Source organism: Neovison vison, chromosome 3 (assembly GCF_020171115.1).
Source record: "Neovison vison isolate M4711 chromosome 3, ASM_NN_V1, whole genome shotgun sequence".
Lineage (NCBI taxonomy): Eukaryota > Metazoa > Chordata > Mammalia > Carnivora > Mustelidae > Neogale > Neogale vison.
Genome location: NC_058093.1, coordinates 211148871 through 211432943, shown reverse-complemented (window position 1 = coordinate 211432943; position 284073 = coordinate 211148871). Strand labels below are relative to the sequence as shown.

Below are 284073 nucleotides of genomic sequence, written 5' to 3'. Positions count from 1 at the left end.
TCTTGGAGCAGGGGTCTGCCATAGGCCAGCACCAGTGATGAGGGAATAGAGGACCCCTTAAAGGAAGCAGATGATCTTTGGAGGCATGTGCTAAAAACAAAGGATGCTATTGAAGATGAGGCTTATGGAACTCAAGATAGTAATAAAGAATCAGAAGACAGACCGGGGGAAGAAGGGTCTATGTATTAAGGAACTTCACTGTGGCAATTACAATAAAGGGTGTTCTTTTAATTTTTTTAATTTTTTTATTTATTTGTTTGACAGATAGAGATCACAGGTAAGCAGAGAGAGAGAGAGAGAGAGAGAGAGAGAGAGAGAGAGAGAGAAGGAACCAGGTTCCCTGCTGAGCAGAGAGCCCGATGCGGGGCTCAATCCCAGGACCCTGGGATCATGACCTGAGCCGAAGGCAGAGGCTTTAACCCACTGAGCCACCCAGGCGCCCCTATAAAGGGTGTTCTTTAAATAAGAATCCGAATAAGCACTGAATACCTCTTAACCACCTCCTCACTTATAAGGCTACAGCTGTATGGGTGGGAGCAGCTAGACAGAAAGTCTAGATGGACTCTGTTAATATAACAGACTTCCAAGTGACTGGTACATGCTTTAGAAAGAGCCAAAAACTATCTGATTTCTTTCTTTGGATCTGTTGATGAAAAATGATACTTCTGGGTGGTGTTGACCTTGAACTCATCTCTCACAATTCCATTCATCCATATATAAAGTGCAACTCACACTATCTTTTAGGCCAGCAATGATAGCTACAGTGTAACCTACTTACAAAGTCCTGAGAGACTCATGGAATTGAAAGAAGAAATCACATATGGTCATTCAGCCTCATGATTCAATTGACTGCACTTATCACTGCCATTACATGAGTCACACATGAGCCATTACATCTGCCTTAATTTGCAAATGAGGGATGGAGGCCACTCAAAGCATATGGAAACTAAGTATTTAATAGTAATTATGGGGTATTCCAAGTTTCACCTCAGCCATTGACCCAATAGAATTTTTAAAAAAATTTTTATTTTTTCAGCGTAACAGTATTCATTGTTTTTGTACCACACCCAGTGCTCCATGCAAGCTGTGCCCTCTCCAATACCCACCACCTGGATCCCCCAACCTCCCACCCCCGCCCCTTCAAACCCCTCAGATTGTTTTTCAGAGTCCATAGTCTCTCATGGCTCACCTCCCCTTCCAATTTACCCCAACTCCCTTCTCCTCTCTCACACCCCTTGTCCTCCATGCTATTTGTTATGCTCCACAAATAAGTGAAACCATATGATAATTGACTCTCTCTGCTTGACTTATTTCACTCAGCATAATCTCTTCCAGTCCCATCCATGTTGCTACAAAAGTTGGGTATTCATCATTTCTGAAGGAGGCACAATACTCCATAGTGTATATGGACCACATCTTCCTTATCCATTCATCCGTTGAAGGGCATCTTGGTTCTTTCCATAGTTTGGCGACCGTGGCCATTGCTGCTATAAACATTGGGGTACAGATGGCCCTTCTTTTCATGACATCTGTATCTTTGGGGTAAATACCCAGGAGTGCAATTGCAGGGTCATAGGGAAGCTCTATTTTTAATTTCTTGAGGAATCTCCACACTGTTCTCCAAAGTGGCTGCACCAGCTTGCATTCCCGCCAACAGTGTAAGAGGGTTCCCCTTTCTCCACATCCTCTCCAACACATGTTGTTTCCTGTCTTGCTAATTTTGGCCATTCTAACTGGTGTAAGGTGGTATCCCATGTGGTTTTTGTTGTTGTTGTTTTTGTTTTTGTTTTTGGTGCAAAATGGTGGTTTATTAAAGCACGGGGACAGGACCCATGGGCAGGAAGAGCTGCTGCCCCGGGTTGTGAGGGGTGGCAGGTTCTGTACCCTGCAGTTGGGGGAAGGTGAGGGGAAGGAAGGTTTCAATGGAGTTTTCATATGCTGAAGAGGGCCTACAAGGTGCCAGGATGTCCGAGGCCTACCAGAGGCCTTGCCCTTGCGGCTTGATCAATGTTGTCTTTAGACCAGCCATTAACATTAAGATAGTTGGGAGACTTTTTGGTGGGATGTCACAATCCTGCTATCAATCATCTTTGTTAGTGAGATTTAGGACATTTGTAAGCCAAGGGAGACTCCTGTCTTGCTGGATTGTGATCCCTGCAAGTGGTTTTAATTTGAATCTCCCTGATGGCTAGTGATGATGAACATTTTTTCATGTGTCTGATAGCCATTTGTATGTCTTCACTGGAGAAGTGTCTGTTCATATCTTCTGCCCATTTTTTTGATATGATTGTCTGTTTTGTGTGTGTTGAGTTTAAAGAGTTCTTTATAGATCCTGGATATCAACCTTTTGTCTGTACTGTCATTTGCAAATATCTTCTCCCATTCTGTGGGTTGCCTCTTTGTTTTCTTGACTGGTTCCACGGAATGGGAGAAAAATTTTGCAATTGTATTCTGTCATTTAATTGATCCTCTTTACCCTCTAAAAATGCAGGGAATAGAATTCATTTTATTTATCTCACTCTCAGAAGAGTCTGCTTCCTCCCAACATAGGCTTCACAAACTCTTCTGCTTCCATCAAGAGAGCTCAAGCTTGAACCATAAGTTCAGGCAAAACTTCCCTCCAATAGAAACAACTTGGACACACTTATAGCTCCAGAAGATGAGCAGCTGCCACTAAATGCAGTGAGAAAACTGTGGGCTACCTCCCCAGCTAAATCTCCTGCCAAGGCTTCCTGTTCCAACAATCATTATTCAGTTTTGAGCATCAGCTGACTGAAATATGAGATAAGCACAAAGAAGACAAACACAACCCTATTCTGTCCCCAACAGCTCTCAATTCTAGTTTCCACTTCCTGCTGCCATTCATGGGTTCTCTGTCCAGACTTAATATAATCTTAGGAGCTCCTTCAGAGTAGTTCTTCAGATAAATCCCAAGCTACTATTATGCACACTCATTTGCACTGCTAAGCTTCCCCTTCTGAAACTGGATTTAGTTATTTTTAAAACATTGAGTCCAAAACAGACTTTAAATTTTTTTTTAAAGATTTTTATTTATTTATTTGACAGAGAGAAATCACAAGTAGGCAGAGAGGCAGGCAGAGAGAGAGAGAGGGAAGCAGGCTCCCTGCTGAGCAGAGAGCCCGATGCGGGACTCGATCCCAGGACCCTGAGATCATGACCTGAGCCGAAGGCAGCAGCTTAACCCACTGAGCCACCCAGGCGCCCCCAAAACAGACTTTAAAAATAATTTTCCATTCCTTTTTGTTTTCATTCTCCTGAATATTTTCTTTCTGACTCTGAAAAACATTTGGAATACTTACAGAAGTCTAGGCCATTGAAAATGGGGAATTTTTAATTAGAATTCTTAGAGTCTCAGGGAAAAGTCAGCATTGCTTCTGCTGGACTGTCCATGGGAAGATGAGCAAGACCTCCAGAAACCATGAAAAGTAAAATACACTGCAGTGGAGCAGTGGTAAGTGGTTCTCTCACTCAGCTGGCAGCAGAGAGTCTGAAGTGGTAGGCTGGGCTTCTTGAGGCCCCCATATTGTTGGCAAGGGGTGTTGTCTCTTCATGAAGATTCTTGTCCCCACCAGGAAACCCAGGCCATGCCCCCTTAACTCTGAACCCACAAACCCTCCAAGATTAGCCTCACTCAGCCAGAATAAACATGATTCCCTCTCTCCAAACAAGGTGGTTCTGTCTTTCTCTACTCCTTCCTCTTATTGCTGGGCAGTTTCTTCCAATGTGCTCCTGCTCTTCCAGGGACTTCTCATTTTTGCTTTCAAGGGCCTTCACTTCATCTTTTTCAAATCAAAAGCATTGCCATTCAATACTATTTCAGATCTGGACTTTAAAAAAACTTATTTTGGAAAATATTAAAAAAATATTTAAATATTTAAAAAAATACCCCATTTCAATTGGTCCCCTGAATTTAGCTGGATATCTATCAAACAATTTTGAACACCGGCAAAATCAGCCTGAGCTGTAATAATATATATCTGGATCTCTACAAGCAGAAAAGTGACTGTTTTTTGCAAGGTAAGATGTGTGGAATTGTGAATCTGTGGGGAGATATCAGAAGATAAACAGAAGGAGAGGGAGTCTCCAAAAGTTCTTGGAAAGGGACATAACACTGGAGTGCCGAATTAGAACCCTCAGAAATCTCTAGTGAGAGACATCCCTCTCCAAAAGGGGATATGGAAATGAAAAGGCAAAATTGTAGGGGGAGGAGTCAAGATGGCAGAGAAGTAGCAGGCTGAGACTACTTCAGCTAGCAGGAGATCAGCTAGAGAGCTTATCTAAAGATTGCAAACACCTGCAAATCCATTGGCAGATCGAAGAGAAGAAGAACAGCAATTCTAGAAACAGAAAAACAACCACTTTCTGAAAGGTAGGACTGGCGGAGAAGTGAATCCAAAGCGACGGGAAGATAGACCCCGGGGGGAGGGGCAGGCTCCCGGCAAGCAGCGGAGCAACGGAACACAAAATCAGGACTTTTAAAAGTCGGTTCCGCTGAGGGACATCGCTCCAGAGGCTAAACTGGGGAAAAGCCCACGCGGGGTCGGCGTGGCCTCAGGTCTCGCAGGGTCACAGAAGGATCGGGGGTGTCTGACTGTCGCAGAGCTTGCGGATATTGGAGCGGGAAAGCCGGCTACAGAGACAGAGCCGACAGTAAGCTCACAGCTCGGTGTTGCCTTGAACCGGTCGCAGGCTCCGTGAGCTCAGAGCGCGGCTGGAGATCAGGCAGACGGGAGTTACTAGGAGCTGTTCGCCGAGGGCGCACTGGGGAGCGGGGCCCCGGGCTCTCGGCTCCTCCAGGCCGGAGACCAGGAGGCCGCCATTTGTATTCCCGTCCTCCGGAACTCTACGGAAAGCGCTCAGGGAACAAAAGCTCCTGAAAGCAAAGCCTAGCGGATCACTCAGCCCTGCCCCTGGTAAGGACAGTGCAGTTCCGCCTGGGGCAAAGACACTTGAGAATCACTACAACAGGCCCCTCCCCCAGAAGATCAACAAGAAATCCAGGCAAGACCAAGTTCACCTACCAAGGAGTACAGTTTCAATACCAAGGAGAGCAGCAGAATTCCAGAGGAGGAGAAAACAAACCACGGAACTCATGGCTTTCTCCCTGTGATTTTTTAGTCTTGCAGTTAATTTAATTTTTTTCTTTTTCATTTTTTTTCTCTTCTTCTGCTAAAATTTTTTTTAACTTTTACCCTTTTCTTTTTTAACGTTTTTAAACTAGTTTATCTTATATATATATATTTTCTTTTTTATACTTTTCTTTATTCATTTTCTTTTTTTTCTTTCTTTATTTTTGAACCTCTTTTTATCCCCAAATCAGAAGAGATCCCAATCTCTTCAATCTCTTTTTTAAATTCTTGATTGAATTTTTAATTCAATCTCTTTTTTTTAATTCTTTTTTTTTCTTTCTTTCTTTTTGAACCTCTTTTAATCCACAAATCAGAAGAGATCCCAATCAGAAGAGATTGGGAGATCCCAATCAGAGGAGATCCCAATCAGAGGAGATCCCTCACCCAATCGTGAGGGGGGAGAAATCCCTCCTCACGACTTGGGATCTCTTCTGATTTGGTTAAAGCATATTTTCCTGGGATTGTTGCCACCCTTTTAGTATTTTACTTGCTCCTTCATATACTCTTAGCTGGACAAAATGACAAGGCGGAAAAATTCACAACAAAAAAAAAAAGAACAAGAGGCAGTACAGAAGGCTAGGGACCTAATCAACACACACATTGGTAATATGTCAGATCTAGAGTTCAAAATGACAATTCTCAAGGTTCTAGCCGGGCTTGAAAAAGGCATGGAAGATATTAGAGAAACCCTCTCGGGAGATATAAAAGCCCTTTCTGGAGAAATAAAAGAACTAAAATCTAACCAAGTTGAAATCAAAAAAGCTATTAATGAGGTTCAATCAAAAATGGAGGCTCTCACTGCTAGGATAAATGAGGCAGAAGAAAGAATTAGCGATATAGAAGACCAAATGACAGAGAATAAAGAAGCTGAGCAAAAGAGGGACAAACAGCTACTGGACCATGAGGGGAGAATTCGAGAGATAAGTGACACCATAAGACGAAACAACATTAGAATAATTGGGATTCCAGAAGAAGAAGAAAGAGAGAGGGGAGCAGAAGGTATACTGGAGAGAATTATTGGGGAGAATTTCCCCAATATGGCAAAGGGAACGAGCATCAAAATTCAGGAGGTTCAGAGAACACCCCTCAAAATCAATAAGAATAGGCCCACACCCCGTCACCTAATAGTAAAATTTACAAGCCTTAGTGACAAAGAGAAAATCCTGAAAGCAGCCCGGGAAAAGAAGTCTGTAACATACAATGGTAAAAGTATTAGATTGGCAGCTGACTTATCCACAGAGACCTGGCAGGCCAGAAAGAGCTGGCATATTTTCAGAGCACTAAACGAGAAAAACATGCAGCCAAGAATACTATATCCAGCTAGGCTATCATTGAAAATAGATGGAAAAATTAAAAGCTTCCAGGACAAACAAAAACTGAAAGAATTTGCAAACACCAAACCAGCTCTACAGGAAATACTGAAAGGGGTCCTCTAAGCAAAGAGAGAGCCTACAAGTGGTAGATCAGAAAGGAACAGAGACAATATACAGTAACAGTCACCTTACAGGCAATACAATGGCACTAAAATCATATCTCTCAATAGTTACCCTGAATGTTAATGGGCTAAATGCCCCAATCAAAAGACACAGGGTATCAGAATGGATAAAAAAACAAAACCCATCTATATGTTGCCTACATGAAACTCATTTTAAGCCCGAAGACACCTCCAGACTTAAAGTGAGGGGGTGGAAAAGAATTTACCACACTAATGGACATCAGAAAAAAGCAGGAGTGGCAATCCTTATATCAGATCAATTAGATTTTAAGCCAAAGACTATAATAAGAGATGAAGAAGGACACTATATCATACTCAAAGGGTCTGTCCAACAAGAAGATCTAACAATTTTAAATATCTATGCCCCCAATGTGGGAGCAGCCAACTATATAAACCAATTAATAGCAAAATCAAAGAAACACATCAACAATAATACAATAATAGTAGGGGTCTTTAACACTCCCCTCACTGAAATGGACAGATCATCCAAGCAAAAGATCAACAGGGAAATAAAGGCCTTAAATGATACACTGGATGAGACGGACATCACAGATATATTCAGAACATTTCATCCCAAAGCAACAGAATACACATTCTTCTCTAGTGCACATGGAACATTCTCCAGAATAGATCACATCCTCGGTCCTAAATCAGGACTCAACCGGTATCAAAAGATTGGGATCATTCCCTGCATATTTTAGGACCACAATGCTCTGAAGCTAGAACTCAACCACAAGAGGAAGTTTGGAAAGAACCCAAATACATGGAGACTAAACAGCATCCTTCTAAAGAATGAATGGGTCAACCGGGAAATTAAAGAAGAATTGAAAAAAATCATGGAAACAAATGATAATGAAAATACAACGGTTCAAAATCTGTGGGACACAACAAAGGCAGTCCTGAGAGGAAAATATATAGCGGTACAAGCTTTTCTCAAGAAACAAGAAAGGTCTCAGGTACACAACCTAACCCTACACCTAAAGGAGCTGGAGAAAGAACAAGAAAAAAACCCTAAGCCCAGCAGGAGAAGAGAAATCATAAAGATCAGAGCAGAAATCAATGAAATAGAAACCAAAAAAACAATAGAACAAATCAATGAAACTAGGAGCTGGTTCTTTGAAAGAATTAATAAAATTGATAAACCCATGGCCAGACTTATCAAAAAGAAAAGAGAAAGGACCCAAATAAATAAAATCATGATGAAAGAGGAGAGATCACAACTAACACCAAAGAAATACAAACTATTATAAGAACATACTATGAGCAACTCTACACCAACAAATTTGACAATCTGGAAGAAATGGATGCATTCCTAGAAACATATAAACTACCAAAATTTGAGCCAGGAAGAAATAGAAACCTTGAACAGACCCATAACCAGTAAGGAGATTGAAACAGTCATTAAAAATCTCCAAACAAACAAAAGCCCAGGGCCAGACGGCTTTCGGGGGAATTCTAAACATTTAAAGAAGAACTAATTCCTATTCTTCTGAAACTGTTCCAAAAAATAGAAATGGAAGGAAAACTTCCAAACTCATTTTATGAGGCCAGCATCACCTTGATCCCAAAACCAGACAAGGATCCCATCAAAAAAGAGAGCTATAGACCAATATCCTTGATGAACACAGATGCGAAAATTCTCACCAAAATACTAGCCAATAGGATTCAACAGTACATTAAAAGGATCATTCACCACGACCAAGTGGGATTTATCCCAGGGCTGCAAGTTTGGTTCAACATCCGCAAATCATTCAATGTGATACAACACATCAATAAAAGAAAGAACAAGAACCATATGATACTCTCAATAGATGCTGAAAAAGCATTTGACAAAGTACAGCATCCCTTCCTGATCAAAACTCTTCAAAGTGTAGGGATAGAGGGCACATACCTCAATATCATCAAAGCCATCTATGAAAAACCCACCGCAAATATCATTCTCAATGGAGAAAAACTGAAAGCTTTTCCACTAAGGTCAGGAACACGGCAGGGATGTCCATTATCACCACTGCTATTCAACATAGTACTAGAAGTCCTAGCCTCAGCAATCAGACAGCAAAAGGAAATTAAAGGCATCCAAATCGGCAAAGAAGAAGTCAAATTATCACTCTTCACAGATGATATAATACTCTATGTGTAAAACCCAAAAGACTCCACTCCAAAACCGCTAGAACTTGTACAGGAATTCAGTAAAGTGTCAGGATATAAGATCAATGCACAGAAATCAGTTGCATTTCTCTACACCAACAACAAGACAGAAGAAAGAGAAATTAAGGAGTCAATCCCATTTACAATTGCACCCCAAACCATAAGATACCTAGGAATAAACCTAACCAAAGAGGCTAAGAATCTATACTCAGAAAACTATAAAGTACTCATGAAAGAAATTGAGGAAGACACAAAGAAATGGAAAAATGTTCCATGCTCCTGGATTGGAAGAATAAATATTGTGCAAATGTCTATGCTACCTAAAGCAATCTACACATTTAATGCAATTCCTATCAAAGTACCATCCATCTTTTTCAAAGAAATGGAACAAATAATTTTAAAATTTATATGGAACCAGAAAAGACCTCGAATAGCCAAAGGGATATTCAAAAAGAAAGCCAAAGTTGGTGGCATCACAATTCCGGACTTCAAGCTGTATTACAAAGCTGTCATCATCAAGACAGCATGGTACTGGCACAAAAACAGACATATAGATCAATGGAACAGAATAGAGAGCCCAGGTATAGACCCTCAACTCTATGGTCAACTAATCTTTGACAAAGCAGGAAAGAATGTCCAATGGAAAAAAGACAGCCTCTTTAATAAATGGTGTTGGGAAAATTGGACAGCCACATGTAGAAAAATGAAATTGGACCATTTTCTTACACCACACACAAAAATAGACTCAAAATGGATGAAGGACCTCAATGTGAGAAAGGAATCCATCAAAATCCTTGAGGAGAACACAGGCAGCAACCTCTTCGACCTCAGCCACAGCAACATCTTCCTAGGAACATCGCCAAAGGCAAGGAAAGCAAAGGCAAAAATGAACTATTGGGATTTCATCAAGATCAAAAGCTTTTGCACAGCAAAGGAAACAGTTAACAAAATCAAAAGACCACTGACACAATGGGAGAAGATATTTGCAAACGACATATCAGATAAAGGACTAGTGTCCAAAATCTATAAAGAACTTAACAAACTCAACACCCAAAGAACAAATAATCCAATCAAGAAATGGGCAGAGGACATGAACAGACATTTCTGCAAAGAAGACATCCAGATGGCCAACAGACACATGAAAAAGTGCTCCATATCACTCGGCATCAGGGAAACACAAATCAAAACCACAATGAGATATCACCTCACACCAGTCAGAATGGCTAAAATCAACAAGTCAGTAAATGACAGATGCTGGCGAGGATGCGGAGAAAGGGGAACCCTCCTACACTGTTGGTGGGAATGCAAGCTGGTGCAACCACTCTGGAAAACAGCATGGAGGTTCCTCAAAATGTTGAAAATAGAACTGCCCTATGACCCAGCAATTGCACTACTGGGTATTTACCCTAAAGATACAAACGTAGTGATCCAAAGGGGCACGTGCACCCTTTGTTTATAGCAGCAATGTCCACAATAGCCAAACTATGGAAAGAACCTAGATGTCCATCAACAGATGAATGGATCAAGAAGATGTGGTACATATACACAATGGAATACTATGCAGCCATCAAAAGAAATGAAATCTTGCCATTTGCGACAACATGGATGGAACTAGAGCGTATCATGCTTAGCGAAATAAGTCAAGCGGAGAAAGACAACTATCATATGATCTCCCTGATATGAGGAAGTGGTGATGCAACATGGGGGCTTAAGTGGGTAGGAGAAGAATAAATGAAACAAGATGGGATAGGGAGGGAGACAAACCATAAGTGACTCTTAATCTCACGAAACAAAGTGTGGGTTGCTGGGGGGAGGGGGGTTGGGAGAAGGGGGGTAGGGTTATGGACATTGGGGAGGGTATGTGCTTTTGGGTAAATTGGAAGGGTAGGTGAACCATGAGAGACTATGGACTCTGAAAAACAATCTGAGGGGTTTGAAGTGGCAGGGGGTGGGAGGTTGGGGTACCAGGTGGTGGGTATTATAGAAGGTACGGCTTGCATGGAGCACTGGGTGTGGTGAAAAAAAAAATAAATACTGTTTTTCTGAAAATAAATAAATTGGAAAAAAAAAGAAAAGGCAAAATTCTAGGTAGAGCATTGTGGTCTCAGGATATGAGAAACCTCAGAGCAAATGGAGGTGCCTGAACTGATAGAGTGTCCAAGCAGTGGAGTCAGGAAGCAGGTTATGGTCAGTGAGCCCAGGAGGGGGCTCTCAGCTTGGCTTACCATAAACCATGGTCTAGGTTGGTCGATAATCACTTTTTTCTTCATCAGCATGAAAAAGTCTGGAACCTGCACCTAACCAGGCAGTAACTCACAGGGCTGTAGCTGCCCAGAAAGGGCATTAAAGCAGCATCCAGACATGATCCAGGAGTTTTGGGGTGTGCACGACAGCCTGTGGCTACTGACGGTTTTAGATTCACAAAGGACAGTGGCCTTCTTGGGACACTGGGTCTACCTCTGAGAGAGTTACTGTGGGCACGCACCTTGGGAGTCTGTGGTTTTGGCTGTATGGAAGGGGAGAAGGGCCATCTGTACCCCAAGGTTTATAGCAGCAATGGCTACGGTCACCAAACTGTGAAAGAACCAAGATGCCCTTCAACGGACGAATGGATAAGGAAGATGTGGTCCATATACACTATGGATTATTATGCCTCCATCAGAAAGGATGAATACCCAACTTTTGTAGCAACTTGGACAGGACTGGAAGAGATTATGCTGAGTGAAATAAGTCCAGCAGAGAGAGTCAATTATCATATGGTTTCACTTATTTGTGGAGCATCACAAATAGCATGGAGGACAAGGGGAGTTAGGGAGGACAAAGGAGTTGAGAGAAATTGGAAGGGGAGGTGAACCATGAGAGACTATGGACTCTGAAAAACAATCTGAGGGTTTTAAAGAGGCGGGGGGTGGGAGGTTGGGGGAACCAGGTGGTGGGTATTGGAGAGGGCATAGATTGCATGGAGCACTGGGTGTGGTGTAAAAACATTGAATACTGTTACGCTGAAAATAAATTAAAAAATTAAAAAAAAAGAAGGGGAGACTATTTGTCCTAGAGGGTTTACTAAAGAGCACAGACTGTGTTCTTTTTGCTCTGGGCCAGAGGTTTGGGCATGCTCTGATCCTCTGAAGAGGTATGGAAAGTCTCTAGGGAACAAAAGCCACACAGAGGACAAGTTTGCACTGAGCCCATGCCCCTGACAGGGGTTGGGACAATGCTGTCCAAACAGGGATACCTGAGAAACAGTGCAGCAGGACCCTCCCCCAGAAGACAGAATGGAAGAACAGGTGAATGACAAGCCTATGGATCCCAAAAGACTATAAAATTCCAATGCCAGGAGAAAATAGTATGTTGAGTCTTTTTTCATGTGCTGCTAGCTGCCTATCTCTTCCTCTCTATTTTCTCAGCTTTTCCCCTTTCCATCACCTTATCTTCTAGATCACTGATTCTCTCTTCTGTCTCACTGACCCTAGGTGTTAGAGTATCCAGTTTAGGCTGCATCTCATCCAAACTTATTCTATGAGTCCAGCATTTCCCTGATCCTGAAACCAGACAGAGATCCACCAAAAACGAGGATTACAGATCAATATCCTTGATCATGAATGTCAAAATACTCAACAAGATTCTAGCCAACAGAATCCAACAGTACATTAAAAAGAGTATTTACCATGACCAGGTGGGATTTATTCCTGGGAAGCAAGGGTGGTTCAACATTCACAAATCAATCAATGTGATAGAGCACATGCCATAATTTGAATGTTTGTTGCCATGGTGATGGGTTTTTGTGGCTTTTTATACCATAAGGGGAACAATTGGAGGCTAGTCTTTTAGAACACATTAAGAAATCTCCAGGCTCATTGACTTTGTATCCTGCCACGCTTCTGAATTGCTGTATGAGTTCTAGTAGTTTGGGGGTGGAGTCTTTTGGGTTTTCCATATAAAGAGTCATGTCATCTGCGAAGAGAGAGAGTTTGACTTCTTCATTACCAATTTGGATACCTTTTATTTCTCTCTGTTGTCTGATTGCTGTTGCTAGGACTTCTAATACTATGTTGAACAAGAGTGGTGAAAGTGGGCATCCTTGTCTTTCTTATACACTAACAATGAAAATACAGAAAGGGAAATTAGAGAATCGATTCCATTTACTATAGCACCAAGAACCATAAGATACCTGGGAATAAACCTAACTAAAGAGGTAAAGGATCTATACTTGAGGAACTATAGAACACTCATGAAAGAAATTGAAGAAGACACAAAAAGATGGAAGACCCATTCCATGCTCTTGGATCGGAAGAATAAACATTGTTAAAATGTCTATACTGCCTAGAGCAATCTATACTTTTAATGCCATTCCGATCAAAATTCCACCGGCATTCTTCAAAGAGCTGGAGAAAATAATCCTAAAATTTGTATGGAATCAGAAGAGACCCCGAATCGCTAAGGAAATGTTGAAAAACAAAAATAAAGCTGGCGGCATCACCTTACCTGATTTCAAGCTTTATTACAAAGCTGTGATCACCAAGACAGCATGGTACTGGCATAAAAACAGACACATAGACCAGTGGAACAGAGTAGAGAGCCTAGATATGGACCCTCAACTCTATGGTCAATTAATCTTCGACAAAACAGGGAAAAAATATACAGTGGAAAAAAGACAGTCTCTTCAATAAATGGTGCTGGGAAAACTGGGCAGCTATATGTAGAAGAATGACACTCGACCATTCTCTTACACCGTACACAAAGATCAACTCAAAATGGATAAACGACCTCAACATGAGACAGGAATCTATCAGAATCTTAGAGGAGAACATAGGCAGTAATCTCTTTGATATCAGCCACAGCAACTTCTTTCAAGATACGTCTCCAAAGGCAAAGGAAACAAAAGCGAAAATAAACTTCTGGGACTTCATCAAAATCAAAAGCTTCTGCACAGCAAAGGAAACAGTCAAAAAAACAAAGAGGCAACCCACGGAATGGGAGAAGATATTTGCAAATGACAGTATAGACAAAAGTTTGATATCCAGGATCTATAATGAACTCCTCAAACTCAACCCACACGAAACAGACAAACACATCAAAAAATGGGCAGAAGATATGAACAGACACTTCTCCAATCAAGACATACAAATGGCTATCAGACACATGAAAAAATGTTCATCATCATTAGCCCTCAGGGAGATTCAAATTAAAACCACATTGAGATATCACCTTACACCAGTTAGAATGGCCAAAATTAACAAAACAGGAAACAACATGTGTTGGAGAGGATGTGGAGAAAGGGGAACCCTCTTACACTGTTGGTGGGAATGCAAGTTGGTGCAGCCTCTTTGGAGAACAGTGCGGAGATTCCTCAAGAAATTAAAAATAGAGCTTCCCTACGGCCCTGCAATTGCACTCCTGGGTATTTACCCCAAAGATACAGATGTCGTGAAAAGAAGGGCCATCTGTACCCCAATGTTTATAGCAGCAATGGCCACAGTCGCCAAACTATGGAAAGAACCAAGATGCCCTTCAACGGATGAATGGATGTGGTCCATATACACTATGGAGTATTATGCCTCCATCAGAAAGGACGAATATCCAACTTTTGTAGCAATATGGACGGGACTGGAAGAGATTATGCTGAGTGAAATCAGTCAAGCAGAGAGAGTCAATTATCATATGGTTTCACTCATTTGTGGAGCATAACCAATAGCATGGAGGAAAAGGGGCGTTAGAGAGTAGTAGGGAATTTGGGTAAATTGGAAGGGGAGGTGAACCATGAGAGACTATGGACTCTGAAAAACAGTCTGAGGGGTTTGAAGTGGCGGGGGGGTGGGAGGTTGGGGTACCAGGTGGTGGGTATTATAGAGGGCACAGCTTGCATGGAGCACTGGGTGTGGTGAAAAAATAATGAATACTGTTTTTATGAAAATAATTAAATTGGGAGGAAAAAAAAAAAGAAAAGAAATCTCCAGGCTCAAGAAGTATGTGTTATCCTACAAGAATATTCCATCTGTTACTGGAAATATCTAATCTCCCTTGCTGACAGGTTTTAATCTATCAGTTGTATGGATTTAGTTTAATGTTCACCTTCTACTGATAAGCAGACTCATTTCTGTGGACTGACAAATTAGGTTGCTCTAAATATGTAGGACCATCAACTTCATGACCAATTCTAAAAATAAAAGGTTGCCACCTCTAAGTTCTTTTGGACCACGGATTATTATACCTGATATTGTTGTTTGTTCAGACTATTTTTCCTTCGCTTGGAAAATAATCCCAACTGGAGTGATGACCATTAGAAAGCAACATTGTAATAGAGGGAAATTTCAGAAATGTGCCAGATATTACATTCATGAATAATGGAAGGTTTACTGCATCTAGATCTACAAGGTTAGGAACATAGAAACTGGGTTAAACACTATATGAGGCAAAAGCATTCCTCTGGCTGATGCAAGTTCCACCAGCTTTTCATTACTTGTTTCTGAATCACCATGTTTACCAGAATTGGTGGATTAAACTCTTTAATGGGTCTTTCTCCTGAAGTAACAAGGTTATACTTAGAGATTAAATTTTTTGTAGACTCCCTTGATTTTGCATAAATTGGATTATCAACAGGTATAGTGAGGTAGCACCAATAATATCTTGTTTTTTGTATAACTTCCTTTATATGACCCTTACACTAGTTAGTAGAGGTATCTGTGTTTCCTTGAAAAGAACTAGACTGTTACCACAGGAATGCAAAGAGAAGGAAATCATTTGATGTTCTGCTTTTTATATTTTCTTTTTTTATTATCTTCAACTACCCAACATATAATACATAATCAGTTTTTGATGTAGTATTCAATAATTCATTAGTTGCATATAACACCCAGCCCTCATCATCGCATGTGCTGCCCTTAATACACAACACTGAGTTACCCCAACCATCCAAACTCCTCTCTTCTGTAACCCTCATTTTGTTTCCCTGAGTCCAGAATCACTCATAGTTTCTCTCCCTCTCTGATTTCTTCCCATTCAGTTTTCCCTCACTTCCCCCTGGTTCTCTGTGCTATTCCTTTTGTATTTCTCTGTGTGACTTATTTCACTTAGGAAAATACCTTCCAGTTACATCCATGTCGATGTAAATGGTAGGTATTCATCTTTTCTGATGGCTGAGTAATATTCCATTATATATGTGAACCACATTTTCTTTATCCATTCATCTGTTGAAGAACATCTCGGCTCTTTTGACAGTTTGGCTATTGCGAACATTGCTGCTATGAACATTCGGGTCATTTGCTCTTTCTTCTCACTACATCTATATCTTTGGGATAAATACTCAGTAGTGCAATTGCTAGCTCATAGGATAGCTTTATTTTTAACCTTTTGAGGAACATCTATACTGTTTTCCAGAGTGGCTGTACCACCTTGCACTCCCACCAATAGTGTAGGAGGATTCCCCTTTCTCCACATCCTCGCCAGCATCTGTCATTTCCTGACTTGTTAGTTTTAGCCATTCTGACTGGTGTGAGGTGGTATCTCATTGTGGTTTTGATTTGTATTTCCCTGATGGCTAGTGATGTGGAACATTTTTTCATGTAACTGTGAATTGTGATGCCATCAACTTTGGCTTTCTTTTTCAATATTCCTCTGACTATTCAAGGTCTTATATGGTTCCATATAAATTTTATATGGAAATTTTATATATCCAAATAAAATTTAATTGTTCCATATAAATTTTAGGATTATTTTTTCCACTTCTTTGAAAAAATGGATGGGATTTTGATAGGGATTGCTTTAGGTGTAGATTGCTGTAGATCGTGTATTTTGCTTTAGGTAGCATAGACATTTACACAATATTTGCTCTTCCAATCCATGAGCATGGGACATTTTTCCATTTCTTTGTGTCTTCCTCAATTTCTTTCATGAATGCTTTGTAGTTTTCTGAGTATGGATTCTGTGCCTCTTTGGCTAGGCTTATTCCTAGGTATCTTATGGTTTTTGGGTGCAATTGTAAATGGGATTGACTCCTTAATTTCTCTTTCTTCTGTCTTGTTGTTGGTGTAAAGAAATGCAACTGATTTCTGTGCATTGATTTTTATATCCTGAAACTTTACTGAATTCCTGTACAAGTTCTAACAGACTTGGAGTGGAGTCTTTTGGGTTTTCCACATATAGTATCATATCATCTGCAAAGAGTGGTAGTTTGACTTCTTCTTTGCTGATTTGGATGCCTTTAATTTCTTTTTGTTGTCTGATTGCTGAGGCTTGGATTTCTAGTACTATGTTGAATAGCAGTGGTGATAATGGACATCCCTGCCGTGTTCCTGACCTTAGCAGAAAAGCTCTCAGTTTTTCTCCTTTGAGAATGATATTTGTGGTGGGTTTTTCATAAGTGGCTTTCATAATGTTGAGGTATGTGCCTTCTATCCCTACACTTTGAAGAGTTTTGATCAGGAAGGGATGCTGTACTTTGTCAAATGCTTTTTCAGCATTTATTGAGAGTATCATATGGTTCTTGTTTTTCTTTTATTAATGTGTTGTATCACATTGATTGATTTGCAGCTGTTGAACCAACCTTGCAGCCCTGGAATAAATCCCACTTGGTCATGGTGAATAATCCTTTTAATGTACTGTTGGATCCTATTGGCTAGTATTTTGGTGAGAATTTTCGCATCTGTGTTCATCAAGGATATGGGTCTGTAATTCTCTTTTTTGATGGGATCCTTGCCTGATTTTGGGATCAAGGTGATGCTGGCCTCATAAAATGAGTTTGGAAGTTTTCCTTCCAATTCTATTTTTTGGAACAGTTTCAGGAGAATAGGAATTAATTCTTCTTTAAATGTTTGGTAGAATTCCCCTGGGAAGCCGACTGGCCCTGGGCTCTTGTTTGTTTGGAGATTTTTGATGGCTGTTTCATTCTCCTTACTGGTTATGGGTCTGTTCGGGTTTTCTATTTCTTCCTGGTTCAGCTGTGGTAGTTTATATGTCTCTAGGAATGCATCCTTTTCTTCCAGATTGTTAAATTTGCTAGCATAGAGTTGCTCATAATATGTTCTTATAATTGTTTGTATTTCTTTGGTGTTGGTTGTGATCTCTCCTCTTTCATTCATGATTTTATTTATTTGGGTCCTTTCTCTTTTCATTTTGATAAGTCTGGCCATGGATTTATCAATCTTATTAATTCTTTCAAAGAACTAGCTCCTAGTTTCATTGATTTGTTCTATTGTTTTTTTGTTTCTATTTTATTGATTTCTGCTCTGATCTTTATTACTTCTTTTCTCCTGCTGAGTTTAGGCTTTCTTTGTTGCTCTTTCTCCAGCTCCTTTAGGTGTAGTGTTAGGTTGTGTGTTTGAGACCTTTCTTTTTTCTTGAGAAAGGCTTGTATTGCTATATATTTTCCTCTCAGGACTTCCCACAGATTTTGAACTGTTGTGTTTTCATTATCATTTGTTTCCATAAATTTTTTCAATCCTTCTTTAATTTCCTGGTTGACCCATTCATTCTTTAGAAGGATGTCCTATAGTCTCCATGTATTTGGGTTCTTTCTAAATTTTCTCTTGTGACTGAGTAGTAGATTCAGAGCATTGTGGTCTGAAAATATGCAGGGAATGATCCCAATCTTTTGGTATCAGTTGATACCTGATTTATGACCCAGGATGTGACCTATTTTGGAGAATATTCCATGTACACTAGAGAAGAATGTGTATTCTGTTGCTTTGGGATGGAATGTTCTGAGTATATCTGTGATGTCCATATTTGTCCCAGTTTTTGATACAGATTGCATTGAATGTATAGATTGCTCTAGGTAGCATAGACATTTTATTTATTTATTTATTTATTTAAAGATTTTATTTATTTATTTGACAGAGAGATCACAAGTAGGCAGAGAGGCAAGCAGAGAGAGAGAGAGAGAGAGAGAGAGAGAGAGGAGAAAGCAGGCTCCCTATCAAGCAGAGAGCCCGATGCAAGACTTGATCCCAGAACCTTGAGATCATGACCTGGGCTGAAGGCAGAGGCTTAACCCACTGAGCCACCCAGGCACCCCGCATAGACATTTAAAAAAATATTTATTCTTCCAATTCATGAGCATGGAACGTTTGTCCATTTCTTTGTGTCTTCCTCAATTTTTTTCCATACATGTTCTGTAGTTTTCAGAGTACAGATGCTTTACCTTCTTGCCTAAATTTATTATAGGTATCTTATGGTTTTTGGTGCAATTGTTATTGGGATCCCTTCCTTAATTTCTCTTTCTTCAGTCACACGGTTAGTGTATAGAAATCAACTGATTTCTGTGCACTGATTTTACATCCTGCCACATGAATTGCTGCATGAGTTCTAGCAATTTTGGGGTGGAGTCTTTTGGGTTTTCTATATGGAGTATGATGTCATCTGCAAAGAGTGAGAGTTTGACTTCTTCGTCAATTTGAAAAGTCTTTTACTGCTTTTTTGTTGTGTGATTTCAGAGGCTAGGTCTTCTAGTACTATGTCAAATAACAGTGGCGACAATGGACATCCCTGTCATATTCCTGGCCTTAGGAGAAAAGCTGTCAGTTTTTCCTCATTGAGAATGATATTTGCTGTAGGCTTTTCATATATTGCTTTTATGATATTTAGGTATGCTCTCTTTATCCCTACACTGTGGAGAATTTTAATCAAGAAAGGATGCTGTACTTTGTCCAATGTTTTCTCTGCATCTATTGAGAGGATCATATTGTTTATGTCCTTTCTTCCATTAATGTGATTTTTCACATAGATTGATTTGTAGATGTTGAACCACCTTTGCTTCCAGCCCTGAACCCTCATTGAGTGAGATCTTTTTTTTTTTTTAAATTATTGTGTCAATTTCTTTGTTGGTTATAGGTCTGTTCAAGTTTTCTATTTCTCCTTGCTTCAGTTTTGGTAGTAAATTGGAAGGGGAGGTGAACCATGAGAGACTATGGACTCTAAAAAACAAATCTGAGGGGTTTGAGGTAGTTTATAAATTTATAGGACTGCATCCATTTATGCCAGGTTACCTTATTTGTTGACATATAGTTGCTCAAATATGTTCTTAAATCCTTTGTATTTTCTTGGTGTTTTTTTCTGATCTCTCCTCTTTCATTCACGATTTTATTAATTGAGTCATTTCTCTTTTCTTTTGGATAAGTCTGGCTAGAGGTTTATTAATCTAATTAATTATTTCAGAGTACCAGGTCCTAGCTCATTGATCTGTTCTACTGGTCTTTTGGGGTTTCTATTTCATTGATTTCTCCTCTGATCTTTATTATTTCTCATCTCCTGCTAGTGTTAGGCTTCATTTGATGTTCTCCCTCCTGCTCCTTTATGTATAAGGTTAGGTTGTATATTTGAGACCATCATTGTTTCTTGAGAAAGGCCCATATTGGTATGTACTTCACTCTTAGGACCACCTATGCTGTATCCCAAAGGTTTTAAAGAATTGTTGTTTCCATCGACATTTATTTTCATGAACTTTTTAAAGCCTTCTTTAATTCTGACCAATTCATTTTTTAGTATGGTGCTCTTTAACCTCCATGTATTTGAGTTAGTTAGAGTCTGAGGGCAGAAATGAGAGCTAGTCAGGCTGAACTTAAAAATGTTATGAGTGAAGTGTAGTCAAAACTGGATACCCTAACAGTCAGTGTAAATGAGGCAGAAGAAAAAATTAGTGAGCTAGAAGATAAGATGATAGAAAGGAAGGAAGCCAAGAAGGACTGGGATAAACAGTTGAAAGACAATAAGAACAGACTTAGAGAGATTGATAACACCATGAAACGTTACAATTTCAGAATTATTGGGATCCCTGGGGGGGGTGAGGGAGAGAGAGAGAGAGAAGAAGGTATATTTTAGAAAATTGTAGCTGAAACTTCCCTAATCTTGGGAAGGAAATAAGCATTCATGTCCATGAGGCAGAGAGGATCCCTCCCAAGGTTAATGAGAACAGACCAACACCCTGGCATATAATAGTAAAACATGCAAATCTTTGAGCCAAAGAAGCTATCCTGAGAGCAGCTAGGGGGAAGAGATTTCTTATATGCTGAGGGAGGAACATCAGAATAACACCAGACCTGTCCACAGAGATGTGGCAAGACAGAACGGGCTGGCAAGAAATATTCAGGGTACTAAATGAGAATAACATGCAGCCAAGGATACTTTATCCAACAAGGCTGTCATTCAGAATAGATGAGGAGACAAGGAGCTTCCACGACTGGCAGGAAACTGAAAGAGTTTGTGACTACCAAGCTGGCCCTTCAAGAAATATTAAGGGGGATTATATGAAAGAAGAAAGACCACAAGAGTAATACAGAACACAAATTTACAGAGACAATCTATAGAAAAAGTGACTTTACAGACAATATGATGGCACTAAGATCATGTCTTTCAATAGTCACTCTCAAGGCAAATGGCCTAAATGCTCTCATGAAATGGCACAGGGTTGCAGATTGGATATGAAGACATGACCCATCCATATTCAGAATTAGATACAAAGACAGACTCATTTTGAAACCCAAGGATACCTCCAGGTTGAAGCAAGGGGATGAAAAACCATTTATCATGCCAATGTTCTGCAAAAGATAGCTGGGGTAGCAATCCTCATATCAGACAAATTAGATTTTAAACTAAAGACTGTAAAAGATGGAGAGGGACACTATATCATACTTAAAGGGTCTATCCAACAATAATATCTATAATTGTAAGTATCTATGCCTCCAATATAGAAGCAGCCAACAACATAAACCAATTAAAAACCAAAATAAAGAAACATATTGATAATAATACATTAATACTAGGATACTTCACACCACACTCATGGCAATGGACAGATCATCTAAGCAGAAGATCAAAAAAAAAACAAGAACTTTGAATGACACATTGGACCAGATGGACTTCACAGATATATATGGAACATTCCACCCCAAAACAAGAGAATACTCATTCTTCTCAAGTATACATGGAACTTTCTCCAGAATAGACCAAATATTTGGTCACACATCAGGTCTCAACCAATATCAAAAGATTGAGGTTATTCCCTGCATATTTCCAGACCATGAGTCTTTGAAACTGAAACTCATTCATAAGAAAAAGTTTGGAAGGAACTCAAGCAATTTGAGGTTAAAGAGCATCCTGCTAAAGTGTGAATGGGTCAACCAGGAAATTAAAGAAGAACTTAAACAATTTATTGAAACCAATGAAAATGAAAACACATTGGTTCAAAACCTATGGGATACTGCAAAGGCAGTTATGAGAGAGAAATACATAGTCATCCAAGCCTCTCTCAAAAAAAAAAAAAAAAAAACCTAGAAAAATCCCAAATGCACAAGCTAACCATCTACCTAAAGGAGCTGGAAAAAGAACAGCAAATAAAGCCTAAACCAAGCTGAAGAAGAGAAATAATAAAGATTAGAGCAGAAATCAATGAAATAGAAACCAGAAAAACAGTGGAACAGATCATCAAAACTAGAAGCTGGTTCTTTGAAAGAATTAATAAGATTGATAAACCACTAGACAGACTTATCCAAAAGAAAAGAGAAAGGACTCAAGTTAATAAGATAATGAATGAAAGGGGAGAAATCACGACTAATAAGAAAACAGAGACCATTGTTAAAACTTACTATCAGCGGCTATGTGCCAACAAACTAGGCAATCTGGAAAAATGGATACATTCCGGGGTACTTATACACTACCAAGACTGGAACAGAAAGAAATAGACAGTCTGAATAACGAGTAAAGAAACTGAATGAGGGACGCCTGGGTGGCTCAGTTGGTTAAGGCTGCCTTTGCTCAGGTCATGATCCCAGCATCCTGGGATTGAGTCCCACGTTGGATTCTTTGCTCAGCAGGAAGCCTGCTTCTCCCTCTGCCTCTGCCTACCACTGTCTGCCTGTACTCACTCTCTCTGACAAAACAAAAACAAAAACAAAAACAAAAACTGAATGAGTCCAATAACGAGTAATGAAATTGAAGCAGTAATCAAAAACCTCCCAAAAAACAGGAGTTCAGGGTTTGATGGATTCCCAGGAGAATTCTATCAAATATATAAAGAAGAAATCATACCTATTCTACTGAAGCTGTTTCAAAGAACAGAAATGGAAGGAAAACTTCCAAACTTGTTCTTTGAGGCCAGCATTACTTTGATCCCCAAACCAGACAAAGACCACATCAAAAAGTAGAATATGGACCAATATCTCTGATGAACAATGGATGCCAAAAACCTCATCATGATCCTACCCAATAGAATTGAACAGTACATTATAGGAATTATTCACCATGACCAGGTGGGATTTATTCCTGGGCTGCACTATGGTTCAACATTAGAGCACATTAACAAAAGAAGAGACAAGAACCCTATGATCCTTTCAATAGATGCAGAGAAGGCCCCTGACAAAATAGAGTATCCTTGCCTGATTAAAACTCTTCAAAGAATAAGGATAGTGAGAACATGCCTCCTCAACATGATAAAAGCCATCTATGAAAAGCCCATGGCAAATAACATTCTCAGTGGGGAAAAGCTTTTCCCTTAAGATCAGGAACATGACAGTTATGCCCACTCTCACCATTATTATTCAACATAATACTAGAAATCCTAGCATCAACAACCACACAACAAAAAGAAATAAAAGCATTCAGATTGGCAGATGACATGATACTTCATGTGGAAAACCCAAAAGACTAGAACTTATACCACAGTTCAGCCAAGTAGCGAGATTGCTAGAACTTACACCACAATTCAGCAAAGTGGTAAGATACAAAATCAATGCAAAGAAATCAGTTACATTTCTATACACTAACAAAGTGACTAAAGAAAGAGAAATTAAGGAATGTTTCCCATTCACAGCTTCACCAAAACCATTAGATACCTAGGAATAAACCTAACTAAAGAGGTAAAAGATCTGTACCCTAGAAACTAAGGAACACTTATAAAAGAAACTGAGGAAGACACAAAGAGATGGAAAAACATTCCATGTTCATGGTTTGGAAGAATAAATATTGTTAAAATGTCTATGCTGACTTCTTTCAAGATATGTCCCCAAAGGCAAAGGAAACAAAAGTGAAAATGAACTTTTGGGACTTCATCAAGATCAAAAGCTTCTGCACAACAAAGGAAACAGTCAGCAAAACAAAGAGGCAACCCACGGAATGGGAGAAGATATTTGCAAATGACAGTACAGACAAAAGGCTGATATCCAGGATCTATAAAGAACTTCTCAAACTCAACACACACAAAACAGAAAATCATGTCAAAAAAATGGACAGAAGACATGAACAGACACTTCTCCAGTGAAGACATACAAATGGCTATCAGACACATGAAAAAATGTTCATCATCACTAGCCATCAGGGAGATTCAAATTAAAACCACATTGAGGGGGGGTGGGAGGTTGGGGTACCAGGTGGTGGGTATTATAGAGGGCACGGCTTGCATGGAGCACTGGGTGTGATGAAAAAATAATGAATACTGTTTTTCTGAAAATAAATAAATTGGAAAAAAAATCTAAAAAAAAAAAAACCACAAAAAACACAAAACAAAACAAACCACATTGAGATACCACCTGACACCAGTTAGAATGGCCAAAATTAACAAGACAGGAAACAACATGTGTTGGAGAGGATGTGGAGAAAGGGGAACCCTTTTACACTGTTGGTGGGAATGCAAGTTGGTGCAGCCACTTTGGAGAACAGTGTGGAGATTCCTCAAGAAATTAAAAATAGAGCTTCCCTATGACCCTGCAATTGCACTCCTGGGTATTTACCCCAAAGATACAGATGTAGTGAAAAGAAGGGCCATCTGTACCCCAATGTTTATAGCAGCAATGGCCACGGTTGCCAAACTGTGGAAAGAACCATGATGCCCTTCAACGGACGAATGGATAAAGAAGATGTGGTCCATATACACTATGGAGTATTATGCCTCCATCAGAAAGGATGAATACCCAACTTTTGTAGCAACATGGACAGGACTGGAAGAGATTATGCTGAGTGAAATAGTCAAGCAGAGAGAGTCAATTATCATATGGTTTCACTTATTTGTGGAGCATATCAAATAACATTGAGGACATGGGGTGATGGAGAGGAGAAGGGAGTTGAGAGAAATTGGAAGGGGAGATGAACCATGAGAGACCATGGACTCTGAAAAACAATCTGAGGTGTTTGAAGGGGCAGGTGGTGGGAGGTTTGGGGGAGCCAGGTGGTGGGTATTATGGAGGGCACGTATGGCATGGAGCACTGGGTATGGTGCATAAACAATGAATTCTGTTACACTGAAAAGAAATTAATAATAAAAATATAAAGTTCCTCTTGCCGTATGAAGTAACATATTCACAAGATCTGGGGATTAGGATGTGGACATCTTTGGTGACCAATTTTCTGCCAACCATACTACTCTCCTGTGAAACTTGAAAGAAATTTATTTTACACTATTAAAAATTTTCTTCACAACAGTACAGAGTATAATAAATTACTAAAATGTGAATTACAGGTAATAAAATATAGGGGCAACCATTATGGGTCACAAAAGATGGATAAAACAATGCTTTCCTAATTTTTACCAGCAAGAAACAGAGAGAGACCTGTATTTGGGGGACACACTGACAGATCAGTCTCAGGGAAGAAGAGGTGTGGAAGGGAAGGTAGGAATGCACAACCTGGGATGAGTCAGGAGAGGACACAAGTGAACATAGGCACAGAGTCAAGGAGAAAGATTTGCTCCAGGGTTTATACAAGATGAGACTAATACATTAAGATCAATGGGACTGGATTGACAGTAGGTACCTGCGGGCATAGATTTTCCTTAAAAGCCAAGGCTCCTCATTTAACTTATTAGTATAAGTACCTTGTCTTCTTTAATATTTGGTCCCCTCTTGATTTCCTGATTTAGAGTCATTGCAAGACAAAACTAAAAACAGCAGCATGGTGGGACCACAGGGGGAGATTGGAACCTCTAGGGTCAAGAAGAAAGATAGAAAGGCAAAGGCCTTGGGTTCAGAACAATAAAACCTACTTTTACTTTGATTTCTTCCTCCTTTCATCTTTTGTAGTTATATTATTATAATTAGCCAACCTCATTTCTGCTACTCTTTGTCCTATCTTCTAATCTAACTTAACATCACCTTCAATCCTTGATAACCTAGGTAATTCTTAGCAAGTATTAATTTTGCAAGTAAAATACTATACTTAAGCATATATTAGACAGCATGATGATCCAAATATTCCACTAGTTTTCCAACTCATTTAATCAAGTAGGACAATGTTATTGAATTTAAAATGTATTCAGTTTCTATATTCTCTTATATATACAGTATATTAAGCATCGTGTATAGTTATGTTTACTACATATTAGGAAGTCTAGCCTGTGACTGATTATTCATCCTTATGCTGCCTACTCAGTAGTATTCAGTAGATCATCACCACTCTGTATTTAAAAACAAATGCACACATGCACACACATATTCATACTCCACTAGGGACATAACTACAAATAACTTCAGACTCTGGAGAAATGAGACCCAAGCCTGTTGAAGAGACAATGAGTTTGCTGAAGATTTGAGAAGAAACAACATGTCTTTAGACTAGTGAGAAAGCCATTGTGTCAGATAACATTTCTGTAAAGATCTGGGAAGCTAGCCTTGAACTGCCCATGCCTACCTGCCAAAGGCCACCAAGAAGACACCTATCACCAAACAAAGTAGGATGGTTGGTTCTTGTCGCGCCAGGGTTGGCCACACACCATGGAAATAATTAGGGCATCTCAGGGAGGATGTTGGGGCATGCTATGATTGGGGTTGGGCTTGTGCTAGGTGATTGGGTGTTTGGAGGGTGAACTATATGATTGTGGGGTCAGCTCTGTAAGTGGTATCTTAATAACTTTCATTAAGAACTGGCAGAAACAGAGTGGAGCTACAATTGTAAGTGGTAAAGAGGAAGCAATTGTCATATAACAGGGAGAGGAAGACATTTGAAAGAACTTGTGATTTGCACGTGTTTCCATTTTTGTCCAAATATGATTAGGTAGTGATCTTATTTTTTATTCACTTTATCATGCTTGCCTAGTGATGTTGTCTGATTTTGATGTTGTGGGAAATTATGTTCAACAGAACACCATAGCCTAGCTCTTTTAGACAGGTTAGCCCTTGAGTGGCAGCAGCCAGGGAGTTTTTTCCTCCCCAGGACAAGGAATTGGAGTCCCATTGGAATGAGGCAGCATGGAGAGAGCAGGCCTCTGGCCCTTCCTGTTTCCCCAGCTCCAGCTCCATCCTACACTGTGAGTGATTTCATGTGCATGCCGGGAACACCCCGCCTGCACATCTATACTTCATTTCAGCACCTCCTGCAGTTATGTGCCCTTTGGCCAAAGGAACAGTGCGTGCTCAGAATGACAGACAAAGCAAGAAAACTGGCCCAAAGGCACATGCAGGCCTTGTCCACACATGTTTCAACCAACATTTATTTTCTGTAACAATTAATATATGGTCTCCAGATGGACTTGAGGAGCATGGGTCTGAAGGCAGAAAAACCGGCTCCTCATCCCAACTTGTCCATTTTTCAAGTATGGAGCAAGTGACTCAGCCTCTCTTATAAGCCTCAGTTTCTTCACATATGAGCATTTAGTGATGGGTTGTTCCATGAATTAAATGAAATCACATGTATAAATAACTTTATATATTTTCTAATACAAACTGTTTACCCAATAAATAGAATTGCTATTATTTTTGTTAAATATTCTAAAAAGGATTTTTGGGACTGGTAGTGATTTTCAGATGCCCTAAATCTGATTTAGATGTGGAAATCACCTGTTTTAAACACACATGCTTTTCTTTTCTTCTGCTATTAAAAGAGAGTTCAACTTAATAGTAAAATTGTTTTTCTGTTCTTTTACTTTCCTGTTTTTCTGACTGTACTGCATTTACTCGGCCTTGATTTTAGTGATATTTCTGATTCCATAAGAATAAACAATGAATCTTGGAACACTGAAAAGATCAAATAAAATTAAATTAAAAAAGAATATCATTTAAAAAATTTCAATTACCCTGGCACAGGCAAAAAAAAATAATTAAAATATAAAAACTAAACAATGAATCTTGGAACACTGAAAAAAAAATAAAAGCTAAAAAAAAAACCAAACAAAATAAAAGGGAGTTCATTTTCCTACGTTAAAAAACAATCTTCCAGATATGAGGAAGTGGTGATACAACATGGGGGCTTAAGTGGGTAGGAGAAGAATAAATGAAACAAGATGGGATTAGGAGGGAGACAAACCATAAGTGACTCTTAATCTCACAAAACAAACTGAGGGTTGCTGGGGGGAGGGGGGTTGGGAGAAGGGGGGTAAGGTTATGGACATTGGGGAGGGTGTGTGCGTTGGTGAGTGCTGTGAAGTGTGTAAACCTGGCGATTCACAGACCTGTACCCCTGGGGATAAAAATATATGTTTATAAAAAATAAAAAATTTAAAAAAAAGGTTACTTATAACAGTCTTAAGTCAAAACAAAAACAAAAACAAAAACAAAAAAACCAATCTTCTGTTACTCTTTAGAGCATGGTTTCTGTGGCTACCTGTCATAACTCTTCCACAAATGTTAAGTTTATATGCAGAATTAGCGAAGGAGGATATGCCAAGACACAGATGACCTCAAGGAATTTAAACTATACATAGTGGTATAATAAAAAGACACTTTTTGACCACAAGAGGCAAATGAAGGGTGGAGAACAGAAAAGAAGCATGGCCAGCCAAGGAGCAAGGTGGTGGCATCTGCTCGGGTCCCCTGCCCTGAGAAGCAGGTTTCTCTCCCCACCAGGAACTATCTTTCTGCCACTGTTTCGTCCTGTTATCCTGCTTGTGCAGCCAAGGATACACCATTCCTTTATCCATCAGGGAGTGGTGGTGCTGTATTGCTCTAGTTCTCTTCTTCTCAGTCTCTCAACCCTGGTTGCCTTACACTATTTGCTGGTATAGTGTAAGTGGGGGTTGGTGGAGAAGAAAAAGTGAAAGAGAAGACTAACAACTGGATGATACTAGAATTCCAGCGGGGAGCCGGTTCCCAGATCTCATACGTGTAGGGACGGAGCTGCACTAGCGCTGGACAGATCCAGGATCCCTCCTAACGCTGAACCTCATAGCAAAACTCTGACTGCTTCATGGAACTAGACGTCAACTCCTGCTCAGTACACCACTTCTCCTTCTCATTTCCCATTCCTGAATTTTATTTTTGCGTGCTTAATTCCGGACACTGCCCTGCCCCCTGCGGGTGTGCCACAGCAGTACTGCATTCCAGGGAGTCCAGGCTGCTGGGAATAGCAGGAAGTTCACGCTGTGAGCCGCCCCAGTGTCAACTCTGTGGACTGATCTAACAGCAAGGACAATGGCAACAGCTATCACGGTATATCTCACGGATGAAACTTTTTTTTCAGCATGAGCTGTTTTATCTCATATTCACAATCGCAGTTTGAAAATGGTAAACCAAGTGGTGAAAACCAAGTGGTAAACCAAGTGGTGAAACCAAGGTTCAAAAAAGGCGATGTGGTTTGGCTAGGTCACGCAGCTGTCTTCAAACAGGGTCTTTGACTTCATAACCTGGGCACCCATTTCCAGGATGAATATATGTGGTTTGTGTCTGAATTCCCAAAAGCTACTCCCCACAAGCCTTCAGGATTATTTTAAGAGTTAAAATAAAAATTACAAAAACATCCAGCCTACCAGTGTTACTGAATTAGACCTAGCAATACAGGGGGAGTGAAGTGTTGCTCTCTTATCACCACACTAGGGCCCAGCTGCAAACACAGCAGGGAAAGTCTGGGGGGAGAAACAGAGAGACATATCATTTTATTCTGAACTATTCCAAATAATTTCCAAAAGTTGTTTAAATATTTGGTTCTCAAAATAAGAATCTATCTTGTAGTTAAGATCTTTAATGAAAAGCTTGTTAAAGCACATAATTCTTTCCCAAAGGCTTTCCTTTCAACATGTCAGGGCAGCTTGTTTTCTAAGTTACAGAGATTGCATAATTTTGATGTTTTTTTCTTGAACCCCCTTAGGGTTTATTTTTGGAAATATGGTTGTCAGCTTTTTCAACTGAACTTTGCTCTTCATTTCAAAGGAAATCCAGCATTTACAACATTTCTGTCTCGAATAAAACAAAACATTATTTTAAAGTCCAGGCTCTGCCTCTATAATCAAGCAGGGAGTTATTTTCCTTCTAAAAAATGGCAAACCTTGGGCCCTGGGTGGCTCAGTGGGTTAAAGCCTCTGCTTTCAGCTTAGGTCATGATCCCAGGGTCCTGGAATCTAGCCCCACATTGAGCTCTCTGCTCAGCGGGGAGCCTGCTTCCTCCTCTCTCTCTGCCTGCTTCTCTGCCTACTTGTGATCTCTGTCTGCCAAATAAATAAATAAAAATATTAAAAAAAAGATTCTTTAAAAAACGGCAAACCTTAGTATGTTATTCCAGTTTAGTAGCCACTCAAAGCTTCTTTTTACTATAAAGAAAAGAAGCATAGTTCTTTGATGGCTCTGACCATATGCTCTAACACAAAACATTCAGAAAACCATTGATACATACTCCCTAAGATACTGCCATTCTGTTTTGACACACGTGAAATTCCAAGAGGAGATTGCCTCATGGGGTAAGACTAGGAATTCTACCCATTTTTATTCCTTATAAAATAATATATTATGTACGCAATGTTGGATACAAAAAACAGTAAGAAAATCTACTCTTTAGAGAATCTTTATTAACTGACTCATTGATGATTCTGTCATGGGACACTGGGTGGGTAAATCAAGTCAAAGAAAATTTTAGAATGCTCAAACTTTCTTTCCAAAATATAACTGAGGAATTTTCCAACTGCTTCATGGAAGTTTATAAGGAAAGATTTTTTTTAAAACTCTTAGTAATAGTAATTTCAATTTCTCTAGTAAAAAATTAAATCACTTTTCAAATGGAAAGGTAAAGTTATTACAGAAAGGGAAAGAATAATGGTGGAAAAAGAAAAAGAATTTCCAAGACTCTGTGATCATATTTATCTAGCATTTTCACAAGAAAGAAATGATTCATAATGATCTCTCAATGTTTTCCTGAGCACCTCGAATTTTAAACATTTTAAATATTTTATGCTTTGTCGTAAGTTTTACCGTAGCTCTTTCTACTCCCGGGGGAAAAATTATCTCTTGTCACTTGAACAGATCTGGATGTGTTAACTCTTATAGAAGGTGATACAGAATAACCATTCATTTGCATATCAGAGCTAGAAAGCTATTTCTAAAACATTGAGCTTATTTGTTGTCAATCTGTATGTGACCATAGCTATCTGAAAGATACAATACTTATATTCCTGTCACATGCATATATATATATATATATATATATATATATATATGCTTTGTTGAAAACAGTACCACTAGAAGTGGGTCTCTCTTTCCTAAGATAGTGGTATTTCCAACTAGCCACAAAATATTGCCCAGATCCACAGAGCCCAATCAAGGTAAAAAGGTGTCTGTGTAGCCCAGTGCCAAGTGTCAAAGCCAAATGGGAGGCATGCACTTCAGGATTCAATGTTGGCAGTAGACCATGTGTGAGAACCCCAGCAAGAGACTTGAATAGGAATGCTGAGCCCAAGTAGAGTGAAAGGGCATCTCTGTGGCAGAATGCAGTGTCATGGTTCAAGGGTGGCAAAGAGGGTATACACAGGAGAATAGGAGCAATGACCACCCAAATCAATAAGTATGCTTACCACTAAGTATAAGTATTTAAATATAATTTTCCACTAAATGCAACGGTGTCCTCGGGGGAAATAGTTGATTCTGGTACTGGGGAAAGAGATGTGAGTTACATCTGGACCGTTGTGTAGTATAAGAAACTAAGTGTGAAAGTGAAAGAAGAAAGAAAGAAAGGAAAAAAGAAAGAAAGAAAGAAAGAAAAAAGGAATGAAAAAAAGAAAGAATAATGGAGACATGTTGAAAGGACATAAAAAGTCAATTTGAAGGGGCTTCCACTATCCAAATCTGGGAATTTGAGTATTAAACTAAATAATGATAGTAATGGATTATTACTCACTGAATAAAATAGGAGTCCACAGAGCCTATATGTGAATAAGCAGAGGCAGAGAGAATAAAGTTTTTCCTTTCAGTAAAATGCTAAATAATAAAGGTCAAAGGAATGATGGATTAGAAAATTACCATTTGACACTCCAAGAAATACCAAAGAATGCTAAAATTAGAGGATGAAATTTGTGAGGAATGAGATATTCACATTATAACTCCATGCCATCCCATCCCATTTTACTTCTCACCCCGCCCCCCACCCCTTGGTTACAAATGGGAAGAGAATAGCCTGGCAGATGTCTTCTTATTCAAGTGATCAAATGGGACAAATCACAGTCATGTACCTCCTGCTAGGATGAAGTGCAAAGGACACATCACCACTACTAGAAGATTCTTGTTTAAATTTAATTTTGAGGGCCCTTCAGACAAACCTAAATTAAAAATACTCTTCTAGGGGCACCTGGGTGGCTCAGTGGTTTAAGCCTCTGCCTTCAGCTCAGGTCATGATCTCAGGGTCCTGGGATCGAGCCCCACGTTGGGTTCTCTGCTCAGCAGGGAGCCTGCTTCCCCCTTCTCTCTCTCTGCCTGCCTCTCTGCCTACTTGTGATCTCTCTCTATCAAATAAATAAATAAATAATCTATTAAAAAATCATTAAAAAAATAAAAAAAAATACTCTTCTAAACAACTCTCTGGAATTTCAAAAGTGACAAGGTCACAATTGTCAAGAGAAGGTCAACCAGGCAAGGAATTCTGTCTTGTTGTCAGCAACATGAACTCTGAGACCTTCATGCCCAAAGCCTCTCTGTGCCCTTGAGTGTTTCAGTTTTTCCAATCTATATGCCTGTGTCTATTCTTTTGCATTTTTTTGGGGGGGCTGGTTATAATATCTGTTGGTTCCCTCATGAGTTAAAATATTTTAATATGGGTTCAGAAGTATGTTTCAATGTGTTTTAACATGTGTTCATACTCTGTATGAGTGCCATGATTTTTACCCCCTTTATAAAAAATTATCTTTTAACCATTTCTGAAGTCACACTGATATGAATAACACCAATGATTCACATACCAGGGCCAGAAAAATTTCCATGACAGAGAAATGTACCACATCAGCCCGAGTATATCTTTTCTTGGCTCTCCTAAGTAAATCCAAAGCACCAATAGAAATTTGTTGACGCTATTTTTTTCAGCTTTTCTCTGTGCTAATTTCGAGTTTGGGCTACATGTATAGCTGGTAAGTCTCCATTATGCACAACAATAGTTTTGGGTTTATTCTTTGTTTTTTAAATAATTTTAATTGAAATAAAATTCACATAACACAATTCATCATTTTTTGTATATTAACAATGTTGTGCAACTATCACTACTATTAAGTCACTATCCAGAATGCTTCCATCACTCCAAAAGGAAATTCCACACCTATTAGGTAGTCAATTTCTGTTTTCCCATCCCATGGCCTCTGGCAACCACTAATCCACTTTCTGACTCTACAGATTTGCCTGTTCAGGATATTCATACAAATAGAATTATACAATACACAATATGTCATGTCCAGCTTTTTTCACTGGGCAATGTTTTCAATGTTCATCCATGTGGTAACACATCAGTACTTCATGCCTTTTTATGGATGAAGAATATTATATCATATGAATGCACCACTTTCGGTTTCACTTATCCATTGGTGGACATTTGAGTTGTCTTCACTTTTTGGCTATAACGAGACGGTTGCTATGATCATTCATAAAGTTTTTGTATGATTTATGTGTTCATTTCTTTTGGGTAGAGCAATTTAAGAGCAATTAGGAGTGGAATTGCTGGGACATATGATAACTCTACGTCGACTTTTAGAAAAACTGCCAAACTGTTTTCTAAAATGTCTGCTCCATTCTACAATCCCAGTAGTACCCATATTTGTTATCATCTTCATCTTTCATCTTGAATATAGCCATCCTAAGTGTGGAGAGATGTATCATTGTGGTTTCGATACTTATTTCCCTAATAGTAAAGATGTAGATTATCTTTTCATGTTTTCTAGGACTTGTGAGTTATAAATCTCTGTTTCAATTCCTTTGTTGGTAGGAGTCTCACTGTTCACACTTCCACCCTCCAGAGCTCCTAGAAAAGGTACACAGAATGCTTTTAGGGACCATACAGGATGGTTAAGGCAGAGAACAAAGAAAGCAGCAATATCTGGGGCACACACTTTTATTAGGGTTCACAGATGGAGTGCTTTGGGGTTTTTGGGATAAGATCAAATTGGTCAATTCAAACCAAAAAGAGTGGTTTTGGTTGGTTCTATGAGGTCTTATTTAAGGGGCACACAAGGAGAATATCCTGGGAGCCAAGGGAGGCTTGCTCAAAAGGCTGCTTGGGACATCACTATCAGGGGCTTACATCTTTGCTTGTGACTCTGTGGACTTTTATCTAGGCATGTGCTCAAGGGCAGGGGAGGGGGGGCACTAGTTTCAGTTCAAGGCTTGCAGGCTGCTTGGCCACCCATGATGTATGCCAAAGAAGAAATATCATGCAGACACTTAGGTAAACTCTTGACATGCTGGACCCACTACTTGTGCCTGTGCGAGATAAAAACCCAGATCATGGGTCCCAAACACAAAACATCATAGGGTGATTATGATGCTGTGTGTAGAGATTATGTAGTTATGTAGCTATGGCAGAATAGTCTCCCCAGTCCTCTTTCTCCATGATGTTTTTGCTCGTTCACTTGCCAGTCCCAGACACAGGAAAAAATGCTATTTACCAGCATGTTCAGGATGGTGGGGAACCTGATATAATGGAGAGCTTGTAGTTTCGGCTCTGACACCTGGAGCATATAGAACATATTGTGATAGCCTAGACAATGCATAAGGGAAGGTAACACCAATGCATCTGTCCCTGCCCACCCTGTGAACATAGAAAACAATTTGTATCCAATATTGTTGAGGAAATGTTCCAATCCTAAAGCTGCTGTTGTCTGTGGGACTATTTTACAGAGGATGACCAAGGAGTCAGCTATAGTAAGAGGCTTTAAAATCAAACCTGTGGACTTTGATGTACCAATAAAATAAAGGAGGAAGCTATAATGGCAAAGATGAAAGAAATTCCCTAGGAATTGAATCATTGTCTGAAATAACAGTATTTATATTGCTAAGTTCCTGGAGCCCGTTTGTCATTTTCCAGTGACTGTACTCCCATTCAGAGAGGATATTGAAGGAAACACATGAGATCTGTTTTATCATGGCAACTGAAATCCCTTATTGTCCACTTATCACTGTTTAAAGCCCATATATTTCTTATCAAAATCCATTTTTTCCTAAGATTTTGTTATAAAAATCTCATATCCCCACTAGGAGAACTATTATTAATGTTTTATATATAGATTTTACAACATGAGAGAAGTGCTTTATTTTTCCCATTTTGTAAGTGAGGACACCTGAGGCTCAGGAAGGCTAAATGACCTTTTTAAAAAAGATTTTATTTTTAAGTAATCTCTATACCCAACATGGGTCTTGAACTCACAACCCTGACATCAAGAGTTGCATGGTCTACCAACGGAGTCAGCCAGGTATCCCTGAATGACATTTTAAAAGTCACTCTTGTGAACGGCAGGGTCAAGAGTTGACATTCTGAATCACTATGCTGTTACAACCTCAGATATACCCAGGTTGTCCTAAAACTCACAAGTGTTCTTGTATTTTTCATTTTAAAAAATATCTTGTCTTTTTTTTCCAATTGATTTATTTTCAGAAAAACAGTATTCATTATTTTTCACCACACCCAGTGCTCCATGCAATCCGTGCCCTCTATAATACCCACCACCTGGTACCCCAACCTCCCACACCCCCACCACTTCAAACCCCTCAGATTGTTTTTCAGCGTCCATAGTCTCTCATGATTCACCTCCCCTTCCAATTTACCCCAACTCCCTTCTCCTCTCTAACATCCTTTGTCCTCCATGATATTTGTTATGCTCCACAAATAAGTGAAACCATATTATAATTGACTCTCTTTGCTGGACTTATTTCACTCAGCATAATCTCTTCCAGTTCCAGTCTAGCAACAATACATCCATGTTGCTACAAAAGTTGGGTATTCATCCTTTCTGATGGAGGCATGATACGGATAAGGAAGATGTGGTCCATATACACTATGGAGTATGATTATGGCAATTTTTTATTTAAATCCAATTTCTTATTTTGTAAGCAAGTGTCATCTGTAATGATTCAGAAATCTGAATAGAATATAGATGCCTTATATATTGTTTTAGTATAATCCAAAAAGAATAATCATAGGAGATGAAATGGAATTTACTGAATGCATGAATGGCTGATTCCATACTGGAACTAAAAAAAAAAAAGACTCTTTTCCATCTTTACCAAGAAGTACACAAGGAATTACTGTGTGCTAAACAAGGGGACATGAAACATTAACAGTAGATAAAATAATGAAGAGGAGAAATTAAATTACCATCAATTATAGAACATATGATTATTTATTAATGTGAAGATACATCAAATGAGATTATTCCAACATCAGAATTGTTAAAGATATTAAAACACAGGTCCATTAAGCAAAAATTAGTGAGAATGAGGAGAAAGGGGAACCCTTTTACTCTGTTGGTGGGATGCAGGCTGGTACAGCCACTCTGGAAAACAGTATCGAGGTTCTTCAAGACGTTAAAAATTGAGCTACGCTACAACCCAGCAATTCCACTACTAGGTATTCACTCCAAAGATACATATGTAATGAAAAAAAAGGGCACATGTACCCCAATGTTTATAGCATCAATGTGCACAATAGTTAAATTGTGGAAGAACTGAGATGCCCTTCAACAGATGAATGAATAAAGAAGATGTGGTCCATATATACAATGGAATACTACTCAGCCATCAGAAAGGATGAATATCCACCATTTGCATCAACATAGTTGGAACTGGAGGGGGTTATGTTGAGTGAAATAAGTCAGGCAGAGAAAGATGATTATCATATGGTTTCACTCATATGTGGAACATAAGGAATAGTGGGGAGTACTGCAGGGAAAGGGAGGGAAAATTCAGGAGGAAGAAATCTGAGAGGGAGACAAACCATGAAAGACTCTGGACCCTAGTAAACAAACTGGGGTTACTGAATGGTAGGGGGTGAGGGGATGGGGTGATCAGGTGATGGGTATTAAGGAGAGCACATGTTGTGATGAGTATAACACTGGGTGTTACATCACATGAGTATGTGATGATGTATAACACTGGGTGTTATACTCAACTAATGAATCATTGAACACTACATCAAAAACTATTGATGTGCTATATGCTGGCTAACTGAACATAGGAAAAATAAGCAGAAGGAAGACCATAATAAAGATGAAATTAGAGACCTATGGAACTGAAAACAGAAAAATAATAGGTAAATTCTGTAGATTGTATAGCTGGTTCTTTGAAAGAAAAAAATTAATGAAATCAATATACTCATAGCCAGAGTGACAAAAAATAGAAGATATAAATGATCAATATCAGGAAGGATGAAAGGCCATCAAGCGTGTTCTCTCACACATTAAAAACATCATAAAGGCATACTACAAATAACTATACACTCATAACTTTAAAAACTTGCATGCTGTGGACCAGTTTTTTGGTAGACATAAGCAAAAACTCAATCAAGGAAAAAATAGCTAAACTGAATAGTCCTATACCTATTAAAGAGTTTAAATTCGTAGCTGAAAATTTTCCAACAAAGAAAATGCTTCTGCTTGTACATTCTACAAAACATCCCAAGAATAATCTTAATTCCACCAATCTTTTCTAGAATATAGAAGAATAAGGAAACATTTTCTAAATCATTTTGTTTCCAGCATCATTTTAATGCCAAAAACAGATAGCAATATAATAAGGAAAAAAATTAAAGACCAATATCTCTCATGAAAACAATAATACATCATGATCAACTGAGGTTTACCCATGCTAAGACTACTCCAACATTTGAATATCAATCAAAGAGAACTTTCTTAAGATAATAAATGGTATACGCCACTTAAAACTAACATCATAAAATCTCTAATATCAAGAGAAGGGAATGTCTCTACTCCCACCACTCTTATTCTGCATTATACTGGAATTTCTAGCCAGGCAGTAAGGCAAAAGGACATACAAACGTATATAAAATGTCAAAAATGAAAAAAAATGGTTTAAGAGTTAGCTTAATTATCTTTGTAAAAATTCCAAAGACTATAAAAAAAAAATCCTGGAACTAGTGAGTTCAGCAAGTTTTGAAGACACAAGCTCAGTATACAAAAATCAATTGATTTCTCTATGCCATCAAGTAACAACTGCAATTTAAAACTCTTTTTTCTCCCCAGTCAATGAAAAGTAAACTTTATTTTTTATTATTTTGTTATTTTTAAAAAAGAATTTATTTATTTATTTGACAGAGGGAGACAGGGAGAGAAGGAACACAGCAGGGGAAGTGGGAGAGGGAGAAGCAGGCTTCTGGCTGAGCAGGGAGCCCAATGTGGGGCTAGATCCCAGGACCCTGGAACCATGACCTGAGCTGAAGGCCAATGCGGAATGACTGAGCCACCCAGGTGCCCCAAACGGAAACTTTATTGATGCCACTGGGCCTAGGGGCTCCTGCAGGAAACTGTCTTGCCAAAAAAAGAAGAGCTGATGGAGGAGTCTTATCTGACCTTCTTCTTGGGGGCACAGGTTGTTGTTGTGGTTGCACTTTTGCAACAGCTGACATCAGGGGCGTGCAGGTGAGTATAACACTTGTGGCAGATCATCTTTCAGCAGTTGCATTTCTGGGTCAGCTGGCTGAGTGAAGGTTCAGTGATGCCACCCCACGGGTGAAGCACCAAGTGCAGGTGGACTCTTTTTTGGATGTTGTAGTCTGAGAGGCTGTGGCTATCCTCCGGCTGTTTGCCCACAAAAATAAGATGCTGTTGGTTTGGGAAGATGCCCTCCTGGCCTTGGATTTTGGCTTTAACATTCTCACTGGTGTCACCGGGCTCTATCTGAGGTGATGACCTTGCCTATCAGGCTGCATCTCGGTGTCCACAAGGCTGCCACCACCAAACCACTCACTCTCCTCATTGAAAAGACTGCAGTTTAAAATATTAAACTGTTTATTGTTTAATATTAAAATATTAAACAATACCTTTTTAAATAGCACCCCAAAATAAAATACTTATGTATAAATCTAACAAGAATGTATGCAGGATCTCTATACTGAAAACTATAAAACGCTGGTGAGAAAATCACAGAAAATTAAAGTAAATGGAGAGAGATAAACTATTGAGGAAAGCTCAATATTGCTAAAATGTTAATTCTGGACAAATTTATTTATAGATTCCATGTAATCTCAATCAGAATCCAAGCAAACATTTTTTAAAAATTAAATTTATTTATTTTCAGCATAACAGTATTCATTATTTTTTCACCACACCCAGTGCTCCATGAAATCCGTGTCCTCTATAATACCCACCATCTGGTACCCCAACCTCCCACCCCCCCCCGCTACTTCAAACCCCTCAGATTGTTTTTCAGAGTCCATTTTAAAAATACGTACAAGTTGAGGGATGCCTTGTGGTTCAGTCATTAAGTGTTTGCCTTCTGCTCGGGTCATGATCCCAGGGTTCTGAGATGGAGCCACAGGGAACGAGCCCCACATCATGTTCCTTGTTTGGTCAGAAGCCTACTTCTCCCTCTCCCACTCCCCCTGCTTGAGCTCCCTCTCACACTGTGTCTCTCTCTGTCAAATAAATAAATAAAATCTTTAAAAAGATGAAATAAAATAAAAAATACCTACAAGCTGATTTTAAAATATGTATAGAAATGCAAAAGACCTAACATAGCCAAAATAATTTTGATGAATCATTGAACACTACATCAAAAACTAATTATGTCATATGCATAACATATCATAATTTTAAAAATTTGGTTACTTTTATTATATTAAACAAAATTGAGGAAAGGATTATACTAGAATTTAGTAGAAAGGGTGATAGAACTCTGCAATAGGATGCCATTGTGGATGTTACATCTTTTTCAGAGCCAAGTGTATGAAAGCCTGTGTTGTGTTTTTTAAGCCACAATTTATCTCCACACTTCACAACACATTATAAAACTGAATGGTTCCTCTTAGTAAGAAATTTTGTTAACAAGTGGCATAAAATAATAACTTTGATACCTGCATTACCAGCCTTCCTTTTGCCTAGAGAAGGAAAATAAGTGAACCAAAGGATATTTCCAGAAAGGATTAAGAAAGCTGTTTAAGAAGGCCATGACTTAGTCCTTACTTAGGTGTGTATACCTTTCAACATCCTAGGAATTTTAATATAAAATAGCAAAAAATGTTTTTCTAATTGCATCCAACTTTAAGGAATTATTTGTTCCCTTTTGTCACAGTTAAAATCAAGTGTTGGGAATTAAATTATAATTTGAGTAAAAATATTACCCAATACAAATGAATGTAGATGGCTAAATGATTCTTACTCAGTGTGATGTATATTGCAACAGGGACCCTTGTAAATTGTCATATGCCAATAAAATGTCATAAGTGGTAAAAAAAAAGGTAAATAAAAGTAAATTTGTAAAAAAACAAAACCAGAATTCTGATGGATTCCTGTCTCACGTTGAGGTCTTTTATCCATTTTGAATTTATCTTTGTGTACGGTGTAAGAGAATGGTCGAATTTCATTCTTCTACATATAGCTGTCCAGTTTTCCCAGCACCCTTTATTGAAGAGCTGTCTTTTTTCCACTGTATATTTTTTCCTGTTTTGTCGAAGATTAATTGACCATAGAGTTGAGGGTCCATATCTGGGCTCTCTACTCTGTTCCACTGGTCTATGTGTCTGTTTTTATGCCAGTACCATGCTGTCTTGGTGACCACAGCTTTGTAATAAAGCTTGAAATCAGGTAACGTGATGCCCCCAGTTTTATTTTTGTTTTTCAACATTTCCTTAGCGATTCGGGGTCTCTTCTGATTCCATACAAATTTCTGGGTTATTTGCTCCAGCTCTTTGAAGAATACCGGTGGAATTTTGATCAGAATGGCATTAAAAGTACAGATTGCTCTAGGCAGTATAGACATTTTAACAATGTTTATTCTTCCAATCCAAGAGCATGGAATGGTCTTCCATCTTTTTGTGTCTTCTTCAATTTCGTTCATGAGTGTTCTGTAGTTCCTCAAGTAGAGATCCTTTACCTCTTTGGTTAGGTTTATTCCCAGGTATGTTATGGTTCTTGGTGCTATAGTAAATGGAATCGATTCTCTAATTTCCCTTTCTGTATTTTCATTGTTAGTGTATGAGAAAGCCATTGATTTCTGCACATTGACTTTGTATCCTGCCACTTGCTGAATTGCTGTATGAGTTCTAGTAGTTTGGGGATGGAGTCTTTTGGGTTTTCCATATAAAAAATCTTGTCATCTGCGAAGAGAAAGAGTTTGACTTCTTCATTGCCAATTTGGATACCTTTTATTTCTCTTTGTTGTCTGATTGCTGTTGCTAGGACTTCTAATACTATGTTGAACAAGAGTGGTGAAAGTGGGCATCCTTGTCTTGTTCCTGACCTCAACAGGAAGGCTGCAAGTTTTTTCCCATTGAGGATGATATTTGCTGTGGGTCTTTCATAGATAGATTTGATGAGGTTCCAGAATGTTCCCTCTATCCCTATACTTTGAAGCGTTTTAATCAGGAATGGATGCTGGATTTTGTCAAATGCTTTTTCTGCATCAATTGAGAGGACCATGTGGTTCTTCTCTCTTCTCATATTAATTTGTTGTATCACATTGATTGATTTGCGAATGTTGAACCATCCTTGTAGCCCAGGAATGAATCCCACCTGGTCATGGTGGATAATCTTTTGAATGTGCTGTTGGATCCTGCTTGCTAGGATCTTGTTGAGAATCTTAGCATCCATATTCGTCAGGGATATTGGTCTGAAATTCTCCTTTTTGGTAGGGTCTTTGCCCGGTTTGGGGATCAGGGTAATGCTGGCTTCATAGAAAGAGTCTGGAAGTTTTTCTTCTGCTTCAATTTTTTTGAAACAGCTTCAGGAGAATAGGTGTTAGAGGAGAACATAGGCAGTAATCTCTTTGATATCAGCCACAGCAACTTCTTTCAAGATATATCTCCAAAGGCAAAGGAAACAAAAGTGAAAATAAACTTTTGGGACTTCATCAAAATCAAAAGCTTCTGCACAGCAAAGGAAACAGTCAAAAAAACAAAGAGGCAACCCATGGAATGAGAGAAGATATTTGCAAATGACAGTACAGACAAAAGGTTGATATCCAGGATCTATAATGAACTCCTCAAACTCAACACACATGAAACAGGCAAACACATCAAAAAATGGGCAGAAGATATGAACAGACACTTCTCCAATCAAGACATACAAATGGCTATCAGACACATGAAAAAATGTTCATCATCATTAGCCCTCAGGGAGATTCAAATTAAAACCACATTGAGACATCACCTTACACCAGTTAGAATGGCCAAAATTAACAAAACAGGAAACAACATGTGTTGGAGAGGATGTGGAGAAAGGGGAACCCTGTTACACTGTTGGTGGGAATGCAGGTTGATGCAGCCTCTTTGGAGAACAGTGTGGAGATTCCTCAAGAAATTAAAAATAGAGCTTCCCTACGACCCTGCAATTGCACTCCTGGGTATTTACCCCAAAGACACAGATGTCGTGAAAAGAAGGGCCATCTGTACCCCAATGTTTATAGCAGCAATGGCCACGGTCGCCAAACTGTGGAAAGAACCAAGATGCCCTTCAACAGACGAATGGATAAGGAAGATGTGGTCCATATACACTATGGAGTATTATGCCTTCATCAGAAAGGATGAATACCCAACTTTTGTAGCAACATGGACGGGACTGGAAGAGATTATGCTGAGTGAAATCAGTCAAGCAGAGAGAGCCAATTATCCTACGGTTTCACTTATTTGTGGAGCATCACAAATAGCATGGAGGACAAGGGGTGTTAGAGAGGAGAAGGGAATTTGGGTAAATTGGAAGGGGAGGTGAACCATGAGAGACTATGGACTCTGAAAAACAGTCTGAGGGGTTTGAAGTGGCGGGGGGGTGGGGGGTTGGGGTACCAGGTGGTGGGTATTATAGAGGGCACAGCTTGCATGGAGCACTGGGTGTGGTGAAAAAATAATGAATACTGTTTTTCTGAAAATAAATAAATTGGAAAAAAAAAGACCTAAAATAAATGGAGCAGCACCTCCTTCATGGAAAAAAAAATTTATATTTTGTTATTTTCAACAAGAAATCATCAGAGAGATTTGATACATTCCTCTGGGAGTAAACTGCTCTTGTTTACTTCTAAAGAAAATCAATAATATTAACTACTAAATTAAGTATCCAGGAGATAAACAACTATTTAGTATACAGGAGTGCAAAATAGAAAATAATAGATATTTTCCATGTGGGAAAAAAAGCACAAATAAGTCAGAAGATCCAAATTCTAGACTCAATTCATTCCTATCTGTTAATTAAAATAACCTTTGGAAAATCACTTAAACTTTCTATACCTCTGTTTCTGCATATGTTAAGATCATTTTTAAAGCCCAGTTCTTTAAACTTTCCTTTAAATTGATTTATTTTATCTGTAATTTGGGGAGGGTATGTGCTATGGTGAGTGCTGTGAAGTGTGTAAACCTGGCAATTCACAGACCTGTACCCCTGGGGTTAATAATACATTATAGAAGGGAGTTCGGGGAAATTGGGTGGGGGTGGTGAACCATGAGAGGCTATGGACTCTGAAAAACAATCTGAGGGTTTTGAAGTGGCAGAGGGTGGGAGGTTGGGGTACCAGGTGGTGGGTATTATAGAGGGCACGGAGTGCATGGAGCAATGGGTGTGGTGCAAAAATAATGAATACTGTTATGCTGAAAATAAATAAAAAATAAATTAAAAAACAGGCAATCATATAAAAAATGGGCAGAAGATATGAACAGACACTTCTTCAATGAAGACATACAAATGGCTATCAGACACATGAAAAAATGTTCATCATCACTAGCCATCAGGGAGATTCAAATTAAAACCACATGGAGATATCACCTTACACCACTTAGAATGGCCAAAATTAGCAAGACAGGAAACAACATGTGTTGGAGAGGATGTGGAGAAAGGGGAACCCTCTTCCACTGTTGGTGGGAATGCAAGTTGGTGCAGCCTCTTTGGAGAACAGTGTGGAGATTCCTCAAGAAATTAAAAATAAAACTTCCCTGTGACCCTGCCATTGCACTACTGGATATTTACCCCAAAGAAAGAGATGTAGTCAAAAGAAGGGCCATCTGTACCCCAATGTTTATAGCAGCAATGGCCACAGTCGCCAAACTGTGGAAAGAATTAAGATGCCCTTCAATGGACGAATGGATAAGGAAAATGTGGTCCATATACATTATGGAGTATTATGCCTCCATCAGTAAGAATAAATACCCAACTTTTGTAGCAACATGGACGGGTCTGGAAGAGATTATGCTGAGTGAAATAAGTCAAGCAGAGAGAGCCAATTATCCTATGGTTTCACTTATTTGTGGAACATAACAAATAGCATGGAGAACATGGAGAGTTAGACAGGAGAAGGGAGTTGGGGGAAATTGAAAGGGGAGGTGAATCATGAGAGACTATGAACTCTGAAAAGCAATCTGAGGGTTTTGAAATGGTGGGGGGGTGGGAGGTTGGGGTACCAGGTGGTGGGTATTATAGAGGGCACGGATTGTATGGAGCACTGGGTGTGGTGAAAAAATTAATGAATACTGTTATGCTGAAAATAATTAAATTTAATTATAAAACATTAAAAATTAAAAAATAAAATATAGATTAATTTTAGTTACATTAGCATACTTAAAAAAATAATAAAGTGTAATATCACCTTGACTTCATCTTCCCTGTCCTCTTCCAAGGTTACCACCTTTATCGTACATACTCTTTCAGATTTTCTTCATGCAAGTATAAACTTTATAAAATTAAATTACTATCCTCCCTTTATCCACAAAAGGTAGCATATTTTTTTACACAATCTTCTACACTTTGATTTTTCTTTACACACAGATCTTCATCTTACAGATCTTTCCACAGTCACTTTCACTCCTTACAGCCTCCATTGCTGCAATGCACCATAATTTATTTCAGAAGAGTCCCCAATTTATGATAGTTCAACTTAATATTTTTTGACCTTATGGTGGTGTGAAAGTTATATACTTTTATTAGAAACCACACTTTGAATTCTGAATTTTGTTCTTTTCTCAGGCCAACAATACGCAATATAATACTCTCTCATGATGCTGGGTAGCTGCAGTAGCTCCAACTCTGGTCAGCCATGAAATCACAAGGGTAAACAACTTGGTACACTTAAAACCATGCCATACCACAGAACCATCCTGTTCTTCACTTTCAGTGGAGTATTCAGTCAATTAAATCATCTATTTATTATAAGATAGACTTTGTGTGAAAGTCCCACAGCAAATATCATCCTCAATGGGAAAAAGCTTGCAGCCTTCCCGTTGAGATCAGGAACAAGACAAGGATGCCCACTTTCACCACTCTTGTTCAACATAGTATTAGAAGTCCTAGCAACAGCAATCAGACAACAGAGAGAAATAAAAGGTATCCAAATTGGTAATGAAGAAGTCAAACTCTCTCTCTTCGCAGATGACATGATTCTTTATATGGAAAACCCAAAAGACTCCACCCCCAAACTACTAGAACTCATACAGCAATTCAGCAGCGTGGCAGGATACAAAGTCAATGTGCAGAAATCAGTGGCTTTCTTATACACTAACAATGAAAATACAGAAAGGGAAATTAGAGAATCGATTCCATTTACTATAGCACCAAGAACCATAAGATACCTGGGAATAAACCTAACTAAAGAGGTAAAGGATCTATACTTGAGGAACTATAGAACACTCATGAAAGAAATTGAAGAAGACACAAAAAGATGGAAGACCATTCCATGCTCTTGGATCGGAAGAGTAAACATCGTTAAAATGTCTATACTGCCTAGAGCAATCTATACTTTTAATGCCATTCCGATCAAAATTCCACCGGCATTCTTCAAAGAGCTGGAGCAAATAATCCTAAAATTTGTATGGAATCAGAAGAGACCCCGAATCGCTAAGGAAACGTTGAAAAACAAAAATAAAGCTGGCGGCATCACCTTACCTGATTTCAAGCTTTATTACAAAGCTGTGATCACCAAGACAGCATGGTACTGGCATAAAAACAGACACATAGACCAGTGGAACAGAGTAGAGAGCCCTGATATGGACCCTCAACTCTATGGTCAATTAATCTTCGACAAAACAGGAAAAAATATACAGTGGAAAAAAGACAGTCTCTTCAATAAATGGTGCTGGGAAAACTGGACAGCTATATGTAGAAGAATGAAACTCGACCATTCTCTTACGCCGTACACAAAGATCAACTCAAAATGGATAAAAGACCTCAACGTGAGACAGGAATCTATCAGAATCTTAGAGGAGAATATAGGCAGTAATCTCTTCGATACCGGCCACAGCAACTTCTTTCAAGATACGTCTCCAAAGGCAAAGGAAACAAAAGCGAAAATAAACTTCTGGGACTTCATCAAAATCAAAAGCTTCTGCACAGCAAAGGAAACAGTCAAAAAAACAAAGAGGCAACCGACGGAATGGGAGAAGATATTTGCAAATGACAGTACAGACAAAAGTTTGATATCCAGGATCTATAATGAACTCCTCAAACTCAACCCACACGAAACAGACAAACACATCAAAAAATGGGCAGAAGATATGAACAGACACTTCTCCAATCAAGAAATACAAATGGCTATCAGACACATGAAAAAATGCTCATCATCATTAGCCCTCAGGGAGATTCAAATTAAAACCACATTGAGATATCACCTTACACCAGTTAGAATGGCCAAAATTAACAAAACAGGAAACAACATGTGTTGGAGAGGATGTGGAGAAAGGGGGACCCTCTTACACTGTTGGCGGGAATGCAAGTTGGTGCAGCTTCTTTGGAGAACAGTGTGGAGATTCCTCAAGAAATTAAAAATAGAGCTTCCCTACGACCCTGCAATTGCACTCCTGGGTATTTACCCCAAAGATACAGATGTCGTGAAAAGAAGGGCCATCTGTACCCCAATGTTTATAGCAGCAATGGCCACAGTCGCCAAACTATGGAAAGAACCAAGATGCCCTTCAACGGATGAATGGATAAGGAAGATGTGGTCCATATACACTATGGAGTATTATGCCTCCATCAGAAAGGACGAATATCCAACTTTTGTAGCAACATGGACGGGACTGGAAGAGATTATGCTGAGTGAAATCAGTCAAGCAGAGAGAGTCAATTATCATATGGTTTCACTCATTTGTGGAGCATAACCAATAGCATGGAGGACAAGGGGCGTTAGAGAGTAGTAGGGAATTTGGGTAAATTGGAAGGGGAGGTGAACCATGAGAGACTATGGACTCTGAAAAACAGTCTGAGGGGTTTGAAGTGGCGGGGGGGTGGGAGGTTGGGGTACCAGGTGGTGGGTATTATAGAGGGCACAGCTTGCATGGAGCACTGGGTGTGGTGAAAAAATAATGAATACTGTTTTTCTGAAAATAAATAAATTGGGAAAAAAAAAAAAGAGATTTTGTTCATCGGTAGGCTTATGTAAGTGTTTTGAGCTTGTTTAAGGCAGTTTAGGCTAAGCTATGGTGCTCAGCACGTTAGGTATATTAAATACATTTTCAACTTGGGATGTTTTCAAGTTATGATGAGTTTATCAGTTTATAAGCCCATTGTAAGTAAAGTAAGAGCTGTATGTCTACTGCAGGGCTCTAGAGTTGTTTCTAGTGATTTGCTATTATAAACAATGTTGCAAAAAAAAAAAAAAGAAAAAACCTTACAGAAACAAAAAATAAAACAAAAAAACCCCTTGAATACAATTTATTTCACGTGTATAAAAGTATATCTGAGAAAAGATCCTGTAAGTAGAGTTACAAGTCCAATTTGTCTGTACATTTTTTTATGCATATACACCTGCCCTCATTGAAGGTTGCTAAGGTTAATTCTGTCTCTTACAATCACTAAACTATTACTGAATAAAGGAGTTTATTCAACCTAGTATAATTCTAATTTTTGACTCATGTTTTGCACATAGATATCTAGAATATCCAATGCTTTTCACAAGAACTGCTGTTAAATCAATTGTATAATAAATGTTCTTGAAAATTTGCTCATTTGCTCACTTTTTCAGTGACATTACATTAATTAATTGCTATATTTGAATATACTTTCAAAACTTTTCCTATTTGTCAGCTGGCACTTCTTGTTGCTGACAAGGATATCATCTCTAGTATTCTTTCCTTTCTATGTATTTCTTTTTGGAAATGGCATGTAAAACAAGCAGGTGATCGACTACCAATCTCATGAGGAATAATGAGTAAAATAGAAGTTCTTAAGCTCTGAATGTGGGCACCTGGGCTGATGCCAGGCTCAAGTATTGTGATATTTGTCACATTAGTTTGGGGGACACCATACATCCTAATGTTTTTAGTTGTAAACAAATTGCTGTCCAGATAATTGTACTGATCAATGCCCTTACTAGCCATGTATGAGAGCATCTCTTTCACCAGAGCATTGCAAAAGAGTGTTATCAAACAGATCTTGCTAATCTTAGAGGAGGAATTGCCTTTTCAGTATAAGTTTAATATTTTCTCTGTCATAATAAATCAAGTTAAACCCTTTTTCATATGTTTAAGAACCAATTTATTTCCCTTTCTGTAAATTATATATTTATTTCTGATTTCTCTGGCCCAGTGACAAACAGTGGGAATTATCTCAAAATGCATATTTATATTTTTTGTTGTTTTAATTTTTTGTATATTAAGATGAATAATACTTTGCTCCGAATTAAAGAAATGGAGAATAATACACAAAAGTTCCCTTCACAGACTTGTTCTCCAACTATTCATTTACCTTTTCCAGAGACAGACAATCATCATTAAATGTATTATTGTTTTTTAGTGTAATTTTAGCCTTTATTGAGCACTCCAGTGATTGCTATATGTACTTCTCAAAAATTCTGGTAAAATACACATAACATGAAATTTACCATCTTGGCTATTTTTATGTGTACAGTTTAGCAGCATTAAGTATATTCACATTGTTGTGCTACCATCACTACCAACCACCTCCAGAACTTTTTTCATTGTTCCCAAACTGAAACTCTATTCATTAAGCAAAAAATTCCCCATTTCCCCTCCCCCAGCCTCTGAAAACCACCATTCTACTTTCTGTCTCTATGAATTTAGCTGCTCTAGGTAACTCATATAAGTGGAACCATACAGTGTTTGTCCTTTGTGACTAATTCATATCACTTAATATAGTATCCTCAAGGTTCATCTATGTAGCATATATCAGAATTTTCTTCTTCTTTAGGGCAGAACTATATTCCAATGTATATAAATTGCACATTTTGTTTATCCATTCATCAAGCAATGGACATTTGGCTATTGTGAATAATGCCGTAGTAAACATGGCTAATCAAATATCACTAGTCCCTGCTTTCATTCCAAAAATGGAATTTCTGGATCATGTGATAATTCTATTTTTAATTTTTTGAGGAGCCACCAAACTGCTTACCGTTTATTTTGTAACTATGCTCTCACCTAATCTCCTAACATTTCCATTTCCCAAATAAGAAAACTGAGGTAAAAATAAGTGAAATGTCTTTCCTCAAGTCACATAGCTAATAGACAATAGAGGAGGAATCCTCACCCAGTTTCTTGTTCAACAGGAGGAAAGTTCAGTATGAATTAGCTGCAGAACTAGGGCAGCCCCCTAGCAAGGAGCAACAACTGACCCACATGGCAGGTTAATGAATAGTAAGTGCAAAGCAAATAGATGGTGTACTTTTCTAAAACATTAAACTGTAGAGATCTTGACATGTTCATTTTTCTTCTTTTCTTTCTTAATTATTCAATCAAAATATGTTTATCTTATCAACCCATCATCAATCAATGATTCCTTTACAATAATTTCTCGCTTTATCTTTCTAGCAATAGATGTCCATCAACAGATGAATGGATAAAGAGGATGTGGTACATATATACAATAGAATACTATGCCATCATCAAAAAGACCCCAAATCTTCCCATTTGCAACAATGTGGATGGAACTAGAGGTTATTATACCATGTGAACTAAGTCAGTCAGAGAAAGACAATTATCATATGATCTCACTGATACGAGGAATTTGAGAAACAAGACAGAGGATCATAGAGGAAGGGAGGGAAAAATAAGAAGAAACCAGAGAGGGGTGCCTGGGTGCCTCAGATGGTTAAGTGATTGCCTTTAGCTCAGATCATGATCCCAGGGTCCTGGGATTGAGCCTTGCATTGGGCTTCCTGCTTGGTGGAGACCCCGCTTCTCCCTCTCCCTCTGCCTGTCACCCTGCCTAGTTGTACTCTCTATCTCTTTGTCAAATAAATAAAATCTTTAAAAAGAAAGATGAAATCAGAGAGGGAGACAAACCATAAGAGACTCTTAATCTCAGGAAACAAACTGAGGTTTGCTGGAGGGGAGGAGGGTTGAAGAGATAGGGTGGCTGGGTGATGGACATTGGGGAGGGTGTGTGCTATGGTAAATTGTGTAAGACTGATGAATCACAGACATGTACCCCTGAAACAAATAATACATTATATGTTAATAAAAAATAAAAAAAATCTTTCTGGCAAGATTTAAAAGCTTCCAGTGACTAAATTTTTTCCCTGTTGCTCAGATTTCTTTTCACACAGTAGTTTCATGGTACAATAGGAAGTGCCCATGTGCTGGGAGCTCACAGGTCTGGGTTTGAATCCTGTCTCTGCTCTTTAGTCATTTGTGACATTTGGCCAAGTCATACGAACACCCTTAACCTCAACCTTAGTTTTGTAAAGAGGAATAAATTTTCTGACATCCTACGCCTATTCAAAGTATCAGATCCCACATATCACATGTGGGTTGTACACATATCCTTTTTCAGCTTGGTTATGATTACAAAAATAGGTCATTCTTGTTCATATTCTAGATGTTCACATTCTGGATGTTAATACTGTCATTTTATTCATATACCAAAAAAATACAATTCTCACAAAAATTTTCAGTTAGGTGGCAACACTCACTTATTAAAGAATGACACATTTTGGGGTGCCTGGGTGGCTCAGTGGGTTAAAGCCTCTGCCTTCGACTCAGGTCATGATCCCAGGGTTCTGGGATCGAGCCCCACATCGGGCTCTCTGCTCAGCAGGGAGCCTGCTTCCTCCTCTCTCTCTCTCTCTGCCTGCCTCTCTGCCTACTTGTGACCTCTGTCTGCCAAATAAATAAATAAAATCTTTAAAAAAAAAAGAATGACACATTTTTCAAGTTCTGAGAGAAAATACCTATCAACTCAGAATCCTATGTGAAGTGAAAATATACTTTAGGAATGAGGGGAAGTCAAGACATTTTCAGTTGAAGGTATGTCACCAGCAGACCTTACCTAAAAAATGACTAATCAAAGTTCTCTAAAAACAAAGGAAAAAATAAAGTATTTGGAACATCAAGAAGGAAGAAAAATACAGTAAGCAAAATTATTGTATGGATAAATACAATAGACTTTCCTTCTCCCCTTGAGTTTTCTAAGCTATGTGAGATACTTTAAGGAAAAATTATCACATTATTTAATGTAGGGGTACCTGAGTGGCTTGTCAGTTAAGAGTGTGGTGCATAAACAATGAATTCTTGAACACTGAAAAGAAATAAAAAAGAAATAAAGTAAAAAAAATTCCAACTCTTGATTTCAGCTCAGGTAATGATCTCAGGGTTGTGAGATCAAGGCCCATATTGGCTCTACATTAGATGTGGAGTCTGCTTAAGATTTTCTCTCTAAAAATTCTAAAGAAGAAGAAGAAGAAGAAGATTATTCTCTACCTCTGTCCCTCTATCCCTTCTCTCTTTCTATCTATCTGTGTATATAAAGTATTGTCTAATGTGGTTCTAAATAAATAGTTTAAAGGAGATAGTTAAGACAATTAGATAAAACATGGGGAGAATAAAGGATATAAAATGAAGTAAGATTTCTGCACTTCGCTTGAACTCATAAAATAATTATAAAAGTAGACTAATAAGATATATAGATAGATACATATATAGATATAAAATATGCAATGTATATATAATATGCAATACCTATGCAATATGCAATATCATTATATATGTATTTAGATAATATGAAATAGCAACTACTCTCAATTGATGCAGAAAAAGCATTTGACAAGATACAGCATCCGTTCCTATTAAAACGATTTGAAGTATAGGGATAGAGGGAACATTCCTCAGTTTCATAAGCTTTATTTATGAAAAACACACAGTGAACATCATACTCAAGGGGGAAAATCTGACAGCCTTCCCTTCAGATCAGGAACATGACAAGGTTGTGCACTCTCATCCCTGTTGTTCAACATAGTACTAGAGGTCCTAGCAACAGCAAACAGACAGCAAAAAGAAATAATATGTATTCAAATTGACAAAGAGGAAATCAAACTTTCTCTGTTCTCATATGACATGATACTTTATATGGAAAACCCAAAAGACTCCACCCCAAACTACCAGAACTTATACAGCAACTCAGTAATGTGGCAGGATACAAAACCAACATACAGAAATCAGTTTCTTTCTTATACATTAACAATGAAAAAATATAGAAAGGTAAATTAGAGAATCAATTCCATTTACTATAGCACCAAGAACCATAAGACACCTGGGAATACCTAAACAAAGAGGTAAAGGATCTGTACTCGAGGAACTACAGAACACTCATGAAAGAAATTGAAGAAGACACAAAAAGATGGAAGACCATTCCTTGCTCATGGATTGGAAGAATAAACATTGTTAAAATGTCTATACTGCCCAGAGCAATCTATACTTTCAATGACATCCCAATCAAAATTCCACTGGCATTTTTCAAAAAGCTGGAACAAACAATCCTAAAATTTGTATGGATCCAGAAGGGACCCCAAATTGCTAAGGAAATGTTGAAAAAGAAACACAAAACTGGGGCATCATGATGCCCGATTTCAAGCTTTACTACAAATCTGTGATCACCAAGACAGCATGGTACTGGCACAAAAACAGACACATAGACCAATGAAACAGAATAGAGAACCCAGATATGGACCCTCAACTCTATGGTCAATTTATGTTTGATAAAGCAGAAAAAATATCCATTGGAGAAAAGACAGTTTCTTCGATAAACTGTGCTGGGAGAATTAGATAGCTCCATACAGAAGAATGAAACTCAACCATTTGCTTGCACCATAAACAAAGATAAACTCAAAATGGATGAAAGACCTTAATGTGGGGCAGGAATCCATCCAAATCCTAGAGGAGAACATAGGCAGTAACCTCTTTGACATTGGCCACAGCAACATCTTTCAAGACCCATCTCCAAAAGGAAAGAGAAACAAAAGCAAAAATGAACTGCTGGAACTTCTTCAAGATCAAAAGCTTCTGCACAGCAAAGGAAAAAGTCAACAAAACAAAGAGGCAACCCACGGAATGGGAGAACATATTTGCAATTGACACTACAGACAAAAGGCTGATATCCAGGATCTATAAAGAACTCCTCAAACTCAACACACACAAAACAGATAATCGTGTCAAAAAATGCACAGAAGACATGAACAGACACTTCTCCAAAGAAGACATACAAATGGCTAACAAACACATGAAAATGTGTTCATCATCATTAGCCATCAGGGAGATTGAAATCAAAACCACATTGAGATACCGCCTTACACCACTTAGAATGGCCAAAAATTAACAAGACAGTAAACAACATGTGTTTGAGAGGATGTGGAGAAAGGGAAACCCTCTTACACTGTTGGTGGGAATGCAAGTTGGTGCAGCCACTTTGGAGAACAGTGTGGAGAATCCTTAAGAAATTAAAAGTAGAGCTTCCCCATGACTCTGAAATTGCACTACTGGGTATTTACCTCAAAGATACAGATGTAGTGAAAAGAAGGGCCATCTGTACCCCAATGTTCATAGTAGTTACCAAACTGTGGAAAGAACCAAGATGCCCTTCAGTGGATGAATGGATAAAGAAGATACAATCCATATACATTATGGAGTATTATACCTCCATCAGAAAGGATGAATATCCAACTTTTGTACCAACACGGATGGGACTGAAGGAGATATGCTGAGTGAAATAAGTCAAGCAGGGAGTCAAGTATCATATGGTTTCACTTACTTGTGGAGCACAAGGAATAACACAGAGGACATTGGAAGATGGAGAGGAGAAGGGGGTTGGGGGAAATCAGAGGGGGAGATGAACCATGAGAGACTGTGGACTCTGAGAAACAAACTGAGGTTTTGGAGGGGAAGGGGGTAGAGGTTTAGGTGAGCTTGGTGATGAGTATTATGGAGGGCACATATTGCATGGAGCATAAACAATGAATTGGATTGGTGCGTAAACAATGAATTCTGGAACACTGAAAAGAAATAAAATAAAAAAAAAAGAAAATAGCTAATCCAAAAAAAATCAAAATGTGTGTATAGGTAACATTCTCAAAATGGCAAAATCATTGTAATGAAATAGATTAGTGGCTGTCAGAGGTTCGGTAGGGGATGAGAGTAAGATGGGAGTGGGTGTGGCTATAGAAGGGCAACATGAGAGACTATGGACTCTGAAAAACAATCTGAGGGGTTTGAAGGGGCGGGGGGGGTGGGAGGTTGGGGTACCAGGTGGTGGGTATTATAGAGGGCACGGCTTGCATGGAGCACTGGGTGTGGTGAAAAAATAATGAATACTGTTTTTCTGAAAATAAATAAATAAATAATAATTAAAAAAAAAAAGAAGGGCAACATGAGGGATCCTGTGGTAGCAGAATTTTTCAGTATCTTGACTGTATCAATGTCAACATCCCAATGTGAAGAGTTTTGCTTTATGTTACTATTGGAGAAAACTCAGTAAAGGGTATGCAGGATCTCTCTAAATTATTGATTAAAAGTACATGTGAATCTCAAAATTTTAAAAAGTATAATTAAAACATCAAGAAGATAATTCCAAATTTTTATAGATATTTACATTATCATTGTCAAGACTTAAAATCTAACATTTCTAATTTTGCCTTTGCTGCACGCTTATTTCTTGGCTCTGCCCTCTTTTGTTCTTCTGGAAATTCTTCAGGTGCTCAATTTTATCACTCATTCCTCACTAGCTCAAAGTCAACCTGTCAACTATTTCCACCATCCCCTTTTTGACGCCTTACCAAAATTGGCCTTTCATGTGGGACGTTGTCTTTCATATTTAGAATTAACTTTTTCCCTTCCAATGTTCCTACTGACTTACTGCTCAACTTTCTGCCCATTGGTAAAAAAGGTTGTTTACCTCACTAACATGAGCAGTAGTCTACCTTGCATCCTGGTCTTATTTGCTAAAAAACTGGTTTGTTAGCAGAAATCAAGCTTCATGAAGAACAATTAAGGCAGGAAAACAGAAACGAAGCAAGTTCAAATCATACAGAACAAATAATTTTAAGTAGAAGACCTTCCCCATTATCCCATAAATCACCTTAAAAAAGATGTTTGATCTTAGTAAAGTAGAATCCAATTTTTTGGGACAATATACCTCAAATCAGAATGAACTTGTCAGTGCACAATCAAGAATTAAGAGTTACTTACAAAACAATAGTTTATCATTTGGCTTTAAGATAATTTCTACAGATATAAGCTAATCTCTTTCTATATAACAGATATACAAATATAATATTTTTTCCAAAAGATCTGCCTTATATGATCTTAATAAGTAAAGGTGATTATGTTTTAAATACCCTTGCAGAGTTTCTATGATATATTTTATTTAAAGCTTGAAAATAGACACACTCACTGGTGGTTTTAGAGTGTATCACTCAGGGATAAGGTGGGACTACTTTAATATATTGCAATATACAATGTATCAAGGCAACATATTGTACACTTTGTTTTTTATTGTGTTATATTAGTCACCATGCAGTACACCATTTTTTATATAGTCTTCCAAGATTCATTGTTTACATATAACTCCAGTGTTCCATGCAATATGTGCCCTGATTAATAACCCATCACCAGGCTCACTCATCCCTCCACCCACCCTCCCCTTAAAACCCTCAGTTTGCTCCTTGGAGTCCACAGCCTGTCATGGTTTATCTTCCCCTCTGATTTCCCCCTCCTTCAATTTTCCTTTCCTTCTCCTAATGTCTTCCATGTTATTCCTTATGTTCTACAAGTAAGTGAAACCATATGATAACTGACTTTCTCTGCTTGACTTATTTCACTCAGCATAATCTCCAGTTCCATCTCTGTTGATGCAGATGTTGGGTAATCATCCTTTCTGATGGCTAAGTAATATTCCATTGTATATATGGACCTCATCTTCTTTATCTATTCATCTGTTGAAGGGCATCTTGGCTCTTTCCACAGTTTGGCTATTGTGGACATTGCTGCTATGAAAAATAGAGTACATATAGCCCTTCTTTTCACTACATTTGTATCTTTGGGGTAAATACCCAGTAGTGTATTGTACACTTTAAACTTACAAAGTTATATGTAAATTATATCTCAAAAAAGTAGTCAATAACATTGTAATAGCACCAAATGGTCACAGATGGTCCTCACCTTTGGTGATCATAGCATAACATATACAGTTGTCAAATGACTAATTTATACAGTCAGAATGGCTAAAATCAACAAGTCAGGAAATGACAGATGCTGGCGAGGATGCGGAGAAAGGGGAACCCTCCTACACTGTTGGTGGGAATGCAAGCTGGTGCAACCACTCTGGAAAACAGCATGGAGGTTCCTCAAAATGTTGAAAATAGAACTGCCCTATGACCCAGCAATTGCACTACTGGGTATTTACCCTAAAGATACAAACGTAGTGATCCAAAGGGGCACGTGCACCCTTTGTTTATAGCAGCAATGTCCACAATAGCCAAACTATGGAAAGAACCTAGATGTCCATCAGCAGATGAATGGATCAAGAAGATGTGGTATATATACACAATGGAATACTATGCAGCCATCAAAAGAAACGAAATCTTGCCATTTGCGACAACATGGATGGAACTAGAGCCTATCATGCTTAGCGAAATAAGTCAAGCGGAGAAAGACAACTATCATATGATCTCCCTGATATGAGGGAGTGGTGATGCAACATGGGGGCTTAAGTGGGTAGGAGAAGAATCCATGAAACAAGATGGGATAGGGAGGGAGACAAACCATAAGTGACTCTTAATCTCACGAAACAAAGTGTGGGTTGCTGGGGGGAGGGGGGTTGGGAGAAGGGGGGTAGGGTTATGGACATTGGGGAGGGTATGTGCTTTTGGGTAAATTGGAAGGGGAGATGAACCATGAGAGACTATATATCTGGAACTAAAGTAGCCTTGTGTCAACTATACTTCAATAAAAAAAAACTCAAAAAATAATAATGAGAAAAACTTACAAGACTAGAGCTCGTCCAATATCACTTAATTTTCTGTTTGTGTTTCTGAATATTCTCTGTTCTTTCTTTGGGATTCTTTGCTTTTCCTCACAGTTGCTAATATGTTAACCAAATATGATTCATTAAGACAAATCAGACCACTGAAGGACTAAAATCAACTGATTTGTCTCTATTGTAATCAACCACTGGAACAGATAACACAAGGGTTAATTTGGCCAAAGAACACAAGAAAAAGTACTCCAAAAGCCAGAGGCTGAGGTGTCTTCCGTAAACATCCCATGTCCGTGGAAACTTTTGAATAGTCAGAGTACTATATACAGATATTGAGCAAGGGTTATGAAATTACCTTTTAGCTCTTTTAGCTGAGGGCACACTGCTTATCTTCCTGGAAGAGTCACTTCCTGTGCATATCAACCTATGCCTCAGTTAGGGATTGACTTCTTTCCCACACATCTGCCCAACTGGGGTTATGTGTAAAATGACAGTGAGTTCTGGCGCCACATGAGATTCAGTGACTGGCCAAAGTAAGGAGAAAAGTAGAGTGCCTGGCTTAAGAACATCTGCCTCCCTCACACTTGTTCCTTGTCTGCTTCTTACCTTTACTTTTACCTATTATTGATTTCATTTTATTTGAAAGGAATTCTCTCTATATATATTTTAAATTTTTTATTTCTTTTCAGCATAACAGTATTCATTGTTTTTGCACCAGACCCAGTGCTCCATGCAATCCATGCCCTCTCTAATACCCACCACCTGGTTCCCCCAACCTCCCATCCTCCATCCCTTCAAAACCCTCAGATTGTTTTTCAGAGTCCATAGTCTCTCATGGTTCACCTCCCCTTCCAATTTCCCTCAACTCCCTTCTCCTCTCTAACTCCCCTTGTCCTCCGTGTTATTTGTTATGCTCCACAAATAAGTGAAACCATAGGATAATTGACTCTCTCCATATATTTTTAAGTTTTAGAACAACTTAATATATCAAAAGAAAGCTTAATTTATTGCTTCAGTCTATACTTATACCAATACAACAATCAATTATTGTATTTTGTTATAAGTTTTGATATCTCCTAATGTAAATATCCTCATTTTATGAATTGTGAATTTTCTTTGAGCTACTTTGGCATTCGCATGTATTTATCAATTCTGTTGTCAACTTGAAAGTGTTCATATTCACACACAAACTGATGGAGCTTAGTGAAAATTATATTAAATTTACAAGTATAGAAATAAAATTTATTTTAGTATAATAAAAAAAAGAAAGTTGTAATAACAGACATCAAATTCAAAGATCATAGATACATACACCCACCTATTTTAGTTGGAACATCATGAAATAAATTCCTATAATATGTAGATTTACCTTCCTCAGCAAAGTTTACACTCATTCCCCAGCCAGAAATCCAAGACTTCAGGAGGTAGCAGAGCACAGTGAAAAAACCCTGGACTGGAAGTTGGAGGAGGTGGGCACTAGGTATGATTCTGCTCAGATTTGTTGCATAAAGTTGAGCAAGTAATTTCATCTCTCCACACCTAGGTGGCCTGTTAGTAAAAGGAGGGTGGGATTCAGTGATGACCACAGTACCTTCTTGCACCAAAATTTTGTGATTTTAGAATGAAAATGAAAACTTGAATTAAAACTCCCCTAAGATCGTAAAGTTCACAAATCAGCAATTGTATCAAATACCTATGCTATAGAATGGCACCAAATTTGTAGATCTTGTACAGACTATGAAAAGCATCATATCTAAGCTCTTCCTCTTTTACCAATTGGAGAGACACATAATCTGAGGACAATGAAATGTCAATGAAAAGCTCTTCTGTTTATCTACCTTTCCTCTTATCTAGAAAGTTGCTGTTTTTCCTCTCTTTCTTCTTCATGTCACTCTAACTCACTGTCCTTTCCACACACCACTATGGTAGTTTGAACTGTATCAAATTAAAGAAAAAAAATTCATGGAAAGAGTGATAAAGGAAATGATGATTAAATCATATGCACCTAAACAATCACAAAAGGAAGGTGGAAACCTTCACCTGTAAGTTTCCAGATGTTCATTCTGGGAAAGGGAGTTTGAAATTTAGCATAATATAGTATTTTATGGGGCACCTCAGTAACTCAATTGGTTATGTATCTAATTTCAGCTCAGGTCATTGTCTCTGGGTCCTGGGATCCAGCCCTGCATTAGGCTCCCCTCTCAGAGGGAAGTCTGCTTGTCCCTTTTCCTTTGCTCCTTGCCCCAACTTGTGTACTCTCTCTCTTTCAAACAAATAAATCAAATATTTAAAAAAAATAGCTGTGTATACTTTTATGTTTCCTGGATTGCATCTCTTCTCAAATGCCATGGATTCTTAAATATTAACAGTAGTTAAATAATTTAGCAATCTACTGTTCCATTTTAAATATTGGTTGTCTGTGGAAAATGTAGTTAATATAAGAAAATGATAAGGAAGTCCTAATTTATCATCAATACACATCCTTAAAGCATTTCAATTTTTGTTTTAATTTTATGAGGCTTATTGCATTCCAAATATTTATAATAATAATCAGAGCCTTTAAATTCTTCCAGGTAACCATAGCTTTTTTCCCTATTCTGGCATGATCAAGAAACTTATTCTATTAAGAAATAGATTGTTGCCATGAATGAATGAGGAAAGGTTTATCTAGTTTCTTAACTCAGAGTGTATCACTTGTTTCAAGGTAACTGAAGATAAATCATTACATATATTTAAAGAGTACCACATATTTATGTTATCTTCAAGATGCATCATCTTCAGGAAATGATCTGTATGCAAATCCTTGCTAATCCATGAAAACCCAGTGTTTAACACATTATTGATGGTTTATTCATACAGAAGTGATATAAAGAATCAAGATGACTTTGCTCAGGTTAAGTGGGGAAAATATTTTTGCCAGTGAGAAATGTATGAAGCCGAAGGAAATTGTTTCATTTCTTTTCCCAAATAGGCATCACAGTTCTTCATCTCATCATACATATTTGCCAGGCCTCTCTGGAAAGATCACTGGGTAACTCCTTACCTCTAGCCATGTTCTGGTCTCTCAACTCTGAAGTCAAGATCTTGCCAGCCTACTCATATGGTGGAAAAAATATCAAGCATGATATAAAAGTATTTACTGCCCATGGTGAGTCTGAGCCCAGAGCTTGGCAGTAACTGTGTATAATAAGCAAGGGAGCCCCACACAAACCAGTGTGGGTCCCCTCACTCATGCCTTATTTTCTGACGAGTATAAAAACAGTTTTCTTGGTGAGCATATGTGGTGATATGTTTTATTGATAATTGTGGGACTACAGTAAGGGTCTTCCTCAAATCTGAAGTCAGGATGAAGTCTTCCCTTCAAGGAGATGAGAAAACAAAACTCAAGATCAGCCCAGTATGTTCTTACATACATGTAAGAAATTTTATGGCAGCTTCATGGAGAAGAGAGGAAACAAAGAGGAGGAAGTTGTCAAACAAATAAGAAATAATTAAAGTTTCTCATTATGAGAGATGAGTCCCTTATAAGAAAGGATTCAAGTAAACTGTAAAATGTATTAAAGGAGAAGAAAAGTTCATATATAAAGCATAAGAATCAAAAGGAGATTGAACTTCTCAACAGTAACCATAAGTTATAGAGGAAAGCAGAGCAATGCCTTATATTTCTGAAAGAAAATTATTTTTAACCCAGAATTTTCTATACAACTATATAGGCCAAGTGTGAGAGAACAATAAAGATATTTTCAGATATGAAAAGTAAAAACTAAAAATTACTCTTCATGCATGCTTTCTCATACTGGAGGATATGCTCCACCAAAACAAGGGTGTACACTGTAGAAGGAGAATAACAAGGTTTAAGAATGAAGGGCTCCAGCCAGAAAATGAATTACACAGGTGTAAGTGAAGGAAGTCCCAGGAGAGCATCCATCCTTCAACCTGGAAACAGAGCACTAGAGACGGGATGTACCCACACTAGAACCATTGAACCATTGAAGACCATGGGAACATTTGAATGTAGAATGGGAGACTCCAAAGAAACATTTTTTTTCATTTTATTTTATTTCTCTTTAGTGTTCCAGCATTCATTGTTTAAAAAAGAGATTTATTAAGTCCTGGAAAACAAAACATGATAAAAAGAAAGAAGCAATAATACTAGCATACATTGTGGTTCAGCAGTGAATATTCAACTCTTTTGTTATAATACAAACACTGAATATGAATATAACCAGAAAATGTCATCCAACTACACTAGGAAGATGAGGGGAAAGGCAAGAGGGTATGACAACAAGACTTGTCATCTGTCCTAAAGGACGCTAATAGGTAATGTCTTAAAATAGTGAATGAAGACAATGAAGGAGGCTGATAAATACAGCAACAATGTGATCAGTGGATGGAGAGTATCATAAACTAGAAGAGAGTACAGCTGCACAGATAAGGAAGCTTCACAGGTGTTACAAAATTTGACTGTGTCTTGAAGAATACCCAGGAGTTTTCCAGTAGACAGCTAGTTTTTACAATCTAATGCAAAGAATTCAGTCAATAACTTTCCTTCTATGAGCAAGGCATTGTACAGATACTAGGGAGACAACAGTGAATACCTTTGACCTACAAAAATGTCAATTTCATATAATTCAATCTAATACATGCTATAAATCCTTCAGTACCCAGTCTCTTAAATAATTGAGAAATATGTGTTGGTTGTATAATAATTCTCTGGAGAATTTTTTTTCCCAATTTATTTATTTTCAGAAAAACAGTATTCATTATTTTTTCACCACACCCAGTGCTCCATGCAAGCTGTGCCCTCTATAATACCCACCACCTGGTACCCCAACCTCCCACCCCCCCCGCCACTTCAAACCCCTCAGACTGTTTTTCAGAGTCCATAGTCTCTCATGGTTCACCTCCCCTTCCAATTTACCCAAATTCCCTACTCCTCTCTAATGCCCCTTGTCCTCCATGCTATTGGTTATGCTCCACAAATGAGTGAAACCATATGATAATTGACTCTATCTGCTTGACTGATTTCACTCAGCATAATCTCTTCCAGTCCCGTCCATGTTGCTACAAAAGTTGGATATTCGTCCTTTCTGATGGAGGCATAATACTCCATAGTGTATATGGACCATATCTTCCTTATCCATTCATCCGTTGAAGGGCATCTTGGTTCTTTCCATAGTTTGGCGACTGTGGCCATTGCTGCTATAAACATTGGGGTACAGATGGCCCTTCTTTTCACGACATCTGTGTCTTTGGGGTAAATACCCAGGAGTGCAATTGCAGGGTCGTAGGGAAGCTCTATTTTTAATTTCTTGAGGAATCTCCACACTGTTCTCCAAAGAAGCTGCACCAACTTGCATTCCCAACAACAGTGTAAGAGGGTTCCCCTTTCTCCACATCCTCTCCAACACATGTTGTTTCCTGTTTTGTTAATTTTGGCCATTCTAACTGGTGTAAGGTGATATCTCAATGTGGTTTTAATTTGAATCTCCCTGAGGGCTAATGATGATGAGCATTTTTTCATGTGTCTGATAGCCATTTGTATGTCTTGATTGGAGAAGTGTCTGTTCATATCTTCTGCCCATTTTTTGATGTGTTTGTCTGTTTCCTGTGGGTTGAGTTTGAGGAGTTCATTATAGATCCTGGATATCAACCTTTTGTCTGTACTGTCATTTGCAAATATCTTCTCCCATTCCGTGGGTTGCCTCTTTGTTTTTTTGACTGTTTCCTTTGCTGTGCAGAAGCTTTTGATTTTTTCCCCCAATTTATTTATTTTCAGAAAAACAGTATTCATTATTTTTTCACCACACCCAGTGCTCCATGCAAGCTGTGCCCTCTATAATACCCACCACCTGGTACCCCAACCTCCCACCCCCCGCCACTTCAAACCCCTCAGATTGTTTTTCAGAGTCCATAGTCTCTCATGGTTCACCTCCCCTTCCAATTTACCCAAATTCCTTACTACTCTCTAACGCCCCTTGTCCTCCATGCTATTGGTTATGCTCCACAAATGAGTGATTTTGATGAAGTCCCAGAAGTTTATTTTCGCTTTTGTTTCCTTTGCCTTTGGAGACGTATCTTGAAAGAAGTTGCTGCGGCTGATATCAAAGAGATTACTGCCTATGTTCTCCTCTAAGATTCTGATAGATTCCTGTCTCACGTTGAGGTCTTTTATCCATTTTGAGTTGATCTTTGTGTACACGGAACCTTCTCCAGAATAGACCACATACTGGGTCACAAATCAGGACTCAACCGATACCAAAAGACTGAGATGATTCCCTGCATATTCTCAGATCACAATGCTTTGAAACTGGAGCTCAATCACAAGGAAAAGTTCCGAAGGAACTCAAACACCTGGAAGCTAAAGACCACCTTGCTTAAGAATGCTTGGATCAACCAGGAGATCAAAGAAGAACTGAAACAATTCATGGAAACCAATGAGAATGAAGACACTTTGGTCCAAAACCTATGGGATACAGCAAAGGCGGTCCTAAGGGGTAAATATATAGCCATCCAAGCCTTGCTCAAAAAAATTGAAAAATCCAGAACACACCAGCTGTCTCTACACCTTAAAGAACTGGAGGATCAACAACAAATCAAACCAACTCCACACATAAGAAGGGAAATCATCAAGATTAGAGCTGAGATCAATGAGGGAGAAACCAGAGATACAGTAGAACGTATCAATGAAACTAGAAGCTGGTTTTTTGAAAGAATCAATAAGATCGATAAGCCACTGGCTACACTAATCCGAAAGAAAAGAGAGAAAGCCCAAATTCATAAAATTATGAATGAAAAGGGAGAGATCACAACTAACGCCAAGGAAGTAGAAACAATCATCAGAAGTTATTACGAACAGTTATATGCCAATAAGCTTAGCAACCTAGATGAAATGGATGCATTCCTGGAAAAATATAAACTACCAAAATTGAACCAGGAAGAAATCGACAACCTGAATAGACCGATATCTAATAACGAGATTGAAGCAGTGATCAAAAATCTCCCAAAAAACAAGAGCCCAGGACCTGACGGATTCCCTGGGGAATTCTACCAAACCTTCCAAGAAGAAATAACACCTATTCTCCTGAAGCTGTTTCAAAAAATTGAAGCAGAAGGAAAACTTCCAGACTCTTTCTATGAAGCCAGCATTACCCTGATCCCCAAGCCAGGCAAGGACCCTACCAAAAAGGAGAATTTCAGACCAATAGCACTGATGAATATGGATGCTAGGATTCTCAACAAGATCCTAGCCAACAGGATCCAACAGCACATTAAAAAGATTATCCACCATGATCAGGTGGGATTCATCCCTGGGCTACAAGGATGGTTCAACATTCGCAAATCAATCAATGTGATACAAGAAATTAATATGAGAAGAGAGAAGAACCACATGGTCCTCTCAATTGATGCAGAAAAAGCATTTGACAAAATCCAACATCCGTTCCTGATTAAAACGCTTCAAAGTATAGGGATAGAGGGAACATTCTGGAACCTCATCAAATCTATCTATGAAAGACCCACAGCAAATATCATCCTCAATGGGAAAAAGCTTGCAGCCTTCCCATTGAGATCAGGAACAAGACAAGGATGCCCACTTTCACCACTCTTGTTCAACATAGTATTAGAAGTCCTAGCAACAGCCATCAGACAACAGAGAGAAATAAAAGGTATCCAAATTGGTAATGAAGAAGTCAAACTCTCTCTCTTCGCAGATGACATGATTCTTTACATGGAAAACCCAAAAGACTCCACCCCCAAACTACTAGAACTCATACAGCAATTCAGCAGCGTGGCAGGATACAAAGTCAATGTGCAGAAATCAGTGGCTTTCTTATACACTAACAATGAAAATACAGAAAGGGAAATTAGAGAATCGATTCCATTTACTATAGCACCAAGAACCATAAGATACCTGGGAATAAACCTAACTGAAGAGTTAAAGGATCTATAATTGAGGAACTACAGAACACTCATGAAAGAAATTGAAGAAGACACAAAAAGATGGAAGACCATTCCATGCTCTTGGATCGGAAGAATAAACATTGTTAAAATGTCTATACTGCCTAGAGCAATCTATACTTTTAATGCCATTCTGATCAAAATTCCACCGGCATTCTTCAAAGAGCTGGAGAAAATAATCCTAAAATTTGTATGGAATCAAAAGAGACCCCGAATCACTAAGGAAGTGTTGAAAAACAAAAATAAAACTGGGGGCATCACCTTACCTGATTTCAAGCTTTATTACAAAGCTGTGATCACCAAGACAGCATGGTACTGGCATAAAAACAGACACATAGACCAGTGGAACAGAGTAGAGAGCCCTGATATGGACCCTCTACTCTATGGTCAATTAATCTTCGACAAAACAGGGAAAAATATACAGTGGAAAAAAGACAGTCTCTTCAATAAATGGTGCTGGGAAAACTGGACAGCTATATGTAGAAGAATGGAGAATTTTTCATAATCATAACTTATACTAAGAAGAAGGAAGGAAGAATGAGAATCATCTACTTTTTTGGCTTTCCGATGTGCTGAATCTGTGAAGGTGATATTATTATATAATAATCCATCCATTTTATAGATGAAGAATGGAGGGCCAAGAAGATTAAATACCTTGTGTACAATTACATAGTTCTAATGGGGTGCTTATTAACATAGAAAGCAAACTGTGATATGCAGACTTTAACTTGGGTAGGTAGGGGAAGTGTAGTATATGTGCTGCCGAAGCGAGCACTGGGGGGAAGTGTAAAAATAAGCTGCCAACTGCCTCTCCAAACACTCCTTAGACTTGCTACCTTAAAAAATTACCCCAAGTGGGAGGTTGGGGTACCAGGTGGTGGGTATTATAGAGGGCACAGCTTGCATGGAGCACTGGGTGTGGTGAAAAAAGAATGAATAATGTTTTTCTGAAAATAAATAAATTGGGGAAAAAAATTACCCCAAAACATAGTAGATTAAAACACATTTATATTCTTATAGAGTCTGTAATTCAGGAATCTGGGCACAGCCTAGCTGGGTAACCCTGGTTCAAGGTCTCTCACAGGCTGCATTCAAAGTGTTGGCTGAAACTGTGGTCCTGTCAAGGTTCAACTGGAAGAGGACCCAGTTTCAAGTTGAGTCATGTCATTGTTGGCAGACTGTTGACTGAAATAATCACTTACTTCACATAGAAGTCTCTTCCCACAGCTATTCACAACATGGCAGCTACCTTATTTCCAGCCAAGTGAGTGAGATAAAGGGTGAGATGCCAAGATAGAAGCCACCATGTCATTGTAACCTAACCTCAGAAGTGATATTCCATAAGTCTTACCATATTCCATCATCAGAAGTGAGTCATTATGTCCTGCCCACTTGCGAAAGGAGAGGGTTACACAGAATATAATACCAGCAGGCTGAGATCACTGCAGCCACAACATGATAAAATAATATGGTTGGTTAATGGTCACTATATTTTAAAACATATAGACTGTAAGCACCCATTGTCCCATTGTGAGAGTGTAACAGGACCATGTGTGTGCAGTTGAGAAAGCTCCCTGTGCTGTGAGTATAAAGAGTTCTGGGAAGGGGATGAACCAATTGACAAGAGCCTGAGGGTCTTTTGAGAGAGAAGGAATCAGGCCTAGTCCCTGGCCTTCAGAACAAAAGTTATGGGAACTTGACACAGCAGACTAGTCAAGAGCTCAAAATGAATGGGGCAGCAGGGCTGTTGGCCTGAGCTCATCATCAGGGGCTCAGGGAAGTTATGGAACTGCTGACTGGGCAGTGAGTGTGTGCCTGATGGGTGTGCTAAGGGAACTCAGCTTGCATGACATTGTGGCATCCCTGATGGGAAAAATAGCTTAACATTAATTAAAAGAGCTGCTCTTGGTAAACAGTGTGGGGTATCACTGTATCTAGTACAGGGTCTGGTCCAAGAATAGCACCACTGCTAAGTGGACATGCCTCCAGGTAGTTGTATAGGACTCACCTACAACAGCAATGCCATAAGGCAAGGAGGGCATAACAATCGCAGTGTGCACTACTCAGTATTTCTAGTCCTCTCTGCACCTGCCATTTGGAATGAGTAAGTGCTGAGATTCTTAGAAAACTGGAAACAAGAATGAAGATAGCTAAGAAGAGCAGATGGGGGATAAATCTGTATTTACATTAAGTACACTGGTTAATTTCACTTTCAGAGTTATAGATACTTAACAAGGACTCAAGCCCAAATCCATCCAACTACATAGATATATTCACAGAACTCTTCAATTGGGAAATTAAGATTGGTTCTGGACCACCATTCCAGACCTTCATGAACAAAGAGAAGAGGTGAAAGAACCAGAAAAGTGATAGGCTAAAATTTGTATAGAGCCAGAAAAGACCCTGAATAACCAAGGAAAGGTTGAAAAAGAAAAACGAAGCTGGGGCATCACATTGTCTGATTTCAAGCTATATTACAGAGCTGTGATCACCAAGACAGCATGGTACTGGCACAAAAACAGACACATAGACCAATGAAACAGAATAGAGAACCCAGATATGGACCCTCAACTCTATGGTCAACTTATGTTTGATAAAGCAGAAAAAAATATCCATTGGAGAAAAGACAGTTTCTTTGATAAACTGTGCTGGGAGAATTAGATAGCTCCATACAGAAGAATGAAACTCAACCATTTGCTTACACCATACACAAAGATAAACTCAAAATGGATGAAAGACCTTAATGTGGGACAGGAATCCATCCAAATCCTAGAGAAGAACATAGGCAGTAACCTCTTCGACATCGGCCACAGCAAATTCTTTCGAGATCCATCTCCAAAGGCAAGGGAAACAAAAGCAAAAATGAACTGCTGGAACTTCTTCAAGATCAAAAGCTTCTGCACAGCAAAGGAAATAGTCAAAATACAATGAAGCAACCCACGGAATGGGAAAAGATATTTGCAAATGCCACTATGGACAAAGATCCAAGATATTTAAAGATCTATATCTGCGATCTATAAAGAACTCATCAAACTAAACACTCAAAAAACATATAATCAAGTAAAAAAATGGGCAGAAGACATGAACAGACACTTCTCCAAAGAAGACATACAGATGGCTAACAGACATATGAAAAAGTGCTCATCATCATTAGCCATTAGGGAAATTCAAGTCAAGTCCACACTGAGATACCACTTTACACCAGTTAGAAAGGCAAAAATCAACAAAGCAAGAAACAACAAATGTTGGAGAGGTTGAGGAGTAACGTGAACCCTCTTACATTGTTGGTGGCAATACAAGCTGGTACATCCAGTCTGGAAAACACTAGGAAGGCTCCTCACGATGTTAAAAAATAGAGCTACCCTATTATCCAGCCATTGCACTACGAGGTATTTAACCCAAAAATAGAGATGTAGTGAAAAGAAGGGCCACATGCTCACCAATGTTCATAGCTGCAATGTCCACAACAGCCAAACTGTGGAAAAAACTGAGATGCCCTTCGATAGATGAATGGATAATGAAGATGTGGTTCATATACACAATGAGATACTACTCAGCCATCAGAAAGGCTGAATATCCGACTTTTGCATCAACATGGTTGGAACTGGAGATTATGCTAAATGAAATAGGTCAAGCAGAGAAAGTCAATTATCATGTGGTCTCACTTATTTGTGGAACTATAAGGAGTAGCATGGAGGAGATTAGGAGTAGGAAGGGAAAAATGAAGGTGGGGGAAATCAGAGGGGGAGACAAACCATGAGAGACTCTGGACTCTGGGAAATAAACTGAAGATTTCAGAGGGGTGGAGGGATGGCTTAGCCTGGTGATGGGTATTAAGGAGGGCATGTATTACATGGAATACTGGGTGTTATACACAAATAATGAATCATGGAACACTACATCAAAGACAAATGATGTGTGGTATGGTGACTAACATAACATAATAATAAAATAAATAAATAAAAATAAATAAAAAAATTGTATCCACCCATATGCTTTCCCTCTAGGAATGAAGTCTTCAGCCTCACAACCACATGGGGAGCTTTACAAACAAAAAAACAGATTCCCAGGAGATGTTCCCAGGGATTTTGACTCCATCTCTAGTGGAGTGTGGAAGGTGGGGGTAGGTTGGGAATATTTTTAAGTGATCCCCCACCTGATTCTAATCAGAATCCCAGGTTGGGAGCCACTGTTCTAGGGGATCCAATGGCAATGTTAGGCACTTCCACTCAGCCTTCTGTACCCTATATCTCTTAATATCATGCATGGAGCACTGGGTGTGGTGAAAAAATAATGAATACTGTTTTTCTGAAAATAAATAAATTGGAAAAAAATATCATGTAGTGGATTAATTCATTAAGTTTCCATGTATACATGGCTAAGGAAGGGAAAGTATATTTATGAAGTGTTTAGCACAGTGTCTTCCATATGGTGAACACTCAAAGAGCATTAATCTTAATCCCTTCTGCCAAGATTTTAACCTCCAGTAATCTTCTCAGTTTAGACACACATAGACAGGGTCACTGAGCAACATACTGGTCACTATGTTTTCAGGTAGCTTCTGTCCAGAAAGTTTTCTGTATACCTCTTATAATAATCAAATTAACCAAACAGCTGTCATCTCTGCTTTCCTATTGCTGTGTATAAATTGAATGCCACAAGTGGTTTGAGTAGTGAGTTCAAGGAAATAGCCATGCATGGAGAGCCTGAACATGTTTCTTCATTTGTAAAATGAAGAGATTGGACTAAATTAGTCTAAGATCCCTTCTCTAATAATCTATAATTTCATTTCATTTTAATAATCTCTAATCTATAATTCTAAATACTGTTGTTTATATCAAATGTTTCTCCCTCTCTCTCATCTCCTTCTCCCTGTTTTGCTCCCTCCCACCCTTCCACCCTACCTTTTTACTGGCAAAGAAATTTATTTTAAGTGACAGCTTATTAAAAACAAATTCAGAAAAATGAGAGATCACTGTGGTCTGGATGTATGTAATAGAGGAGGTAGGACAGATCTGGTTCTCAGAGGATGTTCAGGACTGTGACTGATCAAATTGAGGGGAAGAATGGTGTACATAAGTGTGCATAGTATAAACAAATATGAAGACATGCAAACACACCAGGTCTATCTGAAGGAATGGACTACTCGGAATGCAAGATCCCTAATGGGGACCAGGGACAAAATTGCACAGTGTCTTTGGTACCAAGGAAGAACTTAAAAAAAAAAAAAAAAGATTTATTTATTTATTTATTTATTTGACACAGAGAGAGAGAGAGATATCAGAAATAGGCAGAGAGGCAGAGGGAGAGGGGGAAGCAGGCTCCCTGCTGAGCAGAGAGCCCAGTGCATGGCTTGATCCCAGAATGCTGAGACCATGCCCTGAGCCAAAGGCAGAGGCTTAACCTACTGAGTCACCCAGGCATCCCCCAAGGAAGCACTTTTGATCTGAACTGGAGTAAGAGAGAAGAATGAAAATCAGCATAGGCATCTGAAAACAGACTTAATCCTGACTCTGCCACTAACTAGTCAGGTGACTTGGAACAAGTTATTTTGCTTAAATGAGACTAGAGTTCTTATCTAATAAACAAATTAAGTCAAGAAATACTTGGGGGCTCATGCCACTACTACTTAGTGCTCTTGATCTCAGGGAAGACAGAGCTACATGGTCCCCAAACTCTTTCTGCACCAGGCATCACAATCCTGTACAAGGCACCACAATCTTTTTCACCACACACCAAGTACCATCTACCAACCAACCAGAGTCAATGCAGAAAATAAAATGCACTTGGCAGCTCTGATGACCTTCTTGATCTAAAATTACTTTGCTGTATAGGTAAAAATGAGGCTGGCTGTTAGAAAACTGCTGAAAGCGGTTCATGTCAATTGTGAGTTCTCACCCATTGAAGTACTGAAAAACAGATCTACTCTCAGCAAAGACAGTCATGCTGTTCATGGAAAGAGTTGGGGTGATTTGGAGCATTGGCTCAACCTTCACAAGGCTGCCTGGTGGTGGCCATTCAGAACACCACTTCTGGTGTCAGAAGATGTTGACCCCATCCTCCCTACATATTCTCCAAGGTCCAATCCTATCATCTGAGAATGGAAGTGACCTAGGCAGTAATGGACTGGAAATGACATATTCCTCTTCCTGTTTTGTCTTCCCAATCTATTACACTCTCCCTATCTATCTCTGAGCTTCCCTTCTGACTCTGAACAACCTATTATGCAGATCAAAACACCTGTGCACCAACTCTTTCTCTTTGCATTCCTTCCATAACAATCCCAATTTTCTTCAAGGATATGGACATGCCTCTGACTCACCAAGAAAGGGAAAGTACAACAAAAACATTTTTAAGATATTAATATTTCAAGAATTCATCTTACTTTAAATGTTTTTAAGAATTCTCTTAGCTTGAAGGGAGTTGAGGGAAACTGGAAGGGGAGGTGGACCATGAAAGACTACGGACTCTGAAAAACAACCTGGCGGTTTTGAAGGGGCAGGGGATGGGAGGTTGGGGGAGCCAGGTGGTGGGTATTAAGGAGGGCACGTATTACATGGAGCACTGGGTGTGGTGCAAAAACAATGAATACTGTTACACTAAAAAGAAATTAAAAAAAGAAAGAATTCTCTCAGCTTGACACTTCATACTTGCTCAAATTCTATAAAGGAAAAAAACCCTTCACAGTAGCTGCAAAAGCTAGTTGAGAGAGTTAAGCAAAAATGAGTTTATTTTTAATTTCTTGAGGAATCTCCACACTGAAATTAAAAATAGAACTTCCCTATGACCCTGCAATTACACTCCTGGGTATTTACCCCAAAGATACAGATGTCGTGAAAAGAAGGGCCATCTGTACCCCAATGTTTATAACAGCAATGGCCACGGTCACCAAACTGTGCAAAGAACCAAGATGCCCTTCAACGGACAAATGGATAAGGCAGATGTGGTCCATATACACTATGGAGTATTATGCCTTCATCAGAAAGGATGAATACCCAACTTTTGTAGCAACATGGACGGGACTGGAAGAGATTATGCTGAGTGAAATAAGTCAAGCAGGGAGAATCAATTATCCTATGGTTTCACTTATTTGTGGAGCATAACAAATAGCATGGAGGACATGGGGAGTTAGGAGAAGGGAGCTGAGGGAAATTGGAAGGGGAGGTGAACCATGAGAGACTATGGACTCTGAAAAAATATCTGAGGGGTTTTAAGTGGTGGGGGGATGTGGAAGGTTGGGGGAACCAGGTGGTGGGTATTAGAGAGGGCACGGATTGCATGGAGCACTGGGTGTGGTACAAAAACAATGAATATTGTTATGCTGAAAATAAATAAAAAATAATAAAAACAGACACATAGACCAGTGGAACAGAGTAGAGAGCCCTGATATGGACCCTCAACTCTATGGTCAATTAATCTTCGACAAAACAGGAAAAAATATACAGTGGAAAAAAGACAGTCTCTTCAATAAATGGTGCTGGGAAAACTGGACAGCTATATGTAGAAGAATGAAACTCGACCATTCGCTTACACCGTACACAAAGATAAACTCAAAATGGATAAAAGACCTCAACGTGAGACAGGAATCTATCAGAATCTTAGAGGAGAACATAGGCAGTAATCTCTTTGATATCAGCCACAGCAACTTCTTTCAAGATACGTCTCCAGACAGCATGGTACTGGCATAAAAACAGACACATAGACCAGTGGAACACAGTAGAGAGCCCTGATATGGACCCTCAACTCTATGGTCAATTAATCTTCGACAAAACAGGAAAAAATATACAGTGGAAAAAAGACAGTCTCTTCAATAAATGGTGCTGGGAAAACTGGACAGCTATATGTAGAAGAATGAAACTCGACCATTCTCTTACACCGTACACAAAGATCAACTCAAAATGGATAAAAGACCTCAACGTGAGACAGGAATCTATCAGAATCTTAGAGGAGAACATAGGCAGTAATCTCTCCGATATCAGCCACAGCAACTTCTTTCAAGATACGTCTCCAAAGGCAAAGGAAACAAAAGCGAAAATAAACTTCTGGGACTTCATCAAAATCAAAAGCTTCTGCACAGCAAAGGAAACAGTCAAAAAAACAAAGAGGCAACCGACGGAATGGGAGAAGATATTTGCAAATGACAGTACAGACAAAAGTTTGATATCCAGGATCTATAATGAACTCCTCAAACTCAACCCACACGAAACAGACAAACACATCAAAAAATAGGCAGAAGATATGAACAGACACTTCTCCAATCAAGAAATACAAATGGCTATCAGACACATGAAAAAATGCTCATCATCATTAGCCCTCAGGGAGATTCAAATTAAAACCACATTGAGATATCACCTTACACCAGTTAGAATGGCCAAAATTAACAAAACAGGAAACAACATGTGTTGGAGAGGATGTGGAGAAAGGGGAACCCTCTTACACTGTTGGTGGGAATGCAAGTTGGTGCAGCCTCTTTGGAGAACAGTGTGGAGATTCCTCAAGAAATTAAAAATAGAGCTTCCCTACGACCCTGCAATTGCACTCCTGGGTATTTACCCCAAAGATACAGATGTCGTGAAAAGAAGGGCCATCTGTACCCCAATGTTTATAGCAGCAATGGCCACAGTCGCCAAACTATGGAAAGAACCAAGATGCCCTTCAACGGATGAATGGATAAGGAAGATGTGGTCCATATACACTATGGAGTATTATGCCTCCATCAGAAAGGACGAATATCCAACTTTTGTAGCAACATGGACGGGACTGGAAGAGATTATGCTGAGTGAAATCAGTCAAGCAGAGAGAGTCAATTATCATATGGTTTCACTCATTTGTGGAGCATAACCAATAGCATGGAGGACAAGGGGCGTTAGAGAGTAGTAGGGAATTTGGGTAAACTGGAAGGGGAGGTGAACCATGAGAGACTATGGACTCTGAAAAACAGTCTGAGGGGTTTGAAGTGGCGGGGGGGTGGGAGGTTGGGGTACCAGGTGGTGGGTATTATAGAGGGCACAGCTTGCATGGAGCACTGGGTGTGGTGAAAAAATAATGAATACTGTTTTTCTGAAAATAAATAAATTGGGGGAAAAAAAAAAGATACGTCTCCAAAGGCAAAGGAAACAAAAGCGAAAATAAACTTCTGGGACTTCATCAAAATAAATTTTAAAAAATGAGTTAAAATTTGCTTTCCAAGAGCAAATTTTATAGAACAATTGTAAGAATGTACCATAACAGAAATTGTATGAGGATTTGAACATATTTCCATTCCTCTGCAACATTAACTCAAGAATTTGTCAGGAGCTTGATAAATGAGAACCCAGCTGTTGACTGAGAACCCAACTGGTGATGATTTGCCAAGGCAAGCACTTGCATTTCATGGTCAAATTGTTTTTAAGTTGTGTTGGTGAAATGCAGCTACCTCCAGGAGTGAAAACTAGTCACATGTACCTGTGAGAGCTCTGTGCCATGGCAGATATAAAGGTAAAGGGACTCAAGAAGTGACATCTTCCTGATGATTTAGATTGTACATACATGCTGTACCTCATCTCTCCTGGCCACATGTATCCCAAGCACAGAGTGTCTGATAAGGAAAATTGTGCCTCAAGCCCCCTGCTTCTGGGTGTGGTGTGAGCTGAGTTGCTTTTTGTCCTGTAATCTGTCTTAAAGCCAAGTCAGCCTGGTGATGAACAAACCTGTTGTGTCTTTTGAATTAGTTGATCTAAATTCAAGAGCACTACTGCTAGTAATGAACAGGAAATAAAGATTTAAAAGGAAAAAAGAAACACCTTCTTAAGGAAGAATTAATAAACTCACTCACTGATTGCATAGGGGTGTGAAGATTATGGTCCAAAATGAACATAATCAGAAAAATTTACAATAAGATTTTTCCATTTTTGAATCACAGACAGATCCCCAAATAATTTGGTGAAAGATATAGACCCTCTCAGGAAAATACATACACACACAAATGTACAGTACATCACAAAAATTTCCCATAGTTCATAACACCCTCAAAAGCCATCCAAGGCCATTATAGGAACCACAGGGAACTAGTATGAAATCTCTATCCTGGAGTATTCATAGGCCACATATTCCCTAGTACTTTTGGCCACATCTTTCCATATATCTGCTATGTTCTTCTCTCTCCTTTCTACCCCTCTAAACTCTATCTATCCTCAAACCTTATCCAAGCCTTTCTAACAACCCTACCTGAACTGATCTGCTCCTCCTCAGAGTCCTTCATCAGCACAATGCATATAGCTCTAAGACTATCATAAGTACTCCCTGATTTTCTTCCCCAAGACTTAATATACCATGCAGAACACAAGACTTGCACAGAATAGATTCTCAGTTTTGTAATCTGTCAATATTATTTAACTTAATCCCACAGTTACAACTCATAGATGTTGGTCTTTTTATTTTCCCAACCAGTAAACTCTCTTAAACTCTCTCTCTAGCTTTCCTTCTGTATGGTCATCCTTTTAAAACTAACATTTCACATATACTGTAGAACATGGTCCTAAGCTTTGATTACTCTGGGAAAATGTTCTTGGGACTTGTCACCAAAAACAGCCCTTGGAAGGAAAAAATGAAAAAAAAAAAAAGATAAAGAATCACATTTATTTTAACAAACAGAGACAAGCATTGTCTCTAACTGCAGCACATCCTATTTTTCTTATATTTTTCCTTTCTGTATACTAATATGTTTTATACTATATACTGATGTAAAAACCAAGGCATACATCTTCTCACACAGCTGGTGGGAATGCAAGCTGGTACAGTCAGTCTGGAAAATGCTAGGGAGGTTCCTCAAGAAACTAAAAATAGAGCTACCTTATGACCCAGTAATTGCTCTACTGGGTATTTATCCCAAAGATACAGATGTTGTGATCTGCAGGAGAACCTGTACTCCAATGTTCATAGCAGCAATGTCCACAATAGCCAAATTGTGGAAAGAGCTGAGATGTCTATCAACAGTTGAATGGATAAAGAAAATGTAGTTGATATATACAATGGAATATTACTCAGCGATCAGAAAGAATGAATACTTACTATTTGCATCAACATGGATGGAACTGGAGCTTATTATGCTGAGCTTCACAATTATATGTCATAGAGTTTATCTGTTTTTGTTGATTTTTGGGAGTGGTCCTCTGTGCCTCTTGGGCATGAATGCTTGTTTCCTTCCCTAGATTAGGGAACTTCTCAGCTATTATCTCCTCAAATATTCTTTTTAGCCCTCTCTCTCCTCCCATTTCTTCGGGGATCTCAGTATTTATGACACTGGAATGCTTCATGATGTCATTAATCTCTCCAAGTCTTTTTTTCATGGGCTACTAGCTACCTATCTCTGTTTTTCCCAACTTCCATCCTTTTCATCACCTTATCCTCTAGACCACTTATCTCTTCTGCCTCATCTACTCAGGCTGTTAGAGTATCCAGTTTAGACTGCATCTCATTCATAGCATTTTTATTTATTTATTTTTGCTTCCCTGTTTTATTTATTCTTTTAATTAATTAATTTATTTTCAGCATAACAGTATTCATTATTTTTTCACCACACCCAGTGCTCCATGCAATCCGTGCTCTCTATAATACCCACCACCTGGTACCCCAACCTCCCACCCCCCCGCCACTTCAAACCCTTAAGATTGTTTTTCAGAGTCCATAGTCTCTTATGATTCACCTCCCCTTCCAATTTACCCCAACTCCCTTCTCCTCTCTAACTCCCCATGTCCTCCATGCTTTTTGTTATGCTCCACAAATAAGTGAAACCATAGGATAATTGACTCTCTCTGCTTGACTTATTTCACTCAGCATAATCTCTTCCAGTCTCGTCCACGTTGCTACAAAAGTTGGGTATTCATCCTTTCTGATGAAGGCATAATACTCCATAGTGTATATGGACCACATTTTCCTTATCCATTCATCCGCTGAAGGGCATCTTGGTTCATTCCACAGTTTGGCGACCGTGGCCATTGCTGCTATAAACATTGGGGTACAGATGGCCCTTCTTTTCACGACATCTGTATCTTTGGGGTAAATACCCAGAAGTGCAATTGCAGGGTCATAGGGAAGTTCTATTTTTAATTTCTGAGGATTTTTAAATTTGGCCTGATTAGATTTCATTTCTGCGTTTAAAGATTCTATATTGTCACTAATCCTTTTTTCAAGCCTAGCTATTGATTTTATGCTTGCTATCTTGAATTCTGTTTCTGCCATCTTGCTTATATCCATATCCATTAGTTCTGTGGCAGAGAACATTGTCTCTGGTTCTTTACTTTGTTGAAAGTTCCTCCTCCTAGTCATTTTGTTGAGGGATGATTGACCGAATGAACAGAGTCCAAAACATCAACGACAACCCAAGTAAGATGCACCCTAGCAAAATCTGGTGTAGTTGGAAGCTACCACAGAAAAACAAAGCCAAAATGAAACACAAGAATAAAATTTAAAAATTAAAAAAAAAAAAGAAATAAAGAAAAGAAAAAAAAAAGAGGAAGGAGAAGAGGAATTACATACAATCTCTTGTGTGGACAAAGCAGAGTGTTCCACTTGTTCCTGGGTGAATTTTGTTCTGTGTGTTAGAAGACACTATATTCCCCAATTCCAAGGAAAGTAAAATTGATATATATAGAGAGATAAAATTGAATAGAGTGAAAAAAGACTAAAATGAATTGTATATCTATAAAAATATAGGTGTGAGAAAATACAAGTTAAAAAGCAATTATGAAATGTCAATATAATAAACATCAAGTTGAAATGAGAAAAAAGAAAAAAAACAAAAAAAAAGAAGAAGAAAAAGAAAAAGCATAGGAAAAAGAAAAAAAAAGAAGAATTTTATAAGAAAAATAAATAAGTCATGAGGCAACACCTGGAGCTCAATATACTATTTTCCTCTGGCACTGGAATTTTACAGTCTATGGGATCCATACATTGTCATCTACATGTCCTGAACTGTCTTCTGGGGGAGGGGTCTGCTGCCCTTTTTCTCAGCTTTCCCTACCTGGGGGGAGTTGTCCCATCCCGGTCAGGGGGATGGGCTCAGTGAAACTGGTCCTCTGTGTGGCCTTTGTTCCCTGGAGGCTTTCCACCCCTCTTCAGAGGATCAGAGCAAAAATGGCCACAGCCAAAGCCCAGAGCAGAAAAACTGCAGTTTGCCCTCTTTAACAAACCCTCCAGAACAAAGAGCATCCATTTCAGTATGAGCATCCAAAAGCTGCAGCTTCCTGTGGTGCATGCCTGCACCAACTCTCTCACAGGTAGTCCCAGAACCCCAGGAGAGCCACTGCCCTTTGTGATTCCTGTGTGTGTGTGTGTGTGTGTGTGTGTGTGTGTGTGTGTACGTGTGTGTGTGTTGGGGGGACAATTTTATTTTTTTATTATGTTTAGATAACCACTGTATAGTTTATCATTGTTTTTTGATGTAGTGTTCAGTGACTCACTGGCAGTTTTTAATACCCAGTGCTCGACACAACACATGCCCTCCTTGATACCCATAATTCAACTATCCCATTCCCCCACCCCCATCTCTGAAACCCTCAGTTTGTTTCTTGGAGTTCATAGTCTCTCATGGTTCATCTTCTCTGATTTCTCCCCCTTCAGTTTTCCCTCCTTTCCCCTACAGTCCTCCATGCTATTTCTTATGTTTATTATGTTAAGTTAGCACCATACAGTACATCATTAGTTTTTGTGTTTTTTTAATTTTTAAATTTTTTATAATTTTTTATAAACATATAATGTATTTTTATCCCCAGGGGTACAGGTCTGTGAATAGCCAGGTTTACACACTTCACAGCACTTACCATAGCACATACCCTCTCCAATGTCCATAACCCCACCTCCTCTCCCAAACCCCCTCCCCTCAGCAACTCTCAATTTGTTTTGTGAGATTAAGAGTCACTTATGATTTGTCTCCCTCCCAATCCCATCTTGTTTCATTCATTCTTCTCCTACCCCCCTAACCCCCCATGTTGTATCTCCACTTCCTCATATCAGGGAGATCATATGATAGTTGTCTTTCTCTGATTGACTTATTTCGCTAAGCATGATACCCTCTAGTTCCATCCATGTCATCGCAAATGGCAAGATTTCATTTCTTTTGATGACTTCATAGTATTCCATTGTGTATATATACCACATCTTCTTTATGCATTCATCTGTTGATGGACATCTAGGTTCTTTCCATAGTTTGGCTATTGTAGACATTGTTGCTATAAACATTTGGGTGCACGTGCCCCTTCGGATCACTACGTTTGTATCTTAAGGGTAAATACCCCGTAATGCAATTGCTGGGTCGTAGGGTAGTTCTATTTTCAACATTTTGAGGAACCTCCATGCTGTTTTCCAGAGTGGTTGCACCAGCTTGCATTCCCACCAACAGTGTAGGAGGGTTCCCCTTTCTCCACATCCTCGCCAGCATCTGTCATTTCCTGACTTGTTAATTTTAGCCATTCTGACTGGTGTGAGGTGATATCTCATTGTGGTTTTGATTTGTATTTCCCTGATGCCTAGTGATATGGAGCACTTCTTCATGTGTCTGTTGGCCATCTGGATGTCTTCTTTGCAAAAATGTCTGTTCATGTCTTCTGCCCATTTCTTGATTGGATTATTTGTTTTTGGGTGTTGAGTTTGCTAACTTCTTATAGATTTTGGACACTAGTCCTTTATCTGATATATCATTTGCAAATATCTTCTCCCATTGTGTCAGTGGTCTTTTGGTTTTGTTAACTGTTTCCTTTGTTGTGCAAAAGCTCTGGATCTTGATGAAATCCCAATAGTTCATTTTTGTCCTTGCTTCCCTTGCCTTTGGCGATGTTCCTAGGAAGATGTTGCTGCGCCTGAGGTTGAAGAGGTTGCTGCCTGTGTTCTCCTCAAGGATTTTGATAGATTCCTTTCTCACATTAAGTCCTTTATCCATTTTGAGTCTATTTTCGTGTGTGGTGTAAGGAAATGGTCCAGTTTCATTTTTCTGCATGTGGCTGTCCAATTTTCCCAACACCATTTATTGAAGAGGCTGTCTTTTTTCCATTGGACATTCTTTCCTGCTTTGTCGAAGATTAGCTGACCATAGAGTTGAGGGTCTATTTCTGGGCTCTCTATTCTGTTCCATTGATCTATGTTTTTGTGCCAGTACCATACTGTCTTGATGATGACACCTTTGTAATAGAGCTTGAAGTCCGGAATTGTGATGCCACCAACTTTGGCTTTCTTTTTCAATATTCCTCTGGCTATTCGAGGTCTTTTCTTGTTCCATATAAATTTTAGGGTTATTTGTTCCATTTTGTTGAAAAAAAATGGATGGTATTTTGATAGGAATTGCATTAAATATATAGATTGCTCTAGGTAGCATAGACATTTTCACAATATTTGTTCTAATCCAGGAGCATGGAACATTTTTCATTTCTTTGTGTCTTCCTCAATTTCTTTCATGAGTACTTTATAGTTTTCTGAGTATAGATTCTTAGCCTCTTTGGTTAGGTTTATTCCTAGGTATCTTATAGTTTTGGGTGCAATTGTAAATGGGATTGACTCCTTAATTTCTCTTTCTTCTGTCTTCTTGTTGGTATAGAGAAATGCAACTGATATCTGTGCATTGATTTTATATCCTGACACTTTACTGAATTCCTGTACAAGTTCTAGAAGTTTTGGAGTGGAGTCTTTTGGGTTTTCCACATATAGTATCATATCATCTGTGAAGAGTGATAGTTTGACTTCTTCTTTGCCGATTTGGATGCTTTTAATTTCCTTTTGTTTTCTGATTGCTGAGGCTAGGACTTCTAGTACTATGTTGAATAGCAGTGGTGATAATGGACATCCCTGCCATGTTCCTGACCTTAGCAGAAAAGCTTTCAGTTTTTCTCCATTGAGAATGATATTTGCAGTGGGTTTTTCATAGATGGCTTTGATAATATTGAGGTATGTGCCCTCTATCCCTACACTTTGAAGAGTTTTGATCAGGAAGGGATGCTGTACTTTGTCAAATGCTTTTTCAGCATCTATTGAGAATATCATATGGTTCTTGTTTTTCTTTTATTAATGTATTGTATCACATTGATTGATTTGTGGCTGTTGAACCAACCTTGCATCCCTGGAATAAATCCCACTTGGTTGTGGTGAATAATCCTTTTAATGTACTGTTGGATCCTATTGGCTAGTATTTTGGTGAGAATTTTCACATCTGTGTTCATCAAGGATATTGGTCTATAGCTCTCTTTTTTGATGGGATTCTTGTCTGGTTTTGGGATCAAGGTGATGCTGGCCTCATAAAATGAGTTTGGAAGTTTTCCTTCCATTTCTGTTTCTTGGAACAGTTTCAGGAGAATAGGAATTAGTTCTTCTTTAAGCGTTTGGTAGAATTCCCCTGGGAAGCTGTCAGGCCCTGGGCTTTTGTTTGTTTGGAGATTTTTGATGACTGTTTCAATCTCCTTAATGGTTATGGGTCTGTTTAGGTTTTCTATTTCTTTGTGGTTCAGTTGTGGTAGTTTATATGTCTCTAGGAATGCATCCATTTCTTCCAGGTTGTCAAATTTGTTGGTGTAGAGTTGCTCATAGTATGATCTTATAATTGTCTGTATTTCTTTGTTGTTAGTTGTGATCTCTCCTCTTTCATCATGATTTTATTTATTTGGGTCCTTTCTCTTTTCTTTTTGTTAAGTCTGGCCAGGGGTTTATCCATCTTATTAATTCTTTCAAAGAACTATCTCCTAGTTTCATTAATTTGTTCCATTGGGTTTTTTTTTGTTTGTTTGTTTCTATTTTATTGATTTCTTCTCTGATCTTTATTATTTCTCTTCTCCTGCTGGGTTTATGGTTTCTTTCTTGTTCTTTCTCCAGCTCCTTTAGGTGTAGGGTTATGTTGTGACTTGAGACCTTTCTTGTTTCTTGAGAAAGGTTTGTACCACTCTGTATTTTCCTCTCAGGACTGCCTTTGCTGTGTCCCACAGATTTTGAACCATTGTGTTTTCATTATCATTTGTTTCCATGATTTTTTTCAATTCTTCTTTAATTTCCTGGTTGACCCATTCATTCTTTAGAAGTTTGCTCTTTAGTCTCCATGTATTTGGGTTTTTTCCAAATTTCCTCTTGTGATTGAGTTCTAGCTTCAGAGCATTGTGGTCTGAAAATATGCAGGGAATGATCCCAATCTTTTGATACTGTTTGAGACCTGATTTATGACCCAGGATGTGATCTATTCTGGAGAATGTTCCATGTGCACCAGAGAAGAATGTGTATTCTGTTGTTTTGGGATGAAATGTTCTGAATATATCTGTGATGTCCATCTGGTCCAGTGTGTCATTTAAGGCCTTTATTTCCTTGTTGATCTTTTGCTTGGATGATCTGTCCATTTCAGAGAGGGGAGTTTTAAAGTCCCCTACTATTATTGTATTATTGCTGATGTGTTTCTTTGATTTTGTTATTAATTGGTTTATATAGGTGGCTACTCCCACATTGGGGGCATAGATATTTAAAATTGTTAGATCTGGGACGCCTGGGTGGCTCAGTTGTTTGGACGACTGCCTTCGGCTCAGGGCGTGATCCTGGAGTCCCGGGATCGAGTCCCACATCAGGCTCCCAGCTCCATGGGGAGTCTTCTTCGCTCTCTGACCTTCTCCCCTCTCATGCTCTCTCTCACTGTCTCTCTCTCTCAAATAAATAAATAAAAAAAATCTTTAAAAAAATTGTTAGATCTTCTTGCTGTACAGACCCTTTGAGTATGATATAGTGTCTTTCCTCATCTCTTATTATAGTCTTTGGCTTAAAATCTAATTGATCTGATATAAGTATTCCCACCCCTGCTTTCTTCTGATGTCCATTAGCATGATAAATTGTTTTCCACCCCCTCACTTTAAATCTGGAGGTGTCTTCGGGTTTAAAATGAGTTTCATGTAGGCAACATATAGATGGGTTTTCTTTTTTTATCCATTCTGATACCCTGTGTCTTTTGATTGGGGCATTTAGCCCATTAACATTCAGAGTAACTGTTGAGAGATATGAATTTAGTGCCATTGTATTGCCTGTAAGGTGACTGTTACTGTATATTGTCTCTGTTCCTTTCTGATCTACTTCTTTTAGGCTCTCTCTTTGCTTAGAGGACCCCTTTCAATATTTCCTGTAGAGCTGGTTTGGTGTTTGCAAATTCTTTCAGTTTTTGTTTGTCCTGGAAGCTTTTTATCTCTCCTTCTACTTTCAATGATAGCCTAGCTGGATATAGTATTCTTGGCTGCATGTTTTTCTCATTTAGTGCTCTAAATATATCATGCCAGTTCTTTCTGGCCTGCCAGGTCTCTGTGGATAAGTCTGCTGCCAATCTAATATTTTTACCATTGTATGTTACAGACTTCTTTTCCTGGGCTGCTTTCAGGATTTTCTCTTTGTCACTAAGACTTGTAAATTTTACTATTAGGTGATGGGGTGTGGACCTATTCTTGTTGATTTTGAGGGGGTTTCTCTGTAGCTCCTGGATTTTGATGCTTGTTCCCTTTGCCATATTAGGGAAATTCTCTACAATAATTCTCTCCAATAATTCTGCTCCCCTCTTTCTTTCTTCTTCTGGAATCCCAATGATTCTAATGTTGTTTCATCTTATGGTGTCATTTACCTCTTGAATTCTCCTCTCATGGTCCAGTAGCTGTTTGTCCCTCTTTTGCTCAGCTTCTTTATTCTCTGTCATTTGGTCTTCTATATCACTAATTCTTTCTTCTGCCTCATTTATCCTAGCAGTGAGAACCTCCATTTTTTAAAAAAAATATTTTTTATTTATTTTCAGCATAACAGTATTCACTATTTTTGCACCACACCCAGTGCTTCATGCAATCCGTGCCCTCTCTAATACTCACCATTTGGTTCCCCCAACCTCCCACCACCCCCGCCACTTCAAACTTCTCAAATTGTTTTTCAGAGTCCATAGTCTCTTATGGTTCACCTCCCTTCCTCATTAATAGCTTTTTTGATTTCAACATGGTTAGATTTTAGTTCTTTAGTTCTCCAGAAAGGGCTTTTATATCTCCCGAGAAGGGTTCTCTAATATCTTCCATGCCTTTTTCGAGCCCGGCTAGAACCTTGAGAACCTTGAGAATCATCATTCTGAACTCTATATCTGACATATTATCAATGTCTGTATTGATTAGGTCCCTAGCCTTCGGTACTGCCTCTTATTCTTTTTTTTTGTGGTGAATTTTCCACCTTGTCATTTTGTCCAGATAAGAGTATATGAAGGAGCAAGTAAAATACTAAAAGGGTGGCAAAGACCCTAGGAAAATACGCTTTAACCAAATCAGAAGAGACCCCAAATCGTGGAGGGGGGAGACAGGGGATAAAAAGAGGTTCAGACGGGGACAAGATGGCGGGGTAGTAGGAAGAGGCGTCTTTTCAGCTGTTACCCTAAAGTGAAGCCGATTACCTACCAAAGAACTCTGATCACCCATGAAATCAGCCTGAGATCAGAATTATACACGTCTGGATCTCTACAGGGGCAGAAGACGCCAGTGAGCAGGTAAAGCGGAATGGGAACAGCGGACTGATATCAGAAGATAAACAAAAGGGAGAGGGAGCCACCAGAGGCGACCGGTGGGAAAGTAATACCCCAATACGAGTGAGAGTGCCCTGCGTCTGGGGACCAGCATTAACTTGGAGACTGGTTGAAAGCACTCCAAAAGAGCAAAGGATTGCGGGGGGAAATTGTGGGAATCAGGGCAGCTAGGGACAGGGGCTTAAGTCCCCGGTCCCAGATGGCCTCTCCGGCGCGGAGGCAGAGAGAGTGCGGCGGAGAAACCAGCTCCTGGTCCCTAAGCTGCCAGCGCGCCCCAGAGCACGTGGGTTCTGGCTCCTGTGAGGGGATGGGAGCTGCGCCAGTCTGCAGAACGCGCGCTAGCCCTACCACAAAGCTTGAGATGCGCGCGCACGTCCCTCGAGCTCTCTTGGGTTACTAAGGCCCGGGGGCGCTTCTTGACCTGCGCCATTGTTTCAAAGTCTAAGCCGCGCGCGCACGAAACTCTTCCCCGGACAGAGGCACGCAAAAGCCCAGCCTGCGGCTTACGTACCAGCGCCCTGTTCTCAGTGCCCCAGACGCGCGCCCGACCCACAGCCGCCCCTGAAAAGAGGTGCGCGCAAGCCGGGCACTCCCAGCCCAGGCCGGCGGCAAAATCTCAGTGTGCGATCGCTGCTTGGAACCTCTCTGGCGGTCAGAAGCTCCCAGACAGCCACCACTGCCTTGGCTTTGGGGACGAGCAAAAGATCCTGCGCCCCCAGGGTCTGCAACTTGGAACCTGCACTGCCAGCATCCAAGGGGGAATTTATTCAGCTTCTGCACCCAGACTGAGGCTTCTCTCTGAGACGGAGATCAGGGTACGGTTTGATTTCTTTTAATACTACAAAAACCATCAAAGGCGGTCAAGGTGAGAAAAAAAAAGTGAACAAGCAAAAAAAAAAAAAAACAAAAACCGCCAGAGAACAAAAGCCTGAAAAAAACCAGTTTCTCCAGAGCCCACCCCCTTGAGGGGGGCCCAGAAAACAAACCAAGAAAGAAAAAAAAAAAAGGACTACAAGAGAACCACCACTACTTCATAGGAAAACTTGTATTATTCACTCGTTTCCACTATTCCGGTTCATATATATATATATATTTTACACATAGGTAATTTTTTTAACCTATTTACCACCACAGCGAGCTGCACAGTACATCAAATTCCATAATACCTTTCTAACCTGAACTTTTTGATACACACACCTATGTTTTTCTTTTGCATTTTTATTTTTTTAATTCCTTTTTTTAAAATTTTAGTTTAGTTTAGTCTAGTATATTCCTCTTTATTTTTATCCTTTAATATTCATATAGAGTTAACTTCAAAGTAATCCCCTTTCCCCAATCAATACTACCCCTATAGGTAAACCAATTTTTAATCCCCTTTATCCTAGGAAAGTTGAGTCCTTTAACAAAGATATCAAGATACATCCAGGAAGAATCAAAACAACCTTCCTCGCACACACTGAGAATTTATAAGAACTCTCCCATCTTCTTCCACCAGTGTTTCTGTGTTTTTTGAGTTTGTCCTGATAGCATATAAATTTTACACTTGTGGTTCTTTTTGACGAGGTTCTTTCTTTATTTGCATATATATATATTTTTTTTCTTTTCTTCTTTCTCTTGCCATATAATTGTATCAGTCTTTCTATCTCTTTTTGTTTGTCTACTTCATAAATCTTACCTTGGGGCCCATCTGGGCTGAACCTTCTCTTTCATCTTCCCTTTCTTTCCTGTCTCTCTCTCTCTCTTTTATCTTTTTTCTTCTTCTTTTTCTTCTTTTCCTTTTATTCTTTTTCTTTTCTTTTGTCTCTCATTTGGGTGGGGAATCCTGATTGCTCAGAAGTGTTCCAGGGTGCACCTTGACTTCACCAGAGTTGATACATCCAGCTACATCTGTTCAGTCTTCTCCCACCAAAATGACTAGAAGGAGGAATGCCCAACAGAAGAAAAATACAGAGGATGGACCTTCTGCAACAGAGCTAACGGCTATCAACATAGACAATATGTCGGAAAGAGAATTCAGGCTAACAATTATCCAGGCAATAGCTAGGTTGGAGAAAGCCATGGATGACCAAACAGAATTGATTAGGGCCGAACTGAAAGCAACCAGACAGGATGTTCACAATGTTAGGGCGGAGTTCAAAGCTACCAGGGAGGAGGTTCACAATGCTCTCCATGAGTTCCAATCTAATCTAAACTCTCTCAAAGCTAGGGTAACTGAGACAGAAGATAGAATTAGTGATCTAGAAGACAAACAGATAGAGAGAAAGGATCAGGAGGAAGCCTGGAACAAACAGCTTAGATCCCACAAAAGCAGAATCAGGGAAATAAATGATGCCATGAAGCATTCCAACGTCAGAATTATTGGAATTCCTGAAGGGGAGGAGAAAGAAAGAAGTCTAGAAGATATCGTGGAACAAGTCCTTCATGAAAATTTTCCAAATCTCGCGAATGAAACCAGCGTTCATGTACTAGAGGCTGAACGGTCTCCACCCAAGATTATACACTCCAAAAAAACATCACGACACCTGATAGTCAAATTGAGAAATTATAATTGTAGGTATAATCTCTTGAAAGCCGCCAGGGCAAAGAGGCTCCTTACTTACAGAGGGAAGCCCATCAGAATAACGTCAGACCTGTCCACAGAGACCTGGCAAGCCAGAAGAGGCTGGCAAGATATATTCAGGGCACTAAATGAGAAGAACATGCAGCCAAGAATACTTTATCCAGCAAGACTGACATTCAAAATGGATGGAGAGATAAAGAGTTTCCAAGACCGGCAAGGCTTAAAAGACTATGCAACCACCAAGCCGATACTGCAGGAAATATTAAGGGGGGTTCTATAAAAGAGGAAAAATTCTAAGAATAGCATTGAACAGAAATATAGAGACAGTCTACAGAAAGAAAGACTTCAAAGGTAACTCGATGTCAATAAAAACGTATCTATCAATAATCACTCTCAATGTGAATGGCCTAAATGCACCCATAAAATGGCACAGGGTTGCAGATTGGATAAAACGACAGGACCCATCCATATGCTGTCTACAAGAGACCCATTTTGAACCTAAAGATACACCCAGACTGAAAGTGAAGGGGTGGAGAAGCATCTTTCATGCCAATGGGACTCAAAAGAAGGCTGGGGTAGCGATTCTCATATCAGATAAATTAGACTTTAAACTAAAGACTGTAGTCAGAGATACAGAAGGACACTACATAATCCTTAAAGGGAATATCCACCAAGATGATCTAACAATTGTAAATATCTATGCCCCCAATATGGGAGCAGCCAATTACTTAAGAAAACTGTTAATCAAGATAAAGAGTCATATTGATATGAATACACTAATCGTAGGAGATCTTAACACGCCTCTTTCAGAATTAGACAGATCATCGAAGCAGAAAATCAATAAAGAAACAAGAGCATTGAATGACACATTGGACAAGATGGACCTCATAGATATATACAGAACATTCCACCCTAAAAACAGCAGAATACTCATTCTTCTCAAGTGCACATGGAACCTTCTCCAGAATAGACCACATACTGGGTCACAAATCAGGACTCAACCGATACCAAAAGACTGAGATGATTCCCTGCATATTCTCAGATCACAATGCTTTGAAACTGGAGCTCAATCACAAGGAAAAGTTCTGAAGGAACTCAATCACAAGGAAAAGTTCTGAAGGAACTCAAACACCTGGAAGCTAAAGACCACCTTGCTTAAGAATGCTTGGATCAACCAGGAGATCAAAGAAGAACTGAAACAATTCATGGAAACCAATGAGAATGAAGACACTTCGGTCCAAAACCTATGGGATACAGCAAAGGCGGTCCTAAGGGGAAAATATATAGCCATCCAAGCCTTGCTCAAAAAAATTGAAAAATCCAGAACACACCAGCTGTCTCTACACCTTAAAGAACTGGAGGATCAACAACAAATCAAACCAGCTCCAAACATAAGAAGGGAAATCATCAAGATTAGAGCTGAGATCAATGAGGGAGAAACCAGAGATACAGTAGAACGTATCAATGAAACTAGAAGCTGGTTTTTTGAAAGAATCAATAAGATCGATAAGCCACTGGCTACACTAATCCGAAAGAAAAGAGAGAAAGCCCAAATTCATAAAATTATGAATGAAAAGGGAGAGATCACAACTAACGCCAAGGAAGTAGAAACAATCATCAGAAGTTATTACGAACAGTTATATGCCAATAAGCTTAGCAACCTAGATGAAATGGATGCATTCCTGGAAAAATATAAACTACCAAAATTGAACCAGGAAGAAATCGACAACCTGAATAGACCGATATCTAATAACGAGATTGAAGCAGTGATCAAAAACCTCCCAAAAAACAAGAGCCCAGGACCTGACAGATTCCCTGGGGAATTCTACCAAACCTTCAAAGAAGAAATAACACCTATTCTCCTGAAGCTGTTTCAAAAAATTGAAGCAGAAGGAAAACTTCCAGACTCTTTCTATGAAGCCAGCATTACCCTGATCCCCAAACCAGGCAAGGACCCTACCAAAAAGGAGAATTTCAGACCAATATCACTGATGAATATGGATGCTAAGATTCTCAACAAGATCCTAGCCAACAGGATCCAACAGCACATTCAAAAGATTATCCACCATGATCAGGTGGGATTCATCCCTGGGCTACAAGGATGGTTCAACATTCGCAAATCAATCAATGTGATACAACAAATTAATATGAGAAGAGAGAAGAACCACATGGTCCTCTCAATTGATGCAGAAAAAGCATTTGACAAAATCCAGCATCCGTTCCTGATCAAAACTCTTCAAAGTATAGGGATAGAGGGAACATTCTGGAACCTCATCAAATCTATCTATGAAAGACCCACAGCAAATATCATCCTCAATGGGAAAAAGCTTGCAGCCTTCCCATTGAGATCAAGAACAAGACAAGGATGCCCACTTTCACCACTCTTGTTCAACATAGTATTAGAAGTCCTAGCAACAGCAATCAGACAACAGAGAGAAATAAAAGGTATCCAAATTGGTAATGAAGGAGTCAAACTCTCTCTCTTCGCAGATGACATGATTCTTTACATGGAAAACCCAAAAGACTCCACCCCCAAACTACTAGAACTCATACAGCAATTCAGCAACGTGGCAGGATACAAAGTCAATGTGCAGAAATCAGTGGCTTTCTTATACACTAACAATGAAAATACAGAAAGGGAAATTAGAGAATCGATTCCATTTACTATAGCACCAAGAACCATAAGATACCTGAGAATAAACCTAACTAAAGAGGTAAAGGATCTGTACTTGAGGAACTATAGAACACTCATGAAAGAAATTAAAGAAGACACAAAAAGATGGAAGACCATTCCATGCTCTTGGATCGGAAGAATAAACATTGTTAAAATGTCTATACTGCCTAGAGCAATCTATACTTTTAATGCTATTCCGATCAAAATTCCACCGGCATTCTTCAAAGAGCTGGAGAAAATAATCCTAAAATTTGTATGGAATCAGAAGAGACCCCGAATCACTAAGGATATGTTGAAAAACAAAAATAAAGCTGGCGGCATCACCTTACCTGATTTCAAGCTTTATTACAAAGCTGTGATCACCAAGACAGCATGGTACTGGCATAAAAACAGACACATAGACCAGTGGAACAGAGTAGAGAGCCCAGATATGGACCCTCAACTCTATGGTCAATTAATCTTTGATAAAACAGGAAAAAATATACAGTGGAAAAAAGACAGTCTCTTCAATTAACGGTGCTGGGAAAACTGGACAGCTATATGTAGAAGAATGAAACTCGACCATTCTCTTACACCGTACACAAAGATCAACTCAAAATGGATAAACGACCTCAACGTGAGACAGGAATCCATCAGAATCCTAGAGGAGAACATAGGCAGTGATCTCTTTGATATCAGCCACAGCAACTTCTTTCAAGATATGTCTCCAAAGGCAAAGGAAACAAAAGCAAAAATAAACTTTTGGGATTTCATCAAAATCAAAAGCTTCTGCACAGCAAAGGAAACAGTCAAAAAAACAAAGAGGCAACCCACGGAATGGGAGAAGATATTTGCAAATGACAGTACAGACAAAAGGTTGATATCCAGGATCTATAATGAACTCCTCAAACTCAACCCACATGAAACAGACAAACACATCAAAAAATAGGCAGAAGATATGAACAGACACTTCTCCAATCAAGACACAAATGGCTATCAGACACATGAAAAAATGTTCATCATCAATAGCCCTCAGGGAGATTCAAATTAAAACCACATTGAGATATCACCTTACACCAGTTAGAATGGCCAAAATTAACAAAACAGGAAACAACATGTGTTGGAGAGGATGTGGAGAAAGGGGAACCCTCTTACACTGTTGGTGGGAATGCAAGTTGGTGCAGCCTCTTTGGAGAACAGTGTGGAGATTCCTCAAGAAATTAAAAATAGAGCTTCCCTACGACCCTGCAATTGCACTCCTCGGTAATTACCCCAAAGATACAGATGTCGTGAAAAGAAGGGCCATCTGTACCCCAATGTTTATAGCAGCAATGGCCACAGTCGCCAAACTATGGAAAGAACCAAGATGCCCTTCAACGGATGAATGGATAAGGAAGATGTGGTCCATATACACTATGGAGTATTATGCCTCCATCAGAAAGGATGAATACCCAACTTTTGTAGCAACATGGACGGGACTGGAAGAGATTATGCTGAGTGAAATAAGTCAAGCAGAGAGAGTCAATTATCATATGGTTTCACTTATTTGTGGAGCATAACAAATAGCATGGAGGACAAGGGGCGTTAGAGAGAAGTAGGGAATTTGGGTAAATTGGAAGGGGAGGTGAACCATGAGAGACTATGGACTCTGAAAAACAGTCTGAGGGGTTTGAAGTAGCGGGAGGGTGGGAGGTTGGGGTACCAGGTGGTGGGTATTATAGAGGGCACGGCTTGCATGGAGCACTGGGTGTGGTGAAAAAATAATGAATACTGTTTTTCTGAAAATATATAAATTGGAAAAAAATAAGAGGTTCAAAAAAAAAAGAAACAATTAAAAAAGAAAATGAATAAAAATATATATATAAAAGAAAAAATACTTGTATTAGATAAACTAGTTTAAAAACATTAAGAAAGAAAAGCATAAAAGTTAAAAAATATTTAGCAGCAAAAGAAAAAAAATTGAAAAAAAATTAAATTAACTGCAAGACTAATGAATCATGGGAAGAAAGCCATGAGTTCAGTGCTTTGCTTTCTCTCCTCTGGAATTCCGCTGTTCACCAAGGTGAACTTGGTTCAGACTGGATTTCTTATTGATCTCCTGGGGGTAGGGACCTGTTGTAGTGATTCTCAAGAGTCTTTGCCCCAGGCGGAATTGCATCGCCCTTACCAGGGGCCGGGCTGAATAATCTGCTCAGGTTCGCTTTTGGGAGCTTTTGTTCCCTGAACACTTTCTGCAGTTACGGAGGATGGGAATGAAAATAGCGGCCTCCCAGTCTCTGGCCCAGAGGAGCCGAGAGCTCAGGGCCCCACTCCTCAGTGCGCCCTCAGAGAATAGTGCCCAATAACTCCTGTCTCCCTGGCCTCTGGCCTTGCTCCGAGCTCACCCAGGCTGTGACCGGTTCAAGGTAACCCTGAGCTGAGAGCTCACTCCTTGACTCTGTCTCTGTAGCTGGCTTCCCTGTTCTAATACCTGCAAGGTCTGCGACACTCAGACACACCCGATCCTTCTGTGATCCTGCGGGACCTGGGGCCACGCTGACCCCACGTGGGCTTCACCCCAGTTTAGCCTCTGGAGCAATGTCCCTCAGTGGAACAGACTTTTGTGCTCCATTGATCCACCGCTTGCTGGGAGCTGGCCCCTCTCCCCCGCCGTCTATCTTCCTGTCGCTTTGCATTAACTTCTCCGCCAGTCCTACCTTTCATAAAGCGGTTGATTTTCTGTTTCTAGAATTGCTGTTCTTCTTCTCTTCAATCTGCCATTGGATTTGTAGGTGTTTGCAATGTTTAGATAAGCTATCTAGCTGAACTCCTGCTACCTGATGTAGCCTCAGCCTGCTACTTATCTGCCATCTTGACTCCTCCCCCCATCATTAGTTTTTAACATAGTGTTCAAAAACTAATTTGTTACATATAACACCCAGTGCTCATCGTAACACATGCCCTCCTTAATACCCATCACCCACTCAGTCACCCCATCCTCCATCGTCCCCCTCTGAAACCCGCATTTTGTTCCCCAGAGTCCAGAGTCTCTCATCATTTGTCTCCCTCTCTGATTCTGCCCCCTTCAGTTTTCCCTCTTTACCACTATGGTTCTTCATGCTATTCCTTATGTTCCACAAATAAGTGAAACCATAGGATAATGGTCTATCTCTGTTTGACTTATTTCATTTAGCATAATCCCCTTAGTTCCATCCATGTTAGTGCAGATGGTGAGTATTCATCCCTTCTGATAGCAGAGTAATATTTCATTGCATTTATGAACCACATCTTCTTTATCCATTCATCTGTTGAAGGGCATCTCAGTTCCTTCCACAGTTTGGCTATTGTGGACCTTGTGGTTATGAGGATTGGGGTACATGTGCCTTTCTTTTCACTATATCTGTATATTTGTGGTAAAGATATAGTAGTTCAATTTTTGGGTTGCAGGGTAGCTCTATTTTAACATCTTGAGGAGCCTTCCCAGTTTTTTCCAGACTGGCTGTACCAGCTTGCATTGCCACCAACATTATAAGAGGGTTCCCCTTCTTCACATTATCACCAACATTTGTTGTTTCCTGCCTTGTTTATTTTTACCACTTTACCTGGTGTAGGGTGTTATTTCATCATGGTTTTGATTTGTAATTCCCTGATGGCTAGAGATGTTGAATATTTTTTCATGTGTCTGTTAGCCATTTGTATGTCTTCTTTGGAGAAGTGTCTGCTCATGTCTTCTGCCCATTTTTTTTGGACGTGATTTTCTGTTTTGTTTGTGTTGAGTTTGAGGAGTTCTTTATAGATCTTGGATATCAGCCTTTTGTCTCTAGTGTCAATTGCAAATATGTTCTCCCATTCCGTGGGTTGCCTCTTTGTTTTGTTGACTGTTTCCTTTGCTCTGCAGAAGCTTTTGATCTTGATGAAGTCCCAAAAGTTCATTTTCGCTTTTGTTTCCTTTGCCTTTGGAGATGGGTCTTGAATAAAGTTGCTGTGGCTGATGCCGAAGAGGTTACTGCCTATGTTCTCCTCAAGGATTCTGATGGATCCATGCCTTGCATTGAGGTCTTTTATCCATTTTGAGTTATTTCTGTGTATGGTGTAAGAGAATGGTCGTTTCATTCTTCTACATGTAGCTGTCCAATTTTCCCAGTACCATTTATTGAAGAGACCGTCTTTTTTCCACTGTATATTTTTTCCTGCTTTGTTGAAGATTATTTGACCATAAACTTGAGGGTCCATGTCTGGGCTCTCTACTCTGTCCCACTTGTCTATATGTCTGTTTTTGTGCCAGTACCATGCTGTCTTGGTGATCACAGCTTTGTAGTAAAGCTTGACATCAGGTAACGTGATGCCCCAGTGTTATTTTTCTTTTTCAACATTTCCTTAGCAATTCGGGGTCTCTGCTGGTTCCATACAAATTTTAGGATTGTTTGTTCCAGCTTTTTGAAAAATGCCTGTGGAATTTTGATTGGAATGGCATTGAAAGTATAGATTGCTCTGGGCAGTATAGACATTTTAACAATGTTTATTCTTCTGATCCATGAGCATGGAATAGTCTTCCATCTTTTTGAGTCTTCTTCAATTTCTTTCATGAGTGTTTGGTAGTTTCTCAAGTACAGATCCTTTTCCCCTCTGGTTAGGTTTATTCCCAGGTAGCTTATGGTTCTTGGTGCTATAGTAAATGGAATTGATTCTCTAATTTACTTTTCTGTATTTTCATTGTTAGTGTATACAAAAGCAACTGATTTCTGTACATTGATTTTTGTATCCTGCCATATTACCGAATTGTTGAATGAGTTCTAGTAGTTTGGGGATGGAGTCTTTTGGGTTTTCCATATAAAGTATCATGTCATCTGCAAAGAGAGAGAGTTTGACTTCTTCTTTGCCAATTTGAATACCTTTTATTTCTTTTTGTTGTCTGATTGCTGTTGCTAGGACTTCTAGACCTATGTTGAACAACAGCAGCAAGCATGGGCATCCTTGTTGTGTTCCTGATCTCAAGGGAAGGCGTCAGCTTTTCCCCATTGAGAATGATATTCGCTGTGGGTTTTTCATAGATTGCTTTTATGAAGTTGAGGAATGTTCCCTTTATCCCTATACTTTGAATTTTTAAAATCATAAATAGATGTTGTATCTTGTGAACTGCTTTTTCTGCATCAATTGAGAGGGCCATGTGGTTTTTCTCTTTTCTATTACTGATTTTTTCTATCACATTGACTGATTTGTGAATGTTGAACCACCCTTTTATCCTAGGGATAAATTCCATCTGAGAATGAAGTCACATCAGTCCAAAATCTATGGGATATGGCAAAGGTAATCCTAGGGGGGAAATACATGGCCATTTAAGCCTCACTAAAAAAAAAAAAAATCAGAAACCAATCACCCAACCAACAAACAAACAAACACACTGAAAAATCCAGAATACACCAGCTATCTTTACATGTAAAGAAGTGGAAAATCAACAACAAATTAAGCCAACCCCATGCACAAGAAGGGAAATAATTGACTAGGACAGATATCAATGGGATAGAAACTAGAGATACAGTAGAACAACATCAACAAAACTAAAAGTTGGTTCTTTGAAAGAATCAATAACATTGATAAACCACTGGCCATACTGATCCAAAAGAAAAGATAGAGGACCCAAATTAATAAAATTATGAATGAAAGGGGAGAGATCATGACTAATAACCAAGGAAATAGAAACAAACATCAGGAATTATTATCAACAGTTATATGCCAATAAGTTAAGCAACCTGAAAGAAATGGATGCATTCCTGGAAACCTATAAACTTCCAAGACTGAATCAGGAAGAAATTGACAAGCTGAATAGACCAATATCTAGTAACAAGATTGAAGCAGTTATCAAAAACCTCCCAAAAAATAAGAACCCATGACCTGATGGATTCCCTGGGGAATTCTACCAAACATTCAAAGAAGAAATAATACCTATTCTCCTGAAACTATTTCAGAAAATAGAAACAGAAGGAAAACTGCCAGACTTTTTCTAAGAAGCCACCATTACCCTGATCCCCAAACCAGGCAAAGGCCCCTCAAAAAGCAGACTTTCAGACCAATATCGCTGATGCATACAGATGCCAAGATTCTCAACAAGATCCTAGCTAATAAGATCCAAGAGTACATTAAAAAAGAGAAGTTCTTTATAGATCTGGGATATCAGCCCTTTATCTGTAATGTCATTTGCAAATATCTTCTATTTTGTGGGTTGCCTCTTTGTTTTGTTGACTGTTTCTTTGCAGTACAGAAGCTTTTTATTTTGATGAAATCCCAAGAGTTTATTTTTGCTTTTGTTTCCCTTGACTTTAGAGACATGTCTTGAAAGAAGTTGTGGGAAGAATAAACATTGTTAAAATGTCTATACTGCCTAGAGCAATCTATACTTTTAATGCTATTCCGATCAAAATTCCACAGGTATTCTTCAAAGAGCTGGAGAAAATAATCCTAAAATTTTTATGGAATCAGAAGAGACCCCGAATCGCTAAGGAAATGTTGAAAAACAAAAATAAAGCTGGCGGCATCACCTTACCTGATTTCAAGCTTTATTACAAAGCTGTGATCACCAAGACAGCATGGTACTGGCATAAAAACAGACACATAGACCAGTGGAACAGAGTAGAGAGCCCAGATATGGACCCTCAACTCTATGGTCAAATAATCTTTGACAAAACAGGAAAAAATATACAGTGGAAAAAAGACAGTCTCTTCAGTAAATGGTGCTGGGAAAACTAGGCAGCTATATGTAGAAGCATGAAACTCGACCATTCTCTTACACCGTACACAAAGATCAACTCAAAATGGATAAACGACCTCAACGTGAGACAGGAATCCATCAGAATCCTAGAGGAGAACATAGGCAGTGATCTCTTTGATATCAGCCACAGCAACTTCTTTCAAGATATGTCTCCAAAGGCAAAGGAAACAAAAGCAAAAATAAACTTTTGGGATTTCATCAAAATCAAAAGCTTCTGCACAGCAAAGGAAACAGTCAAAAAAACAAAGAGGCAACCCACGGAATGGGAGAAGATATTTGCAAATGACAGTACAGACAAAAGGTTGATATCCAGGATCTATAATGAACTCCTCAAACTCAACACACACAAAACAGACGATCATATCAAAAAATGGGCAGAAGATATGAACAGACACTTCTCCAATCAAGAAATACAAATGGCTATCAGACACATGAAAAAATGTTCATCATCAATAGCCCTCAGGGAGATTCAAATTAAAACCACATTGAGATATCACCTTACACCAGTTAGAATGGCCCAAATTAGCAAGACAGGAAGCAACATGTGTTGGAGAGGATGTGGAGAAAGTGGAACCTTCTTCTACTGTTGGTGGGAATGCAGGTTGGTGCAGCCTCTTTGGAGAACAGTGTGGAGATTCCTCAAGAAATTAAAAATAGAGCTTCCCTATGACCCTGCAATTGCACTCCTGGGTATTTACCCCAAAGATACAGATGTCGTGAAAAGAAGGGCCATCTGTACCCCAGTGTTTATAGCAGCAATGGCCACGGTCGCCAACTGTGGAAAGAACCAAGATGCCCTTCAACGGATGAATGGATAAGGAAAATGTGGTCCATATACACTATGGAGTATTATGCCTCCATCAGAAAGGACGAATACCCAACTTTTGTAGCAACATGGACAGGACTGGAAGAGATTATGCTGAGTGAAATAAGTCAAGCAGAGAGAGTCAATTATCATATAGTTTCACTTATTTGTGGAGCATAACAAATATCATGGAGGACAAAGGGTGTTAGAGAGGAGAAGGGAGTTGGGGTAAATTGGAAGGGGAGGTGAATCATGAGAGCCTATGGACTCTGAAAAACAATCTGAGGGGTTTGAAGTGGCGGGGGGTGGGAGGTCGGGGTACCAGGTGGTGGGTATTATAGAGGGCACGGATTGCATGGAGCACTGGGTGTGGTGAAAAAATAATGATACTGCTATGCTGAAAATAAATAAATAGAAAAAGAAGTCAAAAAGAAAAAAAGAAGTTGTGGCTTATGTCAAAGTAGTTACTGCCTATATTCTCCTCTAGAATTTGGAAGATTCCTGTCCCATATTGAGGTCTTTCATCCATTTTGAGTTTATTTCTGTGTATGCTGTAAGAGTATGGTCCAGTTTCATTTTTCTGTATGAAGCTGTCCAATTTTACCAGAACCATTTATTGAGTACTTATGGGTGCCTGAATGAATAAAAAACAAGAACCATCTATGTGCTATCTTTTTAAAAATTGATCTATTTTTAAATTTAATTTCTTTTTAGTGTAACAGAATTCATTGTTTATGCACCACACCCAGTGCTCCATGAAATATGTGCCTTCCATAATACCCATCATCAGGCTCCCCCAACCTCCTACCCCTTGCCCCTTCAAAACCCTCAGACTGTTTTTCAGAGTCCATAGTCTCTCATGGTTCATTTCCTCCTCCAATTTCCCTCACCTTCCTTCTCCTCTCCATCTCTCCATGTCCTCCATGTTATTTGTTATGCTCTGTAAATAAGTGAAACCATATGATAATTGACTCTGCTTGACTTATTTCACTCAGCATAATCTCTTCCAGTCCCGTCCATGTTGCTACAAAAGTTGGGTATTCGTCCTTTCTTTTTTTTTTTTTTTAAAGAAAAGGGTGGAATTTAATCTTTATTTACAGGACACTGCAAGAGAGGAGAGTCCACATAGAAATAAGAAACCCACTGGCAGGAGGAGCTTCATACAGTTTTTACAGTTTGGAACTGGTCAAGTAGAGTTTTGTTGTAAAAAGTGCTACAATAACAAAACACATTTAAAAAGAGTTCTTAGTAGAGAAACAGTAAGACAAACTTCTACCAAACAAAGCACACCACAACAACTTTCTGCATCGGCTGTACAAGCTAAAAGTTAAAGGTCCCAGCAGTGCCATCCTGAACCTGGAACGTATAGCCTTCAGAGGTAGTTTCTGGCACAACATTCTGATCTTCCTCTTCCTCTACAGAGAAATACTTCTCAATCAAGTTTAATGAAGCTTTGTACACAGACTCATTTTCATGGTTTTGCAGAGCCTCGATTTTGTCCAAACCTCCACATTCTTCAATCATTATACTAAGTTTCTCAGTTTCACCTAGTTTCTCGGCAGCCTGAAAGATGTTGGAAATGGCATCCAGAATGACCAGAATAATCTTGGTATCCTTCGCAGTTAAGAGGTTCATCAGTGGTTCTATTATGCCACAATGGACGAGGTATACTATCTGTTCAACTGTCCCACCACTTGTATAGTTGGTCACAGCCCAGACAGCTTCCTTTTGTGTCTTAAAGTCTGCCTTAGAGAGAACACCAACGAGGAATGGGACTAATCCGTGATTCACAACTTGCTGTATCTGGTCCTGGCGGCCAGCTGTGATGTTTGACATTGTCCACGTGGCTTCCTTCTGAATATTAGTTTTGGGGTTCGTTAGCAGGCTGGGAAAGATAGCAAGCGCTCCTGCGTCTATTACAACCTGAGTCTGTTCATCTGTCCCAGTGACAATATTTCCTATGGCTCTTAGCGCAGGAGTCACAATGGGCAACTCAGTAGCTCCTAGAAGCTTCACAAGCTGGGGCACAACTCCTGTTTTCACGACCATTTCAATCCGTTCGTTTGGACCATCTGTCAGGTAGGAGATGGCCCAGCAGGTATCTGCCAAGACCTCTGGATCATCGTGATGCAGGAGACGAACTAAGGTAGGAAGAATCTGCTCCACGGCATCTAGCGGGGGTGCGGGGTTCTTGTTGCGACAAAGGTTTGAAAGTGTCCAAGTCAGGTTACGTAAGTAGCCACATGCTAACGATGACATATCCGGAACCGCGAGGAGAGCCAGAAGGGGATCAACCGCACCGTACTTGATAACCAAGTCTCGAAAAACAGAACCGTCCCCTGCAATGTTTCCTAGCGCCCACACAGCCTGTTCGCTGATGTGGGCGTGGGAAGATGCCAACAGGGAAATGAAGGCTGGGATCGCGCCTCCGTCGACCACAGCCTTGGTCTGTTCGGAGGTCCCGGAAGCAATGTTGGTGAGAGCCCAAGCGGATTCAAACTGAATGGGACTACAATCAGTTCTGCCCAAGAAGGACACAAATTTTGGAATCAAACCAGCCCGGATTATGTTGTCTATGGGGGGCTGCTTTTCCCGAGAAAGCAGTTTCCTAGCAGCTTGAGTAGCCTGGAGCTGGCTTTCCAAATTGTTGCTATTTATGCCCTTGACAATGTCATCAACTGACCAATTTACAGTGCCCTGGTTGTTGCGGTTTTCCTGCAGTGGAGAGGTAGCATCATCGGGAAACGAGCTTACGTTTCTCCTTTTCAGCATCTGGTCATCCTTCTTCGCTTTCCTCAGCTCCACATTAACTTCTATTCGACGCCGCCTCATTTCTGTACTGTCTTTCCCCTTGTTCTTGAATCTGTTAAGGCGGGCAGCTGGTGAATTAGCATTCTCATTGGTGGACATGGTTATGAGACAAAGGGAGAAAGCTACACGGCCGGCTCAGGCTTCCACGGGAGGCGGTCCGGGACGCGCAGGCTGCAGGTCAGCTGCCCTCAAAACGTCCACCACGGATCACCCCAAAGACGGTGTGGGTATTCGTCCTTTCTGATGGAGGCATAATACTCCATAGTGTATATGGACCACATCTTTCTTATCCATTCATCCGTTGAAGGGCATCTTGGTTTGTTCCACAGTCCTTCCACTGTTTAGCTGTTGCGAACATTGTTACTATGAATATTAAGGTGCATGTGCCTCTTCTTTCACTACATTGGTGTCTTTGGGGTAAATTCCTAGTAGTGCAATTGCTGGGTTGTAGAGTATCTCTATTCTTAACATCTTGAGGAACCTACATACTCTTTGCCAGAAGGGCTGTACCAGCCTGATTTCACACCAATAGTTTAAGATGGTTCCCCTTTCTCCACATCCTTACCAATGTTTGTCGTTTTCTGTTTTGTTAATTTTTACCATCCTAACTGGTTTAAGGTGGTATCTCATTGTGGTTTTAATTTGTTATTTCCCTAATGGCTGGCATGTTGAACATTTTTTCATTTATCTTTTAGCCATTTGTATGACTTCTTTGGAGAAGTGTCTGTTCATGTCTTCTGCCCATTTCTTGACTGGATTGTTCTTTGGGTGTTGAGTTTAATTAGTTCTTTGTAGATTTTGGATATTAGCCCTTTATCCTAGATGTCATTTCCAAATATCTTCTTCCATCCCATGGGCTGCTTTTAGTTTTGTTGACTGTGCAGAATCTTTATATCTTGATGAAGTCCTTAAAGTTAATTTTTGCTTTTGTTTCCCTTGACTTTAGGGACGTGTACTGAAAGAAACTTCTGTCCAGTGTCAGAGAGGTTACTTCTTACGTTCTCCTCTAGGATTTTGATGGATATTTGTCTCACATTGGGGTTTTCCATTCATTTTGAGTTTATCTTTGTGTATGGTGTAAAAGAATGGTATAGTTTCAGTCTTTTGCTTGTGGCTGTAGTTTTCCCAGCATTATCTACTGAAGAGACTGACTTTTATTATTGGATGTTCTTTCCTGCTTTGGTGAAGATTAATTGACCATAGCATTGAGGGTCCAATTGAGGAGTCTCAATTCTGTTCCATTGATCGAATGTGTCTGTTTTTGTGCCAAGACCGTACTGTCTTGATGACTACAGCTTTGTAATATAGTTTGAAATCAGGCATTGTGATGCCCTCAGCTTTGGTTTCCTTCTTCAACATACCCCGGGCAATTCAGAATCTTTTTGGTTCCATACACATTTTAGGATTTTTTGTTCCAACTCTGTAAAAACTGTTCATGTATTTTGGTACGCAGTGATTTGATAGTGTAAATTGCTCTGGGCAGGATAGAAATTTTAGAGATGTTTATTCTTCCAATCCATGAGCATGGGATGTTTTTCCATCTCTTGTGTCTTCTTCAATTCTTTTCAGAAGTGTTCTGCAGTTTCTAGAGTATAGATCTTTTACCTGTTTGGTTAGGTTTATTTCTAGGTATCTTACCGTTTTTGGAGCTGTTGTAAATGGAATTGATTCCTTTATTTCTCTTTCTCCGTCGCATTGTTAGTGTATAGAAATGCAACTGATTTCTGTGCATTGATTTTGTATTCTGCCATGTTGCTAAATTGCTGTTTGATTTCTAGCAATTTTGGGGTAGAGTCTTTTGAGTATTCCACATAAAGTATCATGTCATCTGTGAAGAGAAAGAGTTTGACTTCTTCTTTGACATTTAAAATGCATTTTATTTATTTTCGTTGTCTGATTGCTGAGGCTAGGACTTCTAGTACTATGTTGAACAACAGCAGTGAGAGTGGGTATCCTTGTTGTGTTCCTGACCTTAAGGGAAAAGCTCTCAGTTTTCCACATTGAGAATGATATTTGCTGTGGGCTTTTCATAGATGGCTTTGATGATATTGAGTTATGTTCCATCTATCTCTGTACTTTAAAGAGTTTTAATCAGTAAAGAATATGGTATATTGTCAAATATACAATGCTTTTTCTACCAATTGAGAGGATCATATGGTTCTTTTCTTTTATTGATGTGCTCTATTGTGTTGGTTGATTTGCAAATGTAGAACCTTCTTTGCATCCCTGCAATAAATCCCTGGGTAGTGGTGAATAATCCTATTATGTGCTGTTGGATCTTCCTGGTTAGAATCTTGTTGTGTATTTTAGCATCCATACTCATCTACGATAATGGCCTGTAATTCTGTTTGGTGGGGTTTTTGGTTTTGGGATCAGGGTAATGTTGGTCTCATAAAACGAGTTTGGAAGTTTTCCTTATATTTCTACTTTTTTTTGGGAAACAGCTTCAGTAGAATAGGTATTATTTCTTCCTTAAATGTGTGGTAGAATTCCCCTGGTAATCCATTAGGCCCAGGACTCCTGTGTTTTTGTTTGTTTCTTTGGAAGTTTTTGATTACTGCTTCAATTTCCTTGCTGGTTATGGGTTTGTTCAGATCATCTATTTTTTTCTATTTCAGTTTTGGTAGTTTATAAGTTTCCAGGAATGAGCCTGTTTCTTCTAGATTGCTTAATTTGTTGGCATATATTTGCTGGTAATAATTTCTAATAATTATTTCTATTTCCTTGGTGTTAATCGTGATCTCTCCCCCTTTCATTCATGACTGTATTGGTTTGAGTCCTCTCACTTTTCTTTTGAATAAGTCTGGCCAGTGGTTTATTGATCTTATCAATTCTTTCAAAGAACCAGCTTCTAGTTTCATTGATCTGTTCAACGTTTCTATGATTTCTATTTCATTGATTTTATCTCTAATCTTTCTTATTTCTCTTCTCCTGCTTGGTTTAGGTCTTATTTGCTCTACTTTCTCCAGGTCTTTAGGTGTAAGGTTAGCTTGTGCATTTGGGATTGTTGTAATTTTTTTTGAGAGACACTTGGATGGTTATATATTTTCCCCTTAGGATTGCCTTTGCAGTATCCTATAGGTTTTGGATTGATGTGTTTTCATTCTCATTAGTTTCCATGAATTGTTTAAGTTCTCTTTTAATTTCTTAGTTGACCCAATCATTCTTTAGCAAGATGCTCTTTAACTTCCACGTGTTTGAGTTCCTTCCAAATTTCTTTTTGTAGTTGAGTTCCAATTTCAAAGCACTGTGGTCTGAACATATGTAAGGAATAATCTCAGTCTTTTGGTATCAGTTGAGACCTGATTTGTGACTCAGTATTTTGTCTGTTCAGGAGAAAGTTCTATGGGCATTCGAGAAGAATGAGTATTCTATTGTTTTAGGGTGGAATGTTCTGTATACATCTATGAGGTCTGTGTGGTCCAGTGTGTCATTCAAATTTCTTATTTCTTTCTTGATTTTCTGTTTAGATGATCTGTCTATTGCTGAGAGTGAAGTGTTGAGCTCTCATACTATTAATGTATTATTATCATTATGATTCTTTATTTTGGTTAACAGTTGACTTATGTAGTTGGCTGCTACCATGTTGGGGGCATAGATATTTACAATTGTTATATCTTCTCTTTGGGTAGACCCTTTAAGAATGACACAGTGTCCTTCTGTATCTCTTACACAGTCTTTAGCTTAAAATATAACTTGTCTGATATGAGAATTGCTACCCTAGCTTTCTCTTGAGGTCTGTTGGCAGGAAAAAAGTTTCTCCATTTTTTCACTTTCAGTCTGGGTGTATCTTTAGGTTCAAAATGAGTCTCATGTAGACAGCATATGGACAGGTCCTGTCTTTTTTACACAATCTGCAGCCCTGTGCTGTTTTATTGGAGCATCTAGGCCATTCATGTTGACAGTGATTATTGAAAGATATTATTGTATTGCTGTCATGTTGCCTGTGAAGTCCTTGTTTCTATAGATTGTTTCTGTAAATTTCTGGTCTATATTACTCTTGGGTTCCTTCTTCTTTTATAAACCACACTTTAATATGTCTTGCTGTGCCAGTTTGGCGGTCACATATTCTTTTAGTTTCTATGGTCCTGGAAAGTTCTTGTCTCTCCATCCATTCTGAATGACAGCATTGCCAGGTAAAGTATCTTTGGCTGCATGTTCTTCTCATTTAGTACCCTGAACATTTCTTGCCAGCCCTTTCTGGGTTGCAAGTCTCTGTGGATAGGTCTGATGTTATTCTGCTGTTTTTCCCTCTGTACATAAGAAATCTCTCCCCCCTAGCCACTTTCAAGATTGTTTCCTTGGATCTAAGATTTGAAAATTATACTATTTTATGCCAGGGCATTGTTCTGTTCTCCTTGATCTTGGGAGGGGTCCTCTCTGCCTCTTGGACATGAATGCTTATTTCAGTCCCCAGATTAGGGAAGTTCTCAGCTACAGTTTGCTCAAATATATCTTCTGGTTCTCTCTCTCTCTCTCTCTCTCTCCACCCTCTCAGGGATTTCAATAATTCTGACATTAGAACTTTTCATGGCATCATAAATCTATCTCAGTCTGATCTCTTGGGCTTTAATTTGTTTTTCCCAGGCCTCCTTGGTTTCTTTCTTTTCTCTTATCTTATCTTCTAGCTCACTAATTCATTCTTCTGCCCTGTTTACCCTGGCAGTCAGAGTATCCAATTGAGACTATATTTCATTCATAGCATTTTTAAGTTTGGGCTGATTAGATCTCATTTCTGCCCTTAGAGATTCTATATTGTCACTGATATTTTTCTCAAGCCTAGATATTGACTTCATAATTATTACTCTGAAGTCCATTTCTGACATCCTGCTTATATCCATATCCATTAGGTTGGTGGCAAAAGCCACAGTCCCTGGTTCTTTTCTTTGTTGGGGGTTCCTCTTCTTAGTCATTCTTTTGGTGGAGTGGTTAAGGGAATGTACAGAGTCCAAAATATTAACCATGACCCAAGCAAGATGCATCTGTTTCATAGGGACCTAGAGTAGTTGTCCTATTATTCTTCCAGCCTCTCTTCTTGGGGAAGGACCTGCTGCACTGTTACTCAGGCAACCCTGCTTGGGCATAGTTGTCCTGCCCCCTGTTGGGGGGAGGGGATGGGCTCAGTGAAAACTGGTTTTGGGGGGATTTTGTTCTTTGATAGCTTTCCTTGGTGGCTTTCTGTGTCTCTTCTGAGAGTCAGAGCAGAAGTGACTGCATCTAAACATCTGTCTCAGAACAGAGAAATTGTAGTCTGTTCTTCACTGAGCTCTCCAGAGCACACTGTCTCTGTTTCTGTTTGCACTGCTAGAAACTGCAGCTTCCTTGGTTGTGTGCCCTCAGCAATACACCCAACAGTGGAACTCAGGGCTGGGCTCCTCTCTGCCTTTGTGCTTTGAAAACCCTGAGCTGCCAGTTCCTGTGTGCATAACCACAGCTCCTGGATCCTGTCAGGGGGTTGTACTGAAGTCCTTTCCCCACCACTTTCAGTCTGGGAGTCTGTGTCACATCCTCCACAGAGGACACTTTTGTGCTCCAGTCTTATATCACCTTCCCAGTGCCAGCTTATGATGGCTCCCTCTGCCTTCCGTTTATCTTCTAATATCTGTGTGCAGAATCATGGCTCCCTGCTTCATACCTCAAGACCATCAGAGGTATTCTGTTTGTGGAGATCCAGATATATATTCTTATATCTCAGACTGATTTCATGGGTGTTCAGAGTTTTTTGATAGATATCCAGCTAAGTTTAACAAATTGAAATATGGTCCCCTACTCCTCTGTCATCTTTTCTGTCCTCCATTGTAAACTTTTATTATTGCTTCAACAGCATATTTCAGCAAAGATGTGTGAATCAATAGAAAAAATATATATATTGACCTCTGTTCTCAGTTCCTGGCACAGAGTTACGAAAATTCCTGTAATTTCCCAAGTGGTAAGTGTGCTAGGGGCATCTTTTGTTCTACTATTTGGTCTTTGATCTTGGTTTCTGATATAGAGCTCCTAAGTCCCTTGGATGGTCCTGGATGATATGGGTGTCTTTTCTCCTAATGAGACAACTCTGAGATCATGCCTATGTCATTAAGCCTCCACAAACACCCCAAAGTACAGAGTTTGAAGAGTTTCTGGTTGCTGAACACATCTACATTTTCATTTGGCGGTTCATTTGTATCCTTTATATATTCTTTATAATAAATCAGGACATCCAAGTATTTCTCTGAGTTTTGTGAGCCATTCTAGCAGATTACACAACTCAAGAAAGGGGTTGTGGGAACCTAGATTTATAATTCAGAAGCACAAGTGACAACCTGGGATTTGCAACTGGCATCTGAAGTGGGGAGCAGTTTTTTGGGATATGAGCCCTTATCCTATAGGCCCTAATACTCTCTCCAGATAGATAGTATCAGAACTGAATTCAATTGTAAGGCATCAGCTGGTGTCAGACCATTGTTTGATGTGTGGAAAACCACACACACACCTGGCATTAGAAGTATTGTGGGCATGTAGGTAAAAGAGAAATACAAGAGGAGCACGTATTCTTTACAGAGCTACTATTCAACCCCTAGTATTTTATGTGTTGTGCAAATGGCACGTCCCTGCATATATGAAGGATACCTGCCCTTGTGTCTTCTTGCTTTCCATTCCACATCCCTCCCCAGATTCTATCTCTTAGTACAACCCCCACTGTCTCTTCCTCTCTTTCTCTTTCCTTCTCTCCCACCCTCTCTCTCTGGCTTGCTCCTTCTCTCTCTCTCTCTTTCTGCCTTTCCCTCTCTCTCTGTCCTTCTCCCTCTCCCTCTTTCTCTCTCATCTCTCTCCCCCTTTTCCCCCCCTCTCTCTTTCTGTTTCTTACCTCTCCCCACTCTTTCTCTGTCTTCCCCCCCTTTCTTTCCCACAAAGGCAGCATAACTCTGAGGGTGGTGGTGGAGGTGTGTAGAGCAGAAGTGTCTGAGCTTCTGAGTTGTATAAGTAGAGAGAGAGAGTTCCATGAATGCTTCCTGCAATCTTCTTTTCCACCCTCTCAGAGGAAAAGAGGTGGGCTGGTGTGGCATGTGGTGCACTTGCAGCACCCATCATTGGAGTTGTTGGCCAGCATCTCAGTTTGCAAGTTTGCTTTTTATTGTTCACCAGCTGAATGTGTTTCTCTCTAGCTAAGGTCACTCTAAAAACAAAAACCAAAACCACCTTTTAATCATATTTTGGTCCCGGCTATAAGGAGAACTACAGGGATTGGTGTATTATTGATTGGACAGTTCTCTAAGTAGTTTCAAAGACCTAATTACATTTGATCCCCACAACAACTCACTTAACACAGGACACTGGAGACCCAGAGACCCAGCAAAATCAGAACTCTCACCCATGCCTTCTGGCTCTAAATCTCATATCATTTCTACTCTGCTCCTTCCAAGAGATTTTTGCCTTATTTTCATACGTAATTGGAGGGAGATCAGCCCTCCCACCCCTGCAAAAAAGGGAAGAACTAAAATAGCAAAGCCTATGTTCTTTCCTAGGGCTTAGTCAAACCCTTAGGTCATCTTGCCCATCCTTGACATTTCTTTCATCTCTCCTAAACTGAGCTGCCCAGGAGTGCACACAGATGGCAGCTGCTGAGGCTTGCCTTCTCCCAAGAGCATCCTGTGCTCCAACACCCACTCCATCTGCCAACCTGCCTGCGGCTTTCTCCCTGGATCCTGCCACCAGCTTTCCTAACTAGCTAATCGCATCTGCAGATCTTTGACAAAGGTTCCATAATGCTGCAACTCTGAGAGTTGAGGACAAGTTGTCTCTTCTCCTTGTAACATAAACAGTGGCTTTCTGAAGGCACTGCCCAGCTTTTATGTACTGTCTCAATTATATGATTCTGATGGGAGAAAAGAGGTCTGTGAAATATCTTCATTTGAGCCCCAGGGCATGTTGCTAGAGCATATAACTGCTCACTAACAAGCCTAAGTCTGGAATGACCTTGGGTCAGGCAGCATCCAGAGAGAACATGCTTTGCTTCAGGGACAAGCCAGAGGAAAGCTGCTTTATAAAATATACTTCTGGGATGAGAAAACCAAATTCAGACCCTCTGTCCTCAGCACTTTCCAGACTACCCACATATGAATATCTTTCAGAACATCTTTCAGTTTGGGGCTTTCAGAAATGGCCACTGGTTTGGACTTTATTCCAAAGCCCTAGTACATCCCAAAACTTGGCCCCAGGCTGCATTTAAACATGCAGGTTGTCATGTGCCTGATACCAACAGTATTCTTGCCCTGAAAGTTTTGGCAAGCGGAAAACCAAAAATCTAATTTATTGTACCTAAATAATCTTGCTTTGAATAATGAAATGATTGATGATGGATTCTGTGCAGTTTTATGACAGAGAAGAATTGGCATAAGATGAGTGTTTTTCCTCATCTTGGCTCATGCTCCATGAGGTGCCCTTGAACACACAATTCCCTGGTCTCACTGTTTGAACTTGTGAAATATGAACAATAAGATTATTTTTGTCTTCTTAATGAGATGAATGAGGCCAATGTTCACAAGATATCTTGAGAAGTTTGATGGAGATTTTCAAATGAACTCTTCCAAAATCATTTCCTCAAAACCCATTTATTGAACTCACTAATTTGAAAATTAAATGTATTCTAAATGATGTTAAAAAAGGAGGAAGGTCTCAATTCCATAATATGCCATAAACCTTGTCATAAACATTGGAAGTAACCTTGTCTAGCTGAGGCCATGGAAATTATGTACTCATCTAATTGTTTCTTTCCATTTCTCTAACTTCACATTACCAGAAATATGCAGTTCACTTCATAATAACATTTTTTCAAGGTTATGATAACAAACTAACTGTCTCTCCCAGTGATGCATATGTTCTGGTGTTTTCCAGCCCAAGGCCCACTTGCTTGCTTTTCTTTCAAACCTCATTCATTCTCAGTCATCTCAGCCAGGAAGTTCCTGCTTCAGAACTGAAGGTAAATATACTTTCTACTATTTCTTTAGTTCTTAAGTGCTTTTGGATCATAAATGGAACTAAGTCAAGAACAAATCTGGGAAAAGGTTAAATTTCAGAATTTCCTTTTAAGTATGGTCATTCACTTTTCTTGAGGGATTTTGTTATCTTTCTAATTAAGTTATAACAATAAAATTCATTATTTGTTTAAATAAATAATAGCAGACTTTAAAGCAGACTTCCCTATTAATGATTTCGTTAGCTTCTCTATACTTGTATTCTTTAAAGTATCAGCAAGCTTGCTGTAAGGACTAGGGCCAGGTCCATCCTCATGCTCTTTTTGTTTGTTTGTCTGTTTTTCATTCCTTCATGAGAGTCACCCTTTTACCTGATTAGCTTTTCTGTTTTTACAAGCACTATAGTTTTGTTGCTGGTTATTAGGGATGCTGGCATGTGGTTGCTTTCCTGTGCCTCTGGCAAGAGTGTTTAAGCAACTTTACCATCAACATTTGTATGTGGATTATTCATAGTTCTGGAACAATGTACACTCTCTCTGCCTTTAAGTTCAGTAGTCCTCTGACTTTCTAGGCAGTAATACAGTATTTAGTATAAACAAGAATTAAAAATACATTTATTATCACATACTCCTTCAAAGTGATTCTCACTTAGAAAGTCATGTAGTCACTGCAGACTTTATCTCTTTGCTTGTTTGGCTCTATCATGGGGGACATGCATTCTCCAGAGTGGAGGTCCCAACCCTTTCATAAAAACACTGTTCTTCATATTTTTGTCTCTTTGGGCTACCTTGAGACCACTCCACCACTCATCCTCCCCCCAAATACATGTATATACACACATACACACATATGTACACATATATAGAGAAATATATACATATACCACAGAAAAAAACCCAGGAAGTATAAAAATGGTAATAGAATAAGAGGGATGCTAAGAGTAAGGATCTGAGCAAGACAAAGAAAAGGAGAATTCCTTTCAGTGCACCCTGACCAGGAGTGCAAAAGAGATGGTTATAAGCTGTGCTCATTCATTCATGTACTGATCAAAAATGTCCACTGATACTTAGGTGCCAGGCCTTGCTGCAAAACCACAGTCAGGTTGCCTGCTGCAAAACTCCAGAAGCTCCAGGGGCTGATGACACAGGTGTGAGACATCTCACACTACCTTCTACCTGAGAACACACATAGCTGGGGAAGCACAGAGCAGAAAGCCTAACTCTGCCATTCAGGAACCCCAGCTCAGGGTGGAGGGGAAGACAGGGCCCCTAATAGAGAATGCAATAGACATTTCAGCAACAATCTTCACTCTTTGGGGGACCCCATATCTCTTATGGTAGAGATAGAGATTTGCTCCAGTAGCAATTGCCCTCTCACTGACTCAGAGCAACTTAGGGTTCCAAGCACTACACCAGGAACACATATGGAACTTTTATGGACACAGACTTGGTGGGAAAACAAAACATATGCAAACAATAGAGACTTAAATGACCTCGTATGTGTTCAAGTGTTAAAGTATAGTGCCAACAAGCATTTTTGAAGCTGTTACAAAAATCAGCCTCAGAGAAAGGTAAACATGGAGACACATGCAAGAAGGGTATAAAAAAAAAAAAAAGAAGTGTATTGGAAGAATGTGTAGGACTAGTATAGAACTTTAACAAGGAAAGTTCTGGAGTCAGTGGAAGGTCACAGATCAGGGTGAAGAGGGGAGAAAAAGGGTGGAGATAACCCACAAATGGAGAGAGCTGCCCCAGCTGTGTAAACGTGGGCAAAACCTCACTTCTCGGGACCTTCATTTCCTTGTCTTAAAATGTGGTAGCATTGTCATTGCTGTGTAATTCCAGTCTCCTTGTGAATATCAAATAAGACATTAGACTGTAAGAGCAGAACTCTTTAAAATGTAATAATATCTAGACACTGGCCACCTACAGGTACCATTGCCAGCTGGATGCTTACACTGACAGTGCTTCTGCCTATACTAAGCATTGGGAAAGAAAAGAATGAGGCTGCCTCATATCCCAATATATAGGGTTACTGGGAGTTCTCTTATAAGTGATCCTAGATGGAATTCAAAGAAGAGTGTGCACTGGATTCAGTTGAGCCAATGTTTATCATTAAATAGCACTGCCATGTGAAAATCCAATGTTTAGAGTTAGATATGCTTCTCTTCAATCAGATTAGGAAAGTTGACATTAGCTGGTAGTGGTAATCTGATGCCACAAAAAGCTGTTGGAACAGCCCAGGACCAATAAATGAATAGAAAATTCATCTATTATTGGAATTCCTTTCTGCCTTATTCTTTTTTTTTTCAATTTATTTATTTTCAGAAAACATTATTCATTATTTTTTCACCACACCCAGTGCTCCATGCAAGCCATGCCCTCTATAATACCCACCACCTGGTACCCCAACCTCCCACCCCCCCGCCACTTCAAACCTCTCAGATTGTTTTTCAGAGTCCATAGTCTCTTATGATTCACCTCCCCTTCCAATTTACCCAAATTCCCTACTACTCTCTAAGCCCCTTGTCCTCCATGCTATTTGTTATGCTCCACAAATAAGTGAAACCATATGATAATTGACTCTCTCTGCTTGACTTATTTCACTCAGCATAATCTCTTCCAGTCCTGTCCATGTTGCTACAAAAGTTGGGTATTCATCCTTTCTGATGGAGGCATAATACTCCATAGTGTATATGGACCACATCTTCCTTATCCATTCATCCGTTGAAGGGCATCTTGGTTCTTTCCATAGTTTGGCGACTGTGGCCATTGCTGCTATAAACATTGGAGTAAAGATGGCCCTTCTTTTCACGACATCTGTATCTTTGGGGTAAATACCCAGGAGTGCAATTGCAGGGTCATAGGGAAGCTCTATTTTTAATTTCTTGAGGAATCTCCACACTGTTCTCCAAAGAGGCTGCACCAACCTGCATTCCCACCAACAGTGTAAGAGGGTTCCCCTTTCTCCACATCCTCTCCAACACATGTTGTTTCCTGTTTTGTTAATTTTGGCCATTCTAACTGGTGTAAGGTGATATCTCAATGTGGTTTTAATTTGAATCTATCTCCCTGAGGGCTATTGATGATGAACATTTTTTCATGTGTCTGATAGCCATTTGTATGTCTTGATTGGAGAAGTGTCTGTTCATATCTTCTGCCCATTTTTTGACGCGTTTGCCTGTTTCGTGTGTGTTGAGTTTGAGGAGTTCATTATAGATCCTGGATATCAACCTTTTGTCTGTACTGTCATTTGCAAATATCTTCTCCCATTCCGTGGGTTGCCTCTTTGTTTTTTTGACTGTTTCCTTTGCTGTGCAGAAGCTTTTGATTTTGATGAAGTCCCAAAAGATTATTTTCGCTTTTGTTTCCTTTGCCTTTGGAGACATATCTTGAAAGAAGTTGCTGTGGCTGATATCAAAGAGATCACTGCCTATGTTCTCCTCTAGGATTCTGATGGATTCCTGTCTCACGTTGAGGTCGTTTATCCATTTTGAGTTGATCTTTGTGTACGGTGTAAGAGAATGGTCGAGTTTCATTCTTCTACATATAGCTGTCCAGTTTTCCCAGCACCGTTTATTGAAGAGACTGTCTTTTTTCCACTGTATATTTTTTCCTGTTTTGTCAAAGATTAATTGACATAGAGTTGAGGGTCCATATCTGGGCTCTCTACTCTGTTCCACTGGTCTATGTGTCTGTTTTGATGCCAGTACCATGCTGTCTTGGTGATCACAGCTTTGTAATAAAGCTTGAAATCAGGTAACATGATGCCCCCAGCTTTATTTTTGTTTTTCAACATTTCCTAAGCGATTCGGGGTCTCTTCTGATTCCATACAAATTTTAGGATTATTTGTTCCAGCTCTTTGAAGAATGCCAGTGGAATTTTGATCAGAATGGCATTAAAAGTATAGATTGCTCTAGGAAGTATAGACATTTTAACAATGTTTATTCTTCTGATCCAAGAGCATGGAATGGTCTTCCATCTATTTTTGTCTTCTTCAATTTCTTTCATGAGTGTTCTGTAGTTCCTCAAGTACAGATCCTTTACCTCTTTAGTTAGGTTTATTCCCAGGTATCTTATGGTTCTTGGTGCTATAGTAAATGGAATCGATTCTCTAATTTCCCTTTCTGTATTTTCATTGTTAGTGTATAAGAAAGCCACTGATTTCTGCACATTGACTTTGTATCCTGCCACGTTGCTGAATTGCTGTATGAGTTCTAGTAGTTTGGGGGTGGAGTCTTTTGGGTTTTCCATGTAAAGAATCATGTCATCTGCGAAGAGAGAGAGTTTGACTCCTTCATTACCAATTTGGATACCTTTTATTTCTCTCTGTTGTCTGATGGCTGTTGCTAGGACTTCTAATACTATGTTGAACAAGAGTGGTGAAAGTGGGCATCCTTGTCTTGTTCTTGATCTCAATGGGAAGGCTGCAAGCTTTTTCCCATTGAGGATGATATTTGCTGTGGGTCTTTCATAGATAGATTTGATGAGGTTCAGGAATGTTCCCTCTATCCCTATACTTTGAAGAGTTTTGATCAGGAACGGATGTTGGATTTTGTCAAATGCTTTTTCTGCATCAATTGAGAGGACCATGTGGTTCTTCTCTCTTCTCATATTAATTTGTTGTATCACATTGATTGATTTGCGAATGTTGAACCATCCTTGTAGCCCAGGGATGAATCCCACCTGATCATGGTGGATAATCTTTTGAATGTGCTGTTGGATCCTGTTGGCTAGGATCTTGTTGAGAATCTTAGCATCCATATTCATCAGTGATATTGGTCTGAAATTCTCCTTTTTGGTAGGGTCCTTGCCTGGTTTGGGGATCAGGGTAATGCTGGCTTCATAGAAAGAGTCTGGAAGTTTTCCTTCTGCTTCAATTTTTTGAAACAGCTTCAGGAGAATAGGTGTTATTTCTTCTTTGAAGGTTTGGTAGAATTCCCCAGGGAATCTGTCAGGTCCTGGGCTCTTGTTTTTTGGGAGGTTTTTGATCACTGCTTCAATCTCGTTATTAGATATCGGTCTATTCAGGTTGTCGATTTCTTCCTGGTTCAATTTTGGTAGTTTATATTTTTCCAGGAATGCATCCATTTCATCTAGGTTGCTAAGCTTATTGGCATATAACTGTTCATAATAACTTCTGATGATTGTTTCTACTTCCTTGGTGTTAGCTGTGATCTCTCCCTTTTCATTCATAATTTTATGAATTTGGGCTTTCTCTCTTTTCTTTTGGATTCGTGTAACCTGTGGCTCATTGATCTTATTGATTCTTTCAAAAAACCAGCTTCTAGTTTCATTGATACGTTCTACTGTATCTCTGGTTTCTACCTCATCGATCTCAGCTCTAATCTTGATGATTTCCCTTCTGATGTGTGGAGTTGGTTTGATTTGTTGTTGATTCTCCAGTCTTTAAGGTGTAGAGACAGCTGCTGTGTTCTGGATTTTTTAGTTTTTTTGAGGGAGGCTTGGATGGCTATGTATTTCCCCCTTAGGACCACCTTTGCTGTATCCCATTGGTTTTGGATTGAATTGGATTGTCATTGGTGTCCATGAGTTGTTTCAGTTCATCCTTGATCTCCTGGTTGATCCAAGCATTCTTAAGCAAGGTGGTCTTTAGCTTCCAGGTGTTTGAGTTCCTTCAGAACTTTTCCTTGTGATTGAGCTCCAGTTTCAAAGCATTGTGATCTGAGAATATGCAGGGAATCATCTCAGTCTTTTGGTATCGGTTGAGTCCTGATTTGTGACCCAGTATGTGGTCTATTCTGGAGAAGGTTCTGTGTGCACTTGAGAAGAATGAGTATTCTGTTGTTTTAGGGTGGAATGTTCTGTATATGGACTATGAGGTCCATCTGGTCCAATGTGTCATTCAATGCTCTTGTTTCTTTATTGATTTTCTGCTTCGATGATCTGTCTATTTCTGAGAGAGGCGTGTTAAGATCTCCTACGATTAGTGTATTCATATCAATATGACTCTTTATCTTGATTAACAGTTTTCTTAAGTAATTGGCTGCTCCCATATTGGGGGCATAGATATTTACAATGGTTAGATCATCTTGGTGGATATTCCCTTTAAGGATTATGTAGTGTCCTTCTGTATCTCTGACTACAGTCTTTAGTTTAAAGTCTAATTTATCTGATATGAGAATCGCTACCCCAGCCTTCTTTTGAGTCCCATTGGCATGAAAGATGCTTCTCCACCCCTTCACTTTCAGTCTGGGTGTATCTTTAGATTCAAAATGGGTCTCTTGTAGACAACATATGGATGGGTCCTGTAGTTTTATCCAATCTGCAACCCTGTGCCATTTTATGGGAGCATTTAGGTCATTCACATTGAAAGTGATTATTGATAGATATGTTTTTATTGACATCGAGTTACCTTTGAAGTCTTTCTTTCTGTAGACTGTCTCTATATTTCTGTTCAATGCTATTCTTAGAATTTTTCCTCTTTTATAGAACCCCCCTTAATATATCCTGCAGTATCGGCTTGGTGGTTGCATAGTCTTTTAAGCCTTGCCGGTCCTGGAAACTCTTTATCTCTCCATCCATTTTGAATGTCAGTCTTGCTGGATAAAGTATTCTTGGCTGCATGTTCTTCTCATTTAGTGCCCTGAATACATCTTGCCAGCCTCTTCTGGCTTGCCAGGTCTCTGTGGACAGGTCTGACGTTATTCTGATGGGCTTCCCTCTGTAAGTAAGGAGCCTCTTTGCCCTGGCGGCTTTCAAGAGATTATACCTACAATTATAATTTCTCAATTTGACTATCAGGTGTCGTGATGTTTTTTTGGAATGTAGAATCTTGGGTGGAGACCGTTCAGCCTCTAGTACATGAACGCTGGTTCCATTCGCGAGATTGGGAAAATTTTCATGATGGACTTGTTCCACTATATCTTCTAGACTTCTTTCTTTCTCCTCCTCTTCAGGGATTCCATAATTCTGACGCTGGAACACCTCATGGCATCGTTTATTTCCCTGATTCTGCTTTCGTGGTTTCTCAGCTGTTTGTTCCAGGCTTCCTCCTGATCCTTTCTATCTGTTTGTCCTCTAGATCACTAATTCTATCTTCTGTCTCAGTTACCCTAGCTTTGAGAGAGTTTAGATTAGATTGGAACTCATGGAGAGCATTGTGAACCTCCTCCCTGGTAGCTTTAAGCTCCGCCCTAACATTGTGAACATCCTGTCTGGTGGCTTTCAGTTTGGCCCTAATCAATTCTGTTTGGTCATCCATGGCTTTCTCCAACCTAGCTATTGCCTGGATAATTGTTAGCCTGAATTCTTTTTCTGACATATTGTCTATGTTGATAGCCATTAGCTCTGTTGCAGAAGGTCCATCCTCTGAATTTTTCTTCTGTTGGGCATTCCTCCTCCTAGTCATTTTGATGGGAGATGACTGAACAGATGTAGCTGGATGTATCAACTGTGGTGCAGTCAAGGTGCACCCTGGAACACTTCTGAGCAATCAGGATTCCCCACCCAAACGAGAGACAAAAGAAAAGAGAAAGAAAAAGAAAAAGAGAGAGAGAGAGAGACAGGAAAGAAAGGGAAGATGAAAGAGAAGGATCAGCCCAGATGGGCGCCAAGGTAAGATTTATGAAGTAGACAAACAAAAAGAGACAAGAAGACTGATACAAGTATATGACAAGAGAAAAAAATATATATACAAATAAAGGAAGAACCTCATCAAAAAGAACCCCAAGTGTAAGATTTATATGCTATCAGGACAATCACAAAAACACAGAAACACTGGTGGAAGAAGAAGATGGGAGAGGGGGTGCCTGGGTGGCTCAGTGGGTTAAAGCCTCTGCTTTCGGCTCAGGTCATGGTCTCAGGGTCCTGGGATCGAGCCCCGCATCGGGCTCTCTGCTCAGCAGGGAACCTGCTTCCTCCCCTCTCTCTCTGCCTGCCTCTCTACCTACTTGTGATCTCTCTCTGTCAAATAAATAAATAAAATCTTTAAAAAAAAAAAAAGATGGGAGAGTTCTTATAAATTCTCAGTGTGTGCGAGGAAGGTTGTTTTGATTCTTCCTGGATGTATCTTGATATCTTTGTTAAAGGACTCAACTTTCCTAAGATAAAGGGGATTAAAAATTGGTTTACCTATAGGGGTAGTATTGATTGGGGAAAGGGGATTACTTTGAAGTTTAACTCTATATGAATATCAGAGGATAAAAATAAAAAGGAATAAACTAGACTAAACTAAACTAAAATTAAAAAAAGGAATTCAAAAAATAAAAATGCAAAAGAAAAACATAGGTGTATGTATCAAAAAGTTCAAGTTAGAAGGGTATTATGGAATTTGATGTATTGTACAGCCCGCTGTGATGGTAAATAGGATAAAAGAATTACCTATGTGTAAAAAAATAAAAAATAAATAAAAATGAACCAGAATAGCGGGAACGAGTGAACAGTACAAGTTTTCCTATGAAGTAGTGGTTGTTCTCTTGTAGTCCTTTTTTTTTTAATTTTCCTTTTTTTTTTTTTTTCTTTCTTGGTTTGTTTTCTGGGGGAGGGGCCTGCCACGTGGGTTGTCAGTCAATGATGTTTCCTGAGTTAAGTCCTCCCGCCCCCCTCAAGGGGGTGGGCTCTGAGGAAACTGGGTTTTTTCAGGCTTTGTTCTCTGGCGGTTTTTATGCTTGTTCACTTTTTTTTTTCTCTCACCGTGACCGTCTTTGATGGTTTTTGTAGTTTTAGAGGAAAAAAAGCACACCCTGATCTCCCTCTCAGAGAGAAGCCTCAGTCTGGGTGCAGAGCCAAAATAAGTTCCTCGTTGGCCACTGGCAGAGCAGGTTCCAAGTTGCAGACCCTGGGGGCGCAGGATCTTTTGCTTGTACCTAAAGCCAAGGCAGTGGCGGCTGTCTGGGAGCTCCAGACCGCCAGAGAGGTTCCAATGCACACTGAGATTTTGCCGCTGGCCCAGGCTGGGAGTGCCTGGTCTTGCTGGGTCTAAGAGTGCCCAGCTTTCGCGCGCCTCTTTCAGGGGCGGCTATGGGTCGCGCGTGCATCCCAGGAACTGAGAACCGGGCGCAGTTCCAAGAGCACCAGGCTGGGCTTTTGTGCACCTCTGTCAGGGGAGAGTTTGGGGCGTGGCTTAGGCTTTGGAAACAATGGCGCGGGTCAAAGAGCGCTGGCCAGGCCTTTGTAACTCTCTCAGGGGAGTATGAGGGACTTGGGCTCCCGTATCTCAGGCTTTGTAGTAGGGCTCGCGCGTTCTGCGTTCTGCCGACCTGCGTGGCTCCCATCCCCTCACAGGAGCCAGAACCCATGCATTCTCGGGTGTGCTGGCGGCTTAGGGACCAAGAGCTGGTTTCTCCGCCACACTCTCTGCCTCAGCGCCGGGGAGGCTGTCCTGGGACCGGGGACTTAAGCCCCTGTCCCTAGCTGCCCCGATTCCCACAATTTCCCCCCTGAGATCCTTTGCTCTTTTGGAGTGCTTTCAACCAGTCTCCAAGTTAATGCTGGTCCCCAGACGCAGGGCACTCTCGCTCCTATTGGGGTATTACTTTCCAACCGGTCGCCTCTGGTGGCTCCCTCCCCCTTTTGTTTATCTTCCGATATCAGTCTGCTGTTCCCACCCCACTTTACCTGCCCACTGGCGTCCTCTGCCCCTTAGAGATCCAGACGTGTATGATTCTGATCTCAGGCTGATTTCATGGGTGAATGGAGTTTTTTGGTAGGTAATCAGCTCACTTTGGGGTACCAGCTGAAAAGGCGCTTCCTCCTACTCCCCTGCCATCTTGTCCCTGCTCCAGTACCATGCTGTCTTGAGGACCACAGCTTTGTAATAGAGCTTGAAGTCGGGCATCATGATGACCCCAGCTTTTATTTTCTTTTTCAAAATTCCCCTGGTTTTTTTGTGATTCCATATAAATTTTAGGATTGTTTGTTCCAGTTCTGTGAAAAATGTTGATGGTATTTTGATAAGGATTGCACTGAAATTGTAGATCGCTCTGGGCAGCATAGGTATTTTCACAATGTTTATTCTTCCAATTCATGAGCATGGAGTATTTGTTCACCTCTTTGTGTCTTCCTCTATTTCTTTCATAAGTGTTCTGTGGTTTTAGAGTACAGATCCTTTGCCTCTTTGGTTAGGTTTATTCCTAAGTATCTTATGGTTTTTGGTGTTATTGAAAATGGGTTTGATTCTTTAATTTCTCTTTCTCTAGTCACATTGTTAGTGCATAGAAATGTAACTGATTTCTGTGCATTGATTTTGTATCCCGCCATGGGGCTGGATTCCAGTATGAGGTCTAGCAATTTTTGGGTGAAGTCTTTTGCATTTTCCACATAAAGTACTTTGTCTTCTGCAAAAAGTGAGAGCTTGACTTCTTTGCCAATTCCAATGCATTTTCTTTCTTTTTGTTATGTGATTGCTGAGGCTAGGCCTTCTAATAATATGTTGAGCAGTAGTGGTGAGATTGGGCATCCTCACCGTGTTCTCACTTTTAGGGAGAATTATTTCCCCATTTAGGATGATATTCACTGCAGGCTTTTCATACATGGCTTTGATGATATTCAGGTATGTTTTGTGTATCCCTGTACTTTGAAGAGTTTTAATCAGGAAAGGATGCTTTATTTTATCAAATGCTTCTTCTACATCAATTGAGAGGATCATATGGTTCTTGTTTTCTCTTTTATTAATGTGATTATTCATGTTGATTAATTTGTGAATGTTGAACCACTCTTGCATCCCAAGAATAAATCCCTTGTGGCCATGGTGAATAATCCTTTTAATGTACTGTTGGATCCTATTGGCTAGGATCATGGTGAGTACTTTGGCATCCACCTTCCTCAGAGATATTAATCTGTAATTCTCCTTTTTGATGCAGCCTTTCTCTGTTCTTGGGATCAAGATAATGTTAGCCTGATAGAAGGAGTTTAGACATTTTCTTCTGTTTCTGTTTTTTGCAACAGCTTCAGTTGAATAGATATTATTTCTTCTTTAAATTATTTTTAGAGCAGTTGTTTTATTTTATTTTTTTATATTAATTTATTTATTTTCAGCATAACAGTATTCATTATTTTTTCACCACACCCAGTGCTCCATGCAATCCGTGACCTCTATAATACCCACTACCTGGTACCCCAACCTCCCACCCTCTCCCCCAGAATCACCTGGGAAGCTATATGGCCCTGAACTCCTGTGTTTTGGGAGGTTTTTTGTTATGCTTCAATTTCCTTAGTGGTTATTTCTGTTTAGATTACCTATTTCTTCCTGTTTCAGTCTTGGTAGTTTATAAATTTCCAGGAATGTGCCCATTTCTTCCAGATCGCTAAATGTGTTGACATATAGTTTCTGGCAATAATTTCTAATAATTCTTTCTATTTCCTCAGTGTTGGTCATGATCTCTCCCCTTTCATTCATCATTTTATTGATTTGGGTCCTTCTCTTTTCTTTTGGACAAGACTGGCCAGAAGTTTATCAATCTTATTAATAATTTCAAAGAGCCATCTTCTAGTTCATTGATCTGTTTTTCTGGTTTCTATTTCATTGATTTCTGCTCTAATTTTTTATTATTTTTCTTCTCCTGCTTGGCTTAGGCCTTATTCTTGCTATTCTTGCTACAGGTTATTTAGGTGTAAGGTTAGCTTGTGCATTTGGGATTTTTAAAATTTTTTGAGAGTGGCTTGGAAGGCTATGTTTTTTCTCTTAGGACCACTTGTGCAGTGTCCCATAGATTTTGGACTGATATGTTTTCATTTTCATTCGTTTCCATGAATTTTGTAAGTTCTTTAATTTCCTGGTTGACCCAATCACTCTTTAGCAGGGTGCTCTTTAACTTTCATGTGTTTGAGTCCCTTCCCAATTTCTTCTTGTGGTTGAGATCCAGTATCAAAGCATTGTGGTTTGAAAATATGCAGGGAATAATTTCAATCTCTTGGTATTGGTTGAGACCTGATTTGTGACCCAGTACATGGTCTATTATGGAGAAAGTTCCATGTGTATTCGAGAAGAATGAGTATTCTGTTGTTTTAAGATCAAATATTCTGTATTTATCTACAAAGTCCATCTGGTTCAATGTGTCATTCAAAGTTCTTTGCTGACTTCTGCTTAGATGGTCTGTCCATTGCTGAGAGTGGATTGTTGAGCTTAAAGATTTTTTATGTATTTATTTGACAGAAAGAAATCACAAGTAGATGGAGAGGCAGGCAGAGAGAGAGGGAAGCAGGCTCCCTGCTGAGCAGAGAGCCTGATGCGGGACTGGATCCCAGGACCCTGAGATCATGACTTGAGCCGAAGGCAGTCGAGCCCAGGCGCCCCGACTTTTTATTTTGGTTAACTGTTGGCTTCTGTAGTTGGTTACTCCCATGCTGGGGACATAAATATTTAAAATTTTTAGCTCTTATTGTTGGATAGGCCTTGAAGTATGTTATATTGTCCCTCCACATCTCTTGTTATCATCTTTGGTTTAAAATCTAATTTGTCTGATATGAGAATTGCTACCCAGCTTTCTTTTGAGGTCCATTGGTGTGATAAATTGTTCTCCATTCACTCACTTTTTAAAAATATTTTATTTATTCATTTGAGAGAGATACAGAGACATAGAGATAGCACAAGCAGGGGGAGAGACAGAGGGAGAGAGACAGAGGCAGAGGCAGAAGCAGACTCCCCACTGAGCCAGGACCCTGCCATGGGGCTCAATCCCAAGGCCCGTATATCATGACCTGAGCTGAAGGCAGATGCTCAACCATCTGAGCCACCAAGGTGCCCATCCACTCACTTTCAATCCGGGTGTATCTTTAGATGACAACATGAATCTCTCACAGACAACATGTGGATGGATCCTGTCTTTTTATCCAATCTGCAACCCTGTGCCATTTGATAGGACAATTTATGCCATTCACATTGAGATTAACTATTGAAATGTATGAATTTAGCTTCATCATATTACCTGTAAAATCCCTGTTTCTATAGGTTGTCTTTGTAACTTTCTGGTCTGTATTACTTATGGGGTCTTCGTTTATAGAATCAAACAATATTTTTTGCAGGGCTGGCTTAGTGTTCACATATTCTTTCAGTTTCTGCAGTCCTGGAAGGTATCCTTGTCTCTTCATCCATTCTGAATGACAGCCTTGCCAGATAATGTATTCTTGGATGCATGTTCTTCTCATTTAGTACCCTGAATATGTCTTTCCAGACCTTTTGGTCTTGCCATGTCTCTGTGGACAAGACTGATGCTATTCTTTTGTTCCTCCCTTTGTACATAAGGAATCTCTTCCCCCTAACTGCCTTTAGTATGGCTTTGTTGGCTCTAAGTTTGTGAGTTTTACTATTACATGCTGGGGCATTTTTCTGTTCTCGTTGATTTTGGAAGGAGCCTCTTTGCTTCTTGGACACAAATGCTTGTTTCATTCCCCAGATTAGGGAAGTTTTTGGCTACAATTTGCTTAAATATATCTTCTAGTCCTCTCTCTCTCTCTCTCTCCAATCCCTTAGAGATCCCAAAAATTCTGATATTGGGACATTTCATGGCATTGTTCATTTCTCTGAATCTGTTCTCATGGATTTTAAACTATTTGTTCCAGGCATCCTTCTGTTCCTTCCTTTCCATTAGTTTATCTTCTATATCACTAATTCATTCTTCTGTTTCATTTACCCTACCTGTTCAAGTATCTAGTTTAGACTCCATCTCATTCATAGCATTTTAAAATTCAGCATGAGAGACTATGGACTCTGAAAAACAATCTGAGGGGTTTGAAGTGGCGGGGGGGTGGGAGGTTGGGGTACCAGGTGGTGGGTATTATAGAGGGCAAGGCGTGCATGGAGCACTGGGTATGGTGAAAAAATAATGAATACTGTTTTTCTGAAAATAAATAAATTGGAAAAAAAATAAAATTCAGCATGATTAGCTTTCATTTCTGCCTTTAGAGATTCTATGTTGCCATTAATGGTTTTGTCAAGCCTAGCTATTTTCTTCACAATTGTTACCCTGAAGTCTATTTCTGACATCTTGCTTATATCCATATCTGTTAGGTCTGTGGGGAAGGCCATTGTCTCTGGTTCTTTTTGTTGTTGTTCTTGGGTGTTCTTCCTCCTAGTCATTCTGTTGGGCAGTGGTTGATGCGATAGAGTCAAAAATATCAACCACATTCAAGGCAAGATGTACCCTGGGTAAATTCAGAGCAGTGGTAAGCTACTGCTTCCCTCAAAGGGGGAGGGGGAAAGGGGTTCCCCCCACAAAGAAAATCCTAGCCAAAATGAAACCCAAGAACAAGATTTACAAAGTTCAAAGAAAAGGTGAGGGTTGAGTGGAGGTGGGGACTATAATCCCTCAGTGTAGGTGAAATAGGGTGTTTCAGTTCTTCCAGGGTGTATTTTGTTTTCTTTGTTGGAGAACACTACTTCCCAGAGCTACAGGGAAATTTAAACTCATATATATATAAAGGTAGTATTGAATAGGGGGAAAAAGGACTACATTGAAGCTGAAGAGAAGAAAAAATATATAGGTGTGAAAAGTACAAGTTTAAAAGCTACTATGGAATATGTTGTATTAAACATCTAGTTGAAATAAGTAGGTTAAAAGAAAAAGCAGAGAAGAAACATGAGAAAGAATAAAAAAAAAAAGTTGTATCTAAGAAATACGTAGGCCATAAGGCAATTTCAGGAGCTCAATGTACTATTTTCCCCTGGTGTTAGGGTTTTGTAGTTTTTATGGATACCCTACTATTGTTGTCCTCTCATTCTTCCAGCCTGCCTCTGGGGGAGGGAGCCTGCCTCATTGTTTTTCAGGCAACGCTGCTGCCTATCAAGGGCCTGGGTTCTGTGGAAACCAGTTTTGGGGACTTTTGTTCTCTGGCAGCTTTTTGTGCCTTTTTGGAAGATCAGAGCAAAGGAAAATGTCTGCCCCCTATCAAGGGCCTGGGTTCTGTGGAAACCAGTTTTGGGGGCTTTGGTTCTCTGGCAGCTTTTTGTGCCTTTTTGGAAGATCAGAGCAAAGGAAAAGGTCTGCACCCAGATCTCTGCCCCAGGGGAGAGAAGCCACAGTCTACCCCTCTCTGAATCCTCCAAAACACACAGTCTCCCTTTCTGTAAGTGCTGCTGAAAACCAAAGCCTCCCAGAGGCTGTGCATGCCCTTAGCAACACTCTCAGAGGTCCATGCAGACCCCCCACTTGTCTCTGCCCCCTGTGCTTCCAAAACCATAAGGGATCCCAGCATGTGCAGGCATGGTTGGGCCCCATGGATGCCAGCAGTGGTGGTGGCCAGCCCCCGGGTCTGTGGGCACAGGTCTGCATGAGCAGCTGCCCTGGTCCCAGTGTATGGCCCTTCAGCTCCTGTATCATGTCTGAGTGCTGTTATCAGGCCCTTCCCAACACACCACCACCACTCTGCAAGATATCGCTGGCCCCCAGGTACAGGATGCTTTTGCACTGGTTTCCAGTGCAAACTTCCAGTGGCTAACTTCTGGTGGCTCCCTTACCCTTCTGTTTACCCTCTGGTATCTGTCCACATAGTCACAACTCCATCCTTTGTACCTCCTGACTAATTATCTTCTACCCCTGTAAGATCCAGGCATATAATCTTACAACCCAAGGTGATTTCATGGATGTTCAGAATGGCTTGGTAGGTATCCAGCTAAATTCAGGGGACCAGTTAAAATGGAGTCCCCAGCTCCTCTGCCATATTGCCCCTCCCTCTTTAAAAATATCTTTGATGTTGCTGTTTATTCTTTAGGTGGCCTGGTGATTTTTCCCTCAGACCTCCAGCAAGTAATACAAAGAAGAAAAGATTCTGAAGAATCAATCCAGCTTTCTGTCAAGTCAAAGTAACAACCTTGACTTAGCAGGAGAAATGAAGCACATTATCAATTTATATGAAAACATCAATGATACAGCAAGAAATAATTCAGACTGTCCTCATGTGATTTTGCCAGAAGAGATATTTTTTATAATATCCATCATTGGGGTTTTGGAAAATCTAATAGTCCTTCTGGCAGTGATCAAGAATAAGAATCTCCAGTCACCCATGTACTTTTTCATTTGTAGCTTGGCTATTTCGGATATGTTGGGCAGCCTATATAAGATCCTGGAAAATATCCTGATCATGTTAAGAAACATGGGTTATCTCAAGCCTCGTGGCAATTTTGAAACCACAGCAGATGATATTATCGACTGCCTGTTCATCCTCTCCCTCCTTGGCTCCATTTTCAGCCTGTCCATGATTGCAGCTGACCGCTACCTTACAATTTTCCATGCTCTGCAATACCACAGCATTGTGACCATGCGCCGTGCCATTATTGTCCTGATGGTCACCTGGACCGGGTGCATGGGCAGTGCCATTACCATGGTGATCTTCTCTCATCACATCCCCACAGTGATCACCTTCACATCGCTGTTCCCTCTGATGTTGGTTTTTATCCTGTGCCTTTATGTGCACATGTTCTTGCTTGCCCGTTCACATGCCAGGAAGACCTTGACCCTTCCCAGAGCCAACATGAAAGGGGCCATCACGCTGACCATCCTGCTTGGGGTCTTCATCTTCTGTTGGGCCCCCTTTGTTCTTCATGTTCTTTTAATGACATTTTGCCCAAATAATCCTTACTGTGCCTGCTACATGTCGCTCTTCCAGGTGAATGGCATGTTGATCATGTGTAATGCAGTCATTGACCCATTTATATATGCCTTCCGGAGTCCAGAACTCAGGGATGCATTTAAAAAGATGATCTTTTGTAGCAGGTACCAGTAGAATTGTTGGTCCCTGATTTTTAAAACCGTGGATAAATGCTGTCAAGTGACAGAAGAACATGACACACCAACAAAACTAATGCTTTTCAACCATCCTTTTCCTTCCTTAATGTGCACAAGGATTATTCCACTAACTAGTGTTTGTAATGCTTAGTCCTGTGTGAACAGTCTTGCTGTAGGTACAACTGTTATAAGTTAGAAAGACAAAATAATGTATTAAAAAGAATTACAGAATAAAAAACACAGACAACAAGTTTGCTGTTTGTGAGGTTTGAGAGCTTTGTGGTTTGAGGTTTGATAGGTTTGAGAGCTTTGTGCTAAGGTAAAATTTTGTTCTTCTATAGATATCTAGTAAGCCTATTGCTGGGGTTGCCTTTCCAAGCTTGAGGCCATTGTAATCAATCTCTAGAAGTTAAAATGTCAGGACAAGTACTCAGGGCACAAACTACAATGTCTTTGTAAGCAAGCTAAAGGTGCCATAAATTACTGCAACTGAATTTCCTATCCTGGACTACCACACAGAATCCCTGCTCTCCCTCTCTCCCTGTATGCCATCTCGAATCTGTTTTTCGGTCTTTTTTTTTTTTTTTTTTAAGTGGGCTCCACACTGGGCATGGGGCTTGAACTCACGTCTCTGAGATCAAAACCTGAGCTGACATCAGGAGTTGGATACACAACAGACGAGTCACCCAAGAGCCCATCTCTAATCTTTTTAGAAGCAGGTAGGGTATAAATTATAAATGTCAAAAAGGCAGCTTTACATTTCCAATCATAAAGGAAACTTGATTGTTAGTCTTTTCTCATGTAGCACTCCACTGTCCTTAAAATCCTTTCCTGGTTAAAACTCTCATGCTTTAGAAGCATAAATTTCAGAAGAGGAAATAAAAATTTAATACATTTGGTTTCTACATGAAAATAAATGAAGGCCAGAGGAAAAATGTGACTATCTGAAGAAAGTTTAACCATTCTTTGTGTATTTGTCTGAATGTAGGGGTAAAATAAAAGAGACCCCAAGCCCCAATATATAATTTGTAGAATAGTTAGAGTGTGTGTGTGCATGTGTGTGTGTGTGTTTACCATGCTTTGGGACTATGGGGGAAACCAAAACCACAATGCCACTTCAAGAACAGTGCTATAATTGAGACCCAAGCCATGGACTGATGAAGAACATTGTAACTCCTTCCACAGATGAGTCTAAGAGGCAGATGCAGTTCCTGAAAAATTTCATCCTACTGTCAGCCACAGGAAAGATGCCAGATATTGAAAAGTGGCACCTCCATGACAATATAGAAATAAAATTGGTGAGTTCATCCATTTTAATAGCTAAGGATAAAGCCTAAAAAAGATGGAAATTCTGACCATAAGTCCTTGTGAAGTTAGAGAGTAACTTAAAGGATGAGTGAGGAAGAAGAAAGAAGTAAGCTCTTTGAATCCACAGAGCAAGGCTGCTTGGGGCCCACCCAGAGTGGCTGCATCTTTTGGAAGAGGGAATACTTGACTCTCTGGGGAGTTTTCCCTGAGCTGCCAAGAGGAGAAGACAGTCACAAATAGGACTGCTGGTCTGGTAGTGGTGAGTAAGGGATAGGCAGTGCTACGTTGGGAGAATTGGTACAGAGCTTTGTGGTTAGGCTCCCAGAAATCCCAAAAATGTGGAGGTATAAGGAAACAAGAGATAAGGGAACAAACAAGACCACCCTGCCCTAGGTTTTGGTCGTGGTGAGAGGTACTTTTTTTTATGACAGTCATCTATGACCAATAAAGAATAACCAGACCCTAAAAAGAAGTAAGCCTATAAATGATTTTTAAATGTTATTTCTACCATTAAAAGAATAATGCATAGAACTTTTCTCTGTGATTAAATTGAGTATTCTCAATAAAATGTAACCTTTCTTTGATCTTGTGTTATGCTATGATACTATAGAGGGGTGGTGCAATTTAACACCTGTCATAGATGGTCCAAAACTGCTGTGCTTGTTGAATTCTGGCTTTGTTAGTAGCTTTGCCATCCCCTCATCACTCCCAAGCTCTTAGCTGTCACATCTTTTGTCAGAAGAAATGACCTAGAAATTTCTTCACCTCTCAATGCCTTTCATGTGCTATATTTAATCTGAGAAACAAAATCAAAGCACCTATTCTAATAGTGTATAAGGCAAAAATAAAGGCTGAGTGCCAGCTCAGAGACATTTTCAATTCTAGGTCAATTCAAATCAGTTCAAGGTCTTTAATACTTATAATTACTGGAAAAAAGTGTGGTTTCCTACTTCTACCTTCATATGTAATTCAAATAAAAATGGTATCAAACTGCAACATGGCTCAGATTTTCCCCATGATGACCACTTCAATTTTTTAATTTTGATCAAATTTGTAAACTGCTTTGCTGATGCCATCAATGAGGGAAAAAAAGGAAAGCTGAGGATGAAGCATAAGCTACACCCCACAATCCTCCTCCCAGATGATTTTTTAAAAATTTAATTAGCCAACATATAGTACATCATTAGTTTCAGATGTAGGGTTCAATAATTAATTAGTTGCATGTAATACCCAGTGCTCATCACTTCATGTGCCACCCTTAATGTCCATCACTCAGTTACACCATCCTCCCACTCACCTCCCCACCAGCAGCCCTCAGTTTGTTTCCTATAGTTAAGAGTCTCACATGGCTTGTCTCCCTTTCTGATTTCTTGCCATTCAGTTTTCCCTCTCTTCCCCTATGATTGATTCCCCCTTGGGATCAAGATAATGTTGGCCTGATGGAAGGAGTCTGTGCTGTTTCTTATATTCCACATGAGTGAAACCACATGATAATTGTCTGTCTCTAACTGACTTATTTTGCTCAGTATAATACTCAGCAGTTCCATCCAAATCGATATAAATCGTAAGTAATCATCCTTTCTGATGGCTGAGTAATACAATGAAATTTACTCCCCAGGTGAAATATGTGTGACATTCCTCAGACACTCATAGCTGTCTAAGAACAAAGGAAAGGAGAAACAAATGGTTAGCTGATAGAGATCACAGTCGTGTAGGACTTGAGTCTCCATCAGTTTGCAACTGCTTTAATGATTTACAAGAAAAAAACAATCTCCAGAAACCTATAGACTCAATTTCCTGGAATCCAATTGTCACCTCCATATGATAAAAACATCTTATATAATCAGTCACTCCTCACAACCCCAGTGCAGCTCTTTCTGCCTATGGGTCCTGTCCCCATGCCATAATAAAACACCCTCTTTGCACTAAAAACATTTCAAGAATTCTTTCTTGGCCATTGACTCTGAACCTCACCACTCCAAACCACCTAACAGTTTTATTGATAATACAGCCTTGGATCAGATAGCTGAAATTAGACAAAGGATGAAGTACTATAAATGACTATATGTCCTCTTTTTTTCTCTCTCTCTTTGCTTTCTTGTTGTTATTTTTAATTTTAATTTATTTTTATATTGAAGTATAATTAACACACAATGTCATATTCATTTCACAAGTTCAACATAATGATTCAACAATTCTATACATTACTCAGTGCTTACTAAGGTAAGTGTAGTCACCTTGCGACACCAAACAACTTTATTACAATATTATTGAGTATATTCCCTATGCTATACTTTTCATCTCTGTGACTTATTTATTTTACAACTGGAAGTTCATATTTCTTAATCCCCTTTATTTATTTCTCTCATTCCTCCACCTACCTTCCCTCTGGCAACCACCAGTTTGTTCTCTGTATTTAAGAGTCTATTTTGGTTTTTGTTTGTTCATTTGTTTTGTTTTTTAGAATCTACAAATAAGTGAAATCATATGGTGTTTGTCATTCTCTGTCTGATTTGTTTCACTTAGCATAATACTCTAGGATCATGCAGGAGTACAGTACTTCTGAGCCTTCTCTAATAAAAAGGGAGGAAAGTTTCCTTTTCATTCCCCTCATTTCCCCATTACTGTGTTCTGAATGCTTGTTTTTCACCAAGATTCATATGTTGAAATCTTCATCCCCAAAGGTGGTGGTATTTGAAGGTGGAGGCTTTGGGAAGTGATTAGGTCATTAATGTAGAGCCTTCATGAATGGAATTAGTGTCCTTATCAAAGAGACCCCAGAGAGATCCTTCCTCCTTTCTACCACATGAGAACACAGCAAGTCACCAGCTTTGAACCTGGAAGAGATCCCACCAGAACCTGACTGTGTTGGCATTCTGATCTCAGACTTCCAACCTTCAGAACTGTAAGAAATAAACTTCTGTTGTTCATAAGCTACATAATCGATAGCATTTTATTATAGCAACCTGCAAGAACTAAGACACCCGTCTAGTCATTAACAGACAGGAAAGGAGGTAGTTCAATAAACACCCCAGTCCTTCATCCACACATTCACTGGGCTGAGGGCAGAAAGAGGATGAGAGTAGCCAAAGAGCACCCCCAGACCATCTGGTTAAGTTCTACCAAGAAACATGAGCAAATCCATAAACAAATCATAAACAATTGTCAGAGCTGATGTTTCCTAGGCTGTGGGAAGATTTAGTAATAAAATCAGTGACAATAGTATATTCCTAAAAAATTATAATAAACCAGGTAGTATATTAAAAGCTTTGTGTGCCTTAATCCTCACAACAATCCTAAGAGTAAGTACTACTATAGCCTCATTTTTTTTTGTCTTTAGTGAATAAGCTGAGGTTCTGGGATATTAAGTACATTTTGCAACAACAGATGAAGTAATCTTTCTGATCCCTGCCTCCTGGTGTTCCCCATCTTTGCATAATCCCTGTCCTTGAGTGTGGGTAAGACTGTGATTTGTTCCTAACTCATAAAATGTGGCAGATGTGATGGGACAATCACTCTCGTGATTATATTACATTATATAAAATACCATCTTACTACAAACTTATTAGAGTCTCTGCTTCCTGGCTTAACCAAGTAAGTAGCATTCTGGAAATCCCACATAGGAATTACAGGCAGCCTCTGGAAACTGGGCAAAAAACCAGAAGTTCTGAGCCCTGAATGCTGCTGACAGCCACTTGAGTCTGAAAGCAGCCCCTGAGCATCAGATGAGAATGTAGCCCCTCCTACAACTTGATTTCAGCCTTGTGAGACCCAGAGCAGAAGATACAGCCAAGTCATGTCCAGGCTTACGAGCCATGGAAACTGGAAGATAACACACGTGTATTGTTTTAAGGTAATTTTGTGGAAATTTATTATGCAGCTATGGAAAATGAATATATTTACCCAACTCAAGAGTGTCAAAAGCCAACTCCATCTGGCCCCAGAGCTCTGGAATGCTATGAAGTCCTGCACAAGTGGCTGTACCATGGCAGAGTGACTGTTCACTTTGTCTCATCCTACATCAGGACAGCAACCTGAGAACTCCTGAAGCTACTGCCCACATTGCTGAGCACTTAACCCCTAAACTGTGGATGTCATTCTGAAAGAAGGTCACCATTGTTTTCACCCACATCCAGAGCCCCTGGCTCAGGGATTTTGCCCAAAGGTAGAAGCAGACTATAGAACAAATAGCTCATAATCTCTTTTCAAAGTAACTGACTTCATTTTCAACAGTGGTGGATAAATTCCAGCACTTTCAAAACCAACAGAGGTTTTGCAAAAAGCAATTGGTAGAACAATAGTTGCATTGAAGATGTAGGTGAATATATATCCTGGGGTCAGAACAAATCTCAATCACTGACCTTGGGAACTTTCTGTACAAGGGATTCCAAATTTGGTTAGATACATCTTTGGAGCAATTTATGCATCAGGACATTGTTGAAAACAAGAGAGACAGAAATTAGTGGTGCTTAACAGCTGGATGTGGTCAAGGAAAGAGACACCAAACAGAGCCATGTCCAAATCATCATTATTTCAAGGCAAACCGAATACTACATCCACCTAAAGAGAATATCAGAGGTATAATATTGCAGGGTGGGTTGGGGGTAGACCTCACTGAAATTATTCAGCCAGTCATAAAACAAATAAATAAGCAACTAAGAATAACAAGCCCCAGAAGGGGGAAGGGAACCAGGGGAACCAGTACCCAAAGTTGCACATTATATTATCTAAAATGTCCAGTTTCTAGGAAAGAAATAAAAGACATGCAAAGGAATGACCCATATGCCTAGGGGAAAATAGCTAGCAACAGAAACTGCCTGTGAGAGCAATCAGATGTCTAATTTAACAATGATGTCACAGTAGCTATTATAAACATGCACAAAAATTTAAAGAAAACCATGATTAAAGAAGAGAAGTTATGATGGGAATGTCACTTCAAAAAAGACTATCGATAGAGATAGAAATTATTTAAAAAAACACAAATTGCAGAGATTAAAGTATAATAACTGGACAATTAAAAGAGCATGCAGTAGTGATACCACATAAATAATGGAGCAGTGAGCTCCAAAAATATTTCCTTCACTGAAGCACAAATTGATTAAATAAAATTTTCTGAGCTTTAAAATCTAATCAAACACAGCAACCATGGAAGTGTTTAATGAAGAAGAAGGCATGCAAATTTCTGTAAGAGAGCATGGAGGTACTTTTTTTGTCAGTTTTGTTAACATAGATTTGACATGTAGCACTCTATAAGATCAAGAGGTACAACAGAATGATCTGACATATGTATGTTGCAACATGATCATCGCATAAGTTTTGTCAACATCCAACACCTCCTACAGTTATAAATCATTGTTTTCCTTGTGATGAGAACTTTCAGGAGTTACTCTTTTAGTTACTTTCAAATATACTATATAGCAGTGTTAACTATAGTCATCCAATACTGCATCCAATGCACTTAGTGCATCCAATACTTATTTATCTTTTTTTTTAAATTTATTTTTTTCAGCGTAACACTATTCGTTGTTTTTGCACCACACCCAGTGCTCCATGCAAGCCGTGCCCTCTCTAATACCCACCACCTGGTACCCCAACCTCCCACCTCCCCACCCCTTCAAAACCCTCAGATTGTTCTTCAGAGTCCATAGTCTCTCATGGTTCACCTCCCCTTCCAATTTCCCCCAGCTCCCTTCTCCTCTCCATCTCCTCTTGTCCTCCAATGCTATATGTTATGCTCCACAAATAAATGAAACCATATGATAATTGACTCTCTCTGCTTGAATTATTTCACTCAGCATAATCTCTTCCAGTCCTGTCCATGTTGCTACAAAAGGTGGGTATTCATCCTTTCTGATGGAGGCATAATACTCCATAGTGTATATGGACCACATCTTCCTCATCCATTTGTCCGTTGAAGGGCATCTTGGTTCTTTCCACAGTTTGGCGACTGTGGCCATTGCTGCTATAAACATTGGGGTACAGATGGCCCTTCTTTTCACTATATCTGTATCTTTGGGGTAAATACCCAGTAGTGCAATTGCAGGGTCATAGGGAAGCTCTATCTTGGATCAGAAGAATAAACATTGTTAAAATGTCTATACTGCCTAGAGCAATCTATACTTTTAATGCCATTCTGATAAAAATTCCACCAGTATTTTTCAAAGACCTGGAGCAAATAATCCAAAAATTTGTATGGAATGAGAAGAGACCCTGAATCGCTAAGGAAATGTTGAAAAACAAAAATAAAACTGGGGGCATCACGTTACCTGATTTCAAGCTTTACTACAAAGCTGTGATCACCAAGACAGCATGGTACTGACATAAAAACAGGCACATAGACTTATTTATCTTTAACTGGAATTTTACACCTTTTGAGCACCTTCATCCAATTCTCCCTCCCCATAGTGACATTTTTATTACTTGCCTACCTTCCCCCAACTTCCAGTTTGCTAGTGGCCATGGAAATGGAGGCCCTGCCTCCTGGTGTGGTTTGTTGGTGCTGGGAGGAGATATAGACCTTGTTCTCAAAAAATTAGGATGTGTTCGTCCTCTCTGATGGAGGCATAACACTCCATTGTATATACGGGCCATATCTTCTTTATCCATTTGTCTGTTGAATACTCAACTTTTGTATCAATATGGATGGGACTGGAAGAGATTTTGCTGAGTGAAATAAGTCAAGCAGAGAGAGTCAATTATCATATGGTTTCACTTACTTGTGGAGCATAAGGAATAACACAGAGGACATTGGGAGATGGAGAGGAGAAGTGAGTTGGGGGAAATCGGAGGTGGAGACAAACCATGAGAGACTGTGGACTCTGAGAAACAAACTGAGGGTTTTGGAGGGGAGAAGAGTGGGGAGTTGGGTGAGGCTGGGGGTGGGTATTAAGGAGGGCACGTACTGCATGGAGCACTGGGTGTGGTGCATAAACAATGAACTTTGGAACATTGAAAATAAAATAAAATACTAAAAATATTGGGCTGTGCATTTTGCCCTCTCTGATGGACACCATCACACCTATCTTGAGGGGCCAGCACAGAAGCTGACTTTTCACTGCTTTGAGCTGGTGCATGATCCCAGGAAATATCCGGTGAAAGCATACACTATCCATAGCCGCCAAGGAAGGGATGAAGGACAGGGCAATTAGCAGACATGGCTCCTGAAAATTGTAAAATCACAAGAAAGACTTTGCTTGGTAATGTCCAAGCCTTCAGCCTCAGGTTTATTTGACAAGAGATTAGGGCTGAAGTATTTTAAACCATATGTTTTGGCTCTCAGTACTAGCAAAATCTAACACCTACTTAAAGATTATTAATATAACTCTTAATTACTGAGCTTACATTGGCTCATTTCCTCCTAGCAGTAGTGGCTTTTCAGAGCCTACTGGCTTCATAAACACCCAAATTTGTCTATGAGTAGGAGTACCTAAATAAAGTTTAGGAGAGAGTGATCCAGGCAGATGAAAGATCATGTGCAGAGGTCTAAAGGATACCCCACACTGCCAGAGCAGAAGTCTACACAGAGGGGAACCCCACCCCAGGGACGAGCAAGAAAACCTGCTAGAGGACAGAAGTATTAGCACATCTACTGAGGTTTCTATTACATCTAAAAAGCTATGCTTTCCTGATTTAAAAATAGGATTCACAATAAGATTTATACATAGTTAGTAAATACATACTCAAAATTATGAGTGGCAAAAACATAGAGAAAGTTATTTTATTTAGAAGGGTTCAAGACCAAAAAAGTTTGGACACCAGAAGAAAGAATACAGAGGTGGAGACAAAGTACAGCAGGCAAAAGACAGTGATAACCAACAGCCTTCCAACCATTTCAAAGTTGTGGTTCATCTAAAGGGTAATAGGGTGCATTTGAAGAGTTTTTATCCAGGGAATGAGTAGCATAACAAAAGTTTCACTTTAGAAACCTCTCTGACACTCTATAGATCACTATTTAGACAACCCAAAGTAGGGTCACCCAGATACTGTTTTTGTTCTTTGGACAAGAGAGGATAGTGGTTTGGATCACTGATGGGGAGCAGGGGCTGCAGGATATCCAGTTTAGAAGTAAATGGACAGATATGCCCAAAGCTTAGATATGGAAGGAAAGGGGATAGAAAGGAACTAGAAATGGCTTTGAGTCTGACTGGGCTCAGGGAGGGCATTTAGAGATGGGGAATGTAAGAGAAGTGTGTTGAGGGTGAAGTGTCCAGGAAATAGCATAGATATCAATGAGGCAGTTGGCATTTTGAGTGGGGAGCACAAGGTTAGGCCTAACCAACATTGATTTGGGAGTTGATAGCAGAGTGGCTGGTAATGAAAGGCACATGAGTGAAGTGGCACATCGAGGGGGAGTGTGCAGGTAATCAGGTTCTGGAACCAAGCTTGGAAAACTACTAGATCCATAGAAAAGCTTCCAAAGTTGCCTGTGTTTGGAGCTGATGAAACTTCTGACTCTGCAGAGTAAGCTGATACTGGGCTCTGCCTCTCACTACATCTCCTTTTTCTCCTTCTTTTTCTTCTCCTTTTTCTTCCTCCTTCTTCTTCCTCTTCTTCTTCCTCTTCCTCCTCCTTTTCTTCTTCTTCCTTTTAAAGATTCTTCCCTTCTTTCTTTCTTTTCCTTCTGTCCTTTTCTTTCTTTCTCTCTTTCTTTATTTCTTTTTCCTTATGAGAAAGTGAGAGAGAGAGAGAGAGAGAGAGAGCAAGTGCGCACAAGCAGGGGGAGGAGCAGAGGCAGAGGGAGAAGTAGACTCCCCACTGAGCGGGGAGCTTGACATGGGGTTTAATCCCAGGACTCTAGGATCATGACCTGAACTGAAGGCAGATGTTTAAAGACTGAGCCACCCAAGTGCCCTTGCTTCTCACATCTTATGCTCAGAGTCTCACAAAGCCACCTTTGCAAACAGTTCTCTCTGCATTTCCCTGTCTAAACCTTCTCTCCGTGAGAACCTACTATCAGGCCTGGAGAAGAGGCCTATGTCATTCCATTTCCTTTTTTCACCTCCGTTTCCTCTTTCTTTCAGATTCTTATGAATAAAAAAATTCCACCTTCTCATTCAAACCAAAAGAGAAGACCTTGAGAACAGTAAGTAATGAGAATGCCATATTCCCAGGTATCCCCTGGCCCACCTATCCACAGAGGGCCCAATTCTGGGTTCATCTCTGATATGTTGCTCTGCCTGTTAAATCTTCTTTGATAAGAAATACAACACCCTACACTGCTTCATCACTGTCATCCCATAACCTCATGAGGCACATGGGGCACTGAGTAGCATTTTCATCCAAGACAGGAACAACAAATTAAACCTTTCCTCATTTTATAGGATGAATTGTGGTGCAGTAGGGAATACCATTTGGCTTGAGCAGGAGATCTAGATTCCTGTCCTATTATGATTATATTATATTATAATTATATTATGTCCTATTATAATTTCCTCATTTTTACTAATACTTGTTGTAATGAGAGAGTTGGATGAGGCCAGTGGTTTTCAAAATTTTAGGTGGTGTACTGAAAGCCCCCAGGGACCAGGGAGTGACAAGGCCCTGAGCAGGAATGGCCTGGACTTATCACCCCTGCTATTCAGAATAGCCAGCCTCATGGAGAGGCACTAAAAGCCATTTGGTCTGTGACCAATGAGACACCTACAGTTCTGAAGAACTTGATTAATCTTTTCCCAATATTCTTAGGTATAATTACCATTATTTTTATCATAAGATACCAAGAAATAGAGAAGTCCAATACATCTCAACATCAATGTTAGAAGCAAGTAGACAGAACAATCAAAGCTTCCCAAGTATAGTTAGATTTTAGTATCGTTTGTCCCTTATAATGTCCTCCTTTGTTGAACTCAAGCAGAGTCTCCATGTATAAAGGCAACAGAGATATTTTAATGGCTCTTGGAAATGGTAATATCGCAAGAAGACTGTCTGACAGTTGCAATCTTCCAGTATCAGGTTTACATGACAAGAATTGTGCAGGTCTTCCCCAGCCCAGGTTCATGAAGGACAAAGTGCCTGAAACAGCAAAAATGAAGACAATGTTACCCAGCTGTCAGCTTCAGGCAGTGCCCATGCCTGCAGACTTGGCCAGCAGCTCTTTCCACATGGTGGTGCAGATGCACAGAGAGGTTTTCAGATATTCAGACTATATAGAGGAGATACTACTTATGTACTCATTCATTTTTCTCTATGTTGCATGTTTCCCATTCAAAAATAATGATGCTTCTCCAGCTACCAGAGTATATGCTTATGGACATTGTGCACGATTTTCTAGGGTCCTGCACCACAAACCCAAGCAAAGCCTTATTGCTTTTGGAGAGAAAACAACTACAAATTTTGTGTCCTTAGCACCAGACTCAAGCCAACTGGACTAATAGTCTACACACTGGTATAAGTAAGTGTAGTAAGCAAGTTAGGTGAATTTAAAGACATTTTAAATTAGAAATTTAAACATGTCTAATTTTGACTTTTAGAGAACAACAGGAAGTTACAATTTCAGAAGCAGATAATATTTATTTTATTCCTTTGAGTTAAAATTATCTCAACTTAGACTCAAAGGGGGTAAAATTAACAGGATTTAGCTAATTCATTCAAGACCGGCATAACTTATTTGTTCCACAAAAATATTCTGAATGCAGGGAAGGTAAGTTTGAGATCTCAGAAAGATGCTTGTATTAATTTACTTATAGTATTTATATTTACATATAGTATATATATATTTATAGATTTATATGCATGTGGATATGTGGATGTAAGAAAACATATATAAAGTAAAATTATTTGTGTAAATACTATGGAATATCCCATGCAAAATGGACCTGTTTGAGGTCTTTTTATTTTAATTTTTAAAATTACATTATATTATTCACCATACAGTACCTAATTAGTATGCGATGTAGTGTTCCATGATTCATTACTTGTATATAACATCCAGTGCTCCATGCAATACGTGCCCTCCTTAATACCTATCATGGGCTAACCCATCCCTCCACTCCCCTCCCCTCTAAAATCCCCTGTTTCTCATAGTCTATAGTCTCTTATGCTTTATCTTCCCCTCCAATACCCACCACTTCATTCTTCCTTTCTTCTCCTGATGTCCTCCATGCTATTCCTTATGCTCCACAAGTAAGTGAAACCATGTGATAATTGACTTTCTCTGCTTGACTTATTACACTTAGCATAATCCCCTCAAGTCCCCTCCATATTAATGCAAACGTTGAGTATTCATCCTTACTGATGGCTGAGTAATATTCCATTGTATATATGGACCACATTTCTCTTATCCATTTGTCTGTTGAAAGGCATCTCAGCTATTTCTAGTTTGGCTTGTTTGGCTATTATAGACATTGCTGCTATGAACATTGGGGTGCATGTGCCCCTTCCTTTTACTACATCTGTATCTTTGCGGTAAATACCCAGTAGTGCAATTGTCAGGTCATAGTGTAGCTCTGTTTGAACTTTTCTTTTTTTTTTCTTTTTTAATTTTTTAATAAACATATAATGTATTACTAGCCCCAGGGGTACAGGTCTGTGAATCACCAAGTTTACATACTTCATAGCACTCACCATATCACATACTCTCCCCAGTGTCCATAACCCCACTACCCTCTCCCTACCCCCTCCCCCACCCACCCTCAGTTTGTTTAGTGACATTAAGAGTCCCTTATGGTTTGTCTCCCTCCCAATACCATCTTGTTTCATTTATTCTTTTCCTACCCCCCCATTCCCCCGCGTTGCATCTCCACTTCCTCATATCAGGGAGATCATATGATAGCTGTCTTTCTCCCATTGACTTATTTTGCTAAGCATAATACCCTCTAGTTCCATCCACGTTGTCACAAATGGCAAGATCTCGTTTCTTTTGATGGCTGCATATTATTCCATTGTATATACCACATCTTCTTTATCCATTAATCTGTTCATGGACATCTAGGTTCTTTCCATAGTTTGGCTATTGTGGACATTGCTGATATAAACATTCAGGTGTACGTGCCCCTTCGGATCACTACGTTTGTATCTTTAGGGTAAATACCCACCACTGCAATTTCTGGGTTGTAAGGTAGCTCTATTTTCAATTTTTTGAGGAGCCTCCATGCTGTTTTACAGAGTGGTTGCACAGGCTTGTATTCCCACCAATAGTGTAGGAGGGTTCCCCTTTCTCCACATCCTTGCCAGCATCTGTCATTTCCTGACTTGTTAATTTTAGCCATTCTGACTGGTGTGAGGTGGTATCTCATTGTGGTTTTGACTTGTATTTCCCTGATGCTGAGTGATGTGGAGCACTTTTTCATGTCTCTGTTGGCCATCTGGATATCTTCTTTGCAAAAATGTCTGTTCATGTTTTCTGCCCATTTCTTGATTGGATTATTTGTTCTTTGGGTGTTGAGTTTGATTTTTGATACTAGCCCTTTATCTGATATGTCATTTGCAAATATCTTCTCCCATTCTGTCAGTGGTCTTTTGGTTTTGTTAACTGTTTCCTCTGCTGTGCAAAAGCTTTGGATCTTGATGAGGTCCCAATATTTTTTGTCCTTTTTTCCCTTGCCTTTGGCGATGTTCCTAGGATGAAGTTGCTGCTGCTGAGGTTGAAGAGGTTGCTGCCTGTGTTCTCCTCAAGGGTTTTGATGGATTCCCTTCTCACATTGAGGTCCTTCATCCGTTTTGAGTATATTTTCATGTGTGGTGTAAGGAAATGGTCCAGCTTCATTTTTCTGCATGTGGCTGTCCAATTTTCCTAACACCATTTGTTGTTGAGGCTGTCTTTTTTCCACTGGACATTCTTCCCTGCTTTGTAGAAGATTAGTTGACCATAGAGTTGAGGGTTTATTTCTGGGCTCTCCATTCTGTTCCATTGATCTATGTGTCTGTTTTTGTGCCAGTACCATACTGTCTTGATGATGTCAGCTTTGTAATAGAGCTTGAAGTCCGGAAATGTGATGCCACCAACTTTGGCTCTCTTTTTCTTTCTTATTTATTTATTTATTTAGGATTTTTTTGCATTTTTAAAAAATTTCTTTTCAGCGTAACAGTATTTATTGTTTTTGCATCACACCCAGTGCTTCATGCAATATGTGCCCTCCTTAATACCCAATACCTGGCTCCCCCAACCTCCCACCCCCTGTCCCTTCAAAACCCTCAGATTGTTTTTCAGAGTCCATAGCCTCTCATGGTTCACCTCCCCTTCCAATTTCCCCCCAACTCCCTTCTCCTCTCCATCTCCCCATGTCCTCCATGTTATTTGTTATGCACCACAAATAAGTGAAACCATATGATAATTGACTCTCTCTGCTTGACTTATTTCACTCAGCATAATCTCTTCCAGTCCCTTCCATGTTGCTACAAAAGTTGGGTATCCATCCTTTCTGATGGAGGCATAATACTCCATAGTGTATATGGACCACATCTTCCTTATCCATTCATCTGTTGAAGGGCATCTTGGTTCTTTCCACAATTTGGTGACCATGGCCATTGCTGCTATAAACCTTGGGGTACAGATGGCCCTTCTTTTCACTCCATCTGTATCTTTGGGGTATGCAGGGTCATAGGCAAGCTCTATTTTTAATTTCTCAAGGAATCTCCACACTGTTCTCCAAAGTGGCTGTACCGATTTGCATTCCCACCAACAGTGTAAGAGGGTTCCCCTTTCTCCACATCCTCTCCAACAGAGTTACTTATAATATGTTCTTGTAATTGTTTGTATTTCTTTGGTGTTGGTTGTGATCTCTCCTCTTTCATTCATGATTTTATTTATTTGGGTCCTTTCTCTTTTCGTTTTGATAAGTCTGGCCAGGGGTTTATCAATCTTATTAATTCTTTCAAAGAACCAGCTCCTAGTTTTGTTGATTTGTTCTATTGTTTTTTTGGTTTCTATTTTATTGATTTCTGCTCTGATCTTTATTATTTCTCTTCTTCTGCTGGGTTTAGGCTTCCTTTGTTGTTCTTTCTCCAGCTCCTTTAGGTGTAGGGTTACACTGTGTATTTGAGACCTTTCTTGTTTCTTGAGAAACAAGAAACATCGCTATATATTTTCCTCTCAGGACTGCCTTTGCTGTGTCCCACAGATTTTGAACCATTGTTTTTTCATTATCATTTGTTTCCATGAATTTTTTCAATTCTTCTTTAATTTCCTGGTTGACCCATTCATTCTTTAGAAGGATGCTCTTTAGTTCCATGTATTTGGGTTCTTTCCAAATTTCCTCTTGTGATTGAGTTCTAGCTTCAGAGCATTGTGTTCTGAAAATATGCAGGGAATGATCCCAAACTTTTGATACCAGTTGAGACCTGATTTATGACCCAGGATGTGATCTATTCTGGAGAATGTTCCTTGTGCACTAGAGAACAATATGTATTCTGTTGCTTTGGGATGGAATGTTCTGAATATATCTGTGATGTCCATCTGGTCCAGTGTGTCATTTAAGGCCTTTATTTCCTTGTTGATCTTTTGCTTGGATGATCTGTCCATTTCAGTGAGGAGAGTGTTAAAGTCCCCTACTATTATTGTATTATTGTTGATGTTTTTCTTTGATTTTGTTATTAATTGGTTTATATAGTTGGCTGCTCCCATGTTAGGGGCATAGATATTTAAAATTGTTAGATCTTTTTAAAATTAATTATTTATTTATTTATTTTTTAGTATAACAGTATTCATTGTTTTTGCACCACACCCAGTGCTCCATGCAATCCCTGCCCTCTCTAATACCCACCACCTGGTTCCCCCAATCTCTCACCCCTCGCTGCTTCAAACCCCTCAGTTTGTTAGATCTTCTTGTTGGACAGACCCTTTGATCATGATATAGTCTCCTTCTTCATCTCTTATTATAGTCTTTGGCTTAAAATCTAATTAATCTGATATAAGGATTTCCACCCCAGCTTTCTTTTGATGTTCATTAGCATGATAAATTGTTTTCCACCCCCTCACTTTAAATCTGGAGGTGTCTTCGGGTCTAAAATGAGTTTTTTGTAGGCAGCATATTGATGGCTTTTGTTTTTTTATCCATTCTGATACCCTGTGCCTTTTGATTGGGGCATTTAGCCCATTTACATTCAGGGTAACTATTGAGAGATATGAATTTAGTGCCATTGTATTGCCTGTAAGGTGACTGTTACTGTATATTGTCTCTGTTCCTTTCTGGTCTACTACTTTTAGGGTGTCTCCTTGCTTAGAAAACCCTTTTCAATATTTCCTGTAGAGCTGGTTTGGCGTTTGCAAATTCTTTCAGTTTGTTTGTCCTGGATGCTTTTTATCTCTCCTTCTATTTTCAATGATAGCCTAGCTGGATATAGTATTCTTGGCTGCATGTTTTTCTCGTTTGGTGCTCTGAATATATTATGCCAGTTCTTTCTGGCCTGCCAGGTCTCTGTGGTAAGTCCACTGCCAATCTAATATTTTTACCATTGTATGTTACAGACTTCTTTTCCTGGGCTGCTTTCAGGATTTTCTCTTTGTCGCTAAGACTTGTAGATTTTCCTATTAGATGATGGGGTGTGGACCTATTCTTATTAATTTTGAGAAGGGTTCTCTGCACCTCCTGGATTTAGATGCTTGTTCCCTTCACCATATTAGGGAAATTCTCTACAATAATTCTCTCCAATATACCTTCTGCTCCCCTCTCTTTTTCTTCTTCTTCTGGAATCCCAATTATTCTAATGTTGTTTGGTCTTGTGGTATCACTTATCTCTCGAATTCTTTTCTTGTGGTCCAGTAGTTGTTTGTCTCTCTTTTGCTCAGCTTCTTTATTCTCTGTTATTTGGTCTTCTATATTACTAATTCTTTCTTCTGCCTTATTTATCCTAGCTGTAAGAGCCTCCATTTTTACGGCATCTCATTAATAGCTTTTTAAATTTCAGCTTGGTTAGATCTTAGTTCTTTTATTTTTCCGGACAGGGCTTTTATTTCTCTGGACAGGGTTTCTCTAATATCTTCCATGCCTTTTTTGAACCCAGCTAAAACCTTGAGAATTATCATTCTGAACTCTACATCTGATGTATTACCCATGTCCTTATTGATTAGGTCTCTAGCCTTTGGTACTACCTCTTGTTCTTTCTTTTTTTTTTTTTTTGTGGTGAATTTTCCCACCCTGTCATTTTGTCCAGATAAGAATATATGAAGGAGCAAACAAAATACTAAAAAGCAAAGACCCCAGGAAAATGTGCTTTAACCAAATCAGAAGAGACCCCAAATCTTGGTAGGGAGAAAGGGGGTAAAAAGAAGTTCAGAAAAAAAATTTTTTAAAAAGATAACAAATAAAGAAAATATATATACATTTATATTAGACTGGTGACTAGAACAGGGTCACCTACTTAATTTTGGTAATATTTTGGTCTTTTAGAAGAAACTACCTCCCAAAATTTTAAAGAATGAAAAACGTATACAAGGGTAAACACAATGAAGGATGGAATATGACTAGAAAGATGAAAAAAAAATTTTTTTATTTCTAAAAAAGGAGTTGATAAGGAAAGTTGTTTGAGAGAATAAAGAAAAAGAAGGTGGAGAGAATTTGCTTGGGCTGGAGACTAGAACAAGCCTGGTGCTAGATTTAGGGTGTATTTTGTTTTATTAGACGAAGTTGTACCCCAATTTTTTAGAAGGAAAAAACCCTATGTGTATACAAAAAATAAAGTTAGATACAATGAAGGATAAAATATGACTATAATAACGAAGGTTCAAAAAAGATTATTTTTTTTTTTGTGAAAGGTATTGTTAAGATAAACTAGTTAAAAAACGTTAAAAGAGGAAAGGGTAAAAGTTAAAAAGAATTTAGCAGAAGAAAAAAAATAAAATTAAAAAAAGTAATTAACTTTGCAAGACTAAGGAATCATGGGGAGAAAGCCATGAATTCCATGCTTTGTTTTCTCCTCCTCTGGAATTCCGCTGTTCTCTTTGGTAAGTGAACATGGTCTTGGCTGGATTTCTTGTTGATTTTCTGAGGGAGGGGCCTGTTCTAGTGATTCTCAAGTGTCTTTGCCTGAGGCGGAATTGCCCCGCCCTTACTAGGGGCCGGGCTAAGTAATCTGTTTGCTGCATTCACTTTCAAGAGCTTTTGTTCCCCGAACACTTTCTGTAGAGTTCCGGAGGACAGGAATGAAAATGGCAGCCTCCCAATCTCCAGCCCAGAGGAGCCGAGAGCTCAGGGCCCCACTCCTCAGTGCACCCTCAGAGAAAAGCGCTCAATCACTCCTGTCTTCCTGGCCTTCGGCTGCGCTCCGAGGTCACCCAGCCTGTGACCAAGCATTTCTGTCTCTGGCACACAGTTTCTCCTGGAGTCTCTGAACCCCACAGATCCCTGAGCTCTTCTGGGGGGGTCACCCTAGATTTTGTGGGGACCCCACTCACAGAGCAGTGGCCTGTGCCATGGATTACAGTTCAAGGTAAACCTGAGCTGAGAGCTCACTCCTTGGCTCTGTCTCTGTACTGGGCTTCCCCACTTTAATACCTGCAACCTCTGTGACACTCAGACATGCCCGATCCTTCTGTGACCCCGTGGGACCTGAGGCCATGCTGTCCGTGTGTGGGCTTAACCCCGGGTTAGCCTCTGGAGCGATGTGCCTCAGTGGAGCAGACTTTTAAAAGTCCTGATTTTGTGCTTGCCGGGAGCCAGCCCCTCCCCTCACAGTTGATCTTCCTGTCGCTTTGGATTCACTTCTCCACCAGTCCTACCTTTCAGAAAGTGGTCAATTTTCTGTTTCTAGAATTGTTGCTCTTCTTCTCTTTGATCCCCTGTTGGATTTGTAGGTCTTTGGAATGGTTCGATAAGCTTATCTACCTGATGTCATCTCAGCCTCCTACTTCTCCACCATCTTCTGTTTGGACTTTTTTGAGGAACCTCCACACTATTTTCCAAAGTGATTGTAGCAACTGCATTTTCTACCAACAGTGTAAGAGGGCTCTACTTTCTTTACAACCTCTCCAACATTTGTTGTTTCTTGCCTTTTCAATTTTTGCCATTCTAATTGGTGTAAGGTGGTATGTCAATGCATTTTTTGTTTAAAGATTTTATTAATTTTTTGACAGACAGAGATCACAAACAGGTAGAGAAGCAGGCAGAGAGAGAGAGGAGGAAGCAGGTTCCCTGCTGGATGTGGGGCTAGATCCCAGGACCCTGAGCTGAAGGCAGAGGCTTTAACCCACTGAGCCACCCAGGTGCCCCTGTCAATGCGGTTTTGATTTGAATTTCCCTGATGGCTAATGAGAACATTTTTTCATGTGCCTGTTAGCCATTTGTATGTCTTCTTTGAAAACAGGTCTGTTCATGTATTCTGCATATTTATTGACTTGATTATATGTTTTTTGGGGGGTTGAGTTTGAGAAGTTCTTTATAGATCTTGGCTACCAGCCCTTTATCTGTACTGTCATTTGCAAATGTCTTCTCCCATTCCATGGATTGCCTCAGTTTTGATGACTGTTCCTTTTGCTGTTAAAAAGCTTTTTATCTTGACGAAGTCCCAAAAGTTCATTTTTGCTTTTGGTTTGCTTGCCTTTGGATACGTGTCTTGAGAAAGGTCCTGTGACTGATGTCAAAGAGGATACTGCCTATGTTCTCCTCAAAGATTTTGATGTATTCCTGTCCCACATTGAGGTCTTTCACTCATTTTGACTTTATCTTTGTGTATGGTGTAAGAGAATGGCCAAATTTCATTCTTCTCTATACAGTTGTCCAATTATCCTGGCACTATTTATTGAAGAGACTGTCTTTTTCCCATTGGATATTTTTTTTCTTGCTTTGTAGAAGATTATTTGACTGTGGAGTTGAGGGTCCATATCTGGGCTCTCTATTCTGTTCCATTGACCTATGTGTCTCTTTTTTTTGCCAGTACCATGCTGCCTTGGTGATCACCTTGTAATATAGTTTGAAATTGGGCAATGTGATGCCCCCAGCTTTGTTTTTCTTTTTCAGAATTCCCTTAGCAATTCAGGGTCTTTTCTGGTTCCATACAAATTTTAGGATTGTTTCTTCCATCACGTTGAAAAATGCCATTGGTATTTTGATTGGGATGGCATTGGAAGTACAGATTGCTCTGGGAAGTATAGACATTTTAACAACATTTATTCTTCCAATCCATGAGCATGGAATGGTCTTCCATCTTTTTGTGTCTTCGTCAATTTCTTTCATGAGTGTTCCATAGTTCCTATAAATCCTTTACCTTTTTGGTTAGGTTTATTCCAAGATATCTTATGGTTTTTGGTGCTATTATAAATGGGATTGATTCTCTAATTTCTCTTTCTACAGTTATATTGTTAGTGTATAAGAAAGCAACTGATTTCTGTGCATTGATTTTGTATCCTACTACATTATTGAATTTCTGTATGAGTTCTAGTAATTTTGGGGTGGCATCCTTGGAGTTTTCCACATAAAGTATCATGTCATCTGTAAAGAGAGAGATTTTGCCTTCTTTTTTGCTCATTTGGATACTTGTCATTTCTTTTTGTTTTCTGATTGCTGTTACTAGGACTTCTAGTATTATGTTGAACAATAGTGATGAGAGTGGGCATCCTTGTCATGTTCCTGTTCTTAAGGGACAAGTTTCACCTTTTCCCCATTGAGAATGATATTCTCTGTAAGCCTCTATTAGATGGATTTTATAAAATTAAGGCATGTTCCCTCTATTCCTATACCTTTGAAGGGTTTTAATCAGGAAAGGATGCTGTATTTTGTCAAATGCTTTTTCTGTATCAATTGAGAGGACCATGTGGTTTTTCTCTCTCCTCTTATTGTGTTCTATCACATTGATTGATTTATGAATGTTGAAGCACTCTTGCATCCTAGGGATAAATCCCACCTGGTCATAGTGGATAATAATTAATGTACTGTTGGATCCTTTTAGCTAGGGATCATATTTTGACATCATATTCATCAGGGATATGGGTCTGACATTTTCCTTTATGATGGGGTCTTTGCCTGGTTTGGGGATCAAGTAATGCTGGCCTCATAAAATGAGTCTGGAAGTTTTCCTTCTGTTTCTATTTTTGAAACAGCTTCAGGAGAATAGGTATTTTTTTCTTTCTTGAATGTTTGGTAGAAATCCCTAGGGATTCCATCAGGTCCTGGGCTCTTGTTTTCTGGGAGGTTTTTAATCACAACTTCAATCTCTTTAATGGTTATTAGTATGTTCAGGTTGTTAATTTCTTCCTGTTTCACTCTTGGATGTATATAGGTTTCCAAGAATGCATCCATTTCTTCCAGGTTGCTTTATTTATTGGCACATAGATGTTGATAATAATTTCCGATGATTTTCTATATTTCTTTCCTGTTAGTCATGATATCTCCCCTTTCATTCATAATTTTATTAATTTGGGTTCTTTGTCTTTTCTTTTGGGTAAGTCTGGCCAGTAGTTTATTGATCTTATTAATTCTTTCAAAGAACCAGTTTCTAGTTTCTTTGATGTGTTCTGCTGTATTTCTGGTTTCTAATTCATTGATTTCTGCTCTAATTGTGATTATTTCCCTTCCTGTGCATGGGTTAGGCTTAATTTGTTAGGCTAAGGAGGTGTGGTTCCATTAAGGTGGAACCACACCTCCAGTTCTTTAAGGAGTAGAGAGAGTTTGTATATTTGGGATTTTTCTTTTTTTTTTTCTTTCTTTCTTTCTTTTTTTTTTTTTTTGAATGAGGCCTGGATGGCTATGTATTTCCCCCTTAGGACTTCCTTTGCCATATCCCATAGGTTTTGGACTGATGTGTCTTTGTTATCATTGATTTCCACGAATTGTTTAAGCTCTTCTTTAGTTTCCTGGTTGACCCAAACATTCTTGAGCAGGATGGTCTTTAGCTTCCAAGTGTTTGAATTTCTTCCAAACATTTTCTTGTGATTGAGTTCCAGTTTCAAAGCACTGTGGTCTGAGACAACCTTTTGGTATTGATTGAGACCTGATGTGTGACCCAGTATATGGTCTATTCTGGAGAAAGTTCCATGTGCTCTCAAGAAGAATAAGTATTCGAGGGGGGACAAGATGGCGGGGTATTAGGAATAGGCGTCTTTTCAGCTGGTACCCCAAAGTGAGCTGATTACCTACCAAAGAACTCCGATCACCCATGAAATCAGCCTGAGATCAGAATTATACACGTCTGGATCTCTACAGGGGCAGAAGATGCCAGTGAGCAGGTAAAGCGGAATGGGAACGGCGGACTGATATCAGAAGATAAACAAAAGGGGGAGGGAGCCACCAGAGGCGACCGGTGGGAAAGTAATACCCCAATACGAGCGAGAGTGCCCTGCGTCTGGGGACCAGCATTAACTTGGAGACTGGTTGAAAGCACTCCAAAAGAGCAAAGGATCGTGGGGGCAAATTGTGGGAATCGGGGCGGCTAGGGACAGGGGCTTAAGTCCCCGACCCAGACGGCCTCCCCGGCGCGGAGGCAGAGAGAGTGTGGCGGAGAAACCAGCTCCTGGTCCCTAAGCCGCCAGCGCGCCCCAGAGCATGTGGGTTCTGGCTCCTGTGAGGGGATGGGAGCCGCGCGGGTCTGCAGAATGCGCGCTAGCCCTACCACAAAGCTTGAGATGCGTGCACACGTCCCTCCAGCTCTCCTGGGTTTCTAAGGCCCGGGGGCGCTTCTTGACCCGCGCCATTGTTTCAAAGTCTAAGCCACGAGCATGCGAAACTCTTCCCCGGACAGAGGCGCGCAAAAGCCCAGCCTGCGGCTTACGGACCAGCGCCCCGTTCTCAGTGCCCCAGACGCGCGCCTGACTCACAGCCGCCTCTGAAAAGAGATGCGCGCAAGCCGGGCACTCCCAGCCCAGGCCGGCGGCAAAATCTCAGTGTGCGATCGCTGCTTGGAACCTCTCTGGCAGTCAGGAGCTCCCAGACAGCCGCCACTGCCTTGGCTTTGGGGACGAGCAAAAGATCCTGCGCCCCCAGGGTCTGGAACTTGGAACCTGCTCTGCCAGTGGCCAAGGGGGAATTTATTCAGCTTCTGCACCCAGACTGAGGCTTCTCTCTGAGATGGAGATCAGGAAGTGTTCCAGGGTGCACCTTGACTGCACCAGAGTTGATACATCCAGCTACATCTGTTCAGTCTTCTCCCACCAAAATGACTGGGAGGAGGAATGCCCAACAGAAGAAAAATTCAGAGGATGGACCTTCTGCAACAGAGCTAACAGCTATCAACATAGACAATATGTCGGAAAGAGAATTCAGGCTAACAATTATCCAGGCAATAGCTAGGTTGGAGAAAGCCATGGATGACCAAACAGAATTGATTAGGGCCGAACTGAAAGCGACCAGACAGGATGTTCACAATGTTAGGGCGGAGCTTAAAGCTACCAGGGAGGAGGTCCACAATGCTCTCAATGAGTTCCAATCTAATCTAAACTCTCTCAAAGCTAGGGTAACTGAGACAGAAGATAGAATTAGTGATCTGGAAGACAAACAGATAGAGAGAAAGGATCAGGAGGAAGCCTGGAACAAACAGCTTAGATCCCACGAAAGCAGAATCAGGGAAATAAATGATGCCATGAAGCGTTCCAACGTCATAATTATTGGAATTCCTGAAGGGGAGGAGAAAGAAAGAAATCTAGAAGATATCGTGGAACAAGTCCTTCATGAAAATTTTCCAAATCTCGCGAATGAAACCAGCGTTCATGTACTAGAGGCTGAACGGTCTCCACCCAAGATTATACACTCCAAAAAAACATCACGACACCTGATAGTCAAATTGAGAAATTATAATTGTAAGTATAATCTCTTGAAAGCCGCTAGGGCAAAGAGGCTCCTTACTTACAGAGGGAAGCCCATCAGAATAACGTCAGACCTGTCCACAGAGACCTGGCAAGCCAGAAGAGGCTGGCAAGATATATTCAGGGCACTAAATGAGAAGAACATGCAGCCAAGAATACTTTATCCAGCAAGACTGACATTCAAAATGGATGGAGAGATAAAGAGTTTCCAAGACCGGCAAGGCTTAAAAGACTATGCAACCACCAAGCTGATACTGCAGGAAATATTAAGTGGGGTTCTATAAAAGAGGAAAAATCCCAAGAATAGCATTGAACAGAAATATAGAGACAGTCTACAGAAAGAAAGACTTCAAAGGTAACTCGATGTCAATAAAAACATAATCAATAATCACTCTCAATGTGAATGGCCTAAATGCTCCCATAAAATGGCACAGGAAAGCGGATTGGATAAAACGACAGGACCCATCCATATGCTGTCTACAAGAGACCCATTTTGAACCTAAAGATACACCCAGACTGAAAGTGAAGGGGTGGAGAAGCATCTTTCATGCCAATGGGACTCAAAAGAAGGCTGGGGTAGCGATTCTCATATCAGATAAATTAGACTTCAAACTAAAGACTGTAGTCAGAGATACAGAAGGACACTACATAATCCTTAAAGGGACTATCCACCAAGATGATCTAACAATTGTAAATATCTATGCTCCCAATATGGGAGCAGCCAATTACTTAAGAAAACTGTTAATCAAGATAAAGAGTCATATTGATATGAACACACTAATCATAGGAGATCTTAACAGGCCTCTTTCAGAATTAGACAGATCATCGAAGCATAAAATCAATAAAGAAACAAAAGCATTATTTCTCTACACCAACAACAAGACAGAAGAAAGAGAAATTAAGGAGTCAATCCCATTTACAATTGCACCCCAAACCATAAGATACCTAGGAATAAACCTAACCAAAGAGGCTAAGAATCTATACTCAGAAAACTATAAAGTACTCATGAAAGAAATTGAGGAAGACACAAAGAAATGGAAAAATGTTCCATGCTCCTGGATTGGAAGAATAAATATTGTGAAAATGTCTATGCAACTTAAAGCAATCTACACATTTAATGCAATTCCTATCAAAGTACCATCCATCTTTTTCAAAGAAATGGAACAAATAATTTTAAAATTTATATGGAACCAGAAAAGACCTCGAATAGCCAAAGGGATATTGAAAAACAAACCCAAAGTTGGTGGCATCACAATTCCGGACTTCAAGCTTTATTACAAAGCTGTCATCATCAAGACAGCATGGTACTGGCACAAAAACAGACACATAGACCAATGGAACAGAATAGAGAGCCCAGAAATAGACCCTCAACTCTATGGTCAACTAATCTTCGACAAAGCAGGAAAGAATGTCCAATGGAAAAAAGACAGCCTCTTCAATAAATGGTGTTGGGAAAATTGGACAGCCACGTGCAAAAAATGAAATTGGACCATTTCCTTACACCACACACAAAAATAGATTCAAAATGGATTAAGGACCTCAATGTGAGAAAGGAATCCATCAAAATCCTTGAGGAGAACACAGGCAGCAACCTCTTCGACCTCAGCCGCAGCAACATCTTCCTAGGAACATCGCCAAAGGCAAGGGAAGCAAGGGCAAAAATGAACTTTTGGGATTTCATCAAAATCAAAAGCTTTTGCACAGCAAAGGAAACAGTTAACAAAACCAAAAGACAACTGACAGAATGGGAGAAGATATTTGCAAAAGACATATCAGATAAAGGACTAGTGTCCAAAATCTACAAAGAACTTAACAAACTCAACACCCAAAGAACAAATAATCCAATCAAGAAATGGGCAGAGGACATGAACAGACGTTTCTGCAAAGAAGACATCCAGATGGCCAACAGACACATGAGAAAGTGCTCCGTATCACTCGGCATCGGGGAAATACAAATCAAAACCACAATGAGATATCACCTCACACCAGTCAGAATGGCTAAAATCAACAAGTCAGGAAATGACAGATGCTGGCGAGGATGCGGAGAAAGGGGAACCCTCCTACACTGTTGGTGGGAATGCAAGCTGGTGCAACCACTCTGGAAAACAGCATGGAGGTTCCTCAAAATGTTGAAAATAGAACTGCCCTATGACCCAGCAATTGCACTACTGGGAATTTACCCTAAAGATACAAACGTAGTGATCCAAAGGGGCACGTGCACCCGAATGTTTATAGCAGCAATGTCCACAATAGCCAAACTATGGAAAGAACCTAGATGTCCATCAACAGATGAATGGATCAAGAAGATGTGGTATATATACACAATGGAATACTATGCAGCCATCAAAAGAAACGAAATCTTGCCATTTGCGACAACATGGATGGAACTAGAGCGTATCATGCTTAGCGAAATAAGTCAAGCGGAGAAAGACAACTATCATATGATCTCCCTGATATGAGGGAGTGGTAATACAACATGGGGGCTTAAGTGGGTAGGAGAAGAATCCATGAAACAAGATTGGATAGGGAGGGAGACAAACCATAAGTGACTCTTAATCTCACGAAACAAACTGTGGGTTGCTGGGGGGAGGGGGGATGAGAGAGGGGAGGTAGGGTTATGGACATTGGGGAGGGTATGTGCTTTTGGGTAAATTGGAAGGGGAGATGAACCATGAGAGACTATGGACTCTGAAAAACAATCTGAGGGGTTTGAAGTGGCGGGGGGGTGGGAGGTTGGGGTTCCAGGTGGTGGGTATTATAGAGGGCACGGCTTGCATGGAGCACTGGGTGTGGTGAAAAAATAATGAATACTGTTTTTCTGAAAATAAATAAATTGGAAAAAAAAAAAAAGAAACAAGAGCATTGAATGACACATTGGACCAGATGGACCTCATAGATATATACAGAACATCCACCCTAAAACAGCAGAATACTCATCCTTCTCAAGTGCACATGGAACCTTCTCCAGAATAGACCACATACTGGGTCACAAATCAGGACTCAACCGATACCAAAAGACTGAGATGATTCCCTGCATATTCTCAGATCACAATGCTTTGAAACTGGAGCTCAATCACAAGGAAAAGTTCTGAAGGAACTCAAACACCTGGAAGCGAAAGACCACCTTGCTTAAGAATGCTTGGATCAACCAGGAGATCAAAGAAGAACTGAAACAATTCATGGAAACCAATGAGAATGAAGACACTTTGGTCCAAAACCTATGGGATACAGCAAAGGCGGTCCTAAGGGGAAAATATATAGCCATCCAAGCCTTGCTCAAAAAAATTGAAAAATCCAGAACACACCAGCTGTCTCTACACCTTAAAGAACTGGAGGATCAACAACAAATCAAACCAACTCCACACATAAGAAGGGAAATCATCAAGATTAGAGCTGAGATCAATGAGGGAGAAACCAGAGATACAGTAGAACGTATCAATGAAACTAGAAGCTGGTTTTTTGAAAGAATCAATAAGATCGATAAGCCACTGGCTACACTAATCCGAAAGAAAAGAGAGAAAGCCCAAATTCATAAAATTATGAATGAAAAGGGAGAGATCACAACTAACGCCAAGGAAGTAGAAACAGTCATCAGAAGTTATTACGAACAGTTATATGCCAATAAGTTTAGCAACCTAGATGAAATGGATGCATTCCTGGAAAAATATAAACTACCAAAATTGAACCAGGAAGAAATCGACAACCTGAATAGACCGATATCTAATAACGAGATTGAATCAGTGATCAAAAACCTCCCAAAAAACAAGAGCCCAGGACCTGACGGATTCCCTGGGGAATTCTACCAAACCTTCCAAGAAGAAATAACACCTATTCTCCTGAAGCTGTTTGAAAAAATTGAAGCAGAAGGAAAACTTCCAGACTCTTTCTATGAAGCCAGCATTACCCTGATCCCCAAACCAGGCAAGGACCCAACCAAAAAGGAGAATTTCAGACCAATATCACTGATGAATATGGATGCTAAGATTCTCAACAAGATCCTAGCCAACAGGATCCAACAGCACATTAAAAAGATTATCCACCATGATCAGGAGGGATTCATCTCTGGGCTACAAGGATGGTTCAACATTTGCAAATCAATCAATGTGATACAACAAATTAATATGAGAAGAGAGAAGAACCACATGGTCCTCTCAATTGATGCAGAAAAAGCATTTGACAAAATCCAATATCCGTTCCTGATTAAAACGCGTCAAAGTATAGGGATAGAGGGAACATTCCTGAACCTCATCAAATCTATCTATGAAAGACCCACAGCAAATATCATCCTCAATGGGAAAAAGCTTGCAGCCTTCCCATTGAGATCAGGAACAAGACAAGGATGCCCACTTTCACCACTCTTGTTCAACATAGTATTAGAAGTCCTAGCAACAGCCATCAGACAACAGAGAGAAATAAAAGGTATCCAAATTGGTAATGAAGAAGTCAAACTCTCTCTCTTCGCAGATGACATGATTCTTTATATGGAAAACCCAAAAGACTCCACCCCCAAACTACTAGAACTCATACAGCAATTCAGCAACGTGGCAGGATACAAAGTCAATGTGCAGAAATCAGTGGCTTTCTTATACACTAACAATGAAAATACAGAAAGTGAAATTAGAGAATCGATTCCATTTACTATAGCACCAAGAACCATAAGATACCTGGGAATAAACCTAACTAAAGAGGTAAAGGATCTGTACTTGAGGAACTATAGAACACTCATGAAAGAAATTGAAGAAGACACAAAAAGATGGAAGACCATTCCATGCTCTTGGATCGGAAGAATAAACATTGTTAAAATGTCTATACTTCCTAGAGCAATCTATACTTTTAATGCCATTCCGATCAAAATTCCACCGGCATTCTTCAAAGAGCTGGAGAAAATAATCCTAAAATTTGTATGGAATCAGAAGAGACCCCAAATCGCTAAGGAAATGTTGAAAAACAAAAATAAAGCTGGCGGCATCACCTTACCTGATTTCAAGCTTTATTACAAAGCTGTGATCACCAAGACAGCATGGTACTGGCATAAAAACAGACACATAGACCAGTGGAACAGAGTAGAGAGCCCAGATATGGACCCTCAACTCTATGGTCAATTAATCTTTGACAAAACAGGAAAAAATATACAGTGGAAAAAAGACAGTCTCTTCAATAAATTGTGCTGGGAAAACTGGACAGCTATATGTAGAAGAATGAAACTCAACCATTCTCTTACACCGTACACAAAGATCAACTCAAAATGGATAAAAGACCTCAACGTGAGACAGGAATCCATCAGAATCTTAGAGGAGAACATAGGCAGTAATCTCTTTGATATCAGCCACAGCAACTTCTTTCAAGATATGTCTCCAAAGGCAAAGGAAACAAAAGCGAAAATAAACTTCTGGGACTTCATCAAAATCAAAAGCTTCTGCACAGCAAAGGAAACAGTCAAAAAAACAAAGAGGCAACCCACGGAATGGGAGAAGATATTTGCAAATGACAGTACAGACAAAAGGTTGATATCCAGGATCTATAATGAACTCCTCAAAGTCAACCCACAGGAAACAGACAAACACATCAAAAAATGGGCAGAAGATATGAACAGACACTTCTCCAATCAAGACATACAAATGGCTATCAGACACATGAAAAATGCTCATCATCATTAGCCCTCAGGGAGATTCAAATTAAAACCACATTGAGATATCACCTTACACCAGTTAGAATGGCCAAAATTAACAAAACAGGAAACAACAGGTGTTGGAGAGGATGTGGAGAAAGGGGAACCCTCTTACACTGTTGGTGGGAATGCAAGTTGGTGTAGCCTCTTTGGAGAACAGTGTGGAGATTCCTCAAGAAATTAAAAATAGAGCTTCCCTATGACCCTGCAATTGCACTCCTGGGTATTTAGCCCAAAGACACAGATGTCGTGAAAAGAAGGGCCATCTGTACCCCAATGTTTATAGCAGCAATGGCCACAGTCGCCAAACTATGGAAAGAACCAAGGTGCCCTTCAACGGATGAATGGATAAGGAAGATGTGGTCCATAGACACTATGGAGTATTATGCCTCCATCAGAAAGGATGAATATCCAATTTTTGTAGCAACATGGACGGGACTGGAAGAGATTATGCTGAGTGAAATCAGTCAAGCAGAGAGAGTCAATGATCATATGGTTTCACTTATTTGTGGAGCATAACAAATAGCATGGAGGACAAGGGGCATTAGAGAGGAGTAGGGAATTTGGGTAAATTGGAAGGGGAGGTGAACCATGAGAGACTATGGACTCTGAAAAACAGTCTGAGGGGTTTGAAGTGGCGAGGGGGTGGGAGGTTGGGGTACCAGGTGGTGGGTATTATAGAGGGCACGGCTTGCATGGAGCACTGGGTGTGGTGAAAAAATAATGAATACTATTTTTCTCAAAAGAAATAAATTGGAAAAAAATTCATAACCAGTCTCCTTGTTATTTGCACACTTTTATGTATATATGTCATACTTTAATAAAAGGGTTTTTTAAAGTAAAAAAAAAAGAAGAATGAGTATTCTATTGTTTTGGGGTAGAATATTCTGTATATATCTATGAGGTCCATCTGGTCCAGTTTGTCATTCAAAGTTCTTATTTCTTTGTTGGTCTTCTTAGATGATACGGCCATTGCTGAGAGTGGAGTGTTGAGGTTTCCTAAAATTAACGTATTATTATCAATATGTCATTTTATTTGGTTAATAGTTGGCTTATGTAGTTGATTGCTCCCATGTTGGGATCATAGATATTTACAATTGTTAGATCTTGTTGGATAGACCTTTTAAGAATGATATAGTGTCCTTCTATATCCCTAACTACAGCTTTTTTTCTAAAGATTTTATTTATTTATTTGACAGACAGAGATCACAAGTAGGCAGAAAGGCAGGCAGATAGAGAGGGGAGGGGTAAGCAGGCTCCCCACCGAGCAGAGAGCCCAATCCAGGGCTCGATCCCAGGACCCTGGGATCATGACCTGAGCTGAAGGCAGAGGTTTTAACCCACTGAACCACCCAGGCACACCCCCTAACTACAGCCTTAACTTAAAATCTAGTTCATCTGTTATAAGATTTGCTACCTCAGCTTTCTTTTGAGGTCCACTGGCATGAAAGATGCTCCTCCATCCTTTCGCTTTCCATCTATATGTGTCTTTAGGTTCAAAATGAGTCTCTTATAGACAGCAGATGGATGAATCCTGTCGTTTTATCCATTTTACAACCCTGTGCCATTTTATGGGAGCATTAGGCCATTCACATTAAGAGTGATTATTGAAAGATATGATTTTATTGTCATCGTGTTGGCTGTGAAGTCCTTGTTTCTACAGATTTTCTCTGTATATTTCTGTTCTGTATCACTCTTGGGGTCTTCCTCCTTTTACAGAACCTTCCTTATTATTTCTTACCCGATAGGTTTAGCGGTCACATATTCTTTCAGTTTCTGCCAGTCCTGGAAGTTCCTTGTCTCTACATCCATTGTGAATGACAGCTTTTCCAGATAAAGTATTCTTGGCTGCGTATTCTTCTCATTTAGTGCCCCGAATATATCTTGCTAGTCCTTTTTGACTTGCCAGGTCTCTGTGGACAGGTTTGATGTTATTCCATTGTTCCTCTGTACGTGAGGAATCTCTTCCCTCTAACTGCCCTTAGTATGGCTTCCTTGGTGCTAAGATTTGCAAGATTTTCTGTTACATGCTAGGGCATTGGTCTGTTTACCTTGATTTTGAGAGGGGGTCCTCTGCCTCGAGTACACAAATGCTTGTTTCATTCCCCAGAGTAGGGAAGTTCTCAGATACAATTTGCTCAACTATATCTTCTATCCTCTCTTTCTATCCACCCCCTCAGGGTTCCCAATAATTCTGACATTGGAATGTTTTGTGCCATCATTTATTTCTCCAATTTTGTTTTCATGGATTTTAAGCTGTTTGGTCCAGGCCTCCTCCTGTTCCTTTTTTTCTATCAGTTTGTCTTCTAAATCACAAATTTGTTCTTCTACCTTGTTTACCCTAGTTGTTAAAGTATCTTGATTAGATTGGATTGTATTGATAACATTTTTAAGTTCTGCCAGATCCGCTCTCATTTCTTCCCTTAGAGGATCTATGTTACCATTAATAGTTTTCCCCACCCTAGCTATTGTCTGCATAACTCTTACCCTAAAGTCTATTTCTGATACCTTGCTTATATCCATATCCATTAGTTCTGTGGGAGGTGACAGCCTTTGAGTTTTTCCTATGTTGCAGGTTTCTCCTCTTAGTCATTCTCTTGAGGGTGATTGAGGGAATGTAGAGAGTCCAAATTATGACCACAACCCAAGCAAGATGCACTTGTTTTATAGGGACCTTAGGGTTGTTGGCCTCTTATTCTTCCATCATGTCTTCTGGGGGAGAGGTCTGCTGTGTTGTTATCCAGGCAACCCTGTTTGGGCAGGGTTACCCTGCGCCCTTAGAGAGGGATGGGCTCAGTGACAATCAGTTTTGGGGGGCTTTTGTTGATTGGAAGCTTTCTCCTGTGGCTTTCCACATCCCCCCCCAAGAGTCAGAGCAGAAATGACCATATCCAAACCTCTGTATTAGAATACAGAGATCAACATTTGTCAATATCTAACATTCTTAATATAATATATATGACATATGACAAATAATATTCAGATGCATTTCTAGTAAGACTTTGTAATTACCCATCAACTCGTCTTCAGGATAGTGGTGAGATCTTAGAAGTACCGGGCATCCTGTTGCTCTGGCACCACCCTCACTGTTTTCTTTCTGTACCTGGTGCTGCTCTGGTCCATTCAGACCTCCCATGGTGAGACACAGACAAGCCACTGCTTTACATCACAACTGATATTTTATAAAAATAGATTGCAACTATTCAAAATATAGTCTTTAAAATTCAGATATCTACCCCAAATAAGCAAATTTCTAAATACCTACTGCTCAAATTATTTCTAATTCTTTTTTGCCAAATAAAGATTTTCTTGCTAAAATGCTACTGATGCATTCCCTTTTAAAGGAAATAAACTCTGCCAAATGATCCTATTGAGTGCCTCTCTGCTATGAAAGTCTGAAACCTATCACAAATAGTATTTTGATATTTAGTGATATCATACCAAGTACTTCAAATGGAAATAGCAATGGCATGGATAATTCAAAATAGTACATATCTCTTTTGACTTGAAATATATTGTGCAATTTTATTCCAACAATAACTCAGTTTCTGCCTTAACTAATTTGGTACTAAAGCTAATATTAAATTAATTTTCACCCTTGAGCATAACAAAGCCTTTTATCTTATCATTCCAATACACATATATTCAGACTCAGTTACCATCTCTCTCTGGACATGACTATAATGAAATTCTTTTTCTGCGAATTACATTTTTAGGGGGCAGAAATGTAAAAGATACAGAATTAAATCTTTCCAACTATGGGACATAATCTGGTGCTGATTTATTTTTATTTAATATATCTATTAATTAAATATCTCAAATCTATACAGGATAGAAAATACAAAACTGATATAGATGCCACCCAGACTTATCAAATTGTAACCTCTTCTATGTCTGCTTTATATTTTCTAAGACAATAAAACATTACAGATACATTAGTTGAGAAAGTGGTGGAATTGTAGGGACCTTCTTTCAGGTCCCCTACAATTCTGCCATCTTGCCTCTTCCCTCACTTTTTTTTTTCAATTTACTTATTTTCAGAAAAACAGTATTCATTATTTTTTACCATACCCAGTGCTCCATGCAAGCCGTGCCCTCTATAATACCCACCATCTGGTACCCCAAAGTCCCACCCCCCGCCACTTCAAACCCCTCAGATTGTTTTTCAGAGTCCATAGTCTCTCATGGTTCACCTCCCGTTCCAATTTACTCCAACTCCCTTCTCCTCTCTAACACTCCTTGTCCTCCATGATATTTGTTATGCTCCACAAATAAGTGAAACCATATGATAATTGACTCTCTCTGCTGGACTTATTTCACTCGGCATAATCTCTTCCAGTCCAGTCCTATCACAAAAGTTGGGTATTCATCCTTTCTGATGGAGGCATAATACTCCATAGTGTAAATGGACCACATCTTCCTTATCCATTCATCCGTTGAAGGGCATCTTGGTTCTTTCCATAGTTTGGCGACCGTGGCCATTGCTGCTATAAACATTGGGGTACAGATGGCCCTTCTTTTCACTATATCTGTATCTTTGGGGTAAATACCCAGGAGTGCAATGGCAGGGTCATAGGGAAGTTTTTTAATTTCTTGAGGAATCTATTTTTTAATAGATTTTTAATTTCTATTTTTAATTTCTTGAGGAATCTCCACACTGTTCTCCAAAGAGGCTACACCAACTTGCATTCCCACCAACAGTGGAAGAGGGTTCCCTTTTCTCCACATTCTCTCCAACACATGTTGTTTCCTGTTTTGGTAATTTTGGCCGTTCTAACTGGTGTAAGGTGATATCTCAATGTGGTTTTAATTTGAATCTCCCTGAGGGCTAATGATGATGAACATTTTTTTCATGTGTCTGATAGCCATTTGTATGTCTTGATTGGAGAAGTGTCTGTTCATATCTTCTGCCCATTTTTGGATATGTTTGCCTGTTTTGTGTGTGTTGAGTTTGAGGAGTTCACTATAGATCCTGGATATCAACCTTTTGTCTGTACTGTCATTTGCAAATATCTTCTCCCATTCCGTGGGTTGCCTCTTTGTTTTTTTGACTGTTTCCTTTGCTGTGCAGAAGCTTTTGATTTTGATGAAGTCCCAGAACTTTATTTTCACTTTTGTTTCCTTTGCCTTTGGAGACATATCTTGAAAGAAGTTGCTGTGGCTGATATCGAAGAGATTACTGCCTATGTTCTCCTCTAAGATTCTGATGGATTCCTGTCTCACGTTGAGGTCTTTTATCCATTTTAGTTTATCTTTGTGTAAGGTGTAAGAGAATGGTCGAGTTTCATTCTTCTGCATATAGCTGTCCAGTTTTCCCAACACCATTTATTGAAGAGACTGTCTTTTTTCCACTGTATATTTTTTCCTGTTTTGTCAAGGATTATTTGCCCACAGAGTTGAGGGTCCATATCTGGGCTCTCTACTTTGTTCCACTGGTCTATGTGTCTGTTTTTATGCCGGGACCATGTTTTCTTGGTGATCACAGCTTTGTAATAAAGCTTGAAATCAGGTAACGTGATGCCCCCAGTTTTATTTTTGTTTTTCAACATTTCCTTAGCGATTCGGGGTCTCTTCTGATTCCATACAAATTTTAGGATTATTTTCTCCAGCTCTTTGAAGAATACCGGTGGAATTTTGATCAGAATGGCATTAAAAGTATAGATTGCTCTAGGAAGTATAGACATTTTAACAATGTTTATTCTTCCGATCCAAGAGCATGGAATGGTCTTCCATCTTTTTGTGTCTTCTTCAATTTCTTTCATGAGTGTTCTGTAGTTCCTCAAGTACAGATCCTTTACCTCTTTAGTTAGGTTTATTCCCAGGTATGTTATGGTTCTTGTTGCTATTGTAAATGGAATCAATTCTCTAATTTCCCTTTCTGTATTTTCATTGTTAGTGTATAGCAAAGCCACTAATTTCTGTACATTGACTTTGTATCCTGCCACGTTACTGAATTGCTGTAGGAGATGGAAAGGAGAAGGGAGTTGTGGGACATTGGAGAGGGTGAAGAACCATGAGAGACTATGGACTCTGAAAAACAATCTGAGGGTCTTGAAGGGGTAGGTGGTGGGAGGTTGGGTGAGTCTGGTGATGGGTATTATGGAGGGCATGTATTGCATGGAACACTGGGTGTGGTACATAAACAATGAATTCTGGTACATTGAAAAAATTTTAAGAAATAAATTTTTTAAAAGTCCTCAAAGTCTAAGGATAGAGGGAGCATACCTCAATATCATAAAAGCCATCATATGGTTTCACTTGTGGAACAAAGGGAATAACATGGCGGACATTAGGAGAAGGAAAGGAAAAGTGAAGTGCTGGGTGGGGTGAGAAATCGGAAGAGAAGATGAACCATCAGAGACTGTGGACTCCAAGGAACAAACTAAGAGATTTAGAAGGGAGGGGCTATGGGGTTGGTGAGCCTGGTGGTCATTATTAAGGAGGGCATGTATTACATGGAGCACTGGGTGTTATACATGAACAATGAATCTTGGAACATTACATCAAAAACTAATGATGTACTGTATGGTGACTGACATAACACAATTTTTAAAAAGCCATCTATAAAAAGCCCACAGCAAATATCATTCTCAATGGAGAAAATCTGAGAGCTTTTCTCGTGAGGTCAGGAACATGACAGAAATGCCCACTCTCACTATTATTATTGAATGTAGTACCAAAGTCCTAGCCTCAAGAATCAGACAACAGAATGAAATAAAATGCTTCCAAATTGTCAAAGAAAAATTCAACTTTCTCTTTTCACAGATGATATGATACTTTATGTGGAAATTCCTAAAGACTTCACCCCCAAATTTCTAGAACTCATACAGGAATTCAGCAATGTGGTGGGATTAAAAAAAAATCAATGCACAGAAATCAGTTGGAATTTTATACACTAACAATGAGACTGAAGAAAGATAAATTAAGGTACAATTTTATTTACAACAGCACCAAAAACCATACAATACCTAGGAATAAACCTATCCAAACAGTAAAAGGATCTGTGCTCTAGAAAATACAGAACACTTCTGAAAGAAATTGAAGAAGACACAAAGAGATGGAAAGACATTCTATGTTCATGGATTGGAAGAACAAATATTGTTAAAATGTCTATGCTGCCCAGAGCAATTTACACTTTGAATGCCATCCTTATCAAAATACCACTGACATTTTTCACAGAGCTGGAACAAACAATGCTAAAATTTGTATGGAATATGAAAAGACCCTGAATTGGCAAGAGAATTTTGAAAAAGAAAACCAAAGCTGGTGACATCACAGTGCATTACTTCAAGCCATATTACAAAGCTGTCATCATCAAGACAGTACGGTATTGGCACAAAGACAGACACAAAGATCAGTGGAACAGAAGAGAGAACCCAGAAATGGATCCTCAACTCTATGGTCAACTAATCTTTGACAAATTGGGGGAAAACATCAAATGGCAAAAAGACAATCTCTTCAATAAATGGTGCTGGGAAAATTGGACAACCACATGTAGAAGAATAAAACTGGACCATGCTCTTTCACCATACATAAAGATAAACTCAAAATGGGAGAAATACCTCAATGTGAGATAGAAATCTATCCAATTCCTCGGGGAGAACATAGGCAGTAACCTCTTTGACATTGGCCACAGCAACTTCTTGCAAGACATGTCTCTAAAGGTAAGAGAAACAAAAGCAAAAAGGAACTTTGGGGACTTCATCAAGATAAAAAGCTTCTGCACAACAAAGGAAACAAAACTAAGAGGCAACCCATGGAATGGGAGAAGATATTTGCAAATGACAGTACAGACAGAGGGCTGGTATGCAAGGTCTATAAAGAACTTCTAAAACTCAACACCCAAAAAAATCAAAGAATCCAGTCAAGAAATGGGCAGAAGTGATCAACAGACACTTCCTCAAAGGAGACATACAAATGGCTAAGAGACACATGAAAAAATGTTCAACATCACTAGAAATCAGGGAAATAAATAAAAACCACAATGAGATACCACATCACATCAGTTAGAGTGGCAACGATTAACAAAATAGGAAACAACAAATGTTGTGAAGGATGTAGAGAAAGGGGGACCCTCTTACACTATTGGTGAGAATGTAAGCTGGTACAGCCACTCTGACAAACATGGAGGTTCCTCAAGACATTAGAAATAGAGCTACCCTATGATATAGCAATTGCACTACCAGGCATTACCCCCAAGGATACAGGTGTAGCGAAAAGTTAATGTTACCCCAATGTGAAATAAGTCAAGCAGAGAGAGTCAGTTATCATATGGCTTCACTTATTTGTGGAGCATAACAAACAGCATGGAGGACAAGGGGCGTTAGAGAGGAGTAGGGAATTTGGGTAAATTGGAAGGGGAGGTGAACCATGAGAGACTATGGACTCTGAAAAACAGTCTGAGGGGTTTGAAGTGGCGGGTGGGTGGGAGGTTGGGATATCAGGTAGTGGGTATTATAGAGGGCACGGCTTGCATGGGGCACTGGGTGTGGTGAAAAAATAATGAATACTGTTTTTCTGAAAATAAATAAATTGGAAAAAAAATCAAAAGCTTCTGCACAGCAAAGGAAACAGTCAAAAAAACAAAGACGCAACCCACGGAATGGGAGAAGATATTTGCAAATGACAGTACAGACAAAAGGTTGATATCCAGGATCTATAATGAACTCCTCAAAGTCAACCCACAGGAAACAGACAAACACATCAAAAAATGGGCAGAAGATATGAACAGACACTTCTCCAATCAAGACATACAAATGGCTATCAGACACATGAAAAAATGCTCATCATCATTAGCCCTCAGGGAGATTCAAATTAAAACCACATTGAGATATCACCTTACACCAGTTAGAATGGCCAAAATTAACAAAACAGGAAACAACATGTGTTGGAGAGGATGTGGAGAAAGGGGAACCCTCTTACACTGTTGGTGGGAATGCAAGTTGGTGTAGCCTCTTTGGAGAACAGTGTGGAGATTCCTCAAGAAATTAAAAATAGAGCTTCCCTATGACCCTGCAATTGCACTCCTGGGTATTTAGCCCAAAGACACAGATGTCGTGAAAAGAAGGGCCATCTGTACCCCAATGTTTATAGCAGCAATGGCCACAGTCGCCAAACTATGGAAAGAACCAAGGTGCCCTTCAACGGATGAATGGATAAGGAAGATGTGGTCCATATACACTATGGAGTATTATGCCTCCATCAGAAAGGATGAATATCCAATTTTTGTAGCAACATGGACGGGACTGGAAGAGATTATGCTGAGTGAAATCAGTCAAGCAGAGAGAGTCAATGATCATATGGTTTCACTTATTTGTGGAGCATAACAAATAGCATGGAGGACAAGGGGCATTAGAGAGGAGTAGGGAATTTGGGTAAATTGGCAGGGGAGGTGAACCATGAGAGACTATGGACTCTGAAAAACAGTCTGAGGGGTTTGAAGTGGCGAGGGGGTGGGAGGTTGGGGTACCAGGTGGTGGGTATTATAGAGGGCACGGCTTGCATGGAGCACTGGGTGTGGTGAAAAAATAATGAATAATGTTTTTCTGAAAATAAATAAATTGGAAAAATATATATATATTAAGTGAGGGTAAAGGGAGTAAAAGGGTAGACTTTATATGCAGTCGAGTTAAGTTGTCATCAATTCAAAATAGACTATCATATCCATAAAATGCTAATGTAAACTTCAGGGTAAACAACAAAGCAAAAATCTACAGTAGATACAAAGAGAAGAGAATCAAAGTATAACACTATGGAAAGTCATCAAATCACAAGCAAAAGCAGTAAAGGAGGAAAAAAGGATAAATGAACTACAAAACAGCAAGAAACCAATTAATAAGATAGAATGAGTAAGTCCTGATCTACAATAATTACTTTAAATGTAAATGCATTAAATTCTCTAATCAAAAGGCATACAACAGCTAACTAGATGAAAAAACCAGATAGAACTCTTTAGTTTTAATGGAAAGAGTAGCAGATCAGAGTGGAGAAAATTCCTTTAGAGGTTGTTTTAAACCACCCACTACCAAACATTTTGTCTACTTGCCTCTCCATGACCCCATATGCACTTTTTTTGTGTGTTGTTTAAGGTACTACTCTTTGTTTTAAATGTTACCTATTTGTACCACCTGGGGATTTGCTTCTTGACTGTTTTTTGTCCACTGAAATATGGATTTTTGTACTGTGCTAACCTGTGCCTCCAATTTTTTAAAAAAGGGGAACTGCAGTTTAACTTAGTGTTGAAATTAGAAAGAGACCATCATATAGGTATTCATAACTACAAAGGTATTGAACTGAGTTGACTTAAAACTTTAAACTCTGTGATTAGAGTGAGTAGTCCAGAAAGAACAGCAAATTCTCTGGTTACTATGGGGACCAAAGCACTATAGGTATTGATAACACAGTAATGCACTCATATACACAAGCAGCACTGACCAGAATTGGTGCCCCTTCTGCTCTTCACTGCCCTCCATACTTCTGAGGTCTTCCTATGACGTCTCAGCCTCCTATCCTGTTATAAATTCCACTGATAGTGACTTTAGTCAGAAGTGGGGGTGGGGTATATGCATGCACATGCATTCCCCAACCGTAAAAGCTGACTCAACCCCAGAACCCAAGGTAGGACAGTTACTAAGGAGAAAGCTTGTGAGTTTTTACATATGCACCTTATTTCTTAGGAGATTACACCATGATTGAGACCTGCAGTCAGATTATTGGTTAAAATATATTCCACAGGACTCATTACACTTGCAACCTGTGAGATGCATCTGCTAAGGGGTATGCTAGGTACTGTGACTTGGCAGAAGATTTACAAGTCTTGGCTTTTGTTACAACTCATAAATGATATAGAACCATATTTTTCATTAAAGCATCAGAAGTAGGTATAAATCAGTTTAGGAAAATCTATTCATTTACAACACAAATATCCATTACATGCAAACTGTTCCAAGCCAGAGCCACAAAATGCAAGCACAATTTTGAAAATCACAGGTATGTTCATGATTGTACCCACACTGCCTAGCCATATCTGGCACTTGGTAGTTACTCAATAAAGATTTGTTGGATAAAAAACTAAATGAAGACACTTCTCCTCCCCTTCATGTATCTGAGAGTCTTGTGCTAAATAAGGACAATTAAACAAACAGAGCCAATGCTGAGAGGGAAGTGCCTGGATAAAGAAGCCTAGTACAGACAAGTAGACTTGAGGATGGACACTGTCTCCTGAGGAACTGTGTTGAGGGAGTGCGGAATTGATCAAGGGGAGGAAGAAAACGGAATACAAGATGTTCTAGATAGGAAATGGCCTAGAGGAGAGAAACCAAGAACATGGTTCCAACTGAGGGGAAAAAGTGGTGCCAAGTGACAAAAACACAATATACAGGGATGAGTAGCAAGAAGTGAGGGTAAAGAGATAAGCAAAAGACAAATTGTGAAGAGCACCATCAGTCATTTATAGAATTCTGAGGTTTGGACAGACTTGACAAAGTTTCTGGAATTGGCTGTTGTGTGACACAGGAGTGAGTGGTTTGTAGGCGTGAAGGCAAAAATCACTGCAGATGAAGTTGGCTTCCAGTACTAGTGGAAAAGACAGCAGCCGATGTATATCAGCTGAAAAATCATAGCTCTCTTCAGAGATTAGATGATCCATCTTCTGGATCCAACTCACAATGTCTCAAATCTCTCCTCCTGCTACGCGGTGGTTCTGGGACCTCAGGGCAGCATACTACAGTCTGAGAAGAAAGGACAGAGCTGGAGAGCAGTTATGAATTTCCCAAAACACCATCCAGTCAAGTACCTCTGGAGGGGACCACGACAGCCTACCACATACACAATGTGTATTGACGACCACATACACACACACACACACACACACACACACACACCTTCTCAGCTTTGAATTTTGACAGGGAGGAGAATAAAGGGGTGACAAAAATGCCTATGAACAAGAATAAAATGTTGTTAGAACTATAAACTCTTTCATCCCAGTTTTGTCTTAGTGTCCCAGTTACCAGGCCTCCCCAGTTTTGACCAGCCAGTATCCCCATTCAGGCTGGTGGGATCTCAGTCCATGACAGGTGTATCCTGCCCATCAGACCTTTCCCTTCAATTTTGACTCTCCCAATTTTATTTCCTGCTAGAGTCACACACAGTCAATGGACCATGAGACCCTTTAGGGAAAGAACTGACTCTTATTCACTATTATGTTCCTAATGTTGGACACTCAATAATTGCCTGGTACATAAATAAACGGATGAATACGGAGACTTAGAAAACAATGACTTACCAAAAAAAGTGGCATTAATTCAGAAATTACAGGTACTGCAAAAAACACTGGGAAAATATTTGGGTGAGGTGCTAATGGTCCGCAAGGATGTTTCATCCAGGCCCATAGAGAAAGTATTAAACGAGGTGCTCCTTTTAAGCTACCAGTGCCTCCAGCAGCCACCCCTGACAGGATGGGGGATGGAGTGGCCACAGAGGTTCAATGTGGGGACGTCCTCCTAACATTCATAACTGGGCAGGGGAGGAGCAAGGAGTCTGTGCTGCTGTGTTCCCAGAAGAAGGGTTTGGAGTAAGCCCAATGCCACTCTTCCACATGACCCTCTTATGAGAAGCTGCTGCTTCCAGGCTACATCATATAACATAGCAATGCCCAATAATTAGCCATAAGGTGCCCCTTTTGGATGCAAAACTCCGAGCTGCCTGAAGCCATAATACCAGCTTTCTGGAGAGCTATGGGTCCAGACAAGAATTTTATAGCTACCTTTAGCATCTGTGCTTACCCATCATTCTTATCCAGAACCTCAGCTACCCACCACCTCCCATCCTCATCCTACCTCACCTCCCAGACACAGGAGATGTCGTGGTGCAGGAATGCAGAATCCCATGAAGGAACATGGAGCCGAATTGGTCCTATATGAAATGTAGCAGGAAACCAAAACAAGCAAAGACATCCCAGGATTTACAACAACAAATAAATGCAGCGATTTTTGAAACCCCTGAGTCTGAACTGAAAGATAACTACATATTCGGTATACAATTTAGACAACTTACTTAATCTCTCTGAGCTTCAGTATATTTATTTTTATGGTGCTTAAAAGATTACATGAGGTAATTCTTTAAAATACATAGAAAATTGCAGTTTTCATTCAAGATTTTTTTAATTAGTTTTTAAGTAATGAGGTTTTGGGGGAAATTTTCTCGTAGTCACTTTAACTAGCTGATCAGAGGGTTAGATGGAAGATAGGATGTAAGTGTGAGGTAACATTCACTGCCACCTGCTGGCAGAAACAAAAGTTTGTCTATTAACTTTGAAAGGCCACCAAATGCTGAGCAGATGAATGGACACTTCAGGGACTCTGCTCATCTCCTCTTATCCAGGTTATGGTCTTTGACAAATTGCTTTGCACTCTCCAGTTAAGAGTCAAGGTAAGAAGAAAGTCAATAGGACATGATCAAGGTACCAAGGACTCTTATGCCTCCTTAATGTTGCAAAGGCTCTTGTCCTGGGTGTGGCCATGTGCTTGTTAAGAACCGCAGTTGGAACCAGGCACTGGATTCTGGGCAACCTCCTGTTTTTCTGCTTTACACAGAAGATGGATTCTGCTGGCCCTGAAGTGCAGCTCAAAATGGATTTCTCCTTCAATTATCTATCCCCACTTCTTCCCAAAAATCTATAGAAATGACAGTCAAGGGGTGCCTGGGTGGCTCAATGGGTTAAAGCCTCTGCCTTCGGCTTAGGTCATATTCCCAGGGTCCTGGGATTGAGCCCCACATCAGGCTCTCTGCTTAGCAGGGAGCCTGCTTCCTCCTCATTTCTCTCTGCCTGCCTCTCTGCCTACTTGGGATCTCTATCTGTCAAATAAATTTTAAAAATCTTTTAAAAATGACAGTCAAAAATTATAAAAAGGAATGGATTTATAAAATCACTGAGAATAGGATAGGAGATGTCAGAGGATGAAAACTTGTGATGAATTTAGGTAGCTGGAAGGTGGATGGGTCACACTGACAGATAAACTAAGGATCTATTCCTTATGTTCCACATATGAGTGAAACCATATGATAATTGCCTTTCTCTGCTTAACTTACTTAACATAATCCCTTCCAGTTCCATCTATGTCAAGGCAAATGGTAGGTATTCATCCTTACTGATGGCTGAGTAATACTCCATTGTATATATGTACGACATATTCTTTATCCATTCATCTGTTGAAGGGCATCTCATCTTCTTCCACAGTTTGACTATTGTGGACATTGATGCTATGAACATTAGGGTGCAGATGCCCTTTCTTTTCACTACATCTCTATCTTTGGGGTAGATACACAGTATTACAATTGCTGGGTTGTAGGATAACTCTATTTTTAACGTCTTGAGGAACGTCCATACTGTTTTCCAAAGTGGCTGTACCAGTTTTCATTCCCACAGTGTAAGAGTGTTCCCTTTTCTCCACATTTGTTGTTTCCTGCCTTGTTAATTTTTACCATTGTGACTGGTATAAGGTAGTATCTCATGGTTTTGATTTTAATTTCCCTGATGGCTAATGATGATGAACACTTTTTTCATGCGTCTCTTAGTCATTTGTATGTCTTCTTTGGAAAAGTGTCTGTTCATGTCCTTGGCCCATTTTTTTTATTGTATTATTTGGTTTTTTGTGGGGAGTGTGTTTAAGATGTTCATTACAGATCTTGATACCAGCCCTTTATCTGAAATGTAATTTGCAAATATATTCTTCCATTCCATGAGTTACTTTTAGTTTTGTTGACTGCTTCCTTTGCTGTGCAGAAGCTTTTAATCTTGATGAAGTCCCACAAGTTCATTTTTGCTTTTATTTCCCTTGCCTTTAGAGACATGTCTTGCAAGAAGTTGCTATGGCTGAGATTGAAGTGGTTACTGTCTATGTTCTCCTCTAGGATTTTGATGGATTCCTGTCTCACATTGAGGTCTTTCATCTATTTTGAGTTAATCTTTGTGTATGGTGTAAGAGAACAGTCTAATTTCATTCTTCTTCATGTGGTTGTCCAATTTTTCCAGCACCATTTGTTGAAGAGACTGTCTTTTTGCCATTAGATATTCTTCCCTGCTTTGTTGAAGATCAGTTGGCCTGGAATCGAGGGTCCATTTCTGGGCTTTCTATTCTGTTCCATTGATCTATATGTTTATTTTTGTGCCAGTACCATATTCTCTTGATGACTACAGCCTTGTAATAAACCTTGAAGTCAAGAATTGTGATGCCCTCAGCTTTGTTTTTCTTTTTTCAATATTCCCCTGGTGATTTGGGGTCTTTTCTGCTTCTGTACAAATTTTAGAATTGTTTGTTCCAGCACTTTGAAAAATGCCAGTGGTATTTTAATAAGAATGGCATTAAAAGTGTAGATTGCTCTGGAAAGCATAGATATTTTAACAATGTTTATTCTTCCAATCCATGACCATGGAATATCTTTCCATCTTTTCTTGTCTTCTTCAGTTTCTTTCATAAGTGTTCCATAGTTACTAGAGTACAGATCTTTTACCTCTTTGGTAAGAGGTAAGAGGTACCTTTTTTTTTTTTTTTACAGTTTTTAAGAATATATTGAGTGACGGCAATTACATCAAGTGATCTGAACAAACATGCATAGGTAACAAAACACTTCTCAAAATATAACATGCCATCACTAACCCATTTGGTTCCTTGTTTCATAAAGACTACTGGATTTTCTAGAGGAGGAAGAGGTGGCTTTCTCAGCTTGTTAGTGGTCCAAGTTCTACTAAAGTTAGTGGGAGAACTACCACCCATCATGTAAATGCTTCTGTCTAGAAGAGGATTCCAGTTCTGTCAGCAGAGGAAACTTGACATTAAAAATCTAGGTCAAGAATCTATAGAATGAGTCACTGGAAAACTGAATTGTACAGAGATAGGTAAAAACCATTTGAAAGAATCTGTGAGCTTTAAGGTTAGTAACATCTTTCAGGGATGTGGCATGTGAGGAAAACTGCCAACACTACATAGATAGGTACTCAACACTACATAGATAGTGCTTCTTCTGAAAGCAGAAGAATCTTTTGACTAAAGTGGGGAAGACAGTAGAAAAAAATATTTACACTAAAGAAAGGGTTCAGAATAAAATACTATTTATAGGATGTTAAAAAATTAATCTTCAGCCATAATGAGGCCTCTCTGAGCTCTAAAACCTTTGCTTTCTTCTCCTTTCATCTTTGCTCATGTTGTTTCCGTTGTTCCTCCCTAGTCTGGAGAGGAGGTTGTTTGTAAGTTTTCTTGTGGAAGCTAGGTATCTTATAGTTTTTGGTGCTGTTGTAAGTACCAAATTAAGATTCCTTAATTTCTTTCTTCAGTTACATTATTAGTGTGTAGAAATGCAACTGATTTCTGTGCATTGATTTTGTATCCTGCCATTTTGCTGAATTGCTGTATGAGTTCTAGCAATTTGGGGGTGGAGTCTTTAGGGTTTTTGATATAAAGTATCATATCTTGAAGAGAGAGAGTTTAACTTCTTCTTTGCCAATTTGAATGCCTTTTAGTTGTTGTTGTTGTTGTTGTTGTTGTCTGATTCCTGAGGCTAGGACTTCTAGTACTATGGTGAGCAACAGTGGTGAGAGAAGGAATCCTAGTCATGCTCCTGACCTTAAGGAAAAAACACTCAGTTTTTTCCCAATGAGAATGATATTCGCTGTGGGGTTTTCATAAGTGGCTTTTATTATATTAATGTATGTAGAGGGAACTTTGTGCTGGGATTCCAGGGATTGTCTCATTTACAGATATTTACTATGTCATTATATACATGTATTCTTTCCAAATGAAGACAACTCTGAATACCAGTTATTTGTGTCTCATTTATAGAGATTAAGACATTCAAACATTTCCTTAAAGACCTTTATAGAAAGATCAGACCTTCTTTGAAGCCATGAAGCACCAGAGCGGAGTTAACCTAACTAGGGCTGGGTTCCCAGGTGGAGCCAATGTAAACCGCTAGAGCTGAAGTTTGATCCTACCCAAGGATGGAAGCCCTAATGACCTCAGTTAGCACTCAGTGAGTGCTACCACACAATCCGCTATTGGGCAGCAGATTGAGTACACATTTGTTTAACACCAATAACAAAAATCAACTGAGGCCCTACTCTGTTCTAGAAACTGCTAAAGATAACAGGCCACAAAGATGAGCAGGTGGGCCAAGGCGCCAGCTTCCACAGAACCTAAGCTCCTGAGATATCCCATACAAACATGGGCTGCAGTTTCCCATTGTAAGTATGTGGAGATCACTCACATGCATGGATACACATAGGAATGTTCAGCTAAAATGATTTGAAGAACTTTAGTTGTTCAACAACCTGCTAATTTGCCATTTTCCAAAGAGTTGGATGTTTTATGCACTCTCCTGCTTGTGCCAGCACTGGTTTTGTTTTTGTTTTTGTTTTCTGGACACTGAGCTGCCAAGGGTGGGGATCATGTCTATGAGTTATTTGTGTGAACTATACCCAGGACGTTCCTCTTTCCCCATAGACTTCAACGGTTCACAATTGTGTGACCCTAACGGTCTTTATTTTTACTTTACTTATACTATTTCCTTCATTGGGAACAGTCTAGACATGAATATCCAAAACAAAATATACTAACACCAAAAATAATAGAATAGAATATGAGAGCTGTAAGGACCAAGCTCTTCACTTCAGATAAGAATACTGAGACAAAGCAGTTAGAGATGTGCCCAAGGCAGCAGAACTGCTCTGTGGCAATGCAGGCCTCCAAGTTTTTGGTCCACAGCTCTAACGACTGACAAGTGACCACTGCCCTCTGCATCCTCCCCTAGTATTTATCCCACCAGCAACATTTCTTTAAAATAAACAGCAAATCTTTATGATGCTTCACAAGTTTCCAAGGTGTTATCACATTTTTTTCATGCAGTTCTAATGACCATCCTGTGAGTTCAGCACAGATGTGGAACCTGAAATGAGATGATTAAGGTGACATTGCCTGTTGGAGGCAGAGTGCAGATCTGAATTCAACATTGCTCCCTCCCTTCTGCATTGGAGAAGATGAGACTCCCTGTGTTAGGTAGGCACCTGACCTCCAGCTGCTGGAGTCAGATTGAAATGTGAGGGGATTTCAGAATCCAAGACAGATTCTTTCTGAAAAGGGCAAAGATAACATGGCTATGGGCATGTGCTACATGGAGGATGGGAGGCACCTAGAGCCCCTGACATGACCTCAAAACAGTCATCTGGAAACCTTGTGTCAGAATAAGAGAGAATTTCCACACCACATGAGGCAAGATTTGTAGCATGAAGGTTATGTCTGGGTATGACAAAAACATGACTGACAGCAGTATAATTAATTCCATACTTGGACAATTATGGACATAAACCATAAAATAAAAAAATTTTGGAAAAGAGAGAGCTGTAGAGACATCCCATAACAAATGAACTAGAAATTTCAATTGGAAAGAATTTGGCCACTTAATTCTACCCTGAGAAGCATGCATGACTCTGAGGAGCATCAAGTAAAATTATGAAACTGCTCCAGGGGAGCTTTTCTTTCAGTTATAGTTGTAATTTCAGTTATAGCTGTTCCTAATGCTGAGACCAGCATCCACAATGTTTTTTTAAAAACTATTTTATTTTATCTGAAACTTTCATTGAACTTTTTAAAATTTTTATTTATTTTTTAAATTTATTTTCAGTGTTCCAGAATTCATTGTTTATGCACCACACCCAGTGCTCCATGCAATACGTGCCCTCCATAATATCCATCACCAGGCTCATCCAACCTCCTACTCCCCTCCCCTCCAAAACCCTCAGTTAGTTCCTCAGAGTCCATAGTCTCTCATGGTTCATCTCCCCTTCCAGTTTCCCTCAACTCACTTCTCTCCATCTCCCCATGTCCTCCGTGTTATTCCTTATGCTCCACAAATAAGCAAAACCGTATGCTAATTGACTCTCTCTGCTTGACTTATTTCACTCAGCATAATCTCTTCCAGTCCCATCCATGTTGATACAAAAGTTGGGTATTCACCCTTCAATGGACGAATGGGTAGGGAAGATGTGGTCCATATATACTATGGAGTATTATGCCTCCATCAGAAAGGATGAACATCCGCTATGTTTTATCTTCCCTGAGCACACACTTACTAGATGGAGGATAGATCAGACCACCAGAAATGAGTAGGAGTGGGAGGAAAAGTAGGAGGAAAGTAGGACAGTAAGAGATTGTCACAGACCATTCCCAAAATGGATAAGCAGCATGTGCATGTCTGACCCTACAACTGCCACAGGGGAAAATAAGTGCAGTACAAATTCAAGATGGAAAAATGATAAACAGAATACATGGCTTTGATTTCTAGCTTTCTGTCTTACTCCTTGGCTGCACCAACTGATTGTGTCATAAGGTAAATCAAGGATAAAAGAGAGCCACAGAGAGAAGAACTTTTTGTTTAATATCTGCCAGGGAACCTACAGGGTATTCTGAAACCATGGCAACAAATAATCTCTTTAAAGGACTTCCTCATCTCCTGGCTGCGGAAAGCATATATCAGAGGATCAATCACAGAATTACACATGATGAGTATGAGGTACATATTAAAGTAAGACATAAAGCAAGAACAGTAGAGGTTCTGGGGGCAAGAAATCATCAAAATGAGATGGAGAAAGAACGGAGCCCAGCACACAATGAAAATGCCCAGCAGCATGGTCAGGGTGACAGCACCTTTCATGCTGGTCATTTGCCGCACAGAGCTGTATCCACGCAGAGCTGCTATCTGCCTGACATGAGTTCGGGCCAGGAGGAACATGTGTATATACAGAGACACCATGAGGAATAACATGGTGAAGAACATGGAAATGAGGCAAACGATTACATAAGTAGATTCATAGTAAATGATGAAAACAATGCCACAACCTGTGCAAAAGGTCCAGATACACATGATAATCACTCCAGAACGCTTTGCTGTCATGATGTGGTGATAGCGCAGAGCATAGAAGATGGTGACATACCTATCCACTGCAATAGCCAGCAAACTGCACATGGAGGCCACCACAGAAATGCAGATCATGGAGTCAAACACATTGTCAATGTGACGCACAAAGGCATCTGCTATCACCAAGTGCTTATTATTTATTAAGTATATGGTGATGGTCTCCCATGTGTTAGACATGCTCACTAGCATGTCAGCTACTGCTAAACTACACACAAAGAAATACATGGGGGAGTGCAAGTTCTTGTTCTTCACTATGGCACCTATGACCAAGATGTTCTCCAAGAGGCTGATGAGACCCAGAGTCAGAAACACTTCAACAGCAATGCCCATCTCTTTGCATGGTGAAGACTTGTTCTTGACATTTGGTTCTGAAAAGTTGCTTTCTGTGGAATTCAGGTTGAGATCCAAGAAAAGCAAGTGAAATGAGGAATTCATTGCTCCTCTTCTTGGCAACAGATTTACTGTAAAACAGGTTTTAATTCATGATTCTGAGAGATGAACAGTCTACCAAAGAAGTACAAGAGCATGTCAAACACAAGCACAACCTAAGAACAAGGTTAAATGGACTCAACACATTAACATGATACTGGTGTGCCCCAGTCTACCTGGATCCCTGGACTAGTGTCCCTCCAACACACAGGCTTAGAATTTTCCTCAGCCTCCTCTGCCTTCCTTACTCTAGGTTCCCATTCTTTTACATACCTCTTACTGGAGTGATCACACATGTCAGTGTTCCCAGGATAGTTTCACTTTTTATGCTCATTTTCCAACCTCCTAAGTTTGTGCTCAAAAATATCCTGAACTCACAACCTACAAAGTCCCTTGCAGTCTGATTTTTACATTTCTGAGACTACTGCACTGCATTTTCCTCAAGTGAGCACAGATTTCTGAAGGATTGGCAGGCCCTCTTTCTCTCTTAAGAGAAAAAGATAGGTGCCTTCTCAACATTTGTCCTCACACTTCCTTTTTTATATATATTATATATTTTTAATTATTTAAGTTCTATTAGCCAAGGTATAGTACATCATTGGTTTTAGATACCACACTTCTAAAATGCGCTGGGACTCAGTCCCCCTAGATGTAACTGAGACTAGCCATAGTGATCTGTTAATTTTAGCATAATCACATACTAAAAGTTACCATCTTTAAGGCATAAATTAAAGTTGCACACATGTGTTAAAATTGAAGCTCAGCGAATGCTGTTTTCTCCTTAACAAATATTTTCCTTGACTTCCGCATTTGAAATTCCACAACATCGGATTGATGGATTGTCTCATAAATTCCATAAAACCAGCACAAAGTACCAAGGGATTTATATTTGCCAAATACTAGAGCAAGATGCTTCACTCTTTTGTTTCTCAAATTTCTCTCCCATGATTTATATTCAAAAATGCCTTTGCCCTCCAAACTCAGAGCACATCTGGTGAGAGAGCTAGAATTTTTTTCAGCATTCTCATCATCAATAAAAAATATTTATTAACCTGTAATCACTTGCTCTTTATGTCTAGTTCTATCTCAGAGATATCGACCAATTATATTATATCATATCAAGCTGTTTAAATATCCAATTAGCTCTCTTCCACATGTAAGTTCGGCATGATTTTGCATTCCTTTCAAGGCATTTTTAATAGAAAGTGTGGCTATTTACCAGTGCTCCCCCGTGCCTCTTCTCTTGCACAGCAGTGCTTGGGCTCCTCGCTGGGGACGTTGGCTCAGCCTGGGCATCTAGCATTTAGCATCCACCAGCTAAATGCCATCACCCTAGGATGGGATCCTCTGAACCAAGTGCTAAGGCAGCTTGAGCCTCAGTCACAGTTCCCTTGCCTTTATGCAGCCTGGCAGACCCGCCCCCCTGTTGCCACCTCTTCTGGACCAGAGTCTATGCCTTTGTCTTCCCAGCCTTGGGCTGAGCTACCACCTAGTGGTTAGAGACAGAGAGCATACCCATCCTGGCAGCTCTGGCCATTGGGTCTTTGGAGCTCTAGTGACACTTGCATATAACAGTATTCTCCTGCTTGTAGAAAATTCTTCCCCAAAACTGCATTCAAATGTGTTTTCTAGCTGGTTGTTCTAGGCACTGCTTCTTTTCTCTTTCTATTATGCACTCATGAAAATGCTGTCAGATAGTGTGACAGCTCAGCTTCTCCCATCCCTGTTAAGTCCTTCTAACCAGAACAGTCAGTCACTGGTTCCTGGGAAACCTGAGCCTGGAAGCACTCAACTGTGCCCCTGATACACACCCTCTTGTTGGCCCAAGACTTCTGCCACTAGAGCAAAGGGAGAAAACAGATTTTCCCTGGCCCGATATCCTGGCTTTTAGCAATAGTTTCTAGAATTCTGCTACCTAAAACACTGACCTCTGCTCCCAGAGGATCTGTATTACACAGCCCAAGAGATAGATGCACAAATGTCTGCCAGGAAAAGCTCAGGGTCAAAATGCATGGGGCTGCTTTACTACTGGAGATGTGACTGGGGCTTCACACATGGTCATATAACCTTTCCAACAAGCGTAAGTATATAAGACCACAAACTAGGTGATCCATGACACTGGTGTCCTGGAGCTATTTTGAGATCCACAGAATGGAATATTGTGAAGAGATTTCTTTTGCTGGGAATAGTGCTTTTGTATGCAAAGGGGATGATTGAGAAGACATAAGAATATTCAAATATTCTCTACTTTTTCCTCATATCTGAGATCAGAGAAGGCTCTGCAGAAGATTCTCATTTCCGAATAATGTGGTGAAACTAGAGATTTCTCTTAAAGATAATTGTCTGCACTACGATGTGACTGTTGTTGATGCTGGCCATATGGTGTAATATCTCTAAGCCCCGTGAGCAGATACTATTTTGAGTGCTGTACACGAATTACCTTCTTAGTATTTAAAGAAGCCATAGGAATTCAGTCCTATTATCATTCCCATTTCACAATGCATTGAAAGGTTCCCAACACTGGAAAGAAGCACAGTTGGGCTTGAATCCTGGCAACCCGAGTCAAGAACCACTTACCACCTTTTTTCTTTCTGATGATAGTTATCCAACAGGTATGAGGTGATATCTCATTGTGGGTTTGATTTTCAGCAAACTCTTACTGTAAGTCATCACTGTGTTGAAGCCCACATTAAATGTTTTCATGGGTGCAGCTAAGGGGACTTAGCGTTCTACTGCAGAGGCACATCTTACCTAATGAAACACTGACAGAGCAAGGCACCATTACAGAAAGGTAGATTGTAGTGTTTTTAACTCCAAGGTTTACAAAACACTTTCCTGTATTAACTCAATTGATGCTCATAACAACCCTGGGAGGTATTAATGTTATTGCCATTTTCATAGTCGGGAACTTTGACATTTACAGAAGCTGAATGGCTCTTCTGATCTCACTTGACTAATAAATGGTGATACCAAGCTGTTGATCCCAGGTCTTCTCATTCCAAAGCTTATGCCCAGGTACACATACATGCCCATGTTCATGTAGGGACAATAGACAGAGGAGTCCTAAAACTTAATCAGATTTCCTATGAACACTTATTGAAAGCCTACTATGTTCTGCATGTTCAGATCCTCAGCAAATTCTCCCAGAAACCCAGTTAGTCAATATACTGAGCACCAGCTTACCGATGAGGAAATTGAGGCTCAGAGCTGAGTGTGACTGACTCCTTGGCTGGTGATGAAACCAGGAACTGAATCCATCTCTTAACTACATCTATGCTTAACACAGAGCCTAATGTCTTCAGTATTGTGACTCAGTCACATGCTGTAGAGGAGGAAATTTAGATCTCCAGAGGCTGGTCATAGAAGAGCACAGGGAGGACTTGAAGCATAGGCAGAGGCAGGTAAGTGGAAACGTGACCAGGATCATGAGGAAAGCCACTGAGGAGAGGCACAGGTGGGAGCAGTGTGTGCAAGTACTCTGAGAGCATGTGCACACTGAGATGGGAGGAGCTGGTTTCTTTGAGGATCAGAAGGAATGACAGATGACTGGAGCTTCCTGCAACCTAAGGCACTGGGGAGGGGAGAGGGATGGACCATGCATTGCTTTGTAGTTTGAGGTGAAGGCTTGGACCGTCATTTTAAGAGCAACAGGAAGGCTTGCAAGATCCAAGCAGATCAATGCAACCATGATGAGGAGAGGGAACCAGAGGAGCTCATGAGTGAAGAAGGCTGTAAGTCAGTGGAAATGCCTCACAGTGAGACAGATAAATTCCTGGGCTGAGTCTCTTTATCCACCCAGTACCCAGTGAGTAATCGGGCTGATCCTGTTTGGACCAAACTCTTTGCAGTAGGAGCAAAGTTATAAAGTGGTCCTTGTGGACATACCTGCACACCAAAGTGGGCTCTGAACAAATAGACACTGGACAGTACAACACTTATAATCACACCAACACTACCACATTCCTTCCTCCGGTAATGAAGGGAGAATATGGAGTTTGGGATTTGGTGTGGAGTTGGTTTTTTTTTTTTTATTTTTTTTAAATTTCTTTTCAGTGTAACAGAATTCATTGTTTATGCACCATACTCAGTGCTCCATGCAATACGTGCCCTCCATAATGCCTACCACATAGCTCCTACTCCCTGACCCTTCAAAACCCTCAGATTGTTTTTCAGAGTCCATAGTCTCTCATGGTTCACCTCCCTTTCCAATTTCCCTTAACTCCCTTCTCCTCTCGATCTCCCATGTCCTCTATGTTATTTGTTATGCACCACAAATAAGTGAAACCATATGATAATTGATTCTCTCTGCTGGACTTATTTCACTCAGCATAATCTCTTCCAGTCCTGTCCATGTTGCTACAAAAGTTGGGCATTCATCCTTTCTGATGGAGGCATAATACTCCATAGTGTATATGGACCACATCTTCCTTATCCATCTGTCCGTTGAAGGGCATCTTGGTTCTTTCCACAGTTTGCTACCATGGCCATTACTGCTATAAACCTTGGGGTACATATGGCCCTTCTTTTCACTATATCTGTATCTTTGGGGTAAATACCCAGTAGTGCAATGGCAGGGCCATAGGGAAGCTCTATTTTTAATTTCTTGAGGAATCTCCACACTGTTCTCCAAAGTGGCTGCACCAACTTGCATTACCACGAACAGTGTAAGAGGGTTCCCCTTTCTCCACATCCTCTCCAACACATGTTGTTTCCTGTCTTGCTAATTTTGGCCATTCTAACTGGTGTAAGGTGATATCTCAATGTGGTTTTAATTTGAATCTCCCTTATCTCTAGTGATGATGAACATTTTTTCATGTGTCTGATAGCCATTTGTATGTCTTCATTGGAGAAGTGTTTGTTCATGTCTTCTGCTCATTTTTTGACATGATTATCTGTTTTGTGTGTGTTGAGTTTAAAAAGTTCTTTGTAGATCCTGGATATCAACTTTTGTCTGTACTGTCATTTGTGAATATCTTCTCCCATTCCGTGGGTTGTCTCTTTGTTTTTGTTTTTTTTTCAATTTATTTATTTTCAGAAAAACAGTATTCATTATTTTTTCACCACACCCAGTGCTCCATGCAAGCCGTGCCCTCTATAATACCCACCACCTGGTAGCCCAACCTCCCACCCCCCCGCCCCTTCAAACCCCTCAGATTGTTTTTCAGAGTCCATAGTCTCTCATGGTTCACCTCCCCTTCCAATTTACTCAAATTCCCTACTCCTCTCTAACACCCCTTGTCCTCCATGCTATTTGTTATGCTCCACAAATAAGTGAAACCATATGATCATTGACTCTCTCTGCTTGACTTATTTCACTCAGCATAATCTCTTCCAGTCCCGTCCATATTGCTACAAAAGTTGGATATTCATCCTTTCTGATGGAGGCATAATACTCCATAGTGTATATTGACCACATCTTCCTTATCCATTCATCCGTTGAAGGGCATCTTGGTTCTTTCCAGAGTTTGGCGACTGTGGCCATTGCTGCTATAAACATTGGGGTACAGATGGCCCTTCTTTTCACGACATCTGTGTCTTTGGGCTAAATACCCAGGAGTGCAATTGCAGGGTCATAGGGAAGCTCTATTTTTAATTTCTTGAGGAATCTCCACACTGTTCTCCAAAGAGGCTACACCAACTTGCATTCCCACCAACAGTGTAAGAGGGTTCCCCTTTCTCCACATCCTCTCCAACACATGTTGTTTCCTGTTTTGTTAATTTTGGCCATTCTAACTGGTGTAAGGTGATATCTCAATGTGGTTTTAATTTGAATCTCCCTGAGGGCTAATGATGATGAGCATTTTTTCATGTGTCTGATAGCCATTTGTATGTCTTGATTGGAGAAGTGTCTGTTCATATCTTCTGCCCATTTTTTTTTCAATTTATTTATTTTCAGAAAAACAGTATTCATTATTTTTTCACCACACCCAGTGCTCCATGCAAGCCGTGCCCTCTATAATACCCACCACCTGGTACCCCAACCTCCCACCCCCCTGCCACTTCAAACCCCTCAGATTGTTTTTCAGAGTCCATAGTCTCTCATGGTTCACCTCCCCTTCCCATTTACCCAAATTCCCTTCTCCTCTCTAAGCCCCTTGTCCTCCATGCTATTTGTTATGCTCCACAAATAAGTGAAACCATATGATCATTAACTCTCTCTGCTTGACTTATTTCACTCAGCATAATCTCTTCCAGTCCCGTCCATGTTGCTACAAAAGTTGGGTATTCATCCTTTCTGATGGAGGCATAATACTCCATAGTGCATCATGTATAATTCTTCACTTTGTTCAGCATAATTAGCAAGTTAAAACTACCTTTGTCTCCTGTTACTGATATCAAGATCCATTACAAAGGTAGTTAAGATAATGTGGTATTCATGCATGGATAAATAAGGTGACCTGTGGAACAGAACAGAATTGAGAAACGAACTCACACATGTATGATCACCTTAAATGTAACAGAAGTGAAAAATTGTGATTTAGGAGGAAAAGATGATTTTCCTCAATAAATGGTGCTGGGAGAGCTGGAAATCCATAAAGGGGAAACTTCTCCTTTAATTAATTAATTTTATTTTCAGTGGCCCAGAATTCGTTGTTTATGCATCACACCCAGTGCTCCATGCAATACATGCCCCCCTTAATATCCACCACCAGGCTCACCCAAACCCCCACTCCCCTCCCCTCCAAAACCCTCAATTTGTTTCTCAGAGTCCACAGTCTCTTATGGTTCGTCCAATTTCCTCCAATTTCCCCAAACTCACTTCTCTCCATCTCCCTATGTCCTCCAGATTATTCCTTATGCTCCACAAATAAGTGAAACCATATGATATTTGAGTCTCTCTGCTTGACTTATTTCACTCAGCATAATCTCTTCCAATCCCATTCATGTCGATACAAAAGTTGGGATTCATCCTTTCTGATGGAGGCATAATACTCCATAGTATATATGGACCACATCTTCCTTATCCATTCATCCATTGAAGGGCATCTTGGTTCTTTCCAAAGTTTGGCGACTGTGGCCATTGCTGCTATGAACATTGGGGTACAGGTGGTCCTTCTTTTCACTACATCTGTATCTTTGGGGTAAATACCCAATAGTGCAATTTCAGGGTCATAGAGAAGCTCTATTTTTAATTTCTTAAGGAATCTCCACACTGTTTTCCAAAGTGGCTGCACCAACTTGCATTCCCACCAACAGTGTAAGAGGGTTCCCCTTTCTCCACATTGTTGGACAATGTCTCCAACACATTGTTTACTGTCTTGTTAATTTTGGCCATTTTAACTGGTGTCAGGTGGTATCTCAATGTGGTTTTGATTTGAATCTTCCTGATGGCTAGTGATGATGAACATTTTTTCATGTGTCTGTTAGCCATTTGTATGGCTTCTTTGGAAAAGTGTCTGTTCATGTCTTCTGCCCATTTTTTGACATGATTGTCTGTTTTGTGTGTGTTTAGTTTGAGGAGTTCTTTATAGATCTTGGATATCAGCCCTTTGTCTGTACTGTCATTTGCAAATATCTTCTCCCTTCCATGAAACTTCTACTTTAAACTCTACCTTACACTATTAACCAAAACAAAACAAAACAGAACAAAAAATCAGTACGATTTTGGATTAAAAAGTGAACAGTGAAACAAAAGATTTTAGAAGAAAACATACAATATCTTCATGATCTTGGAATAGACAAACTTCTTAAGCAAAACATGCCAACTATGAAAGAGAACATTGATATACTATATTAAAATTAAGAGCTTCCTTTCACATATATATATACACATATGTACATACACATACACATCTATTATGTGCATGTACATACACAACTATACACATATATAGATGTATAGATATATATACACTTCAATACATATCTATATATGTATAGATATATCTATATATATTTTCAATACATTCTCACAATACATTCAACAGATAACTTGCATCCAGAAATGATATATTTTTAAAAATCACAAGTCAATACAAAACATAGTCCATTCAACAGAAAAATGGGCAAGAACCTGAACAAACATGTAACAAGAGGATAGTCAAAATGCAATAATCATATGTAATGTGCTTGATCTCATTAATTATAGTAAAATGAAAACTAAAGCCACAATGAGAAACCGCTACATGCCAGCTAGAATAAAATGAAAAAGAGAAGACACTACTGAGTGTAGGGCAATTGGAACTTTGGAAAACTGGCAGTATCTAGTAAAGCTGAATTATGTACATACTGTGGCCCTGCAATTCCACTGTTAGGTAGAAATGAGTACCTATGTGCACCAAATTCATGTACTAAATATTTTTTTTAAGATTTTATTTGACAGACAGAGATCACAATTAGGCAGAGAGGCAGGCAGAGAGAGAGGAGGGAGCAGGCTCTCCACTGAGCAGAGAGCCGGATGCAGGGCTCGATCCCAGGACCCTGGGATCACGACCCGAACCGAAGGCAGAGGCTTTAACCACTGAGCCACCAGGCACCCCCCATGTACTAAATATTTGAGGCAGTACTATTAATAATAGTTCTGAAACTGGGAATGAACCAAACACCCATGTGATAAATATATGGTTTATTTATGCAGCGGAATACTATACAGCCACGAGAAAGAACCACATACAAATACATGCAACAAAAACCTTACAAACATAATGTACAGGAAATAAGACAGATACGAGAGAATACGTACTATTTGATTCCATTTATATTATGTCCAAAAACAGATGAAAGTAATCTATGTTCTTAGAAGTCAGACAGTGGTTACCATTGGGGAGGTAGTAACTGGTAAGGAACATGAGGGGGCCTTCTGGGGTGGTGGTAATAGTTTGTTGATTGAAGTGATGACTGTATTTGCACTCTATTTGTTAAAAACCGAAGACCTGTGCATGTTATACTTCAGAGTTAATACAAAATGATTAGCTTCTGCCTGGGTAATCCACTCAGACTAAAGAAATGATTGCTTCTCTCTTGGCCTCTTCATTTGGCTATACTCACACTTGTGCTCCCACCTCTTGCTACTTCCCAATGGTGAGGGTGGGAAAAGAACCATTCCCCACCTCCTAAGATGCAGACTAAACTAGATTTGCTACAGGACTGGTTGCTAAAGGAGCAGGTCTACCACAATGTGCAGTCCAATTCTACCTTTCCCTGCTGCCTATTGATGACTCACTTTTTACCCTTGGCTCCTGAGTATACTCAAATGCCCTCCTGCTCTCTCTGCCCCAAGGCCTCTTACACAGGATATATGTTCCTCTCAGGGGACACTTACATAAGTATCAAAGGTTGTTCTGTATTTTTTTTATTAAGATTTTATTTGAGAGAGAACATGCATGTACACAAGCGGTGTGGCGGGTGGGATGCAGAGGAGAAGCAGGCTCCCCTTTGAGCAGAGAGCCCAACATGGGGCTTGATCCCAGGACTCCAGGACCATTATTTGAGCTGAAGGCAGATATTTAATTCAATGAGCCACCCAGGTGCCCCAAAATAAGTATCAAAAGTTTGAACCTAAAGGTGGGAGCACCAACCAGTTAACATTTCAAGTTGTGGGTAGTGAATGGGTGAGAAGTCGTCTGGATATAATACTCCTTGAGGTGTGTAACATGGCATTGGAATGCAGGCTTGACTTGTCTTGGTCAACTCTGTACTCTCTCTGTGCCTCAGTTCCATTATTAAAACAGAGTTTAGTTCATATACTTCTAAGGATCAAAATGAATTAACACATTTGAAAGATTTAGAAAAGTAATTGACCTAAGTAGCTTAATAAATGTTGTCAACCTGGCTTTATCCAAGGTATGCTGTCCCCAAGGAAGCATGGCTCAGGATGAATCTAGGAAGCAGAGGGCTTTGGGGCTAACCCAAGTCTCCCCAAACTGAGAAGAGTACCTTTGAGTGTCCCACACTTGCTTAGTATTGCAGTGAGAAGCAGGAGCCCATGCTTCAGGATTACATGGGAGCAGAAAAGAAATTGAGAAGGTGAAGAAGAGCTGGCTGTCCCCCAGCCTAGTCACATGTATCACTAAATAAATAAGTGTAGGAGCCACTGCAATGACTGCCTTCCAGGAATCAGGAGTGCTCCATCAGAGGGTGAGAAATAAAGAAACTTAGCAGTTATGTAGTATTTGACATAACAGCATATAGGAAGGTGGTAACATCATATACCTATGCTTCCTCTTTGACCAAAGGCCCAGTAAATACCACAGACATTTTGGTAGAATTATTATTATAGGACCCTGGTCCCTGGATCTGGCCTTAAAGACCCAGACTTGGCAATTAACTGGCTCACAATACATACAAAGCCTGGTAGACAACAAAAAGTCAGTTTATCAATAATGAAAAATAATATTCAGTAGCTAGAGCTACACAAAAAACCACATCTTCACTACGATGCTTGAAGACTTAGCAAAATAACATATCAATAAGCTAAGACAGGCTGAAGAACACATCCCCACAAGAGCTAATGTGACAGGAGATCTGGACCTCTGATACCTGATAATGCTTTCTCTACCTCTCCACTGTGGACTAACATTACACGCTGGCTCAAGCCCCATCAATTTGCACACCTCTGATGCCCTAATAATGCTACTAACATGAGTTTAGGCAGCAATCACATTTCCTCAATTTTGGGGTTTGGGGACAGGGTAGGCTTGGAAACTCTGTACTGGTAATCTACCTTTTAGAGTCATTACACACCTTAGTTAATAGAAGTCAAGATCTCTAATTGATGTCTCCTCTCCTTCAAAGCAAAATTTCTTTGCGGAGTCACCCTGGAACCAGAGGCTCGATGGACACTGGAAGAGCAGTCATTACCCGCAGACAGCTGCAGCGTGCAGGTAAGGACACCTCCCCTTTGGATGCAGCTGGAAATAGTCAGTTTGTCTCCCTGAACATGATATCTACGTGGCGCCTCTCCTTTAGTGTACTCTAGGCCCAAAGAATTCAACTTGAGCATTCTTTGTTTATACCACAATCCAGCCATGTTCCCAGACCAATCCTCCCAATCTGCAGGCTGTGTCCTCCCCATGAAGGGCTGGTTCGATCTTCATTTCACTTTCATCCGCAGAGGACAAACTGGAGTGCCTCTAATCACTTTCATCAACTTCACATCATGGACCCGATAGTGAAGAGCCATGCCCCCTCCCTAAAAATTACAAATCTTGAACGGAAAATTCCCCAACATTTAGACAGTGGGGTGTGGTGGTGGAAGGGTGTCCTCCCAGCTTTTACCTTGGAGATGGGCAGAATCCACCTTTTCCGAAAAGTTCTTCTTGAGTCACTGCCCAGACCTTTAGCTGTAGCAGGAGGGCATCAGGGAGCAGAGTGAGGAAGAGAGGCGGCCAAGTGAACAAGAAAGCTCATGCAAGGACAATGCCATAACTCTGCATCCTCTGGGGCGGCTCATGTGCTTCCTGTACACCCAAAAGCTTGCTTCGCTCCGAGCGAAGACACTGGCTCAGTCCACCTGGGTTTCCTTTACTCCTTTCTACCCCTTCAGTGAAGGTCCCGGGGGACTCCACAATCCTTTTTCTGCTTTGTATTACCACCAATCACTCTATCCTTCAGGGGATCCTTCTCTCCCACAAGTCAACCATGGGGTGGAAAGGGCAAGAGTCCAAAAATGCTTTATTACTTGTTTAAAATTAGCCAAGACCATTAAATGAAAATGATGATAGGAAATAATAAAGAAGCCATATCCTCTATCAAACTATTAAAATACTTTCTGGAACTTCCCCCAGAATTAAAATAAACCTGGGTGTGTATGTAACACTAAGAGCTCACCATCCCCACCTCCCAGCACCATTACCAAACCTTTGTTAGCTAACAGCAGCCACCATAGTCAGAAATACTATTATTTATTTCCTCAAACGACTTATGGCAAACCACCACTAAGGCTAAAAGACTTAACTTTTACAAACTGGTAACAGTATGGAGATTGACAAACACACAAGAAACAGAAATTAGGTAACCTGTGTTCTCTTGCTAAAAGGTCTGTTACTCTGACACCGTGAATAATCAACATACATAAACAAGTTAAGAAACCTCAAGTTTTAAACAAGTACTCTGGATAATTACAGAAAGTAATGTCTTTTAAATCCATGCATTAAATAAATGATTCTTAGAAGAATATGCAATAGTTGCTCTGTTTTGTTCTTTTTAAGTTTTTCACTACACCTAAATACTGGAAAGTTTTTTTAAACAGTAAAATGTAAAGTAAGTTCAAGGTTCACCTAGGTGTCAGTTTTGGAAGAGAAGTCAAGCAAGAAGCCAGAGCTGGAAAGAGTCAACAGTTCTGAAATGGCAAATTCAAGTTCTGAGCGGTGATGGGATGCTGGAGCCTACTGCACAAAGTATGATGTTGTAATGCAAGAGCAGGTACCGCTTCTCTTGGGGCTGAAGAGGAGGAACACAGCACATAGTGCTGGTAAGCTGTATCTAACATCAGGGAGAATTCATCTGAAGTCTGCTTTTCAGCTTCCTTTCACCTTCCTTGAACCCTCCTATTGCAGTTCCATACATCTCTCTGAGGAAAATGTGCAACAGGTTCACACGGGACAGGTTTTCATTAAGTCGTGGAAAAACAACTACGGCATTTTCATTCAATGAAGAAAGAGAAATCTGTCTAATTACATTCTTGATAACTAGAAACATTAATTGCTATGGAAGGAAATTCTTAAGATAAAGCCCCTAAAATGTGAAACAATTTTATGCTGGTATATAAAACATTCTAACCAGTTCCAGAATTAGATCATATTAGCAAATAAAGTAGTTAGTATTTATAATGAAATGTAGTAACTGGCTAAAATTCTAGGTAAAAAACTTTCATGGCCATCTAAAATTTTGTTTTAAACGTACAACTTTAGCGATATATATTGAGCACATTCAATTAATTGTACAGAACACAATCCATTTAATCTTGAAAAACACTAGATAACAAAACTACAGAAACGAGCACAAACCCCCATAAACCAGTACACTCCCTCAGCAATTCTACAAGGGCAATGAATTTAATACTGTAAACGAACATTGAACAAATCAGAGCACTGCGGAAAGAGTTCAGCAAATCTAACAAGTCATACTATAATTTTTATGCGCTAGGAGAGTAGTGAGGCAAATGGAATTCTTAGAACATTACTTAAAAATAGATTTTTAAAGACAAAGGTCCCAACTCATTCTTATATACACACACAAAAGTTCATCTGTCACAGACAGCAAATGTTGAATTTACACACTGGAGTTTCCGGCAGCATCCTGCACATTTAGAGTAATTATAACAAACAAACAGAAAGTTGTCAGATCTAGGATGGAGCATTCAAATCTGCACAGGACGGGACACAGCTGTCCTGGGACTACTGCGTATGTGCTCACCGCTGCTTCTCAAATGCAAAAACCAGGTAAATACCTAAAAAGAAAATAATACAAATTAGAGTTTGATTTCTCATATCTGTGGGCTAAACAGAACAATTTCAGTCCTGTTTGGAATTTGGTGAAAATTCTCAAGTTTCTGAGAGGAAAAATCCCAATACTTCTAAGAGTCCTCAATTATATCATGATGGGGTCATAGTTATTTACCTGAAAACAAATATCCACGTATTATAATACTCAGTGACAATATAGATCTTGAGAAAGCCAATTCAACGGTTCTAAAAATCTCTAAAAACAGCTTGAGATAAGAAAAATTAAAAGTATAAAGGCAAAGAAAAGTAAAACTAAAAAATCTTACAACTTAACTCTTTTTATCTGGAGCAACAGGTAGAATAGCTGCACTACCATGATTATTTCTGGCATCGGTTACCTAGATTTTCTATTTATAATAAGAATTATAAGAATTATAACGAACATATGTAACTAGCAAGTTAAAATTCATCCAATTATCCAACTGTTCTACTGTAAGGACTGCTAAGGAAAGTAAGCCAAAAGCTACATGATAATTGATGCTTAGAGGTATTTTAGATGCTTAGAGGATATTGATAATTGATGCTTAAAGGTATTTATCTGGCTCTAACAATGACATTCCAGTCCCAAGAATTCTCTCCCTTAAATATGATTTCCTGCTTTGGCATGTGTTCACTCAAAGAGATCTAAGTGCATCTATAATTCCTCATTCTGGATCACACTGAAGTTCAAACCTATTACATCTTCTAATAAGATACTAATAAATTTTATGGTAAGCAAACACCTGAAAAAATGACAAATCCTCAGAACATCACAAGGATGTTTAGCGTGTACACTAGGACATTCAGTCAGTGAGTCAAGATAGTAGGCCATGTACCTTGGTGCCCTCCCTTTCTGAGTTAACTTCTGAACGGGGTGCAGATGAATGACTGCAGATCATGTAAAAACCTCCCAATCCTCTAGCTTTTTCCTCAACCTGTCCAGGAGTATGATACCAGTCTTTCCAAAATGCTATTTTAGTAATGCTATTTTGTTTCTTATCTACTAGCTCCCAATTTTTTTTTAGGAGAAATGAAACATTGCTGGCAATACAGTAGACAGATGAACAGAGAACAGGCAGGGTGATATCAACATGGTAGATTCTTCTGGAAGACAAGAAGGCAAAGCAGTCCAAGACATTCACAGGCATGTCACAAGACTCAGGAGCAGACAGCATTACTTAACGTGGCCCTCACTCCAAGCAATCCCTCTGCAGTCCAACCTTGCCAAAACCACCCCAAACACACTAGTACCTACTGCAAACAACCCAGAAGCCCTCACCTACCTTAAATCTAGGGTCATTTAAAAACCACTCAGATGCAATGTTTGAATTCAGATCAGCAATAAATAACATTCTTTCCTTTCTAACTCAAACATTCTGAAAGTCTCACTCATATAAAATGCCTTCCATGTAGGCCTATCAATTGGGATTTAAAGAAATAAACACTGAACCACTTCTAAAAGCAAATCAGCAGGAACCTGGGTGGCTCAGTTGGTTAAGCAACTGTCTTCGGCTCAGGTCATGATCCTGGAGTCCCCGGATTGAGTCCTACATCAGGTTCCCTGCGTCATCGGCAGGGAGTCTGCTTCTCCCTCTGACCCCCCCCCCCCATCTCATGCTTTCTCTCTCTCTCTCTTTCTTTCTCAAATTCATAAATAAAATCTTAAAAAAAAAAAAAAGCCAATCGGCAACAATTCTTCATGTTCCTCTCCCATTTAAAAAATCTTCTAGAGGAGCAGCAGGTTCTGGTAATAGGAGCTTGAGCTTAACAATTAGACCAGCAGGAGTCTGAAGTATAGCTTCTTTTTTTTTAAAGATTTTATTTATTTATTTGACAGAGAGAAATCAAAAGTAGACAGAAAGGCAGGCAGAGAGAGAAAGAGGGAAGCAGGCTCCCTGCTGAGCAGAGAGCCCGATGCGGGACTCGATCCCAGGACCCTGAGATCATGACCTGAGCCGAAGGCAGCGGCTTAACCCACTGAGCCACCCAGGCGCCCCTGAAGTATAGCTTCTTGAACTTATTAGGCTATGACACCAGAAAAGATGCTCTCCAGTCCACAGAGCCCTCCAGTTTAGAAGAGTGTAATTCACCAAAGAACACACTGATCTGGACAAACTGGATCCTGGCTGAAATGTGACCACTGTTCCTTGCCTACTGCTTTTCACTTCTCTAAGCCATCTCCGTCCTTGGTTCTGGGGGCATCTAATTTATCCAGCTGCATGCTATCACTAAATTCACACTAAGGTACAGAAATGCATTTTTCTAAACTACAGCTAGTACCACCAGCACTACTTGTGACCAAAGCTGTTTTCCTTACATCATACTTTGGGAGTGGCAGGCTATCTAAGATAACTATGCCATCTCCACTCTAGAAGTGAAGATGGAAATGAAGAATGAAATGTACAGGTTTAGGCATACATTTCCCAGTCTGTTGGTCCTCTAATCTAATTTCCACTAAGGGTAGCAATATTCTGAGACAGACAGGCTCAACATACTGGCTCTATTTGTGTTCTTTCCTTCTCCCCTCTCTTCAATTCAGGAAGTCCTAGCACAATCCTTTCACACATGAGGCCATGGTTACAAGTATGAATCACCTGGGTAAGCTCTGAGACCTCAGACAAGTTATCGAAGTGCTTTCTTTAATCTGTGAAGATACCACAAAAAGTAGCCTACCCCTAAATTTGTGAGGATTTAAAGAGTTAAAACATATGAAAACTCTCCAGTCATGCTTGAGCACGTGTTACTCAATTCTATCAGCTATTACTATTTTCCAGATTTTACTGCTTTTCCTTACTCTCTCCTTCATCTCTTTTCCCCATTATAGAAACTTCAGCACTTCAAACAGTTTGCCTAGTACTGCCTTTATCTGTGTCTGTTTCTTCCATTAGACAGTATACATCTGGAAAGTAGAGATTACAACTCTATTGTATTTTATTCCCCCAAAACCCTTTCAAAGAAATTTATGTAATACTCAACCTTGATCAAACCGATTGTCTCTGATTTACCACTTATGCCTTCAACAGAGTTAACAAATACTTAAATGAACAAAAAAACCACTTTTTATGTCCTCAGGGCAGTCATATAAAGGTATTATCATCATCTTAACACTGAGGGTCTGGGCTTTCACTTCCTCAACATCCACCGACTTCACAGATTTGCCAGGCCTCTGACTTCTCTCCCAAAGACAGGCACCTCACTTTAGCATGTCTCCATACCAGGACCTTCCCAATCACACATCCCTTTAAAATATCCTGCTCATTGCTGCTTCACTAAATGTTCTAGTACCTATTAATTATGCCTTTGTTGTCAATCTCAGAGTGGCTAGACAAAATACGTCGTAGTGTTCTATAAGCCAGAATTTCCAACAGAAATCCGAGGTAAAGATAGCAAATACAGATGGTTATGTAGTAATGAGTAAGCAATGAAAATGTTTAAGAATGCTCATGAAAGTTTATATTAAGGAACATCCTGCATATATTTTCTCTTGGCACTAAACAGCTGTGCAAGAAAGGGGGAGTTAAACATACATAGGGATTCTATGTAAACATAAACACACACACCCTAATATGTGTTGGAAAAATTCCAAAGTTTTCAAATTTTAATGATCATTCTGAAACAATCTTTGAAAATGTCAGTTAATCTATGTTGATGATATACTCACTTGTGGCTTCCCACTCCGACTTACTTAAGGTTCCCTGAAATTAAAAAAAAAGAAAGAACATTTTTAGATTGAATATAGAAGTACATAAATGCCTATTTTTCAATACTGGACAGAAGTGCCCAAACACCCCCACTTCACTATAAATATAAGTTGACCCTTGAACAACACAGGTTTGAATTATGCAGCTATAGTTATATGTGTATTTTTTTCAACAAATAAAATAATCTAAATGTGTTTCTTTTTCCTTTTTTTTTTTTAAAAGATTTTATTTATTTGACAGACAGAGATCACAAGCAGACAGAGAGGCAGGCAGAGAGAGAGGGAAGCAGGCTCCCCGCTGAGCAGAGAGCCCAATGCGGGGCTCAATCCCAGGGCCCTGGGATCGTGGCCCGAGCGTAAGGCAGAGGCTTAATCCACTGAGCCGCCCAGATGCCCCTCCTTTTGATTTTCTTAATAACATTTCTCTAGCTTACATTTTTGTGAGAATACAGCATGTAATACATATACAAAATATGTATTAATTAACTGATCATGATATTGGAAGGCTTCTGGTCAACAGTTAGCTATTAGTTATTAATAGCCAACTATTAGAGTCATTAAGTCTGGAGTCAAAAGTTATAGGTTTACTTTTGACGACATGGGGAATCACCCCCACACTACCCAAGCGCCAACTATACACATAATTTAATGTTACTATTATTGTGAACTAAATATGTAAAAGAAATCAAAAAGATTTTAATGTTATCCTTTAAATTTTGTCCTTCTGCCTAATTCTCTAAACCACTGATTCTCAACCAAAGGGTGAATTTGTGTAAAGAGGGTACTCGTGCATGTGTGTAACTAGAAAAAGCATCTACTTATATTTTTAATTTGGAAAATGAAAAAATAAAAAAGCCTATCTTGAAACATCTAGTAGCATAGGAGGGAATAAGATTTTTCATGCTTTTACAAAGGAATCACAAAATACGTATCATTCAAAGGAAATAAATTATGTTTAAAATAGTTACCAAAATACTAAAAAACACGTTGATATAGTCATATATATGCTGCTTTGCACATACACTAACAAGACAGAGTAACTAATACAATTCTGAAGAAGTGATGAATATAAACAATAGTCTAAGATGTCCCTGGATATGTGTTATGCAAATATCTGTAATTTCTATTGATAGCAAAGTCACAGCTATATCTAATACCATTTTGGTACTACTGCATTCTTTTTTTTTTTTTTTTTAAATATTTTTTATTTATTTATTCGACAGAGATCACAAGTAGGCAGAGAGGCAGGCAGAGAGAGAGAGAGATGAGGAAGCAGGCTCCCCGCTGAGCAGAGAGCCCGATGCGGGACTCGATCCCAGGACCCTGAGATCATGACCTGAGCCGAAGGCTGCGGCTTAACCCACTGAGCCACCCAGGCGCCCCGGTACTACTGCATTCTTAATTAAAGAAAGCGTGAACTTCCATGTAGAAGTCAGTGAAAATGGAGATGTAATTTTTCTCCATGTAAGTTCATGAGCCCATGAATTTTATCTATGGAACACAATGAATCAGCAGTGCCTAGGTTAAGACATAATGACATAGATTGGTTGCCTGGGTGGCTCAGTGGGTTAAGCCGCTGCCTTCGGCTCAGATCATGATCTCAGGGTCCTGGGATTGAGTCCCGCATTCGGCTCTCTGCTCAGCAGGGAGTCTGCTTCCCTCTCTCTCTCTCTGCCTGCTTCTCTGTCTACTTGTGATCTCTGTCTGTCAAATAAACAAATAAAATCTTTAAAAAGAAAAAAAAAAAGACATAATGACATAGAAAGAAACTCTCCAATCAAGCTTGTAACTTTCTCCCCAGCCTTATCACTCCATTCTCAGTACTGACATAATTTCTTATCTATTCTGTTTCTAAAAAGGGGAAATATACTGACATGTATCTGATTTGTAAACCAATGAAATAATTTCGTAAGTTTCCATAAAACATGAGCTTTTGGTTTTCATTTTCTAGAAAACACGCTACACGTGAAAACTTACCAAAGGTAACCTTACTTGACTGTTCTTCATGTACTCTGCTGCATGTTCATAGTCATCTATCTTCTCAGAGGCAAGTTTGGAATTCTCATTTGCTGGATATGGCTAGGGAAGCAAGTGAAATTCCTAGTTAGGAAATTAAATGAAACTTGTAATTCAGAAGTAAAAACAGGAAGTCACAGAAAAAAATAATTAAGAAAATAATCCTTAAGTATTATTTCAGCAATACAGACCACACATACTTTTGAAATACAGAAAAAAAATGGGAGAAGGGGATCCTCTCCTAACAAAGCAGCTGAAGCAGCTGTTATCGACAGTCAACTTTGATGATAATCATAGAATATTTATAGTTAGACAAAACTGTACCATTTATTTAATCACCTCCAAGGACCACTGCAGCAAACACTTGCATCTCCCTGACTCCCAGGGAAAGATTTTTTCTGTTCTGACACAAAGCTGAAGGAAGTTATTATCAAAAGAGCTAAATATTAATTTAAACATTATGGTGATGTACTAGCCATCAGAAACATGAACAGAAATTATAAATATTACAAATGAAAAACTCAAAGTCCTGGGGGAAGATGGTGGTGGAGTTAAGAGGCCCAGAGGCTCACACCTCATACTGTGAATTCAACAAAGTAACTATCAAGTCATCCTAAATACCCCAGAAATCAGTCTGAAGACTGGTAAAACAAACTCTACAACTGAAGGCAGAGAAGAGACCACACTGAAGAAGGTAGAAAATGCAGAGAGATGGTTTGGGAAAAGCAGATGGTGGCCACTCTGGTGGGGAGGGAGTTGCAGTCACTGAGGAAGGGTGAGAAACAGACCAATACACAAGCAAACATATGGGGAAAACAAATCCTCATAGAATTTGGCTTGGAAAGCAAGAGGGCCTGAACTTCCTGAGTTCTTGTAACCAGCAAGACTTAAAGCCTGGTCGGTGTGTTTGGCTCTGGGAGAGCTCAGAGGAGGACACTGGGGCTGCTGTTAAAGAAAAAGCACAGAAACAGCCTGCAGACATATAACATGGAAAGAGCAATCTGAAGAGTGCCTGGGGAAGACACACAGTGGGAAGGTTAACTGCTCATCTCAGAACATGCCCCAGAGAGACAATGATCAGAGACTCCTCCAAGAATAAAGGAACTGGCTGGCATCATTCCGCTTCATGGTCCCTCAGCATAAACATCAGTCACCTGCAGGAACCAGTGCTTGTGAACATTCACTATCTAAACTGCTTAAGACAATCCGACCCTGCCTACACTCTGGTGGAATGGCCCTTCCCAAGAACCCTTGCCTCAGTCCCACTGTGGTGGGCCCCCTTCCACAGAAAACAGGCCCAAACCCGTACCCACATATCTGCCTACCTAGGTGTTTTGCAGGGCCTCAGTTCCAGCAGCAGAGCAAGAAGTCCTATCTCACAAGCAGACCAGAGCATATCTTGATAAAACACACATTCAAGCCAGAGAACAAATAGTGCTCACAACAGGCAAAGACAGCCTTTGCAGATGACTAGCCTAAAGGACAGAGAGATCAGGACACAACAGCAGAGCACACAAAACACAGACTGAAGACACTCCTGTACACACCAGGCCCTGGGGACCAAGGGGCACTACACAGCAGAGTACTAGAGAACCTCTCTTCCTAAAGCCATTATCCTCGGAACTAATGTAGCTAACTTTCCAAACACAAAGAGACACAGACAAAATAAGAAGAGAAATTTGTCCCAAATAAAATAATAGGACAAGGCCGTGTTTGGAGATCTAAGTGAAAAAGATACAAGCACATGCCTGATGGAGAATTTAAAGTAATGATCATAAGAATACTCACTTGACTTGAGAAAAGAATACAGGACATGAGTGAGACCATTAACACATATAAGGAAAAACAGAGAGATAAAGGGATTAAGAAACAAAACGAGAAACATGCTTAATGGAATGAACAGCAGGCTGAAAGAAGCAGAGGAACAAGTTAATGACCCAGAAACATAGTAGTAGAAAATAATCCAGCTGAACAAAAGAGAAAAAAAAAAAAAATAGAACAAAAATAAACTTAGGGAACTCAGTGACCCCCATCAAACATAGTAACATTCATTCATAGTAACATTTATAGGTGTCCTAGAAGGAGAGAGGGGCAGATAATTTATTTGAAGAAATTAACGGCTGAAAAGTTCCCTACTCTGGGGAAGGAAGCAGATGTGCAGATCCAGAAGCACAGAGAACCCCCATTAAAATCAAGAAAAGCAGATTCATACCAAGGCATGCTGTAATTATATTTGCAAAATACAGTAATGAAGGAAAAATATTAAAAGCAGCAAGATAAACGAAGTCATTAACTTAGAGGGGAAAACCCATAAGGTTAGTAGGAGATTTTTCCATAGAAACTCGAAGCCAAAAGGGAGTGGAATGACATACTGAAAAATACTGAATGGGAAAAATCAGTAGCCAAGAATACTCTATTCAGCAAATCTACCACTAAGAACAGTAGGAGAGATTAAAGAGTTTCCCAGACAAACAAAACTAAAGGAGTCTGTGACCACTAAACCAGCCCTATAAGAAATATTAAAGGGGATTCTTCTGGTGGAAAAGAAAGACCAAAAATAACAGTATGAAAGTAGGAAACACAGAAGCAGTAAATATGAATGTTTCTGTAAAAACTCAGTCAAGGAACTCTCAAAATAAAAGGATATAAAACTGGACACCATATACCTAAAACCAGGGAAAAGTAAAGAATGGGTTCAAACTTAAACAACTATCAAATTAATATAGACTGCTATATGCAGAAGATGCTATATACACACCTAATGGTAACCACATGTCAAAACCACTAATATGCAAGGAATAAAAAGAAAGAAATCCAAATATATCACTAAAGAAAACCTGCAAACTATGAAAGAAAGAAAAGAAAGGATCAGGGAAAATCTCCAGAAACAATTACAAAACAAATAATAAAATGGCAACAAATACATATCCATCAATAATTACTTTGAATGGAAATGGACTAAACATACCGATCAAAAATCAAAAGACCTGGGGTAAGAGAATGGATAAAAAACAAGATCCATCTATATGCTGCATACAAGAGATTCATTTTAGTCCTAAGAACACCTACAGATTTAAAGTGAGGGGATGAAAGGGGGCCTGGGTGGCACAGTCTATTGAGTGTCTGACTCTTGGTTTTGGCTCAGGTCAAGACCTTGGGGGTACTGGGATTAAGCCCCATATCAGGCTCTACATTCAGCAAGGAGTCTGCTTGGCATTCTGTCTCCCTCTCCTTCTGCCCCTCGCTGCTTCCCATTCTCTCTCTCTCTCTCTCTCACAGTAAAATAAATAGATCTTTTTAAAAAAAAAAAGAAAGTGAGGGGATGGAGAAACATTTATCATACCAGTGGATGTCAAAAGATAGGGTAGTAGCAGTACTTATATTGCAAAAAATAATTTTTTAAAAAATTAACATACAATGTATTATTTGTTTTAGGGGTACAGGTCTGTGATTCATCAGTCCAACACAATTCACAGTGCTCACCATAGCACATACCCTCCCCAATGTGCAATATATTTCAAAACAAAGACTATAAGAGACCAAAAGGGGCAGTAGATAATAATAAAGGGGATAATCCCCAAAGAAGTTATGACAATTTTAAATATTTACGCCCCCAACATGGAAGCACCCCAATACATAAAACAATTAATAACAAACATAAAGGAACTCACTGATAAAAATACAATAATAGTAGGTAACTTTAACTGCCCACTTATATCAATGCACAGATCATCTAAACAGAAAATCAACAAGGAAACAATGGCTTTGAATAACACAGCCGACCAGTTGGGAGTTAACAGATATATTCAGAACATTCTATCCTAAAACAGCAGAATACACATTCTTTTCAAGTATACATGGAACATTCTCCAGAAGAGACTGCACATTAAGCCACAGAATAAGCCTCAAGAAATTTAAAAAAAATCAAAGTCATACCATGCATCTTTTCTGACCAGAATGCTATGAAACTAGAAGTCAAGAAAAAATGTGTAAAGACCACAAATGAAGGGAAGTTAAATAACATGCTACTAAACAATTAACAGGTCAACCAGGAAATAGAAGAAATAAAAAAAGTAAATGGAAACAAATGAAAACAAACACACAACAGTCCAAAACCTTTGGGATGCAGCAAAAGCGGTTCTAAGAGGGATGCTTATAGCAATACAGGCCTACCTCAAGAAGTAAGAAAACTCTCAAATAAACAACCTAATCTTACACCTAAGGGATCTAGATAAAGAACAACAAACAAAACCTAAAATCAGTAGGAGGATGGAAATAATAAAGATCAGAACAGAAATAAATGACGTAGAAACTAAAAAAACAGCTAAACAAAAAGCAATGAACCTAGAAGCTGGTTCTTTGAAAAAAAATCAGTAAAATTGATAAACCTCCAGCCAGACTCATCAAGAAGAAAAAGGACCCAAATAAACAGGATCACAAATGAGGAAGGCAAAATAACAACACCACAGAAATATAATTATAAGAGAACATTATGAAAAATTATATGCCAACAAATTGGACAACTAAGAAGAAATGGACCAATTCCTTGAAATCTATAAACTACCAAAACTGAAAAGGGAAGAAATAGAAAATTTGAACCTGCAAAGAAATTGAATCAGTCATCAAAAAACTCCCAACAGGGACGCCTGGGTGGCTCAGTTGGTTGGACGACTGCCTTCAGCTGAGGTCATGATCCCGGAGTCCCGGGATCGAGTCCCGCATCGGGCTCCCAGCTCCATGGGGAGTCTGCTTCACTCTCTGACCTTCTCCTTGCTCGTGCTCTCTCTCACTGTCTCTCTCTCAAATAAATAAATAAAATCTTTAAAAAAACAAACAAACAAACAAAAAAAAACAAAAAAAAAAAACTCCCAACAAACAAAAGTCCAGGACAGATGGCTTCCATGCAAATTCTATTAAACATTTAAAAAAGAGTTAATATCTATTCTTCTCAAACTATTCTAAAAAACAGAAAAGGAAAACTTCCAAATTCATTCTATGAGGCCAGCATTGCCCTGATACAAAAACCAGATAGACACCACACACACAGAAAGAACTACAGGCCAATACCTCTGATGAACACAGACACAAAAATCCTCAACAAAATACTAGCAAACTGGGTTCAATAATACATTTTAAAAAAATCATTCACCAGGCTCAGTGGGATTTACTCCTGGGGTAAATGAATCAGTTGTGATACATTACATCAATAAGTGAAATGATAAGAACCATGAACCATGATCATTTCAATAGATGCAAAAAACACATCTGATGAAGTACAACATCCACTCATGCTAAAAACCCTCAACAAAGTAGGTTTAGAGGGAACCTACTTCAACAGAATAAAGGTCATATATGAAAACCCAAAGCCAACATCATCCTTAATGGGAAAAAACCGAAAGCCTTTTCCCTAAGAGGTCAGGAACAAGACAAGTATGGTCACTCTGACCATTTTTATTCACCATAGTACTACAAATCCTAGCCATAGCAATCGGACAACAAAAAGAAATAAAAGGGATCCAAATCACTAAGGAAGAACTAAAACAAGAAATGGACTTTTAATTACAGAAAACAAATGGATGGTTACCGGAGTAAAGATAGATGGGCGGGATGGGTGAAACAATGGGCAGGGATTAAGGAGTGCACTTGTCCTGATGAGCACTTGGTGATTAAAATGAAAACTTAAGGGGCGCCTGGGTAGCTCAGTGGGTTAAGCCGCTGCCTTCGGCTCAGGTCATGATCTCAGGGTCCTGGGATCGAGCCTGGCATTGGCTCTCTGTTCAGCAGGAGCCTGCTTCCTCCTTTCTCTCTGCCTGCCTCTCTGCCTGCTTGTGATCTCCCTCTGTCAAATAAATAAATAAAATCTTAAAACAAAAACAAAAACAAAATTTAAAAAAAACAAAATACAGATAAACAACTTGAGTCAAGAGAGAACACTAGGAGTTCAAGAAGATAACGAAAATAACCCAGTCTCCAAATTATGGGCAGTCTCCATATTTCACACACACACACACTGCTTTGTTGTTAAGGTTAAGTTGGTCAAATGTTTATTCAAATTATCTCAATTATTATTTATTTTTTTTAAATATTTTATTTATTCATTTGACAGAGAGATAGCAAGAGAGGGAACACAAGCAGGTGGAGTGGGAGAGGGAGAGGCAGGCTTCCCGCTGAGCAAGAATCAGATGCAGAACTCAATCCCAGGACCCTGAAATTATGACCTGAGCCGAAGGCAGATGCTTAATGACTGAGCCACCCAGGCGCCTGGCTCAAGCATTGTTTTTAATCCATTTTAAGTAGCATCCCCTTATACTATGAAATGAACTGCTCTGTAATACATGTACATCAGAACAGAATGAACTATATAGAATACTTAATATTTTTAACAACCATCTATTCTACAAAGCTTACATATTCTTTTTAATTACTTTGTCTTTTTGCAGCAAACCAGCTGGCAAGGACTCAGTTTACACCCAGATCTCCCTGATCAGTTTTGAAGAAAATGATCCGGAAATGTCTACTTTACTATCTTCTCTTTCCTCTTTCTTTATATGCATCCTACAATAAGCTCAGATACTAAAGGCAGCTGTTTGCTGTTTAAGTACATGTTTTTGTACATGCAAAGCACCAGGAAAGACGACACCCTACAGGTGTGTGTGTGTGTGTGTGTGTTGATTTGTATACACACACTTTTTCTAGTTTTCTATTCTCCCTCAAAATAAAAACAAGCTTCTCCTGCTAACATAAAGTAAATACAAATATTCTTAATTCTAAAATATAGGAAATACAACTAATGATGAATGTAACATTTTAGTGGTTTAATGATTTCAAAAAATAATTTAGGATTTAAAAAGGACGCTTCCTCAGGGCGCCTGGGTGGCTCAGTGCGTTGAGCCTCTGCCTTTGTCTCAGGTCCTGATCCCGGGGTCCTGGGATTGAGCCCCGCATCGGGCTCTCTGCTTGGCGGGGAGCCTGCTTCCTCCTCTCTCTCTGCCTGCCTCTCTGCCTGCTTGTAATCTCTGTCAAATAAATAAATAAAATCTTTAAAAAAAAATCACCTATAAAAACTAAAGAAAGTATGAAGGTTATAGTTTTGTGACCTTGAACAAGTCACATATCCTCTCTGGGTCTCAGACTGCCCATTTTAAAATATGGACGGTCACTGTTTTGCCTACTTTGTGGGGTAATTAGCAAAATAATGAGTATGCTTAAAGTACTCTAAAAAAATTCTAAGTTGAATGAACTTTCTGAAGAAGTTCAATGATCAGTTGATTAATATGATCCTGTTGATCAAGAATAAAAATGTTGGGGTGCCTGGGTGGCTCAGTGGGTTAAACCTCTGCCTTCGACTCAGGTCATGATCTCAGGGTCCTGGAATTGAGCCCCACATCAGGCTCTCTGCTCAGTGGGGAGCCTGCTTCCCCCTCTCTCTCTGCCTGCCTCTCTGCCTACTTGTGATCTCTCTGTCAAAAAAATAAAAATTTAAAAAAATCTAAAAATAAAATTAAAAAAAATGTTCACTCACCATTTTAGACTAATTAAATACTGAAAAAGGAAGTAAGGAAAACTAGTCCATGGCTATCCACTATATTTAAAACCTGAATAGAAACTGTCATTGCTACAATTAGGGAAAGCACGAAGGAGTCCAGAAGCAGGTCCCAGCAACAATATAGTCTAAAAGACCAGAATTTTGCTAGATAGTCAGCAAAGAACAAAATTAGGCATGGTATGATCTCAACATAGACGCTGACCAGGAAGATTTTTAAATGAGTAATGTTAACGAAAGGGCAATCCTGTGAAGAAGTAGTGCAATAATGCACCCCTGGGGCATTTGGTAATGTCTGGGGTCATTTTTGGATGTCACAACTGGGGGCAGGGGTGCTACTAAAATCTAGTCAACAGATGCTGGAGATGTTGTTGAATGTCCTAGTGTGAATAGAATAGTGCCTAACAACAAAGAAATTAAAGTCTAAAATGCCAATAGCCTTAAGGTTAAGAAATCCTATTTAAAAGCAATACTATCCAGAAAATAGAATTTGATGGAAGCACCACTCACTCACTCTTTCATTCATTCAAGTATTTCCTGAGTCCCCACCAAGGAAAGTTTCTGTAATGAGCTCTGTCCTAGATGCTGAAGAGTCTATAGTGATACAAAATAATCTGAGATTTATATAAATATTGAGCATCTATATAGCCTTGAAAGGAATCCCAGAAACAGTCAAACAAGTTTACCAAGACCTGGAATGTTTATAACTTTTCTAAACACCTACCTCTAGGGCCTGCATTCGTTTTAACAGCATTTTATTTTCGTTGTTCTTAATCTTTTCTTCATAGAACTCCAGAAATGTTTTTTTGTAGACTAGTTTCATGTTGTACTTCTTTGCCATTCTGTCCAAAACAGATTACTTAATGAAAATGTTTCCAAAATATTTATAATTCCTCTATAGTTTACTTTCACATAACAGTGACAATGTCTGGGGATCATCAAAAAACTATTGTAAATTCACAACAGGAGAATACAAAATGAATGAAGAGTAACATGCCAATAATTACATCTATAAGATAACATGCATCCTAAATCTCAGTGGGTCACAGGAAACGCTATTACTGTAACAAATAGGTCAGGAAATAAAATGAAAGCTATGAGATGGGGATGAACATCTATAAGGAACACTTTTCTATTAATTCCATTTTATTTAACTTGATCCCTCACAGTGGCATTAAGGACAGCTACCATTCCTTCTTAAAAGAGTCTCTTTCATCTCTTGGATTCTCTGACAAGATACAGTATTAATTTTTAAACCACATCTTGGGCTGCTTCTGCACAGTTTGTTCTACAAATTTCTTTTACCTAACTTCTAATGTTCTTAAGTTTGGCCCAGAGCATTACTCATTTTCCCTTTCCTGACTTCACACAGCATGCCAACAGCCATCTGTAGCTCAGCTCTCTCTTGTCATTCTCATTTATTCCACTGCTTCCTAGAAATCTCCACCAGGATGCGTCACAGGTATTCTCCAACTTTCCAAATCAAGGATGAACCCCACTAGACTGTTCTGCCAATCTTTGCTACTTCAGTAAATCTATCTAATGATTCATGCCAGAAACCTCAGAGTTCTCCATGCCACTATCCTCTTTCCAATGTTCCACACATCACTACATCCTCTGTTTACCTATGAAATATTCTTCAAGTAGTTCTTCTTAACTCTTTGTTGGCCACCATCTTGCTTTAACTATCACCACCACTAAGCTATACTACATTGCTTGTTTCCCTGCTTTCATTCTTATTCTCCCTCAATGAATTTTCCAACTACAGCCAGACTGAGCTTTCACAAAAATACATACATGTCACTTCCCTCATCTACGCCCTGCAGTGGCTTTCTAGCCCACTTAATAGAACACAATTCAAAAGCCTTTTGCATGGCCTCTAATGCACTCATCTATAAGAAATGGTTCCTTGGGGTACCTGGCTGGCTCAGTCCATACAACTACACAGTATGTGACTCTTGATCTCAGGGTCATGGGTTCAAGACCCACACTGGGCACAGACCTTATTTTAAAAAAATAATAATAACAATGCTGTCTCATCTTGGGCCACTTGGGCCCCAATTCCTTACAACTCACACAATGGTTTTCCTTCAGCTCATTCACATATATTGTCCCTATACCTGGAACATTCTCCCTTCTAGTCTTCAACTGGCAAACTTCTTTTCATCCTTTAGATGTTGGCTTAAACATCACTTCTTCACAGGTAGACTCCTTAAACACTCAATTACATGAGATCTCCCTGTTATACTGTTTTTTTCCTACTACATTTGTCAAAGTTTATAGTATCTGTATTTGTTGACAACAAAGGAGTCTGGAGGATGATCTCAGGTAGAAGGTAGAGGAGGAGATGAAGGGAAAATAACTCTTAAATAGTCAACAAGAAGGCTTATGAGATGAAAGGACAATGAAAAAGAATATGTGTGAGAGCCACTAGGATATGTATGTAAGAGGCATATGTAAGACAGTGCTCCCCATAATTTGAATTAACTCTTCTTGGAAAGACAATGTAAGTTAAGAGTCTCTCTTATTCTAGGCAGTTCACTTTCTACCATAAATCTCCAAAATAAGCCTTCAGAAATAAAATCAAGTTGTACACCTTAGAAATAGCAAAATTACAAAGAACTAAGACTCAATTTGTCCAATTTGAATAGGTTTGCCATATAAAAGCTAACTATGTTTCTGTTCAGTTTAATAAAACTGCAAAAGAACATCTCAGAATCCTATGCATTTTTTCAGATCCTGTCTCACTGAATGTGTAACTGTTTTAGTAAATAGTCTTTAAAAAATTTATATTATAGTGATGACTTGTGACTATACATGTGTATCACCATTAAGCAAATTAAGTACAAAAATTGCTAGTGCTTCCTAGCATTTAAAAAATCTTTCATTTTAAAGGCACCTGAGTGGCTAGAGGACACCTAGAACCAGGTGCATGAGTGGAATACATTCTTGAATCAGGATCTTATTATCAACACTGCCTATGTGACGCATGAAAGTTCAAAGCTATAGTGAAATGTAAAACAACTTTCAATACCTATCCTCATCAAAGGAGGAGTTTTGCTTTATGAAGACTCATTTATATTACAAAGTTGCTAACAGTTTAAAAAAATACATTTCACTATTTTCAATGTCAGGTATTTTCTGCCACAAGATGAAGGCAACAACAAAGTCTCCCTTTCTTATCTACAGGATAAAGTAATTCCATGGATAAAAGAAAACTAAATAAGCAAGGTATAAGAAGCTATGGCATAAACCTGAACTTGAGGTTAGTTTCTCTTTTTTCTTTTTACAAGGCTATACTTTTTCTTTGGGTTCCATTTAAAATAAGGAATGAACAAAAATACTAATTTTTTTTCTTTCTCTTAGGGCAAAAAGAGAAAAGTAACAGATTAATGACATTCTTACTCATTTAGCAATGGAAAATAGACCAAGAATTCAGGGACATCCACAACACCTTCCAAGTTGAAGTCATATTTGCAGCCAAATAAAGGATAATCTCCTTTCTTCTGAAACTTCACAGTATATATCTCATTCCCAAATGATTCTGTTTCTGAAGCTTCAAGGCGTCTTCTATTAAAGGTTATCCCCAAACCAAAATAAAAAGATTAAAGCTGTTATTAGCTCAGACTTATTCTGATCAGATTATGCATGTGAAAAAACTACAAGATGCAATTTTTAAAAGATACCTGATCAGCTTTTTAACCAGATTTGAACTACTTTTAAGAAGCAATACATTAACAGATCATTCACATGCTCACTAATAAAATTAGGCTGGAAACAGGCTTCACTTCATTATCGTGACTACTAGCTACGTCTTTGAGTATCTGATCTGGAGTTTGCGTAGCACTACAGCCTCTGGCTGGGTATAGCATAGGTCTCCAATTTACCCATAAAGATGTTTTAAAGATTCATCTGTAAATCTACGTTTTGACCTTAAATGTTGAGTATCTACTCAAATACATTATCAAAGTATTCAGCCCTTATAAGATCAATATGGCATGTTTTATGAACTCTATTTCTGATAAACATTTGCTACTTTACAATAAGCCTAATTCTGAGTATCTTATAAACAACAATATATCAAAAGCACTTACATTAGTTCAAAGCTATTGGGAGTAGTACCAATAAAATAACCTCCAGGGCTCAGTCTCTCACAAGCATTTCTGAGCATCATGTCAGCCTGCTCATAGGATTCAAATGAATAATGACAGACAAACTGACAACTGCAGATGTCAAAGCACATTTCTGGGTCACGAAATTTGTTAATCAAAAGTTCCTGAAACAAAATTAAAAATTAAAATGGGTCAAGATTTTGATGTTAACTACAATATAAAAACTTTTTTGCTAATTAATTTCTAGAATTAGGGTCCTTAAAATAAAGTAGATATGTCCTCCCAACCACCTATTCTTTCTCTCATTATGTATAATGAGGTCCACAATGAAATGATCTTTTCCTTCTGGTTCAACAGAATTTGATTCCCATTTTCAAGGTAATTTAAAAACTAAAGATGAAATGTTTCAAAATCTATCAACTAAATATGACATTTAAAAGAGCTGATGCTTTTATTTGGCTTTACTGCAAGGCTAAAGTAAAATATCAAACAATAACTGTGATTTAAAAAAACCAAACACTCACAAAGCTGGCCTTTGGGATACTTTTTAAAAGTGCCAGTGTTTTTAAAGGTTTCCAACATTCTAGCAGTATACTACCATTTTTCCTTCTCACTTTCATAACGCCTCTGTAGCTCTTAAACTTAATAGTTAAGAAATTCAGAAACAAGTGGAAAGTACAAAAACTCAGATTCTGATATATTGGGAAACTACCCTAATAAATCATAAGGTAAACAAAATATAAGTTCAGTTCTATTTTAAAATACTGGAAAATAAATCTTGTCTGGATAGAAAAGCAACAAATGATTTCTAAACTTCAGATTATTAGAAGTAAAAATCCCCCGGAAGTACTCAGTGGGTCATCTAAGGAAATTTATCATTAATAGAATTTCTAGCTGAAACTGAAAATACATGTCCTGAGACTTATAGTGTTTCAAAGTACATTCTAAAAGAACTAATTGCTTTTTAAACACATCACTCAGCCAAACTAAAAATATTAAACATAAATTGACAAACTGAAAAAAATTCCATACCTTTGAACAATCAGCAGTTACAAATTCTGCACTGAAAATATATTCGTTATCACGACAACGATTTTTCATGTCCTCATACCGCTGCTGACACTGTTTGACAGAAACATCAGCAATATCTGGAAGGACAGGCATTAGTAACTGGCAACAAAGGCCCACAGAGATAAGACGTAAATGCTAAGATGGTTCAAATCTAGACATTTAGCATGAAATCTATCCTTAGTAAGAGCAAAAAAGGTTCTATTTCCTTTAAAACAAAAAGTATCTCTTCCAATGTAAGTGCCTTGTTTTTTTCAAAAAGATAAAAAGCCTTCTCAATAGATAGTGATAACAGAAAAGTTCTACCATGATTTTTAAATGCTTATTCCAAGTTAAATGCAGAAAGTTTAGACTCCAATTTGAATTATAAAATGTAAACTATATGCCCAACTTTGAAAATATCAAGTTTATTTTTTCTTAATAAAAAGTTACTTGCTTTTTCCTGTGGTGGGATTTGCAATGATGTTGCAAAAGCACTGGAAAGTAAAGCTGGCACCTTATCATGAATACAAGCTAGTAGTGTACCAAATGATACAGGTAATACTTGATATCTTCTCTTCACTATTATAAACTAGCATGGGGGAAAACCAATTTCATTTTAAAATGTTCTTGATAAAGCAGTAACAGTTGTTTTATTAAGTCTTGGCTCTTTTTTAATATTCTGTGTAATGAAATGGAAAGTAACAGAACATCTGTGCTCCCTAGTGAAGTCTGAACAGGACTGGTGTGACTGTGTTGTGAGCTGTACTGGCCACTTTTTTTTCTTTATATAAGTTTTTATTTTTTTATTAACATATAAAGTATTATTAGCCCCAGGGGTATAGGTCTGTGAATCGCCAGGTTTACACACTTCACAGCACTCACCATAGCACATACCTTCCCCAATGTCCATAACCCCACCACCCTCTCCCTACCCCCCTCCCCCCGGAAGCCCTCAGTTTGTTTTGTGAGACTAAGAGTCTTTTATGGTTTGTCTCCCTCCCGATCCCATCTTGTTTCATTTATTCTTTTCCTAGCCCCCAAACCCCGCGTGTGGCATCTCAACTTCCTCCTATCAGGGAGATCATATAATTGTCTTTCTCTGTCTGACTTATTTCGCTAAGCATAATACCCTCTAGTTTCATCCATTTTGTCGCTAATGGCAAGATTTCATTTCTTTTGATGGCTGCATAGTAGTCCATTGTTTGTATGTATATATATATATACCACATCATCTTTATCCATTCATCTGTTCATGGACATCTAGGTTCTTTCCATAGCTTGGCTATTGTGGACATTGTTGCTATAAACATTCGGGTGCACGTGCCCCTTTGGATCACTATGTTTGTATCTTTAGGGTAAATACCCAGTAGTGCAATTGCTGGGTCATAGGGTAGCTCTATTTTCAAATTTTTGAGGACCCTCCATGCTGTTTTCCAGAGTGGTTGCACCAGCTTGCATTCCTACCAACAGTGTATGAGGGTTCCGCTTTCTCTGCATCCTCGCCAGCATCTGTCATTTCCTGACCTGTTAATTTTAGCCATTCTGACTGGTATGAGGTGGTATCTCATTTTTTTTTTTTTTTCACAGTCAAGTGTTTTCACTTGAAAGCAACACTAACAGACAAACTGGTTATTTAGACTTTATAATCTGGCAGACATTTTCTTGAAAATGAATCAAGTGAGCCTCTTACTTCAAGCAAAATAAAGGATTTGTTACCAATGATAAAACCTGAGATTTCAAGTGAGAATTACAGCTTGAAACACTTGCGTCTACCACCATGGGCTGGGCGTCTTCCCAATACTCAAAACTTTTCTGATTGGTGTTAATATTAAAAAAATGTGATTTCTTGATGTCAACATTTAGAAGATCTGCATAACTTTAGTGAACATTATTTTCCAAATATCACAAAATCTTGCAGGGCAGAAAATCCATTCAAAGCACAAGACAGACCAATGGATTTAAGTATAACAGAATACAAAAATTTCACTGACACAGATTCAGATGCTACATTGTAACTATCTTTAAGGAACTACCACCAGTGAAGTTTGGATACAGTATGAAATATGAATATGTTCAATTATCTGAAAGGACTGTTAAAGTAGCCCTTCATCTTACAACTACTTTTCAAATAACACATCTCAACACAGTGAATGCAGAAACAGGTATGAAAACACAGTTGTCTCCTATTATTCCAGACTCTAAAAGTATTTGGAAAAATATTTAAAGTGCCAGTCTTCTTGCTGTTTAGCAAGAAATTAGCATAAAGTTTTTTATGTTTTAATGAATAAAAATACTATTTTAATTCTCAATTTTAATTTCTATAATCAATAGCTATAGCCACATACACAGTACCTTTCTGTGGTCCTCAATCTTTTTTTTTTTTTTAAAGATTTTATTTATTTATTTGATATATATAGAGAGAGATCACAAGCAGGCAGAGGCAGGCAGAGAGCAAGGGGGAAGGAGGCTTCCCGCTGACCAGGAAGCCTGATACGAGGCTCGATCCCAGAACCCTGGGATCACGACCTGGGCCAAAGGCAGAGGCTTAACCATGTGAGCCACCCAGGAGCCCCAGTAGTCCCCAATCTTAAAAATAAGGGTATATAGTGTTTATAAAACCAAAAAAGTTAAGTGCTAATTTAGGTAACTTCACAGGTGGTGCTATGTACTTCACCTCATTGGAAGAATTTAACATCTGCTTGTCCCACTTTAGTGTTAGGCTGATTAGTGGGTTCAGGTGCTTGATTCATTGTTACTAAATTCCATCAACCTCTTTCACCTAATAGCTTTAGCAACTTTTTATGATTGTTGCTTAGATCTATCATTTCATCAAAGATGGAAAATAGTGACTTTCATCAGTGCTACTGCACTTATTCATTCTGATTTTTTAATAGAGTGGAATTCCCCTTTTCAACCATTTGGTCATTTGAAATACAGTTCACATAGGGTAAGGAAGATACCCCAACCGTTAATTTATGAATTGCAGAATGATGAATAAGTTTCCTAGCTTACTCCAAGGGTGAACAACAGGTTTTTTTTCTTTTATTTGATGTGTTTCAATCCACTGAAATCACTATTCTTTTTGATGATGAAACTGTCCTATCTTTGGCCAGTGGAAGTTTCAAGTTTGTGCTTTACACATGACTACATGACTCCATCTTTGATTACTACCCACCTTTTAGGGAGGACAAGTTATCCCGGGCTCTTTACCTATACTATGTAACACCATCAGTAAAATCTCAAAACTCATTTGAAAAAACACCAATCTCAAACACAGCCATGGATATCTTCTTCTAAGATATTTTAGTATCATGTGATACTGAGATTCTGTTTATTTTCCAATTACCTGATGGATCACAAATTATTCTTTCCCATGTCATTATTATCTTACCTGTACAAACTAGCTTGTTAATTCTTCCCTTTTTCCACTTGAGCAAATCTCCACCTTTACCACATCCCAGGTCCAAAACAGTGATATCACGTTTTTTTTTCTGTCGTACCTTTTCTAAAAATTCCCCTAAAAGAGAAAAATGTCATAATAATCATTTCTCCATTTTTACTACAGCATGAACTGTTACACCTAATACCTACTAACACCTGCCTGACATTATTATAAACTATTACATGTTCTTTTATGTAGTCAATTCGTAACTTCTGGTGAACATTTCATTTATATCAGAATATATGTCTGATATTTTAGAAAGTTCATATAGGTTTGTGAAGATTATTTTTAGAATTTGACTAAACACTGAATAGCAGACATTTTAAATTCTAAATAATACAAGAAAGTTCAACACTTGCTCATATGAAAAAAAATTACTCAGTTTTTGTAGTATTCTCCTTCTAAAAACTAAACATTTAGCTTATAATATACATAACTAATTCAAAATAATTATGGAATAATAAGAGTGCCTGACTTTTATAAAAGATGTCAGGCTTACCACCAAAACCAATACAAGAACTAGTCCAAAAACTATCCATACCTCTTAATTTTACTGTGATGAAAATTCTTAAAGCACTCCAAAAAAATGAAATCTTTCATCCCAATCTACCAAATCACTTTGATAACCAATGAATAGTATCAGTAGGACCCCATACATCAATAGTCAAATGGTTCAAATATCAATTAAAGGCATGTTAGTATAATTAGACAACTGAAGTATTCAGCAATTCTAAAACCTGATATAATACAAATTTGTAGATCTTCTCTTCCTCTATTACTCTGTGTTTAACATTTCCTATTTCTTGTGTGTACCATTTTGACTGCTAAAATATTCACAGGGAGCCTGGGTGGCTCGGTCAGTTAAGCGTCTAACTTTGGCTCAGGTCATGACTTGGGGTCCTGGGATCAAGCCTTGGGTCAAGTTCCCTGCTTAGCGGAAAGGCTGTTTCTCCCTCTCCCTCTGCCTCCCACTACCTGCTTTCTCTCTCTTAAAATAAATAAACAAAATCTAAAATATATATATATATTCTATATGAATATTTCTGGCTTTCACTGTCCATAGGACCTTAAAATAATTTCAATAGAAGCACAAATGTTCTATATTTAACTTTCTGCTATCAATCTTAAAAAAACAGCATAACAGAGTACCCAGGTAGCTCAGTTGGTTAACTGGTCAACTCTTGATTTTGGCTCAGGTCATAATCTAGGGTCTTGGAATTAAGCCGCATATCAGTCTCCAAGCTCAGTAGGGGATCTGGTTGAGGATTCTCTCTCTCTCCCCCTCCCTCTGCCCTTCCCCCAATCCATAGAGCACACACACATGCACTCTCTAAAATAAATAAATCTTTTTAAAAAAATAGCATTAACAAATATGGAATAAGTAAAAAACGACTGTAAAACCTCTTTATTTCCATACAGTAAGACTAGTAAGACGGAAAATCATCATGAAACATTACTCAGAGATACCTTTATCACATTCAAGCAGTTACTAAGCTGTACAAACAAGAAAGAAAAAAATGAATGACCAAGAATGGGCACTGAGAAGAGAAAGGTTAAAAGCCAGAGAAGGAAGTAGCACAGATCACACTTATTACACCAGAACCAGAAAGACAGGTACAGATAGCAATGCACCCATTAAGGGAGTTGCTTGAACAGCTGAAGGAGGAAGGAATAGTATAAATACGTGGAGAGAAAAATTTTTGCTAAGTTTGACTTAAGACTTTTAAAAAATGACCTGTTTTCCTGATTATAAAAATAATACAACTAATGATGTGAAAAATATGGCTGAACTTAAAATATTTATTCAATGAATAAACACATGAATAAATAACACATCAGAAAAAAATACCCTAGAAGCTATCTATATTACTGAGGATGATGAGGAAAAGAAAAAAATGGAAAGAAATTAGGACTAGAGTCCATAGATTACCTTAGAAGTATAGATTAAAAATGCCATAATACTAACCTTAAAAATAAAAGGGGAGGGGCTGACGAGCCAACATTCAATTACCCTAGCTGAAAACTAGTAGAGACAAATAAATCATATTTCTGTAATAAAACACGAATATTAAAAACAAAGTGAGACAGAAAATATTAGTATGTGTTCAAAATAATGACCCTAGTTCCCACTCCTAATACTATTCAGAATGAATAATGTATCTTTAATTATTGGGGAGCCTGGGTGGTTCAGTCAATTAAGCATCTAACTTGATTTTGGCTCAGGCCATGGTCTCAGGGTTGTGGGATTGAGCCCTGGTGTCAGGCTCTGAACTCAGCGGGGAGTCTGCTTGAGATTCTCTCTCCCCCTCTTCCTCTACCCCTCCTGTTCGTGCTCTTTTTCTCACTCTCGCTCTAAAATAAAATAAGTAAGTCTAAAAAAAAAAAAAGGTAAATTATTGGGGCGCCTGGCTGGCTCAGTCTGTAGATCATGTGACTTCATTTTGGGGTTTTAATTTCAAGCCCCATGTTGGGTGTAAAGATTATTTTTAAAATCTTTAAAATAAATAAGAAAAATAAGCATTAGTAAATTATCATCAAAACTAGTAGGAAGTGCCCATAATTAGCACCTTATTCTTTCCAGTGTAATCATGAAAGCATTTTCACTTTATCTAAGGCTGGCTTTTAAAAAAAACCAAACAACCCAAAAACTTTACTTAAAAAACTTCAAAACCCACTGGCTTTTAAAAATTCTCTAAACTTGGGACGCCTGGGTGACTCAATTGTTAAGCATTTGCCTTCAGCTCAAGGCCCTACATTGGGCTCCATGCTCAGTGGGGAGCCTGCTTCTCCCTCTGACTGCCACTCCCCCAGCTTGTGCTCTTTCTCTCTCTCTGACAAATAAATAGAATCTAAAAAAAAATCTCTAAACTCACATAAGGAATCTGACTACTTAATATGCTAGATATACAAAGCAATAAATATATTCTGAATCAGATTTTTATCAAAGATTTCCATTTTAATTCTAAAGATGAGTTTCCATAAATAAAATGCAGGCTCCAAAAAGTTGAACGACTTCATCAAGTCTCAAAGTAAACTTTATTCTTCCCTAGACACTTCACAAGAAAAACAAGTACAATGAAAAATTTCCACATAAGCTTTTGACTCATTAAAGGTCTACAGATGAAAATCATGACCCTGCCCATTTTCTTGACTTACTAGAAGCTGAATACTTAATCCAACATTATATCACTGTTCTAAAACTATTAAGAGTAAAATAGAATAATTACTTAATAGCACTAGATAATCTTAAGTATAAAAGGAGCATACTGACTTTTGAAAGCCCAATTAACTTATGAACTTATTATCAATTAAACTCATATATCTTATGTAGTCCAAAAGTAAATAGGAAAAGAATTATCTTGAAGGTCTAGTTTTAATTGTTGCTCCAGTTTTATGAAGTCAAGACTTGGTAATTAATAAACAGGAAGGAAAGACTTAATGATTTAGCATATGAGTAATCATTTGGGAAAAAAAATGAAACATAAGCAGAAATAAAAAACTCCAAGCTATAAATCAAAAATCAATCAATCATACCAATGAGGACGCTTTTCATCCAATTATTAAAGTTTCTTAGGTAAAAAATACGACTTTGGCTACGCTTCTCCAAACCGACTTCCTGTAGTTCATTATAATGGGCAGCCACGGCCGAACCGTGTCCCTCTTCTAACTTCTGAAAATAAGAGAATGAAACAAAATTAAGAATCAGAACATGGCAAAAATAAGCTAAAAGAGCATCTGACCTATATAAGGATAAAATACAAATGAAATTGGTAAACTTGAATAAGCAATAGGATGCATGACAAAAATCCCACTAATTATAATCACACATAGGATTTATTCTCCCCTGTTCCCTATTTTTAAAAACATCTCTTGGTTTAAGATTTTCATCTTGATCTTTCATCTGTATAATTCTGGTCTCAATGTCTAAATAAAACCAGTACTCTTCCAGAGTTCTGATTTATTCAATTCAATAAATGTCAGTCAGTGGATTGGGTTCCTACAAGAGAATAAAATAGGAACAAGTTATATTTTTTATATTATTATGTAAAATTGATGTAAGCATTAAATGAGATAACACACACAAAGGAATTAGAACTCATTAAGCTATGTTCAGGGTCAATTTTTTTTTTTTCTTTTAATCTATTCCAACAGTTTCCATTTGTGCTACCTACCTAAGACACCAAGCATTCTGTAAAAATGCCACAGTATATAAAGGGCTTCAAATTCCCACACTTCTCTGTTCAACCAAAATGTTTCATCTTTTGCCTATCTTATGTATCAGGTTTAATATTTTTACTTGGAAAAAAGGGTCTTGCTGCTGGTAAAGTTTGAAAACTGTATATAATACAAGCTCCTCTCTGTTACAAGGATTCACACCGTACCAATGGCAAAAGCCTGGCCTAACACTTTACTCTCCAGGACTGATGCCAGAACTTTTACTCATTCACTAAAGTACTCCTTCCATCCAAACTCATCTTCTGCCTCAGATTCCTGCATAATATAATATTCCCAGATGAAAATAACTTGCTGTCCCTTGTTCTACACTACCCATCCAAAATACCAGGCTTATGTAACTACCCCAATGATAAGCTGGAAACAATACAGTTAAAGGAATCACATTAAAGGTGGGTGTAATGTTTAGGGGCGCCTGGGTGGCTCAGTGGGTTACGCCGCTGCCTTTGGCTCAGGTCATGGTCTCGGGGTCCTGGGATCGAGTCCCGCATCGGGCTCTCTGCTCGGCGGGAAGCCTGCTTCCCTCTCTCTCTCTCTATCTCTCTCTGCCAGCCTCTCCATCTAATTGTGATTTCTCTCTGTCAAATAAATAAATAAAATCTTTTAAAAAAAAAAATAAAGGTGGGTGTAATGTTGAAATTTATCTTTTAAATCATAATCTCTATTTCTGACACAGGAAAGTGATGAACACACAATAAAAAAGGAAAAAAGTATACCATTTGGAACTTAACACTTGTCTTTTTTAAAACACTGAGAAAAAGGAAATTATAAAAATTAGCTTTCAGGTTTCTAGTGAAATAAGAGTCCTTAAATAACAAAAATTATCTCAATTAGCATTAAGTTTCACCTAAATAAAAGCAACTAAATTACAGGAGTTAAAAGCCTACTCTATCTTAAGACATTATCTATTACTAATAGAACATTCTTAAGGTTTAAGATTAAATAAAAAATATTCACAACAGTTCCACTTTTCAATGACACATCCCATTATGAATAAAAAAATACATTCAACATACTTTTTGCTTTTCAGGAACATCCTCAAGTTCTATTTTTCTCTTTTTCTGTGTGCTATCTCCAGTTGAAGGTTCATCTTTTGGAAAATCATCTGTTTCCATTCTTCTTTTCCTTGAAATGCCTTCATCATCACCAGAACCTTTTTCCTCTGGGACAATTTCAGCATCAAGTTTCCTTTTCTTGGTTGGAGTATCTTCCCCACAACTAGAACTTTCCTTTATAAGATCATCTTCAAATTCCATTTTTCTCTTTTTTGGTGAGTCTACTTGTCCACAGATAGAAGCCTTTTCAGAAAGGCCAGTCCCAGGAGTGGTTGTGTTTTCATTAATACTGAATGAAGATTCTGTTTCCAAATCTACTGATGCTTTTGCCTCTTCAAGAGAGATCTTTCCACACTCCTCTGCTTTTGCAGAATTTTCCATTTTTGCTTACTTAAATAGATAGTAAAACTTCATGAACACTGGAATGGCAAAAATTTGATATTACTGGTAAACACAAGTACTGAAACTTTAAATCAATTTTAACCAGAAGCCAGCCATTTCATTTCAGTAACCAACTAGGGAGTTTTTAAAAAAATCTCATTATAGTGAGAATACTGAAAACATTAACTGATATATGTTACAGATGAATCTCTGAATATATGGAAGTACTAATTATAATGCCTAAACATACACACAATCTTACCCATAAGTCATTACTGGCATTGAAACTGACTGATAAGTTGGGGCGGGGCACTACACAAGCACTAGTTCCATTTCTATTCTGATCCTCAATTTATAGCCTTGGTTCCCAAATTGTGAGCTGGACACTATAACAAACTTGTACAGGCACAGCAGGACACTTTAAAATTTTAAGGGAAACCCTGGTATCTGACATATGGAAGATACCACAAATACAGCTTCAAATAGAGCACAGTATCAACTGAATAGACCGCACTACATTCCTTTCAATGCTATGAGAACTTGTGAAGCTGAGATTTTGGTGGCACCACAGGAAATCAATGTGAAACGGGAAATGAAGTTGGCAAGGTCAAATCTTATTTCAAAGCTTGAGGAACTGTGCAGTACCCAATAGGTGTACACAGCCCGTTAGTAAGCACTGATGGTTAACAAAAAATTAAACACAAACATTTTTTCCTTTCAACGTGTGTATCATTTCTTAAGTAGTTATTAAGACATAAATACTAAATTCTTTGGATTAAACTACTTACTAAGCAGAACTGGTGGGTATTTCTTTTGACCTAGTGATACTAAAAAAATAAAAATTCAGAGACTAAGGGCACCAAGAACAGGAAAAGTCTGGGAACCTACAGTTAACTTCTGAAATCCTTATTTCATAATGGGTGCCAGAATTAGAAAGTGAAGACAGCAGAAATAGCTTTGGACAAGAAGTTTCAAAACCCAGTCTGCAACTTAATGATTATTAAGTCTCCTTCAAACGTTCATAGGCTTATGAATAAAATGGAAGGGAGAGAGAAATAAGTAAACTATGGAACAGGACCTTATTAGGTCATTTGACAATTCTACTATACTTCAACTACAGAGGATCTCGATAAGGCACTATGTCGTTAGTCTTCAAGAATCTTACAATCTATATACCATTTTTAAAATGTTAGGCTGTGGGTCGCCTGGGGGGGCTCAGTGGGTTAAAGCCTCTGCCTTCGGCTCAGGTCAGGGTCCCAGGATCCTGGAATCTAGCCCAGCATCGGGCTCTCTGCACAGTGGGGAGCCTGCTTCCTCCCTCTCTCTCTGCCTGCCTCTCCACCTACCTGAGATCTCGGTCTGTCAAATAAATAAATCTTTAAAAAAAAATAAAATGAAATAAAACATTAGGCTGTATTATTCCAACCAAACGGAGAATGGAGAGTAAAATCCAAAAACTGGTAAGATTCAACAAATTCAAAACCGGAAAGTTAAAAAAAGGTGGGCGAAAAGTCTTTTGAGTGAAGAAATAGAACAAGAAATGAAGTTGCTTAAGAGAATGGGTAAAAACAAGTCCTTATAAACCAGGAAGGGTTTCAAGGGATATTAGTTTTCACTACCCAAGGTGTAGGTAACAAAATACCAAGACGTGCCAAACTAGGAAGAACTGAATCAGAGGGAAACAAACACACACACACACACACACACACACCCAGAAACGTAATTTTCAGTATAACCATTTAAAATGATTATGTAGTAATACTGGCCACCAAATTATCAAATGTCTAGGTCAGAATAAACCACACAGAATTTTAAAGGACCGCAGAAATGGGTAAGAAGGTTAAAAACGGAATCAAAGTGCAATAATGAATAAACTCTCAACTAAATTGAGCTGCCCCTCAGAATCCTCAAGGAAGGAGCTCAGGGTAATGATTAAACTGACAACGAGATGGAAATGCACTAAATACCCAAATAGGCATTTCGACCTGACTTTACAGTCCCACCTCTGAGGCAGGCCACGTCTCCATCATTTCAGTTTCTCGGAGAACGACTGAGCCCTCAGGACCCCGAGGCTTAACCTCAAGCAGGATAACCCTTACACTCTGACCCGTCAGCTAGACGGGGGTCCACTCGGGAGACCTAAGAGGACGCAACAGAGGCGAGAAGGGAAATATTCAGCCAAAATCACCCTCTTCCGTCATTGGCGCGGCCTAGCTCTTACTAAACCTCCAGCTCACATTTCCGATCCGCAGCTCAAGACAACACAGACGCTACTTCGGATCCAACAATCTCTCCCCCAGCCTGCCTTCTCAGCACCGCCGAGGTGCGGCCCGAGACAGCTGTTAGGGCTGCACCCGCTCTCGGGTGCAAGGCTCGCTCGGTCTGAATGAGCGACAGAGCCCGCCGACTCCCACAAGTACTGCCCACTTAGCTTCGGGTTGGGTGCACAATAAAGCTCCAGCGAACGGTACTGAAGGAACAGGACTAGCGCGAAGCGAGCCCATGTCAGGAGTTGGGAGCGCCCCTTCCATCGTGAGGGCGACAGAGGGACTAAAAACAAAGAAGAATGGCCAGAGTTCCAGACACCACACTTACCCACACAGCCATCTACAATTCTGTTTGCGGAAGCGGCCGTCGGCGCCACGCGTGTGTTGTTACGTCACTTCCGGGGAGTGGACGATCACGTAACGCCGCTCTCGGCTGCGAGTGGAGGGTCTCTCGATCTTCGCGCCGGAACTACGAGTCCCGTCGTGCCGCGCGCGGGGGCCTGCTGAGGGACGCGCGGAGCCGCACGGACAGTAGCAAGCACGTTGTTAGTGGGCGCGGCTGGAGGGCCCGGGAGGGTGCCGGCGGTAGGGGCAGGGAGCGAACGTTCGCCTGAGCCCCTGGAGTTCCGGCACCCTGACCCACGCTCGATCAGGTCACTCTGGTGAGTGCCATTAGAAGAGCTGTTTTTCGGCCTGTGCGGCGAGAAACGGCGGTGGCCTCAATCTCCTAAGAGGTAGCCAGGGCCCAAGGCCTCTAAGGAACTGCGCAGGGTGGGGGGGTCCAGAGGGCACCTTCAACCCCGGTGCACGTTGGGGAGAAGAACTAGGGCACGAACCTGACACGTGCCGCGCGCCCCGCGCTCCTTAGGCTACGCTGGTAATTCCGTCCGCGGGGCGGGGGTTCTCCACACTGGCCCGCCCACCACCCCTGGCGGCCGAAAGAGGTCACCCCCGCCTTTCTCTGGCAGGCCGGTGGCTCGGCAAATCCTGTTTGGGGGACTGTTTTTCAACTTTCTGCTTTTTAACTCTTCACTCTCTGCTATTACCTATGTCAGAAGATGGCTGAGGGGGAGGACCTGGGAGCCCCCGCCCTTGCAGTTGTTTTAAAAATGAGCGATATCTTACTACTTAGGGCCTGGCGGGTCTTTCTTTACTGCCATATTTGGGAAATCTCTGCCATACTTCCCTTCAAGAAGGCCATTCGCGTCTGTCAGTTTCTGGAGAGAGGGGCAGCCCATCCCTGTTCTTGAGAAACCCTACGGTATTGTTATTCTGTGTTGGCTGGACTTTCTCGTACTGGATGGTTGGGGGAGAAAATGCGCCTTGTCCATCCCCTGAGATTTCTACTAGAGAGTCCAAGGCACTTACTGTATTGAAACTCGGAAGCTCCATAGTTCAGGTCTTTCATCCCGAGATAAGTAGGGTCAAAACTGTTATCTGTAAACTAAGGTCATTGATGCGTGTACATTTTAACGTTGTGCCTCAGCGCCTCTCCACGTTAATGGCGTAAAAACAGCGTGATTAGATTTACAGTTTTAAAAAGGGGGCATGATTAAGATTACAGTTCACCTTGAATTCTTTACTAGAACTGATCCCATTTAAAGCAGTTTGGCAAACGTGTTTTACTGGCCTACCTACTTGTCAGGGGATAGTTATATTAATGAGACTTCGCGTTAGGAATGGCGACATTTGCAGCCTGTGGTTTACCATCTAGTCATTTCCAAGTTGTGGGCATTAACCTTTCTGAGGTTGTTGACCCTTTATAAACTTTGGACCAAGAATGAGGCCTATTTTTAACAATGAGGATGAGCCATCAATTTCAGATGACTGTGCCTGTACTTTTTATTATATGCAATGAGCTGTGTTGAGAATTAATTTCAGTTCATGTATATGGACCACTGCAAAGATATAGGTCCTAGAGATTGTATGTATACATATCCATCCACTAGAACTAAGCGATGACATAGCATGTATTTGGTGGTTCTGATGCTGAAGTATTGAGATAATTGCTGTTGTAATTTTGGAAAAAAAAAAAGAATCTAATTTTTGACTTCTTAAGAAAATTTTTGATTAGATTTAAAGCCTCTTAACTGTGTGTTTATATAAACTCCATCATGAATTAATGTCATGCATGGGATATAGAGAGATCACATCTTAGGATTTTTATCAAACTTAACTGAAAGTCGTGCAGTTTGAGTTGAGATAGAAGAACTCTTGAATGTAGTAGTAATGGAAGGAGTGAATGGGCCAGATAAAATTGTTTTTAGATTACTGTTGATGTTATTTTCCCCCATTATTACTTGACTAATATCTAGTTTTCTGAATATTGAATTAAAATAATAGCTAATATTTTGGTACCTTCTGTGTGCCAGACTGTGCTTTACATATTTGAACTCATTTAATTCTTATGTAATCCAGTGGGGTAGTTGCTGTGATGATGATCATCATCATGGTCATGGTGATGATCATGATGATTTTATAGATGAGGGTTAAAAGTAACTTGGCCAAAGTCAAGCAGCTGGGAAGTAGTGAACTAGAATTTGGACCCAGGCAGGCTGGCTCCAGAGAACAGAATCTGTGCTAATAAAGAAATAGTGCCTGCTGGAAGGCCAGCCTCAAAACTGGAAATTGGCTCTGTAACACAATACGTTTTCAGAAAATTAATTGATACTTCCTAATGGTTGGTATTATGTTCAGAGAGAAAATAACTCGATAAAGATGTTATCTTGCTATAGTATGAGTTCCAACAAGGCAAAGAATCACCATTTTGTTCAATGAGTGCATTGAATAGTGCCTGGCATACCTGGGTGCTTACTGAATGAATGAACTGCCAAGAAAAGCTTTAAAAATTCTTTTTTTTTTTTTTAAAGGAAATAACAGGATTTATCTCAGTCCATTTATAAGATTTCTTTATGCAGTGTTTTGATTATTTGGCTCATTATTCACCCAGCATGCTTTGGATTCTCCTGGTTTGGATTATACTTTTGTCAGTGTGAGAAAATGGAGTAGTAACTTTGCAGGTTTTCTAAAGTAAAGGTAAGCAACAGATTCAGTAGATACCATTCCTCTTTTTAAGTCATTAGTTTCCAAAGTGCTAGCACTCAGAAGTGTAATTTTAAAGTATGATTTCTGTTGTGCAGTTGAAGGTCACATTTTTGAAACATAAAAGTAGATACAATCTTATAGCTTCCTAAGCCTAATGGTTTTGTTGGAGGTAGAAGAGAGGTGGTTTGTGGAAGGTTTGTTTCTCCAGTCTTGGAAGAAGGATGTTCTTGCAGTCCACTCACCAAAGTCGTCCTACTGGAATTTTACTGCCTTTTTGGAGCACATAAGATACTCTTGTTCAAAAAGTTTTTGGTATGGTTGAAAGTGAGGTTTAGTTGAGATAGATTTCTCTTTATTATGTGTGTTGCTTAGTTTTATATGTCAACTTGACTAGGCTATACTACTGTAGCTATTTAATCAAACACTAATCTAGGTGTTGTGATGGTATTACAAGATGTGTTTAACCTCTGCTTTAAGTGAAGGAGGTTACCCACAATAATGTGGGTGGGTCTCATCCAATCAATTGAAGGCCTGACTTTTTTTTTTTTTTTTAAGATTTTATTCATTTATATGACAGACAGAGATCACAAGGAGGCAGGGAGGCAGGCAGAGAGAGAGGAGGAAGCAGGCTCCCAATGCGGGGCTCGATCCCAGGACCCTGGGACCATGACAGTGAGCGAAGGCAGAGGCTTTAATCCACTGAGCCACCCAGGTGCCAGAAGGCCTGACTTTTAAACTGAAGTGTCTCAAGAAGAAAAAATACTTCCTCAAGCCTATTGCATTGATTTCTGCCAGTTTTTAACCTACAAGTCTGCCCTATACATTTCAGAGTTGCTGGCCCGCATGGTTTTGTGAGCCAATTCCTTAAAACCTGTGTCTATTTAGATAAGTAATCTAATACTAGATTCTTTTTTTTTTTTTTTTTTTTTTTCCCAATTTATTTATTTTCAGAAAAACAGTATTCATTATTTTTTCACCACACCCAGTGCTCCATGCAAGCCGTGCCCTCTATAATACCCACCACCTGGTACCCCAACCTCCCACCCCCCCGCCACTTCAAACCCCTCAGACTGTTTTTCAGAGTCCATAGTCTCTCATGGTTCACCTCCCCTTCCAATTTACCCAAATTCCCTACTACTCTCTAACGCCCCTTGTCCTCCATGCTATTGGTTATGCTCCACAAATGAGTGAAACCATATGATAATTGACTCTCTCTGCTTGACTGATTTCACTCAGCATAATCTCTTCCAGTCCCGTCCATGTTGCTACAAAAGTTGGATATTCGTCCTTTCTGATGGAGGCATAATACTCCATAGTGTATATGGACCACATCTTCCTTATCCATTCATCCGTTGAAGGGCATCTTGGTTCTTTCCATAGTTTGGCGGCTGTGGCCATTGCTGCTATAAACATTGGGGTACAGATGGCCCTTCTTTTCACGACATCTGTATCTTTGGGGTAAATACCCAGGAGTGCAATTGCAGGGTCGTAGGGAAGCTCTATTTTTAATTTCTTGAGGAATCTCCACACTGTTCTCCAAAGAGGCTGCACCAACTTGCATTCCCACCAACAGTGTAAGAGGGTTCCCCTTTCTCCACATCCTCTCCAACACATGTTGTTTCCTGTTTTGTTAATTTTGGCCATTCTAACTGGTGTAAGGTGATATCTCAATGTGGTTTTAATTTGAATCTCCCTGAGGGCTAATGATGATGAGCATTTTTTCATGTGTCTGATAGCCATTTGTATTTCTTGATTGGAGAAGTGTCTGTTCATATCTTCTGCCCATTTTTTGATGTGTTTGTCTGTTTCGTGTGGGTTGAGTTTGAGGAGTTCATTATAGATCCTGGATATCAACCTTTTGTCTGTACTGTCATTTGCAAATATCTTCTCCCATTCCGTGGGTTGCCTCTTTGTTTTTTTGACTGTTTCCTTTGCTGTGCAGAAGCTTTTGATTTTGATGAAGTCCCAGAAGTCTATTTTCGCTTTTGTTTCCTTTGCCTTTGGAGACGTATCTTGAAAGAAGTTGCTGTGGCTGATATCGAAGAGATTACTGCCTATGTTCTCCTCTAAGATTCTGATAGATTCCTGTCTCACGTTGAGGTCTTTTATCCATTTTGAGTTGATCTTTGTGTACGGTGTAAGAGAATGGTCGAGTTTCATTCTTCTACCTATAGCTGTCCAGTTTTCCCAGCACCATTTATTGAAGAGACTGTCTTTTTTCCACTGTATATTTTTTCCTGTTTTGTCGAAGATTAATTGACCATAGAGTTGAGGGTCCATATCAGGGCTCTCTACTCTGTTCCACTGGTCTATGTGTCTGTTTTTATGCCAGTACCATGCTGTCTTGGTGATCACAGCTTTGTAATAAAGCTTGAAATCAGGTAAGGTGATGCCGCCAGCTTTATTTTTGTTTTTCAACGTTTCCTTAGCGATTCGGGGTCTCTTCTGATTCCATACAAATTTTTGGATTATTTGCTCCAGCTCTTTGAAGAATGCCGGTGGAATTTTGATCGGAATGGCATTAAAAGTATAGATTGCTCTAGGCAGTATAGACATTTTAACGATGTTTATTCTTCCGATCCAAGAGCATGGAATGGTCTTCCATCTTTTTGTGTCTTCTTCAATTTCTTTCATGAGTGTTCTATAGTTCCTCAAGTATAGATCCTTTACCTCTTTAGTTAGGTTTATTCCCAGGTATCTCATGGTTCTTGGTGCTATAGTAAATGGAATCGATTCTCTAATTTCCCTTTCTGTATTTTCCTTGTTAGTGTATAAGAAAGCCACTGATTTCTGCACATTGACTTTGTATCCTGCCACGCTGCTGAATTGCTGTATGAGTTCTAGTAGTTTGGGGGTGGAGTCTTTTGGGTTTTCCATATAAAGAATCATGTCATCTGCGAAGAGAGAGAGTTTGACTTCTTCATTACCAATTTGGATACCTTTTATTTCTCTCTGTTGTCTGATTGCTGTTGCTAGGACTTCTAATACTATGTTGAACAAGAGTGGTGAAAGTGGGCATCCTTGTCTTGTTCCTGATCTCAACGGGAAGGCTGCAAGCTTTTTCCCATTGAGGATGATATTTGCTGTGGGTCTTTCATAGATAGATTTGATGAGGTTCAGGAATGTTCCCTCATTCCCTATACTTTGAAGCGTTTTAATCAGGAACGGATGTTGGATTTTGTCAAATGCTTTTTCTGCATCAATTGAGAGGACCATGTGGTTCTTCTCTCTTCTCCTATTAATTTGTTGTATCACATTGATTGATTTACGAATGTTGAACCATCCTTGTAGCCCAGGGATGAATCCCACCTGATCATGGTGGATAATCTTTTTAATGTGTTGTTGGATCCTGTTGGCTAGGATCTTGTTGAGAATCTTAGCATCCATATTCATCAGTGATATTGGTCTGAAATTCTCCTTTTTGGTATGGTCCTTGCCTGGTTTGGGGATCAGGGTAATGCTGGCTTCATAGAAAGAGTCTGGAAGTTTTCCTTCTGCTTCAATTTTTTGAAACAGCTTCAGGAGAATAGGTGTTATTTCTTCTTGGAAGGTTTGGTAGAATTCCCCAGGGAATCCGTCAGGTCCTGGGCTCTTGTTTTTTGGGAGATTTTTGATCACTGCTTCAATCTCGTTATTAGATATCGGTCTATTCAGGTTGTTGATTTCTTCCTGGTTCAATTTTGGTAGTTTATATTTTTCCAGGAATGCATCCATTTCATCAAGGTTGCTAAGCTTATTGGCATATAACTGTTCGTAGTAACTTCTGATGATTGTTTCTACTTCCTTGGTTTTAGTTGTGATCTCTCCCCTTTCATTCATAATTTTATGAATTTGGGATTTTTCTCTTTTCTTTTGGATTAGTGTAGCCAGTGGCTTATCGATCTTATTGATTCTTTCAAAAAACCAGCTTCTAGTTTCATTGATACGTTCTACTGTATCTCTGGTTTCTCCCTCATTGATCTCAGCTCTAATCTTGATGATTTCCCTTCTTATGTGTGGAGTTGGTTTGATTTGTTGTTGATCCTCCAGTTCTTTAAGGTGTAGAGACAGCTGGTGTGTTCTGGATTTTTCAATTTTTTTGAGCAAGGCTTGGATGGCTATATATTTTCCCCTTAGGACCGCCTTTGCTGTATCCCATAGGTTTTGGACCGAAGTGTCTTCATTCTCATTGGTTTCCATGAATTGTTTCAGTTCTTCTTTGATCTCCTGGTTGATCCAAGCATTCTTAAGCAAGGTGGTCTTTAGCTTCCAGGTGTTTGAGTTCCTTCGGAACTTTTCCTTGTGATTGAGCTCCAGTTTCAAAGCATTGTGATCTGAGAATATGCAGGGAATAATCTCAGTCTTTTGGTATCGGCTGAGTCCTGATTTGTGACCCAGTATGTGGTCTATTCTGGAGAAGGTTCCGTGTGCACTTGAGAAGAATGTGTATTCTGCTGTTTTAGGGTGGAATGTTCTGTATATATCTATGAGGTCCATCTGGTCCAATGTGTCGTTCAATGCTCTTGTTTCTTTATTGATTTTCTGCTTCGATGATCTGTCTAATTCTGAAAGAGGCGTGTTAAGATCACCTACGATTAGTGTATTCATATCAATATGACTCTTTATCTTGATTAACAGTTTTCTTAAGTAATTGGCTGCTCCCATATTGGGAGCATAGATATTTACAATTGTTAGATCATCTTGGTGGATAGTCCCTTTAAGGATTATGTAGTGTCCTTCTGTATCTCTGACTACAGTCTTTAGTTTGAAGTCTAATTTATCTGATATGAGAATCGCTACCCCAGCCTTCTTTTGAGTCCCATTGGCATGAAAGATGCTTCTCCACCCCTTCACTTTCAGTCTGCGTGTATCTTTAGGTTCAAAATGGGTCTCTTGTAGACAGCATATGGATGGGTCCTGTCGTTTTATCCAATCTGCAACCCTGTGCCGTTTTATGGGTGCATTGAGGCCATTCACATTGAGAGTGATTATTGATAGATACGTTTTTATTGACATCGAGTTACCTTTGAAGTCTTTCTTTCTGTAAACTGTCTCTATATTTCTGTTCAATGCTATTCTTGGGATTTTTCCTCTTTTATAGAACCCCCCTTAATATTTCCTGCAGTATCGGCTTGGTGGTTGCATAGTCTTTTAAGTCCTGCCGGTCTTGGAAACTCTTTATCTCTCCATCCATTTTGAATGTCAGTCTTGCTGGATAAAGTATTCTTGGCTGCATGTTCTTCTCATTTAGTGCCCTGAATATATCTTGCCAGCCTCTTCTGGCTTGCCAGGTCTCTGTGGACAGGTCTGACGTTATTCTGATGGGCTTCCCTCTGTAAGTAAGGAGCCTCTTTGCCCTGGCGGCTTTCAAGAGATTATACCTACAATTATAATTTCTCAATTTGACTATCAGGTGTCGTGATGTTTTTTTGGAGTGTATAATCTTGGGTGGAGACCGTTCAGCCTCTAGTACATGAACGCTGGTTTCATTCGCGAGATTCGGAAAGTTTTCATGAAGGACTTGTTCCACGACATCTTCTAGACTTCTTTCTTTCTCCTCCCCTTCAGGAATTCCAATAATTCTGACGTTGGAACGCTTCATGGCATCACTTATTTCCCTAATTCTGCTTTCGTGGGATCTAAGCTGTTTGTTCCAGGCTTCCTCCTGATCCTTTCTCTCTATCTGTTTGTCTTCCAGATCACTAATTCTATCTTCTGTCTCAGTTACCCTAGCTTTGAGAGAGTTTAGATTGGATTGGAACTCATTGAGAGCATTGTGGACCTCCTCCCTGGTAGCTTTAAGCTCCGCCCTAACATTGTGAACATCCTGTCTGGTCGCTTTCAGTTCGGCTCTAATCAATTCTGTTTGGTCATCCATGGCTTTCTCCAACCTAGCTATTGCCTGGATAATTGTTAGCCTGAATTCTCTTTCCGACATATTGTCTATGTTGATATCCGTTAGCTCTATTGCAGAAGGTCCATCCTCTGTATTTTTCTTCTGTTGGGCATTCCTCCTCCTAGTCATTTTGGTGGGAGAAGACTGAACAGATGTAGCTGGATGTATCAACTCTGGTGCAGTCAAGGTGCACCCTGGAACACTTCCTGATCTCCGTCTCAAATGCCTCAGTCTGGGTGCAGAAGCTGAATAAATTCCCCCTTGGATGCTGGCAGTGCAGGTTCCAAGTTAAAGACCCTGGGGGCGCAGGATCTTTTGCTCGTCCCCAAAGCCAAGGCAGTGGCGGCTGTCTGGGAGCTCCTGACCGCCAGAGAGGTTCCAAGCAGCGATCGCACACTGAGATTTTGCCGCTGGCCGGGGCTGGGAGTGCCCGGCTTGCGCGCACCTCTTTTCAGAGGCGGCTGTGGGTCGGGCGCGCGTCTGGGGCACTGAGAACGGGGCGCTGGTCCGTAAGCCGCAGGCTGGGCTTTTGCGCGCCTCTGTCCGGGGAAGAGTTTCGCGGGCGCGAGGCTTAGACTTTGAAACAATGGCCCGGGTCTAGAAGCGCCCCAGGGCCTTAGAAACCCAGGAGAGCTGGAGCGACGTTCACACGCATCTCAAGCTTTGTGGTAGGGCTAGCGCGCGTTCTGCAGACCGGCTCCCATCCCCTCACAGGAGCCGGAACCCCGCGCTCTGGGGCACGCTGGCGGCTTAGGGACCAGGAGCCGGTTTCTCCGCCGCACTCTCTCTGCCTCCGCGCCGGGGAGGCCGTCTGGGACCGGGGACTCAAGCCCCTGTCCCTAGCCGCCCCGATTCCCACAGTTTGCCCCCGCGATCCTTTGCTCTTTTGGAGTGCTTTCAACCAGTCTCCGAGTTAATGCTGGTCCCCAGACGCAGGGCACTCTCGCTCGTATCGGGGTATTACTTCTTAGGAGTTCTTGTTATACCTGCAGTTTCATACTGGACTTCTGGTTGTTCAGTACCAGACACTCCACTCTAATACTAGATTCTTAATACATAGAAATAAATATCCATTTACCTAAATATAGATAAACCTAAAAACAGATAGTGATTTATGTATATATTATTTCCTATTGGTTTTATATTTCTGGAGAAACTTGTCTGATTCAGAGTTTGGTGCTGAAGAGTAATTCTAGAGGAACAGATTCTTAAAGATGAGTTTTCTGAATTGGCTATAGTATTCTTGGAATTGGTTCCCTAATTGGATTTAAAGGCACTAATTAATGACTATTTCCTGTGGTGAAAAGGGCACTGGTAGCCCATGCATGATATGATGTGGCAGTAGAGGTATGCAGAAGGCAGAACATTATCATCTGTATGCAAGTATTTATAAAAGATACTGTTCTTGATGGGATGATCACATATTTGATGACTTAAAACATTTTTGTCAAATTACCAAGTATAATGGGACTGACTGGTTGCTAACTGCTAGCTGCTAACTATGTTGGAGAAAGGGGAAAGAAAAGGATGAGCTCAGGTCTTCTGATTCCCAGCTTAAGCTCTGCGTAAATAACCGGAAAGTTTTTATGTCTGGCCTAAAGAAACTCATCTTCTGTAGATGCAGAGCTGAGATTGCTGAAAACCAAACCCAGAACCCCATCCTGCAAAATGGTTGAATTACAGTTGCAAAATGAATTCCCCATCTAACAGAGTATCTGCTGTTAGAAAGAGGACATTGATTGAGAAAGAATGCAGTCCTCAAATTCAGAATGGGGCACTGAACCCCTAAGTTTTAATCCTTTGTCTTTGCCAGAAAAGCAGCCCTTCTACTCCTCTTTGAGAATTTAATCCTGCTTTGTGTGAAGTACCTGTAATGGCCTTTCCAAAGTTACTTGCCTCTCAAGACATAGTCCATTCTCCCTAAGAACTACCCCTACTACACTTCTTTGCTGCTAGACTCACGTCCTAGCAGGCCCTCAAAGAAAAGCTACAAAATGTGTCCTATGAAGAGGAGTGCTGCACTCTAAAAACCACATGATTTTTTTTTTTTTTTATCTGTAGAAATCTGGGGAAATTTTGTGGTGTTGGATATTAAAGGTGGAGTAATGGTAGAAGGAACATAAAGTTGGACCGGGTCAAATTTACTGATATAGGAACCACTAAGCACAGATTCCGGATTCACTATTACAGCTTGAGGAATCGGGAGAGGCTTCTGACAGTTTGGTTAGTTGGCTGAAGCTTGGACCAAAAGGTGACCCATGCTTCCTGAAGTTAAAGTAAAGTACCAGACCTGCCTTGGTATACTATAGAGGAAGGGATCCAAAAACCTAGGGAGATTGGACTGCTGGAGTGGATTTAGCATGTAAGACCAGCTCACCCACTGTGGGAGAATGTAGAGGAGATACCTTTCACCATGACAGTGAGAAGACAATTTATGAGGGGAGCCTCATAAATGAGCATCCATTAAGATCTTTGTGATTGCTCTTCTCTGGGTCAGAAATTACAGCAGAAACTGATGCCACTGAACTACGAATTCTTTTTTTTTAAAGATTTTATTTGTTTATTTGACAGACAGAGATCACAAGTAGACAGAGAGACAGAGAGGCAGGCAGAGAGAGAGAGAGAGGGAAGCAGGCTCCCTGCCGAGCAGAGAGCCCGATGCGGGACTCGATCCCAGGACCCTGAGATCATGACCTGAGCCGGAGGCAGCGGCTTAACCCACTGAGCCACCCACGCCCCTGAACTACGAATTCTTAAGTACAGTGAGGATAATAGGAAATTGGGCAGGTATTACAGAAGACCAATTTTCTTAATGTCATGTCTTACATGCTGAAGGTAGAAGCCAGAGAGGGCTGTTGAAGTACAGTAAGGAGAATGGCAGTAGTGAAATACAAGGAAAATGTAGTTGAGCAGAGTCTTGGAAAAGACAGGAAGAGGTTAGATCTAGAACACAGGTGGAGGATTGAGCTTCTTTTCTGAGGAAGGAGTTTAGGGATTCTGAAATAGGTGTGGTGTGGGTAACTTTAGAAGTGGGAAGGCTGAAGTTGAGAAAATTCACCCCTAATAACTTTGGCTCATTTTTAAAGGGAAGAGGGGGATAGGTTTATCTGTCTTGTGGGACCACTAAGTAGTAAACACAAATAAGTAAGTAAATTATATAGGATGTTAGAAGAGAACTGCTGTGAAAAAAAAAAAACAAATAGAGCAATATAAGGAAGATTAGGATGTTGGGAAGGAAGGATTGGAAGTAGTATTGTGATTTTAAATAGTGTAGTCAAGGGGTACCTCATGGAACGGATGCCATTTGAAAGAAGACTCATAGGAAGTGAAAGAATTAGCCATGCAGACATCTGGAGAAAGACTCTTCCAAGCAGAGGGAACAGCTAGTGCAGTATTCTTACAGTGGCCTTTTTAACACGTTGGAAGAGCTGCAAAGGTGAGCCAGTGTTACTGGAGCAGAGTGAGAAAAAGAAAGAGTAGATGATGCATTCAGAGAAGAAAAGGGAGGAGATATTTGAAGTATTGTAGATGATTGTAATTACGGAGTTAAGCTTTTACTCTAAGAGAAATTGGAGAGTTTTAAATAGGAGAGATGTGATTTTATGTATCTTTTTTATTTTATCATGGGCTGAAAATAAAGTATAAGAGGTTTAAAGTGGTTAGGAAAGGTGTGGAATGGTCATTGGAAGGTTAGGGAGAGGAAGCTGATTGGATTAGGAACCACTGTGGGTTGTCACATAACATTCACAGCCTTTCTGAAATAAGATGAGGTACCCCAGTGTATGCTGGGTGCTAATTTACTCAATTGTGTGATTTTTGTTAGTGCTCAACTGCTAGATGAAGTTGTAGGGAAAACAGTTGGACTAGCTCAAGATTAGATTTTGTGGGCCAGTATTTACAGATGGACAAAGTAGTAATCCAAGTAATGCATGGAGAATCGAGGCTGGTTAAAGACTTCTGAATGAAACCAGGAGGAGCTGTTAGATTTGAAAGAAAAAGGAAGGTAGGGTGGAGTGCAGCCCTGGAACTAGAGTGCAGAGAGTAACAGTGAAGGCTGTAAGTAGAAGAGGCTGCAGAGAGTAGTTTCAGGATTTCAGTTGTGGAGAAGTATTAGATGACTTCAGGGTGGAATCCATTGCTAGGAAGCTGGGATTTTGCATCCACCCGAGTGGAATAATGATAAAAATTTAGATGAAGGAAGAATATGAACTTGGTTTGGCCAGGTCAGCAGATGAGAAGGTAAAGAAGGAAAACTAGAACCAATTATTGTTATAGTATACTAAATGGTAGATACTTAATATATTTTTTTCTCATTTCATCATCATAAATACTATAGTATAAAATTTAATTAACCCCACTTTAAGGATGAAGAGAAATCTACATAAAATAATGCCAGAAAGGACTGGAACTCAGATCTTTCTGACTGCAAAGCCTGCATTTTTCCTACTACGATGTAATAACACCTGCCAGAGCCAGAAAAGAAGGGGTTGGAGGTGGGACCGTGTTGATTCTGGACCAGTGTTACCATTAGAGATCACTATGGCTTGCCTTAGGAAATTTAGATCCTCTGGAAGCACAAAAAGACAAACATTTTGTGTAAATGAATATATTTATGTAGTAATTTTGGAAAAATCATTGATTTTCTCTACAGATGATACATTTGACATTTAAGACTGCTCTGGAAATCAGTGAATTATTAATGAGATTCCTTGGGAATTCACTAGGGGGCATAACTTAACCTTTCCTGAAGATTAAGAATTTAACAATGGCTCCATCATTGCCACAGCTCATATATGTTGCTCAGTTCTTGTATTAGAAAGCTCAAAAGCAGAATAAGTTGAAAAAGGTTGAAGGAGGTGGATTATATAATAGAAATTAAATTGAAGGTTATCAAGTTTGTTAAGAAGTAGGAAAATAACCCCAGAAAGACTACAAACTTGCATGCATTTACTTTTTCTAAACATCAGTTAAGGTGTGATTAAGGCAGATTGAAATGCATAAATTAGAATATTAATCTGTTGGAAGAGGAAAATTTGAATTTCCCCCATTTGATGGTAACTAAGGGAGTTTTTATAACTCCCTTATAGAGGAGTTAGAATTAGAATTCTATAGAATTAGAGGCAATTCTTTTCTTCACTTATTCCTTTTATTATGGTCCAACCTAATGAGTTCTACAATTCATCCCTTCCTTTTACCTGTGATTTAAGTTAAAACTGTACTAAATATCAGTTGTTTTGGCAAGACCAGAGTGTACTTTAAAAAAAAAAAAGTTAATGGATTTTATTTTTTAGAGAAGTTGAGGTTTATAGAAACATGGAACAGAGATAGTACAGAGAATTCCCATATTATGCACCTCTACTTCCAGTTTCCCCTGCTATGAACAACTGGTAGTAGTGTTGTTCCTTTGTTAGAGTTGAAGTACTGGTATTGGTACATTATTAACTAGTGTACATAGTTTACATTAGGGTTCTCTTTTTGTGTTACACAGTTCAGTGGGTTTTGACAGATGTATAATGTATAATATAATGTACAGTGACATTTACCTACCTATAGGATCATATAGAATGCTTTGCTGCCCTAAAAATGCTCCATGCTCCACTTAATCATCTCTTCCTTCCTAGACCCTGCAGCCTCTAGAAACCAGTGCTCTTTTTACTCTCTATATAGTTTTCGTCATTTGCAGAATGTCATATAGCTGGAATCGTGCGGTATATAGCCCTTTCAGACTGACTTCTTTCACTTAGCAACATGTTTCCCTCCATGTTTTTTCATGGTTTCAGAGATAATTTCTTTTTATCACTAAATAGTATTCCTTTGTATAGTGGTTCCTCAGTGTGCTTATTCCATCTGTTCAAAGATTTCTTGATTGTTTCCAGTTTGGGGCAATTACGGATAAAGCTGCTATAAATGTTTATATGCAGGTTTTTGTGTAGACTTTTCAACTTACTTGGGTAAGTACCTAGGAGCATTATTGCTAGAGTATACGTTAAGCCTGTGTTTAGCTTTCTTTGGAACTGCCAGACTGTCTTTCATGTTGCCTGTTACCATTTCGCATCCCCCCTAAGAATGAATGAGAGTTCCTGTTCCACATCCCCACCAGCATTTTGTGTTTGTTATTGTTTTGGATACTAGTTATTCTAACAGGTGTGTAGTGGTATCTCATTGTTGTTTTAATTTGCAACTCCCTAGTGACAAATGATGTTGAGCATCTTTTTTTTTTTAATTGAGATACAATTGACATATAATATTATTAGTTTCAAGCATACAATATAATGATTCAACATCCATCACCACATATGTCTTTCTCCCCAGCCTCTGGCAACCATCAATCTGTTCTCTCTACCTGTGAGTTCAGTTTTCTTTCTTTTTCTTTTCTTTTTTTTTTTTTTTTAAGATTCCACATGTAAGTGAGATCATGTAGTATTTATCTTTCTGTCTCTGACATTTCATTTAGCATAATGCATTAAGGTCCATCCATGCTGTGGCAGATGGCAAAATTTTACTCTTTTTATGGCTGAATAATCCGTTGTGTTTGTGTACCTTTTTTTTTTTTTAATCCATCCTCCATTGGTGGTTATTTCTGTGTCTTGGCTATTGTAAATAATGCTGCAGTGAATATGGAGGTGCATATACCTTTTTGAGTTAGTGCCCCCCCCCCCGGATAGATACCCAGAAGTAGAATTGCTGGATCATACGGTATTTCTGTCTTTTGAGGACATAACTGTTTCCCATTGTGGCTACACCAGTTTACATCCCCACCAACAATGCACAGCACTTTCCTCCACATTCTCACCAACACTTGTTTCTTTTTCTTTCTTTCTTTCTTTTTTTAATAATAGGTATTTTCACAGGTGTGAGGTGATTGAGCATCTTTTCAGATGTTTATTTGCTATCTGTGTATCTCCTTTAGTGAGATGTCTGTTCATATCTTTAGCCCATTTTGTAATTGTTGAGTTTAAAGAATTCTTTTTGAATTTTAGATGAAATCTTTGATACATGCTTTGCAAATATTTTCTCCGCATTTGTGGCTTGTCTTTTTATTCTCTTAACAGTGTCTTTGATTAGAGGTTTTTAATTTTAATTAAGTCCAACTTACCTTTTTTATTTATTTCTTAATGGATTTTGCTTTTGGTGGTGTATCTAGCAAGTCATTGCCAAACCCAAAGTCACTTAAACTTTATTCTATGTTTTCTTTAGAAATGGTATAGTTTTGCATTTTACATTTAGGCCTGTGATGTGTTTTGACTTAAATTTTGTGAAAGGGTTAAGGTCTATGTCTGTGTTCACTTTTTTTTTTTGCATGTGGACATCTGGTTGCAGGATCATTTGTTGGGAAAAACTATCCTTTCTCCATTGAATTGCTTTTTCACCTTTGTCAAAGGTCAGTTGACTATATATATGTGCATCTCTTTCTGGACTGTCTGTTTTGTTGGTCTGTTTCTTTGCTTTCTCCAGTACTGCACTGTCTTGGTTATTGTAGCTTTATAATAAGTCACTGCTCTATAATAAGAGTGTATCTGTGATTCTTTTTGTGAGGGGTTGGGGGGGGTCTTACTGCACGAGCTAGGAATTGCAGTACACATTGAATGTAAGAGTAGTGAGAAAGGACATCCTTGCCTTGTTCCTGGTCTAAAGAGGAAAGTCCCTGGTCTCTCTCCTCTTAAGTATCACATTAGCCATGGATTTGTTGTAGATGTTCCTCATCAGATAGGGAAAGTTCCCCTGTACTCTTAGTTTGCTTAGAGTTTAAAAAGTCATGAACAGGTGCTCGATTTTGTCAAATGGTTTTGCTAGATCAATCCCTATGATCATATGATTTTCCTTAAGCTTGTTGATATGCTATGTTACATTGATTGATTTTCAACTGTTCAAATCATTCTTGAGTATCTGGACTAATTCCACTTGGTTTGGTGTATAATTGTTTTTAAACATTGATGGATTGGATTTGCCAATATTTTGTTGAATCTTTTTATGGAAGAGTGTGTGGAGAATTGACATTATTTCTGCCATAAATATTTGATAGAATTCACTAGTAAAAACACCTGAGGCTGGTGATTTTTTTGAGAGCTTAATCTTTATTCAATTTCTTTAAAAGATACAGGACTATTCAGGTCATCTTTTTCTTCTTATATGATTTTTGGTTTGTTTATATTTTTTAAGGACTGGCTCCATTACCTAAGTTACCATATTGTTGGGCATAAAGTTGTTTACAGTATTCCTTATCACTTTTTAAATGTCTGTGGGTCAGTAGTCAAGACTTCCTATGTTTCATTTCTGATATTAGTAATTTGTGTTTTCTCCCTTGGGAAACTTAGGGAGATATTTTCCAGAGAACCATATTTTGGTTTTATTATATTTTCTATTGTATTTCTTTTCTATTTCATTGATTGTTGCTGTGATGTTGATAATGATGGTGAGACCTGCTTGCTTTAGGTTTATATTTTGCTTCTCTTTCTAATTTCCTTAAGTGAAAGTTTATCTTACTGAGTTTATATTTGTCTTTTCTAGTATGTTCATTCAGTGCTATAAATTTTTCTGTAAACCTGCTTTACTCTGTCCCACAAATTTCAATAAGTTGTATTTCCATTTTTGATTCAACATGTTTTAAAACTTATTTTTAGACTTTTTGACCTATGGATTATTTAGAAGTATGTTGTTTAATTTCCAGGGGTTTTCCAGCTGTCTTTATGTTAGTGATTTCTAGTTTAATTCCATTATGGTCTGAGAACATACTTTACATGATTTTTATTCTTTTAAATACGTTAAGGTGTATTTTATGGCCCAAAATATGGTCTATTTTGTGAACACTTCATGTAATAAGCTTGAGTAGAATGTATATTCTGCTGCTGTTGAATGGAGTATTCTATAAATGTCAATTAGATCGAGTTGATTAATAGTTTAGTTCAACTATATCCTTAGTGATTTTCTGGCTGCTGGATCTATCAAGTACCGACAGAGGAGTGTTTAGGTTTCCAATTATAATAATGGAAATGTCTGTTTCTACTTTAAGTTCTGTCATTTTATGCCCTGTACTTCAGACTTCTTTTGTTAGATATATACATGTTTAGGATTGTTATGTTTTCCTTATGTTACCATCGCATTATTATTTTTTATGAAATGCCTCTCTTTTTCATTGATAAACAAGAGATTTCAAGTCTGCTTTGTCTGAAATTAATATAGCTACTCCCATCTTTTTTTTTTTAATCAGTATTAATGTGGTGTGTTTTCTCCATCCCTTGACTTGTAACATAATCTGAGTCTTTATATTTAAGGGGGCATTTCTTAGACAAAATGTAGTTGGCTTTTTTTTTTTTAATTCTCTGACAATTTGTCTTTTTATTGACTTAATAGTGTACCATGTTTGCAAATGTTTATTCACTGCCATTTGTGCTTTATTTCTTTTCCCTTTTTTCTGCCTTCTGTGGCTTTAACTGATAATTTTGTATGATTCTATTTTATCTCCTCTTTTGGGGTATCTATTGCAAAAAAAACCCAAAAAACAAAAAAACAGTGTATTTGGAGAGATAGAGTGTGCACAAGTATGGTAGGAAGGGGGCAGAGGGAGAGAAAGTCTTAAGGACCCTGAGGTAATGACCTGAGCCAAAACCAAGAGTCAGACACTCAACTGACTGCACTACTTAGGCGTCCCTCCATTGCACTTTTTAAATACTGTTTAGTGGTTTCCCTAAATTTTGTAGTATACTTTTATCTAAATCACCTTCAAATGGTTCTAAAATGCTTTATTTGTAGTTGGAAGTACCTTACCATGGAGCATTACTGTAGAGTATTCTTAATTCCTTGTAGCAGTGCTGTTTCTTATTTCACTTATTTTATGCTATTAATCACTTAATGTATTGTTACTAGTATTACTTCAAACAGTTGATTCTAGATCAATTAATAATGACAAAGATCTTATTTTACCTTTTTGATCCTTCTCTGTCAGAGAGTTTTAATCAAGAAAGGATGCTGTATTTTGTCAGATGCTTTTTCTGCATCAATTGAGAGGCTTATACGGTTCTTGCCCTTTCTTTTATTATAATGTATCACGTTGATTGATTTGTGAATGTTGAACCACCCTTGCAATGTAGGAAGAAATCTCACTTGGTCTTGGTGAATAATCCTTTTAATATACTGTTGGATCCTGTTGGCTAGTATCTTGGTGAGAAATTTGCCAGCCATGTTCCTCAGGGATATTGGTCTGTGATTCTCCTTTCTGATGGGGTCTTTGTCTGGTTTCAAATCAAGGTAATGCTGACCTCATGAAATGAGTTTGGAAGTTTTGTTTCCATTTCTATTTTTTGAAACAGCTTCAGAAGACTATGTAGTAGTTTTTCTTTAAATGTTTGGTAGAATTCCCGTGGGAAGCCATCTGTCCCTAGAACCCTTTGTTGGGAGGTTTTTGATTACTGCTTCAATTTCCTTGCTGGTTATGGTTCTGTTCAGGATTTCTATGTCTTCTTCTTTCAGTTTTGGTAGTTTACGAGGTTCCATAATTTTATTAATTTGGGTCCTTTGTCTTGTCTTTTTGATAAGTCTGTCTAGGTGTTTATTGATCTTATTAATTCTTTCAAAGAAGCAGATTTTAAGTTCATTGATCTGTTCTTCTGTTCTTTTAGTTTCTATTTTTTTGAGTTCTGCTCTTGTCATTACTATTTCTCTTCTTATGCTTGGTGTACCTTTTGTTTGCTCTTCTTTCTCCAGCTCCTTTTGTTGTGAGTTGAGCTTGTATATGTTGGACTTACTGAATTTTTTGAGAAAGGCTAGTATTGCTGTGTACTTACCTCTTAGGACTGCCTTTCCTGTATCCCAGAGGTTTTGAACAGTTATGTTTTCATTTTCATTTGTTTCCATGATTTTTAAAAATTCTCTAATTTCCCAGATGACCCATTCATTGTTCAGTAGGATGCTCTCTAACCTCCAAGTGTTTGAGTTCCTTCCAAATTTCCTCTTGTGACTGAGTTCAAGTTTTAAAGCATTGTGTTCTGAAAATATGCAGAGAATAGTACCAATCTTTTGATACTGGTTGAAATCTGATTTGTGACCCAGTATGTGATGTATTCCAGAGAATGTTCGGTGTGCACTTGAGAAGAATGTGTATTCTGTTGTTTTAGCATGGAATGTTCTATACAGAACTACAGAGTCCATCTGGTTCAATGTGTCATTCAAAGCTCTTGTTTCTTTGTTGATTCTCTGCTTAGATGATCTGTCCATTGCTGTGATAAGGGTGTTAAAGTCCCTTTCTATTATTCTATTATCACTGTGCTTCTTTAATTTGGATATTAATTGGCTTATATAATTGGCTGATCCAGGGTGCCTGGGTGTCTCAGTCATTAAGTGTCTGCCTTTGGCTCAGGTCATGATCCCAGGGTCCTGGGATTGAGCCCCACATCAGGCTCCCTGCTCAGCTGGAAACCTGTTTCTCCCTCTCCCACTCCCCTTGCTTGCGTTCCCTCTCTTGGTGTATCTCTATCAAATAAATAAATAAAATTTTTAAAAAACAATAATTATTGGCTGCTCTGAAGTTAGGAGTATAAATATTTATAATTGTTAGTTTTTTTGTTGTTGTTGGATAAACCCTTTAAATGTGACATAGTGTTTCTCTTCATCCCTTACTACAGTTTTTGGTTTAAAATCTAATTTTTCTGACAGGAGGATCGCTACCCCAGCTTTCTTTTGAGGTCCATTAGCATAAGTCCACCCCTCTCACTTTCAAGAAGGTATCTTTAGGTCTAAAATAAGTCTCTGATAGACAGCATATGGGTAGGTCTTGCTTTTTTATTTAATCTGATAACCTGTGTCTTTTGATTGGAGCATTTAGCCCATTTACATTGAGAGTAACGACTGAAAAGTATGAATTTAGGGCCATTGTATTACCTGAAAAGCCCCTGTTTCTGTAGACTGTTTCTGTTTCTATCTGGTCTCTGTTACTTTGGGGCTCTGTCTTTGCTTACAAAGGATCCCCTTTAGTATTTCTTGCAGGGCTGGTTTAGTGGTCACAAATTTTTTTAGTTCTTGTCTGTCTTGGAAGCTCTTTATCTCTCCTTCCATTCTGAATGACAGCCTTGGTGGCTAAAGGCTTGGCTGCATGTTTTTCTCATTTAGTACCCTGAATATATCATGCCAGCCCTTTCTGGCCTGCCAGGTTTCTTTGGTTGGGTCTGATGTTAATCTGATATTCTTCTCTCTGTAGGTTAAGAGTCTCTTGTCTAAAGCTGCTTTTAGGTTGTGAGCATCACATGTTGGGGTGTAGATCTGTTTTTATTGATTTTGGGAGGTGTCCTCTCTACCTCTTGAACATGAATGCTTGTTTCCGTCCACAGATTAGGGAAGTTTTCAGCTGTGATTTGCTCAAATAAACCTTCTGGTCATTTCTCTCTGTCTTCACCTTTAGGCACCCCCAAAATTCTGACATTGGTATGTTTCTTGCCATCAGTGCGTTCTTGAAGCCTGTCTTCGTGAGCTATTAGTCATTTTTCTCTCTTTTTCTCAATTTCCTTCCTTTCCGTTAACTTATCTTCTTACTCTTTCTTCTGCCTCATTTATCCTGCCTGTTAGAACATCCAGTTTAGACTGCATCTCAGTTATAGCATTTTTAATTTTGGCCTGATTAGATCTCATTTCTGTACTAAGAGATTCTCTAGTGTCTTTTATGCTTTTTTTTTTTAGGTGCAACTATTAACTTTATAATTGTTATCCTGAATTCCAGCTCTGGCATCTTACTTATGTCCATATCAATTAGGTCTGTGGCAGAGAACCATTATGTCTGGTTCGTTCTTTCGTTGTGAATTCCTCCTTCTAGTCATTTTGCCCAGAGAAGAATGGATGAGCAAATGAGCAGAGTCAAAAGTATTCACCACAACCCAATCAAAAAACACACTAGAGAAATCCAAAGAGATCAGAAACCAAAACAGAAAAGCAAACAAAAACAAAACAAAAAAGGAAGGTGGAATATTATCTCACAGGATGGACGGAACAGGGTGATCCACTTGTTCCTGAGTAAATTTTGGCCTGTGTGTTAGAAGACACTAAATCCCAAAATTGCAAAGGAGGAAAAACTTACATATATGTACACACATATGAAAAACTTACATATATATCTAAGTAGAAAAGTGAAAAAAGACCAAAAATGAAGCATATGTCTATAAATTGTAGTTGTAAAAAAATAAAAGTTAAAAAGTAACTTAAAAACAAAGGGTTGATAAGATAGGAAACTAGTTGAAAAGGGAGAAAAGAATTTCTCTGTTCTACTGGCCTTCCTGTTATGTGTATCTTATACCTTTTGAAGTTGTTGCACATGCTTGGGTGTTTTGTTCTGGTATTTTTGTAGGTGTTTGTCAGGGGAGAGGGCTTTTGTTTTTTGGTTTTTTTTTTCCCCACTTTGCATTTCAGTTTAGGAAATTGCTTTTGGCTCCCTTCAAGCTCACCTATTCTTTCCTTGGCTCTGTGGATCACGAATCCATTAAAGGCATTGTTGATTTCTGTTACAGTGTTTTTGTTTTGTGGCATTTCCTTTTGATTCTTAGAATTTCCATTCTGTTTACATTCTATGTTGTTTACCTTTTGCATTCAAACTCCTAACAAATTAGTTTTTTTAAATTTACAGGGTTAATTTTTAAGTCCTCAAAACTTCTCAAGCTGGAGACGCCTGGGTGGCTCAGTTGGTTAAGCAGCTGCCTTTGGCTCAGGTCATGATCCCAGTGTCCTGGGATCGAGTCCCACATTGGGCTCCTTGCTCGGCAGGGAGCCTGCTTCTCCCTCTGCCTCTGCCTGCCGTTCTGTCTGCGTGTGCTCGCTCCCCCCTCCCCACCGATAAATAAATAAAATCTTTAAAAAAAAAAAAAACTTCTCAAGCTGAAGATGCTACATTGATTTTAGAAGTAATTTTTACGGATAAATTGAGTCTTTTAAAAACCGACAGATTGTTGACATTCACGGAACTGAATTAGATTGGCCACTAGATGCCAGGTTTTGCACTAGTCCCTGTAACTGCTGGGAATTAAGACAAACTTCTTGTTCTCCAGGAACATAGAGTCCACAACGAAAAAAGAAGATTCCAATATCTATGTTTTCAGTGGAGTTTCTTCTTTAGCTTGCAGGACTCAGGGACATCAGAAGGAATTAGTGCCTGTGATGTAACTTGCAGGAAAATGGCAGTTGAAGTAAGACCATTATTTACAGAGAATTTGTCCACTTTGTGATTTTGTTTTCACAGTTAGGACATGTGTGGCACAGTGGCCCATGGACTAGCGGGGGTGAGGACAAACCAGAAGACTTTATTCCTCTCATTCCTGCTGTAACCTGAGCAACTTTGCTTTTATTTATTTATTTATTTTTATTGAACTTCCAAATAAGGTTTTGTTTGACAAAAGTTGTTTGGATTCATACAGTAGAGACTCAGTCTTGCTTTTGGAATTGGTTGTTTAAACTCTCTAACTTTTGGGGGCACCTGGGTGGCTTAGTGGGTTAAAGCCTCTGCCTTCAGCTCGGGTCATGATCCCAGGGTCCTGGGATCAAGCCCTGCATTGGGCTCTCTGCTCATCGGGGAGCCTGCTTCCTCCTCTCTCTCTCTCTGCCGCTTCCCTGCCAACTTGTGATCTATGTCTGTCAAATAAAGAAATAAAATCTTTAAAAAAAAATCTCTCTAACTTTTTAGTTAGTGTATTTTTATTTCTTATAGAAGAATAGCATATAAATTAGTTATTCCTTATGTACTCAGCTATTGTATTTCTAGTGCTGCTTCAATGTCTTAGGCTTCCAGGGCGTCCAGGTTGTGAGGAACAGAAATGTGTTCATATAATCTTGAGGAGTATGGGTTTGGTTAGGAATTTCATGAACTCATTCTTTTGCCTTATAGAACTGGAAATTTAGGATATACCTTTTGTAGGATTCCAACAGCATTCTAACATTTGTGCTTTTTCACTGACTTTTTTTCCAGTGCATTCTTTCCTCTCTGCCATTCCTTTAACTTGGTTTCTCTTCTTTTGGTTCCCATTGCTTCCTTGTATCTTTACTTTTTCTTTCCCTTTTTTTTTTTTTTTTTTTTTTTTAATTGAGTATAGTTGACACACAATGCTATATTCGTTTCTGGTGTACAGGGTAGTGGTTTGACAAGTTTATGCATTATGCTAGGCTCAACACAAGTGTAGCTATCATCTGTCACCATACAAAGTACTACAATATTATTGACTGTATTCCTTACGCTGTGCCTCTTAATCCTGTGACATACTCATTCCACAACTGAAAGCCTTACACCTTTACTCTTGACCACTATGTCTTCACCTTCTCTTTGCCTCAGAATTGCTGTGGAGAAGCTCCTAACTTTCACACATGTGTGTTAACTCCTTTTTCATGCCTGGTCTTGGAGTGGATATTATTGGATTGATTGAGTAAAGTTTCATGTAGTTTTCCAAGTTTTCTGTCAGAACCATCCTAGACAAGTATTTATCCTCTATAATCTCCTTTCAGCTCAGACACTGATCTTTGTTGTTTCACTATGAATGAGGGCAACAGACTACTTTGTTTACTTACAACCTTAGAATAATAATAACTTGTAACATTTTCTGAGCACTTGCTATATACTCCTCATTTTCTAATTTTACATGTATGTAGTTTAATCTCATAACAATCTTCTGAAGTAGGTGATATTATTAAACCCCGTTTTACAAATTGGAAACCAAGGCACAGGGTGCTAATTAACATGTCCAAATGGTGCATAGTTTATTTTTAGGATGTGAACTTGGCAGTCTGACCTCGGATTCCAGGCTCTCGGTTTTTAAATTCTACTGCCTGCTCATGAAAATTATTCATGACAGAATCAGGCTTTACTTAGAAATTATTCGTAATGCCCCTAACCATACAGGGTCGAGTTTGTATACTGAGAATTAGGCACCATTAATCATATGCCAGCCACTTGCCCTGTTAAAGACCTTTATGACATAATGCTAAAGTGGAAAAGGATAGCCACAACAAGCAATGTAATCTTGTCACTTCACTTGAGTCTAGTAATGCATTTTCATTTATTTCCATAACTGAAGCATTAAGCAGTTTAGAACACTGCCTCATCTACACATATGAAAATTTCAAACTGCTGAGGCAGGAAAATAACAGGCAACTTTTGGTATAAGCTACATCTCACGATTTAAAAATGTATTACTGAAATTACTGTATTTCACTGGAAGAAATTGAGGTTTAAGTTGTTCATCACTCCAGATCTCCATTTATATCAGAAATAGACGCCTGTTCATTCATACCTTCTTCAGGTCTACTCATCCTGCCTACGTATTACAAACTCAGTCTAAGTAGAGTTCATGAGGAATGACACCTCCACCATTGACCAATAACCAAAAACTTTTCTCTTTAATTGAAAATATGAGCAGACTGATAAAATCCAGAAATGGAAGCTGCCAGTGAGCTGAAGCCATTATACACGACGCTAGCTGTGAGGCCTAGGTTTTATTTTTCCTGAAGCCTGTTCATTCCAGAGTATGTATGATACTAATCAGTCTGTACTTACCATTTACTTTTACTTGAATTCATCTGAGGGTTTGTTCCCTGAAATCTAATGTCTTACTGTGTATTCAACAGTATTATGATTGATTACCTTTGGAAGTCTTGGGTTGTACTGTCAGACATTGTGGTCATTGCCAATATGTTGTCATTAAAATTAGTTTTAATTTTTATTTTTAATTTAAAAGTTAACTTTAAGTTACAATTTAATTTCTTGGGCCTTGTGTTTTTGTAGGGCACTTTTATCATGTGTCTTATATATCTTAGTCTACTGAAAATTGGCACAGTTTCTTTCTTCCAGAAATGGCCATGTAGCTTAACGACTAGGTTTGAATCCCAGCTTCTCCACTCACCTATTGAGTGTATTTCCTCTTTGTGTTTCAGTGTTCTCAACTGCAAAATGGTGACAGTAGTCCCTCCTTCATAAGATTTATAACACCTACTACATAATAGGGGCTCAAAAACATCTTACAATGATGATGGTGGATAACAGCATTGCCACCACATTGCCTCTGGCACTGAAGCCATTTGCTGGGCCTAGAGAAATGACCCCTAAATTCATATTGAGAGGTGTGACCTTGCTGTACAGGATTCGGATTCATTAGGTCTGGATGGAGACCAGGAATCTGGTTTTTCAAACAACCTTTGTTTTCCCTCAATATCTCCAACCTGCCATGATTCTGATGCATAGCCAGTTTTGGAAACCACTAGCCCAGAGATTGGTTTCTAAGGAAACCAAGATAAATATCAGCTCAAGAGGTAATATAGGGGTGACTCTTGTGAACTGTTACATGAAGTGAAAGAAGCCAGTCACAAGAGACCACATATTGTGATTCCATTTAAATGAAATATCCAGAATAGATAGATATAGAGAGACAGAGAATAGTTTAGTGGTTGCCTGGGGCTGGGAGAGGGAGGGAATGATGAGTGATTGCGAGCGGATATGGGATTTCTTTCTGGTGATGAAAATGGTCTAAGACTGGGGGGATAGTTTTACAGCTGTGAATATACTATAAGTCATTGAATTCTACAGCTTAGTTGAGGGAAATGTATGTTTTCAAATAAATATTTCAGTAAGGATTTTTTTTCAGTAGTCAATTAGAAGTGAGAGAGGATACATTTTTTTTTTTTAATGGTAGGGGGTAGTTGGGGAAACCAGGGGAAGGGGCTCAAACTGGATGCTTGGAAAGAGGCTTTTTTTTTTTAAATTTTTTTTCCTTTAATTTATTCATAAACACAAACATATAATAATCTAATTATCTGAAAGCCTTCTGGGAACTTCATCTCCTGGGAAACTGCCTTGTAAAGGAAATAGGCTTAAAAGAAAAAAAGACTTTTGAGTTCAGAAAACACCTGCATTAAAGCCATGGACAGGAATAATTCAAAGATAATGGTGCTGGAGAAAATCCTCAAAATAAGTGCAACTAAAATAGAGACCAGAGATTCGTGGTAAAATACTTGAAAGGTATTTTTTGTAAAAAATGAAGCCAAGGGGGGCACCTGGGTGGCTCAGTGGGTTAAGCCTCTGCCTTTGGCTCAGATCATGATCTCAGGGTCCTGGGATCGAGCCCCGCATCGGGCTCTCTGCTCAGCAGGGAGCCTGCTTCCCTACCCTCTCTGCCTGCCTCTCTGCCTGCTTGTGATCTCTGTCTGTCAAATAAATAAATAAAATCTTTAAAAAAAAAAAAATGAAGCCAAGGTGCAGCTGGGTGGCTCAGTGGGTTAGACCTCTGCCTTCGGCTCAGGTCATGATCCCAGGGTCCTGGGATCGAGCCCCGCATCAGGCTTTCTGCTTGGCAGGGAGCCTGCTTCCCCCTTTTCTCTGCCTGCCTCTCTGCCTACTTGTGATCTCTGTCTGTCAAATAAATAAATAAAATCTTTAAAAAAACAATGAATCCAAATGTTATATTGGACAAATTTTAGGTTATAATCCCAGTGCAGCTATTTCTTAGAATAAATAACCAATTGATGTTTCTTCCCCCTTGGAATAGACATAGCATATATTTGTAGGAAATAAACAGCATAGGCATGGATTGTAACAAAGGACCATGACCTTTACTTAATGTTTGACTTTCACAACAAATTAGTCAGTTTTGTAAAAGTAATTAAGTACTTAATCACTTTTCTCTGTGGCCTTTCTTAGTTGTTTAATATTTAAGTCATTATTTAAATCACTTGTTATCATTCCTGCGGTTTTTCTTTTTGGTTGTTAACTGGTCTGATTCTTCAAATTGTTTCTTGTCATTGACTTTGCTTTTCATTGCAGCAATCTCCAGTATCACCTTTAAGGTTTCTTGGGAGCCTATTATTGCAAGATGTGCAGTTTCTTTTCATAATTTATTTGCATTGTGTTGTTGGATTATCTGTGAGAGCCTGATAAGAGCTAATGTTAACTATTATTTAGGGAAGAGTGAGTCAGAGGATTAGTTTTATATAGGGACAATTCATTAATGGATATTTTTATATAATGACAGACAACTTTGTACCCCAGATAACAAATATTCATTAAAATGGAATACCCATATTTATTGGATTGCTGAATTATTGGGGTGCTAACTCATATGCTGTTGACTAGTGTATAGTTTAAAAAACAAAAACATCTATTCACAATGTAGGAGAAGCAGTAAGGTAGCTGATGGGAGAGGGGTGGAGATTGTGGTCAGGTAGAACTGCCTGGTATTAAGGGAAGGGAACTGATTTCCTGTATAGTAATGCATACCATAATTCTGTTTTAATAGTGAGGAAACCTGCACCTAGAGAAGCTAAGAAATTTGCTCAAAATAATACCTCAGTTGGGTCTGTCTTATTCCAAAGTTTGTATTCTTTTAAAATAACATTATACTGTCTTGACAAAAAGTTTAGCTATCTGAAAAAGTGTGTCTCCTCACCAGCCAAAAATATATGTGATTTACAATTTTACACAATATAGTTGAAAGGCATTATAGAAAAAAAGGTACTTCTATCAACTATTTGTCAGAACTTAACAGTTGAAATAATAAGTTAGTTGATGCTTGTTAGTTTACAAAGCACGTCTACATCAGAAATTTCATGTTTTCTGTAACAACCCTGTGAAGTAATCCTTATTTTACTAGTAAACTTGGGCTTGAAGTTTAAAGTCAGTTATATGAGGGCCCAGGTTTTTCTGCTTCTAGATCTTACTGTTTTCCCATTATGCTACGCGGCTTTCTTGTAGAATAACAGAAGCCCTACAGACATCCCTTTTGTAGCAATAAAATACCCTCAAAATATTACCCTTAGTGATATCTGTTGGACTGGTTTACTATATCATATTTAAATATATTTTAGTAACATTTTAAAATTGTGGTATGTTCAAACTATACACCTTAACATTAATTTCTATAGATTTGATGGCAATGTCTGTCCTTTACTTCCTAATAGTTAATGATTTATTTTTAAGAGGATTGATTTAAAATGGAAATTGGTATAATCTGATTTTTTTTTTTTAATCTAGTCTTTGTAGAAGCTGAAATCCATCAATCACTGTTCTTCAAAATGCAATGGAATGTACCAAGGTCTGTATTCCGACTGGCACATAGGACATGCGTGGAACCACATAAAGCCAGTCTTTTTGGACACTGTCGAAACATAAAGGGACCATTACATTTGTATAAAGCTGAATCCAGAGTAGTTTTGGTACAGGACCCTCAAAAACAATGGCTGCATTTATCTGCTGTCCCGTGTGTTGCAAAGGAAAGGAAGCCATTCATTGCTCATCCACCCCAGCCGGGGGTCCTTCGCCATAAACAGTGGGAGCAAGATATTTTATCCAAGAGGGTTTTGTCATCCAGTGCCACATCCCCTGGAACTCCTTCGGAAAAAAAGGAAGAACCTGATCCTTTGCAAGACAAATCTATTAGTCTTTATCAACGATTTAAGAAAACATTTAGACAATATGGAAAAGTTTTGATTCCAGTGCATCTAATAACTTCTGGTGTTTGGTTTGGAACATTTTATTATGCAGCCATAAAGTAAGTTTTTGCTTGTGTTGAGCACCTTTCCCTGCTTTATCAGAATGTTAATCTTCTTAATTGTAGTAATGAAAGCCTTAAATAGTTTTTTAAATGCTTTAATGTCTTTCACTGTTGAGTGTGATTGCTTTTCATAGCTGTTTTTGACATTTTCGTAGCTAAATTTGCTTGCCGTTCATAGCAGGCATTATGTGAAAATTTTAATCTGTACCATTTCATTTAATCCTCATAACTCTATGAAGTAGGTAGCGTGATTATTCCCATTATATTGATGAGATTAAGGGAGAATAAGTCAAAACAACTTAGCTTTTTCCCAGATGTTTTGGAGTCTTATTTCAAAGCCCCTGCTGTTCATCACTATGCTTGTCTGTCAACATTTAGCATGGCACAGAAATAAGAGATTTCGGAAATTTGGCAGCACTATTGAGTTCTATACTTATGTATTTCTTAAAGGGTTCACGAATGTAAAAAGATATCTATTACTTTGCCCTATGTATGATTTTGGTGGGAAATTGGTATCATGTTTTTTGCCAAAGCCTGCCTAATATCTGTTACAGATACAAAAACGAACAAATTGCAGGCTCATGTTTTAGTGTTACCCACGGCTGATAATGTGTCAAGGTAAGGTCTTTTGTTCTGATCAGAAGTTAATTTGTTGGACACTTTAAAAATTGAGCATAGATCTCATGTTAGGTGTTCTTATCACAACTAAAATAAACTTCCAAAAAATAATACCTTCAGGCTAGGCCCGATTTGGTGGGCCTAGCCTGAAGGTATTATAAAACACAGAATATCTAAATGCACCTTTTTTTTTGTTAAATACTCCTCCTTTCTTTTAAGGTAAGTTTATTATTTACAATGTTTTAAGAGCAGGGTACACATTGAAACAGATCCCAATGATTTCCAGTTTGTTTCTGCCACTAGCAATTAAGGCGTTCCGAAGTCTGCCTATTCCTTTGAATGTGTCCTGTGGGCTTTTCTTGTGTAGCCTGGGCATGACAGAGCTGAGTGAGCTCACCATCCTGAGCGCAGTGAAATGGAACAGTGAACCCCTCTTTGAGTTTTAGTAGACTCAATCCTTATGGAGCTAGAATGATTTTATTCTTTGCAGAAGTCCATCGATTTTCAGTGTTTGGTTATATTTAATGGCTTGATAGATTAATAAGATATTTTAGTTTTGCATATAAGGCTCACTCCTTGGGAAAACGTTATTTTTTACTAAATTAAAAGATAATGAAATGGAGACTTATTCTTGGAAAACATGGGGATTAGAAGTGTTTCTTTACAAAAGTTCTGAAAGGATTTTTTAGCTTGTGTAGTTGATGCTGCTCTGATTCCCTTCACATCTGTTTCTCCATTTTCTTCCTCAGTTATATCCTTCTTTGTTATGTATCCTTATCCTTTAAGAATTGTGTCTTTCTCTTTATAAATAACTTGGCATTTGGGGACTATCATTTGTAATGGCCTGAAAGAGCCTCTCTGTACATTTCCCCCACAGTATACCCATTACATACCATTTGTTTGCAACTGTTTATCAGCATGTGTATCTGTACTTGGTGGGTGTGGGGGAGGGAGAGAAGATCCAGCAGTCACAGAAAATGCAACAAAAAAACTTAAGTGTTTAGACTGATGAAAAAAAAAAAGAATTGTCCCATTCTTTACAGAAGATCCTTGTATACGTACACTTTATGGATTATCTTTTTCATTAATGACATTTTTCTGCGCATGTATAATATTTATAGAAGTCTTCAAAACTGACCTTAGTGAGGCGCCTGGGTGGATCAGTCGGTTAAGCGGCTGCCTTCGGCCCAGGTCATGATCACAGGGTCCTAGGTTTGAGCTCCGCATTGGGCTCAATGCTCCTTTTGCCCCTTCTCTGTGACACAACCCTGTAGAGATCTTAAATCTGACCAGAAATTCTCTGTTTGATAACTGTACCTTTGTGATGATGGTTTTGTTCCTATAGTTAGATGCCTTGTGTTTTAGGCCTCAGGTTTCTAAAGTTACAGATCCATTCTGAGGCAAAATGTTGCCTGATTTTTACGGCATTGTATTCTTACTGTGAATGTACTTTTTTCCTTGTGTATTTCTGCATCAGTTGAAACGTCATAGAGCTGGCATTTGTAAAGCAAAGATTTCTGTGAGGCCATGGAAGCTTCAGGGTAAAAAGTGACAAGTGGATATTACTGTTGAAATCAGTCCCTCACTAGTGTTTCATATTTAGCAATTCCAAAGGAAATGGAAGTTATTATTACTTTAAAATAGTCAAATCATCAAATCAGTATTTTAGAAATAAATAGAACTGGGCTACTTGGGGTGGCTCAGTTGATTAAGTGTCTGACTCTTGATTTCAGCTCAGGTCATGATCTTGGGGTTGTGAGATCGAGCCCAATGTGCAGCTCTGTGCTCAGTTGGGAATCTGCTTGAGATTCTTTCCCCCTGCCCCTGCTCTCCCGGCACACGCTCATGTGCTCTCTCTCCCTCTTTCTAAAATACAAAAATCACTAAAATAAAGAACTAGAACCAGTTGTTTGCTCCTTTATTTTGTAAAAGATACTTGTGCAAGGTGTCTGAGGTAATTATTTGATCTTTATGATAGTTCTTTTTTTCTAAATCACTCAGTTGTATCTAATTTTTGGCCACATGTTTGTCTTTTGTTTCCCCTTCATGATTGCTTTTAAATTACATACTGGGCTAGGTGAGTGATAAAATAATTTTATAATTGTATTCGTTGTAGAAGATATAATTAGCATATTGTGATAAGATATTAATGGTGCATAGTGACTTGATTAGACCCATAGAATAGCTAAGTCCTAGTAATACTAAGTTTTGCTTTAATGGGATTCTGTTGTTATCTAAGAGACTTGAAAAGGAACTGATGGTGGAGAAAGAAGAAACCAGGTTGGACTTACAGTCAGTTTTGTAATTTTTAACTTTTTAAAGAACCTTCAGTTACCTGCTTTCCTTTCGTGGATGGCCCGTAATTTTCCTTAATGATGATCAGCCATATGTTCTTGAGAGTAGTCCCTGATTCCAGAGTATTATAGTGAAATCATAGAGGGACAATGTCCCCAATTAACTGAATTTTTTTATATTAAAAATAAATTGATTTGCTAGCTATTATGTTATACAGAATACAGCTATCTATAATAGTAATGGATCTAGGCAATTCCCTTTCTTAATTACAAAGAGAAGGAGCACCTATACAGTGACATGCCCTGTAGACCCTCTTCTAACCGTGAGTCACACATACACCAGCTATGGGACAGACTGACATCCTGTGGCTTCTGTTGTGATACACTGAGACAGAATTAACTGTACAGTTTTCCTGTTTAAAAATGTTTACCTGAACCTGAGCAGGAGGGAAAAAACAGACAAATCCAAATGGAGGGGTTCCCTTGCTAACTGGTGTGGAAACTTCAAAAATCTCAGTGTCAAAGATGTCATGCCCTCCTTCTCAAAAAAGTTCTGAGGATCACTTCTAGAGGAAAGGAGACAGGAAAGAAATGACAGGATAGTGACAAGGGACATACTGGAATGAACAATTCAGGAAATTTTAATATTAAATAATATATTATGTATTAACTATATACTCTTGTGTATGTTAAATTTCCTGAATATGGGGGCACCTGGGTGGTGCAGTCAGTTAAGCATCTGACTCTTGGTTTCAGCTCAGGTTGTGATCTCAGGCTCATGCTAAGAACTTCTGTGTCCCTCTCCCCCATTCCCCCTTTTTTAAAAATTTAATAAATCTTTTTAAAATTCCCAAATATGATAGTTATCTTTATGTAGGAAAAGCACAGAACAAGAACCTTGTTCTGAGTGAGGGGTGAAGGGTTAGTGTCTATAAGACAACACACAGTGATAAAGGGAGAGAGTGTGAGAGAGCACATGCCAGTATAGCTAAATGTTGCTAATCATGGAAACTAAAAGTAAATTAGGGCTTAACAGTTCATATTAGAGACTTTTCTTTGCCTTCTCTCCCTCCATCCAAAAATTTGTTGCAGTTTATGGTAATTGCTTCTTACCTGCCTGCTAAGCCTGCTAATAGAATAGAGACATCCACTTAGAATAATTAAAGTTTTCATCAAACCCATAGAATCATTTATTCTTTGTATAATAACACAATAAGTACTGTTATAATGTTGCTTTTACAGCAATATAGTTTGACATGTAATTTTAGAGGTGGAAAGCTTAGGTCTTGAAGTTTGAATTGGAGCATTCTGAAGAAGTAGTGTTTGGTTGGGGAAATGAAGACCAAGTAAATCATTCAGGTCATTCCTTCTCTTTTGTCATTTAAAGCTATTAATTTTACTCTGCTAGGCCCTTCTATTTTTATAAATATGGTAATTAGGGACATATATCCATGTACAGAAGCAAAGCAGAAGCTGCAAACAGTAAGATACAGTGTAACACTGATGTTTCTGTACTTTTTCTTCTAGAGTTAAATCACAGTTCTTGACAATGCATAAGTGACCTTTAAACAAAATTTGTTTTGGTGTTTTCAGAAAACTTTTTGAAAATATATATCCCTTAAAGTTTGTATGTATACAGACATAATAGTGTGTGTGTGTGTGTGTGTGTGTGTGTATGTTACTTTGTTTCTTAGAGGAGTGATGTATAAATATATAAATAATTTTGTTTCTTTCTTAGAGGAGTGAATGTCGTTCCTTTTCTAGAATTTATTGGGTTACCTGACAGCATAGTAAACATTCTGAAAAATTCCCAGAGTGGAAATGCACTAACGGCATATGCCTTGTTTAAGGTAAGTACTGGTATAAATGAGTTGCTCTTCACACTTAACCAATAATAGGCTCAGTTCCTCATAAAACTCCATGTTAGTTCCCAGTAGTAATTTTTTGTAAGCTAAAATACCACATAAAGTACCATAGTCTAATGGCTAAAGTTTATATTTTTTTAATTTAATTTAATTTTTTGGTGTGTGTTCCAAAAGTCATTGTTTATGCACCACACCCAGTTTATATTTTTTTAAGTTTAAATTTTAAGAATAACTAAAATGATGGTTTAGAAAGAAGTGACTTGAAAATAGGTAGATCATTCCTAACCCGCTGTGATGACACAAATGTGAGACTTCTGAATTTCCAGAAGTTATCTTTTTGACATTTCTCCCCCTTACGGCATCTTAATTGTTCTTATTCAGAGATCCATGACTTGTTGGTTATATTTAGTATTTATTTTACTGTTTATATTAGTTCATCTACTTGGTAAGTCAAATAGTAAAGCTTAGTTCAGATTGTTTTATGGGATAAACCATAGACTCAGTAGCTGTTATATAGGTTTCATTTTAGAAGTTTGTCCACTATAGCTGTTCTCTGGAGTTGAGGCACCAACATCTTTATAAGCAGTTTCTACATCTATGGGTCTTTCTTTTAGAAGAGAAGACTCACTATAAATTGTGGATTTTAGCTATATTAATCTTACTTTTCTCAGTTGACAAATAATTATGAAGTTCTATATATCTTCATCATAAGAAAGAAAACGGAAAACGTTTGGAAACTAGATTTTATTTTATTTTACTTTAATTGTAATAAAAATACTTAGAAGTATGGTTTTATAGTAGTACAGGTAACATTTTATTTTCATCCTCATTAAAATCCTCAGAAATCTTGGGAGATTTCCATTTTTATTTTGATTCTAACTAGAGGACTAAAGCCTAAGTGCTGAGTTTTCCACATTAAAACTTAATAAACTTACCAATGATCAAGTTTCTAGTTATAGTGTGTGTAATTTACCTTAATAAGTCAAAGTATCATGATGATTTAAGCCATTTCCTTAATTATAATCACTCCTTATCCTATGCTCCCATAACATGTATGTAGCTCTTATAGTTCATGTCATGGTCTGGGGTTAGTTTTGCAGGGCTTTTTTGTTTTTTTGTTTTTATCATTTGGTTTCTTTAGTGGATTTTACGTGTTTAGGAATTCAAAGTCATGTTCTGTTTCTCTGTGTTTTCACTGTGCCAGATACTGTGCTTTGTAGGTGCATCAGTGCTCAGTGCATGTTTCTTACGTGGGAATTGAAACAATGAACCTGTACACGTAGGTAGGTTAGTGTCAGCAGTGTTCCTTCCCACTCACTGTTCCTCTGTGAGGTGGGAAATATGCAGGGGATTCTCCTGGGTATTTTCTGTCACCCATGGTTTCTCAGGTGGAGCAACGAACACTTGAGATTTATTGCTTCAGTAAGGCAAAGCTTCAAAAAGAGGTGTGGCAAAGAGAGGAAAAACCACCTGGAGTGTGACCTTGGGACACTGACTAGCACACAGTCCTCAGCCCCCTAGCACTGTCCTGGAAGTGTACCTTTGTTTGAATTGACAAAAAATTTGTTGAACTCCTGTTCTGTGCCAAGTGCCATTCTAGATACTGGGAATACTGTAATTAAATAAAATGGTACAAAATACATGCCCTCATGGAACTTACGGCATAGTAGTGGGAGGCAGTTAAATAACGAAGGTAAAGTTAAAACACACACACTGGGGTGCCTGGGTGGCTCAGTGGGTTAAAGCCTCTGCCTTCAGCTCAGGTCATGATCTCAGGGTCCTGGGATCGAGCCCCACATTGGGCTCTCTGCTCAGCAGGGAGCTTGCTTCTCCCTCTCCCTCTGCCTGCCTCTCTGCCTACTTGTGATCTCTGTCAAATAAATAATTAAAATCTTAAAAAGGGGTGGGGGGCACCTGGGTGTCTCAGTTGGTTAAGCAACTTCCTTCGGCTCAGGTCATGATCCCGCAGTACCAGGATCAAGTCCCGCATCAGGCTCCCAGCTCCACGGGGAGTCTGGGTGTCTGCTTCTCCTCTTTCATGCTCTCTTTCACTTCTCTCAAATAAATAAATAAAATCTTTAAAACACACACATACACACACACACACACACACACATCATGGAGTTTAGGTGATGTTAAGTGCTAAGAAGGAAGAACAAACCAGCAAGTGTTGGAGCATTTTTTTTTCTTATTATTTTTTTTCCCCCAGAGGCAGGGTTTCCAGGAAGGAGGGAGTTAATCAGGCAGTTGTATGCAAGAAGAGCATTCAAGGTCAAGGAGGGGAAATGGGAGTATAGTGTCCTAAGGCTGCAGGGTACCTGGAGTATTGGAGGGAGCAGGGAGCATGGTGGTGTGGCTGGGATGAGTGAATGTCAATAGGTAATAGAGCAGCCAGATGAGGGTGGCCTTACGGGCCATTATGAACACTCTGGCTTTTACTCAGAAGAGATGGAAAGTCACTGGGCAGTTTTGAATATCTGACTTGTGTTTTAACAAAATCATTTTGGCTGCTATGTTGAGAACAGTCCATATATATAGCTCAACAAAGGCAAGAAGCCCAGAGATGGAGCAGGAGGGGTTATTGCAATGGTATGGGTAAGAGCTGGTAGTGGGAGGACCCAGGTGGTAGCAGGAGAGCCCGTAAGTCATGTAGGTGGCTTCTGGATGTGTTTTGAAGATGGAGCTGATGGACTTTTTTAATGGATTGAATATAAATTATGCAAGAGAAAGGAGTTGAAGCTATTGTGTATGTTTTTGGCCTGAGCAATTTAATAATAGAGTTGCGGGGCACCTGGGTAGCTCAGTCATTGAGCTTCCAACTCTTGGTTTCATGATCTCGGATCATGGGATCAAGCCCCATGTCAGGCTCTGTGCTTGTGCAGTGGGGGTGTCCTGATGGCTCAGTCCATTAAGTGTCTCTCTCCTGATTTCAGTTTAGGTCATGATCTCAGGTTCATGAAATCATGCCCCATGTGGAGCTACCTGTTCAGCAGGGAGTCTGCTTGGGATTCTCCCTCTCCCTCTGTCCCTTCCGCCCCATGCTCTGATAAGTAAATGAAAGAATAGAGTTGCCATTTCCTGAGATGCAGACAGCTTTGAGAGGAGCAGGATTGGGGTGGGACCATTGAACATCATGAGATCAGTTTTGAACAGATGACATTTTGAGCTCCTATTAGAGATGCAACTGTAAATAAATTAGATGTTGTATACACTGGAATTTAGGGAAAAGGCTCAGTCTGGAAATCTAAGAATCATTAATGTACAGGTGGCACTACAGACTTGAAATTGGATAAGACCACCAAGGGAATGAGGTAGATGGAGGAGTACAAGGGCTCAATACTGCCCCACAGTGTTCAGAGGTAGGCAACAGGAAGAAGAATGGGGAGGAAGGACTGTAAAGGGGCAGCCTCTGAAGTGGAAGGAAACCAGGGCAGCGGGGGCATGACTGCCAGGCAGGACATGCTCCAAGGAGTAGAGGGGGAAGCTGTTTCCATAGTTCTGATGGCTCTGAGGCCTCTTCAGTGACTGATGAGAGGTGGGCGTGAAGGCTTAGAGTAAATTAAGAGAAAATGAAGAGGGAAGGTGGAGATGGAGAGCATAGGCGGCTCTTTCAAAGAGTTTTGGTACTGAATTTTATACTGAAGCTATCAGAATGTGATACAGTTGCGGTCTGCATTTGTGTTGCTCTTGGATCAGTTCATCTAGTATTAACCTGTGGTCCTTAAATCTCTGGTCAAAGTTAAACCTGTACATGCCTGCACGGATTGATTGATTGATTGATTGATTTACTTACTCACTTACTCACTCACTCTTTCTTACTTATTCACTCACTCACTCACTCACTCACTTACTTACTTTTGCCTCATGGAAGTTCCCAGTTGGAATTCCAGACCCAGGGTGGGTTGTAATGAGAAGGTAGCATAAGGCCTGGAAAAGTCAAAGGGATTTGGAAGTGAAACTAAACTAAATTCAGTAAAGAAGAAACATTTTGCCCATGTTTGCCTCTCACCATTTGAAGTAGTTTGGTTCCGGTTTAGTTCTACATGTGCAGTATCCACAGGTTAGCAGGGTTTATAAGGACGAGAAACGTATGTATGTTTGTTGTTGGCCCCGAGCCATCTTTCTCATTTCCCATGGTGCCTGTCTCTAAGGCTCACTAGCACGTGGTTCCAGGCTTCAGTGCTTCTACTGGGAATATCCTGTAATCCTTGGCTCAGTGTCCAAGTGACAGGTGTTTGTAAAATGTGTTTACAGAAGAAGATCCCTTGCTAGGAGGGAAAACCATATAGGCTGTAACTATATTAGCCTGGTGAAGCAGTAAAGTAATTTATACTGTTTGGTTATTACTAAAAATTTAAATTTCAAATTGTTTTTGCTAAGACGATAGGCATGATCAGCCTTTGATCCGCCTGTGTTTGCTTTTCTCCTTAGATTGCAACACCTGCCCGATATACTGTGACTTTGGGTGGAACCTCGTTCACTGTGAAGTATTTGCGTAGTCGGGGCTACATGTCGACACCGCCTCCTGTCAAGGAATATCTGCAAGACAGGATGGAAGAGACCAAGGAGCTTCTCACAGAGAAAATGGAAGAAACAAAGGATAGACTCACTGAAAAATTACAGGAAACCAAAGGAAAAGTTTCTTTTAAGAAAAAAATGGAATAGGGTGCCTTATATGACAGGTGATAGACAATTTCTGCACTTTAACCCTTTGGAAACTATGGACAAAGATACATACATGCTCCTGATTAGTTTTTTGTTTTTTGGTGTTTTTTTTTGATTAGTTGCCTAAATACGCCAGTTCTCTGAGGGTTAAAGACCTAAGATACCTTTTTAAAGTTGAATATTACTAGAAAAATTAGTGTTTTTTGAAAAGAAAAATGGAACCGAGTATAAGAATTTAACACCAGTAGCAGCATTAAGCAGTGGTTTGTGTCTTCGTAAGTCAGAGCTCTTTTTTCAGGGTCTTCAGAATCATACTTGCTTTGTGTTTTGTTGCAGCCCATGGAGCAGTTGACTCCTTGAATAACTGATGTGGCCCTAGGCAGGGTGTTAATACTGGGTTTTCATCTTTATGTTATTCATTGAGCTTTTAACTATTCATTTCTTAATGTGGAGACCAATATTATCATCACAACTGCCAGTGAATAAGAGGATATTTAGTGTTTCTGTAAAAACCGTATATAACAGTTATCTCTACCAGTTAAAATACACATTTTATATGAAGGAAGTTAAATAAAGATTGAGTCGTATGTCTGTAAATAAGATGTATTGGTTAGTAAGTGAAAAATGGACCCTTTAAAAAATGATTTTTACCCAAAGCTTGTCAAAATCAGTTTTTTTTTTAAAAGCAAATACATGTATCTATGGTACTTTTTCACCTAAAACATAAACCTCTACTTTGAATCATTTGTGTTCTCTCCAACTCTTTTTCAGAGGAAATGTGAGAACAATATTATACCTTAAGTTCACTGTTGAAATCTAATATCCTTAAGCCATGACTCAGGTTTGCGGTTCTCGAGCAGATGCAGGTGTGGGAGGTTGGAAGGTGCTGTCAGGTTGTTCCAGAGCCGACTCACTCCTGCCATGTGGCAGGCCTTTGTCTCCACAGGCCAACACTCTCAGTGTCTGTTTCAGAGTTAATGTTGATTTCATTGTGCAGTAAATTCTTAAATTGTAGCTGTTTTTTTCCTTATCCTGAAGTATCTTTTCCCCTTATATTGAAATATGCCTGAGCATTTTACTTGAATTTTTTTAATAGCAAAACTGTCATTAAATTATCTGCTTGGAATGAAATTCCGCCATTGTCAGATGTGAGTTGCCGTGATTGTATGTTTGAGGATGTATGTGTCCGTTTCTTTTGCTCTAACCACTTTTACTTCAGTTCTAATTCTCGAGTTGATATTCATAAGACAGGATGGCCTCTTTCTAGACCTATCATTGTTTTGAGCGATGTGATAAGGCAGGAGAATGTCCGAGGGACTTCCAGAAGCATTCTGGTAGGGAATCACTGCTGCTGGGCAGGATTTTTGTACTAAATATTTAGTTTGGCCAAATTTAGAGAATAATTTAAAAGAAAAAAATGTTTGCATTTGATACATCTAATCATTATGTTGGAACACTTCACAAGTTAATGCTTTTTTCGGGGGAGGGGCAGGGCAGAGCAGCCAAGGGGCCCACTGTTGCTTTGCCACACACACTCTTGATCAGTCAGAATGGTTTGGTCTCCTGATACACAGCTGAAGCCATGATTCCAGGTTGACAGCACGTTTCAAGTCTAAACACCATTTCCATGTTTTTGCTTGTTTATTCACATTTTTGTAGATACTAAATGCTAAAATATTAACAAATTTCTTTCTTTTTTTTTTAACCACTTGAGACTATGCCTTTGTTTTAACATCTTACATGAAGCGCTTCTGAAACAATTTACTTTTTATATTACAGAGGGCATATTTTCCAGTAGGGTTAAAATTTGGTTTCTTAGTAGTCACTAATAATCCTGAGACTAAAATTTACTTTTCCTGACTGTCCACCATTTGAGTTTTGTTACCTTCCAATTTTGTTATTGCGTTTTTCCAGTTATAGAAAGTGAGTTGCTGATATGTGCTTTGAAATTCTCTAGTAAAGTATTCTCTGAAGAGGCGAGTGCTTTCGTCATTACTTGGCTTCAGGAATATTTGTATCCTATCAAATGCTGTTGTTAGCATATTGCTAACCTGGTCTTTAAGGCAAGCTACAAATGGCTTAAAAGGGGATACCTGTGTTGTTTGAAATATTAATAGCAGGCTAACAGAATATAGTAATGGGTATAAGTTAAATATGTCAGAGTAATATATATAATAATAATTAAGTATATATTTTATCACATTCATGTAATATATATTTATATAATATAATTTTACTTAATATTATGATTATATAATATTTTTATTTTATTTATTATTTATGATTATATATATTACTCATATATATATCACAGTAAATATATATAGTTTGCTATATATAGTAAACTCCATTTCATTCACAGTCAACTTTATACTTTGGATTATTTTGCCACTACCTTCTTTGAGCAGTGAGGCAGAGCAGGGTCCCAAGTCTGATATGCATGTCTGTCTTTAAGTAGGATGTGTTGATAGGGTAAAGAAAGAGCTATGACCGAGATTTAACTTACATAAAGTGATGAATACAGTTTGCTCAGCAAATTCACAATTGAAATGAAAAACAGGTTAGGCAAAAGATTTAGTTTATTCAGAAATAATAGCAAAACCAACCTTTTAATGTACCAAAAACAATCTTTTACTGAATCTGTGACATATAGTGGGATGCTGTTCAGATTTCAACAAAGGAGAAAAAGAATGGATATATTGAGATTCTCTTTCCCCCAGTAATGAAATTATGCCTTCAAATGTAATCTTCTATATTTTTCTTATTACAGAATATACCCCCATTGATTTACAAATGAAAGATACCTGTAGTCTTCATGCCCCAGGGTCAAATGGAGCTATTTACAGCCCTACTTGAGTGATCTTAGAAGGTAATTCCAGGAATTTAAAAGATCTTAATAGTTTGGGCAGAAGATGTGTTGGGCGAAAAGCATATCTAGCTTTACTCTGTGTTCTTTCCCCTGGGTTCAGGCTAAGTCCCAGGATTTCTTTTAAACAAGGGCTGTGTGTGGTGGAATATGGTGATGCTAATGAAATGGACAGAAGGTGATTTTAACAACCGAGACAGAAAAAGTGCATCTTTCCTTATAATTTTGAAATACCATTCTTGTAAAATGTGTTTGTGACATATACATTTCTCTTTTTCTTAAGACTTCTTTGTTTGAAAGAAAGAGCGGGAAGGAAGGGCAGAGGGAGAATCTGAGAGAGAATCTCAAGCAAACTCCCCACTGAATGCAGAGCCTGACTCAGGGTTCGATCTCACAACACTGAGATCATGACCTGAGCAGAAACCGAGAGTTGGGCACTCAACTGACTATGCCATGCAGGCACCCTGAGATATGTTTCTGAAAAAGACTTTTTTTCATGGTAATGTAGATAAATACATCTTCTGTTAGCAATTCGTTTTTTGAAATGGGGATCTTCATTTATTTGAAATTTTCAAAATTGGGTCCATAAGGCCTAAATGAAAACTGTTTAAATGTTTCCAAAGTTAGTTGGAGTATTATTCCATATTGAAAACTAACAGCCTAATTGACTATTCATGCCATAGTCTAAAATGCACCAAATCATATTGGCCTAGAGCGAATTAGCACAGGAGTATTCAAATAGAAGAGTATGAGCCTTTCTGCCACCTTAGAATTGAACAACCTGAACCAGAAATCTATAGAACTAAAGGTGGGTACTTTTAATTATTCACTGTGCAAATATGACCTTTGTCTAGTCTCTTTTGTCCATCTGTATGTCATGTGGTATCCAGTTAGCATTAAATGGGATCCCACAAGATGCTGTACTATGTACCTAAAGGTACGGCAGACTCCAGATTTCATTCTTCCTTAGAGACTAGAATGGCCTGGGGTCCCACTCCTTTCCAGAACCCATCTTCAGCCATGAATTTTGGCCTAGCCTTCTGATTCTTAAAAGATCCTGCAGTTTGAGCTTGTAACTTGTATTTGAGAAAAGCTGATTCAGGCCAATTGGATATATTTTCCCCCCTCTGTGAGATTTTTCTTTTGTGACTTCTGTGTCACATTGGTTCATTTTAACTAGTCAAAACAAGTTTTTGATTGTCTTGCTTCTTCAGGGTTAGGCTTTGAAAATCAAGCTGTATTCTTCCCTGTGCATCATTGACAATCACCAACAATAATAATTACAGATCATAATTATCTTGTGGCAATTATCTGGCTATTTTCATAAGCATGATCTTAGTAGGAAGAATGCATCTTGATTTTGGAAACCTTCAGGGCAGAGTATAATGTTTAGCCCATTCTTTATTCTGATGACTTGATTGGACAGCCACGGTAAGGAAGCATGTGGTTTCTCTTTGCAGATGGGAGCACTCAAGAAGAGTAATACGAAAGTACACTTGTTCCACATTGTGCTTTCTCTGGGACAGCACGGTCCGTGAGGGCAGAAGCTGCAGGACAGTTAAAAGATGCTTCACATGCTGGCTACCAAAGCGTTTCCTCCCTCTTCCTGAAAGGGCAGCTTGCGTAGAACCTTTCTTCTTTCATTCCCTCTCCCTCCGTCTGTCCAGCTTTTTTGTTGTTGTTTTGGATTTTGGTCAATTTAAAAGAAAACTCGTAAGTGAGAAAGGAAACTGGGAGTGTGCACACAAGCTTGCCTGCTTCTCCATGTGGTTCAGGCCAGTTCTCCCTGTCTGCCTCTAATGGGCAGGTCCACATGGCCCAGCTTCAGAAAGAGTGGGTCAGTAAACGCAGTTCCCTGACTTTTTAATCAAATACATGGTCGAAAGCCTTTCACTCTGTTTTGATAATTCCATAAATGTCATTCTAAGCATATGACATAAAATCATGGCAAATCTGTATCTTCCTTTTTACCAATTAGATGTTTGAGCGCCTTAAAGCTAACTTTGACTTCTTAAAGAATATACAGCATTTTCTCTATATACACAAATATTTAAGTTGTAATTACTTTTTATGAACCTCTAAGTACTAGATTTAAGATTCTGTAATGATTGAAGCACATTTTGATTAGTTTGTGTTTTAGTGAATCTGAATCAGTATTTTTCTTTGGATACTTAATATGGTGACTTAACTCTCTCCATTGCTTTACTTCTCTAAGAACAGCGGCTGCTTTCATTCTCCTTGTGCTAAGGGCGCAAAACGTGAGTGTCTGTGAAGTGCTCAAATAGGGATGGCTCTGACTGCCCTCCAGCTACCCTCTGGAGATGGAATTGCAGGGCTTGGTTGCCATGGTACTCCACCAGCTGGCACTTATTCCTCTATTAAAGAGGATATAGGATATGGTGGTTCATAATTCACATTATTACTTCTTTTGGTTCAGAAATAAGGGACAAGTCTCAGTGGTTTCCCCCAAAAGTTGGAAATATCATCAGATACTTTTGTCTTCAAAATCTAATGCAACTTTTGTTGAGGAATCTAGACCATTTAGTAACTACATTATTTTAGAAGCATTTTAGATCAATAGGAGTTTTGAGTCATTTACCCCAGGCTTGCAGAGAATTTATATAGAATTTTGCTTTTAGCAGGTCATTTTAGAACTGAAACCAATATTTTTAGTTGAAGAAAGGCATGGGAGAGCTGAGTCTGAAATTCAGATCTCAACTTCCAGTTTATTTAATTTATCCTCTTGTGCCAGGCATGAAAAAATAAAGTAAGTCCCAGCTTTGGGTATTTTGCAATTCTTTGTATTTTTGGAGCCAAAGCCAATTTATTAACATTCTTTGCCTCTCTTCTGCTGGTGCCTGCCTGCCTTCTTTTCGGCTTTTAATCTTTAATTTTTCTTCAATTCATTCACAGTCCACTATTTTCATCCTTTTCTCTTTAGAGTAGTAGGAAGGGGGAAAGGTAGCTATCCTGTTATATCCTGTATGGCTAGAGAAGGAGATACTACTTCATTTCTCATGGTCCAGCTCCATTTCCCTCAGCTGGCGACATAGGGAGGTTTCAAGGCCGGTTGATGCTGGCGTCTTGCTATCCAGGTTGACCTTGGCAATGCTGTTAGTAACTGTTTTCAAACACCTAAATCCATACTCGAGAACAAGTAATCAAAACTTTGGTAATTAGATCTAGTCTTTATATATCTGCACATTTAATGTTTTGTATATCAAAAGAGGATTTGATCTCAGGAAATTCTCCATTGCCTCCTTGGCAAAAAAAAAGAGTTTGTGTTTTCCCATTGCTCCTTTGTGGAGGCTGTGTCTGCGGCATACTTGGAGTCAGCTCAGATTGGAATTTTCCGTGTACTCGAGGCCAGTCACCAGAGCATGTGACGAGATCAGAAGCTGGCATTTATGGAAAATTTTAGCACTGAGAAGTTCAGCATATCCCTGGTTAAGGATTATCCGGTTTCACTAAAGGATGAGGTTTAGCTGCACTGAGTCCCAAAGAAAATGACCAAACTTAAACCCTGGCATGGCCCATGCTGGTGAGCAGCTGTGCGCTACGGCGAAGTGTCCCAGAGAATAGCTGTAGTCTTCACAGTGTCCTCTTGTTACACACGCTCTGTGCAGGGGGGCACGTTTAATGGACCTGACAGGCTAAAACTTGGTTTGCTGCATCTGCTTTGCCTCTGTCACTCCTGCAGCTTGCATGCACACTTCATGGCTGGTGAAGTGTGCATGCTCCTGTTGATGGGCAGGAGCCCCTCTGTCTGAATGCAGAGCCCCTCTGGGTGGGTTGTCGCATCTTACCTTGTCTCCCCTGTAGCTGTGCGTGGCTGAAACACTTGCCAGCAGAGACTGGCTGATGAAAAAAGAAACATCAGAGTGAGAAATGGAGAACACATGTGTTCATCTCAGGTTTAAAGGAGATTGACAGTAAGGGAAAAACCTGAGTGCTCACGGGTAGCATTCCAGAAGAGTGAGATCATGCCAGTATTAGCAAAGAGAAATGAAGAATATGGCCTGCGTTCTAGAGGCGGAAAGGCAGAGGTGCCTGAAGGGTAAGGTCCTGGTGCTTGGGGCCTGAGGCTCATCCAGTGTCTCCCTCAGGACGAAACTGGGAAAGTAGAGACAATGCTAAGTAACAGAGCTCAAATCAGCATTAGCTGCTCCCCCATGTAAAAAGAAAGCAAGAGACAGAAAAAGGGCCAGGTGAAGGGGGCAAGGCAAGGAAGGAAATGATTTTCTAAACGATTCTCTCCTTGTATTTTCACATTGTTTCTAAGACACACACACGCACCCTGCTCCCCACCCCACAATGTGGTTCATTAACCAGAAAACCTGTAGATGACGACAGTAATGAAGAGAAAAACACATATTTTACACAAAACCTATGGCAAGGAAGTTTTAGGCCTGGTAATTTAGTCTTGACCTTGACATTGGATACTTCAACCCTAAGTTGTACTAATTGCTGGAGTATTAAAATCTGGGATTGTGATGCTACCAGCTTTGGTTTTCTTTTTCAACATTCCTTTGGCTATTCAGGGTCTTTTAACCAGAAAAGGTTCTATATAAATTTTATGATAGTTCTAGGTCTGTGAAGAATGATGGTATTTTTATAGGAATTACATTGAATATATAGATTGCTGTGGTCAGCATAGACATTTTAACAATATTGGTTCTTCCAATCCATGAGCATGGAATGTTTTTCCATTTCTTTGTGTCTTCCTCAATTTCTTTCATGAGTTTTCTATAGTTTTCAGAGTACACATCCTTTACCTCTTTGGTTAGGTCTGTTCCAAGGTATTTTGTGGTTTTGGGTAAAGTTGTAAATGGGATCAATTCCTTTATTTCTCTTTCTTCTCTCTCATTGTTAGTGTACAGAAATGCATCTGATTTTGGTGCATTGATTTTATATGCTGCCATGTTGCTGAATTCCTGAGTTCTAGCAGTTTTGGGATGGAGTCTTTTGGGCTTTCCACATAGAGTATCATGTCATCTGTGAAGAGTGAGACTTTGACTTCTTCTTTGCCTATTCGGATGCCTTTTATTTCTTTTTGTTGTTTGATTGCTGAGGCTAGGATTTCTGGTATTATGTTGAATAGAAGGGGTGATAGTGAAAATTCCTGTTGTGTTCCTGACCTCAGGGGAAAAGCTCTTAGTTTTTCCCCATTAGAGTGATAATTTGCTGTGGATTTTTTGTAGATAGCTTCTATGATAATGAGATATGTTCCCTCTATCCCTACACTACTGAGTTTTAATCAGAAAAGGATGCTGCATTTTGACAAAGCTTTTTCCACATTAATTGAGAGGATCATATGGTTCTTGTTTTTTCTTTTATTAATGTAATGGATCACATTGATTTGTGGATATTGAACCAAACTTGCAGCCCAGGAATAAATCCCACTGGGTCCTGTGAATAATCCTTTCAGTACATTGTTGGATACTAATGGTTAGTATCTTGGTGAGAATGTTTGTGTCCATGTTTAAGAGGATTATTGGTCTGTGATTCTCCTTTTTGATGGGGTCTTTGTCTGGCTTTGAAATCGAGGTAATGCTGACCTCACAGAAAACATTTGGAATTTTTCCTTCCATTTCTATTTTTTAAACAACTTCAGAAGAAAAAGTATTATATCTTCCATAAATGTTTGGTAGAATTCCCCTGAGAAGCCATCCAGCCCTGGACTCTTTTTTGTTGGGAGATTTTTGAGTACTGCTTCAATTTCCTTGCTTGTTACGGTTCTGTTCAGGTTTTCTGTTTTTGTTTTTGTTTTTGTTTTTCTTTCAGTTTTGGTGGTTTTTGAGGTTCCAGGGATGCATCCATTTCTTCCAGACTTACTAATTTTTTGGCATATAGTTGCTCATAATATGTTCTTAAATTGTTTGTTGTTGGTGTTGATCTCTCCATTTCATTCATGATTTTATTAATTTGTGTCCTTTGTTATTTCTTTCTGATAAGTCTGGCTAAGGGTTTATCGATCTTATTAATTCTTTCAAAGAATGAACACCTGGTTTTATTGATCTGTTCTGCTATTCTTTTGGTTTCTGTTTCATTGGTTTCTGCTCTGGTCTTTATTATTTCTCTTCTGCTGGGTTTAGGCTTTATTTGCTCTGCTTTCTCCTGTTCCTTTAGGTATACAGGAAGTTGTATATTTGAGACTTTTTTTCTTTCGTTAGAAAGGCTTGTATTGCTATGTACTTCCCTCTTAGGACTACCTTTGCTTCATCCCAAGGGTTTTGAACAGTTGTTTTTTTCATTTTCATTTTTTTCCATGAATTTTTATAATTCTTTAATTTCCTGATTAACCCACTCATTTTTTAATAGGATGCTCTTTAACCTCCATGCATTTGTTTTCTTTCCAGATATTCTGTTGTGATTGAGTTCAAGTTTTAAAGCATCATGGTCTGAAAATATGGAGGGAATAATCCCAGTCTTTTGGTACCAGTTGCAGCCTGATTTGTGACCCAGTATGTAATGTATTCTGGAGAATGTTCCATGTGCACTCAAGAAGAATGTGTATTCTGTTGCTTTAGAATGAAATGCTCTGTATATATCTATGAAGTCCATCTAGTCCAGTGTGTCATTCAGAGCCCTGTTTCCTTGTTGATCTGCTTAGATGATCTATCCATTGCTGTGAGTGGAGTGTTAAAGTTCCCTACTATTACTGTATTTTTATCAATGTGTTTCTTTAATTTTGTTATTAACTTGTTTATATAATTGGCTGCTCCCAAGTTAGGGGCATAAATATTTACAGTTGTTAGAACTTCTTGTTGGATAGACCCTTTAATTTTGATCTAGTGATTTTGAGAAAGAGAGAGAATGAACAGTGGGGAGAGGCAAAGGGAGAGAGAAGCAGACTCCCTGCTGAGCAGGAAACCTAACACTGGGCTGAATCCTAGGACCCTAGATCTGACCTAAGCCGAAGGCAGCTGCTCAACCAACTGAGCCATCCAGGCACTCCTTCTTCATCTCCTGTTACAGTATTTGGTTTAACATCTATTTTGTCTGATACAAAGATTGCTACCCCCATGTTGTTGTTTTATGTCCCTTAGTATGATAAATTGTTCTCCACCTCTTCACGATCAATCTGGTGGTGTCTTTGGGTCTCTCGTAGATAGCGTATAGATGGGTTTTTCTTTTATATCCATTCTGATAACCTTTGTCTTTTGATTGGTTCATTTAACCCATTTACATTCAGAGTAAATATTGAAAGGTATGAATTTAATGCTATTGTATTACCTATAAAGGCCCTGTTTCTGTAGACCGTGTCTGTTTATTTCTGGCCAATGTTACTTTGAGATCCCCTTTAAAATTTCTTTTAAAGTTGGTTTAGTGATCACAAATTCTTTTAGTTTCTGTTTATCTTGGAAGCTCTTTCTCTTTCTATTCTGACTGATAGCCTTGCTATCAAGTATTCTTGGCTGCATATTTTTCTCTGTTAGCACCCTGAATATATCATGCCAGTCCCTTCTGGCCTGCCAGTCTCCCTTGGATAGATCTACTATCAGCTTATGTTTCTACCTCTGTAGGTTAAGGACCTCTTGTCTTGGTTGCTTTCAGGATTTTCTCTTTGTCTCTAAAATATGCAAGCTTCATTAATATTATATAGTGATGTGTTGGCCTATTTTTATTCATTTTGACAGGATAGGGGAAGGTTTCTGTATGTCTCCTGTACTTGAATGCCTGTTTCCTTCCCCATATTATGAAATTTCTCAGCTATGATTTGCTCAAATACACCTTCTGCTCCCCCCACTTATTCTTCCTCTGGAACCCTAATTATTCTGCTATTGTTTTGCCTTATGGTATTGCTGATCTCTTGAATCTTCCCCTGGTGATCCAGTAGTTGCTTATCTCTCTTTTTCTCATTTTCTTTTTTCCCCATAATTTTCTTTTATATCACTGATTCTCTCTTCTGCCTCATTTATCCTAACAGAGCCTTTTTTTTTTTTTTTTTTAGTTACATCTCAGTAATGCAACCTGATTAGATTTTAGTTCTCTTATTTCTCCAGAAAGGGATCCTTTGGTGTTTTCTATGCTTTCTTCAAGTTCAGCTAATATCTTTATAATCATTACTCTGAATTCTAGCTCTGATATCTAATTGATATGCATATTAAGTCTCGGGCAGTTAGTACTGCCTCTGGTTCTTTTATCTGGAGTGTTTTTCTGTCTTGTCATTTTGTCCAGGTAAGAACAGATGAGTGAGGGAACCAAATACAAAAATATCAACCATGACCCCAGCAAAATATACATTAAACAAATCAGAAGAGATCAGAAATGAAAAAAGAAAAAAAAGAAGGAAAAAAAGAGAATATAATCAAACAGGTGGACAGAACAGAATAATACACTAGGTCCTGGGTGTATTTTGGTCTATTTGTTAGGAGAAACTAGATCCCAAAATTGTATAGAAAGAAAAAAACTTATATGTATACAAAACTAAAATTGAATACAATGAAAGGAAGCCAAAAATGAAGAATATATATTTAAAATGTAAATATAAAAATGAAAATTAAAAACTTAAAAACAATTGATAAAATAAGAACCTAGTTGAAAAGGAAAAAATGAATATCTAAACTGAAATACTGAAAAGTCATGAGGGAAAAACACGAATTCTATACACTTGTTTTTTTCTGGCACTGGAGTTATATACTTTTGTGTTTGGTGAACTTGGTCTTAGCTGGATGTTCCTGCTGGTCTTCTGGGGACAGGGCCTGTTGCCCTGATTCTCAAGTGTCTTTGCCCTGGGCGGAATCACACCCCTCTTGAGAGGGGGCCAGGCTAGGAATAAGCGGCTTCAAATTGCTCTATGTGACTTTTGTTCACTGAAGGCTTTCCATGCCACTTTAGAGGATGAAAATGAAAATGGAGGCACCTCAATCTCCAGGCCTGGAGCTGAAAATTCGTGCCTCCCCCTCTTCAGTGAGCTCTCAGGAGAAGCAGTCAGTCTTGTATACCTGGTTTCCATCTGTACTCTGTGTTCACCCAGTCTGCAGCCAAGCATTTTATCTCAGGTGCATGACCCCATTTGGAGTCTCCAAACTTTAGAGGATCCTGCAGCTCCCACCTGCACCGGTCCTACCAGGGGAGCGAGGGGGTCTCACTGCAGTTCTTCTGCTTGGTGGGCCCTGCTCAGAGAGCAGTCTCTGGACCATGCTGGGGTTTGTGGTTTATGGCAACCCTGAATTGAAAGCCCACTCCTGGGATCGCTGATTGCAGCTGGCTTCCCTACTCCCAATACCTGGGAGCTCTGCCACACTCAGGCATATCTGTTCCTTCTGTGACCCCAGGGATCCTGAGACAACACTGTCCCATCTAGGATTCCACCCCACTTTGCCAAGTTCTGATTTTGAGATTGGATGCTATATTATTTTCTAGTAGCCGGCTTATGGAGGCTCCCTCCCACCATGGTCTATCTCCCATATATCACCTCGGGTTCACTTCTCCACACATCCTACCTTGCAGAAAGTGGTTTCATTTCAGTTTGTAGAGTTGGCAGCAGTTCTTTTCTTAGATCTCCAGCTGAGTTTGCAGATCTTCAGAATGACTTGATAGCTATCTGGCTAAATTCCAGGGGCCAGAAAAAACTAGGGTCCCCTACTCCTCAACCATCTTCTTCCTTTCTTCCTCCTGGAAGTTTGTGCCTTTTGACCACCTTCCTCCTGTTCCCCTGCTTCAGTCCTCCCCTTCTGGTAACCACAAACCTGATTTCTTTTTCTATGACTTTGGTAGGGTTTTGTTGGTTGGTTAGTTTTTAACATTCCCACATTTAAGTAAGGTCATACAGTATTTGTCTTTGTCAGACCTATATCAATTAGCATAATACTTTCAAGGGTCATCCATGTTGTTACATATGGTAGGATTTCCTCATTTTTTAATGGCTGAATAACATTCATTGTGTGTGCATGCACACGCATATACACACCCACCACCACCACCACCACCACCATCTTTATTCATTCACCCATTGATGGACACTTAGGTTGTTTCTGTGTCTTGGCTATTGTAAACAATGATGCTGTGAATATAGGGGGTGCACATATCTTTGAGTTACTATTCTTGTTTCCTTTGATATTTGCCCAGAAGTGGAATAACTAGATCATATGGTAATTCTCTTTAAATTTTTGAGGATCCTTCATATGGTTTTCCATGTGGCTCCTCCAATTCACAGTCTTGCCAACAGTGCACAAGGCTTCCCTTTTCTCCACATCTTTGTCAGCATTTATTGTCTCTTGTCTTTTTGATAACCACCATTCTAACAGGTGTGAGGTGATATCTCATTGATACCACATTTCCCTGATGATGAGTGATGTTGAGCATCTTCTCATGTACCCATTGGCCTTTCATATATCTTTTCTAGAGAAATGTTTATTCAACATTTTCTAATTGGGTGGTTTTTTGTTATTGACTTGTCAGAATTATTTATATATTTTGGATATTAACCTCTTACCAGATAAAGAGTTTGTAAATATTTTCTCCCATTCAGTAGGTTGAATTTCCATTCTATGGATGGTTTTCTTTGCTGTGCTAAAGCTTTTTTAGTTTGATGTAGTCCCACTTGTTTATATCTTATGTTGTTGCTTGCACTTTAGGTGTGATTTTACTAAGTCCCCTGCCAATGAGGTTTATTCTTATGTCTTCTAAGAATTTCATGGTTTTAGGTTGTAAGTCTTTAATCCATTTTGAATTGATTTTTGTGAATGGTGTAAGATAGAGGTCAAGTTTTAATCTTTCACATGTGAATAACCAGTTTTCCCAGCACCATTTGCTGAAAAGCCAGTCTTTTTTTCATTGTGTATTCTTAAGTCCCTTGTCAAATACTAGTTGGCCATATATGCTTGGGTTTATTTCTGGGCTTGTGATTGTGTTCTGTTGGTGGAGTGGCCTGTTTTTATGCCAGAGCCATACTGTTTTAATGACTGTAGCTTTATAGTGTAGTTTGAAATAAGGTGTGGCACTTCCTTCTGTGTTCTTCTTTCCCAGGATTTCTTTGGCTATTTGGGGTTTTTTGTGATTCCATATAGATTTTAGGATTTTTTTTTAAATTTCTATAAAAAATGCCATTGGAATTTTGATAAGGTTTGCATTGAATCTGTAGATGGCTTTTGGTAGTATTGACATTTTAACAAGATTAATTTTTCCAGTTCATAAATATGGGATACCATTCCATTTATTTGTGTCTTCCTTGATTTATGAATGTCTTATAGTTTCCAAAATAGAGATCTTCTACCTCATTGGTTAAATTTATTCCTAAGTACTTTGTTGTTTTTGATGCTATTATAAATGGGATCAGTTTCTTACTTTATTTTTTTCAGATAATTCGTTGTTGGTATTAGAAAATTCATTGTAAGGATATAGAAATGCTATTGATTTTGTGTGTTAATGTTATGTCCTGTAACTTTACTGAATTTGTTGATTAGTTCTAACAGTTTTTTGGTTGAGACTAGGATTTTCTATATACAAAATCAGGAAATTTGCAAATAGAAACAATTTTATTACTTCCTTTTTAATTCTTTCTTTTTTTTCTTAAGATTTATGGTTTTTTATTTTTCAGCATAACAGTATCATTATTTTTTCACCACACCCAGTGCTCCATGCAATCCATGCCCTCTATAATACCCACCACCTGGTACCCTGACCTCCCACCCGCCCCCCGCCACTTCAAACCCCTTAGATTGTTTTTCAGAGTCCATAGTCTCTCATGATTCACCTCCCCTTCCAATTTACCCCAACCCCTTTCTCTCTAACTCCCCATGTCCTCCATGCTTTTTGTTATGCTCCACAAATAAGTGAAACCATATGATAATTGACTCTCCGCTTGACTTATTTCACTCAGCATAATCTCTTCCAGTCCCGCCCATGTTGCTACAAAAGGTGGGTATTCATCCTTTCTGATGGAGGCATAATACTCCATAGTGTATATGGACCACATCTTCCTTATCCATTCATCCGTTGAAGGGCATCTTGGTTCTTTCCACAGTTTGTGACCATGGCCATTGCTGCTATAAACATTGGGGTACAGATGGCCCTTCTTTTCACTATATCTGTATCTTTGGGGTAAATACCCAGTAGTGCAATTGCAGGGTCATAGGGAAGCTTTATTTTTAATTTCTTGAGGAATCTCCACACTGTTCTCCAAAGTGGCTACACCAACTTGCATTCCCACCAACAGTGTAAGAGGGTTCCCCTTTCTCCACATCCCCTCCAACACATGTTGTTTCGTGTCTTGCTAATTTTGGCCATTCTAACTGGTGTCAGGTGTAACTCCAAGTGGTTTTAATTTGAATCTCCCTGATGGCTAGTGATGAAGAACATTTTTTCATGTGTCTGATAGCCATTTGTATGTCTTCATTGGAGAAGTGTCTGTTCATATCTTCTGCCTATTTTTTGATATGATTGTCTGTTTTGTGTGTGTTGAGTTTAAGGAGTTCTTTATAGATCCTGGATATCAAACTTTTGTCAGTACTGTCACTTGTGAATATCTTCTCCCATTCCGTGGGTTACCTCTTTGTTTTCTTGACTGTTTCCTTTGCTGTGCAGAAGCTTTTGATTTTGATGAAGTCCCAAAAGTTCATCTTCGCTTTTGTTTCCTTTGCCTTTGGAGACGTATCTTGAAAGAAGTTGCTGTGGCTGATATCAAAGAGATTACTGCCTATGTTCTCCTCTAGGATTCTGATGGATTCCTGTCTCACAATGAGGTCTTTTATCCATTTTGAGTTTATCTTTGTATACAGTGTAAGAGAATGGTCGAGTGTCATTCTTCTACATATAGCTGCCCAGTTTTCCCAGCACCATTTATTGAAGAGACTGTCTTTTTTCCACTGTATATTTTTTTCTGTTTTGTCGAAGATTATTTGACCATAGAGTTGAGGGTCCATATCTGGGCTCTCTACTCTGTTCCACTGGTCTGTGTGTCTGTTTTTATGCCAGTACCATGCTGTCTTGGTGATCACAGCTTTGTAATAAAGATTGAAATCAGGTAACGTGATGCCCCCAGTTTTATTTTTGTTTTTCAACATTTCCTTAGCGATTCGGGGTCTCTTCTGATTCCATACAAATTTTAGGATTATTTGCTCCAGCTCTTTGAAGAATACCAGTGGAATTTTGATCGGAATAGCATTAAAAGTATAGATTGCTCTAGGCAGTATAGACATTTTAACAATGTTTATTCTTCCAATCCAAGAGCATGGCATGGTCTTCCATCTTTTTGTGTCTTCTTCCATTTCTTTCATGAGTGTTCTGTAGTTCCTTGAGTACAGATCCTTTACCTCTTTGGTTAGGTTTATTCCCAGGTATGTTATGGTTCTTGGTGCTATAGTAAATGGAATCGGTTCTCTAATTTGCCTTTCTGTATTTTCATTGTTAGTGTATAAGAAAGCCACTGATTTCTGTACATTGACTTTGTATCCTGCCACGTTGCTGAATTGCTGTATGAGTTCTAGTAGTTTGGGGGTGGAGTCTTTTGGGTTTTCCAAAATAAGAATCATGTCATCTGCAAAGAGAGAGAGTTTGACTTCTTCATTACCAATTTGGATACATTTTATTTCCCTTTGTTGTCTGATTGCTGTTGCTAGGACTTCTAATACTATGTTGAACAAGAGTGGTGAGAGTGGGCATCCTTGTCGTGTTCCTGATCTCAATGAGAAGGATGCAAGCTTTTTCCCATTGAGGATGATATTTGCTGTGGGTCTTTCATAGCTAGATTTGATGAAGTTCAGGAATGTTCCCTCTATCCCTATACTTTGAAGTGTTTTAATCAGGAATGGATGCTGTATTTTGTCAAATGCTTTTTCTGCATCAATTGAGAGGACCATGTGGTTCTTCTCTCTTTTCTTATTAAATTGTTCTATCACATTGATTGATTTGCGAATGTTGAACCATCCTTGTAGCCCAGGGATGAATCCCACCTGGTCGTGGTGGATAATCTTTTTTTTTTAAGATTGATTTATTTATTTATTTGCGAGACAGAGATCACAAGTAGGCAGAGAGGCAGGCAGAGAGAGAGAGGGAAGCAGGTTCCCTGCTGAGCAGAGTGCCCGTTGCAGGGCTCAATCCCAGGACCCTGGGATCATGACCTGAGCTGAAGGCAGAGGCTTTAACCCAATGAGCCACCCAGGCTCCCCGGTGGCTAATCTTTTTAATGTGCTTTTGGATCCTGTTTGCTAGGATCTTTGAGAATCTTAGCATCCATATTCATCAGTGATATTGGTCTGAAATTCTCCTTTTTGGTAGGGTCTTTGCCCGGTTTGCGGATCAGGGTAATGCTGGCTTCATAGAAAGAATCAGGAAGTTTTCCTTCTGCTTCTATTTTTTGAAACAGCTTCAGGAGAATAGGTGTTATTTCTTCTTTGAAGGTTTGGTAGAATTCCCCAGGGAATCCGTCAGGTCCTGGGCTCTTGTTTTTTTGGAGGTTTTTGATCACCACTTCCATCTCGTTACTAGATATTGGTCTATTGTCAGTTTCTTCCTGATTCAATTTTGGGAGTTTATAGTTTTCCAGGAATGCATCCATTTCATCTAGGTTGCTTAGCTTATTGGCATATAACTGTTGATAATAACTTCTGATGATTGTTTCTACTTCCTTGGTGTTTGTTGTGATCTCTCCCTTTTCAGTCATAATTTTATGTATTTGAACTTTCTCTCTTTTCTTTTGGATTAGTGTCGCCAGTGGTTTATTGATCTTATTGATTCTTTCAAAAAACCAGCTTCTAGTTTCATTGATACATTCTACTGTATCTCTGGTTTCTACCTCATCGATCTCAGCTCTAATCTTGATTATTTCCCTTCTGATGTGTGGAGTTGGTTTGATTTGTTGTTGATTCTCCAGTTCTTTAAGGTGTAGAGACAGCTGCTGTGTTCTTGATTTTTCAATTTTTTTGAGGGAGGCTTGGATGGCTATGTATTTCCCCCTTAGGACCGCCTTTGCTGTATCCCATAGGTTTTGGATTGAATTGGATTGTCATTGGTGTCCATGAGTTGTTTCAGTTCATCCGTGATCTCCTGGTTGATCCAAGCATTCTTAAGCAAGGTGGTCTTTAGCTTCCAGGTGTTTGAGTTCCTTCTGAACTTTTCCTTGTGATTGAGCTCCAGTTTCAAAGCATTGTTATCTGAGAATGTGCAGGGAATAATCTCAGTCTTTTGGTATCGGCTGAGTCCTGATTTGTGACCCAGTATGTGGTCTATTCTGGAGAAAGTTCCGTGTGCACTTGAGAAGAATGAGTATTCTGTTGTTTTAGGGTGGAATGTTCTGTATATATCTATGAGGTCCATCTGGTCCAATGTGTCATTCAATGCTCTTGTTTCTTTATTGATTTTCTGCTTCGATGATCTGTCTATCTCTGAGAGAGGCGTGTTAAGATCTCCAGTGATTAGTGTATTCATATCAATATGACTCTTTATCTTGATTAACAGTTTTCTTATGTAATTGGCTACTCCCATATTGGGGGCATAGATATTTACAATTGTTAGATCATCTTGGTGGATAGTCCCTTTAAGAATGATGTAGTGTCCTTCTGTATCTCTGACTACAGTCTTTAGTTTAAAATCTAATTTGTCTGATATGAGAATCGCTACCCCAGCCTTTTTTTTGAGGCCCATTGGCATGAAAGATGCTTCTCCATCCCTTCACTTTCAGCCTGGGTGTATCTTTAGGTTCAAAATGGGTCTCTTGTAGACAACATATGGATGAGTTCTGTCGTTTTATCCAATCTGCAACCCTGTGCCGTTTTATGGGCGCATTTAGGCCATTCACATTGAGGGTGATTATTGATAGATACGTTTTTATTGACATCGTGTTACCTTTGAAGTCTTTCTTTCTGTAGATTGTCTCTATATTTCTGTTCAATGCTATTCTTGGGCTTTTTCCTCCTTTAAAGAAGCCCCCTTAATATATCCTGCAGTATCGGCTTGGTGGTTGCATAGTCTTTTAAGCCTTGCCAGTCCTGGAAACTCTTTTCTCTCCATCCATTTTGAATGTCAGTCTTGCTGCTAAAGTATTCTTGGCTGCATGTTCTTCTCATTCAGAGCCCTGAATACATCTTGCCAGCCCTTTCTGGCTTGCCAGGTCTCTGTGGACAGGTCTGACGTTATTCTGATGGGCTTTCCTCTGTTCGTAAGGATCTTCTTTGTCCTAGCTGCTTTCAGGAGGTTCTGCCTACAATTATAATTCTTCATTCTTACTATTAGGTGTCTCGAGGACTTTCGAGAATCTGTAATCTTGGGGGGAAACCTTTTGGCCTCTAGTACATGAACGATGGTTCCATTCACGAGATTTGGAAAATTTTCATGAAGAACTTGTTCCACTATATCTGCTAGACTTCTTTCTTTCTCCTCCCCTTCAGGGATTCCAATAATTCTGACGTTGGAACGTTTCATGGCATCATTTATTTCCCTGATTCTGTTTTCGTGGCTTCTAAGCGGTTTTTCCAGGCTTCCTGCTGATCCTTTCTCTCTATCTGTTTGTCCTCCAGATCACTAATTCTATCTTCTGTCTTAGTTACTCCAGCGTTGAGAGAATTTAGATTAGATTGGAACTCATTGAGAGCATTGTGAAGCTCATCCCTGGTAGCTTTCAGCTCTTCCCTAATATTGAAAACATGATCTCTGGTCGTTTTCAGTTTGGCCCTAATCAATTCCGTTTGGTCACCCATTGCTTTCTCCAACCTAGGTATTGCTTGGATAATTGTTAGCCTGAATTCTCTTTCCGACATACGTCTATGTTGATAGCCATTAGCTCTGTTGCAGAAGGTCCATCCTCTGTATTTTTCTTCTGTTGGGCATTCCTCCTCCTAGTCATTTTGGTGAGAGATGGCTGAACGGGTGTAGCTGGGTATATCGACTGTAGTGCAGTCAAGGTGCACCCAGGAATGCTTCTGAGCAATCAGGGTTCCCCACCCAAATGAGAGGAAAAAGAAAAGAAAAGAAGAGAGAGGGAGGGAGGCAGGAAAGAAAGGTGAGATAAAAGAGAAGGTTTAGCCCATATGGGCCCCAAGGCAAGATTTATGAAGTATACAAACAGACACAGACAAACAAAAAGACTGATAAAAGTATATGACAAGAGAAAAAAAAAAAAAAAAATATATATATATATATATATATATATATATATATATGCAAATAAAGGAAGAACCTCGTCAAAAAGAACCCTGAGTGTAAGATTTATATACTATCAGGACAAACACAAAAACAGAAATACTGGTGGAAGAAAAAGATGGGAGAGTGGTTGTAAATTCTCAGTGTGGGTGAGGAAGGTTGTTTTGATTCTTTCTGGATGTATCTTGATATCTTTGTTAAAGGACTCAACTTCCCTAAGATAAGGGGGGATTAGGAATTGGTTTACCTATAGGGATGCCATTGATTGGGGAAAGGGGATTACCTTGAAGTTTGACTCTATATGAATATTAGAAAATAAAAATTAAAAAAAGGAATAAACTAAACTAAACTAAAATTAAAAAAAAAATTTAAAAAGTAGAAATGCCAAAGGAAAACACAGGTGTATGTATCAAAAAGTTCAGGTTAGAAGGTTATTATGGAATTTGATGTACTGGACATCTCAACTGTGACGGTAAGTAGGTTAAAAAATTATCTATATAATAATAAAAAATTAACTATATAAAAAAAAATGAGCCAGAATAGTGGGATCAAATTAATAATAAAAATTTTCCTATGAAGTAGTGGTGGTTGTTCTCTTGTCGTCTTGTTAGTTTTCTGGGGGAGGGGCCTGCCACGTGGGTTTTCAGTTTCTGAAGTTCTCTCAGCTAAGTCCTCCCGCCCCCCTCAAGGGAGTGGGCTCTGAGGAAACTGGTTTTTTCAGGCTTTTATTCTCTGGAGGTTTTTATATTTGTTCACTTTTGTTTTTCCCTCTCACCTTGACCACTTTTGATGGTTTTTGTAGGTTTAGAGGAAAGCAAACTGCACCCTGACCTCCCTCTCAGAGAGAAGCCTCAGTCTGGCTGCAGAGCCCATATAAATCCCCCCTTGGCCACTGGCAGAGCAGGTTCCCAGTTGTGTTCCCTGGGGACTCAGGATTTTTTGCTTGTACCCAAAACCACGGCAGGCAGCGGCGGCTGTCTGGGCAGCTCCAGACTGCCAGAGAAGTTCCAAGCAGTGATCACACACTGAGATTTTCCCGCTGGCTTGGGCAGGGAGTGCCTGGTCTTTCTGGTCCGAGAGCACCCGGCTGGCATTTGTGTGCACCTTTCTCAGGGGAGGGCATGGGGCATGATTCGGACTCTGATGGCATGGCAGGGCACTTGCGTGGGGACTGCAAAAAGGCTGTGCTTCTGTTGGCTGGCGAGGCTCCCAGCCCCTCAGGGGAGCCGGGCGCCAGCACTCTCAGGCGCGCTGGTGGTTCAGGGACTGAGACCTGGTTTCTCTGCCACACTCTCTCTGGCTCTGCGCCAGGGGTGGCTGTCCTGGGTCTGGGGACTTAAGCCCTGACCCTAACACCCCGATTCCCGCAATTTCCCCCCAGTGATCCTTTGCTCTTTTTGAGTGCTTTCTACCAGACTCCTGAGTTAATGCTGGTCCCTAGGCGCAGGGCACTCTTGTATTGGGATATTACTTTCCAACGGGTCACCTCTGGTGGCTCCCTCCCCCTTTTGTTTATCTTCTGATATCAGTCCGACTTTCCCACTCCCCTTTACCTGCCCACTGGCGTCTTCTGCTTCAGTAGAGATCCAGACGTGTATAATTCTGATCTCAGGCTGATTTCATGGGTGATTGGAAATCTTTGGAAGGTAATCAGCTCACTTTAGGGTACAGGTTGAACAGGCGCCTCCTCCTACTTCCCCGCCATCTTGTCTCTTTTTAAAGCCAAGATTTATGTTTTTGAGAGAGAGAGAACATGAGCTGGAAGGGCAGAGGGAGAGGGAGAGAGAATCTCAAGCACACTCTGAGCTCAGCACAGAGACTGACATGGGGTTCGATCCCACAACTCTGAGATCATGACCTGAACTGAAATTGAGTCAGATGCTCAACTGACCATACCCTTCTTTTCCAATTCTAGTAACTTTTATTTCTTTTTCTTGCCTGACTGCTCTTGATAAGGCTTCCAGTACTGTGTTGAATAGAAGTAGTGAGAGTGTTTAATTTGCTCATGTTGGACCATCCTTGCATCACAGGGATAAATCCCATTTGATCATGAAGAATGATCCTTTTAGTGCTGCTGTATTCATTTGTTCATATCTTGAGAATTTTTGCATCTCTGTTCATCAGGGATATTGGCCTGTAGTTTTATTTTCTACTGGTGTCCTTATTTGGCTTTGGTATTAGGGTAATGCTGGCCTTATAAAAGAAGTTTGGGAGTATTCCCTCATCTTCAATGTTTTTGGAAGACTTTGAGAAGAATTGGGATTAATTCCTTAAATGTTTGGTAAAACTCACTACTGAAGCCATCTGGTCCTGGGCTTTGCTTTGTTGGGACATTTTTGATAACTGATTCAATCTCCTTACTAATAATAGGTCTGTTCAGATTTTCTCTTTCTTCCTGATTCAGTCTTAGTAGTTTGTATATTTCTAAGAATTTTTCCATTTTCCCAGGTTGTCCAATTTGTTGTCATGCAGTTGCTCATAAGAGCTCATAGTCTCTTATGAGTGCTAGAATTTCTGTAGTATCTGTTTCCCTTCTTATTTATAATTCTGTGATTTTGTTGATTTGGTCTTTCTTCCTTGGTTTGTCAATTTTGTTTATCTCTTCATAGAGCCAACTTTAGTTTGGTTAATCTTTTCTATTGTTTTTAAATTTTCTGTTTTGTTATTCCTGCTCTGATTTTTATTATTTCCTTCTTTCAGTTAACTTTGGGGTCAGTTTATTCTTTTTATAGTTCCTTAAGGCATAGAGATAGATTGTTTATTAATATGGATGTTTATTGCTATGAATGTCCCTGTAAGAACTGCTTTTGCTGCATCCTATAGATTCTGTTATTTTGTGTTTCCATTTTTGTTTATCTCAAGAAACTTCTATTTCCCCTTTTAATTTACTCTGGTACCTGTTTCTTTCACTGGCATTTTAAGCTATAAGAGTGAATGTAGACAGCATTCTAAGATAAAGCACTGTCTACAAGTCTGTAGTAATTGGCCAAATGTTTTTTAATTAAATCTAGAATATGGATGTTATAACAATAGCAGCTCCTTTCATTGAGGGCCCCACATGGCAAGCACACTCTGTCCTCCAGTCTTTCCATGGGTGTTCTATTGGACAGGTAACATGTAAAAGCAACAGCCCATCAGGGAGATTAATTTGAGGTAAGGCTAATATTTGAACCACCCAGGTCTGTAGGTTCCAAAATCTGTACGGCCCTTAAATTGTAAGTAGGAGATCTTAACGGAAGTGGGACAAATGCCAAATCATCTTAGAGTCCATGCCAAAGATGGGAGTGACTAATGGTGCTCTCACTCAGGTAACAGAGCTGCAACAAGTGAGGAGGGGTTGGGGTCACCTGGTCCACACATTAGGGGAGATGGACCTTTGTACTCTGGCTTTAAAGCATGCTTACTCTATTTGCTAGTGAGGCTTGCTAGAACCTGTGGTGCTTATAGATGCATGGTAACAGTAGCCACAGTATAACTCCAAATGCAGATGGCTTTGTAAACAGGTTAAATTATACAGGAGCTACTATATACAGCTATCTGCAAATACAAACACCAGCTTCCTGGTAAGTCCTTTTGAAAGCCTACATTTCAGTCACCACTATGCTGTGTTAGAATGATTAAAACTGTAGCTTTGGCATGTCTGATTTTTTAGAAAATTGTGTAAAGTAGGGCAAGTGAGGTTTGTAAAAGCTTAAGTCTGAACAGAAACATGATGTTAAGACAAAGAACTTCACAAGTGCAAAGTTTTTACTTTGGGGCTGCTATTTTAAAACAAACATTCGAATTAGAATCCAAAGCAAAACAGCATAATGAGCAATCTAATTATGATGTTCTAGGGAACAGACTCATTATAGAATGGTATGTGCAAGTGTCAACATGGAGAGTCACAAATCCAGCATCTTATTTCAAGGCTTACTATGAGTGTATCTCTGGAAGAGGATGCCCTGTGTTTCCAAATGTTCTCCTGAGGGGGCAGGAAGCAGGTGGCTAGAGGAGTGTGATTTTCAGCCAGCAGCCCTGCTGTCTCACAAACAAGATAATAACCAGAGGAAATTGATCAAAGGAAGTCAGAGATTGGAGTTTGGGGTCTCAGCAGGCATGTTTTGGCGGCCCTGAAGTACTGTGTCCCCCAGGTTGGGACACAAGGAAGCCCAGGCAGAAGAGAGGTCATCATTAAGGAGGGGAGGTTTGGGGGTCCATTCACGTCCTGTGCTGAGTGTAAGCCTATCTGGGAAAATGGCGGGTCCAGAACTGGGCCGGCCTCTCCCCTGCCAGCAGCCCTTGGCTCTTGGAAGGCCTCTTCCAAGAGTGTCATTTCAGTTCCAGATAGGAGGAATAACTCCTACGCAAGCTGGCAGCTTCCAGACATCAGTTGTCTGGGTTTTTCTGCCCCAGCACTTCTTCCCAAGTCTTCAGTTTGTTCCTACCCAGGATGTCTGGGAAGATAATCCCAAAGGACAACCCTCCACACTGGAGATTGGTGTTCCCGCCTCCCCTCCTTCTTGGCCCCATCCTGAGCCCCGATTGCCTACAGTGGGAATCTGAACACCTTTGCCGGTCTCCTCTCTCATTACCCACTTCATCCTCTGGTAACAGCTCCCAGGTAAGCTACCTGCATGGAGATTCTCTTCTCAGCTTTTGCTTTCGGGTAACATGGAGACAGTTACCAAGGGGTGCTTGGTATAGATTCCTTGTGGCAGAGGGGGAACAGGGATAGGGAGCTGTATCTTTGCAGACTCCAGGGTTTACTGAACAGGATCAAGGAAGCATCTCAAGCCCTGAACCCCCTCATTCCTGTGCAGAACTCTCTCCATGAGGAAAGTATACTAGTGTTAACTTCACTCAGGGATAGCAAGTTTGGGGGATATTCTGTAGTATCTCTCTTGAATGATCTACTGAATAAGAGATCAGAGAATTTATTCCAGAGCAAAGTGTGATCTATGAGTAACTATTTGCTGTTTTAAGGAAGAAATTCTTTTCTTATAGCTGTTTTCCTCCTTACACCTTTTACTCTCCTTTCCAAAACAATTTTAAATAAATTAATTCAGGGGCGCCTGGGTGGCTGAGTTGGTTACACATCCAACTCTTAATTTTGGCTCAGGTCGTGGTCTCGGGGTCCTGAGATGGAGCCTCGTGTCAGGCAGGCATGGAGCCTGCTTCAGATTCTCCCTCTCCTTGTCCCCCTCTCCATCTCTCAAAAAAAATTTTTTTGAAAGTCTGAAACGGGTGTTATTACCAACAATGATTTATATGGCATTTTTAAGATTTCAGTTTCCAAAGTTCACTTGTTTCTGAAGTTCATTACATAGACAAGCAAAAGTAACTGCTTTTTGTAACCATGCTCAGTTCACTTATTCCAGTAATTTGGTAGATGGTGTGAGGTTTTGTGCATACACGGTTATGTTATTTGTGAATCTGTGTATGTAATTAGAGCTTAGATATATTATTCTAATCTCTCAATGAAGTAAATTTAGAGGTTTTTTTGCTACATGATCACAGACTGAGAACCTCTAATGCCGAGGATCTTAAACCTCTGAGGGATCTCTCTCCTGGTTGAACAGTTCCCGTTGCTAGAAGTCTTTTTTTTTTTTTTTAAATGTTCAGTTAGCCAGCATATAATACACCATTAGTCTTTAATGTAGTGTTTCAATGGTTCGTTAGTTGTGTGTAACACCCAGTGCTCACCACCACACGAGCCCTCCTTAATACCCATCACCTGGTTACCCCATCCCCCCATGGCCCTCCCCTCTGAAACCCTCAGTTTGGTTCCTGGAGTGCAGAGTCTTTCATGGTTTGTCTCCCTCTCTGATTTCTGTGCCTTCAGATTTCCCTCCCTTCCTCTGTGGTCCTCCATGCTATTCCTTATGTTCCACTATGAGTGAAACCATCTGATAATTGTTTCTCTGCTTGACTCATTTCACTCAGCAGAATCCCCTCCAGTTCCATCCATGTTGATGCAAATGGTAGGTATTCATCCTCTCTGATGGCTGAGTAGTATTTCATTGTATATATGGACCACATCTTCTTTATCT

General features: G+C 39.3%; 5 protein-coding genes across 5 annotated transcripts; 2 read left to right on the top strand and 3 right to left on the bottom strand.

Annotated features, from left to right (window-relative positions):
* Nucleotides 1-98840: 98840 nt before the first annotated feature.
* Nucleotides 98841-100559, bottom strand: LOC122901995 (importin subunit alpha-1). The gene has a single exon (XM_044241040.1). It carries the CDS (start codon nt 100435-100437, stop codon nt 98848-98850), a length of 1590 nt encoding a protein of 529 aa, XP_044096975.1. The 5' UTR covers nt 100438-100559; the 3' UTR covers nt 98841-98847.
* A 24519-nt stretch (nt 100560-125078) lies between these two features.
* Nucleotides 125079-125972, top strand: MC2R (melanocortin 2 receptor). Its single transcript, XM_044241039.1, has one exon. The coding sequence runs from the start codon at nt 125079-125081 to the stop codon at nt 125970-125972; it is 894 nt and encodes a 297-aa protein (XP_044096974.1).
* A 49048-nt stretch (nt 125973-175020) lies between these two features.
* On the bottom strand, nt 175021-177379 carry MC5R (melanocortin 5 receptor). The gene is made up of 2 exons (XM_044241038.1): nt 177230-177379; nt 175021-176042 (listed from the first exon to the last, which is right to left on the bottom strand). Exon 2 carries the CDS (start codon nt 176014-176016, stop codon nt 175039-175041), a length of 978 nt encoding a protein of 325 aa, XP_044096973.1. The 5' UTR covers nt 176017-176042; nt 177230-177379; the 3' UTR covers nt 175021-175038.
* A 7180-nt stretch (nt 177380-184559) lies between these two features.
* Nucleotides 184560-219616, bottom strand: RNMT (RNA guanine-7 methyltransferase). Its single transcript, XM_044243678.1, has 11 exons — nt 219562-219616; nt 216547-217004; nt 214832-214967; nt 211247-211372; nt 207838-207953; nt 206788-206969; nt 206099-206263; nt 203418-203535; nt 195112-195213; nt 193096-193129; nt 184560-189400 (listed from the first exon to the last, which is right to left on the bottom strand). Exons 2-11 carry the CDS (start codon nt 216964-216966, stop codon nt 189363-189365), a joined length of 1437 nt encoding a protein of 478 aa, XP_044099613.1. The 5' UTR covers nt 216967-217004; nt 219562-219616; the 3' UTR covers nt 184560-189362.
* Nucleotides 219617-219742: 126 nt separating this feature from the next.
* FAM210A (family with sequence similarity 210 member A) lies at nt 219743-259224 on the top strand. The gene is made up of 4 exons (XM_044243680.1): nt 219743-219895; nt 248132-248648; nt 253302-253413; nt 257860-259224. Exons 2-4 carry the CDS (start codon nt 248173-248175, stop codon nt 258091-258093), a joined length of 822 nt encoding a protein of 273 aa, XP_044099615.1. The 5' UTR covers nt 219743-219895; nt 248132-248172; the 3' UTR covers nt 258094-259224.
* The last annotated feature ends 24849 nt before the right edge of the window (nt 259225-284073 follow it).

Coding starts and splice junctions, on each gene's coding strand:
- FAM210A (XM_044243680.1), top strand. CDS start 248,173: ATGCAATGGAATGTACCAAGGTCTGTATTCCGACTGGCACATAGGACA. Junction 248,649..253,301: donor TTTTATTATGCAGCCATAAA/GTAAGTTTTTGC, acceptor TTTCTTTCTTAG/AGGAGTGAATGTCGTTCCTT. Junction 253,414..257,859: donor CGGCATATGCCTTGTTTAAG/GTAAGTACTGGT, acceptor TTTTCTCCTTAG/ATTGCAACACCTGCCCGATA.
- MC5R (XM_044241038.1), bottom strand. CDS start 176,016: ATGAATTCCTCATTTCACTTGCTTTTCTTGGATCTCAACCTGAATTCC.
- RNMT (XM_044243678.1), bottom strand. CDS start 216,966: ATGGAAAATTCTGCAAAAGCAGAGGAGTGTGGAAAGATCTCTCTTGAA. Junction 206,264..206,787: donor CCCAATAGCTTTGAACTAAT/GTAAGTGCTTTT, acceptor AACCTTTAATAG/AAGACGCCTTGAAGCTTCAG. Junction 193,130..195,111: donor GTCAAGTAAGGTTACCTTTG/GTAAGTTTTCAC, acceptor TTTTAATTTCAG/GGAACCTTAAGTAAGTCGGA.
- MC2R (XM_044241039.1), top strand. CDS start 125,079: ATGAAGCACATTATCAATTTATATGAAAACATCAATGATACAGCAAGA.
- LOC122901995 (XM_044241040.1), bottom strand. CDS start 100,437: ATGTCCACCAATGAGAATGCTAATTCACCAGCTGCCCGCCTTAACAGA.